A 288,358-nucleotide genomic window follows, 5' to 3' on the forward strand; every position below is an offset into this window, starting at 1 on the left:
TGGGTGATGGGTTCAAGTTTCTCTTCCAACTGTCTATTAGTTTCTACTTGGCTACTGCAATCAAGCCTGTGGATCCCCTGCTGGGCGCACAGCTGTGAACACAACATAAAGCACTCTGCCCTGTGGAGCTCACACTGCAGCCGGGGGACAGGAAAGGAACTGTAAGTAAAATCCGTAGGATGTCAGGTCGCAGTCACTGCTCAGGAGGGCACGTCAGGAGTGGTGGAAGGGGGTATGGATTGCAGTTTTAATCTTTTTATTGTGGCAAAATACACATAAAATTTACCATCTTAATACTTTTTTTCTTTTTGATGGCACTGGGGTTTGAACTCAGGGCCTAAGGCCTGATAGGCAGGTGCTCTTACTGTTTGAACCACTCTGCCAGCCCTGTTTTTGTGAAGGGTTTTTTTAGATAGGGTCTCTCAAACTATTTTCCCAGGCTGGCTTCACATTGAGATCCTTCTGATCTCTGCCTCCTAAATAGCTAGGATTATAGGCATGAGCCACCAGCGCCCAGCTCATCTTAATTTTTAAGTGTAGTGCTCAGTGATATTAAATAAATGTCTAATACTGTGTACCTATCACCACTATCTTTGCTTTTTTTTGTGGGACTGGGATTTGAACTCAGGACTTCACACTTGCAAAGCAGGTGCTGTACTGGTTGAGCCATGCCTCAGTCTATTTTGCTCTGGTTATTTTGGAGATGGGGGTCTCAAATTATTCTCCCAGGCTGGTCACCACCATCTTTCCGTAACTCAACTTAACTCCCCATTCTTCCTCCCCTCAGCCCCAGGCAGTCATTCTTTCACTTTCTGTCTCTATGATCTTTCTGTTTTGTTTTTGGCAGTACTGGGCTTTGAATGCAGGGCATGGCCTTGTGCTTGCTAGGCAGACACTCTATTACTTGAGTCATGCCTCCAGATCTTTTTGCTTTAGTAATTTTTCTAAGAGGATCTCATGTTTATGCCTGGGCCGTGATCTTCCATTTACACTTCCTGCATAGCTTGGATGACAAGTGTGCACCACCTCGCCCAGCTTTCTATTGTTGATGGGGTCTCAAGAACTTTTTGTCTGAACCACTGTGCCCTGCTGGTTTTGTTTTGCAGAGTCAGTATCTTGCTATGTCGCCCAGGCTTGTGTAGCTCCACTTGCCTCAGTCTCCTGAGTGCTGGATTTACAGGCGTTCACCAACATACCTGGCTACCAAATTCGTTTTGATATTAACATGCAAAAACACAAGTCAGACAGCTGTCATGTTATACTTTCTCAACATATGATTATCATTCACACATCACTGAGTCCAAGGAACGTCATCATGAGAAACCAGCAATACTTTTTGTTTAGTAAAAGAAACGATTCCTGTGTCATTTTACTTCTCTGCCAGATTTAATACTTAACATGAAAAAAAAAAAGAACACTTAACATTCGACTTACCGTTGAAAGAGATTTTGTTTTGGTTTTGGAGATGGAATCTTACTGTATAACCAGGCTGACCTGGAACTGCCTCAGCCCCTTTTTTTTGCAATACTGAGGTTTGAACTCAGGGCCTCACACTTGCCAGGCAGGTGCTCTTACCATTTGAGCCACTCCACCAGCCCTGCCTCAGCCTCTTGAATGCTGGGATTATAGCTGTGAAGCCCAATGCTTGGCTTAACAGATTTTTAATCTATTGTTTTCTATAGGCACAATATTGCATAGCAGGTCTCTAGAGCTTTTCCATCTTGTTTCGAAATTTTACATCTGTTCATTAACAACCTACTGGGATACTTATATCAACATATCAACATACCAATTTAAGGAATGCTGTTTTCTTCTAGTGCTTTAGTGATTTCATTTATTTTCATTTAAATACTCAGTGTATTTGGTGTTTACTTGGGAAAATGAGTCAAATTTTATTTTTTCCAGATGCCATGTGTTAGTAAGTCCAACTTCAGTATGCTGACTTAAGAGGTCACCTTTACCAAAGTCAAATTTCTGCTTGTATTTGAGTACATTTCCGAACATTCTATTCTGTTCTATTAGTCTTTTTTTTTTTTTAATTCATGCACCAAGACCACACTTTCTATTTTATTTATTTATTTTTTGTTTTGCAGTGCTAAGGATTGAATGTAGGTAAGTGTTCTACCATTTAGCTACACCCTCAGCCCTTACCACACTTTAAATTATGGTGTATTCGGGGTGTTCCATTATTTCTTAGGGCTAATTCCATTAATTGATTCTGGTTTTTAATTTTTATGTTTTATTAGTAGACATTTAAATTTTTTGGCTAAAACAACAGCAATTTATTTCTCACAGTAATGGTCCTGGGAAGTTGAAGATCAAGGTGCCAGCAGATGTAGTAACAGACTTAGAATTTTTTTGGTTTTTTTTTTTTTTTTTTGGTGGGACTGGAATTTGAACTCAGGGCTTCATGTTTGCAAAGCAGGTGCTCTACCGCTTGAGCCACACCTACGGTCCTTGGACTTAATTTCTTAAAGTTTTACATTGAAGGGTTTTTTTTGAGAGAGGGTCTCTCAAACTCTTTGCCAGGGCTGGCCTCAAACCATGATCCTCCTGATCTCTGCCTCCTGAATACCTAGGATTATAGGCGTGACCACTGGTGCCTGGCTTATGAATGACTTTTTTTTTTTTTTTGACAAGTCAGTTAAGGAGCACATTGAGGATATAAGTATGAACTTGAACAAAAACCTTGGGAAGCCATTGTTTATTTTATTTATTTATTTATTTATTTTTTAGAAACTGATGTTTTATTTTCCATCAACTTTTTCCCATTTTGCTGAAGGGATGGCAGAGCAACAACTTAAGACCATCCAGTGGTTGTCCCCACCCACTCAGTTGCCTGAGCAGTGGGAGCTGCAGACCAGTCTTCAGTGGCTGGTTGGGCACTCCAGTCTTCAGTAGGGAATTGCTGGATAGGCACAGAAGGCACTTGTACACCTTCTGACCAGTCTGCGACCTCAGGCTGGGTAGCAGTGAACTCAGGAGCTGGTGCAGTCCATTCACCCTGAAATTCCTCCTTAGTCACAGCCTTTTCAGCGGCAGCCTGTTCTTCCTTCTCAATCTCTTCAGGATCTCTGTAGAAGTACAGATCAGGCATGACCTCCCATGGATGTTCACGGGAGATAGTTCCACGCATGCGCAGAACTTCCCGGGCCAGCATCCACCACATTAGACCCACCGAGTGAGCTCCCTTGTTGTTGCATGGGATGGCAATGTCCACATAGCGCAGAGGGGGAAGCCATTGTTTAGGCTTGAGCTCCTTACACTAGAGCAGACCAAACCAAAATGGGATCACTCATGCTAAATGCTAAAATGAAACTTTAAGAAGCCAGATAAATCCCAAGACTGAGCAGTTTTTTCCCTGAAAACAGGAGATTCCAGTCTACCTGAGTCAGCAGTGAGGAAAGTCTCCTCTGTTTAACCTTATGTTACACACAATGACCTTTTTCCTATTGTTCTTGTCTTGTTCCCACTTTACAAAACCCACTGTTCTGCCATTGCCCAGTGGGCAGTCGAATTCAATTTTGTAGAATTGGAGGCTGCCCCAATTCACGGATCATAAATAAAAGCCAATTAGATTCATAACTAAATCTGCTGTAATTTTGTCTTGTTTTTTAGACAGTGTTTTGCTATGTAGCCCAGGCTGGCCTGGAATTTGTAATCCACTTGCCTCAGCTTCCCAAATTCTGGGATTACCAACATACAATTTTGTCTTTTGACAAACTCATGCAAACATAATAGGGTGAAGAACCCAACTAGAATGAGGTGGGAGTTTGTATTTCCTACTGAAGGGAGAAAAACAAAGGTATATATAATTTATCTCAGCTGTGCTAGGAACCAACCTTTTGATTTGCTGCGGGAGGTGAAGGGGGCTAGGAATCACTTGAGCACAGCAGCCACCCAGCTCCAAGGTGGTCTCTGGCTCTACCCTGGTGGAAGTGGATAGAACTGTAAGGTAAGTCTTCACCCACCTGGTGTGCACACATCCTCAGATCTCTTCCAGGAAGCCTCCCTACCCTCCCTCCCCCCGACGCATTCCATCCTGGAAGGGGCTCCCAGAGCTTCCTCCTCACCTCCCTGATGGCAGCCACTCTGTGACAGAGCGCTGAGACTTGCAGAGTGAGGAAGAACGGGCCTGGGAGAGAGACAGGAGATGGCTCCAGGGGAAGGGCACAGCTTGCTAGGGCCCAGCGCCTGTCTGGAGCTCGGGTCTCCCGGAACAGAAAAGGAAGCTGGAGCTTGAAGGAAGTAGGCTAGCAGCCTGAACTGGCAGAGGATTTTTAAGACTTCTACAAAGAGTTTGTGTTTGATGGCACACAAGAAGCCATTGCGAAGTTTTAACGCAGGGAGTGGTTGCGGTCCCTAAGTTTCCCAATGTGTCTGGCGAGCCTTATTTCTCCTTTATTAGTGTTGACTCTAGCGCCCACAGACATCACTGTCCCAGCAAGAGCGGCAGAGGCCACCTTAAGCCCGCACCACCTTAAGTAGGCTCCACCCCAACAGCAGCCAATGGGCAGAGCAGCCGCGGGGTTGGTCACCTGCCTCCCGGGCCCCGGCTCCCACCCCAGGGCGCACACCCTGGCTGCGGTCTGGCCATGGCCGTGCTGCTCCGGGCCGCAGGTCGGGGGCTGTTTCCCTGGAGGGGCTTCTGCTCCAGGGGGTCGCAGGTTGGTCCTAGGTTCCCCTAGCTCCGTGAGGCCACCGCGCAGCCTGACTAGCCCCCACGTTCCCTCCCGCCACAGGGGCAGGGTCCAGTGACCCTGACAGTGTTTCTCCCCTGTAGGGTGAGTTCACCCCGGGCTTCGTGGAGGCTCTGAAGGCAGTTGTGGGAAGCTCCCACGTGTCCACTGCTCCTGCAGTCCGAGAGCATCACGGGCACGATGAATCCATGCACAGGTAGCAGAAACCCTCGCTGGGACTGAGGGTCGTGGGCTGTCCACGTCCCCGCCCACCTGTTTTGGGTGCTCTGGCGTTGTCACGTGGAAGGATGTTCTCCGCCCCTCGCCCGCGTTGTGAGACACCTCCAGGTTTCCTGCAAGGAGCTGGGATGGGGAGGTGGGCTGTGTCACGTCCCTCTAAATCCGCGGAGGTCTGCTTCTAGGTGCCAGCCTCCCGATGCCGTGGTGTGGCCCCAGAACGTGGACCAGGTCAGCCGGCTGGCAGCCCTGTGCTACAGCCAAGGCGTGCCCATCATCCCATTCGGCACGGGCACCGGCATTGAGGGCGGAGTGTGCGCCGTGCAGGTGTGGTGAGGGTCCCTGGGTGTGCTCCCGTCACATTTGGCACCTTTGCGGCCATTCCCGCCTGCCATTTAGGAGCTCAGCTCCGGGGTGGGGGTCTGGAGGCTGTGCCTGGCCTGGACACCTGGGTCGGTCAACCTCCTTGGCACCCCTGCCACCAGGGCGGTGTGTGCGTTAACCTGACCCACATGGACCGGATCACGGAGTTGAATTCGGAAGACTTCTCGGTGGTAGTGGAGCCGGGTGTCACCCGTAAAGCTCTCAACAGCCACTTGCGCGACACTGGCCTCTGGTTTCCCGTGGGTAGGCCGGGGCACCCTTCCCAGGGCCAGAGGGCTCGCTGGGGGCTGGGCAGGAGCCCGCTGGGGCTTCGGTGGATCCCGCTTTCCTTGCCCAAGGGAAAGGGCCTCCCGCCTGCCCAGGCTGCCCTCCCCTGCACTCTGTCCCTCAGATCCAGGTGCGGACGCCTCTCTCTGCGGCATGGCGGCCACCGGCGCCTCTGGCACCAACGCCGTGCGCTATGGCACCATGCGGGACAACGTGCTCAATCTGGAGGTGGTGCTGCCTGACGGGCGGCTACTGCACACCGCTGGACGGGGCCGCCATTTCCGGTGAGCACCCTCTGCCCTTGCCTTGGGTTCCCGGAACCGTAACGAGGAGGGGAGAAAGGAGCCGTCATCCTTGAGTCGTCATGCTTGAGAGGACTCTGGAACCTCGTTCTCCCGGCCAGTGGATGGTTCTGAGCTTTGTTCTCCCTGCACAAGACAGATCTGGGTCTGGAGCGCCAAGCACTGTGATGGTGCCTTGGGTTCCAGCTTCAAACCTCTGGACAGAGATCCCTCAATGCGTGGCCTGGGTACTCACCTACCTTATGTGTCCCTGGGGCCTAGGAAGAGTGCAGCTGGCTACAACCTCACAGGTCTCTTTGTGGGCTCCGAGGGGACACTGGGCCTCATCACATCTGCTACCCTGCGCCTGCACCCTGCCCCTGAGGCCACGGTAGCTGCCACCTGTGCATTCCCCAGTGTCCAGGCTGCGGTGCACAGCACTGTGCAGATCCTCCAGGCTGCAGTGCCTATAGCCCGCATTGGTGAGCCAGGGACTGGGACAGTCAGGGTGGGCTACCCAGAAGAAGCCCTCTTGAAAGGCTAGGCCTCATGTGGCTAGACCTCTCTCTCTGGTCCCAGAGTTCCTGGATGACTTCACGATGGATGCCTGCAACAGGCACAGCAATCTGAACTGTCCTGTGGCACCCACACTCTTCCTGGAGTTCCATGGCTCCCAAGAGGCGCTAGCAGAGCAGTTGCGGCGGGCAGGTGTGCTGGGCAGGGTTGGGCAGTGGGGACTGCCCCAGTGTAAATCCCAGGGTCAACCTGCCTCCCCCCACTGCAGAGGAGATCACCCAACACAATGGCGCCTCTCACTTCTCCTGGGCGAAGGAGGCTGAGGAACGCAGCCAGCTTTGGGCAGCACGGCACAATGCTTGGTATGCACTCATGGCCCTGTCTCCAGGCTGCAAGGTGAGCTGGGACTGGGGTGGAGGTGGGCTCTGTGGCTCAGCCCATAAACCCTTTCCTCCATCCACTACCCTACCCTACAGTACAGAGCAGCAGGCTGAGACCCACCAGGGGGCTGGGCCTGGCTAACCTGGGCCTTAGAACCCAAGCTACAGACTGTCCCACCCAGCTGTTTCTCAGACCCTGTCTGGAGGGAGAACATGCTTATCTGCCCAACACTTGGGAGTCTTTCCTGTGAGCCAGGCTGCTGGAGCAGAGCTGAGCTTTCAACAGTTGTAAACATATAGGAAGGCCTCCTGGAGGAAGAGGTTAGCCCCACCAAGTAGGGAAGGCTGGGCTCCAGGGAGGCTATACAGAAACTCAATAGTGTGAGATATGGAAGACTTGCACATGGCTTAAGTTGGGGAGCCAGGAGAGTGGTAAAGGCCTGGGTTGGGAAGTCCTGGTGAACACACCCAGGCCAGTCGGCTAGAGAAGAGCAGGCTGTTTCCTTGAGGTCAAGCTGAAGCCAGATCCCCCAAACCCACTCTTAGCCTTGGCCACAGTGACCCCATACCTTTAGCAGGCAAGGGTGTTGGGGAGAGCCTCACCAGCCTGCCCTCTGACCCAGGGCTATTCCACTGATGTGTGTGTGCCCATTTCCCGGCTGCCGGAGATCCTGGTGCAGGCCAAGGAGCAGTTGAAGGCCTCGGGACTCACAGGTTTTGTCTACTCACTGTTGGGAGTGAGAGGGAGGTGCTGGGGCTTACCAGCGCCTAAGCCAAGGGCACTATCCTCTGGGCCCCCAGGAGGAATTGTTGGACATGTGGGCGATGGCAATTTCCACTGCATCCTGATGCTCAACCCAGATGATGCGGAGGAGCTGCATAGGGTCAAGGTCTTTGCAGAAGAGCTGGGCAGGTAGAAGCTCAACAGAGGAGGTAGTGGTAAAGGGAGGGCAGAGGGAGTGGGAGAAGAAAGAGGCTGCTGAGGACCCCTTATCATGGCATCCCAGGCAAGCACTGGCACTCCGTGGGACATGCACCGGGGAGCACGGCATTGGACTGGGCAAACGGCAGCTGCTGCAGGAGGAGGTGGGTGCTGTTGGTATGGAGACCATGCGGCAGCTCAAGGTCACATTGGATCCCCGAGGGCTCATGAACCCAGGCAAGGTGCTGTGAGGAGCTCCGAGTACACAAACCCCTCAGACTACAGAGCCCCTGTTGTGAAAGCTCCCTTCATACACCAATCCTATCAGGGATAGATAATGGCTGATGGTCTTTCCGCCTGTTTGTTTGCGGTCTCTAGTGGGAGCCTAAGGTCAGGGGACCAGGAGAGAGCTAGGCTCCTCCCTGGTCCTCTTGCTGTCCTTAGGAGCCCTTGGTCCAGTGGATGGCCGAAGGTTTTTCTCAGGGCTTCCTCTTTGCCCTTATACATCCTATCCTGGCTGGGAGATGGTGTAGGCCCACCCAAGACTAAAATTATGTCCCTCCTGGAGGCCTCCCCATTGCTGGGACTCAGGACCCTTTGTTCTACACCTGGAATAGTAAGAAACCTTCCACTCCACATTGATAGGTCTTCTCCTTGTCTCCCACCCGCCATGAATCTGAACCCCATTTGCTGCTGTCTGTGGAGCAGTAGGCAGCACATCCCATATCCACTCTTCCTCTCCAGGCTCTCTGACCTTTGGCCATCACCCATTTGTTTTGGACTGTCCTTTGATATACAGTAACCTGGGGGAGGGGAAGGGTGTTCAGGCTTTGGAAAGAAGCCAGGTCCCTCTTCCAACTCCTCTACTTCTGAGAAGCTCAGGATGATGACCTGTCCATGGTGGAGGTCAATTATGAATTTCCCCACCAGCCTAGACTGGGCCTTAGGACACTGAACACATTCTTCATTCTCACACATGGAAGTGACCTACTCCTCCTCCTTGTACATACTTCCCCATGCTATGATGTACTATATCGCCAACCTTTATTCTCAAAGTCAAAGTCTGCCCACTCTGGGGCCTGCCTAACTTGTCAAGAGCCAGGCACTTGACAGCTGTTTTCCTTAAGCCCACAAGAGGGCGCCGGACACCGCCTGCTGTCAGCAGCTGTGGCCCAGAGGACTCTTCCATCCAGGGCCTATAGCTCCCAGCCCTGGGCCACCTGCCTCCCAGGGTGTGTATGGGGTGGGCTGGTAGGCCCCCCCACCCTTGCAGGTCCCAGGAGCTGTCCATCTCCCCCACTCCTGGACCTCTTGCTCGCTTAGGAAATGGGATGGGCGGGGGACGTGGGGAGCTCCTGCTCACCTCTTGCCTTCTCCAGAGCCTTCCTGTCCCCTAAACACCCCTCCCATCAGACTCTGGGCACAAGCAGCCACCATGAAACTTTCTCAGTCCAATGAGACTTTCCTTGGACAATGAACTCTAGCAGACAGCAGTGACAATGACCCGGGCCTGTGGACACTTCTCTGATTCTGTCCTGCGGATGCCCTGGTTGGGAGACATTATGCCAAGGTGGTTTGGTGGCAAGTCTCAGCCCTCTCTGCCAAACCACTCCAGGACATGAGTAATCTGCTGTGTGCTCATCCCAGAAACACCAATCTCCAGCCCCCTCCCCTCTCAAACAGACTGCCTGCCCCTTCCACCAACCCTCTGGGATGGGGATTCTGCAGAGGCCTTCTGGCTGGGCAGGACTCTTTGTTGTGCCCTCCAGTGCCTGGCAACTAGAAGGCGCTCAGCAAATGGCCATTTCCCCACAATTTCTTTTATTAAGAAAAATCTCAAACATACAGTAAAGTTGAAAGAACAAGTATACCATTCACTGAAGTACCAGCCACTGAAGCTCTAATAGACATTTTTGCCTTATTTGCTTTGTGTGTGTATTTTTTTTGGGGGGGGGGAAACATTTGGAATTAGATTATACATTTCTTGAAATCATTCATCTGTATACTTTAGCATGTATCTCCTAAGAAAAGAACATTCTCCTGTGACCTCAGTATTATTAAATGGCTGTTAGATGGATAGTTTTCAAGAGGGGCTCCTGCCCAGGAAAGCATGCTGGGCCCCCAAAAGAGAAAGGACAAAACCCACCTCCCCATTCCTCCATGTTCTCTTCCCTCCCAGAAAGACAAGAGCAGGGCTACTGCAAGATTCCGGAAGGCTGGGATGGATGGTGGCAAACACCCGTTCCACATGGAAAGCCTAAGTAAGTCCAGGATGTAGCAGCCAGCAGAGGGCTTCTGTGTGCCAGGTGGGAGCCGAAGTCACCAGGGCTGGAGACAGCACCACTCCCTAGAGCCTGGAATAGCACCTAGCATGTGCCCCAGCCCTGCGCCCAGCCAACTCACAAACACGACTCACACCACCAAGGTGGGCACACAAAGCCTCTATTTCCAGGCCCAGGGTCAGGCAAGGAGATCTCCTTCAGGGCTGGGCCCTGCCCCACGAGCCTTGCTGGTGGAATTAAATATAGAACAGGGAGACACAGTTGCCAGGCAGAAGCAGGAGGTGCTGTGAATAGAACAGTGCCCTTTGCAGTGACAAAGCTACCAGGAAGGCTGATGTGCATGTGCCAGGCCTTCAGGGCAAATCCCCTGACCCTCACAGCGACCTCTAGGTTGCATAACTTCGTCCCCACTTCACATGCAAGGTATCTAAAGTTCAGATGAATTAAGTTATTTCCCAAAGTTCATTCTACCAAGAAGTGGAAAACTCAAGTGCAGACAAAGACCACATTCTGTCCACTGTCTTTGATAGGTCCTAGGGTCTTCACCCCAGGTGGGTTCAAAGACTCCGAAACACAGATTCTTCTTCAGTTCTCTGAACAAGGCTTGCCTGCCTTGGCTCACAAGTACCCACTGGCCTGCAAACGAATGTCCTTGCACAGAGTAGGTGCTTCAGGAGGCTCTTTAAGGGAAGGTGATTGCAGAGCCAGGGGCTCTGGTGGCAGCACAGTCCAGACTCCAGGCCCTGGTGGGGTTGAGCCCTGAGGCATCAGCAGAAGGAGCAGGGCACAGAAGGTGTGAGTGGTCTCCCTTCAGAGTGCTCCTTGGCTGGTTTTGCAGGCAGCCCTGGAATGCAGCTCCTGGAGCCTGGCTGGGAGACAGAGGCCAGGCATGCACTGCTGCCAGTGCTCTGAGCTTCCTGTCCAGCTTGCAGTTCGCCAACTTTTGAGAGCCTGAGTGGCTGCTTCGGCTTTCAATGCTTTGAGCTGGCTCAGCCCCAAAACAGGGCCTCTTCCTGGGCCTTGGTGAAGCATGCCCATGAGTCAGCATTGAGATGTGAGGACCTGACAGAGCAACAGGCAGGTGGGGCAGAACATGGGATGGGGAGCAACGGCTGTGAGGGAGGGGCTGGGCTGACACCTGGAAGGACCTACATCTTTGACGCCTCCAGTGACTTCAACTTTTTTGCCCCTGTACATCTTTCCAGAAAAGTTCCATCATGACCACTCCACAGATGATGGCAGATTGGTTTCATGATGTTTAAGAGTGAGTAAACTTATAGGACACACACCTGAAACACTACTTCCCCTTAATCACCACACACACCTGCAGCATGGAACAGTGAGCTGAAGGAATGCTAAGGAGGTTAACTGCAGGACACCATGAGCTTTTGCTCTTGTTTTTTGATTGTATAACAATACTTCATTAAAATAAAATCACACGGTACATATTTTATTAGACATTATTTTAATACCATATCAAAACACCTTGACTAATGAAGAAAGTTTTTCTCCCAAGCTTTGAACATTTTTAAACATTTTGTAAGGTCTTTTTTTTTTGTATTTTAATATATAAATACAGAAATCTATGTTGCATGGGACGATGCCACGTGTGAACATCAATGGCTAAAATGTTCTCAGAGTGCCTGAAAACAGGAGTAGTGGTATATGTTTCTTTAGTAAGTCTTTTGTTTAAGTTTTCTGGGAGGGAAAAAGAATCCACAAGGGCCTAAGAAGAATGTTCAGGTATTTTTGCAGTACACTTGTGGTTGTTAAATCCTCTGAATTGACCAGAACCAGGGGGAAAGAAAAGGGAAGACTTGACAATGGAAGTGGAGAAAGTCCTTGATGTGTGTTTTTTTGGCAATGAAATCAAGATATCAGGGTCATTAGGGGAGAAAAGTGCAAAACCAAGCCAGAAAAATGGAAACAAAACAAAACAAACAAACAAACAAAAAGACCCCAAGGTAAAGAGGTTGGTGAGGCAGGGAGCCAACTGGGTGCTGGGCAAAGGAAGGGACTGTGTGCCCGCCTGTGGTCAGAATGCTAGCAGCAAGGACATGGCTATGCTTGGTTCTGTCACTGAGTGGGTTATAGCTGGGCAGCAAACAGCAATCTGTAAACATCACGAGGGAAAACACCAGTCGACACTAGACTTTTTTTTATATAATTTTTTGTTGTAAACACTTTAAAGACAGACCCACAATGCCTTTCAAAGGTGAAAAAGAAAATGCCCTTTCCCTCCAGGACTGAGGGTGAGGGGAAAGATAGCAGTTGATTCACTCTTCTCTCAGACTCGCTCTCATCCACCTGGATGTCCTCGGGGAGGAGGGAGGGCCATTTTCTGGAAGTCAGTGCAGAAGGGGTGCCCTGTTCCCTCTGGGGTCCCAAGCTCAGCTCTGTCCAGTGTCCGAGGAGCCTCCTCCAAGGAACAGGGGCTGTCTGTCCCTGTGTGGGTCGGAAGAAGTCAGTCGTGCTCCATCTGGCCAGGGGCAGTGTGCCGCTGCATCCCACGGTGGCAGCGTGCCCCAGCCAGGGCAGGCTGAAGGGGGAGTCTGTGGTTCGGTCCGGGCAGGCCCCCCAGAGGCCAAGCATCGTGACAGGAACCTGCACTTCGTGGCCAGGATCCACTCCCTCTGCCTCACTCTCACCCTCGCTTTTTCTTCTCCCCTTGCCATCAGACTTTGAGGTGAAGGTAAAAGAGCAAATGTCCCTGATTTGTCTGACATCATCAGCTGTTCTGGGCATTTACTTGGAATAAATAAAATAAGCCTAACAAAAGAAAACAAAATAGAGAGAGAAGAAAGAAAGAGGCCCCAAAACCTTTGGATGTGAGATTAGGTGGAGGTGGGCTTTTGATTCTTTTGGGGCTTGTGTCTATTAGTTTGCCAGGAAAAAGAAAATTCTAGCCCAGAACTTGGAAGGAACAGGTAGGATGAGGGCAAGAAGTAAGGAAGCCATGGGGATCAGACCCCATGGATACACAGGAACATGTGTGTGTACATTAGGGTGGAGCTGTGGTCCTGACCTGATGTATTCGGGACACTGAGTTGTGGGATGAAGGGGCTGAGTCCAGCCTGGAGGCCTGAGATCATCTGGAAGCAGGGTAAGGGGACAATGCACAGTCCCATGGGCTGTCTACATAATGAGTGCATGTCCACAAGGCGACAGGGAGTGATTCTCCTTCAGAGAAGCTGACTCTGAGAGGCAAGTAAGGACAAGCAGACCCAGCTGCAGACCCTGCTTGCAGTGAGGAATCGTCTGCTCTGCCCATGCACTTCCCAGGATATCTTTCTGAGCTTCCTCAGGGAGATGGCCTTGAACACCTGGACCGTCTTGGCCTTCCCCTCCTAATTTTACCTCTTCTGAGTATGTTGTGCACAACCAGGAAGAGGTGTTCACATCTCTTATCTTTTCCCAGCAAAAGCCCTTCCACTTCCAGGAGTTCTCACTGATGAGATGCTCCTGTCTTTCCCTCTGTTCCTGCATGCTCCTTGGAGATGTGTGTCAGGGCAGCCCTACTCCCCCACAACCAGGCTCCCAGTGACTTGACCCTGAGCCTGGAGCCTGGAGCCCCCCAAGTACGGGCTCACCTTTGAGAGGAGTCGGCAAGCAAGCCCAGCAGGGTCAGTCCGCAGGGTGTTCTGGACAAGATCTGTTCACTTCAAACCACGAGTCTATGCAGCTGGGGCAGGGGTAGCAAGAGAAAACCATATTAACTGCTGACCACACCACTCCTGCCAAGGCTCTTTCCAGGGTGACACTCCTGAGAAGGGTTTTCTAAACCTCTCCTGAAAGGACCCGAGGGAGAAACTATTATGCCCTACTCTTTGAAGCAGAGAGAAGAGAGAACACCAAGAATGATCACGGTTCAGCAGGAGGCAGCAGTGGTAGATACTGGCTCAGGTAGATATGGCACTTCAGGAAGGGCAAGAGTGGCCTTGAGAGGGACCAAGGCCCATGTGCAGGGAGCCAAGAGGACAGCAATAACTACCAATGACAAAATGAGGTCAAATGGACCATGCAGAGCAGCTATCAACTATGTCCAAGGCTTGAGGGGCAGGGAAGCTGGCCAGACTACTGGTTCTCGGGTCCCAAGAGTCTCCTCCTGTGTCAAGGAGCAGCTGTGAGGTTCCCTCCCCAGTGGGGGCCTCTTAGGAGAGCTACAGATCCACTTGATTTGGCTGCAAAGGTGGAAGGGGGCAGACCCTTGTGCTCTGACACTGCTAAGTAAGCAAGCTAGGGAGGGACTTGTAGGGAAGTCCTGCTCTCCAGTGTTTACAAGGACCATCTGCATCAAACAAGGAATAGCAATTGCCCCAAGAATGTGTTTGTGAACCAACATCTGGGCATTTTCAAAGACAGCAAAAAGATAATTTGCATAAGTCTCCCTCAGGGCCAAAGGGTTTTCTTTTCTGGTTCTGGTGAATGCTGCCCAGAGACACTGCAGGGCTCTGTACTGGGACCCAGACCAACAATCATAGTTCTCTGTCAGGCCAGTTATGCACCAGGCACAGCCTATCACCCCGAAGACCAGTGGCCCTGGAAAAGCCATGTGCCAGGATGAAGCGCTGGGCTCCAGGAGCAGAGAGCAGGTGGTGGCCACAGGAGCACAGGGTGTCCTCCTGTCCTGGACAAGGAGGTGTCTTCTTTCCAGTTGGAAAGAAGAGCAAGCCTCCTGCTGGAGGCTGAGGACAAATCTTGGCCCTGCTAATTATAGCAGCTCTTGGTGCCCACAGGTAGTGGCTCTTCTTGCCTCCTGGCCCTATGGGGAGAAGGGCAAACATAGGGCAGCAAAGAATCCCTCCATACTGCCTCTTCTACCCTGTGGAGCAGAGAGGCCCATGGAAGAACAGGAGTCAAGCTCCAGGTGAGATTTGAGCACCTCCAACCTGTGGGGCTCCACTAAGCAGAGCTGAAACTGGGACAATTCACCTCTGTCCTGCCCTGTGGTGCTCAAACCTTCCCATCAGCACATTGGATGTCCATCCTACTTCCCTCTGTTCCCTTGGTGGGAAGAGAGGCCCCAAAGGGGCCAAATGGCTGGTGCTGAGGGTCTACCCTTTGGATGTGGTTGCAGCTGAACTGCCCCTGCCGGGCCCTTGTTACCTTTTGTGATAGATGCACAGGCAGGGCAGCCTGGCTATCGTGTCCCCCTGAAGCAGCTCCTCCAGGCAGATCACACACTCACCAGCATCTTTAGTCAGCACATCATCTGCAAAGGGGCACAGGCAGAGTGAGAGGGTTAGGTGTCAGTGGGTGGGTGGCACACAGCAAGCACAGGTCTAAGAACAGAAGCCTGAAAAAGACCTTGACCTTAAGACCCTTACAACATGTTAAGAGAAAAATGAGACTAATCCCAAAATGTGATTAACCTTAGGCCTAGGTGGGGAACAAAAAAGGCAGCGTGAAGCAAGCTGTTTCATTAACACAGACTGTTGCCTAAACACACATGTATCAGGTGCACTGAATTCTGGTTTGGAAAACATGGCACTAGGGAGGGTGCTTGAGGCAATGGTGAGTGGAACAAAGAGGTATTCAAGCAAATACTTGTACGTGAATGTTCACAATATGATCTGTAATAGCCAGAGGTGAAAACAGCCCAAATGTCTACCTTCTGATGAATAAACCAAACATATCCATACAAGGGAATATGACTCCGCCAAAAAAGGAAGAAGGAAAACACACAACAATGTGAATGAACCTTGAAAATATGCTAAGTGAGAAAAGCCTATTACAAAAGGCCATCTATTGTGTGATACCATTTACACAAAGTGTCCTGAATAGACAAATCCACAGAGACAAAAGGTAGGTTAGGGCTGCAGGCAGGAGAAAACAGGGTGACTGCTTAATGGATAAGGAGCTTTCTTTCTCCTTTAAAAATTTTTATTTTATGGTGGTAAGAACACTTAACATGAGATCTACCCTCTTAACAAAATTTTAAATGCACAATGCAGTATTAGCTATAAGCACAATGCTGTACAGATCTTTAGAACTTATTCATCTTGCATACCTGAAAGTTTATGCCCATAGCATCTTTGGCAACCACCAGTCTACTCCCTGGTTCCATGAGTTTGGCTACTTAGGTACCACAGAAAGTGAGTCACGGTAGAGAGGTTTTTTTCAGGGTGATGAAGTTTTTGGAACCAGATATAGATGGTGGTTGCACAACAGTGGGAATGTTCTTAACTTCATTAAATTATACATTTTATTTTTTAATTTTTTTTTTTTTTAGCAGACTGGGGTTTGAACTCAAGGCTCCACAAGCCCTGTTTTTATGTTGTGTATTTTCGAGAGTCTTGAACTGCCCAGGTCTTTCTGATCTTTGCCTCCTGAATAGCGAGGATTACAGGTGTGAGCCACTGGCACCTGGCTAAATTATACATTTAAATGGTGAATCTTATGTGAATTTTGCCTCAATTTTAAAGAAAGAGAAAGAACAAAGAAGACCCTGTTCCTCCTCCCAAAAAGAATGAATGGAAGGTATTTCCTGTACACTTTTCCAGGGCCAGTACTACAGCCAGGTTAGTGCTCCTTTTGTATATATCTGCGGCATTCTGTGTACCAAGGACTAGCATCTGAGCCAATGTAGGATTCAAAGAACTCATAGTGTAGTCAGGGGGGCTGAACAAAAAGCAAAAATGTGCTGCATAACTCCCCAGCAGCCTTCTGACAGAGACACAGGTATGAGGGATAGGGGAGAGAACACCCACTCAGGATGGAGACTGTCAAGGTGGGCTTTGGAGAAGACTGTGATGAGATGAGATAAGCAGAGACTGGGTGGGAAGGAGATTCCAGGCAAAGCAAACAGTACCATGCACCTGGGGCTGCAGGGGGAGGTGAGACTAAGTCCCCAAATGCAGCCCTGCTGTGGACTTGGGTCTCATCTGCTGAACCAAGAGGCATTGGAGGCATGCCCTGATCATATCCCTGGAAGCTTCTGGAGCATGGAGTGCAACAGTCTGAAGATACAGAGCCCACTCTGGAGATCAGCACTGTGAGCATGCAGCAGCAGTACATGTGTGACAAGGGCCTGGTAAATGGTGTACACTTGTCACAAAGAGAGGGAAGCCAGTGGGACAAGCATGGGCAGAAAGCAATGAATTCAGTTAGGTAGGACGTCTCCATAGGAACATGCTAATGTTCCAGGAGTCTGCTTTAATCTAGATATAGTGTTCAGAACAGAGATTTGGGTGATAGGTGTAAATGTGGGATAGACTGGGAAGAAAGTTTAGACCAAAGTCCAAGAAGGTAGGAGACTGGTTTCATCAGGGGACAGGGAAAAGGCAGACAGGTACAAGGGTTACTGCAGAGGGTGGGTAAAGGGCAGGTGAAAGAGGAAACATGAGCAGGTTACCCAGAAGCTCCCCAAATCACAGAGGAAACATCAAGTTAGCAAGTTATGGCTGCAAGGAAAACAAAGTGTAGCAGGATGACTTCCCGTCACTCAACGATTTTATCTTACGTTTGCAAACCTGGCTGGTGATACATACTGAGACTGTGTATGTGTTTTCCTCTGAGCCTCTCAATCTTACGAGAGAGGCAAGGCACACTGTGTAATCCCATTTTGCAGATAAGGATATGGAAGCCTTGAAATGTCACATCTTACTCATGGCAGGAGGGTTACGAATGGTGGGACCCTCTGTTCGGGTGACCTCTCCCACTTGCTGTTTCAGATTATTTTGGGGGAAAGGGAATTATTGAGGACCCATAAAGTCAGTATTCTTTTTTTTTTTTTGAAGCACTGGGGTTTGAACTCAGGGCCTCATACTTGCTGCTTGCTAGGCAGGTGCTCTTACCACTTGAGCCACTTTGCCAGCCCTTTATTGTGATGGGGTTTTTTGAGATAGGGTCTCCTGAAGCCCAGCGCTGGCTTCAAATCATGATCCTCCTGATCTCTGTCTCCTGAGTAGCCAGGATTACAGACGTGAGCCATTGGCGCCCCACTAAAATCAGTATTCTTTATGACCTAGAAGGGTCTGTGTGGTGACTTAAATCCCCCCACCAAGAACCCCCAGGAAAAGGTAGAAAACAGAATGGCTTTGATACTTCAGTCTCTGTGCATAGGATTTATGACAGAAGTCACTCGGCTTCCTGGCCACCAGGACTACCTGTGATCATTTTCTAACATTTGGCTAACCCAAGGGCCCAAAAGAAAGGACGTACAAAAAGAAAGGAGAGGGCACAGTCTGCCACTGGACTGTCATCTCACAGAAATCTACAGGAAGGCACAATCTCATCATTTTAAAGCACTAGATACCATGCATGTTTGTGTAGGCAAAGAAGAAAGTCTGAAAGGATACAGAGTTTAATAGTGGAAGAAGGAAGGACTAGAAGAAAAGTACTTTGATGTTCTTTTGCATTGTTTGAATATTTGAATGTACATTATGTTTATACTTAAAAACTCCAAGTCTGAAGAGTACTGGAATTTGCATTTTATTCTGAAATGCATCAAAAGGGTAAGATAAGGTCAGGGGATGGACATTAGGTAGTGAAGTAGATAAAAGGATAATGCAGGTCCTAGGTGGCTGATGTGTGGGTGTTCACTGCAGGTCACTTTCAACTTTGCTGTATGTTTGATTCATTTCACAATAAAATATTGGAGAAAAAAACCTAAACAGAAATGGGAGAAAATATGGCCTAGTTTTGAGAGGGTGGAGTCATCGTGCAGACGTGTCCTGCACATCACTTCACCCCAACACAGGCAATCAGGCTATGGCCCTCATGCTCTTTACGTGGCTCCTGTGGACTCAGGGCAATTTCCTCAGAGCATATCAGCATCACTAATATCAAAGTAATTCCCTCACACTTCTCCCACCAGAGGGTGATACAACCGTGAACCCCAGAGACAAGTGAAGATTCCTCTGGGTCCCGAACAGCGTCCTGCACACACTGTGCTCTTTCCATATTGGTATCTGCTCCAAGAAGGCCTGTGTGGTCCCCAGAGGTGATGGATCTGGAAGCAGGGGAGGTGAACATGGGGGTTTCTTTCTCTAAGAGTCAGGACTGGGTCTGACTCTCCTTTCTCGTTGCATTGCACGTTGCTAGGGGAAGGGGGAAAGGCAGGGGGCACAAGGGTGATTCATTTTTGTAGAATGCCCATGTCCTCAAGGACTGAGCCTTGAACATGTGTTGGTTAAATGCAGCCTTTTCCTGGCCTTTTCACAAAGCATTTTATGTGTCTCACCAGCCAGCATGGGTCTGCAGCGCTGGCGTGAAGTGAAACGTGCAGCTGCCCTGCCAGGCCAGCACACGGCAGGAAGCACATTTTGCAGGGAATGAGGCTGCAAAAGGCCACCTGGAGGTTCCTGGGGGTGGGAATGAATGACGGAGTTGGAATCTGACCATGTGGGGAGAACAGCAATGCCCACACCTAGCCCACTGCCTGGGGAGCAGCATTCTCCCATGGCAGAAGGCAGGGGGAACACAGGCCTGCAAGAGGTCTGTGTGGGCTGAGTGAAACTTCCTGTCCCAATCACCAGGGCTCAGGGAATCAGCAGCCCCCAGATGTCTGGAATTATAGTAGGAGACTGGAGATGGCTGAAGTGGAAATTTGGCTATCAATACTGGGTCCCACAAGACTTCCACACTCTTCGGACAGTAGCCTGTGGCCCACTGCTAGAGGGAAGTCACAGGGCTGGGGGGGCACTTTGCAGCACAAAATCAAGGACCCTGAGCCAGCATATATTGAGGCCACTGCAGATGGACTCAAGCATCCCTTGTCATGCAAGACTCTGGAGGAGGGGCTCAACAAATGCTGGATAATGAGAAATACAGAAACAAAATGGAGCTTTCTGCTTTTGGGTCTGCTTTTTCTTGCTGCCTCAAGCTGCTCCCAATCTTCTTGATACCTTGTCACTGCCCCTGGGGAGTTTGGCCTAGCTGGAGGGTGGGGGTGCTAGATGGTGCCAGTGGCCAGCCCTTCAACCAGACTAGGGAACCAACCCAGATGGCAGACAAAGCTTTTTGGAGCCCAAACAGGAGATATGATGCTGGTGACCAGCTGGAGTGAAGGTGAGGGCATACTTCCATATTTCTGTTCTCCTTGAGATCAGGGACAGCACTTCCTCTCCTCTCCCTTCCCGCCCCTCCCTCTCTTCCTTCCTTTCTTTTTTTTTCTGTGTGTGTGTGGTACTGGGTTTGAACTCAGGGCTCACGCTTGCCAGGCAGATGCTCTACCATTTGAGTCACACTTCCAGCTAGGGACAGCACTTCTGACAGCTACTAAAGCAAAGAGGAGGAAGAAGAAAAGGGCTCTTACTTCTCTGGGCTAGGTGCAAGCCAGGACTTCAAGTGTATCTAGGATGAGAAGTCTCTAGATAAGCTCATGCAGCTGCTAAGTGGCCAAGACTCTCAAGTCCAAGTTCCTGTCACTCAGCCACTCTGTCTACTCCCCTTAAAAGGGCCAGACCATATGGGCCTCTTCCCTTAGGACTTGAACACACCACCATCTCACAGACAGCTTTAAATTTTCTTTTTGGGAAGAGTACAGGGCCTTGAGGTGGTGTAGGTACCCAGGTGTTCAGAGTGGACAGATCAAACTGAGGGGCAGCACTGCTGCCTTCCGGTATGCCAGGGTTTGGCTTTCCTGTGGAGAGCTGTGGTAATGAATTCCCCAAGGGACCTGCAGAGCTACTGGTGGCACAGGGGTTGGGGGAAACACCCAAAGACACATTTCTACTGACCGACCAGGAGGGAAGACTGATATGCAGCCCTAAGTCAGCAGCTAAGAGTTGGAACATGCATATATGTTTCACCTCATGCCTGGTGGCAGTGAGAACCAGAGGGAGAGAGAACCCCTTGCAAACAATGTAGGCAAGGCTCTGCCTTGACCTCATTTCCAGCTTAGGTGCAGGAGAGCATCTGGTCTTGAACCCTCTGGCAAGCTCAGAGCTGCTGATTTATAAGCAAGCACCTGCTTACCCAGGTTGCAGGCTTGGGGTGAACTGGTTATAGCAGGAGACTTTCTGCTGTTCGACAGTCTGCTAGGGGACAGGACAGGGCAATGGCCCTTGTGCCAGGCCTTACGGGATCTCTCCAGCAAGGGAGGGCAGAGCTCTAGGCTAAGGGTAGAGTTTAAGCAGAAAGCTTCCCTACCAGCCACACCCTATTCCAACACCCCAGGACTTGTGAGGTGCAGTGGTTTCCCCCCCAAACAGTGCTGTTTTCTCTGGCTACTTTTTCTGGCTTCCCCACTAGTACTGAACCCCTGCAGGCTTCCCTCCACTCCTTGCACACAAGGTGGTAGCTAATCTGATCTGGTAGTCAGTGCAGCTGGTCAAAGAGGCTGGGAGCCCTGGGTAGGTGAGTGGCTACCTACTTGATGCCCTCCCCCTAGAGGATGTGCATCAGGACAGATACCTCCACAGCTGCCAGACTCCAGCCACTGCTCCGGCATCTAACAATAGCTCCAGACAGATCCCTACTAGGGGCTGGGCCAACTCTCCAGTAAAGATTCAGATTCCCCAGGCCCTAGAAAGGGCAGAGTACGTCCATCCCAACTAGAGAGTCTCTGAGATCAGAACACAGGATTTGTAAGTAACCACCTGTTTACCCAGGGTGCAGGCATGGGGAGAACTGGCTATAGCAGGAGACTTTCTGCTGTTAGAGGAACCAGGTTCCCTTAACTTTAAAGAAAGCTTATACATCATTTAACATTTCTAGAGCCTTAAGGATGGGGCAATGATCTTTAGTGGAGAAGGGAAAGGAGATCATGAGCCAAGGAGCTGGACATTGGTCTGCACTCCAGGAACAGAGCTGGGGGCACAGTCTCCTGAAGCAGTGCACTGACCACCAAGCTCTCCTTGCCTCTGCAGCAACCATTTGCCCCACCAGAATTTCCCAGTGCAGAGGAGCCTGCACTGGTCTTGGAATAGCACCTAACCTTTCAGTCAGCCTCACAATGTCATGATTTTTTTTCTGTCAGGACAAAACTCAGATCTCCATATTGGAGGCCCATTTTGCTGGCCAGGCAATTTGCTGGCCAGAACTCCTGCACATATTTTTCGAGAGCAGTTCCACCACCCTCAGAGCCACAAAGATGTTGGAAAAGGAGAGAAAGTAAACAGCTAGAAGCTGACCACATTTACCCACAGAGGACTCCAACCTCCTTCCTCTACTCTGCGCAGCAGCCTCACCTTCCGGAAGTCCTATGTTCAGGGCTGCCAGAGCAGAGCTCAGGAAGACAAGGGGTCAGTATTTTGGAGCCTGAACCCTCCTTGCTGTTCATAAGCCTCCCCAGTCAGGTACTTGACCTGGGAGTACCAAGTGTTGGGCTTCACTTTCCTCTGGTTGCACTGGTTGAACCAGTTAAATTAGTGTTGTTTTTTCTAAGTTTTAAAAAAATCTGGCAGGCAGGTACTGGAGACCTTCCAATCCTCCACTCAGGCCAACCCTCGTAATAAGAAAAATACTACTTTCTATTTGTCTCATTTAGGAGGTTTCTATTTTTTTTTTGGTGGTGGTTAACTAAATTTCATGTTATATAATCATAAATTTTCTAAATATTTTCCCAACTGGTTGCCAGCAATTGTGGAAGTGGGGTGTGTGTGTGTGTGTAGATAGAAGTCTTCAGGGCAGGACCAAGAGTTCCAGTGACTTTTTTTTGGTGTGTGTGTGGTGGTGCTGGGAGTGAAGACAGGGCTTTGAGCATGCCAGGCAGGTGCTTTACCACTGAGTTGCATCCCTAGTCCTCAAGTGCCTGACTCTCCATAAAAACACAATCTGACCATCTGAGAAAGCTTCACCTTGTTCCCTACTTTCTGAAAAATTTCAAAAGCTTATGCCTCAGAGGCTACGTAAGTCTCCTCACTTTTTTTTTTAAGAGTAAGAAAGGTAATGTGAAGTAGGTAAGGTTGGGATTTTGAGAAATAGTGGGTAGAACATGTCACTGGCAAAACCAAAATAAACCCAGAACTGCTGCCTTGGAAGTTTTGGCCTGTGGCTCTGAAGGTCCTTCTCCTGGGCGTGCCTGGGAGAGTCCCCTTCACATAAACCCAGGTGGTGGACACTGTACTGTTACCTGAAAGGTAATCCTTTCCACATTAATCATATACACAGAGGGGTAGAAGAGCGATTCTGAAGGCTCTTCATCACCTTTTGACAAACTCCACTCACAGGACTGGAGATGACTGGCCTCTCTGTCTTTGGTGGTCATGGGCTGACTTTCGTAAGGCAGTCTTAAGTTTAAAGACTCCAGCATACATACATACTCTCATGCACACACCCACCCAGTGAAGAGGTGGACTCTCAAGTAGAGGATGAGGGAAAAACGAGAAACAGAACAAGAATAGCAGTGGCTGTACCTCGGGTGGCCAGCCTGCCCTTTCTCTAAGGGACTCTTCCCTAGCCTGATGAAGGGGAAGAGATAGACCAGCAGCACCAGACACTCAAGTGCTGATATGGAGGAGGACCTGGGGACTCTTTAGGGTGTCATGGGCAGTTCTCTGGGAAAGGAGATAGACCCTCACCTTCCCCATTCTCCACATCCATGTGGGGTGACTCCTGACTCAGGATGGCTCTGAGCACTCTGTCCTCCACAGCTCCTCCTGCAAAGTTTTCCCTGACGACTCTAAGAGTCAAGTTCTCTAAGGCTAAGCCTCCCTCTGCAGCTTCTTTGTGTTCTTATGACAGCAAAGGCAGTGTCCCCAGAGACTGCTCCCCAGCAACCACAGGACAAAAAGGTCTTCATGAGGGCTTACCCAGGTGGGGGCAGAAGTGAATATAGCATTTGAGGCTGTGGTTGGGAGGGCTGTAGACACAGGGGAGGCATCTCTCTCTCCACAGTCCCAAGCAAAGGTCAGTGGACAAAGCTGGGCTTGAGCACGGAGGATTAGAGTACATGTGACAGCAGATCCAGGGACACAGTGGCAGTCACCATGGGGAAAAAAAAGGAAAGGCTGTCTCCTGGGGAAGAAAGGGACTTCTGGACACCAGGCCAGGATATAACAGGAAAGGCAACAAGGCTTCCCACAATGGGAATCTTAGAAGTAAGCAAGTTCTAAGAGACAAGAGAAACATGGGCTGAGCATCTGTGTTTGAAAATCTAAAATCTGAAACCCTTTATTTTTGGTGCTGGGGATCAAACCAGGGTATTCTCCATGCTAAGCAAGTACTTTAGCCGGGTGTTGGCAGCTCATGCCTGTAATCCTAACTACTCAGTAGGCATATAAGGAGGACTGCAGTTTGAAGACAGCTTAGACAAATAGTTTGAGAGACCCTATCTCGAAAAAATCCAAACAACACAAAAAAAGGGCTGGTGGAGTGGCTCAAGGTGTAGGCCCTGAGTTCAAACCCCAATACCGCAAAAAACAAAACAAAAAAACCCCACAAGCCCTCTACTACTGAGCTACACCTCCAGCCCCTGAAGCTTTTTGAGTGGTGATATGACACTCTAAAGCTTCAGATTTTCAGACTGCAAGTTTGGTTCAAGCGGTAGAGTGCCTCAAGGCCCTGAGTACAACCCCCAGTCCACCCCCCAACCAAGAAAAAAAAAGTAAGGTAAAAGTTTCAGATTTTGGATTCTAGATTTCCAGATTAGAGATACTTACCTGATAAAGTCTATGCAAATGTTCCAAAATCTGAAACACCTCTTATACTAAACATTTCAGATAAGGGATACTAAATCTATAATAGGATGTATTTTTAAGAGAACCAAGAGGGTCAGATTCATTAAATTTATTTCCCAGGAACACCTGGCATTACAAGTCCTCCCCTAGGCTGTGAGTGGGCAAGAAACAGTATCCCCAGGAAAAGTCCTCTGTCAGGAAGGGGACAGGAGATAAAAGAGTCCTCAGACTCTCAGAAATCCCAGAAGTCTTTTCCTAGACCCTGGACTGACTTTAATTCAAGAAGTTGGGCCCAGTATTGGGGTAGGAGATCAGCCCTTCAACAAGGCCTGTCCTTAGAGAAGCAGTTTTCTGATGAACATTGTTTGGAGACCAGACTAAGCATGTAAGAATGGAAAACCAGAGGCCCCACCAGCACAGGCTGAGCAGCACTTACAGTCCATCTAGAAAGCTGCAAAAGTGGCTTACCTCTTCTACACAGCACTGACTGAGCACTTGCCACACTCTGTGCTAAAGGGTTCTGTGTGCAGGGATTGGTATCCCCAGACAGAAAATAGAGGCCTATGAAGCTCAGCAACTTCTCTGACATTATAGCCACTGAGTGGTAGAGAAAAACTTGAACTCAGATCAGCAGGTTGCTCCCTGCAGATGGTGATGTTCATTTTGTCCCCAGAGATACCATGTTAGGGTGACTTGGGCATCACATACTCCCCAGGCCCCACACTCCTACCCTCTGCTGTATTCACTGCTCATTTCTGAGACAGCCTCCAAGGTAGAAAGCCTTGGTGGAACAAAGCTGCATGTCAGCATTGTAATCCCTAAAGGGTATCTACAGATTGTACTCATTTCCTCAAACTCTCTGGTATTAGAGTCGCAGGGCTTAACCAGGTGTTCACCTGAGTTTCAAAGTAGGAGGAGACGACCAGGCTTCCCAGTGTGCTTACTACCAGTACACTGGCTCCCCTAACCTATGGAAGATTGGTATTCTTTCTGGGTACTCTGCCGGCTCTTAGAGTGAGTCTGGCTATCTTGGGATCTATCATGGTCAGGTGCAAGAATGACTGTCTCCCAACCAGAACCCCTGGAGCTGAGGGGGTGAGGGCAGAGGACTGAGTAATTGAGAGCTTTCCTATCACTGTGAACCTGACCCTGGGCTTGCCTTCCTTGGCCTACTTCTCTGCCACTCAATTTGTGCTCAAGGCTCCCTGGAACAGTGGGTTTCTCACCTCTATGCAGGCATTTCTGCTGAAAGGTGGTTAAAACCTCAGAGCCCCCCTCAACTGAAGGGGGGACCCAGAACTGGCTGACACCTATGACTGACCCAGGAGGCTAGAGAGGCAGGCCAGTCCTTACCATTGTAGGAGAGGCGAGGTTTGCTCAGACACATTATAAAGTGCATTTCCATCTCATCAGAGGCCACAGACTTGGAGCAAATGGGGCACTTGAAACCTGAAAGAGAGAAAAGAAAAAAGGATGGAATGTCTTCTCTAAATCCAGAACACCCAAGTAAATGTAGACAAACTTAGGATGATAACACCACTGTGGACACCTAGACTGACTTCTCCTTCACTAAGTCACTGAGGTTTTGCCCTTTTCCAGGGCCTTCAGCTCCTAGCTTTCACTAGGGCTCTCACTGACACCCGATTTGAGTTTAACATTCTTTTAGACCCTTTGTCAACGGGGTCTAGAGGACAAGAGGGATAGGGAAGCAGCAAATCCAAGCAGCTGAATAACCTGTCTTGGAATGACAGTACAGTATCTTTCTACCTCACAGCCCTCAAGATGCCTGGCTGGATCACCCTTGGAGGAATGGAATCACTACTGTCTCAGTACTGGTACCTCCATCCCCATTCTGCTCCACCTCCTCATCCACTCACCCAGGTAGTACCTTCATCCCTCACCCAAGCACCCTTTGCATTCCTCACGGCTGTTCTTTGAGAAGTGTGCAAGCCATGTGTAGCCCTCCAGAATGCTCCCAAATGCCACTAAGTGAAACAGCCTATTTCATGGTGCCAGGTGAACACGGGGTCTCGTGATTTGTCATTTTATTCTCAGGGAAGTTTGAACTCATACATGCAAAAGTTTCATCAGCATTGTATCAGTACTGGTGAATTCTGGTTGAAAATCTGAGTTAAAAATGCAGTAATATTATTGGACTTGGGTCACACGCTAAGGGGAGAGCACATACAGGAGGAACAGGGAAAGGTAGGAAACCCAAAACTTGAAAGTATTTGATGTGCCCACTGCAGAGGAGCCAATATAGTAACCTTAAAATGACAGAGGTCAATATGGGAAGGTGACTGGGAAGTAGTGAAGAGGTCTGGTAGAGATGAATCAATGTGGGTTGTAATACACTTGTGCATGGAAGCAATGCTAGGACTCTCTCTGTATAGCTATCCTTATCTTAACTTGCAAAAATGCTCTGTCTTTCCTATTATTGCTTATTTCTACTCTTCAACAAGATTGGAGAAAAGGACAGAACAAGTTCTGCCTGGAAGCGAGGGGGGGGGGGCAGGGAGCAGGGGGGTGTGAAATGGCCCAAACAGTGAATGCAAATATGAATAAATGAATAAAGAAAAAAAATAAAATAAAATCTGAGTTGAACTCCATTAAGCAAACCTCTTGATCAATTTTTAATATGACACAGATGAATTATTTTCAGTCTTTTCCATTACACGTTTATTAAAATGAATTTCAAATGGAATCAATTCTTTTTCATATAAATTCTACCAAAAATCAATGGCCAAAGTTACTGATTTGTCTGCATCAATTTATACTTTTTTGTGACAATGATTCTTTCCTGCCTGGCCAGACTTCCTGACATAGTACATACTTAACTACTGCTAAGAAGATTTCATTCTTCTGTTAATTATTTTTTTGGTGGCACTAGGATTTGAACTCAGGGCCTCACTTCTGCAAAGCAGGCTCTTCTGTTAATTTTTAGTCAAGTTTTCCATACAGTTTTATTGGATCCTGCTGGAACATTTCTTGTGTAACAGATAAAAGGTTAAGCATTCAAGGTGACTGCTGCTGCTCCAGGACAAGGTGTTCACACCTTCTTCAGTGTCTGTCCTATGGCTGCCTTGGTAATTTGTATGGAAAGCCTTGACTGAGGAGGGGTGGTGCTGAGACAGGAAAAGTACAAGCACTTCCTTAAGAGTCTTTAAATTCTTTGTTTAGTGAAAATGCATTGAACTACAGGACCAAACAGAAGATTCAGGCCTGGTTAACTACAGTCAAAGTAGACACTTAACTCATAGTCCCACTCCCACTACTCTTTTCCTCAAAGGTTCTCAGCCTCTACACACCTCAGCTAAAAGCCCTAGAAATGGTACCAACCCAGGGATTCTGGCCAAGCTTTGAGAAAAGACTGTATTTCTGGCCTCTGCATGGGTATAAGTTCATTAGTAACAAAACCAGAGACTAAAAAGAAGTATAGGGTGAAAAGGGGGTGTTCTAATCTCCGTTTTCTGGCAGAACTGGATCTAAAATGCATCAGGCTAATTTATTTATTTCTAACTCAGATTAAAAATGGGCAGATTCAGGGGTTGGCAAAATGGTTCAAGTGGTACAGCACCTGTCTAGCAAGCATGAGGCCCTGAGTTCAAATCCTAGTACCACCAAAAAAAAAAAAAAGAAATGTGCAGATGCAGTACTACATGAGATGGAGAGAAAGGAATGAATTTGAGCCTCCCTCTCTCTCTGTTTTTGGTGGGATTGGGGTTTGAACTCAGTGCCTCATGCTTGTGAGGCAGGTGCTCTACCACTTGAGCCACACCTTCAGCCCTATTTTCTTAGTTTTTTTTTTGGCAGTACTGGGCTGAGTCTCAGAATGAAGATGCCTTTAACCGAAGTTCCCGTGCATTCACACAGGTGTTTTCTTCCAATTAACTCAAAAGATTTTACAACAGTTAAAATCTGTTGAACTTGCAAAGGTAACCCTTGTCTATGCAAGCTTGAGGGCTGGGGCTGCGACTAGCTGCACAGGTAAAGGAGCTCCAGAGCAGACTCCAGCCCTGGCCCAGGCAAGGTCACTGCGAGGCCTTCCACCTCCCAAGCTGTGAACTTTCCTGATAACTCAGAACGGATTCAAGGTTACCCTATAATAGTATCATTCACTCCCCTGTATTCCAAGGGGATTCCCTGAGTGCAGGAGAAGGGGTTGAGTTACAGCTAAGGTGCTGGCAAGTAGGCCATTCAAAAGAAGGTCCAGAAGGGAAGGTCACCAGGTGTTTTTGTCCCAGGGAAAAAGGGCTGAGACTCACAGGTTCAGAGCAATCCCCTCATTGTACAGAGGTCTGGAGTAGTCCAAGGTCACAAGACTAAGGTAGTGGGTCGAGACTAGACTCAGACATCTTAGCTTCCAGTTTAAAGTTCTTTCTGCTAGGGAAGAAGGAGCTGACCACAGGGTTTTGAGAAAGAGGTGGGCTGGGAAATGTCACTTCTGGAGAGGAAGCAGCAATATGGCAGTTGAGATCTGCATTTTAACTGAAGCAGGGCCACTGCTCTAGGGGCTTTTTTGTTTTGTTATTTTGTAGAGGCTCATGAAATAACTCAGAATCTATTACGTGAATGGGAGATGGCAAGATGACCCCGGCTTTCCAGACTCAAGACTCTGACAAGTAATCTACCCCTCCTTGGACCTCAGTTTCCTCATCTGAAAAATAGGGGAATTCACCTGAGTCTTGCAAAGATTACATGAGATAAGAAACATAAAAGCATTCCAAAATGAAGTGAATCAAATATAAATGGCAGCACCATCATCAGGCATTTACAGGGAAGGAACAAATGAAATGGGATTCAGGTAGACAGAGGACTAGGGGGACATACTGCAGGAACCAGGGCAAGGACACACTGGCCTCAGGCCATGCAGAGTCTGCTGGAGGTGGCCAGCAGCCACATCTCTGCTGGATCCCAGGCTATTTCCCTTGAACTTCTAGAGCACTGAGTACCACTTCTGATACTTTCCAAACTGCCAATGTAGAAACAAGCCTCTGTTTAACCTCTGCAGCACTTCCTTTCACATATGATAATAAATAATAGCTTGTATTTACTGACTCATTTCTACAGAAAGCCAAGGTGGTTTAGACATTTCTCATTTATCACAATGTAACTATAAGGTAGGTACTATAATTAACTCTATTTCACAGACCCACAAGTTCAATTAACTTGCTGAAGTTAACACAGCCAGAAAGAGCCAGAACTGGCTAGTAGGGGAGTATGACCACAGAGCCCACACCATACTGTGCCAATTGGTTTACTAGCACAGGAGGAGGAGTTACATGGCAAAAAAAAAAAAGACAAAACTGAGCTGGACATGATGGCACAGGCCTGTAATTCCAGCACTTAGGAATCTGAGGCAAGAGGATCTCAAGTTTAAGGCCAGCCTGTACTACACAGCAAGTTCCACGTCAGCCTGGGCTACAGAATGAAACTGTTTTAAAAAAGCAAGCTAGGCGCTGGTGGCTCATGCCCACAATCCTAACTACTTGGGAGACCGAGATGGGGGATCGTGGTTTCATGCCAACCTCGGCAAATAGTTCGCAAGACTCTCTTGAAAATACCCAACACAAAAAACAGGGCTGGCGGAGTGGCTCAAGTGGTAGTGCACCTGCATCTGCTACCATGTGTGAGGCCCTGACCTCACATCCCACTACCACCAAAATAAATAAATAAATAAGCTATGTGGGTTATCATTCGCTGGTAAATGGATGGAATTGGAGAACATCATTCCGAGTGAGGTTAGCCTGGCCCAAAAGACCAAAAATCGTATGTTCTCCCTCATATGCGGACCTTTGATCAAGGGCAAACACAACAAGGGGATTGGACTTTGAGCACATGATAAAAGTGAGAGCACACAAGGGAGGGGTGAGGATAAGTAAGACACCTAAAAAATTAGCTAACATTTGTTGCCCTCAACGCAGAGAAACTAAAGCAGATACCTTAAAAGCAACTGAGGCCAATAGGAAAAGGGGACCAGGAACTAGAGAAAAGGTTAGATCAAAAAGAATTAACCTAGAAGGTAACACACACGCACAGGAAATCAGTGTGAGTCAATGCCCTGTATAGCTATCCTTATCTCAACCAGCAAAAACCCTTGTTCCTTCCTATTATGGCTTATACTCTCTCTACAACAAAATTAGAGATAAGGGCAAAATAGTTTCTGCCAGGTATTGAGGGGGTGAGGGGGAGAGGGAGGGGGCGGAGTGCGTAGTAAGAAAGGGGGTGGGAGCAGGGGGGAGAAACGACCCAAGCATTGTATGCACATATGAATAATAAAACAATAAAAAAAAAAACCTATGTGGGAGGATGAGATTGGGAGGATCACTGTTTCAGAGCAACCCAGACAAAGAAGCTTGTGAGACCCCATCTTAGTGGGGGAAAACAAGCTGGGTGTGGCATACATCTTCTGTAAAATAGGAGGATCGTGGTTCAGACTACCCTGGACAAAAAGTGAGACAAAATTTTCCCAAACTAACCAGAGCAAAAAGGGCTGGAGGCATGGCTCAAGCAGTGGAGTACCTGCCTAGCAAGTGCAAATTCCTGAGTTCAAACCCCAGTACCACCAAACAAACAAAACTACTCATTTCAAATCTTCTACATTATCCCAGCATTTCTCCTGAAGTACCCATGCTTCGTAGATGACCCCATCACCTGAAACAATGGACAGTTTTCTTTCTGGGAATTCTGTTAATATGTGGAGGGACAGAAAGCTCTGCTTTCCACTCAGCACTGAGCCTGCAATGCTGGTTAAAGATGCTGAGCTTGCAAATTAAATGGAAAATGAAGGGCAAAAGGTAAGAGGGACAGAAAAATGTAAAAGCTAACAGGAAAAAAACTAATGTCCCCACCTTCTTTCCTGTAAGGTCATCCGATGATCAAGACGGATTCTACCACTCTACTGCCCCAATCTTTTCTTGTAATTGTCCAGTCTCAAGTCAGCACCAACAGTCCGATGGAATGATGAATACTGTGATATTTTTGAGCTATCTGAAGCTTTCCATTTTGGAAAGAAGTTTGCACCAAATGAAAATCAGCCCTGCAAACAAAGATAAACCAAAGGTCTGCAGAGTCACCCAGACCACATGACTTTCTCAAATTTCTTCAGAGGCCTCAGCAGCATTTGGGCAGAGTGGATAAGAGTTTTATTTTCTTTCCAGAGAAAGCCACAGGTGGGCTCTTCGGGACGCTCCCCAACTGCTTCTGGGATGAGACTGCCCAGCACACCTTAGAGGGAGGAGAGCAGCAGCCATTGCTCTTGGGGCTTTCTTCACCCTTGGTCCCCTGCATGGGTTGTATCTGTCACATGTCTGCCACTGACGTGAAGGGAGACGTCAGCTAGCCCAGGCTTGATGGCCAAGTCTGACACTGGTTCACCTCAAGCCATTGTCTCTTGTCATCAGACTGAAGCAGAGGTGGGGATTTACCCAGTTCCTTTGTCCTTTCCTGCCAATGTCTCAATTCTGTGCTGGGTGGCTCTACCAAACAACTGTTACTGCAGGTCCAATCAAGACCTAATTTCCTTCCTTTCTCTTGTCATCAGCTGTTTCTACAGTAAGAACTGATCTGCCACAGTCCAGCACTTCCTGTCTTCCAACAAGTGCCCTGCTTAAGTGGGGAATCCTTTGTCACTCATGTGATGCACAGGTCATGTGCATCAACAAGCAGTGTCAGGCTAATTCTACCTGTTGTTGTCACCCAGGTCCTCCCACCTGCCTGACAAAGCAACTGAGGGAGGATGGGGGGGCAACTGGCTCAAGTTATAAGAACTCTCCCAACCCACCACATCACTTATTTTGCAATATGAGTTTTCATGCTCTGGGGGCTGATGCACTTTTCATTTTCCAAAACTGCAACCTTCTCCTTTAAGACCTGATTTCCCGGGCAGGACCATGGGCTGGCTGCATGTTGCTCCAATTTCTCTCCCTGGCCCTCCCTCCTGATGCTGATGCGCTATTTTAATGGCTGCCCCAGTTCTGCCATCTCTGGGATCACCTAAAGGTGGAGGAATCAAAAGAAGTAACCAGAATGAAAGAAGTCACACACGCAGGCGGTGTCTCCCATCTTGAGAAGAGGAGTGATACAGATTCCCCCCAGCTGGGAGCCTTGGAATGACACCCTGACTCTGTCCTTACCAGTCAATTTCCATTTGCCAGCCTTAGTCTTGCCCTTGCCCATTAAATACAACTTGACTCAATGAACTTACCAAGTGGGATTTATTACAAAGAGATGACCAGGATGATGTTGTTCTGCATTTCTATACTGTAGATGTTACATTCTTAGCTTACGAAGTTACACATGCATTCTCTCTCTCTCATGTAGTGAAAAAGCAAAGCACACTTTATCCATTGTACAATTTACTAGTGCCTCCTGGAGAAAGGACTGGGGAAAGGCCCAGGAGTTCTAGCTGAAACCTCTTTTCTGAACTCTGCAGTTGTGTTCTAGAACCTGAAGGCTCACCTGTTTCTCTCTCTCTCTCTCGCTCTTTCTCTCCCTGTATCTTGTCTGTCTGTCTGTTGTGATGGTTAATTTTATATGCCAACTTGACTAAATAATGGGATGCCCAGATATTTGGCTAAATATTATTTCTGGATACGTCTTTGGTCTGCTTGACTGCTTGAACCGGGACACTGAACTTTAGCCCTTGGACTGAGACTTCTATCATCAGCTTTCCTGATTAGGCTTTCAGATTTGGACTGGAAATACTCCACTGACTTTCCTGGGTTTATGGTTTGCAGACTGCAGTCTGGGATTTCTCAGCCTCCACAATCACATAAGTCAATTCCTTATAATCGCGCTCTCTCTCTCTCTCTCTCTCTCACTCACTTTGTTTCTCTGGAGAAACCTGACATCTATCTATTAAAATGCCAAATAATAAAATTCAAAAGATGGACTGGAGGTGTAGCTCAGCAGCAGAGCATTTGCCTAGCAAGCGTGAAGTCCTGAATTCAAACCCCAGTCCACAAAGACTGTCAACACCAAATGTTGGTGCAGATGTGGAGCAAGTGTAATTTTCATATATTGTTGAGGGAGTGTAAAATGACACAGCCATTTTGGGAAAAGGTCAAGTAGTTCCTTATAAAACAAACATGCCTAGCCTATAACCCAAGAAACTTCATATATATATTATATTTACTCCTCCTTCCCAAAGGAAAACATGTCTACAGGTAGACATTAGCAAGAATGTTCATCATAGCTTTATTCATAACAAGCAAAACCTGGAAATGACCTAACTGTTCATTAACAGAATGGATAAAGAACTGTGGTACATTTCTGGAACACAATGGAAAACCACTCAGCAATAAACGGCAGTGAACTATTGACTCACGAAACGTGGATGAACATTAAAAACATGCCAAATGAAGGACTCAAAAGAGCATATAGTATGAGTCCAATTAGAGCATGCAAAAACTAATAGATTCTGGAAAAAAATCAGAACAGTGGTTGTCTCTAGGGACAAGAGTGGAGGCAGAGATTGACTGAGAAGGTGATGAGAGAATTTTCCAGCTATGTCAAGCAGAGTTTGGGTTATACACGTGCATGCATTTGTTAAAATTCATCAAATATACAGTTCAGATTTGAGATTCCATTGTTTGAAAATTTTACTTCAACCAGAAGTAAAGAAAAGTAAAGAAAAACCTATAAGCAAATACTAAACTGTAGCTAGTGATATACCTGCTGAAGTCTTTAAAGGGAAGTGTGCTGACGGCTGCATTAAAATAATATGCATCGAAAAATAAGATACATGGGTTAAACTTCTTCCAACTTTTCTATATGTTTGAAATTTTCACAATGAAACACTGGACAAAGTGTCAAGCAGTGAGCTGAGCTGTGAGGGCCAGTTGAGCAGAGAAGGTGTACATGCTAGATAGTTTAGCTACTTTAGTCAGGAAAGGTCTGGAGAGGTGACAGGTGAGTAGAGACCTTGATCTATTAGCAAAGTGAGAACAGAGTGTCTAGGTGCCATGAGAACAAGGGCTACCAGTAGGGAACAAGGGATGCACTGAATCTTTGTGTACACTCACATACCTTTCCTTTACTTGGATAGTGAATGGATGTTTTGCCTGAGTACAGGATTCTTTTGCATTCCTTTTATCCTTAGTGGTCTATAGATGATATTACACCATCTTCTAGCTTTTTAGTCTTGCAAACAGGAAATCTGAGATCAATGTGATTTTTTTTTCCTTTGTAAATAATTTGTTCCTTTGGCCTAAAAGTTTCAGATTTTTCTCTTCATCCTAAGAGTTCAGAAATGTTATCAGAATATGCTTAGGCATATTTTTTTTGTCAGTTTCAACATGCAGACCCAGGTCTTCCTTCTTTAATTTTCTTCTATATGTTCATTATTTCTCCTAGTGCTAAGTCATGAGTGTTATTCACCAATTATTTCTGGCTTTCCTCCTTCCAGCTATAGAGTAAGGCTGCATTTGCCTGCTTCTTTTAAAGTTAAGAGTAGATTTGGGACTTACTTTAGCCAATGAAATGTGAGCAGAAGGAATGCAGATTTGAGGAACCAGTGCATGATTAACCAAGTTACTTGCAAAGCTGCAGTGATTAGAGAAGGAAGTGTTGAGAAAAAACTTCCATCAGCTTGGGTCCCTGAGTGACAACTGCCAAGAGTGGACAGAGCCTCCTCTCTTGACCTGCACTGCATTGCAGCATGGGGACAAATAAATGTGTTAGGCTGAGCTCCTGAGATTCTGGGATTATTTGTTAATACATTATAACCAAGTCCTAGACTACTCTGACTTACACATCTTTTCTCTAGCTTTTTCTCCTAGTCCTCCTGCTGTTTGTATGCCATGTGTCTCTTCCTCCATACCTCACAGCATTTTCTCTGGAGCTTTTTAACTCCTTCTGAGCCCTGCCTGCATGCCCCCTGCTTGGCTCAAAGAAGTGAACAGCTGGCATTGAGTGTCAAAGAGATGGACATGTGTTCTAGCCACTACCTTCCCAGAATCCTATCTGCTTGCTCATATTCTGCTCTTTAAATATACTTAAATCCTCAATCTACAACATACTTGTCACTTTCAATGTCTCTCTTGCATACTGATAATCCAACATATTGTGCTTATTCATTTTCTTCTGTTGGGGTTAGGATTCCCAATTTTTATCTACTACAAAGAATCTCTCAGGAGTGATCTCTATTTTTTAAGCACACTATATTCCACCCCAATATATTTTTGCATTTCTGCAAAAACACATTTTTTTATTTCTACATTCTGCACTGACTGGTCTGGAGGCAAGAGAACAGGAACCAGAAAAGAAACAGACTTTGCTAGTTACTTGCTAGGTGGCCTTGTACAGGCTACTTAGTATATCCGTGCTGTCCAGAAATGCTTTAAATAGATTCATGAGTGCTCCTTGTAGGGCAAGGCAATGTGAAATGTGGGGTAGCTCCCTTTCCAGCGGCATACAGTACTGCTCACATCAGAGGCTTGCTGGCAAAATCTGTGCAAGGAGATTTCCAAATGAAAAAAATTAGCTGCACCTACATACTGTATTTGTGGATTCTAAGATGCCATAACTTGTTTATTTATTTATTGTAGTAATAGGGTTTGTACTCAGGGCCTACAATTTAAGCCATTCCACCAGCCCTTTTCTGTGATGGGTTTTTTTGAGATAGGGTCTCATGAACTATTTGCCCAGGCTAGCTTTGTACTGTGATCCTCCTGATCTCTGCCTCATGAGTAGCTAGGATTATAGGCATGAGCCACCAGCGCCCAGCTACATGTCCTAACTTGTAAGAAGCACCATTACGAACCTTCAAGAGAGGGAGAAAACAGCTAACAATTATAATTTTAAGATGTGATTATGTAGCACAGCATCATTTTCAAGTTGCTAAATTGTGAGATGTGCCTTAGAACCAATGAGCATATGAGAAATACATATTTGAACAAATACACAGACTCAATCACATACTCAATAAAGTTATTCCTGTTCTCTTGCTACAAATCCAAACAGGCTCAGGAAAGATGTCTACAGCTAGGAACAAAGGAAAGAACTGCATGGTGTGCACATGGAAGGGCCCAGGACTCAAACCCACTCCTCAGGTGGCAAATCTAGAATGCAACAGCAGCATTCCAGCCACCTGAAGAACAAGAAGGGCAGGAGTTCAGGCTATTCACTGGTCCTCTTCTCTTTAACCCTCTAACCAGTTTCTTTAAGATATGAAGGGCTGGTTGGGAGGGAAAGGATGGGGGTTGGGTAGGAAAAGGACTGATGATTTGATGACATGAACATGAGCACGAGCAAGTGCAGAAGATGAACACATCAGTGAATCAAGTTCCCCACCTCTGGCTAAGATGTATGTTGATTTACAATTCCTTGTCACCTGGGCAAGTTTAAGGGCAACCAATTACCAACAAAAAAGTGTCTCCACGGGAACATTTGGCTTATTATCTTGGAGATGTCTTATTTAAAGGATAGACCATCTGTTGAAAGAGGAAGATTGTCCAGTATCCAAAGATCAAGCCAGAATTTCTTCTAGTTCTAAGATATTAAGGATTATCAAAAAGCTAGGCAATCAGGATAGTTAGGTCTGGCCAGAAAATGCTTATTTAGCTGAATACCATGTTCTCCTTTCACTTTACCATCCCACCTCCATTTCAATCTCCAACACATCACACACCTATGCCCCGTGGACACAATACTCATGACCACCGTTGGTGTTTGGGCAGTGTTGAAGAACACTCTTAAGACTGAGCTGAATTTCTCAGCCTATTCCCCATAAAATCAGCAGCAATGAGTAGGACCAATGACCACACTCCCCCATAAAGCAAAAAGCAAACAAAAACTTCCCCAAAACTCCAAAACCAAACAAAATAAAAAACAAGGAAACAAATAAACTGGTCTCTACACAAAAAAAGGCAATTATCAGCGCCCAGATGATTTGTGGACTGTCTCTACATTACACCAAAAAGGAGCATCACTTCTTCCATCATGAAGGTGGCTAATATTGGAGCAAGACATCAGCTTAGCAGGGTAAGCCTCACTCATAGAAGGTTCTCCCAATAGACTTTCCAAGAGAAACAGAACTGGCCAAGGAATTGCCCTGCAGCAGGCTTGATTCTCCACTGGATATAGGTAAGACTGTTTTCCAAATCCTGTGGTCTTTACTGATGTAGTTAAAAAAATCTCAACTTTTAAGTATCCCCTTTTCTTATGCTGTGTGTGTGTTTGAAGGAGAAAAGAAGAGTTAGGAACAGGAAAAGAAAAAGGAAGGAAAGTCACACAGAGAATCTATAAAGGACCAACAGTTTATTTAGGAGTTCCAAAAGGTTTTGTTCACTCTGGCTGACTGCAATTTTTCACTGACCAAAAGAATATGTTTGAACACACTACTGGATCATGTTCAGCATAGTATCTGACTCACCAGCAAATGGACATCACATTCACATCCAAGTGACTGCTGCTGTGGAATGAGACCGTTTGCCTGCACTGTGCATCTTAATGTAGATTAAGGCCGACAGCCCTGGCCTTCATGTCACTGGAGGTCCACTAAAACGCCCTTCCACAGATCCCACTATAATCCCAGGTTGCAGAGTACTTGTTGCTACATTCATTTCACAAACACTATCAGTCAAGCTTGACCCTAGCACATGGCAATATATCAGGCTGGGCTTTGTGTTTGGACCTAGACCTGGCCCTTTATCAGAGAATCCTCTGCTGAGCTGTACCTCCAACGCTGAAGTAGATGGAGGCAGGGCCTCAGATGAGGCCACATAGGCCACAACTGTGTTTTGAAATGGCATCTAAAGAGGAAGAAACCAAAAGAGTAGGATGGAGTTGTGCTAGAAGCTCAGCAGCAGGATAGCAGTCAACTCCGTCAAAGAGAACTGCAAGGGTAAGAGAAGGCCTTCATGCTTCAGGTCTTGCTTTTCTGTCACTTCAGTTATGACAATCATTGAGGAAGAGGTGGAAGTCTGGTTTCTCTTCAGATCGTATAAATCTTTCGCCTTTTACTGAAGATTACCATGTAGAGAAAGAAGTGGAAAGACCTTAGAGTTATGAGGAACTGGCCAAAGGGCCAAAACGAATTTCCTGGAGAGACTCTCTGAACACAAAGCACATAAATTCTAAGCTCCCTTAAAAAGTGCATGGCTCCACTAAAGCATGTAAAGTGTCCTACTGTACTATTTTTCTTCTCCTCTGGCTCAGATCACTTGAATTTGGTAAATGAGAATGGGAGGGAGAAGTGGGAACAAAGAAGGTAGAGGAGGAGACTCCAACATGGTAATAACACTGCATAAATCTTTACTATAATAGATTCAAGGTGTGCTTGCTTCAGCAGCACATATGCTAAAATTGGAACAATACAGAGAAGATTAGCATGGCCCCTGCACAAGGATGACACGCAAATTCGTGAAGCGATCCATAATAAAAAAAAAAAATAGATTCAAGGTTAAGAAAGTTAAGGGCTTCCCAATGATAACAAGTAATCTACCAGGCAAGCAAATGGTCTGTAATACAAGTAACATCAGTCAAGCCTATGCCAGCGGACAGAATATTAAGCCAGTAAGTAGTCTCTGTACTGGACCTTACAAAAATGCTTATGAAGTAAGAAGACCAGATAAAATGGAAATTCCTTCCTCATTCTGACATTTTGCCCTGAAGACCAGTTTTACATTGATTTTGACATTCCCTCATTTCAAGTCAGCACATCAACATCCCAGAGTATTGGTTTCAAGAACATAAATATTGACAAATACCATGGAAAGAATTAAAAAAACAAGCTTCCAGATAGAACAGAAAAACAGATCTGGACTTAGAACTCTTAGTGTTCAAGCACTGCCTCTTCTAATCACAAGTAATGTAGCTAAAGGCAAGTCACTTCACCTTGCTGAGATTCTGTTTTCCCATCTGTAACAGGAATAATTTTATCAATCTAGCCATTAAGTCAGAACATATGTGTACACAGCTTCAATATGTGATAGGCAGAATGATGCCTCCCCTGACATCGACATCCCAGTCTTCAAAACCTATGAATGCTAACTTACAAAGAGAAAAGGACCATGCAGATGTGATAAAATAAAGATCTTAAAATGGGGAAACTATTTAGGTGAGCCTGATATAATCCTATGAGTCCTTACAAGGGAAAAAGAGGAGGCAGGAGAATCAGAGAAAGAGATGTGACCTCAGAAGCAGTCAGAGAAAGATTTGAAGACGTTCTGCTGATGGCTCTGAAGATGGAGGAAGGGGCTGTGAGGCAAGGAAAGTAGGTGGCCTCTAAAAGCTGCACAGGCAAGGAATGGATTACTCTCTAGAGTTCCAGAATGCAACCTGCCAACACCTAGCTTTTAACATAGTAAAGCCATTTTATTTCATATATATCTGGGTATGAAACCCAAGGCCTTGTTCATACTAGGCAAACACTATACCACTAAGCTACACTCCCCAGCTTACAAGACAATTTTAGGTTTTTCATCTCCAGAAGTATAAGAAAATAACTGTGTTGTCAAATTTGTAATAATTTCTTACAGCAACAAAAGAAACTAATACAAAATGTTATAGGAAATATGGCTATTCTACCAAAGAAGCAGACTGAAAAAGGAAAGAGTTGGTGGGGCTCCTTGCTCTTGCTAAGAATTATGAAGCAGAGTGTTTTAGTCAGCTTGGGCTGCTTTAACTAAATGCCACACTGGGTGGCTTAAACAACATCTTACAGTCACGGAGGCTGAGAAGTCTAAGATCAAGGTGTGAGTAAATGTGTCTGGTAAGGGCCCTCTTCCTGGTTTGCAGACAACAGCTTTCTTGCTGTGTCCTCATGTGGTGCCCAGTGTAAGTGTCTCTTCTTCTTCTTCTTAGGGCCAACCCCGTGGTGGTACTCCACTTCACAACTGGATCTAAAATCAATCACTTCCTGAAGGTTCCACCTTCAAACACTGTCACACTGGGGATCAGGGCTCCAACACGAATTGGGGATCGGGGGTGGAGCACAAGCATTCAGTCCACCCAATGATGGCACATTCTCTTGGGACTCCACTGAACACGTAGCTATTGGCCATACTCAGATAGTATCAGTAATCAAGTCAGTCAGTCCACTCATATTTATCTAGCTAATAAACGGTAAGGAAATATGGCAAAACATAAAATACAATTTTACTCTTGGTGAACCAATGACCCACTGAGGGGAGGAGAAAAGGGCCACAGAGCTCTCATTCTTACTGTGATTTTCAAGGTCTCCAGTGGCCAACTCATGAATGTATCTAATGCACAACTTCTTGGCCTAGACACTCCTGGGATGGACTCAGGATCCATCAACCTCTAGAAGTCATACATCAAATTCTCAGGGAGAGGAATGGATTCACATTTAGATTATTAAAAAGACCAGGGTTTATAATTCAAAATTTCAGAACACAGGGGGGAGAAATGACCCAAGCATTGTATGCACATATGAATAATAAAAAAAGAAATAAAAAAAAATTTCAGAACAATCTGTATAACAAGAGAAAGATTATAGAGAGATTAAAGTGTATGTTCTTTGGTGGAATTCTGAAGGAAGAAGAAAACTGAACCAGGCCTCCAGGACTCTATACTTCATGACCAGGGTCACTTAGTATTTGTGAAAGCATGTAAGAGGGTCGTTTACAATGACTCCCATTAGACTCATTTTCCCTGTTTGGGTCAGTATACATGTGACTTTCCCCACCTTACACAGCTCTATCAATCCCACCTGCACCTCTGGCAGGTGCTTCATTTACAGTGAAGTACCTGGAAAGAGTTGTCTGCAATGACCATCTTCACTTCTCTTCTTTCAGTCCCTCTTGAACCTATTCCAATCTCCAAAACCTCCTTTACCAAGGTCACTAATGACTTCCACAAGACAGCATCCTAAAGTCAGTACTTTTCTTTCTTCTTCATTTTTTTTGGGGGGGCAGTACTAGGATTTGAACTCAGGACTTTGTGTTTGCTAGGAAGACACTCTATCACTTGACCCACACCCACAGCCCTTTTTTGCTTCATTTATTTTTCAGATAGGGTCTTGCATTTTGCCTGGGGCAGGCCTCAGCCGGTGATCCTCCATCTAAGTCTCCCTATTGCTGGGATTACAGCATGCGCTACTATACCTGGCTAAAATCAATTCCTGAACTCTCAGCAACATGTGAAAGGTAGCCCTTCTCCCCCACCTGCCTACTCCACACCAGTGTCATACTGCTTGCTTTTTAGCTCCTCTCTCTGACACCTACCTAGACAACTCATCTAGCATAGCCCCTATTCTCACCCTCAGCCCCTACCTGTCAGCTTTATTTTCTTCTTAGCACTCATCACCACTGCACCTGCTGTCTGTCACCCTATTACAATATAAGCTCCTTGAAGGCAGAATCTATTTCTTTTACTGCTGTATTCCCAGAGCCTGGCATATGAGAGGCTCTTGAAAATTTACTAGATGAATGAATATCACACTTCGTGGAACTGTGTGAAAAAGGCCCAGCTGTACAACCGGAAAGAGATAACAAATTAAGGCTATGTTAGCCTGTTGTTTGAGTCCCTTCCTAGCAGAGGCTGCCTTTTACCACTCAAGGTTCCAGCAACTGCCACATCACGGTGAGGGTTAAGTGAGATGGGGAAGTGTGTGCAGCAGAATGTCAGTTATGAACACACTGTGGTCATGCTGCTTCCTGCCACCCGTGGTTCCAATAAGGGGCACAGATAACAATCACATGTGCATGTGCACAGACTGTGGGTACCCATGCTGTGATGTGGGTGGGAAGGGATCTGTTTCAGTTGTCACCTGGGCAAGCCTTGACAGTACTGTGGCAGTCCCTGCCCCCATGCTAAACCAAGGCATGTTGGGCTAGAACAACCTGCAGTTTCTAATTCCTCCTGCTAACAAGAGCAGGTGGGGCCTCTTCATCTACTCTTCTCCCCACCCTACCCCTGTGCACCTGGAAGTGCCCGGAGTGCAGCCAGCAGCAGGTGACCTGGATTTACTACCCCAGACAGGGGATGGCAAGAGACCCAACAGCCATTTTCTGAACAATGGAAATGCTACAGCAGTCTGATAAATTTCCTTTATGAACCCCCTTTTTATAACGGTAATTTTCAAGCAAACAAAACTGGACTATATGAGCTCCCAGGAACTCATCAATCAGCTTCAACAATGATCAGCTCAAGTAAGTCCTGTCTCGTTTTCCCCTGGGGGTCCTTGTCTTGGGTTGCCAGGACAATCTGGTTTAAACATGTTGCTCTGGTGTAATTAACAGCTCTCTCTTTTAGTCTCAAATGAGCTTGAGATTGGATAAATTATATGGCCATCTGATCTTTACCCTACCTACTCCCCCTGTACCAGATTATTCTGAAGCAAATTCCAGATATAAATATTTCATGGTGTGATAGGAAAAATTTAAATAAAAGGCCACACCCCTTAGACATTCACTTCTAGAGCATTGTGCTGTTTCTTCTAAAGACTCTTGCTATGGGTTTTCATGTCTCACAGCAAGAAGTACAGTGACAGGCAGGCTGGAATGGCTTTGTACTGGCAGGGCACCCACCCTGTAGCTTGGTGGCCACAGCTTATGGATGGGGCTGGCATATGCTTGGAGAAGCCAAATGTGTGTTTATGCCAGTCTGACTCTACTATATCATTTGCCTCTATACCACACTGCCTCCAACAGGATCTAGATGTAGGAATGGACTCAGGACAGCAGAATGGACCTTGGCAGTCATGGCTCATATTATACATGGGTGCAGAGAGGCAGCATGAATTTGAACAATTCAAAGTGAATTAATGCAAACCTCAAACAGAATAAACCCACAACAGAATTAAAGCCCCAACTTTTCTCTCAGCTGGCAACTGAAGAAATCTACCTTCTTTACACTAATGGGAAAACAGGGAGACATGGGACACAGTCACCTCTTCTTAGTCCTCAGAAGAGACAGTTCTAGAAAGTTCACTGGTCTATGATCCAGCACCCCAATTCTGGGTTATGTTCCAGAGAAAGCCTCACACATATCAATCAGAAGACAACAAAGAATGTTTGCCACAGCATCATGTCAGGAAGCCCAGGAGCGCCCCGTGGGGAATGGGCAGGTGCCTCATACAGCACGAACACTATGATCCAGTACAGTGGGCCCTCTACATACATCAGCAGCAGGCACAATAGACTCAATGTATACAAGGACAGATCTACAAACAGCACTGAGTTGAAAAAAGAAAAAAGAAAAGGAAACAAAAGAAATGGCAGCACCATGCCATTTACTTGAGTTAAAAACATATGCACACATATGGCTGGGTGCAGATGGCTAACTCCTATAATCCTAGCTACTCAAGAGGCAGAGATAAGGAGGATCATGATTCAAAGCTAGCCCTGGGCAAATAGATCATGAGACCCTATCTCAAAAAAAAAAACCTAGCACAAAAAAGGGCTGGTGGAGTGCATGGTGTAGGCCCTCAGGTCAAGCCCCAGTGCCATAAATAAATAAATAAATAAATAAATAAATAAGTAAAATGGAATGAAGGTGTGGCTCAAGTAGTAGAACACCTGCTTTGCAAGTGCGAAGTCCTGAGTTCAAACCCTAGCCCCACCAAAAAAAATAAAAAGACATCAGTGCCCCAGCTTAAACTCCAGACATTATGATGCAGAGACAAGCTGCTCCTGCCATGCCCTATGCAAATTCCTGACCCACAGAATCCACAAGCACAACAAACAGCTGTTGTGTGCCACTAAGTTTTAGGACACTTAGTTATGCAGCCACAGTACAGGAACAAACAGATGAAGTATAGTTTACTCACGCAATAGAACCTATTACAGCAAGGTTAATGAAAGGTCTACATCACAATATGGACGGCTTTCACAAATAATGCTGAGTGGGGGGAAGGCAGACCTATGAGCGCATACTATTTAAGTCTATCTACTTAAAGTACAAAGAAAGATCAGGCAAATCTATGCTTCTGCAAGGCAGGGCAGAATTTACCCACTATGGGGCAGTGACAGGGAAAGAGCAAGAGGGATACCCTAGAAATTCAAGAGGTGTTATTATGTGTACTACACCATAATATAGTATGTAAATAAAACTGCAATTAATAGGTTTCCTGGTTTTGTTTTTTGGGGGGTGTTTTGGGTTTTTTTTGGCAGTACTAGGGTTAGAACTCAGCCTCATGTTGCTAGGCACATATTTCACCACTTAAGCCACTCCACCAGTCCTTTTTTAAGATGGGTTTTTTTCAAGATACGGTTTCTGGAACTATTTGCTTGCACTGGCTTCAAACCATGATCCTCCTGAGCTCTGCCTCCTGAGTAGCTAGGATTAAAGCCCAGCTAATAGGTTTCCTTCTTAAGAACACTGACAGGTTGGAGTGGCAACAAATTTGGAAGCTAAAGAGTTAAGAAAGGATCAGATCCGATAGTTCTTTGGTAAGCCACACAGATGATTTGGTGCATCATTTCAAAAACATTGCACACTACCAAACAGTTTTTAGATGACTTTTATTTTAGAAATACCACTCTAGCCACAGAGTAGTAAAAGGATTGGGAGTGTATGAAAGCTTGAAGAGAAGTTAAGGGTTTGCTGCAGTCATTCAGACTACTGCTGGTGAGAATGGAGAGAAGCAGACCTTGATGACCTGACAACCTGTGGTAAACATCAAGGTCCTCTATGCTACTGAGGCTCTGGGCTAGATGCCTAAAGGGCCAGCTGGTAGACCCGGAATCCATAAGGGACATCTGGTCGACCTGACTCTAAACAACTATTTACCCTGGCTACTAAGGATTTTTTGGGGCATCTCCAAATAATTTGTGCTGGGCTGGCAGATAAATATACAGGTTTTTAAAAAAAAAAATCTTTGCAGGGTTCACTCTCTTGGACTTTGCTATTAGTTTAGAAGTCACTGGGCATAGTGGTGCAGGCTTGTACTCCCAGCACTCACTCAAGAGGTGCAGGCAGGAGGATCTTGAGTTCAAGGTTGGCCTGGGCTGCATAGTCAGACTGTCACAAAAAAACATTACCACACAGACCAAAAATCCCAGCAGTCTGAGGAATGAGGATACAGACACAGTTAACAAAGATGTCCAGTTTTAGGCTTGGGCAACTGAGTAAATGGAGGTTTTCATGGAGATATAAATCCTAGAAAGATGGGCTGCTGGAAAGAGGGCAGGGAAGATGATGTTTGTTTTAGACATACCAAGTTTGAAGAATGTGACAGGCTGGGAAATGGAAGTATCTGTTTATCAGTTTTAAGGGGCAGAGGCCCAGAGGGAAGATTTGGATTGCTGACATGGATTAGGCTACAATAATTAAAACAAACAAACAAACAAACAGGCCAATTATGGTGACAGGAACCTATAATCCTAGTTATATCAGGCAGAAAATGGGAAATGGGGAAGATCAAAAATGTGAGACCATATCCAAAAAATAACTAAAAGGAAAAAAAAATCTAAAACAAACAACAAACCCCAAAACAAAACAAAACTCAACCAAGCCTGGGGAGACCAGATAAACCCAGTCTAGAATTCATAAGGATCCAAGTCTGAGCCCTAATGAAGGTAACACTGAAGAGACCACACTGAACACCTGTGCAAGATGGCAGCTATAGGAAATAAAAGAGAGCAACTAACAATAATATTTATAGTACATATCCCCAGGGGTCCGGGGGCAGGGTGACACAAAACAAATTATGTTCCAAAACTGTACGTTATGTACAGTTGTTCTCTTGCTCCCTTCCTTTTTTATTTCTGAAAAGGCAGTAATGCTACTTAAGACTACCTCCTGACTTTAGTGAAACTTAATTAAGATCTTTAAGAAGATGAACCCTGTTCACACCTCTGGCTAGACAGCTGCACAAAATATCTTTTTTCTGAATTTCTTGGGCCTCACTGGTTCCCCTAAGGCACCAGCTAAATTCCATCCATTTGCTGAATGAAGCTAGGGAGAGCCTCACATTTTTTAAAGCAGCCAAAATAACTGGGTGAGACAGCTCTAAACATCTTTTCCAGAAGAGGAAAAGGGTTCAGCAAGTAAATGAAGAAATACACCATGAGAAGGGAAGTCAGTTCTCTACTCTGGCCCAGAGGGCTTAATCTCTGATCACATTTGTGCCTCAAAGACAGGTGAGCTATGGATGCAAAAACGATGAGAGCTTGCTGCACAGGTGCCAGCTCCTAGCCCCAGCCCTTTGGCAGCTGGTGGCAGAGGCCTCAAACACACCTGGAGCAGTCCTTATTCTAAGGTCACACTACAAAACAAGATCACTGTGTCTGTTTGATTTTGCAAATATTTGAGTTTTGCTTTAATAGGTAAAACCAACCAACTAGACAATCTGTAGCGTAGGAGCAGCAGTGTAGATTTGACCACCTCGGCCTCCTGGAAGGGGACTGATCACAGTGTCCCAGCTGCCCACACAGACCAAGACCCTGGCTAGTTCACCTGCGTAACACTTCAAGGCTGTTCTCCCAGCCACTTAAGTATAACGAAGACTATGCATCGATTCGGCCTACCATTCTCCTCCCACCAAAGCCTTGCCTGGCACTCTTGCATTTCCTCTCTTGGGAAATGCACAATGGCATGCAATTCTGAAGTTCAAGACCTGTTCCATTTGACATCTTACACCCACGCAGAAAAGGTTTTTATTCAAAAATATATTTCTGGACTAAAAATATTTTTTGTCAGACTTTTAAAAAGCATAAATGAGATCATGTCATCTACACTCCAGCCTTGCACAAGCTTGGCAGGCAGCTCTACCACTGAGCTCCAACCCCAGTCTTATCTATACTATTTTAAAATCTGTTTTTCTTTTTTTTTTTTTTCTGTTTTTCATTTAAAAACATTATTTCCATAGAAATAATATAAGCTCTCTCATCTCTTTTAAGAAATGTTTATATATATGCTATTATAAAGATATAATTTTATTTGGTTTTAGATGCTGAGTAGTTTTGTTTTTGTTGAACGGGGGTTTGAACTCAGGGCCTACAACTTGACCCATTCCACCAGGCCTTTTTTGTGATGAGTTTTTTCAAGACAGGGTCTCACAAACTATTTGCTCACTCCGTCATTAGGAGGGAGAACATCCTTCCAGGAGCTCCCTGAGAACAACTAAATTTTTTATGCCATGGATTGAGCTCTAGTGGACTTTAGTCCACCCTCACATATCTGTGGGTGGGGTAAGGGGGGTCAGGACAGGACTGGCTGACTGGTGGTGTCACTGCAAGGTGAATGATGTCATGCTGCTGGTTTTTTACCTTCAGGTGGCAGGTGCTGATTTAATCACTCTCCACAGTCCTCAGCATAATGGTCTGAGAAAGCCCTTCCTCTTATCAGGCTTTTTTCAACCACAAGGGCTGCCCCATTTTCCTGCCCCACAGACCCTGTCCCCCATTAGCAACCACTGCAATGTGCTTACAACCTTTAGTTTACAGGTAGGCTTGCAAAATGTGGACAGCCATTTTAACTACATGACTTTTTCATTTTTTTGCCTTTTTCTTCTCCCATACTAGATTCTTCCTTAGGACAGAAATTCTATTTTGTATTTCCTCTGTGGCTTACAATAGCAGGTGTTTAATAATGTTCACTAAGCATTACTGCTCAGTGAATAAATAATGCTCAAATGTTCCATAAACAGGTGTTACGAACATTTTGAGGATAAATGGGGAGAACTGAATATGGACTGCATGTAAGATGATTATTACAGAATTACTATTAATTTTTACAAATTATGATCTTTATATCGTGAGTCTGTAGTAAATGTCCTTTTTCTGAGGGAATACCTACACGTGGCAGTACATATAGACTGCCATAATATTTGTTGGCAATAATGGCACTGATAGGTTTCGGTTCTTACTGCACCCTTAAGCCTCTGTTTTCCAGGGTCACAGTCCTGCCTCAAGTCTAGCTTGAATTCTCCTTCTGCCCCAACCTCCAATCAGCATTGAACCATAAGATCCTAACCAATCATGCCGAGTCTCACTGAGGGGTATTTAAGTCCCTGCCTCCCTCTCCCTCCCTCTCTCTCTCTCTCCTCTCTCTCTCTCTCTCTCTCTCTCTCTTAGTAGTATGGCTTAACAGCTTATAATATTCAACACACCCAGTGCTAAAGTCTCCCTTTCTCTTTTATTTCCCCTTGGTGGTACTAAGGATTGAACCTATGGCTTCACACATGCTAGGCAAACACTCTACCACTAAGCTATATCCCCAGAGTCTTGCTAAGTTGCCTGGGCTGGCCTTGAACTTGTGATCCTCCTGCCTCAGCCTCTAGAGTAGGTAGGATTACAGGCATGCACCACCACACCCCCGGCCTTTTCTTTCTAAAGGTTGACTTAGTCACTCCAAATACATTTAACAATCCAAGTTCTTCAAAAACAAAAACAGTTCAGTACGAATTCTGAATGGGATTATACTCGTGGCAGACTATTATTTTCTAAAGAGAGCTGCACCAGTATTTATCTCACCCACATGACCTTCTTACAATGTGATACTAGCATTCTTCTATGGAGAGATGGCCTCTACGTTCCCTTCTTCCTAGAGTGATCTTTGCACCTGCCTTAACCAACAGAACCTGACAGAGGTGATTCTCTGTGATTTCCAAGGCAAAGTCAAAATAGTAATGTAGCTTCCATCTGGTTCTCTTGAGATGAGAGACCTGGCCAAGTTAACATGTAATAAGTGCTGCTACCTAGAAGGCACCACGCTGGAGAGGTCACATGAAAAACTTACACAGAAAGAGAGATGCCAGAAGCCCAGACATCCCCAACTCCCGAGTCTCCCCAGACCAGGTACCAGGTATGCAAGTGAAAAAGCCTTTGAGGTATCACAGCCACCATCTGACTGCAGCCTCATGAGAGGCTTCAAAAGTCACAAGTGCCTACCAGAGCTGCTACCAAATTCCTGGCTTACAAAAACTGTGAGATATAATGATTACTGTGGGTTTAAACTATTAAATTTTGGGTAATTTGCTACCTCATAATTATTGAAATAACAATGAATTTATAAATCAATGTGAAAGGAATAATATCATCTTTATAATATCAGACCTCATGGAATAATGTAGAATCTTTCCATTTATTTGTATCTCTCATAGCAGTTCTACAAGTCTTGTTAATAAAAGAAATTTCAAGATTTCTTCAGATACTGCTAGCACAGAGAAAAGAAATGTGATTTGATAGATTTATCTTATATCTAACTGCATTGTATGAAAATAAAAAAGTGCTTCTCTCTTCCCTTCTAATTCTTACATTTAAACTTTCTTTTCTTAACCTATTGGTCAGTACCAATAGGATCTCGTGGACTTTTGGCTTGGGCTGGCTTTGAGCCATGATCCTCCTGATCTCTGCCTCCTGAGTAGCTAGGATTATAGGTGTGAGTAACCAGTGTGCAGCTGCTTATAAAGCTTTTCAAGCAATCCCTTTGTTCCCAAGGGTAAGAGCGTCACACTAACAACTTGTAAAATACCCATATGATGAGCTTATTAATAGCTTAAATAATTGGTAAACTTTCTATACACTAATTTATCCACAAATTGAATTTTAAAGAAAAGTAAGTTGCAGAACAATATAGAGTGTGACACCCTTAGAAAACAAAGAAATTCATATATGTTGAGTAAGCAGAAGCAAGGAAACCCTTCTGAACAGGTGTGCCCATGCTGCTCAATGGCTACCTAGTCACCCATGGCAGGGAGACTGGAGCAGAAGAAGAAATGTGACCTTCTTTTAGACACTCTGTACTATTTAATTTTGTGGTAATGAGCTGAAATTACTTTTATAATTATAAAAAAGATTTCATTAAGTTCCTCCACTCCCTAACCCCCACCACAATTATCCCTCCTTGGGATAGCTGAGATCTCAGCTAAAGTCAGAGTGGTTGGGACATAACCAAAACAGCCTGGGTTGGGATACATGGCTTCGGCAGAAGAAACTGGGAGAGTGTGCTGTGAGTGGGAGTAGTCTAAGGCCATCCCCATCTAACATATCCAGGCTTGTAATATGCCAGGCTGCCCAGCCACTTCCTAGCACAGGAGTCATGGCTCCAGGAGCAGCCTAGCACCTTAACTGGCAGACTGCACTAGAATGAGAAGTGAACATCCTCCCTCCAGGCTTTCTTTATCATCTGCTTTCCCCTTCTCTGTTTTCAGCTCTGGCTGCCTACATACTTGTAATAGTAACTATAACTACCAAGGCAATGGGATTGGGATAATTTCTCACTCCATGAAAGCACATTCCCCTTTCCTTATTTTTGTAAGCACAAAGGCTACTGTGCAAGGACTACAGGAACATGTTCTCATGTGAGGTGAATGAGATATACCTCTTTGGCCTGTGTTTCATCATTCTGATTCAGTGGATACCACATTCCTGCACAACCTGGTCTGCAACTCAGTGCTCCCACTGGTGTTGTCCTACTGCTCTTAACTGGGCTCTGCGAGGGGCACAACCAGGCAAATGTGCTAACCAGGAAGCACACACAGTTAGCTGAGGCAGGCTGGGCAGTCTGTTCTTATGAAAAGCTCCTTTGGCTATACTGTGAGAATTGCTGACAGCAGCCAGAAAACGTCTCTGTTCTCTCTACGTAGCAGCTCTATGCTCGCTGCTCATTTAACTTTCCATCCATCCTGGAGGATAAAGACAGGAGAGAGAGTAGTGAGACAGAATATAAGCAGCAGTCACACCTCTGGAGCCACTCACTTCTGGGTGCTTTATCTTCATTTAATCCTGGAACGTCTCACTGGGACCACATCATTATTCCTACTTGACAGATGAGGAAACTGAAGTGCAGGGAGAGGAGGGTAAGACAGCTATGAGTGATTAGATCCCAATCTGGCAGGCTGGCCCCAGGACAGCAGAGAAAGAAATGCCTAGGGCAAGGTAGGAAGTGGGGCAGACAAATCAAAACTCAGGCTTGTTCCTCTTGTTCAGTCAAGGACAATGCAACTGAGTTGCATTAAAATCAGGCCCTGGTCTCAAAGATCAGCTGGTGAGAGACTTGGGTGAGGAAATTTCCAGGATTAATATCCTATATTCCTTGGACAATCTAGAAATAAACAGGAAGAACTATAAGAAATATGGGGAATGGAGCTTGGATTTTAAGAAAATTCCTAAGCTAGGAGACTGACTCCAATCCTTCTCTAGTCCCTCAGATGCACAAGGGAAATCACAGCTAATTCAAAGAAGGCCACTTTCCCTCCTTCACTACTAGACAAAAGCAGTCACTGTTTGTGCCTGGAGTTTTCTCCCTTCTCATTCCTTCTCTGACAGGAATGGGTTCTTCACTAACCCGCTGAGCTGAGTGGTAATGTGCTCACAGGCACTCACCTCTCCTGACATCTGCAGGGTGCTAAGTGACGCAAGACACATAGGGTTCACAAAGTGTTCTGAGTGACATCACAAACTGTATCATTCACTCTTAAAACCATCAGCACATTGCTCACTTTCATCCTTTAATGCAAATATTTTTTTAAAACAAGGTCTTTGGACTAAAATTTAAAACATAAAGATGACATACTACCATATACCTTTTCAAAGCTATGAAACATCACACTCATTCAAGGCAAATACTGACCCCTGTGCCACAGATGCCACATCAGGGAGGGTAAGAGATGAAGGGGATAAGGTAAAAGGAAAACCAGGCAGGCTGTTTATGTTGGAACTGGAATGGAATTAGAGTCTACTGCTTACCTGCTTACCTTCAGAATGTGCACATCCACCCATGCCAGGATAGAGGCATCCTGCCTGGACCTCCTTGATGCTCTCCCTGGCTATCAGGGCAGGAGGACAGAGCTAATGCTTTCCCAGAGTCTGGCTCTGCCTATCCAGCTTGCTGCTGGGATGTCATGGTAAAAAAGGAATAAATAGCACATATATTGGATGTAGATAAGAGGGGCTAAATGATGGGGAAGCTTTGGGAGAGGAGAGCATCTCAGAAGGAGAAATACTTCTTGCTTCTGGATTAGTTGGAGTTAGCAGTCTGGAAAATTTAAATATAAAAGAGGCAGTGGTGACTGGTGGTTGCTGCCAGGGGTTTCAAGTCAAGATTTCAACATACCTTCAAGAATGTGGGGCAGTCTGGTTGGTTTGGGCTAGTAGCTGTTAACTAACTAATATCCCTTATCTCATGCTCCCTCAACTTTGTAACTGAATTGAGGACATCTCAGTTGTTGTTTATTTTGTGGTGCTGGGGACTGAACTCAGGGCCTTGCACATGCTAGGTAAGTGTGCTCTACAATGAGCTACATCCTCAGCCCTCAGATTTTTTTTAAATCAACATGGTTTGCGACTGTTAACCTCAGAAGATTCCTCCTCATTCCTCCCTATACTAGGTATAGGGGAGACCCTCTAGACCTCTTTCCTAGGACTGCTGTGCTGCATTCCTGTTCCCACCACCTCTATTCTCACAGAGATCAAAGACTGAGGAGGACAGCAGTGACACTCATCTTGCCACAGTCACCAAGAGGAGACTGACATGGGCTGTCCCACACACCTAATGCCACATGCATAGATGACAAAATGAACTTAAGGACATGCAGCCAAAGCTGCTATGGAAAGGTAAAGACAAGACTGTGTGCAGTGTTTCACTTAGCTCTCTTAATTGACTCTTTCTGATAAATAATTCATCTCACTTCAGCAACCCTCAACTTTAGCAAAAGGTCAGAGAATTGAGCATGAGCCACTGCAGGTGGAAACCACCAGCTGCCTTCAGAGATGCCTCAGGAGGTTGGTGCTGTAGAGGGCTGTCAATCTCTGACACCCTAACCTCCTGTGCTTAATGCTGTTCTGGTGAGATACTTCAAGGCATTACTCTTCTGAGATGCCTTTAAACACAAAGGGTTCTAAGCATGTTATTACAAATGAGCTAGAACAGGTCTGTCAAAGCAAATTCTTTAAATTGTTTAAATTCTTTTGAAGTTTTTAGACAGCCATTTGCTTAGATTGTTTTATGTAGCATAACAGCAAGAACACAGATATCTTCTGTTGACACTTTGTCAAGTCAAAAGTGTAACCAACCTAATTTTACATTTCTCTCAGAGATTAACACGAGGGAAACATAGCATAAGCCAGCACCTTCCGTAGTCTTACTGGCAGGCTCTTTGGAAAGAGAACTTCTTCCAGTACTACTGCACTGAGGCCACTTGTCACTAAAAGGCCCTGGCCAGGTCAGAAGCTGACACACAGCAGCTGTCTCCTAGATTAGCACTTCAAACCAAGATGGTGGTGAGAAGATTAATTTTGAGCAGAAACTGATAAAATGATAGTTATGTTGGTATGCAGAGATAACTGAGAAGTCCCATACTTTTTATCTTTATGTCTTCTTCCCTTGGTGACGTCTGACTAAAAAAATATCAAATCATCAAATTGCGAGCAAGAATATCAGATCTTCAGTGCAGGGTCTGAAGTCATCGGTGCCCTTTGAAGGAAGTCACCCTGGGCAGACTGATTGAGATCCTTTTCCTTACTTTTCTTTAATTTCTTCCTCATTACAGTTAAGAAACTCTAGAATCCTCACTGCGTAGAGGAGAAATGAGATGATCTCGTAAATCTTCCCTCAAAATCAAGGGATATAGCGCAGATTAAAATCCAGGATTCTCAAATCCTAAACTCCCCTTTAAACATCGAGATTTCCTGAGTATGGTATGCTAGGGTAGATTTCATAGACATGGACTGTTAGATACAATTCCTCCCTCTTGTCACAGGTTAGGTAGGACTACCCTAGTTTAGAGGACTGCCATGTCACCTTGGTTTGGTGAGGCAAATCCAAGTGCTTCGGGTTTTCTACAATTGAGAGAGGCACCTCATATCCTGGACTGAAGTAAATAATGAAACCAGAATACCTGATCATATAACCCTACTCAAACTATTTACCTAGTTCCCTAGATTTTGTAAATGCAAAGAAGTAAAAGGGTCAAGTGAAATGAAACCAGTCTGGAGGAAGAAGCGGAGGGGGTCCAATACATTAGCTTAAGACTGTCTGCTTTGAAATTGATTTATGCAATTTAAAACCATACAGGTAAAAGAAAAACCTTAAACTTTTGGTTCCAAACACTTTTCTGCTCATATCTAGAAATGGAAGGATCAAACAAGACCTGAGAACAAACTTCAAGAGACCAGTCTTTTGATGGCAGAAAAACTGGTTCCTAGGAGATCAGAGCTATTTCACCACAAACAAAAATAAAAAGGCTGCATTTTCTCTGATAGCCACACAGTATCAGAGATTCATCATGCCTCATATCTTGATTACATTGTTCTTTTTGAAATCCTGCAAATACTTGGTGCCAAGCCTGCAGCAGAGAAAGGTGGTTGCAAAGTGTCCATAAGGAGTTCTTAGGCCTAGTCTGAATCTACTCAGACATCAAGCTGTTACTATAACTCTTCCTACAGCAGGCAGACCTGGGATGCTTTGAGGGCTTTAAGGTCAGGGTCTAGTCATTTATATTCAAATATGAAAAAGCCTAGCAGATGGCAGCCCCTTGGATGGAAAACATTTGACACAGCTCAGAAACATTCAAGGAAAACCAATGTGTCCAAACTCCCAAATAGGGTTCACAGAAGGCCCAGCATATCTCAAGGGTGATGAAACCTGATTTATTTAAAGGCAACAAGGAGCTAGGCACCAGTGGCTCACACCTGTAATCCTAGCTACTCAGGAGGCTGAGATTAGGAGGATTGTGGTTAGAAGCTAGCCTAGGCAAATAGTTTGTGAGACCCTATCTCAAAAACACCCTTCACAAGGGCTGGTGGAGTAGCTCAAGGTGTAGGCCTGAATTCAAGCCCCAGTCGGGGGGGCGGGGACAAGAAGAGGGATCACAGGACACAGAACAACTTTCCTGGATCCAACCAGCAGAACAGGTATATAATACTCCTACTACCTACTGCCACCTAATCTCTTGCTCTTGCCTGTGATTGAGTCACCAAACTCAATCCAAAGCATTCTTCCCAAAGCAACATGCTGGGATTTGCTGCTTGCTTCCTGCCCAAGTGCCCACAACAGGAAGGGCTGGGATCCCCACTGTCCAGTAGGGCTCCAATTCTCCTTCAGTACCTACTGTTGCAGTCATTCCTGATCTGGAATAGCTACACCCATCTTAAAGGATTTCTCTCACTCTTCTAAGAGGCCATGGCCAGCAGAGCACGCAGGTATGGGGAAATAATCCTTGGACTTCAGTTCATTATGTTACTCTCAGAGTAACCCCTTGCAAGCAAAACTACTGAAAGCCAAAAGATAGCTGCATGTCATGGGTACAAAGAGCCCACTGAGTTGGAGTCAACCCTCGGCTAGTAACAGATCTACCCACTCCTGCATAGAAAGCAAAGGAAAAAGCCCAGGTCGAATACCAGCAGAGTATTCATAGGATGAGAAAGGGCAGAGTGTGGATAAGGATGTGACCCGGTAGCACCGCACTTGCCACTTGCTTTGCATACACAAGGCCCTAGGTTCAATCACCAGAATGGAAAACAAGTGGGGAGGCAAAACAGAAGTCCTCTATCAGGCCCCGTGTTTGTTAAGAAGCTTTACAATGGCACTGGTCCATACTCTCCTCCAAACATATACTACCATATATAAATAGCAACTTTTAAGGCAGACAGAAAGAACTAGTTCCACTGACTTCCTTGCAAAGCAGCTACTGGTGACACTCCTGAGGCAAGAGAAGAGGAATCCCTCAATTTATAAAGTTTCAATTTTCACCTGTAAAGCTGATTTTCTTTCTTTCTTTCTTTCTTTTTTTTAGTAGGCCTGGGGTTTGAACTCAGGGCTTCACACTTACAAAGTAGGCTCTTTACCACTTGAGCCACACCTCCAGACCCTGATTTTCATTCTATTGTAACCTTTGGAAGTAGAACTAGAAGATTCAAAAGTGAAAAGGAAGGATGGGCGCCAGTGGCTCATGCCTATAAACCTAGCTACTTGGGGAGGCAGAGATCAGGAGGATTGCAGTTCTAAGCCAGCCCCTGCAAACAGTTTCCAAGACCTTATCTTGAAAATACCCAACACAAAACAGGGCTGGTGGGGTGGCTCAAGTAGTAGAGCGCCTGCCTAGCAAACATGAGGCCTTGAGTTCAAGCCCCAGTACTGCCAAAAAACAAACAAACAAAAAAAAACAAGTGAAAGGAATCTAAAGAAAGGTACATGAAAGAACAGAATCTGGTCCTTCAGCTGTCTTGCTAAAGCATGGCACTTTAACCTCAGAGCTTAAGGAGTTTTTGTCAAGCACCTCTCAATGAAGGACCACATTAATTCATCCCGGTGTTGATCAAACTGGTGGTTCTCAAAGAGCAAAGAAGAAAACAAAAAACTAAAATCTGTCAACATCTATATTCGTGTTAGAATAACATCACTAAATTCCATTTAGATTAGAAGTGTTTGGCATAAATAACACAAAACATGAACATGCATTTGAACTGTACTAGAATCAAGGCAGCAGGGCAAGGAGAGAGACAGCAGAGCAGATGTATTCTAAAAAGCCAGGTGTGGTGGATCACACCTGTAATCTTAGCTAATTGGGAGGCAGAGATAAGAAGGATCATAGCAGAGGCAGCCGGGAGAGAGCCAGACCCCACCTCAAAAATAACCAGAGCAAAAAGGAGCACTGCTCAGAATAGTAGAGTGCAAGGCCCTGAGTTCAAACTCCAGTACTGCCAACCACAACAGCAACAGGAGCGGCCCTGGAAATACCAGTTTTAAATACGGGGAAACCCCAGGAGATTCTCAATAAATCTGCAAGAAAATGCAACAACATCTCTCTGTAAGAAGAAAAACGCGTAAGAAACCTAAATCTGGAATTCCAGATACACATGCAACTGAACTGAAGGATGCCAGGACTGAACGCAGCAGGAAAGGAATCCAAAGGCATGTCCCATGAGACAAGTGCATGGACTCTATACAATGAAGAGTGAACTTCATCATCTTTTAAGTCTCTGTTTCTACTCTGGTCAAAGAGGAATTATTCTTCAGCTAAAAAAGGTAAACACCAACATTATACACTTGATTTTCAAACCTATTCTGGCTACAACACTAGAGCCTATAAGAGGGATGGAATTCTTGACCCAACCTCAGTCCTTCCAGGGCGTCTGGCCAGAACTGCCTGACGAAAACGTAAAGGACCCACAACCACTTGGCTTGCTGGCTGGATCTGCGGAATGAGACAGATTCTTCTACAGGTCAACTTCCTTAAGCCTTTGTCTCTGAAAAAGATTCCAAATAATCTTTATGGATTCTTCTGTTTCAAACCAGATACAAACAAAAAAGAGGCCTAAAGATGATACTTCTTTAGGGGAGAGGGATCTACAGAACTAACCATTGGCTATAAATCACTCACATGAATATGGTCTCCCTAATTTTCTCCAATAGCAAATATTCTCAATTACATAAAAATTCAGCAAAGGAATTGATCATAAATGTTTTGCAGTTCAGAGATGGCTATGGGTCACCAGCTAGCAAATATCTTTATTTAAGAAATACCAGAGCAGAAACACGTTTGTTTTTGTTGAGGCTTGTGATACAAGTGACACCCTTTTACTCCTTCAAAGACATGCTCAATTAGGGACAAGGCTGCCATTCCCAGGGAAAACTAACTTTGGTTAGAAAGGCAACAATTACCCCCACAAGGCTGTATGTTTATTCTGGTTTTTCTTTTCTTTCCTTTTTGTTTGTAAAATCAAAGTCCTTTCATGGGTATGCTTGCTTAGAGAGCTAGGCAGGGTCCTGAGGTCAACAGACAACATTCATACACCTTTCCAGCAGAATTGAGGCTCTGCAGACTGGTGGGAAGGTGTGAACCACCACAACTGTGCCCACAATCCCTTGATTTTTTGGGCTATAGGGACAAAAAGAACCTTCTCTTTCCCCTCTGGAGGTTTGATGTTTGAGTCTGAGAAATAAAACTGGCAGCAGACAGACAACAGGAGAAAAAGCATACAAATTATTAACATGCAAGCACATAAGAATCACACGAAGCATGAAACTCAAAGAAGGGCAAGATGGTTGAGTTTAAGTAGCATTCAGAGGTACAGAAAAATCAGGGGCTTGGGGTTTCTGGAGGAGGTGATGGTGGTAATGAATAGGGCCTGCAAGGCTGGACAGGAAGAAATGCCCTGTGAACAAAGGCCGTCTTGCTGCACAAACAGTCTTTCAGGACACTGCCCTCAGAGTTTGTAGCAAAGCCTCCTGGATGAGGGGTCAGGTCTTTGGTCTCCCTTTCCTGTGAGTTAATCTTCTCTGGTTAGTGAGATATCAAGGAGGGGTCTTTGACAATTACATTTCCACTGGAACTTCCCTAAGTCAGATAGGCAACTACAGAGAAAGCCCCTCCTTGCATTTGCTGCTTTCTGAGCTCTTGCAGCTTGACATAAACAGCATCCCAAAGCTCCATACTTGAGTGTTTTCTGAGCCTCCACAGGGCAGAGGAAAAGCCATCTTTCTCAGGGATCCCATCAGTATCTGTCATCAAGCCCAAAGTCTACCAGAGAAGACCTTGCTGTCTGAGGGCAGCACATGGCCTGTGCCTGAGTCAGTAGTGCGGAAAGTGCTGCAGACCAAAATCTTCACAATAGTTCCCAGTATCTTAAGTTAGGGCCCTGGTTCTGTCACAAACAGGCAAGACTTTAAATTCTGTGTAGGGGACTAGAAAAGCAGAGTGGATACTCACAAAGGGAGGAGTGGTTCTAAATTCTAGCAAGCCCCAGTGCTGCCATTTTATTTAAACCAGGTTCAGAAGTTTCTTTGGAAAGCATCTCAACTCACTTCCTGCATCAGTGCAGCACGGGCAATCCGAACCTTTGCGCGGTGGAGAGGGAGACCATCTCTCTACAAATGAGCGGGCCCACCTCTGCCTGCTGCAAAGGCCTTATCTCTGCATTTGCTCCGGGACACTGACAGGTAACAGGTTCGTCAAGACACTCTGCTCATGCTCATGCCTGTAATCCTAGCTCCTCAGGAGGCACAGACCAGAAAGATCGCAGTTTGAAGTCAGCCCAGGCAAATAGTTCAAGAGGCCTTATTTTGAAAAAACTCAACACAAAAAAGGGCTGGTGAGTGGCTCCCATGCCTAGCAAGCGTGAGGCCCTGGGAACAAACCCCAGTACTGCCCCCATTTGCCCCCAAAAAACAAGACACCCTGCTCCTTTAATTACTGTTCTAAAACAAGAAATCTATGTGAGACACCAGACCAGGAAAACAGCCAGACACTCTTGTTTGGACTTGACCAGTGGGAAAGCTGTATGTGTTAAACAAGTAGGTCTCACACATGGGGGCACTGAAAGCCAGGCACCGTCACCACAGAGCAAGTCCCATACTCCTAAGAGGCCACACTCCACAGGAATAGTAAGGCCAATCTCCTAGAGTAATATCAAGAGCGAAATCAAGTAATGCCATCACAGAACTATCTGGAGGAAGCGGTCATGGGAGCACAACGTAAAAGCCCAAGAGTCCTCCCTTATCCATGACTTCACTTTCTGCAGCTCAGTTAGCCATGGTTAGTTGCATCAGCTGCAGTCTGGAAACATTAAGAAGAAATTTATAAATAAACAACTCATACACTTTAACCTGTGTGCTGTGCTGAAGAGCATGATGACATCTTACACTGTTGTGTGCTGGAGGTGTGAATCATCCCTCTGCCCAGCATAGCCACGTCATACACACTACCTGCCTGTTAGGTCTCAGATACAGACCAACAGTGCTTGTGTTAAAATAGTTACGATTTTACTTAATAATGGCCCCAAGCCTCAAGTGTACAGATGCAAAGGAGACACCAGGATATAAAACATGGAAGGACAGATTAACTCTGGCATTGTGGCAATAAAGCAGGGCACATAGGATAAAAACAGTATATTTAGGGTTTAGGATATTGGAACATATCCCCTGAGGATAGGGGGAAACTACTGTATTGTAACACTGCTAAATTATTAAATTGCTGCTTAAAGTAAAAAGCAATGATTCCTTAGACCCTTAATTAGGTGTCTGACTCAGAGACCAGAGTCAAGGCTGAAAACTGATCATGAGGCCTGAGAAGCCTACACAGTGATCTCCTTCATGATGGGACCATTTCCGCCCCTTCTCCCCCTCTGCTGGGGAGGCATTAGGGGAAATCTGCCCAGTATCTCAGATGGAAAACAATGAGCCAGTGCGCAGCTTGGCCCTTGAGCCACTGAGATCAGTAAGACAGCCAGAATAGCAAAGGTACCGGGAAAACAAAGCAGTATCAGCTTCTTCCAGGATGGCCATTCCTGACCACCACTGGGGTTTCAGACCAGAGCCTTCACAGTACCCTAGCCCTTACAAGAGTGGTTGTTGGGTTTCAGTTTCCTTCTTCTAACTCAAACTGCTAAACTCAGGAGGCTACATTTCTCGACCAGCACAGTTAAGTTCTTCACGCTGTGGAAGACAGGATGCACATGGAAAAACACTAGCTCCATTATTTCCACATGAGCTTTTACATAGGAGCCACAAACCTAGAAGAAACTAAAGGGTCTTGCCGGAGATGGAGGGGGAAAGCATAAAGCCAAGTGTCAACAAGGAAGGAAAAAAATAATTTAAAATGGAACAACCCTGCCAGGTGCCAGTGATTCACACTTGTAATCCTGGCCACTCAGGAGGCAGAGATCAGGAGAATTGGGGTTCAAAGTCAGCCTGGGCAAAAAGTTCTTGAGACCCTATCTTGAAAAACCCCATCACAAAAATGTGTTGGTGGAGTGGCTCAATGTAGCCTGAGTTCAAACTCCAGTACCACAAAAAAAAAAAGAACACCCTATTAGCTGAAAGAAGAGTTACAAAATCGATTCAACCAAAAGCAAAGTTTTCAGCATGGCTTGGGAAGATGGATCAGCAAAGGGCCTATCCACTTGAAGAACCTGAGATGCCATTATGAGCCACACAAGCCAGTGGACATCACAGATGAGACAACCTGAATAGGGAGCCCAAGAACCCAGAAACAATCTGGGAGTATGCTAAAGGTTCTTTCTACAGTCAATATTTTCTTTAAAATGTGACATGTGCATGCCAAAGTACAAACTAAAAAGACATTATCTGAGTATATGAGGAAATCTCTATTATATGAGGGTCAAATTTGCTTATTTAATATATGAATTACAAGCAGAAGTGGTGATCACACCTGTAATCCCAACACTGGGGAGGCTAAGGCAAGAGGATCTTTTTTTTTTCTTTTGGCAGTGCTGGGGCTTGAACTCAGGGCCTCACACTTGCTAGGCAGGCACTCTACCACTTGAGCTACTCTGCCAGAGGAGGAGGATCTTGAGTTCAAGGTCAGCTTGGGCTATCGAGACCCTATCTCGATCCCCCCCAACTCCTCCATAAAAAAAGACTAAGTAAAGCGTGAATTGTGTTTTACAGCATGAGGCACACCTACAATGGGAATCCTGGATGCAAAGAGGAAAACCTCTGGTCTTAGAAGTAACCCTTGACAACTGCAGACACCAGGCATTTGGAGTTTTTTTCTTTCCAGTTGGAGTCCTCAAGTTAGAGAACATAATTCTTTTCTGACCCTCTGTTCCCACCTCATATGTATATTTAGATAATTGATGTTTAACTTTAAGGTTCTAGCCACCCACCTGAACTAATTTTATAAGGTAGGGTGGGAGGTGAGATAAAATCCCTTAGATTTCCTCTAAGGTCTACAAATAGAACCTCAGGAAGGCAATCAGCCCACCTTGGGCAGGACTTCCAGAAAGAGTCTGTTTCTTCAGGAGACTCCTCTCTCAGTTCCAATCTAGACACCTCATGGAGCTAAGTCAGAGGATGTCTACACAAATTATCCTCCACAACAGCCAATGAGAAAGCAGCTTCTGTCTGCAGGCTAAGATTTTCCCCATTTTCACACTGCCTTCAGTGTGTACGTCTGTGCTCCACAGGAGCAGAATCAAACCTATGGTGCCACAAAGGACACCAGGCAAAAATCATACAGTTAAGATGGGAAGATGGATGGAGGGAGGGAAAGAGGATTAAAGGAACATAGGAAACGGTTGACTGCAGAGTCAGTAGTGGTTCTGTGAGTGACTGCTTCTCACTTTTACTGTCTCTGGCAGGCCTGTCTGCTGGAAGATGGAGCTAGCCTTGCAGGAGTGAGAATGTCATTAACATTCCTGAGACCAGAGACCTGGCCTCACCCTAAACAAGACTACTGGCCTGGAGGAACCGTTCAAGTCAGCAAGGGTTCTTTTTACATGCAGGGACCCTTCACACACAACTCCACTGGACCCCAGCAAGTCTCTGAGATGGGTGGGAGGATGTGACATTCTCTATCCAGAGGGGGTCTGAGTTGTGTTGGCATCAAAACTCAGTGGTCCTATACTTAATTGTGTGTGTTTCACTGTATGTAAACTTTACATTAAGAGAAAAACACTGACACAAATATTGAACAAATTAATGGTGTACACAGATAATATTTAGAAATAAGTATACAGGTCACTATGATTTTTTTCTTTTTGGGCAGTACTGAGGTAGAATTCAGCTAGGCAGGAACTCTACCACTTGAGTCACTCCTCCGGCCCCAACAGTTCACTTTGAAATGAATCAAGGTAGGTTGACAGATGGATAAAGGAGTAGAGAGATGCACAGATAGAAGATAACAAGCATAGTAAAAAGGATACATGGAGGGGAAGTGTGGAGGTGGTGCTGTGGCTGAGCAAGCACACTAATTTTTTTGTGTGTGCATGTCTGGGTTTTTTTGGGTAATGGTGGTGCTGGTATTTGAATATATGGCCTTGTACATGATAGGCAAACACTCTATCACCGAGCTATGTTCCCAGCCCTTGGATTTTTGGGACAGGGTCTTGCTGTGTAGCCTAGGCTGGCCTGGAACTTGCAATCCTCCTGCCTCCACCTCCAAGTGTTGGGATTACAGGTGTGCACCACTGTGCCAGCACTGACACTAGTATTTCAGAAAGCTCCTCATGTGGGTTAAGTGAACTGCAGCCCACCCATATCACAGAATACTACCCGGATAGGACATTATGCTAACTAAAACCAGCCAGTCCCAGGGGTTACATGCCATGGGATGTCATTTCCACAGCACTGTAGAAACGACAAAGTTACAGAACTGGAGACAGATGATGATGTTTTCATGTCAGGAGAGCACCTCAGGCCAGGAGCTGAGATGGAGTAGGCAAAGGGGGAGGGAGCATGAGGACCTCTGCAGTGATGAGGCAGTTCTCTAGCTCTGTGGTGTGGGCTATGAGCTGAAATTCAGATTTCAGAGGAACTCTAAATAAGGCTTGTGAACTGAAGCAATGGCACCAAAGTCAATTTTCTCATTTTTGACATTGTATCAGTTATATAAGAAGGTCCAGGGTACCACCTATTATTTTGACAACTTTGGATGAATCATAATTCTTTCAAAGTTAAAATTAAACAAAAGTTGCAGACAATTCCAAAACATATCTTTAGTTGGGAGCCACTGATTTAGTTTAACCAGCTGTTAGAGAAGAAAACTAAAATCCTGAAAAGTTTCCTAATCACAAAAGCTTGTATCTTCTAATTCTAAAACTTAAGGAAAGTTAATTAGTCAATAAGCAAAAATGTTCATTGTTACTTCTGAGCCATTTGTGCTTTCCTTCCATGAGGTAGTAAACTTGGCTTTGTTCCCTCAAAACATTAGGACTGAGACAATCCAAATGGGTGACTTTTTTGGAGAATGAGGGGCAAAAAGGAAAAACCCAGATGTTTTCTGTATTTCCATTGGGGTTGATGCAATCTAAATCTTATAAATAAACTTGTTTTTTTTTAGCTGAGTATTTCATATCCGTTATACCCAGCTGCCATGGTTTGGATAAATGCATGGTCTCCAGCCTGTGGCACTACTGAACAGCCGGGGAACTTTTAAGAGGTGGGAACTTACAGGAAGCCATCTGGGGGCATGCCCATGAGGAGGGTATCTGGATGCTGGTCCATCCTCTTTCTTTTCACTTCTTTCATGGTGAGCAGCTTCCTCTACCATGCTCTCCTGCCATGATGAACTGCTTCATGGACCCAAAAACAATGGAACCAACTGACCAGGGACTGAAACCTCTAAAATGTGAGCCAAAATAAACTTTTCCTCTTTTTCAGTTGATTTTCTCAGGCTTGTTTTGCTATACTAACAGAAAGCTGAGTTTTTTCAGATGACAGCTCCCCACACCATTGCTATCTAGTAAACTTTTTAAGAAGCATGAGGGTGCATGCTCTACACACAGCTATTTCCATTTGTTGTTGAAAAAAGACACTGTCTAAAAAGAAAGAAAATGTTGAAAAGTTATAATCCCTTTAAACTACAACCTCGACAAAGGAGTGGATCACAATTCCTTTCATCTTTCAAAATACAGTAACTTAGCTCAAGTTAAATCATATTGAAAAGAAAACCACTCTAACAAACTTAAATGCTGATGTCCTGATGCTCTTAAGAACTGAAAGATTAAGCAAAATAAGATACTAAGTTCTACAACTATTCTTGTACTATTTTTCATCATCCCACCCTCCCAAATCATTAAGACAACTAATAATTTATAAGACTTTTGTAATTAGGAATAATATTTTGAAAGCCAAGATTCCAGAACTTCCTAAATGACCAGAAAGATTATCAACTCTAGTCACTTGCTTAAAAACTCACAGAAGAGTAAACCCAAGTCTTAAAAACCCTTTGAAGTACCAGTCTTAATTCTAAAAATGAAAATTATGGGAACTTCCAGCTACAGTAATACAACAGCCTAGATAACCAGAATGACCTACTGCTACAAATACCTAATATGGATGGAGAACAAAGAAAGAACCTGAAATCTCCAGGTACCAGAAACAAAAACAGGGAAAAGGAGCATTCTTTTCCTGTGCTGCACACAGAAGAAAAGGAAATCCACAGACACATCTTAATACTCTACCTAAGATGAACTCCCAGTCAGAAATTACAAAACAGGAGAAACAATCCAACATGACAAGAATCAGAAAACAGTACAGTCTGAGAGCTCCTATAAAATAAGTATACTTAAAGACCGAAGACATAAAAGCATAAAAGAGGGAGGGAGGGAGGAAGAGAAGAAGGAAAAAAATAAATATACCTGGTAGTTGTTACACCTGTAATCCTAGCTACACTGGAGGTGCAGATCCAGAGGATCATGGTTCTAGGCCAGACTGGGTAACAAGTTAGTACGACCCCCATCTCAACCAGTAAGAAGCTGGGGGTGGTGTCATCCCAGCTAGGCAGCAGACATAAATAGAAGGATCATGGTGCAGCCCTGCCAGGCACAAATGTGAGACCCTATCTCACAAGTAACCAGAGGAAAAAGAGCTGGAGGCTCAAAGATCATAGAGTGCCTGTCTAGCAAGCACGAGGTCCTGAGTTCCAACCCTAGTACCACCAAAAATAAGAAAATAAGAAAAATAACTAACTTTTGGAAATGAAAAGGATAGTCATGAAAAAAATTCAATGAGGGCTAGAACTACAGCTCAGTGGTAGAGTGCTTGCCTGGCATGTGTGAAGCCTTGGGTTCAATCCCCACACCACAGAAATAAACAAACATATATACATAAGGATTATCCATGATTCAAAAATTCCTTGGGTTAAAGGTTACTGCAAAATGAAACATTCACACCATTTCAGAGTTTCTGACCATGAGTCATCTTTGATTCATGACACACCTTAACCAATTCTTAGGACAAACTGACATTGTAGTGGAAAGGACATGCATCATCTATGTAGTCCTTTTGCCCAGAATGTTTAGCCTAGAGTTGTTACAAGGACTCAATCTGTCAAATGCAAATCATGGAACATTTTTGCTCTGTATTCCTGAGAAAAAATGTCAATTCCATAAAAAGGAGGGAGTGCTCCAGAATAAAAGAAACTAAGCACACATGACAACAATATGCAAAACATGATCCTTGATTGAATTTTGGGTTAAACAAAAGCAGTCAGAGAGTGCTTGCCTAGCATGTGTGAGGACCTGGATTCGACCCCCACCAAGTACCACAAAAAAAAAAAAAAACCCAAAAAACCATAAAGGACATTTTGGGGCCAACTGTAAATCTAAAAAAGGATATAATATCTCATATTAATTAATTGGGTATTAATATCAATGTCAACCTGCTTAGGTGTGATGACTACTGTAATGAGAGTATCTTTGTTTTGGGAAATACATAAGAGGTATTTAGGAATTTCACAATGACTACAACTTTTTTTTCTTTTTTTTTTTTGAGATAGATTCTTGCTATGTAGCCAGGCTGTCCTTGAACTCAAGATCCTCAAGATGTTGGGATTATAGGCATGTACCACTATACCCTGCTACAACTTACTTTTAAATGGTTCAGAAAAAAAGTAGGGAAGAGTAATACAAATATGACAAAATATTTACTGGCTGAATCTAGCTTTTGTTGCCTTATTCTTTCAAGTTTTCTATAGGACTTAAAATTTTCAAAATAAGATGTGGAAAAGAAAAAAACACATCTTGTCTATGTATAAACACAAAAGCCTGTGTATATCAGGTTAAATATAGTAATGAGTATGATGGAAAAAAGAAGGAATGAAAGAATGGAAAACACTCAATGAATGATTTCATGTGGTTCCAATCAAAGCAATTTATAAGGAAGTCCCAAGGAGACCATCTGAGCGAGAATTAGTTTCATTTCATTCAATCTTAATTTCATACTACCTAACAGCAAATAGTATGCATTTGTGTTGGATCATCTTTGGAAATGTAACTGCCAACTTCACCAACAGATCTAAGAATAATTTCACTAGACATTCTATAACCACAAATCCTGAATATTAAATTAGTATAAGGCATAAGTTAATATTAAAGTGATTTTTCAGAAAGAAACAATAAAGAGAATAAAAAATAATTCCTCTACAATTAAAAAGAGCTTGTGGGATAGAGCTAAAGGAGAATCTAGGGGAAAGGGCTGGGGGTGGGGGGTGGCGGTGGGGTGGGGGGTGGGGCATGGCTCAGGTGGTAGAGTGCCTGCCTTGTTGCCTTGTGTGAGGCCCTAAGTTCAAACCTCAGTACCACCCAAAAAAAGAACCTAGGGGAAAATCTAGACACAGGAAGGAGATTGCCCAGGGCTGGGGGACCTCAAGAGAAATGGGATATGTCTAAAGGGCACAGGCTTACCTTTAGGGGATAATGACAATGTTCTAAAACTGATTATGATGGCTGTACAATTCCCAATACAATAAAAAGCACCGAGTGTGCACTTTCAGTGGGTAAATTGCATGGAAATTGTATCTCAAACTGTTAGTTGAGAAAATGCATACATTAGAAAATAACAATGGAAAATTATAGTACCCAGCTAAACCCTAGAAAGAGAACCCTGAGTGTACCCAAAGAGAAGGGAGGACAACTGGACCAAAGGCAGCTCAGAACAGCACCAGCAGAAAAGAAGTCAACTGAAGGATGCTGGGTCTCTCACAGAAATGTTAAGAGATGGCAAAGCAATGTGGGGACAAGGCAACAGACACCACACAACTGGACTGATAAAGACCCTCCACCTCTGAGACTGCCCTGATGAGCACTCAAGAACAATGCTACCATCACTCGCCCACTCCTACTGCCTTTGCATGCTGGAACCTGTCCCAACATACATGTCACCTGCCTTGCCCCAAGCTCCTGACTTCCAAATCAGCCTTGGAAAGAGCCCAGGTCATCTCTCTGAATCTCTATGAGGAAGGCATGTAAGTTTTCTGAGCTCTAACTTGAAGGCAGGCCTCATGCGCTTCCACTCCTGACAGCAAATGAGGTACAAAAGGAACTTCTCTATATGCAGACTCATGGCGACTGTCACTTTGAGTGAGCAAACTTTAAAAGCATTCCCTTTAAAATTCCTCTGCTCAGGAACAAAGCTAGGCATGCCCACTTTATCTGGTTGAATTCCATGATATATTGGGGGGCCAAACCACCATGTTTCATGATGTGGGCTCAATTGTGACCCTCCTCCCCATTTATATGTTGAAGTGCTAATCTCTACCTCAGACTGGGACTGAGTCTTTAAAGAGGTAATTAAGTTAAAATAAGGTCATCAGGGTGGGCCCTAATCTAATATGACTGGTGCCCTTAAAAGATTAAAACACAGGGCTGGCTGAGTAGCTCAAGTGGTAGAGCACCTGCCTAGCAAATGTGATCCCCTAAATGTGGTGGAAGTACTATGTACTCATGTATGAGAATGGAACAATGAGATCTGTTCAATCTGTTCTAAGAAGGGGATGGGGGGATAAAGGAGACAGTTGGAGGGGGTGAATCTAAGATATACCATAAGTACTTTTGTAAATGTCACAATGTACCCCCAGTACAGCTATAATATGCTAATGAATAAACAAAAGAAAAAAGAGCCAAAACAAAAAAAATATAAGGCTCTGAGTTCAAAAACCAGTACTGCCCTCCCACCAAAAAAAAAAAAAAAAAAAGATTAAAACACAGACACACAGCAGAAAGACAGGGAGAAGACGGTCAGTCAACTGCAAGCCAAGGGAAGAGGCCTCAGAAGAAATGACCTTACAGATACCTTGACTGGGAACCAGAAGAGATTGGGAACAGTGAGAAATCTGTGAAAACTGTGGTACTTTGCTGCAGCAGTCCTAGGCAAACTAGCGTAGTAAGAAAAAGAAAGAAAAGGCATGAAAGCTAGAAAGGAGAAACACAAGTGTGATTTTTTTCATCTGCATTAGTAAAGGTTGGAGGAGCTACAACACCTAGAGCAAAGCTCAGCAAAGGCGCTGGAAAAGACACCAACACACAAGAGCTCACAGCAGCAGCAGCAGGCACCAGGGGCTCACACCTGTAATCCTAGCTACTTGGGAAGCTGAGAACTAGAGGATCATGGTTGGAGGCCAGCCAGGGGAAATAGTTCTGCAAAATAACCAGAACAAAATGGACTGGAATTATGGCTCAAATGGTAGAGCATCTGCTTTGTAAACGTGAAGCCCCGAGTTCAAACTCCAATCCAACCAGGAAAGAAAAAAGTCCACAGCACCTCTCCACATACTAACAACAGTTAGAAAACAGGCATGAAAGTATTCATGGCAATCCTGCTTCTACCACCTAAAATGCAAAATCAACTTAGCTGTCCTTCATTGTGCATACAGGCTAATAATATGTGCTGGGTTTTCATGGATCCATGTCAAAAAAACACTGAATTTTAACAGTGAAGCAAGTCACAAGACATAAATATATATATATTATATATACATATATATTCATTTATTACTATTATTATAATATTGTTGTTGTTTTTACAGTGCTCAGGATGGAACCCAGGGCCTTGCTCATGCCAAGTAAACACTACTACTGAGCTATACCCCAGCCCCCGTTCATTCACAAGAGTAACATGGTGGGTGGGCATTCATATCTGTGATATAAGTGCAAAAAATCCACAGGAGTAATAAAAAAACAGCAAGCATTTCATCTTGATGATGGGCTACATTATTTTCTGTATTATTCTGTGTATTTGTAATGCTTCGTATTTTTAAAAAGCACTCTGAGGTCTAAATGCAAACATCAAATTCTAAGCTGAGAGCTTCTCTCCCATGCTCCTGATCCCTATTGTATGCACACACAGGCTTTTCCAGGAAACTCAAGGCTCACTTCCACACTTCTCTTTTCCTAGCAACAGATGCACATAAGGGAAGGAAAGGTAAAACCAGCAAAGAAAGAAATTTATTTTAAAGTCAGAATAAACTAGCCTAAGGCAGAGCCTGATCATGGCTTGCTTGATCTCCTGCAATTTGGGATAAACAGAACACATTCTTCACCCCAGACTACTCAGTGAGCTTATTAAAGAGAAACTCATTTGAGCTGAGGAGCAGTGCAGGCATCCAGTCACCAGGTGCAATATGGTTCACTTAGATAAAGCCAGCAACTGACAATGTCATAGTAGATTTATCACTACATTAAAAGAAAAAATCTTCCATGGCAAAATTTGCACTGGTCTCACTTATGTCTATTAACAGTAACCATCCATTCCCTCTCTGTGTCTAGGATAATGACACAAGTGCCTCCTTCCCAGCCTGCTCCTAAGGAGAAAAAAGGTTTAACCAAAAAACAAAACAAAATCATAATGCAAAGGATAGGCAAAGTTTGTACATTTAATTTTAGGTCAGTTACCAGACTTTTCTTGAGCCCGGGCCAGGGTTATTCTGGTACTCATACGGGGAGCATGGTGTTGGCTAGATTAAAAACAAACACAACTCTCACCAAGCGCTCAAAGAACTTGTGCCTAAGACAGGCCCTTGAGGTGACCAGACGAGCACCACACTATTGGCCCTGGCAGGACATCTGCCAGGAGATTCTGCTTTCCCACAGGATGGAAACAGAATCACTATTTCCAAATGCTTTACCACCTCCCTCTTGTTAGCGAAAACAATTCCTGAGGCAGGAGGGTCACGAGTTCCAGGCCAGCCTGGACTACAAAGTTAGACCCTGCCTCAAAAAAACCAATAGAACTCCACTTTTAAAAGGTAACAGAGCACAGATTAAGCTCTCTTTGGGGAATTATATTAAATAACAGATAACATGCTTAAAATATTATGATACTCCATTTATAAGTATGTTACTCATGTTGAGATTGTTATAGATGCAATCCCTTTTCTAAAGGAAAACAGCATGCTCATCTAATACCTCAATGAAAATCTAGCTTTAAGGGTGAGGGGTGTGGCTCAAGTGGTAAAGTGCCTGCCTAGTAAGCATGAGGCCCTGAGTTCAAACCCCAGTATAATAACAACAAAACCTGTGGTGGTGCATATCTTTGTACTTCCAGCTATTCAGGAGGCTGAGGCAGGATGATCACTTGAGCCCACGAGTTTGAGACCAGTCTGGGCAACATAGTAAGACCACCCCCCTCAACCCTCAAAAAATCTAGTCTTCTGAAATCAATGGTAGAAAAGTGAGTCTGCAGAGGTGGAGGATACCTAAAAGTCAATGACATCTAAACCACTACAAAAGATGTCCAAGGTTCAAATTCTGAAAATCAAGATCAGATTTTTTCAAACTCAAAGCAAGGGAAGCTTCTGATGCACAGCAGCTTCCCCACCCACCCAGCACCCACACCACCTCTTATATATGCTGCCTTTTACAGCTGTGGGTGTACTTATACTAGCTGGGAACTTTTAACAGATCTGTAAGCCCCATCAAGAGCAAGAACCATGTTTAATTCATTCCTGTACATTTATTAAGGCCTAAAAGGATTCTTGCATATACTTAAATGATCAATTAATATTAGTCGAGTTTAAGTGAATCCAGCATAAAAGGCCTGGTGAAGAAAGAGGAAGATAAAAACTGTTTTGGAAGGCGGTCTGTTTAAAATAAATATACATATATCTAAAATGTTAAAAGATGAACAACCAACTTTTGCAAGAAAGAGATAAAAAGCTCCATGCAATAAAGTTGAGGAAGGGAAGCCTGGACTGCAGTGTGTATTTCCTCTCACAAGCTTCTGCAAAGATAAAAGCATGTCTGGTTTGAGTGATAATGTGTTACAGGCTTAAGCAAGAACAGGTGAAAAAAATCTGATAAAAGCAATCGACCTCAAAGCTACCCATAGCTCAGGACACAGGAAACCAGACTTGGCCAGGCTGCTCTGAAACTCACTGGTATAAAGATAGCTTTAAAATAATGGAAGAAGATGGGCATAGTGGCCCATACCTATAATCCCAGCACTTGGGAGGCAGAGGCAGGAGGACAATGAGTTTGAGGACAGCCTGGGCTGTGAGGCCCTATCTTAAAAAAAATATTACTAGATAAATACATACATACATAAAAACAAAATGGGGGGGCTCAAAGAGAGGAGGGATGATAAGGCACTGTCCTTAACTGCTGTCCATTGTGGATGCTCTCCACTCCTGTTCAAGTATGTGGTATGAAGCAGTGAGGCCAAGGGCACACAGTGTACCTAGGGCATAGGGGAATGGAGCTGGCCTTGGCCTGCATTCTCACTAGTGTCCAGTCAACACACCTAACCTGGAAGGATGCCCATCAGGCCCTTGCTTGAAGAGCCCCTCTGTGAGTAGTCACAAAGACCACTGACTGAAAAGTAAGTATCAGGATTCAAAAAGAGATCATTTTGTAGAAATTAATAAGCTGATCTTAAAACATATGGAACTATAAAGGACCTAGTGTAACCAAAACAATTCTGAAAAGGAAAAAGTTGGAGAATGCACCCTACTCAATTTCAAAGCTTATTATAAAGCTAACCAAGACAGGGGCAGACACTGAAATCAAGGAAACAGAGCTGAGAGTTCAGAAACAAACCCTCACATTTGTTTTTTGTTTTTTTGTTTTTTTTCATTTTTCTTTTATTATTCATATGTGCATACAAGGCTTGGTTCATTTCTCCCCCCTGCCCCCACCCCCTCCCTTACCACCCACTCCGCCCCCTCCTGCTCCCCCCCCTCAATACCCAGCAGAAACTATTTTGCCCTTATCTCTAATTTTGTTGTAGAGAGAAACCCTCGCATTTGTGAGTAGGTGATTCTGCCACAAGCATGAGGTGGGAGTGAAAAGGATGGTCTTTTCAACAAAAGGTTCTGGACAACAGTTATACATGGGTCATTTTAAAACAAACAACAAAAGTTGGGTGCAGTAGCTCACACCTGTAATTCTAGCTACTAACGAGGTAGACAGGGAAGAGTGAAGGTCAAGGTTGGCCCAGGCAAAAAGTTAGTGAGATCCTATCTCAGTCAAAAAGAGGGCATGGTGACACGCGGTTGTAATCTCAGCCACTCAGGAGGCATCCATAGAAGGATCGTGGTACAAGGTCAATCTTGACAAAAACAGGAGACCCTATCTGAAAAATAAACTTAAGCAAAAAGAACTGGAGGCATGGCTCAAGTGGTAGAGTGCCTGCCAGCAAGCACAAGGCTCTAAGTTCAAATCTTCCTTAAATCCCCACCACCCCAAAAAAATAAATAAATAACAAAAATAACTGTGACTCTTACTTTACATTTTACCCCAAAATTAACTAGAACCACAGCACAGACATGTAAGAACTAAAACTATAAAAACTCTTCCTTTCAATTTTGCTGTGAACCTAAAATTGTTCTTAAAAAACCCAAAACCCAGGACTGGAAGTGTAGCTCAGTAGTGGAGCACTTGCCACTACTAGCACTAGCAGGCCTGAGGCTCGGGGTTAGATCTCCAGCACTGAAAACCTGATGAGAAACAAATGGGCAAACATCTGAATACTACTGCATAAGAAAGATAACTGTTACCAAAGAATCGTTAATGAAGAAGGCTCAACTCAACAGTTACCAGGAGCATGGCTCAAGAAGTAGAAGTCTTCACTTGCCTAACAAGTGCAAGGCCCTGAGTTCAAACCCTACTACCACTGAGAAACAATTCTTAAAAAAATGGTTATTAGGGAAATGCAAATTAAAATCATAATGAGAAACATTTATAAACCTACTAGAATAGCTATAATTCATAAAATGACAATACCAAATGTTGCCAGGTGTCAGGGGCTTATGCCTGTACTCCTAGCTACTCAGGAGGCAGAAATCAAAAGGATCAAGGTTTGAAGCCACCTGGACAAATAAGACCTCTTAGCAAGCATGAGGCCTTGAGTTCAAACCCCAGTACTACTGAAAAAAAAAAAAAAAAAAAGTGTTGAAGAGGATGTGAGAAAACTTGAACCCTCATCCACTGCTGGGGGAATATAAATGTGCAGCTACTTTGGAAAACAATTTGTCAGTTTCTTAAAAGATTAAACACAGACTTAACCATATGGAAATGTGTCCACACAAAAAATGTGAACATGAACGTTCTAGCAGCATCATTTATAATTATCTCAAATTAGAAGTAATCCAACAATCTATCAACTGAGAATGGATAGATAAAATATGGCAAATCCAGCAACTGAATAATATTTATCTACTAAAAATTCGATATTCAGACAAGCCCAACATTCAGCTGAAAGAAGCCAAATGCAAAAGAAAACATATTGCATGATTTCACTTACATGAAATATCCAGAAAAGGTCAACAGAGAGAGACAGCAGTTGCCTAAATGAGAGTGAACAGGGATCAACTGCAAATAGACTTAGGTGAACTTTCTAGGGATGGAAGTATATAAAACTGGACTTTAGTGATGGATACACAACCCGAGGCATTTACTAAAAATCACTGGTTTGCACACTTCCAGTGATGAGTTTTATGGTATATAAATTATAACTCAGCTTAACAATCACCACCAATACCCCACATATTTGGAGGGTTCCTACACGGTGAAAACCTTTGGGGATACTTTCTAACAGAAATGTGGTTTTCAGGCACAGAACTAGGAAAGGGATTTGTCTACAAGCGTGCTTCTCCAGCTTTAGCTGTCAACACAGACCACCCTATATCCCTCCCAGAGCCAGTGGCTGGGGCTGAGGCCTATGAATCTGCATCTCTAACAAGCTCCAGGAACATTCACTAAAAACATCCCAAAGTCCCACCAGAGATCTATCAGTCAGAATCTTTAAGAAAGGAGAGCTGGGAATTGATACTGCTTACCTGTGCTGGGGAGGATCCTGTGATCAATCTTGGGGTTGATCACTCCACAGCTACACTACAGTCACACATTAACTCCATTGATTTTATTAGTAGTTTCATAAGTAAAATCTGTTTCCTATGTTAAAAGTGACAAAAGTAAATTCCTTACATTTTAAATGGTTTAAAATCAGAACAGTTCTGCCTTAGGCTTTTCTAAAACAAGTAATTGTGGGGAAGCAAATTATATTTATTCATTTTTATGTGTATACATATTCTAAATATGCTTCCACATTTTAAAAATGTTTTCTGCTTTGAGAATGCTGGTGCTGGCGGAGTGGCTCAAGTGGTACAGCGCCTGCCTAGCAAGCATGAGGCCCTGAGTTCAACCCCAGAACCACAAAAAAAAAGAAAGAAAGAAAGAAAGAGAATTCTGAGGCCATTTTTTTTCACATTTTATCTAATTTTAGATTTACTTCAGGAGCACATGTTTTTCTGAATTTCTTTTACACGTTGTTAGATCTATAAAAATTACTAGTTGTGTGCAAATCTGGACAGGCCCTGGAACATGTAGCAGTGATGTGAGTTTTAATGGTCCAATTCAAAGACTTACCACATACCTACTGAAGACTAATGTGGTGCTCAACACAGAGGTTAGACACAGGAAAACATGGCTCTCATCAGTGATTAAACAAAGGATCGTATTCAGTACCAGTCCATCCTGGAGCAGATGGGGAGGGTGTTTGTTTGTTTGTTTGTTTTGCAAACCCAGGGCCTGTGCATGCTAGGCAGGTGCTCTACCACTGAGCTACTTCTCCATTTCCAGAAGAGGAGTATTTACACAGCAAGAAGTGAGAGTGGGGAATTTTATGTAGCCATGAAGAAGAACAAAATGTTATCATTCACTGGTAAATGGATGGAATTGGAGAACATCATTCTGAGTGAGGTTAGCCTGGTCCAAAAGACCAAAAATCATATGTTCTCCCTCATATGTGGACATTAGATCAAGGGCAAACACAACAAGGGGATTGGACTTTGAGCACATGATAAAAGCGAAAGCACACAAGGGAGGGGTGAGGATAGGTAAGACACCTAAAAAACTAGCTAGCATTTGTTGCCCTTAACGCAGAGAAACTAAAGCAGATACCTTAAAAGCAACTGAGGCCAATAGGAGAAGGGGACCAGGAATGAGAGAAAAGGTGAGATCAAAAAGAATTAACCTAGAAGGTAACACACACGCACAGGAAATTAATGTGAGTCAACTCCCTGTATAGCTATCCTTATCTCAACTAGCAAAAACCCTTGTTCCTTCCTATTATGGCTTATACTCTCTCTTCAACAAAATTAGAAATAATAATAATAATATAAAATAATAATAAATAAAATAAATAAATAAATAAATAAATAAAATAATAATAGTTTCTGCCGGGTATTGAGGGGGTAGGGGGCAGAGGGGGGGGGCAGTGGGTAGTAAGGGAGGGGGTGGGGGCAGGGGGGAGAAATGACCCAAGCCTTGTATGCACATATGAATAAAAAAAAAAAAAAAAAACAAGTGAGAGTGGGGGCACTCAGCAAAGCCAGATACAGACCTCAGTGGAACATGCTTAGAACACATGCAGGACTTTTCCAAAAGCATTCATTGCTTCTGTGGGGATTATGACTTAATTTGCCATGAGTGAAGTGCAAGTTCTTCACAGAGAGAGTTCTGATGTACACTATGTTTCCATTCCACAAGTTCTTCTGCAATGTCCCCCTAGTAAAAGGACCAGTCCAAATTCTTGTGTTGATCAACAGAAGGTGGAAGAAGTTTCACCACATAACTTCTGAGGTTGGGCCCTAAGAGAACTGCAATTTCTGCATTAGCCACTAGGAATACTCACTCTTGTAATACAGCTGCCATGTGACAAAACCCAAGCTAGGCCAAGTGGACAGAGCCACTTGGAGAGAGAGGTCCTTGCCTCCCAGTGGTGCTGGCCAAGGTGGCAGACATGTGAGTGAAGCCACCTTACACAGTTCCAGCTCCAGTTGCTCAGGAGACAACTCAGGAGAGAAGAGCCATCAGCAGAGCCCTGCCTGACTTCCTGAGTCACAGAATTGTGATCAAATATAGAATGGCCATGACTTTCGGTTATTAAGTTTTGAGGTAGATTTTATTACCTAGCAAAAGATAACATACAGGTTTTGAGTTTATTCTCGAACATTCTTCAAGGCAAATCCTATGGGCTTGGTCTCTATACCTCAGGGGTAAGAAGAGCCTAAAATCCAGTATCAGGTAAAAGAAAACAATTGTTTATGAGCCAAATCCAATTCACTTCTTTATCACAGACTTTTCCACAACTGTTGGCAAACTTTGTTTCTCCTCAAATTTATATTTAAAAAAAAATTACATAAATGTTTCATGTTCTCTCCAAAGGCCTAAAAAAATCAATGCTGACTAAAATCAGTGGCTGAGTAGATGTTTGCAGCTTACTACTTTCCATCTCTAAGTAGTCTGTTCATAGATCTGGTGTCCAGAAAATTCTTAATTTTTTTTTTAAATGGAGTAAAAGGAGAATTGAAGCAGGGGAGGGGATGAATGAATATGAAGAAGAATGAAAACGAAATGAAACCAAAACTATCTCCAGGATGCCTTGTTTAGCAAAAAAAATGAAGCACTACACTGCCATTACACACACCAATCTATCAACGTGCTCCACCCGTGACAAATTTGATGAAACAGGAAGCGCAAAACAGCCTAAAGATGTAGATCAACAGTGTCAACCACGCTGTTCTTCCCTTTACATATCAACACTCCCTGTCAACTGTATCATAGGAAGGAGTTTAAACCCAATCACATCTAAAATGTTACCCATCAAGAGGAATGCAAAAGATGATGCTGAATTCAGACAGATTTAAATTATGGCACTAGCCAGACATGGTGGCACATGTCTATAATCCCAACACTCAGGAGGCTGAGGCTGAAGAATCAGGAGTTCAATGCCAGCCTGAACTACATAGTGAACCCCATCTCAAAAAAGCCCAAAACAATAACAACAAATTCTTGCTCTATATTTTTTCATCTATAAGGTAAGAATAATTTCTTTCCATTGTTTGGGATTATTAAAAGGACAAAAATGAAGCTGGGTGCTGGTGATTCATATCTGTAATCCTAGCTATTGAGGAGACAGAGATCAGGACGATCACATTTTGATGCCAACTCTACACAAATACTTCATGAAACCCTACCTCCAAAGTATCTAATGCAATAAAAGGATGGCGGAGTATTCAAGTGGTAAAGCACCTGCCCAGCCAAGTGTGAGGCCCTGAGTTCAAACCCCAGTACCATCAAAAAATGTGAAGGCACAGAACAGACACTCAAAAAATGTGAAGCTATCAGGGCACAAGTGGCTTATCCCTATAATCCTAGCTACGCAGGAGGCAGAGATCCGGAGGCAAACAGCCTAGGCAAACAGTTCATGACACCCTGTCTTGAAAAAAAAATCATCACAAAAAGGGCTGGTGGAATGGCTCAAGGCGTAGGCCCTGAGTTCAAGCCCCAGTACTGAAAAAAAAAAAAAAAGTCAAGTTCTTTCTTTCTTTCATTTCAATTAATGAACTGGACCTACAAATGTGTTTCACAGCCCAAGGATTTTTCTTGAGCCAATACCATTTAAGAAACTGAATCACACATGGCTCAGTTCAAAGTGGCTAAGGGAATTAAACACATGTAGTACACATAAACATATACCGTCCAGGTGTATACTGGACAAATTCTACTCACCCACGTACAAACATTAGGACTGCTGGTATGGCACAAGCAGTACAGAGCCTACTTTGCAAGTGTAAAGCCCTGAGTTTAAACATTTATATATTTTTGGGGGATGGGGGGAGGAGCAGTACTGGGGATTGAACTCAGGGCCTTGAGCTTGCTAGGGCAGGTGTTCTACCACTTAGGCAAGGCCCCCATCTCTTACTACTCTTTAAAACATTTAAATTTTCAACAGCTGAAAAATGAATTAAGTTGCTTCTACATTTTTGGGTGGGTTGTCCAAGGCTCTCTGAATGAGAGAGCAGATAAACACAGCTGCCAGAGAACAGGCATGCTTGTCTAGAGATGGATCCTTAAAAGGAGAACTACAGAGATGAGCCTGGAGCCCAAGGCCGCTAAGCAGTCTTACGGATTCTCACTCTTGACTGAAACTAGTGATCACTTTCACATTTGGAAGTAACAGGCCCTTGAGTCTACTGCTTGCAAAAAAAGGAAAGCTTAGTTGAAAAGGGCAGATAGTTTTCATACTCAGAAGGATGCTGGCAGCTAGAGAAGCTAGCTGAGTAGCTGGGCTTCTCAGAAGGATGCTGGAGTTTAGAAGACCAAATTCCCAATATGATCCTCTTGATTCTTACATAAGTGAACCTGTTAGGCTAACTGGCATTGAACTGATAGCAGCCTCCTACTAATTATAGCCCAGCTGTCACCTGTCTGTTATACTAAAATTTTCCTTACTCTTTTAGCCACTTGAAGCACAGAACCAGAAAAATGAAGTTATCTATGCTTTTTGAGTGTCAGCTTCATATGGCTCACATCTTACTATCCATTTATTTTATGTGTCTGCTATATGAACTCTTAGTTTTATTCTTTACTCATTCACCTTCTTCAGGTAAATTTGAGGAGGCTGGGGTAGATACTTATAGATCATTTACTGAAAGGTGGTGAAATACTTAGAGATCATCTGCTGAAGGGTGGTGACTGTATATTTCTGAATCATTTAAAGTCAAAATTCTTTAAAAGATAATGACCTGGTTTAAAGCAAAAATAGAAACCAATAAATGCCCTCCCCCTTAAATCCCCTAATGTACTATTCTGAAGTATAGTGTGTGTGTGTAGTCACAGAGATCACTGAAGTGAGTAAATGGAATAATATTGCTGCAAGATTCTTACACTGCCCATGAATTGGTGTAATACTAACTGGAGGCACATTGTGGTAAGTTAAAAATCATTACTGTAAAAACAACAGCAACCCCCCATCCTAAATAAGCCAAAGAGGTAAAGCTAATAAACCCATAGAAGAGATAAAATGGGACACAAACTTTTCTTAACCCAAACAAAGTGGAGGGGAGAAATAAATGGAAAGAGGTTGGAAAGAAATAAGCAAGACTCCATTATATTAATAATTGCATCAGGTTGGGCGCTGGTGGCTCACACATGTAATCCTAGCTACTGAGGAGGCAGTGATCAGGAGGATCGTGGTTTGGAGATCCCATCTTCCAAATAAGCAGAACAAAATGAACCGGACATGTGGCTCAAGCAATAGAGCACAAAGGCTTGAGTTCAAACCCCAGTCCTACCAATAATAATAATAATAATAATAATAATAATAGTAATTGCACGAAATGTAAACATTCCAGTTTAAAGTCAAAGATTGCCAGTCTGGATTAAAAAAAACAATACTAAATCGTGTGTGTGTGTGTGTGTGTGTGTTACTGGAGTTTGAACTCTGGGACTCATGTCTACCACTTGAGCAATACCCCTACTTGGAAAAACTGCTAGTTTAAAAGGACAGGCAAAGGTGACCATGCAAATTCTCATCAGAAGAAAGCTGGTGTGGCTTTTTAATACTATTTCTTCTATGATTAAAAAAACAAGTAGACAGAAAATCAGTACAGTTCTAGAAGAACTGAAAACACTAACAACCAAATTTACCTAACTGATGTTGATGAACAATTCACCTGAGAACAGCAGAAAACACCTTCTCTTCAAATGCATGGGGAACATTCACCAAGCTACAACATATTCTGGGCTCTAAAACAAGTCTTGAAAAAAATGTAAGAAAATTTAAAAATGTCATGCAAAGTATGTTCTCAGATCACAGCAGAATTATGCTAAAGATCCATGCCAGAAAGACATCTGGAAAATCTGAGGTTGAAATAAGCCATAAGTCATAGAAGAAAAAAAAATCGTAAGAATTCAAAAAACATAATTGAAATGAATGTAAATAAAAGCATAACATAACAAAATTTATAGAATAAGCTTTTGTAAAAAAGCTAAGTAAAGCAGGGTTTACACAAAATTTTATAGTTTTAAATGCTTACATTAAAAAAGAAGAAAGCTGAGCATGGTGGTACATACTTGTAATCACAGCACTCAGGAGGTTAAGGCAGGAAGATTGAAAGTTCAAGGTCAGCCTGAGCTATATAGTGAGACTATCTCAAAAGAAAAAGGAAGAAGGAAGGAAGGGGGGAAGGAAGGAGGGAGGGAGAAGGGGAGGGAGGGAGGAAGGGAGGGAAAAGGGGGGAGGGAAGGAAGGGAGAAGGAAAAAGAAAAAAGAAATGTCTTAACCTTAATCTAGAAAGAGAAGAATAAATTAAACTGAAAGGACAAAATAAAAGAGTAGAAATCGACAAACCAGAAGCCAGAAAATCAATAGGGAAAACTCAACTACATCAAAAGCTGGTTCTTTGAAACAATAAACTTGATAAATCTCTAGCCAGACTAACCATAAATAACATAAATTCCCAAGAACACACACACACACACACACACACACACACACACACACACACACAGAACGAGAGAGAGAGAGAGAGAGAGAGAGAGAGAGAGAGACAGAGAGAGACAGAGAGAGAGAGACAGAGAGAAAGAATTAACAAGTGTTGGAGAGGATGTGGAGAGGCCCTTATATTCCATTTGTAAATCATGAAATGAATGTAAATGGTGCAGTTGTTTTGGAAAATAATCTAGTAATTCCTTAAAAATAACCAAACATAGTTACACAACCTGATGATTCCCCTAGATACACACACCCAAGAGAAATAAAAATGTATATCCCATAAAAACCTGTACATGAATGTTTACAGTGTTGCTCATAATTCCAAAAAGTGTAAACAACTCAAAAGTGAAAGCAATCCAAATGCCTATCGACTAATTAACGGAAAGATAAAAACGTGACAATACCCACAGTCAAATACTATTCAAATAAAGGAATGAAGTCTGTACAATAAATATGAATTAATTTAAAAAAGGATATAGCCAAGGGAAAAAAAGAAATGAAGTAATATTACATGCTACAACATGGATGAACCTTGAAAACATTATGCTAAGTGATGGAAATCAGATAACCTAAAGCCACGTATTGTATATGATTCCATTTGTATAAAATGCCCAGAAGAGACAAATGTATTCAGACAAAAAGTGGGTTAGTGGTTGTGTTGAGCAGGATTACATGGAGAGAAGAGGTACTGCAAATGGTCATAAGTTTTTTTATGGGATAATGAAAATGTTCTAGATGCTTACATAACTCTGTGACTACAACAAACCATTCAATGCTCACTTTAAATGATGCATTATATGGAAAGTGAGTTATATCTGTCTCAATAAAGCAGTTTAAAAAAAAGAAAAAAAGACTAGAGCCAGGTGCCTGTGGCTCACACCAGAAATTCTAGCTACTCAGGAGGCAGAGACCAGGAGGATAATAACACCAGGCTGGGCAAATAGTTCCATGAGAACCTATCTCAAAAAAGGGCTGGTGGAGTGGCTCAAGGTGTAGGTCCTGAGTTCAAACCCAATACCCAGAGAAAAGAAAAAAAAAAAAGAGACCAAGGGAGCAGTCAACCTGGAGATGTAAATTTTGGAGTTAGTTAAGAGGACTGACATTGTGACAGAGGGGGAAAAAAAGGCAGTCACAGGTGGCAACTCTTACACCGACGTGGTAAAGAAATATGTTACTTCTGCACCATTCTATGAAACTGCAAAGAATGCTATAAGCTTGTAAATGGAGAGAAGATAGGGCTGATAGGGCTCAAAAGCATCCCACAACTGCATTTCTGAAGGCCTAACTGACTGCAATTTAATAACAAAAAGATACCATTTACTAGAGGCACATCGCATTCCAGCTGTGCAGCAGAAGCCAGTTCCCTAAGTGCTGGGGCTCAGTTTTCTTACCTGCCAAGTGGGAATGATAATATTAACCACTTCTCAGGCAAAGATTCAAAGAGTGAACATATCATGTGTTTAGAACCACGGTAGGCAGCAAGGAAGCATTAGTAAATGTCTGTTATGACATACTATTATTTGTCATAACCTTACTTATTTTTAAAAGAGGCATAAACCAGCAAAAACACTGCTATAGAAACAATAGCCTCTGTAGGGACGAGCTCAAACATTCAAGTGTTAAGCCTGGCTGAGGCTCAAATCATTATAGAATTCTTCCAAGTACTTCTCCTAATCTGCTTCTCTGCTTTCCGGAGGAATAGAGGAAATGACCACATCATCCAAAAGGGGTTTGAGCTCACCGGAATTCTAGAAACAGTGACGACTGCTGCTGGGTAATGGATCCAACTGCATTCTAAATCCTATTTCCAGGTTCTGAGCCAGTACCTTTACTCTTCCTCTTACAGTTCAGTCACATGTAATAGCAACATCTTTAAACAAACACACTTAGGTGTGGTGGCCCACGCCTATGATCCTAGCGCTTGAGTCTGAGGCAGGAAGATCAAGATTTCAAGGTCAACCTGGGCTATATAACAAGACCATGTCTCAAAAAAATCAAGGGCTGGGATCACATATGTAATACCAGCTATTTGGGAGGTAAAGATCAAGATCATCATGATTCAAAGGCCAACCTAAGCAAAAAGTTAGGGATCCCCATTTCAATCAATAACCCTGGAATGGTGGTACAAGCCTGTCATCCCAGGTATGTGGGAGGCAGTAGGTATGAAGATCACACTTGGAATCCTAGCCACTCAGGAGGCAGAGATCAGGAGGATCTCAATTTGAAGCCAGCCTGGGAAAATAGTTTATGAGACCATATCTTGGAAAAAAAAAAAAATCACAAAAAAGGGCTGGTGAGTGGTTCAAGGTGTAGACCGAGTTCAAACCCCAGTACAGAAAAAAAAAAAGAGGAGGGGGACGTGGCAAGAGATAGAACATCTGCTTAGCAATTGTGAGACCCTGCGCTCAAACCCCAATGCCTCAGAAACAAAATATAAAACAAGGGCTGAGTGGGTATTAGCTCAGTGATAGAGTGCTGTCACACACATACACACAAGTTCCTGGTTCAATCCCCAGTACCACCTTACTTTGGAGTATTTCACATATTCACTTAAGCACAGATTAGAGTTCTTTTACAATTCAAGTGAGATGTTTGACTACTGCTCATTTTGTTACACCACAGGTTACTAGAACACTTGTTGCCTTGTCACCAGACAGCTACTCAGACCATGGGGCTGGAGGATAAAGCCCACAGAAGACCCCCTCTGTGAGCTCCAATCCCAGACAGACATCCAAGTCCCAGCCCCAACAGTCTGCTGCCCAGCTGACAGTTTGTATTTGTAGCATCGTAGGAAACAAAAGCACCCAGCTGAGTATAGACCCAGGACTAGCTGCCTCTCACATCGCGGTCTGACCTGAAATGCCTCCCTTCCCAAATGCACAGCATTTTCTTTTAGAACTGCTCAGAATGTGGTCCCAGATTTAAAGTTTTATTTATTTTTTGGTGGTGCTAGGGTTTGAACTCAGGGCTTCATGCTCTCTATGCAGGTGTTCTACCACTTGAGTCATGCCCCCAGCCCTAAAAAAAAATTTTATGCTCTATTCTGGTTATTGGCAAAAGCAATTATCTCACCAGAAAGAAAATGGAAAGAAGCACTGAACTCTGGAGCTAGTCAGACATATTGGGATGGCTTCAGAACTGAGGCCTGGGAGAAAATAAAGTTCCTATGAGTCCTAAGGCATGCTATTATTTATTCACCAAATGCTCCCTACAGTTCAAGCACTGGGCTTTCTTTTCATTTAATTGTTCGCTAAGAACAAACTAAGTTTATAGGAGGGGCTGTGTCATCTTTCCCTGTGGTGTTATAACAGGTTATGGAGATGGCAGATACGGTCTCCCTAGCAAAGAAAAGGGGTTTTATTATGACTTCATCCAAACAGGTATAATGGCTGGGGTGGGGGGAGAGATATCTGCCGTAAATAGGTGCAACTTTCAGTAGACCAAGTTTCCGGAAATTACAACACAAACAAACAGTAACAAAACAAAATACAATCCACAGAATCATAGAACAGAATGGAACAATGAAGAAGACATTTAAAAGCAAAACAAAACAACAGAGAAACAACTAGAGAAATGTGCTTTCTACTGTTTTACACAGTCATTCATCCACCAGGGCAAATGTCAGGAGACATACATACTGAAGAGATAATGGTGGGAGGACTGTTGCTTCTTAATTTTCGATTTTTTTTTTTTTTTTGGCAGTACTGGAGCTTAAACTCAGGACTTCATGCATGCTAGGCTAAGCAGGCATTCTACCACTTGAGCCAATCCACCAGCCCTAAAATTTGAAATCTTTAGAGTGAATTAATTTTTATTTCCACAGGGCACCTATTAGTTCATCCTTTCTGAGGCATTTTTTTTCTTTTGTGACTTTTTCCTTCTACGAATGGTCTCTCTGGATTCTTTCTCAATTGCTCTCTGTTGGCTTACAAACTCTTTTTTCTTTCCAACTGATTTCTTCTAGAAAGTCAATTCCAAGCACCCACTGTCAGCTCTACAAAAATTACCAGAATGCACTAAATACTAAACCCTTTTCTAACACAAATCACTTTTATCTTTACCCCTAAAAATTGCCTTCTTTCTTCTTACCTTCATCTTTTTTTTTTTTTTTTTTTTTTGTTCAACACTGGGGGTTTGAACTCAGGGACTCACATTTGCTAAGCAGGCGCTCTACCACTTGAGCCACTCCACCAATCCCCGTACCTTCACTTTCACTAAAAGTTTATTGAGATATCTATCTGTACCATGGGCCATAAGTGCTCATGATACAGACTTTTTCTTTTTGGCTATAGTGGGGTTTGAACTCAGGGCTTCACGCCTCCTAGACAAGTGTTCTACCACTCGGACCATACCCCCAATTCTAGCTTTTTAAAAAAATAACTTTCTCATCTAACACTCATAGTAGACACTCTGCAATCAGCAATAAGATCTCTTCTCTGAACAGCAAACCCCAAATCCCTAGCAAAGGACTACAAAGAGGAGTAGTGTCACATGTCAACGCCAGCAGTTTGTATTACTATGTTGAAAAGGATTCTGAGACTCCACAGAGCACATAAGAGTGAAGTAACTTTTTGTAGCGTCTGCCATGAGCAAAAACCAAGGTTCTTCCTTTTCTGACCAGAGCTATTGTGACCCATATTTGTTCTTAAACTTGGGTCTCCCTGGAATCCAGTCACTGAGTCACTGAATGCCGCTATATTTAAAGGTTGGGTGAGTGTAGGGGATCTCTTTTCTTTAGAACCTTTAACTGTTCCATAGCAAATCGAGGAGAACAAGATGGCAACACAAGAAGGTGGACATAAGGAATTTCCAACCCAAGTCAAATTGCAATAAGATCTTGGGCCTGTTTTCTCTGGTCACTTCACAAACCTGTCTTACCCATTCTCAGCTTAATCAGTTTCATAAAAACGAATAAACCCATGCTAAAAATTTTCTCCATTTTCCCAAAGCTTACATAATATCAGGAGTTCATTTGCCTTTCTATTGACCTGGGTTCCTCTCTTCCCATGGTTCTAAGTTACAGGTATGATGAATAGGCCTAGGATCACTAATGACCACAAATCACTCTCAGAATGTACCGCCCTCTTGGGGTTCTCCCTGTACGCAGATGGTACGGAATGGCAGTAACTGTAAAGAGAGCCTTCCAGATTCTGGGCACCAACAGGCTGACTTGATTCATTTTTTGAAACTGCACATTTACCAACGTGTCTACTGTGAGAACAATGTGGAACAGTTTAGAATGGCACTGTTCAGCAGAACTTTCCACAGTGATGAATATGTTCTTTCTGTGTGCTGTCCCATTACAATTACTCCCTAACCATTTATGGGTACTGGGCCCTAGACATGCAGCCTGTGTGACTCGGAAATGGAATTTTAAATTTTCATTAACTGAAATTTAAATACCTACCTGTAGCTAGCAGCTAGGGTACAGACAGTGTGGTCTAGAAGCAGAAAGAGAATGAATCTAGTCTGCCTAGAATGTGGACCACTCAAAGTTTATCATGTCACTTCCCTCTGCATGTTCTGAGTACAGAGGAAGAGTCAGGCCTTCTGTTGCCACAGAAACAGATCCCTGCCACAGCTGTGAGCCCCAGAGGTACAATGCTGAAAGGTTTCCCTACATGACTCAGGAACTGCTCTTCCTCTGGGAGTGGAGCACAAAACCATGCTGGGCTCCAGCTTCCTGCCTCCCTGCTCACAGGGATTGTTTGCTCAACAGTGTGATGCCAGAGTGATAAGGCTCCATGGAATTCTGAACAGGAAGAGAACAGAACAGAAAGCAGCTAGCCAACCCCTCTCTGGTTCCCAAAGAGGAAAACAAGAAAAATGTTTAAGCAGGGTGATTTGCTCATTTTTGTTTGTTTTTACACAATTGAGAGCAATAACTAAAAAACACACACGAAATTATTCCAAGGAACTTACATACAACTCAGTGCATAAGTTAAAAGTATGTGAAGAAACAATCAGTGTATTGAAAGACATAAGTAAGAAATTACCCAGAGTGCAGCATAAAGAATTGGAAAATCCAAGTTTCAGAAACATGAAGAGTAGAACACAGAAATCCAATACATGGCCTGCAGGATTTCCCAAAGGAGAAACGAAAGAGTATGAAAGGTAAAATTTGAAGAGATAAATTTATGGACGGTAATTTCTTAAATGCTTTGAGAGACCTTAAATCTTATATACAAGGACAAAGAGGAAGCAGGATATATAAAAGCAAAGCAATTCAGGAACACATGACAGATATTTGCAGAATACCAGAAAGATAAGAAAGCAAAGGTAAAGGATTAGCTGTAAGACAAGGTGTGGTGGCTCACACCTATAATCCCAGCTATTTGAGGCTGAGATTGGGAGGGTCGAAGTTCAAGGCCAGCCTGGGCAAAATGCTAGTGAAACCTCATCTCAACCAACAAGCTGGGCACAGTAGTGGCACACAACCATCATTCCACTACACAGGAAGAGGAGTATACAGTCTGAGGCTAACCCAGGTGCAAACACTAGACTGTACATGAAAAAAAATAACTAAATCATAAAAGGCTGGGGGCATGGTTCAAGTGGTAGACAGCCTGCCTACAAGTTCAAGGCCCTGAGTTCAAACCCAAGTACCACCCAAAAAAAAAAAAAATTAGCCTAGGAGTTGAGAAGCAGCCAGCAACATTAGAAGCTACAAGATAATGAAACAGTTAAACATTGTCTAACTCATGAGAAAAAAATTACTGCAGATCCCCAATTTTTTTTTTTTTAGCAGTACTGGAGTTTGAACTCAGGACCTTACACATACAAAGCAGACGCTCTACAACTTGAGCCACTCTGCCAGCCCAGACCCAAATATTTTCATCCAGTTAAATTATCCAATGGTCATGACAAATAAAAAGATACTTAGATAAGTAAAAAAATAATTTAGCACTAGTAGACTGAAAAAAAATTTATAGCCTACCTCTGGCAGCAGGAAACGTAGCTCAGAAGAATGAAATACAATGAAAGAAGGAGCAGGAGGCAGAGGAAGGGGTAAGCAGGTGGGTGAACCCAAACAGGCAGACGTTATCAAATAAGAATAGCAACAACTAATTCTAGGGTATGCAAACAAAGTGGAATTGTAATGCTGAACCACAGCAATGTGTAAGACAAACTGTGGGTTCTTCTTTGGGAAGAGAGTAGAGATAATGATGTAACTTTAGATTTCATTGAAGTATGCAGGCCAAAATTTAAGAGGAGCCTGTAAAAGAACTGAAAGCTTGCAGATGGTGGGGAGTACAGCAAGGTAAGGATGTAAGTATGGAATAAGGAAAACTCAAAAGTAGCTAATGGAAGTCAGGAAAGGAAGCAATATACAAACAAAACATGGGCAACAAACAGCAAAAAGTAAGACATTAAGTAAAAATACATTTAATAAGACAGTGAATAGATATACAAAAATATTAAATTATATAACAATTGTAATCATAATACTTTTAAACGGATTAAATTTGCCAATTAAGAGATAGGTTGGAGTTGGAAGCTGGTGGCTCATTCCTGTAATTCTAGCTATACTTGGGAGGCTAAGATCAGAAGGACCATGGTTCAAGGCCAGCCCAGGCAAATAGTTTGCAAAACACTATCTTCAAAATAATCAGAGCAAAATGGACTGGAGGTGTGGCTCAAGCAGTAGAATGCCTGCTTTGTGAGTGGGCAACCCTGAGTTCAAACCCCCCCAGTCCCACCAATAAACAAATAAATGGATAATTAACAGACCAGAGACCAAGGGAAAACAAATTAATAGGGATAAAGATGTTCTCTACAAAAATAAGTCTCCAGAAAGATAAAAACAATTTTAAACAACCGTTCACTTAAGATAATTTTAAATTACATGCAAAAAAACTTGACAAAATTATAGAGATATTAACAAATTCACAGATATACAGAGATTTTAGCATAATCAGTACACTGAATACAACAAAACTTCATAAGATATGCAAGATTTGAACATAATTGATAAGCTCGATCTAAGGATATTCAGAATCAAACTTTATCCAGCATTTAGAATGCCACCTTCTCAAGCACAAATGAAATATTTACGAAAACTGGCTATGTTGCATGCCACAAATCAACTATCAATAAAAACCAAACCATCAGCATCATATAGCCTATTCTATGACTGTGTTAGAGGCCAATTTCAAACTCTTAAATTTTTAAAAATACAATTGTAAATAACTCACAATTCAAAAAAAAAAAAAAAACAACAAAAAGTAGGACATACCTAGAACTCGATGATAAGAAAAACAGTATAGATCATGAATCATGGGATCCAGACAAAGAAGTAGTCAAAGGGAAATTCTAGAAAAGGAGATTGAAAATCAATAAGCACAGGATCCAACCCCAGACATAAGGAAAGCAAGAGTGAGCCCAAGGGAAGCAGAGGAAAGATAAAACATAAGTAAGAGCAGAAAGCAATGATACAGAAAAGAAGATAATCAACAAAACACGAGTCCTTTGAAAGCAAACTAATAAAATAGACGTCTGGCAAGACTGATCAAGAAGAAAAAGAAGTGGGAGGGAAGCAGATGGAGAAATGACCCAAATAATGTATGCACATGTGAATAAATAAAAAAAAAAAAGAAAAAGAAGGGACACCCTCTTTTGGGACCCTTCCCAGCACTGGGAGCTCTACTCTTTGTTACTTTACTATTTCAATAAATTTTCTCACTTTAAAAAAAAAAGAAGGGCTGGTTGAGAGGCTCAAGTGGTAGAGTTTCTGCCTAACAAGTGTGAGGCCCTGAGTTCAAACTTAAAACCCCAATACTGCTGGACAAAAAAGGAGAAGAAGAAAGAATAAAAAGAAAATACTAGGAATGAAAATTGGGACATAGTATAAATCTTCGTCGAAACTGACATGAGGGCTGGGATGTAGCTCGGTGATAGTGAGGCAGGCCAGAAATAGAAAAAGGTGACCTTAGGGCTCTTCAGACCCCACAACTTACTGCCGGCTTTGCTGTTTAAATTCTAAGACAAGAAGGCCATGGGGATGCTTCTTCCTTCCATTATCTCTCAGATAGAAAACATGACCACTGGTCACACCCCTGCATATGATTAAAAACAATTAAGAGCGAGCTTAAATATGTGTGCAGAGTAACTGTCAATCACCCTAGCCTGACCAGCCCAAGTCTTTCCCCACCACGGGTTAGGAGGGGACAAAATGCCTTGAAACAGAGAGCCTGTCCTCTCTGCTTCCCGCTTCTCCATCTCACCTGGCCCACCTGGCCAGATGGACCACTATTGCTTTTTGTGATGTCTTTCCTTCACCTTTAATAAAAAATTCTATATTACCTCCCTTACTGTATCTACATGTCCTGCCTGGATGCTTCTAGGTGGGACACAAAGAATTTGAGAATCTTCTGATCAGAGACTGAAAATCTACAACAGTAGTGGTAGAGTGCTTGCCTAGTATTCATGAGGCCCTGAGTTCAATCCCCAGTACTAGGGGGAAAAAGAAAAGAATAGAAAACCTGAATAGATGAGTAACATTAAACAACTTGATATATTTGATAAAAACCCACTCTCTCAACAGAAAAGACCTAGGCCCAGAAAGTGTTACAGGAGAATTCATATGTGACTTCTACCATGCCTTCTCAATTTATCTCCACCAGATCCACTTTCTTCCCTATTCTACCACCACGGGCTAACAAGTTTGGACAAGTTTCCCCCACCTCCTAAACTTCTGCTGGATTTGGCCCGTGGGAAGCACTAGCAGGAGGCTGAACGGTAAGATGAATCGAAATTGGGGTGTTTACTGCCAGGGTTTGGCAGTGGTTTCAGTTTTCCTATAGGACATCTCTCCTGGAGAGATGTTCTTCCTCTCATCAGGTCAGAACAGCTCCCTCACCCACCGCCCTTCAGATTCAGGGCTGGTGACAGATTCCTGCTATATCCAGTCTCTGGGTGACCACCAACCCACTGGAAACTCCTCTGATTTGCCTAAACCTTTGTAAACTGGCTCTTCATTACATTTAATTCAAGTACCTCTCTGAGTGTGCCATCTGTTTGTAGCCAGAACTCTAATATGCCTTTATATGAACTCTTCTAGAAAGAACAGACATTTCTCAATTCCTTTTGAAAGACTACATGAATCTTAATAACAAAAGGAAAAAGTATAAAAACAAAATTATGAGTGAAATTGAAGGACGGACTACAGGAGCCAGGTCCCCCTGCATGTCCCCATGTAGCCTTTCTCTTCTCTTCTCTTCTCTACAAATAAAATCTTTCTGACCTCTGCTGCTGGAGTCTGCCTGTGCTTTCATTCTCAGAGTGGGCTTGTCCAGCACTATGCATGCTGGACAAGTATTCTACCACTGGCTGCATTCCCAACACTCTCGGATTTCTATGTTGATGTTTCTCATTAAAACTAAAAATCCATCTCACAAAAAAGGGCTGGTGGAGTGGCTCAAGGTGTAGGCCCAGAGTTCAAACCCCAATACAGCAAAAAAAGAAAAAAAAAACCTATCAGACCTATGGGCTGAATGTGGTAGCATATGCTGTAACTTCAGCTACTCAGGAAACAGGAGAGTCACAGTTCAAGGCCTGCCAGGGCAAAAGCTCAAGACCCTATCTGAAAAACTAAAAGCACAATGACTGGGAGCACGGCTCAAGTAATAGAGGCTTGCCTAGCAAGCATGAGACCCTGAGTTCAATTTCCAGTACTGAGAAAGAAAAACTCTTAGACCTATGAAACATCAGTAAGTTTGAATATACAAAAAACTATGAAAATTATAAAAAGCTACTATCTACAGAAATAACAAAAAACTATAAGGTATCTAGTAATAAATCTAAGAAAAGGAATTCAGGTTATTTAAAAAATTATATAAAGTTTTATCCAACAACATTAAATTATAAGAGCATATATTTACTGGCCACTTGCTTCCTGCTGGGCACCATTTTGAGTGAATGCTTGTAAATTTATTTAATTCATACAGCAGTCCTCTATAATAGGTATTATTGTTAAGGGTGTTAAATCCCTTGCCTAAGATTCCAGAACTACAAATCAGCAACACTGGACTTACAAGAGAGGCAGTCGGGCATCATGCCCGCAACTCTAATCATTACTACTCCAACTGCCTCTCTAGAATGCTCAATTTCTCCCACAAAGACATTTCAGCTGGCTAAGCCTAGCTTTTAGAAGCCACTCTCGTGCCATCCTGAGCACAGCTGATCTGAATTCTTCTGCCTACAGCTATCTGAGAAGACCCTCAGTTGGAAGGCAAAAAGCCTTTCTTTCAATAGATTGATTGGCTCAGAGCCCAAATCTGAGGAGCAGAAGGTGGCAATGGATCTACTTTGGTTCATATGAGGACACAGATCGACTCTGATTAAGGAAGATGCTAGTGTTAGGCCTAGGCAGCCCTCCAGACCTTGTGTCACTGCTAAGATCCCACGGTTCTCCCATTCCCAGGAGCAGGCCAACGTAGACTTCAGACTTGTGAAGTTTCACTTATTAAGACCTTAAACTGCTTTGCAGAACCAAGAATTTATTTTTCTGATAATATCAGAGGATTCTCAGTGACATGCAATTATCATAAAATTTCTGCAACTTTTTCTACAAGTCTAGAATTATTTCAAATTTTTTAAATATGTAATTAAAATGTAGCTGGGCGCTGGTGCCTCATGCCTATAATCCTAGCTATTCAGGAGGCTAAGATGCGGGATCACAGTTCAAACCCCGCCCCAGGCAAATAGTTCTCCAGACCTTACCTCGAAAATATCCAACATAAAACAGTGATGGTGGAGTGGCTCAAGTGGCAGAGCACCTGCCTAGCAAGTGTGAGGCCTTGAGTTTGAACCTTAGTGCCATCAAAAAAAAAAAAAAAAAAAGTAATTAAAATATAGGAAAAAAAAAAAGGTGTGGCTCAACTACTCCAAAGGTGAAGATCAGGAGGACAGTTATTTGAGGCCAGCCCAGGGAAAAAGTTACCAAGACCCCATATCTCAACCAGTAAGTTGGACATGGTGGTGTACTTCTATAATCCTATGTGTGAGGCATAGGTAGAGGCATCCCAGTCTGAAGCTGGCCCCAGGCAAAAACATGAGACCCTATGCAAAAAATAACTACAGCCAAAAAGGGCAGAGGGTATGACTCAAGTGGCAGAGTGCCTGCATAACAAAAGACTCTGGGTTCAATCCCCAGTACTAAAAAAAAAAAAAATGTAAATCCATTCACATCAGGTTCATGGACAGACTCAATTTCATAAAGATGGTAATTGATAAAATTCAATGTAACTCCAACAAATATCCTAACAGATTTCTTTTCCTCACAGAAGTTAACAAAATTGATTCTAAAATTTGTCAGGAAGCATAAAGTGCCAAAAACAGCTAGCAGTTTTTGTTATTTCTATTGTTGTTTGCAACATACAGAACTGTTTACTCTGCTGTCTGTAACACAAAGACATAGGGAAATGTTATTATTTGTGCAATAAAGCAGGGGGAAAAATGTGAAAGTGCCCATCAGGGTGAGTGTTTGCCAGATGTCCTGTCATTAAGGAAGACTGCCAGCTATCACAGCAGTTCTGGTACTCTGTACTTCATCCTGTTGATCCTGTCTGGATCCTCTCCTTTGTCCCCTAAAAAGTCTCATTTAGTCAATACTTCCAAAAAAGAACCAAGGAAGGCAAGAGGATTTGCCCTTCCACACAAGACGTGTTACAAAACTACAATAATTCAGAGAGTATTAGCGAAAGGACAGAAAATTCACCAATGGAACAGAATAAACAGCCCAACACAAACGTGCCTGGAAAGGAACTTGACGCAGGATAGAGCTGTCTCTGCAAGTCAGTAGGTCAGAGAGAGAGGTTCTCATTCCCCCAAGCTGCTGAGAACTGGTTATTCATATGGAAAAAAGGAAAATCTATTCCTGTCTTTCCCTACTCAAAAAATTTAATTCTCCACAGACTAAAGATTTAAATACAAAAGGCAAAAATCCAAAAACTTTCAGAAGAAAATGTAAAAGAATATTTTATGACCCCAGGAAAAGAAAATATTTAACACCCAAAAATGCACAAGCCATAAAACACCTGACTAGTGAATCACATTGAAACTGCGCTAACCAAGCTGGGCACTGGTGGCTCACGCCTGTAATGCTAGCTACTTGGGTGGCTGAGATCAGGAGGACAGTGGTTTGAGGCCAGCCCGGCACAGTTCAAGGGATCTCCCTCTCCAAAATAACCAGAGTAAAATGGAGTGGAAGTGTGGTTCAAGCAGTAGAACGCCTGCTTTTTAAGTCCTGAGTTCAAACCACTGACCCACCCAACCCCCCAAAATTGAGCTAACCATATAAAATCACAGAAGAATAAAGAGATAAGCCACTAATAGAAGATACTTCTGCATTACATATGATGACAGAGAGTTATTGTCCAGAAATGAAACAAAGCAAAAACCTAAATTCACACAAGCCAATGAAAAAGGAATAACCACCCAATATAAACATGGTAACAGACACGCATAAGCATTTCACAGCAGATGAAACACGATTAAATATACAGTATTAATACATCAAGTGCAGATATACCTTATCAGGAATATAAATAAAATCACAATAAGATACCATTCCCTCGTTAGCGCTTGCCAAAAATTAAGGTACAACTTATCAAATTTTGACAAAGACATGAAGCAAGGAAAATATGCTATTTTGGGGAGTATAAATTGGTATAAATACATTGGATATCTATTGGACAATATTTAATTAAGAGTTGATGATCCATACACATGCACACATACCCTATGACCCAGCTACTTCATGACTAAGGATGTACCCTAGAAAAATTCTGTCAAGTGTGTAAGGAAACATGAAAAAAAATTCTCAAAGCAACTAGAAATAACTTTAATGTATACTGATAAGAGAATGGAAAAATGGATGGAGATATTTGTGATAAATTCAAATAATATAGAGAGTTTAGCAGTAACAATGATTGTGCTACAGCAATATATAGTAAAATGGAATTATATATCTCATCTGTTTTGTGGTATATATGTATACAGACATGATACAGTTTATATAAAGTTAAACAACTAAAATGAATACTGTTTTGGACAGATAAAAGGAAAAAATATGGACTAAGCATACAGAAGAATAAACACTGGAGTCAGGGCAGTGGTTACCTTTGGGGAGGAATGGAAAAATGGGAATAGGACAGTGTAGACAATCCTATCTGTAATATGTCAGTTACTAATCTGCTTGGTAGGTCAGTGTGTTTTTTTCTCTTTTGAATTCCTAAAAGAGTTCATGTTTTAAAAAAATATTCCAAGACACCAAAGAGTTCCTATTTAGAGTCACACCACTATCTGATTTCTTAAAATGTGCAACCAAAAATGAAACAGCATAGACCTTGTGACTTTCCCACCCAGCAATCGTCAGAGTTCATGACAAAAACTGAATGGGCAGAAAAGGAAGGGTGGGCTCCAACAGGGCTTCCATGATAAGACACACTCTGCAGACCCTCAAATAAGAGACACAGGAAAGTAACTTCTATTATCTGATAAAAGTGAGCACTTTTTCCTTAAGAGTTTTGAAGTGCTTGGGCAAAAGATACTTTATAATGATGCCATCATATAAAAGTGTGGAGCTTCTGCTATATAGCCTAAGAAAAACTAGTCTTCTCTGAACACAGGCTCCTCTTGATTTCTTCTTGTTGAAGGAATTGGTAATGGTCACTGTGGAAGGATATAATAATTCTCCGGGCCTGGTAGCCTCAGGGCCCAGAATTCTCCCTCCCAGTTCTGGTACCATGCTTGTGTCCTTTTCTCTATTAGTTGTTGCTGGCTCTTGTGCATCAAACACTGACTTCCTGTTTCCCTTTTATTGAGCTCTGGAGACTTGCAACTGGTAAGAGGCTTTGACAAAAAGTACAAAGCAAGGAAAACACAGAAGGGAGACAGCTATGACTTTCTGAATCTTAACAGAGTTGTAATAACCTTTCAGACTTTCCTGTGTCTGCAGCTCACATAAAATACTGATTCACAAATGAATCTCAAAGAATTGTAAATCAATTAAGATGGCAATAGTTAAAACCTGGCTCAGGTTGGCAGAAAGGTTTAGGGCAGGCAGTCTGGATGCTGCATAATCCTGGCTTGTCCTAAACCCTTAACGTCTATAGAACTGTCTTTCCTTTTCACCATCCTACAATGATGGTGACTGGGTGATGTTTCCTTTGAGTGCCATTCCATGTGCTTAGAACTAAATTCTTTAGAGCAGAGAGGAGTCTCTATGAATCTACTCTTTGTAAAATGGTGCCATGGTCAGTGTCAAGTGCATGCTGCCAACTCGTAATATGGAAATAAAAGGCACAGACAGCAAAGCAAAGAAACTACTCATGACCTTCAAATTGGCATCATTAGGTCCACAGCAATTCCATAATCTAAAAAACTAATGCTCTGCCTGTAGATGGCTTCTGATTCTCATACCCAAGGCTCTGTTTTATGATCCTGTTACACTGCAGCAAAGTTTTTTGTTTGTTGATTTGTTTTGTTTTATTTTTTGTGGCATTACTGGAGTTTGAACTCAGGACCTCGTGCTTGCTGGGCAGGCACTTTACCACATAAGCCATGTCTCCAGTCCTTTTGTCTTACTTATTTTTCTGGGAGGGTATCATGGGATATTTTTTGCTGGGGCCAAGCTAGACAGTGATCTTCCTAACTACAACTTCCTGTGTCACTGGGACCATAGGTGTGCACCATCTCACCCAGCTTATTGGTTAAGAATAGGCTCTTGCTAACTTTTTGCCCAAACTGGCCTCACATCGATCCTCCTAATCTCTGCCTCCTGTGTAGCTGGGATTATACTGAGATTATAGACATGAGGTACTGTCCCTGTCTGCAATGGGGTTTTAATAAATTGATTTTCAATATTGAAGTTTGAATCTCACTGTTTATGCTACTGCATCCATCCATTAAGCCAGGCTTCTCTGTTTGGCTGTGCTGTCCTGCACTTTAAATTCAGGGCTTGGTGTCAGCTTGGAAAGCACCAGAGCTCTGATGTGACAGTCTTTGGTTATGTTCTACCAAGGGATGTATCATCACAACCTACTCAAATCCCTCCCCCAACAGCTACCAAAAATTCCCCTGGTGAGAAATGCTATTATGAGAAGGGGTGGCTGCTTTGTGACTCACACTGTTTCATTAAAAAGATTTTTTTTTTTCAAACAAATTTCAGTAAAGGAATCCAAAGGTTTTCCAAAGCCACAGCAAAACAGAACAGCTCATAATAGTATTTCTTAAAGGTCTGCCATTTCATAGGAGATTCCTATACCTCAAAACACTGGAGACATTTATTTTCATGTATCTTTTTCTGTTACATTTGGCCTTTAGGTTGAGGGAGGTAGGAAATGGATGAGCTGAACACAGCTAACATGACTGTACTCGTCAGATACTCAGATGGAAGACAGCTAGGCCTTATCACAGGTCTTACAACTCCCCTACAGCTCTTCGGGCATCTGGCTGCAAAGGCATAAATGTTCCAGCCACGTCTGACTATGGTTGGGGGAATCTGATCATCTGTGGGGTGCTTGTTATGGTAGTGAGCAGAATTACAAGAAAGTTTCTTTAAAAAGCTTAGATGGTGTTATACCTTTGAGGGTAAAAATGATCTAAAGGGAATAAAACACTATTGCAGAAAGCTAATTTGTTAGTTTGAAATCCCAAGAGTTCTTTCAAATCCTTGTAGAATTCCCAGAATACTTAGGCAGGCATCAGGATAAAAAAATCCTAACAGTTCTAAGGAAAAGTACCTTCTTAGCAAGGAAAAAGTTAATTTGAGATGGAAACAAACACAAAGATCTCTAAAGAACTGAGAGATGTGGGCAAAACGACCATGCCAGTTGGGACCGGGGATCTTGGGTTCTCCCTCTAGCTCTGTCTCACATCATTAGTAACTCCAGATTTCAGTTTCTCCACATGCTAACAAATCAACTTTGACCTTAAAAGACGCGTACCATACACAGTATGGAAGTGACTAATTTTAGAACAGCTCTTTGTGAAGTAGGGCTTAGTCATACTTTTCAGAGGGCTAAGGGTACCACCAAAAAGAAGGCTGGAGCCTAACTACAGTAAGTCTAATTCACCAAAACCAGGATGACAAACTCCATGAAAGTGATGTTTCTCCTAAAATCATCCTCCAGAAATTAAGACATCACCTGATAGCCAAAGTCATCATAAAATCTTTCAACATGAATCTTTTAAATTCTTCATTTGGAGCAAAAACTACTCATGTAACAGACTGATTCATTATTTCTAGGGTATAACATTATAGTCACTGATGTTTGCTATGATAAACAAGACTTTAACAAATTACTTAAAAAACAGCAAGAAAAACAATAATAAAATTTTTAAAAAGCAACCAAAAATAGGCAAAGGACAGGAACAGGTATTTCTACAGAGAAGACACACAAATGGCCAGGAAAAGACAAAATGGTGTTCATCAATAATCATTAAGGAATTGTAAATCAGAACTATGAAGTATTGCATCATACCCATTAGGATAGAAAGCTATTATCAAAGTGACAGAAAACAAGTATTGGAAGGATGTGAGGAAACAGGAAGCTCTGTAACCACTGGTAAGTGTAAAATGTAAAATAGTACATCTCTGCCTAGCAAGTGTGAGACCCTGAGTTCAAACCCCAGTACTGTAAAAATAGTGCAGTTGCTATGGAAAACAGTATGGTGGTTCCTCAAACAAGTAGAATTATCATATGATCCAGCAATTCTACTGCAGGATCATATACTCAAAAAAGAATGTGGGGTATAGCTCAGTGGTAGAGTACATGCCTAGACATGTGAGACCCTGCATTCAATCACTAGCACTGCCAGAAAAAAAAAAAAAAAGCTGAAAGCAGTGCTTAGCAGAGGTATTCTGAGTCCCTTCTCTATTTTGGAATACAAACACTAAATCCATGATGTCTCAGATATATATGCTCTTCTGAATACACTTTCAGAATCTTTGTCATCAATTCAGATTCTGGGATTTCTCCTCAGCTCTACTGAATTCTGGGAGTGGGTTCTGTCATCTGCATTGTTACTGGGCTCTAGAGAATATTGGGCAGTCAAGTTTAAGAACCCTTTGGAACCATTCACAGAAATCAAGAGAGCTTGTCTGCATCTGTCTCCTAGTTATAGATCCAAGAGTATACCATAAATTCTTATCATGCCTCCCCTAACCTGGAGTTTATAGGGATCCAGAGAGTTCTCCCTTGCTCTTGCCTCCCAACAGGTGAAGATAGTACTCCTAATACTAACAACACTAGAGAGATATCAAAATAGTTATCATCAGTCCATAAACTATCCTAGCTGATGCTTGAAGGTTAAACTTGGCTAGTTATTTGCTTCACAGCTGAAGGCTGGTCTTCACTAATCCACCACTTACTCCTTGTCCATGTGGCACATTGAAGACAAGAACCCAACTGTTGAATTCAAGGATAAATCTGTGTCCTTGTGAGAACACAAGATTTGGAAGTGAAAATTGCCGAGTCTCTAACATGCCTCATCTTCTATGTAAGCCTATAACCACAGTAAAATGCTATGAAGAACCATTTGATTCAGACTGGACCATGGAAAAGCTTGGAAAAGAAACAGACTAAAATGTATACTCATCCACCAATCTAAAAGACTAGGGTTAGGATTTATGTAACTTCAAGATTCTAACAACACATCCTCAGATACCCACTACCATTAACCCTCCCAAAGGATTAGTAGGAAAAGGACCAATATCCCATTTAAGTCACCACCACTTCCCTGTGAAGCTGTTTTCCAATTCTGAAAATGTCACAAATGAAGTTTAGTGCTATAATTGAGTATTCTAAAGTTTTAGTGCCCAATAAGCGTGGGTTAAGTATAATCCCTTTGTAAATACAAGGCACATTCCTTCTCCCCAAGAAAACTAGAGCTCTCTTTGGTTAAAAGTGGCCTGAATCAGAGTATTATTTGTGACATATTTGGGATGGGTCTTTGTTTAATGTCAAAATTTACACATCCCATAAAGCAAACACTTTAAGTATTGACCACTGTTGCGTGCAACACCTTTCAAATCTCATGAGGAACAGATAACTATGACCCTTAAGAATCTATCTTTGCCTCAAGGTTAGGAAATTAAGTCCTCATGGTAACAGAAAACTAAAAATTATGCAAAAAAAAAAGTCATCATTAAGAACAGGCAGGGACAGCACCAGGCTCTTTGGAGAACATACACCACTTTTCCTTCTTCAGAAACCATGCAAAGGCCCATTACTTCTAGCATGCCTACAGTGAGAACACAACAGCTTCCCGATGGACTCCAATGGAGCTGGCAAGTTTCCCTCATTATTTAAGAATGGAGAACATTAAACTACTTGAGAACCCTAGTGTGGCAGCAAAAAAGAACCCAGGTTTAGAGACTTATCAAAAGTCACCTCATCTCAGCCCCAGCTGATGTCATGGTGACAAGAGAGAACACTTTGGATTCTTCTGAATGTGCACATGTATACACACATGTGACCAAGAAAACAGAGTAAAACCCTTAGTGACCAGCCCCTTCACATCAGGACCCAGAAAACAGCAACATCCTTCAACATGGTAGACGCTCCATGTTTTCTCCACACAGCTGCATAAACAGGAATACTAAGAAAGTTTGGCCAGGCCTCCAGAGTAGCATGCAGACAACCAGCAGGAGTTGCAGCAACTCCTCACAGCAAAATGACACTTGAACAGTGAAAGGAAGGCCACTTTCCTCAGTGGCACTCTTCTTGATGAAGACCGAGCCCATCAGGGTAGGTAAGAATTCAGATGGCACTAGCTTCCATTTAGGAGCTATGTTCCTGCACTTGTAAACCTCTGCCCATCAAGTTCTGAGAAGACAGAGAAGGCAGAGAACTACAGAAGCATCCCCACCACTCTCCACTTATTTGTCCCTTGGCTTTTGTGTTCATTGTCTCACAAGATCCTCACAAGCACTTTGCAAGGTAAGCAAGACAGGAATCATCTCCATTTCACACATGAACATACAGTGACTTTGGGGATAAATGACTCACCTGCCCAAGGTCACAGGTAAGGCATTCTATCCACAGCCCAACCAGGAGCTGAGCCTAGCCTTCACATTCCTTGGTCAGCACAGTTTCCAAGACACTACCCTGCTTCCTTATGTTACAGGTGAGCGGCTGGAGAGTGATAGTTAAGAGTTCAGTTCTGGTTGAGAACAACAGTACATGCTTGTAATCTCAGCACTTGGAGAGGTGGACACAGGAAGATCTTAAGTTTGAAGACAGTGTGGGTTACACAGTGGAATCCTGGCTTTTTTTTTTTTTAATCATTTTTACATTTACTTACATGTGTATACATTATTTGTACCCCCCCATCCTGTCTCTAACCAAAAAAAAAAAAGGCCCAGGATCTGCTACCACCAGACCTGCACTAGCCTTCTGATTTGTGTGGGTTCCTTAACCTTCCCTAAAACCTGTTATCTGGGTGGGGGGAGGGGATGCCTTACCTCATAGAGTTACAGTGATGCTTAAATAAGATGATGGAAATAAACTAGTCAAATTCTTTCACTCAGCAAATACAAATACTTAAGCCAGGCATACTGCAAGACTTACAGCAGTAATCAAGAGACACAGTCCTGCTCTTATAGAGCTTAAATTTAGTCAAACTGTAAGTAGAAAAAAGTAAACAGGTAAGTAAAATACTTCTAAACTGTACTAAGAACTATTAAGGTAACAATGAGTAACTGGAAAGAATCACAGAAGTTTTTAAGAGTGGTCTCAGAGGAGAAATTCCTGTTGAGCCCTAAGGGGTCCAAAAGAGATATCCATGTGAAGAAGGAAAGGAAAGGTATCCTGTGAGGGTCAGAGAGCGGGAAAGCACAGGAACACAGAAGACAAATGTGACTGCAGGCCATCCTCTCACAAGATTTGGAGAACAACCCTTACAGGCTGCCACATTGAGGATTACCACATCTATTTTTAAAATAACAAAGATGAGGCTAGAGAGAGATGATGTGTCTTGTCCAAGGTCACAGCTACTCAGAAGGAGCTGAGACTGGAAGCCCTCAGTACTCTACTTCTGGACACAGCACAAGTCCATGGATTTTACTTATTTCACTAATGGCTGCTTTCTGTCCTGTGAAGAATCCCCAAAGCACCTTTAAAACACAAGCAACACCATATCAGCTTCCAGACATCTGGTCAATTATGCACTGAAATCTCTACCATCCGAATCTTACTAGGCAAGAGCAAAAGCTGCTCAGACCTGACTCAAAGGCTCCAAAGTAGAAACAAGCTTCTCTTCTTGCAGCAATGAACAAGAGAGGGAAAGGATGGCCCAGAAAATCCTGTGGCCTGTTCCAGGAGATAGAACCACTGATTGATACGAAGGCTTATCTCAAGTGAACAGCAGGAAAAGCTAATCCACTTTTTAAATAAATAAATAGAATGAATACCTAAAGCAGGGGTTCTCAAAGGGCATCTGGGAATTCCCAAAGGCATTTTGGAGTGAACTTCAGGATGCCTTGGGCATTTAGTAGCGCAATGCCTTGCAAAAGGACAGGATGGTACTATACAGTAAGGAATGTATTAAAATAATATTGACAGCAGCCATCCACACACACTTTAGAGACACCTCTCCCTAAAGGATTAATATGCTCCAACCCCATCGCTCAGTAGTGCTCCCTACACTCACAACTGGATGAAAAAAAATTATGGCTTCACAACTAAGGAGAGATGTTGGAATCCAGTTGTGAGCTCGTAACTTAGCATGGGATCTGATAGAGGAATAAGGATAAAGAAGTTTCTAGTAAGAGACAGACTGAAGAAATTTTAGAATTTTCGCAAAAAGAGAACTCCTTTTCTTCCTCCTCCACACAAGCCTTTTTAAGATTACATCTATTTTGCTACACACAAAATTCTGTAATTTTACAGAACTGATTTAGAGTGTTTTTCAGTTTAAAACCAGATACTAAAGACAGTTCTTTCAAAAACTTAACCACAATCATCTCACAAATACAGCTGAGTCTTTCTGGATTAAAGTGCAAAGAAATACTAATTTCAAGATACCTAAAGCTAGTCTAATGCCCAAAAGTACCAAAGGCAGACATGCCCTGCATCTCATTCATGGCAGTTTGATGCAGATCAGAGAAGCTCCAATGATATCCAGACGTCTGTTCAGGGATTAAAATGCCAGTTTAATAGCAATTCAAAAGCTACTTCTAAGTGTTACCCTGAACTAAACACTATGTTCCCCCCAAAGCTACTTCACATATTGAAGTTTACAGAATTGACCGAGAGAGAAAGAGAGAGAGAGAGAGAGAACCAGCCAAAAGTCTACCCTGTTTCCAAATAAATATCTACAATGATCCAATAGGAAAATCCTCCATAAAGTACCCAAAGAGCAGGAGAAATCTTTCTCCCACACAATATCTAAATTTTCCCAACTCATCCAAGAGTCTGAATATATAACTTCCTTATTCAGCTTGCCACTTAGCAAACAGCAGCCCCACATCATTTTGATCAATTTTCTAGAGGCCTGACCTGGCACTCAGGATAGCCAAGCACAGACCCGTTTTCCTCTAGAAAAGCCTGCCAGGCCTTTTCTGCCCTCCCGCCAGAGCCTGGGAAATCCCCCACCAGTCTCTCCCTGGCTTGTCACCAGAAGTTCTCCAAATGAATTCATCCAGATTCTTTGAATCCTCTTCCTCCCTAGTCATGTGCCAACTGACGAGCAGTAATACCCCACCTTGCCAGAAGCTGTTACAAAAAGATGCAGATTCATGGGAAGAGCAAGCACTTAGGATGGAGCAGAAGAAAAAAGATGGAGGGATGTGAGAGTCGTCGAGTCAAGCCTACTGCATGCAGCAGGGGAGACCAGAGTCCTGGTCCTGCAAAGCCAGGCAGGGAGGCTCTCCATACAGCAGGCCACACCTGTCTATGCCAGCTGCCTGCTCCATTTTAAACACTCCATTCAGATCTCCAGCAGGGTGGCTAAACTGGGCATCCCCCTCCCTCAGCAAGGGTGAGAGCCTTAATCCAAGAACCACTTGCCTCCCGTTGTATTTCTTTTCACACTCTTTGTTTAAGAGACACTGCTTCCATTAAGGGGGAAGTAGGCACCATGCTGCAGTGACAGAAAGGAAGTGCCAAAGCTGAGTCGCTTTGAGCCTGACAAGACCTCTACTGAGGATGGCGATGCCAATAAATGGCACTTCAACGGGCAGGTTTCACTCTGCCATCCACAAGTGAACACATGTTTAGAGTCCTAAAACGCCAGGCTCCGCAACCTCAGACAGCCTCTTTTCTAGACAGAAGGCATCCCATTCATCCTCTGGCATCAGGAACCAAAGGAAAGGCAGACACGCATACGGCAGTGCGCTCCATACCCAAACCTTGGCACACGCGAGGTTTGGGGAGCCCCGGCGCGCCCTCCCTTGCACCCCACCCTCCAAAGCCTCCGCTACCCGTGGACTCACCACTGTGCGAGCTGAACCACCTGGGTGCGATGTGCAGAGGTAGAGCATCCGCCAGCGAGGCTCGGGAGCCTAGGTACAGCATCCCGTCTCTATGGTGACCGCCGCCGGTCTCCTGGTAACCATTGCCATGGGCATAGGTGGAGTCAGACGCGGACCCTCCACCACCAGGTGCCCTCTCCGAGTCGCCGGTTCCACGGGAGGCGGGGGTGTAGAGGCCAAAGGGCACCCCTCCGGCCGTGCTGGGGTCCATGCCCATGCCCGCCACCGAGCTGACGGAGCGGCTGCGCAGCCCCATGGCCCCGCCGCCCGTCCGGTAGTGCCCAAAGTGAGGCGCCCCTCCCGGCGGGGGCACGGCGCTGTCATCCGTGGAGACCCCCGGGAAGGGGCCCCGGGAGCGGGCCGCCGTGCTCTGCTTGCCCCCCATGCTCGCCCGGGCCCCGGTGGGGCGGGAACTTGGGAGGCCGAGACCCTCCCCCACTTCTCAGCAGCGGGGGGAGGGCTGGGCGAGCATAAAGGGGGAAGGAGTCAAAACGGAGACCCGGAGGAAGAAAAGGAAAAAAGGCGAAGGGGGGGAAGAAGAAAAAAACCAGAAAACCCGCGGGGCGGAAGAAGCAAGCGGGCGGGGACCCCAAACTAAGAACTGAAAACGATCCAAGCCAAACGCATGTTTCCCTTCAAGGTCCGAAGAGGCGCAGCCCGGCGCGGGATCCGCGCGCCACAGGCCGCCCCCGGGCTCCGAAAGCCGGGCGCCGCAGGGAAGGAAGGAAGGAGGGCGGGCGCAGGGAGGCGCCGGAGGAGGCCGCCCGCCCCGCGGGAGGAGGCGGAGGAGGGCTGGGGGCGCCGGGCGCGTCCCCTGCCTCAGGACGCGGCCACCATGGACGACAGCCCGGACCCCTCCAGGCCTAAGGCGGGCGGGCTGCGGCGCTGGGAGGCGAGGCTGAGCTCGGGCAGCCGCGGTCGCGTCGCGTCGTGTCGCGCGCTCGCTCGCTCCAGCCGCCGCCGGCCCCGCCAGCCGCGCCGCCCCGCTCGGTCCCCGGCAGCGCTCGCCGGCTCTCCTCGCCGCCGTGGAGACAATGGAGGGCGGCAGAGCGCAGGCGCGGCCCGCGCCCCCTCCCCCTCCCTCCCCTCCCCCTGCCCCCCCCCCGCCGGGTTAACCCCTTAGCCGCCCTTGCTGCGCCGGGGCTGCTGATGCCAGTCCCTCACCACCCTCCCGAGATCCCCACCCACTCTCGGCCGGCTTGTCACCCGCCTCGGAGCGTCAGCTACAAAAGCAAAGACGTCTTTCCCAAAGCAAGCACTACCTAAGTCTCTGAAAGTAGCTAATTATCCAGGGGAAGCCACGCGTGGGGGAGGGGCGGCGATGGTTCTAGGGGGATGGGGAGGAAACACCGGGAAGAAAATTGCTCAAGACGCCTACCTGGCTCTGAGGGTCATGGGCGAGCTCCCCTCCCCGCACAAATCTGCCCCCACAGCACCCTCTGGTGGACGTCATGACTATTCTTTTTGGAGGTTTCCCATCTAAAGACCCCAATGTCGGGAAGGTTAGCATTTGGGGGATAGAACTTTTAGGAGATGTAATAGTACCCCAGGGCTTTGCTGACAGAAGATCAGAACTTCTTGTTTTGGGCTTAAGCAAACGAGTCGATTTCTTAGCTCAAATGTAATCCTCAAAATCAATAGGTGTAAGATAAAAAAGATTGACGTAAAAATAGAATAATGCAGCTAGAAGTGATTTCGGAAACTGTCCAAAGCCGACTCCTGTTTTATTTACCGTGTGTTTTGATATAGAACTACAAGGCAAGGACACACTGAGTACTCAAGCACATATTTGTTGCCAAAATCTTCATTTTGCAACCGGGAATCACCTTCCCATTTCAGTTCCTGTCTTTTTCACATTCAATCATTCATTCATTCATTGAACAGCTATTTCTCAAGTGCCAAGTGCTGGCTAATAGCACCATCCAGTCCCCAGCCTGACTTCCTCCCTCTTAAGCATGTCCAGGTACTTCCAAACCCGAAAACCCAAAAAGAAGAAATATTAAAAGATAGCCAAAAAGAGAAGTGCTGGCCTATTTCAGCTTAGAAAGCTCCAGGAGGGTGACTGTTTGCAAGCATAAAGTGCCTGGAGATGAGCAAAAAGCCCTGCACAAAGAAGCTGAGAGTTTTGTAGGAGAAAAGAAGGTAGAAAACGAGCCAATATCCCAAGATACTATCCAGAAGTGCCTCAGTGAGGAGTTGGTGCACATCTCAAATCCAAATGAGTGATCTGGGGCTTGCAGAGTGGCTCAAGTGGTACAGCGCCTGCCTAGCAAGTGTGTGGTCCTGAGTTCAAACCCAGTACCACCACAAAAAAAGAAAAGACTCCAAATGAGTGATGTGAAGAACGAACAAGCTTACATTTAACCCAACTTTCTCCCAGAAGAAAGACTGTGATATCAGAAGAGGGGTGGTTCAGTACTGTGCAGAAAAAACAAGACTAGATCTTTGACAAATCCCTATTGGGGAGATAAATACACATTAGCCTTTGTAACCATCCAAGTAGCTTTTGATTGACTCATTTATTCAACACTGCATACATAGTCGGGGATTGAACCCAGGGCTTCGGGCATTCTAGGTTGAGTGCGCTACCAATAAACTATACCCAGCCCCTAACAAAATACTTAATATCCATGAAGTGTCCAGCACTGTACTAGATTCTTGGATAACAAGTAAACAAGACAGATGGCGTCTCTGTTCTCATAGAGTTTCAGAATCATTTTGCACCCACTTGAAAAGCTATAATCAAAAATAAGGACAATAACAAGTATTGATGAGAAGTGGAAAAATCAGACCCTTATACCTTGCTGGTGGGAATGTAAAATGGTGTAACTGCTTTAAAAAAACAGCCTAGCAGTTCTTCAAGAAGATTAAATATAGCCAGGCACTGGTAGTGCACACCTGTAATCCTAGCTACTCAGGAGGTAGAGATCCGGAGGATCGAGGTTCAAAGCCAACCACTATCTTGAAAATACTCAACACAAAAAAGGGCTGGCAAAATGGCTCAAGTGGTACAGCACCTGCATAGCAAGTGTGAGGCCCTGAGTTCAGGCCCCAGTAACACCAAAAAAAGAGATTAAACATAGAGTTACCATATGGCCCAGTAATTCTATTCTAAGGTATAGTTTCAAGAAAAATGAAAACATACATCCACAAAAAAAAAACCTAGTGCATGAATGTTCATAATAGCATTATCTAAAACACCAAAAAGTGGAAACAATCTAAATTTCCATCAACCAAAAAACATCATAAGAATGATTGATCCATACAATGGAATATTATTCAGCCATAAAAAGGAATGAAGTACTAATACATGCTACAGAATGAGTGAACCCTGAGAACATCCTGCTAAGTAAAAGAAGCCACTTATAAAAAAAAACTGCATATTGTATGATTCCACTTATAGGAAATGTCCAGAGTAGGCAAATCCATTGAGACAGATTAGTGGTTAGCAGGGTCTGAGGGGAAGGCAGAATAGAGTGACTACTAAAGGGTTTCTTTTTTTGTATTTTGTTTTTTGAGATAGGTTCCCACTTGTGATTCTCCCACCCGAGCCTCCTAAATGCTGAGATTACAGATGTACACCACCATGCCCAGTGATGGGTTTCTTTTTGAAAGAGATGAAAATGGTCTGGAATTAGATAATGGTGATGATTGTACAATCTTGTGAATATACCAAAAAACAACTCATTACACACCTAAAAGGGTCAATTTTATGGTATGCGAGTTACATATTATTATTATTATATAATATCACATAACTAGAAATATTGGGCTGGGGATGAAACTCTGTGTTAGAGTGCTTGTCCAGCATGTGCAAGGCCCTGGGTTCAACTCGAGCACAACCCCCTCCCCCCAAAAAGAAGTACCAAACCTAGCAGTGAAAATACAACATGGTAGCCAAGCCTAACAGTACCTGGCATGTGGTAGGCTTCAAAAATATTTATGATATGAAAATATGAATGAATGATTAAGTGCTAGGAGAGAGAGAGAGCACAGTGTTGATTGGAGACAGGAGACAGGCACAAACACCATGATTCTAGTTGAGATGAGAAAGATGAGTTGGAGTTTAGCCAGGCAGGGGAGTCAGATGGGGAGAATTGTGTTCAGGACGAAAAAGGTGTTCTAGGCAAAGGGAACAGCATATTTGAGGACCCAGAGATGGGAGAACATGGTATGCTGGAGGAACTGAAAGAGACTATAGAACAGCAATGAGAGTAGGGCTGGGAGTATACCACTTGTGTGCCATGCAGGAGCCTGGGTTTGATTCTCAGCTCTGAAAAAAAAGAAGGAAGGGAGGGAGGGAGAGAGGGGGAAAGGAAGGAAGGAAAGAACTGCAGTGAGAGGAGCTGGAACCAAAGATGAACGTGGTCCTCATGGCCAGGCAAGAGGCTCCTGTGAGGGAAGTGTGGATCGAATTCCAAAGGGAGCACGAGAAGATTTATCAGCATAATATCCTTAATAATAATAAGATGAGCGCTGAAGATGTCTCAGTTAGTGCACAGGTTTTTTGGGTTTTGTTTTTTTTTTTTGGTGGAGTTTGAATTCAGGGCCTCATGCTTGCTTCTTGAGCTATTCTACTAGCCCTCTTTGCTTTTTGGTGGGACTGGGTTTGAACTCAGGGTTTTGTCCTTGCAAAGCAGGCACTCATACTTCCAGTCCAATCTCAAAAACCATTTGCCTGGGCTGGCCTTAAACTTTGATCCTTCTGATTTTAAACTCCCAAGTAGGTAGGATTACAGGCGTGAACCATGGGGCCCAGTGCAAAGTTCTTTAAATGAGTTTTGTATTTAACTCTCCTAACCATACTGGGAGGTGGGGGCTATTTGCCCCCTCCAAATTAAAAAAATTCCCTCCTCCTCAAATAAAGATCTATATGTTTATTGCATATGTGTGTAGATGGATAGACAGATAGACAGACAGAGAGAAAGAAAACACATAGGTAGAGTGGATAGATAATGAAACAATATAGTGGTCCACTTGGGAAGTGGGTAATAGAAATTGGGTGACAGAATGGTGTTTTATTCTATATCTTTTTGTATTTTAGTATCTGTGTCTTGTAAATTTATTATATTTGTTTATTTATTTTGAGACAGGGTCTTATCTAATCCAAGCTGGTCTAGAATTCTCAATCCTCCTGCCTTTGTCTCCCAAGTGCTAGGATTACAGGCATGGGCCACGACACCCAGCTGTGCCATGTAGATTTAGAGATAAGTATTTAAAATATATGCCACATGCATACTAAAAGGTCACAGTCAGTAGAAGCAGAACTGTGCTTTACATCATGGATTTTCAGATGACAATTTTGTTTTCTTGTTACGCTTTTAAGTGGAGGAAGAAAGATTAGGTCTGCTTAAAACTACATTTCTTTTTGTAACTCGTCTTAAATTTTATATTTCAGTCTACTGGTTATCATAAAGTTGCCTGTCTCACACTTGGAATTGTGAACAGCTGAGGTCCTGCACTGCAAAGGTAAAGCCCCTGTCCTCTGGAACGTGGTAACACTAAGCTTAGGTGCCCTTCTCAGGCAATGCCCTTGTTATCTCCTTGTAATTCACATTACAATTCACATTACAATTTTCCCTCTGAATGAAAATAATAAAATACAGAGCTAGGCCAGGCACTGGTGGCTCACACCTGTAATCCTGGCTACTCAGGAGGCAGAGATCAGGAGGATCAAGGTTTGAAGCCAGACCGGGGAAATAGTTCGAAAGACCCTATCTTGAAAAAAACCCTTCACAAAAATGGGGCTGATGGAGTGGCTCAAGGTGAAGGCCCTGAGTTCAAACCCTAGAATCGCCAAAAACCAAAACAAACAAAAAAATTTGCTACAACAAAATTAGAAATAAGGGCAAAATAATTTCTGTTGGGTATTGAGGGGGTGGGGGGAGAGGGAGGGGGCAGAGTGGGTGGTAAGGGAGGGGGTGGGGGCAGGGGGGAGAAATGACCCAAGCCTTGTATGCACATATAAATAATAAAAGAAAAAAAAAAAAAAACCAGAGCTGGAATCAATCAGTAGCTTGATTCTACACTTTACGTGATAATGACTCATATCCACAAAGGCCTACAGTCTCAGTTTCATGTCATTTGTTGCATCAAAAGTCCAGTGTGAGGCTTGGAGGCATGACTTAAGTGGTAGAGCACTTGTGCCAAAAGCAAAAAGCCTTGAGTTCAAACCCCAGTACAGCTAAAAAAAAAAAAAAAAAATGGCTCCAGTGTGGAGGTGGGTATGGTGGCACACACCTGTAATCATAGCACTTGGGAGGCTGAGGCAGGAGGATTGTGAATTCAAAGCTAGTCTAGGTTACATATAGCCAGATGCTGTCTCAAAAAAAAAAAAACAAAACAAAAAAATCCAGAAAGAATCCAGTGTGTGTTTGCAACAGCTTTCGCTTATGAGTTCTTGGTTTAAAGTTAACAGATTAGGGGCTGGGGGTGTACCTCAATGTTAAAGCACTTGCCAAGCATGTGCAAAGCCCTGGTTTTGATCCTCAAAAAATAAAAATAAAAAAAACAAAGAAGGTGGCAAGTCCTTTCATAGGCCTTCAAAGCAAGGATATCAGATGCAGAAATGGCCTTAGCTATGAGGTGGACAAAGACCCTCAAGGGAGCAGGAGACAGTTTCCCGATATGATCAACAACCTATCTTTCTTTCTCTCTCTCTCTCTCTCTCTCTTTGTCTCTCTCTCTCTTTTTGCAGTTACTGGAGCTTGAATTCACCCTTTTTTTGTGATGGATATTTTCAAGATAGGATCTCACAAACTATTTACCCAGCCTGGTTTCAAACCGTGATCCTCCAGATCTCTGCCTCCTAAGTAGCTAGGATTACAGATGTGAGCCACTGGTGCCCAGCTAAAGTCCATATCTCAATTTGGACCTCTGTCTTCTATTTTTCTATTCTTACATTCCTGCTCTCACTGGCCCTGTGTGAGCTGCCTCAGGGCACTCCATCTGGCTGTGAAACAGGGTTAATGAGCAGCTGACCATGCTACCACAACAGTCAGAGAAAGAGCTGATAGAGTGGCCTTGCCAGAGCCCACTGCAGAAAACTATGCAGCAAATGGAAGGAGGCTGCAAAGCCCTAGTTTCAAACATCTGTGTCTGAGATACAGTTCAAAGCATAGGGATTTGCAGGGCATTCTGGGTAGCAGTGAGAAACCTGTGGCCTCCTTTCCATCTCAATGAATCAGAGGATGGGGAGGGCTTCCCGTGGCCTTCAAGGGAGCTCCCTGCATCTCCCCTGGGGGACAGGCATGAGGGAAGGGATGAGAAACATCTCCCCAAGCCCTCCAGATCTCTTTACATTTTCATTGTTTTGTTTGAAAGAGAAAAACTTAAACAGAGAAGCCAAGGTACTGAGCAACCAAATGCACACAGCCGGGAGGCTACGCATTCGGGTACCTGCCTAAATATTTGTTGGCTGATGAGGAGAGGGAAATCACTAGTGGGGTTCAGGGCAGGGATCCAAGGTTCCCCGATGTGAAAGGACTGGGGATCAGCTAACCCCACATTCTGCAGAAGAGGAGACAGAGGTCTAGAAAGATAGATGGTTATATTCAAATTGCATGACTAGCTGCTGATAAGAACCAGCCAAAGCCCTGGATTTCTGGGCTGACTATGCACTTGCCTTCCTGTGGCTTGGCTAGTGAGTGACATTCTAAAAAGACATAGTTTGGTGATAAATGTCCTGTGATCTGTTTAGAACATTGGGGTCTACTTAGCAAGGTACCTTCAATGGTCCCAGCCTCTAATTCAGACTGGCCGTTCACCTGTGATTTGATTCTCAGAGAGACACAGCAATGAAAAGGCAGCCTGAGAGCTCTCAATTTTGCTTCAGAGTCTCCACTCTCAGATGACAGTGTCATGACATGACACCGTGGGTGGGGCACAGTGTCAGGGGAAGATGGAAAGGAAAGGCCTGAGGAGACAATTGAGAGGGTGCTAATGTTCTCTCTCCTGGAAATTCTTTTCATATTTAAAGAAAAAAATATTGAGAGAACAGAGAGCACCAAGTACTTGAAACCCAAAGTACTTTCTGTGCCTTCAGCCTGTGATGTTTTCAGTTAGAGTTTGAGAACTGGAGAAGTGTAAATGAAAGAAGAAAGTGTGGTGGGGAGGTGGTAGAAATACTCAGGCAAGGGTGAGCCCACTAGTTTGGGTGGGAAGCACATCACTAAACTATACGTGGCCAGACAGAGGTTTGGGATATCTCTATCTCGATCTCTATCCATATTCAAGACAGAAGTCAAACGTGCAAGGCCCTTCCTAACTAGGCCTTCCCAAGTTGTCTGGTTGAACCTCTCACTACATATTCTGATGCATAACCCAAGTAATAGCCATACCTGACTATTTGCTAAACACTCATTCAGCACTTACTACCTCCAACCAATGAGCAAATAAACATATGGCTCGTGAAATAATTCATTTATTCATTTACGCTGATGTGCTTGCAAGAGCATGCATGTAAGCATTCTTTTTTTTTCCTCCCCACCCAGTATTCTTTATTTTAAGGGCTGAAGGTGTGGCTCAGGTGGTAGAGTGCCTGCCTAGCAAGTGTGAAGTCCTAAGTTCAAACCTCAGTACCACAAATAAAAAAAAAAAAAGTATTATTTTAGCCAGGTGTGGTGGTGTACACCTGTAATCTTAGCATTCGGGAGGTTGAGGCCAGGAAGATCTGGAGTTCAAGTCCAGCCTAGGCTACAAAACAAAACAAAGCAAAATAGCATTTCTTTTTTCCTTCTCCCTGCCCCTGAAACTGGCTTGCAGTCTTTGGCCTTGTGTTACAGAGAGCTGAGGGAATACTGGGGGTCAGGAAGAAAAGCTATCACAGGAGGGTGGTAGTTAAGGCTAGAGGAATTTCTTGTTGTTGGGGTCTCACTGTTGCAGTGGGCTCAAGTCATCCTCTCCTCTCAGCCTCCTGAGTGCTGGAACTACAGGCACCTGCCTCCACATCTGGCTCAAGAAGGAGATTTTTTTTTTTTTTTTTTTTGGCGGTACTGGGGTTTGAACTCAGGGCCTCACACTTGTTAGGCAGGTGCTCTACCACTCAAGCCACTCCACCCCTTCTGTTTTTTGTTGGGTATTTTTGAGACAGGATCTCCGAAACTGTTTGCCTGGGCTGCCTTCAAATTGTGATCTTCCTGATCTCTGCCTCCTGAGGAGCTAGGGTCACAGGTGGGACAGGTGCCCCATGAGGAGGAGATTTTTAAGGATTCCAGTATGTGAGAAAAACCTGATGGACGGATAGGAAAGAAAACAAAAGGATCTTTCAGAATGATTGGTGATTCTGTATTTCCTCCTCCATGTAAGGAATTATAAATAAAGACCTTGAATAGTTTTTGAAATTACTTTTGGTTACACAGAAGGTGTTTTTCAGACCTAGATGGCTCTCTGGGGATGTGACTTTATACACTGTTTGCATTCATTTCCAGGATAAATATTCATGAAGCTGTCTATATATGCAGCCACCAAGCAGGATCCAACAAAAGGGACCTGGTTCCTGTTCTCCTGAAGCTTGAAAATATGAAATATGAATTGATCTGTGATGTATACTTTGAAGGAAAGAAGCACAGTGCCATGAGAGAGGAGAGAGAGAGAGAGCGAGAGAGAGATGGGAAACAACTTTATGTCATTGGAACGCATCCTGTTTACACTTCAAGGTCTTTGTTTGTACTTAACATTGAAGTACTTTTTAAAAACCGTGTACTCTACCACAATCTTAATATTATACTGAAAAACTCAAATGTCACCTTCAAGATGCATTTTAGGTCCCCCATTTGGGTTATTCCCTCCTGACACATTGCTTGCAAGTCTATTGTAATATAGAATTCATTCTGCCAAGTATGTACCTATTGTAGAGGGACTGACTGTTCCAGTTTTCTGGGTACCAAAAAAGTTTTCTGGGATGCAGGACTCTTCCATGGATACAGTGCTAAAACCCGGGCAAATGGGTGAGTTGATGATCCCCCTAACATGTCGACAAATTTGTCTTTCTTTTTGCATCCAACACTCAAGGAGGAAAGGAGCCACACCTTTTTTTCTACTCATGAAATGACTTGTGCACAGAGAGTGATATTAAGAACAATAATAGTTAATACTTGAGCATTTATGACTTCCCATGCCCTGTGCTTAGCTCTTTACAACAACCAAATGAGTTAAGTCATTTTCCCTCTTGTAAGGAAATTCAGACTAAGCCAGTTAAACCAGGATTTGAGAGGATGGGAGCCATGCTAGCACTGTGATTCTCAAACTTTTTGATCTCAAACTTTACACTCAGAAATTATTGAAGACCCCAGAAAACGTTTATGTGGGTTAATGTATTGATAGTAACTATTGGAAGTTAAAACTAAGAATTGAAAGAAATTCATTATACTTAAATATTAATTCACATTAATATTAACAATCCTTTTTCTTGTTTGTTTTGTTTTGCGGTACTGAGGTTTGAACTCAGGGCCTACATCTTGAGTCACTCAACCAGCCCTTTTTTGTGATGGGTTTTTTCTAGATAGGGTCTCTCGAAATTATTTGCTTGGGCTGGCTTTGAATCGTGATCCTCCTGATCTCTGCCTCCTGAGTAGCTAGGATTACCAGCTCCTGGCAACAACACACTTTAAATGAAACATAGTAACAGTGTTTCCTAAAAATCTAAACTATGTTGGTGAAAAGAGTGGCAAGTCTTAATGGTTGGCTTACTGGAACACAGAAGGATTCTCTGTGTTTCTATCTACTTCCTCATTTGATCCGCTGCATTAAGTACCATGTAGTTCGTAAAACTCCACTGTACACTGGTAAGAGAAAATGAAAATAACTTCTTATAAGGATTATGATATTTATATATTTATTGTTTGAAACAATAAATCCCACATTCAGACTTCAAAACCTCGATGGCAGAGATTAGTGGAAGTCATTTTCCGTTTGCACAAATGTTTGTAGACTGGGTCTGGGACAATCCCGGGGACACGAGCAGAGCAAGGAGATAGGAAGGACCACAGCTTTGAAGTACCCTAACTGCGAGGGCTTTCTTCCTGGTCGCCCAAGCTGAGCTCGATTTTGTACTACAATTCCCGGCAGAACTGGGGGCGGGGGGGGCGTGTCCGTAGCCGCGGAAGGAGCGTGAATGACTCCAGCTGATGACGGCAGTGAGAGAGGGCGTGGCTTATTTTTTTAAGAAGATGTGGTGCCACAATTGGAGAAAACGGAAGAAGGGGCGGAGCTTGTGTTTGGGTCAGCCAATGGTTTGCGGTCAGGCGGAGATTGGGGGGGAATGGGTGTGGCTAGGGCCACGGCGTGGGGCTCCTGGAGCCGAGGGACGCGGGTGAAGGGGTTGTGAAGGCGCCGTACTAGGCTCTTGGCAGCCAGGCGAGGGAGATGGCGGCGCGATGGAGCAGCGAGAACGTGGTGGTGGAGTTCCGCGACTCCCAGGTAAACTGGGATGGGGGGAGGGAAGGAAGGGAGGGGGTGTTGGCGAATGGAACCTTCTGGGCATGCGCTGTCCATGGTTCCCCTCCCCCACGCGGCCGCGTCAGTCGGGGGGCGACAGAGACCCCTCCGGCCCTGATTGGAAAGATAGGAAGGGAGTGACCTGGAGTTGTGACACCCAGGGGAGCTTCGATGACCGTTGGGGGCGGTTCCCCGCTGGCGTGTGGGGACTGGGGTCCGCCTTGGGACACTGAGGCGGAGATGGCGTCGGGGATGGTGAGAGGCTCGGGGTCCGCTCCTCTAGGCGGGCGGCTGCACTTGGCGACCTGGGGAGGTTGCAGAACTTCTCTGAGCCTCAGCTGCGTGGACGTAATCTTGCCCCACACAATTTTGAGGTGGCTTCGAAGAAATACTGCTTGCAAAGTGCCCGTTTCCGCGCCTCACCTAAGTGGTTGCTGATGAGTAGAAGCAAATTCCGTGTCATGTACAAAAGCACACGTACTGCCCGGCTTTGAATCTGGACGCAGCCCCTACTCTGTACATGTCAGTTTTCTCACCTGTAGAGAGGAAATCTTGTATTTACGTCAAGGATTGGCATGAGAGTTACGAGGTCTCACTTGTAGAATGTGTGGCACTTTGACACATGGCAAACCGTATGCATTTACCATTTTTCTCTCCATTTGTCAGGCTTTGTGCTAAGTGATTTATCTATAGTTTCTTTTTCAAATTAATGAAAGAACCATGCAAAGTGAGTAGGTGTTTTCTCCTTATTCCAGAAAGGGAAGCTGACCCCCGTTTGGTTGATCTGCAGGGACTTGGCTGTGACCTCCAGTGATGTGACTGATGGCATGGGATCTGGACACAGGCTCTGATGTCTTTGCCTCTTAGCAGCTCAGAACCTGTTACACAACTGCTCCACAATAACTACTGTTTTCCTCTTTTCTAGTACCTAGGTCATCACTTGGTTTTTCTCCTTTATTTGACAAATGTTTATTAAATATCTTCTGTGTGTCAGACTTTTATTCACTCAATTATTCAAGAACTTACTCAACTCCTACTGAGTGCACACTGTGCCAGGCACTGTGTTGCTACTCTGTTGGTTTACACTGAGGGAATCTGGATTACAGTAAGTGGGTGTTGAAGGTCTTTCTAAAATCCCATCCTATCTTTCACTATAATGACTGTGCCAGTCTGCTCTGTGGTAACCTCGGATGAGTAGCGCCCATGGAGAATTTGACCAGCAGCTTTTGAATTAAGAGATCCTGAAGCTCAGTGCACTGTCAACACTGTGTCTCTGGGAGGCCTGGTTTCCCAAGGGATGTGCCAGACTCCCCGGGAAAAATAACCATATTGCTGTTACCCTTCTTGTTAATTGCTTTCACCGGGGTGTAGGACAGAGTTGAATCATGTATCATGGTGTCTGAGCCTGCTAATTTGGAAGATACTAATCTGCAAACCCTTCAATTCTCTCAGAAACCCAGGTAGTCTCACCCCAATTTCTTTACAGAGATGTAATTGAAGAGACCTGCAGAGAGGGTGCTGACACGTGTTGAGGTGCTATGAAGTAGGAGCAAATAATTAGGCCTGAACAGCAGTTGTCATAGAAAGAGAACAAAGTCAATTGGGTAATTTAATTGCCTTGTGGGAGTTTCTGTTTTTCTTTCTGATTTTTCTATTTAGTTGAGAGGGTGCATCTGTACTGTGAATTAGCATGGTTTTCCAGGGATGATTGGGAGGGACAGAGGACTATGAACTGTTTCAATAATGTAGAAAGAAAAAGTTTAAAAATCTTCATATTGCCTTTCTGAAAAGACTAGAATGATAAACCTTTCAAAAATGCTCCATATCCTTAAAAATTTTTCCCCAGAGGAAAACCCCAGCCTGAAAGTGAAATCCTTTTTTATATAGATTATACAAGCATAATTTACTTTATAAAACAATTTTTTGTGATATTACTGTCACTGATTAGTAGTAAAGAGCCTGTACTGCTTGGCCCTGCTTGAAATGGTTCCCAGAACCAATGACTGTTAGCACTCCAAGGAATGTCATCCGTAGACTTTTCAGTGATGATGGAAGTGGAGCTGGTGTGACTGAGATGTTGTATTTTTAATTTAATTAAAATTTTATGGTCGTTTAAATACCCACTTGTGGCTAGGGACTAAGGTGACAGAAGTGCAGTTCAGAGGGCTGAGAAGAGTGTAGATTAAGAAGTTTCCACTCTCAAGGAGAAGCAAGGTGGCAGAACATGCAGCTTCCCATCTCATTTAACAGTGCAGGCAAAAATGCTACAGTAGGGGCTGGCGGTGTGCTTAGCATGTATGAGGTCTTGGGTTCAGCCTCCAGCACCAGAACATACGACTATTAAGAGGAAGACAGGAACTGCACACTTACAGCAGCATGCTGCTTATTGTTTGCACTTGAGGATTTATGAAATAGCTCAAGGTCAGCAATGTCCAAATACCTGAACATGCTTGGGACGGTTACTCCCTGCACCCCTGCTTCTTGCCCCCTTCTAATCCATCCTTCACACAGCCAGTTTTTTTTTTTTTTAAATTCAGGTTTATTGATATATAATGTACAATAAAGTCCACTCTTTTAAGCATACAATTTGTTGAGTTTTTTTTTTTTTTTAGACAGTCTCCCTACATAGCCTAAGCTGGTCTTGAACTCCAGATCCTCCTACTTTAGGCTCCTGAGTGCTGCAATTACAGGCATATGCCACACCGAGCTTAATTTGATGACTTTTGACAAGTATATATAGTCATGCAACCTGTAAGATACAGAACATGCAACGACTAAGATTCAGAACATTTCTACTACTCCAAAGAATTGCAACTGCTGATGTAATTTCTCTAACAAATGGAACTGTAGGAGTTACATTGTGTATAACCTTTTGAGTCTGGCTTCTTTATTTCTTTTTGGCTGTACTGGGGTTTGATCTGAGGGGCTCTTGGTTTCTAGGCAGGCACTCTACCACCTGAGCAATGCCCCTAGTTTTGTTTTGGTTATTTTTCTTTTTTTTTTTTTTTGGTGGGACTGGGGTTTGAACTCAAGGCTTCAGCCTTGCAACAGGCACTCTACTGCTTGAGCACATCTCTAGTCCTGCTTTGGTTATTTTTCAGTTAAGATCCTCTGTTTTTCCCAGGCCAGTCTGGACCATGATCCTATTATTTATGGTTCCCCTACAAGCACACGCCACTATACTCAGCTTTTATTGGTCGAGATAGAGTCTTGACAGGAACTTTTTGCCCCGGCTGGCCTCATACAGAGATCATCCTGATCTCCATTTCCTGAGTACCCAGGATTACAGGTATGAGCTACTGTGCCTGGCTTTGAGTCTGGCTTCTTCCATTCAGGGCATTGGTGCTTGCAAAAGGCAGGAACTCTACTGCTTGAGCCACACCTCCAGTCCATTTTGCCCTAGTTATTTTGGAGATGGGGGTCTCACAAACTTTGCTGGAGCTGGCCTTGAACCATAATCCTCCCAATCTCAGTCTCTCAAGTAGCTGGGATTACAGACATGAGCCATCTGCTCTCAGCTAGTGTTAGTGCTTTTGGGGCTTATTCATGATGATCATACCAGTTAGTTCATCCCTTTTTGTTGCCACATAGTATTCCAACTATGGGCAGACCACAGTATTTGTATTCATTCATCTGTTTATGGACATTTAGGTTGTTGCTAGTTTTGGGTGATTACAGCCATAGGTGTTATGTGTGTCAAGGTGATTTTCTAAAACATGAATTTGTTTATACCCCTCTTGATTGACAACAGTAGTACAGTGGCATCTTTTTTAACAATAATAAAGGAATAATTTTCTTATTTTAGACTATTTTACGTGTGGTCTCTGATCTTTTTCTGCGGAACTGGAGTTTGAACTCAGGGCTTTGTGTTTGCAAAGCAGGCGCTCTGCTGCTAGAGCCCCACCTCCAGTCCATTTTGCTCTGTTTATTTTGGAGATGGGGTCTTGAGAACTGTTTTCTGGGCTGGCCTTCCAAGTAGCTAAGATTACAGGTGTGAGCCACAGGTACCTGGCTCTGAGATCATTTCTGAGACCATATTCGCCTCACCCATTATTTGTGTATTTTACTCTTCCTCTCTTTACTGCAGTATGAGCTGTGTGAGGATGGAGACTTGTTTTGTTGGCTCCTATGTCCTTAGTGCCTAGAATGGTACTTGGTATGCAGCTGATACTTAATGGATGTTTGTTGAATGAATAAATCTTAGAAATCAGTTATTGATTAAAGATTTTATCAGGGATTAGGAAAAAAAGTATTTAATCTTGACTTTTTTTTTTTTTTTGAGGTTCTGTGGCTTGAGCTCAGGGCCTACACCTTGAGTCACTCTACCAGCCATTTTTTGTGAACAGTTTTTTCGAAATAGGGTCTCTTGAACTATTTACTGGGCAGGTTTCAAACTGCAATCCTCCTGATCTCTGCCTCCTGAGTAGCTAGGATTATAGGCATGAACCACGGCACCCAGCTTTAGTCTTGACAGTTTTTAAAATAAACTTTTATTTTAGAATAGTTTTACATATACAGAAAAATGAGGAAGGTTGTATAGAGAGTTCCATTATATTCCACACCCAGTTTCTCTGTAAACATCTTACACAAATATGGTATATTTTCTACAAATAATGAACCAAAATTGACATATTATTGTTAACCAAGATCCAATCTCCACTCAGAGTTCCTTCATTTCTGCATAATGTCCTATATCTGTCTGGGGATCTTACATTACATTTAGTTGTTGTATCTTCTTAGGCTCGATCCTCTTGGCTGTAACAATTTCTTAGACTTTCCTCATTTTTGATGACTTTGTCAGTTTTAATAATTATTAGTCAGGCATTTTTAGAATGTCCCGCCATTGAGATTTGTCTGGTGTTTCTCTCCTGATTGGGATGATGGGTTTAGGGGAAGAAGACACCAGAGACCAAATGCCCTTCTCTCACATGATATCAAGGGCACATACTGTGGAACATGACATATCACCAGCCCTATTTTGTGATACGTTTTTTCAAGATAGGGTCTCAAGAACTATTTTCCCAGGCTGGCTTCAAACTATAATCTTCCTGATCTCTGCCTCTTGAGTTGTTAGGATTATAGGCATGAGCCTGGTGCCCAGCCTGTGGCTTTGTTTTGTTTTTACTCTCTGGCACCACAAGATGCTCAATTCTCAATTCTCTCTCTTGTATGTTTCTTGCTCCAGTCCTAAATTCAGCCATTTCTCTAAGGAGCTCTGCTGCTTTTTATAGGAGGATGATATAGAAATCAAGACCTGGCACTAGATTTGCTCACTATTATTTGAGTGTCATGGCTTCTAGGCCCTCTCAGCTGAGGACCTAGAGAAATATATGTGTGTACTTCATATATATACATCTATAAGTTTGTTAGCTGCATTAAGCTGAACATGAATTCTAATCATTTGCCAGAATTCTAATCATTGGGGCCTCCTCCTCTTGCTTATCAGTAACCTTCCACTCCATTGTGAAGAACCTGATTTCTCCCATCTTCTCTCCATTTACTTGCTGTTCAGTTCCAGGGTACATGTTGTTAACCTGTGCCCATAGGAAACAGTGGTGTCATCCAGTGTACAGTCCTTATGTACAGTTCCTCTTTCCTTTGGTCTTATAGATTCCTTTCAGGTTCTCATTGTTTTCCTGTACCAATTCCTCTTTGGTCAGATCTTTATTGAAAATAAGCTGTTCAGGTTGGTGGTGTAGCTTAGTGATACAACTTCTGCTTAGCATGTGAGGTCCTGGGTTTGATCCCTACCACAAAGAGGGGAAAAACCTGCCCAAATGATTTCACCTTTATGGAATAAACAATGTAAGAGTTTTTGCAGCAAGTTTCTTTTGGGTTTTCACTATTTTTGTACAAACATTTTCACTTTTCTACATTATAGTCTAGTTTTTTTTTTTTTTTTTTTTTTAATGCTAGTTCTGGGGTTTGAACTCAAGGCCTCATGCTTGCTAGCAGATGCTCTACCACTTGAGCCACTCCACCAGCCCTTTTTTGTACTGGGTATTTTCTCATGAGCTATTTGCCCAGGGCTGACTTCGTACTGTAATCTTCCTAATCTCTGCCTCCTGAGTAGATAGGATTACAGCTGTGAGCCATTGACACTGGCTTGTAGTCTCTAGTTTTTATGAGGCATTCTTTAATGACACTTAAAAATATTTCTCCTTGGACTGGAGGTGTATCTCAATCGATAGATTGTCTGCTTTGCAGTGTCCTACCAAAAAATATTTCTCCTTAAATTTTTTTTTTCTTTTTTGGTTACAGAATAGAATGTATCATTCCCGAGTGATCTTGATATCATGTAAAGAATAAGAGTATGGGCTTGGGATATAGCTCAGTGGTAGAGCATGTTTAGCATGCATAAGGTCTTGGGTTTGATCCCTGGCACCAAGAAGAAAACAGTATAATAATGAAATGTATCCTCCATGCAGTTAAAGGAATAGATCCTTCCAGTTACTTCTAAAGCTTGAACGCTACCTTTTCCTAAGAACATATCCCACTTTTTTCTTTTGCTCTTTTTTTTTTTTTGCAGTGCTGGGGATTGAACCCAGAGCTTTGTGCATGCTAGGCAGGTGCTCCATCACTGAGCTACAAACCCAGCCCAAACATACCCCTCTGTTAGACCCTTTAGAGTTGATGACTATCCTACATTTTAGCATAATAATTTTACTTTTCTGTATACATGTAAATGTAAGTCATATTTTGTCCTATTGTGACTGTTTTTGACTATTACATAAATAGGATCATATATTGTGATTTTTTTTTGTGTGTGTGTGTGACTTGCTTTTTTTTGTTGTTGTTGTTGTTGAACATTGTTTTTTTCACTTTAATTCTTCTTTTTTTTTTTTTTGGTGGCACTGGGGTTTGAACACAGGCCTCATGCTTGAGCAACCCTGCCAGCACCCTTGTTGATTACCATAGTTATAGTTTACTTGTTTTTCTGTGAAGTACTATTCCATATTTGGATTGCCAGAATTGACCTAGTAAACATTTGGGTTGTTTCCAATTTTTAATTTTAATTAATTAATTTTTTTTGCAGTACTGGGGTTTGAACTCTAGGGTTTGCACTTGCTAGGCTGGTACTCTACTGCTTGAGCCAAGTCTCCAACCTTTTCAGTTTTTTAAATTACAGATGATGGCTGGGTACTGATGGCTCACGCCTGGAATCCTAGCTACTTGGGAGACAGAGTTCAGGAGGATCTTAGTTTGAAGGTAGCCCAGGCAAATAGTTCGTGAGACCCTATCTTGAAAAAGTTCAGCACAGGGGGTTGGGGATTTAGCTTGGAAGAGCGCTTGCCTGGCAAGCGTAAGGCCCTGAGTTCGGTCCCCAGAACCGGGGGGGGGGGGCAGAGTGGCTCAAGTGGTAGAGTGCCTGCCTAGTAAGCGTGAGACCCTGAGTTCAAACCACAGTACTGACAAAACAAATAAGTTACAGATGATGATACTATGAAGGTGGTATTTACAGAAGAGCAGAATTGCTGGGCGATAGGAATGGGCATGTTTTTCAGTCTTATTAGAAAATGTCAAGTTGTTTTCTATTTCACTTTTTTTTTTCCTCAAAAAAAACCAAAAACAAAAATCACAAAGAATTCTTGTTGGTCCATATCCTCACCAGCACTTGATATTATCAGGTATGCCATCCTTTCAGCAAATATTTTTTGAAAGTCTACTGTATGCCAGGCACTCTGGATACAGCAGTGAACCAAACAGGCAAAATTTCTTGCCAGTATCAACTTGTTATCTTTAGAGTCTACTGATTTTGATTTTCACCTATCTGGTGCATATGAAATAGTCTGTAATTTTTGGATATAATTTGTACTCCCCTGATCATGATGAAAGTGATTATCTTTTCATACGTATAGTTGGAAAATTGTGTTTCTTCTATGAAATACCTGTTTATGTCTTCTATCCTTTTTTATTGACTTATCTCTTGCTTACAGATTAAGAGTATAACATTTTTTCTCAGTTCTAATCCTCTCTTGATTATGTATGTTTAAACTTTATTCTCCCAGGTTTGGCTTGCCTTTTCACTGTGTTTGTAGTATCTTTTGATGGAGAGTTTAATTTTAGTGCAGCCAAATTTATGGATTGTGCTTTCTTTTAGTCTCCTTAAGAAGAATGTCCATATCCTAGGTTACAGAGATATTCACCAATATTTGTTCTCCTGCTACCTTGAAATTGAAAATGAGTCATCTCTGCAGAAAGTGTACTGTAGTGGTTGGTGATATTTTAGTGTCTGCAGTACTACAACTCTTCCAGAAAGACAGAGATTGAAAATGTTTTTAAATCACTGAAATATTACACGGTACTCCATGAACATGTACAGTTTTTATGTATCAATTAGAAAAGTAAATTTAAGTAAAAGAAGAAAAACCCAAACAAATCAAAACACAAAAACAAGCAAACGAAAACTAACTCAGCACATTCTTTAGCTAAGAGTAAAGTCATAAATGGTTAATTGCATATTTTTCTGGAGCAATCCAACTTTGGTCCCTGGTTTTCTAGTTTCACTTAAAGTTCCTTTATTTTTACTTATTTATTTTTGGGCCTTGAGCATGCTGGGCAAGTGCTCTGTCACTGAGCTACATCCCAGCCCTTTTTATTTTAAGACAGAATCTTGCTAAATTGCTCAGGCTGGCATTCAAGTTGCAATCTTCCTGCCTTAGCCTCCTGAGTAGCTGAGATTAGGGGCATGCACCACCATGTCCTTTTTAAAGTTCACTTTGAAAACTGTGGAGCTGGAGTAGCATAATAGGCTATTTTTGATGTGACTATTAAGACATGAATATTGTGAGCTATTTTTCTAGAAAACTTAATTTCAAGATGCCACGATGAATGGGGAATTGCATAGTGGAGTCCAGAGGTTAAGGGTTTGGAGCTGAGGTGCCTGTGATAGGGTCAGGTAATGCCACTTATCTGCCTGGTGACTGTGACTAGTTTACTTCCTTTCTAAGCTTCAGTGTTTTCATGCATAAAACAAGGATAAGGGTTCCCCAGACCACCTCCAGGGTAATGATTCATTAGGAGAATTCATGCTTGTATTTGTAGGGAGAGATTTTTTGCAGGGAGAGAATACAAAGCAAAATCAAAGGCACATGAAGTGATGTCTGGTGAAAACCAGGTGCAGCTTCCCAAAGTCCTTGCATGGTGGACTCACACAGGACATACTTAATTCCTCCAGTATCAAATTTTAAGTGTGAAGTGTTGCCTACCAGGGAAGCTCACTAGGGACTCAATGCCCAAAGTGTTTTGGGGGCCTGGCTGTCTAGACACATCTATCTATACCAAAATTCCGGACCCCCAGAAGGAGAACAGTTGCCTAGAGCACACCATATTGTTTGTACATACAGTTTAGGCACAGTAAACCACTCTTAGCAGTTATGGATTGGTGAATACTTCCAAAATAGGGAAGTATATCAAGTGTATCAAGCCCTTAGACATCAGCCAAGAGCCACCCTGCAAGCAGGCCTTTGTAAGGATAACAGCGTCAGGATTGCTGTGCCTCTTCTTTTCTGCATGCTGCAGTGTTGCTGTGAGGATTAAATGAGAATATTGGTGCAGAGTCCTTAGCACAGCAGTCAGCTTGCTCTGTACGTGCAACAGGTGGACCTGAGAGATGGGCTCTTTAGAAGACATCTCATCTACCCTCTTAGAGGAGGAACCCGAGCCCTGCAAGGGTGAGGTGATTCTTTTGGTGATACCCACTGTGAGGGTCTTCCCATTTTACAGGGGGAAGCTTCCTAAGTAACACTCCTCTTGCTGAGCATGTGAACAAGAGCCTTGGTTAAATCATTTGTTCAAACAAGGATGGCCCCCAAAACAGCTTTGGCAGCAGTGTCTATCTCTAATTTAAACAGAGATTGGATCTTGTCATTTGAAATGGGTCTGATCCTTTTTATATCAGTGGGTGTCAGTTTGTGGTTTTAGTCTGTGAAATCTGATAATATGACATTAGAGTCCTTGCTCAGGTCTGTGGCAAATTGATATTAGGGGAACTGACCCAGCTCTGATTTGCACTGATTGGATGTTACCACTTTGCGTTACTCAGAAGGATGAAGAGGAAAAGTGCTTTTTTTTTTTTAACCAGCTCTTTCTTATTTATTCAGCTGGGTTTGAAAGAGGAAGAGTTTCCTTCCTTATTCCTTCAAATGAACAAAGCCTAGATTTTGTTTTACAGATAGCAAAAGTTCCCTACATCGAGGCTTTCTTTTGCATTGAATGGGAACAGAAAGGTACTCAGTGAAGCTGGGTGCTGAGTTCTTTGCAGAGAGATCAGCTTCCTTAACAGAACCGTTGTCTTCGGGTTGAAATTTAGCTGGAAGTACAAAATGGATTTTAATGCAGTCGCTCAGTCCAGTGTCATTTGACTATTAGAAAGTATGTAAGTATGTTGCTTTTTAAAAGATGAAAATGTTAAAACATGAGCTGTTGCTGCTGCTTTTTTTTTTTTTTTTTTTTTTTTTTGTGGTACTGGTGTACTCAGGGCCTTCCACTTGCTAAACAGGTGCTCTACCACTTCAGCCATGACCCCAGTCCTTTGCTTTTGAGTTATTTTTCAAATAGGGTCTCATGCTTTTTTGCCTAGGGCTGGCCTGGACTGTGATCCTCCTACCTATGCATCCCCATAGCTGGGATCACAGGTATGAACCACCACACCTGGCTTGTTTTTTGAGATAGGGTCTTGCCAACTTTTTGTCTGGGCTGGCTTTGAACCATATTTCTCCGGCCTCTGTCCCTCAAGTAGCTGGGATTATAGGGACATATCACCACATCCAGCTTAGCATTAGCTTTTTTTTTTTTTTACTGGTAACACCTTTTTTTGAGCCATGATTCATGAACTATACAATTAACCTCTTTAAAGTGTATAATTTGGGACTGGTGGAGTGGCTCAAGCAGTAAGGGTGCCTACCTGGCAAGCATGAGTGCTAGTGCTGACCTCCCCCATCCCGAAAAAAAATGAAGTGTATAATTCAGTGGGTTTAGTGTATTCACAGAGTGCCATCATCATCACAGTCATTTTTAGGACATTCATTACTCTACCTTTAGCCATTACCTCCTACTGCCCTGGCCTCCCAACCTTAGGCACCAACCACTGATCTGCTTTCTTCCTACTGATTTGCCTATTGTGGGCATTTCATGTATGTGACTCACTTCTTTCACTTAGGCTCATCCATGTAGGCATCATGTATGTGTACCATGAGCTTCAGAGCCTCATTCCTTTTTATAGTAAAGTGCTATTCCATTGTATGAACACACCACATTTGTCCATTCATCAGTCCTTGGGCATTTAAAGTGTTTCTACTTTTTTGGCTGTTATGAATAGTGTTACTATGACATAGGTGTACAAGTATTTTAAGTAGCATAAGATTTTTTCCCTTTCTTTACTTTTTTTTTTTCTTTTTTTGATAGTATGGGGTTTGAACTCAGGTCCTCACCCTTGCTAGGCAGGTGCTGTACCACTTGAGCCACTCTGACAGCCCCCACTTTTTTTTAGAGACAGTGTTTCACTGTGTAGCCCTTGAACTAACCATCCTCCTGCCTAAACCTCCTGAATGCTGGGATTACAGGTATGTACCTCCACAACTAGCTGTAGCATAAGCTTTTAAGACCTGTTTCACCTATGATAGTAGGTACTTATTGGATACGTACCATGCATGTGGTGTTATGCTAATGAATTGATTTTTATCCTCCAAAGAAATTGCTGTCTAATGGAGGAGATGTATCAATAAGTAATAATATTGTAGCATCATGTAAAGGAAAGCTGAGGATACTCTGAGGCTCAGAAAAAACACAGCTAGGGGTGTGAGAGGAGATGGTCCAGAAAAATCTGCTTAGAAGAGTTTGAACTGAATTCCAAAAGACAAGAAATTAGCAGGTGAAGAATGGATAGAGATGTCTTTTAGGCAGAGCAAGCTGCTAGGTGTGGTTCTGAGGTGAGAGGGAGTCTGGCTGAGTTTGGAATTTCTGATAAAGAATTTACTGTGGTTGGGATGTTGGAAGATGGGCCGGAGACTTGAAGAGAGAAGAGCTCCTAAGTGGTCTTTGCTGTTGCATTGAGGATAAGGTACTTACTCCTGCAGACTGTGGGGAGTCACTGGGAAGGAAGACAGGCAAGCAATGTGAGCACATTGGTTCAGAACAGCCTTGAGAGGACAGGGAGCAAGGCTGGTTAGGCTGCTGACCCTGCCAGGTGAGGACTGACAAAGGCCTTGTTTCACAAGGCAGAGTTGGGAAGAAATGGATCGATCAGGGAGAAACTAGGAAGGCGTGTCCAAAGTTAGGAGTTCCAGGAGACTCATATTAGTGGAAGCTTGGAGTTTTAGGGAGGGAGTAATCAGTGGTTCTGATTCTGCCAAGGTCTCATGTATAGTAGTTGCTAAAAAAAAAAGCATCTACTCATTTTAACATTGCAAGAGGCCAGTGGCAAACTTTGCTGGATCAGGTTAGCCTTGAACTTGTGATCCGCCTGCCTCAAGCCTCCCATGTGCTGGGGTTACAGGCATGTGCCACCATGCCCAGCTTACTGGATCATATTTTGCTGTGTACTTGGAAGTGGGTTTTGAGTCCAGTTCTGCTTACAAAGTTCTCACACCCTTTCTGCTACACCAGACTATCTCTGTTTGATGTCTGAGTAAGTGACACATAGAATCTTTCTTCCTTTTGATAAAATGTGATCTGTTTTTTGGAGTTGGTAAAACCTAATCCTCAAGAATATAGCTGCTTTGGAGGCTGGTGCTTTTCTTTTTTTTTTTTTTTCCTCATTACTAGGAATTGAACTCAGGGCTTGCTAAGCAAGCCTTTATCACTTGAGCCATGTCCCCAATCCTTTTGTATTTATATTTTGAAATAGGGTCTTGCCAGCTTTGCCTGGGATGGCCTTGAATTCAGGATCATCCTGCCTTTGCCCAAGTAGCTGGGGTTACAGGGATATACTACCATGCCCAGCTAAGAGGTTGGCTTTTTTTTTTTTTTTGTGAGACTGGGGTTTGAACTCAGGACGATTTGCTTGCAAAGCAGGTGCTCTACCAATTGAGCCACACCTCCAGTCTGTTTTGCTATGGTTGTTTTGGAGATGGGGTCTCACAAACTATTTGCCTGGATTGTCCTTGAACCACAGTCCTGATCTCAACCTCCCAAGTAGCTAGTATTACAGGTGTGAGCCATTTATGCCAGCTTGGAGGTTGATTCTTGAAGAAATGACTTTTTCAGTAAAGACAGCAGTTATTTGTATATGGAGGCTTACAGAATCTCATGGACTTGATACTCTTCCTTAGTCATCAGGTAGCTGATTATATTTTTAATAATAATAATTAATTATTTATTTTATTTTTCTTCAAGCTCATGAGAATAAAAATCACCATTACTTCTCATTTAATAAAGGGCTTATGATTCCTTAAGATCAGAAAGCCAGTGTCCCTCCTGCAGTTGAAGGAACAAGGGCACTTAAAAACATTCTCCTCTGTTAGGTAATATCTCTTGACAGAGAGCAGTCCTGAGTAAGTGTTTTCCTAGAGGTGGGAGAGGACCTTTCAATTCTGAAAAACAAAGGTAGAGGACTGATTGAAATTTTACATTATGAAGGTGTGGGTAAAGGACACAATATGTTGTTCTTCACATTTCTCTCTTCTAATAGAAGACACAGTAGGCAGTGAGCTATCAGAGTTTATTATCCTAGAAGGTATTAAAGTACTGAAGGAACTGAAGGAGTAATAAATTCATGGGCGATAAATCATCAAGAGGATTTTTAAGAAAACTATTGTCAAGGAGCACCTCAGTACACGCTAAGCTGAAAGGATCTGGTTCTGACCTGCTGGCCTCAGTACCATAGGTGTTAATAGAGCACCTTGGTGGGAGATCTGGGAGAAACAACGTAGACCCTGCCATTTGGAGGCTCACAGCTGGCAGGAGAAGAGAAATGTGTCCAGCAGGAATACCACAACAGGTAACAGAGGGGCAGGAAAAGTGTTTAGGGAGAGGGGAACTCTGCTGAGAGGACTCTAGAGGCTTAAGAGAGGTTTGCCTTAGGATTTTAAAGATGGGTGGAACTTCAGCTGACCTTCAAGAAAGGTAGGTGCTGTGCTTGGCCTGGCTTGAGCAGACAGAGGGATAAGACTGAGCAGCTAGGGGCTGAAGGCTGTGGCTCGAGCAGAGGAGGGCCTGCCTAGCAAGTGAAGGCCATGAGTTCAACCCTGTAGGCATCTAACTAGGGAGAGTTTGAACACTGAGGTACTTCCAGCTGATTCTAATCAAAGTGAAAACATAGCATAGTTTTTTTTTTTAAGCAATGAATTGATACACACACCACTCTGTGTTTAGAAGGTTTAGCATTAAGTATACTGGAAAAGGAAGAGAGATGGTAGAGAGAGGATGACTGTTGCTATAGATCAGGCCACAGGCAGTGAGGGCCTAGGCCAGGAGAGTAGGCTGGGTAGAAGAGACTTGGGATGCCTTTGAAAAAAAGTGTTCTATTACTATAAAGTAATATAAATATATACATAATACAAAAATGTGGGCTCATTTAAAAGAACAAAATAAAATTCCTCTAGGAACAACCACTTTTAAAATTTTATTATAGATTGATATAGTTATATTTATGGAATACAAAGTGATAATTACAATTTGTGAATACATGTGGAATAATTGAACCAAACTAGTTGACAGATCCAGGAACAAGTATCTTTTAAACACTTTGATGTACTTTCTTTAGTGTTATTCTTAGAACTGTAAAATATAAGTAACCAATTTAGATTTTAGTTCACAGTAGGACATAAAATACCACTTTCATTTACTACTCTAGCCTGTTTGTAATCCACAGCAAGCCCATTCTTACAGGCTGGTAGGAAGTGCTCTCTGTTACTGTACACATTCCCTTCCTCTCTTGCAGTGGGATCAAATAAGAATCCCACATCCCATTGTTCTTAACCTCTTAGCATCTCTCAGCCATTCCCTATTTGGTACCCTGAGAGTGGGGAGGCTGTGGGTTTAGACTCCAGTCCACAGATTACAACCTTTTTTTCTCTGGTGGGATAGGTTTTACTTGTCTGCTCAAAGCACTTCCCTCTCTTGATGCCTGTGTGAACAGCTGAGCATAACCCTCCTTAATGTGCTCCTGCATACACAGGACAAGGTAGGGTTGGGGAAAATAAGTTAGATGGTGCTGTTGTAGTGGTTTTTCTTTTTTTTTAGATAACTTCTTCTGGATTGGGGGATGTGGCTCCAATGGTAGAGCATTTCCCTAGCAAGCAAAGGGCCCTGAGTTCAATCCCCAATACCATCAAAAAAATTAAATAAAATAACTTCTGATATGGTGAGTTATGATAATCTATTTGCAATTTTGACTGATGCATTTTTCATTCCATTTAAAAATGATTTGGAGCCAGGTGCAGTGGCTCACACCTGTGATCCTAGCTACTCAGGAGGTAGAGATCAGGAGGATTGAGGTTCAAGGCCAGTACAGGCAAACAGTTTGCAAGACCCTATCTTGAAAACCCTTTCACAAAAAGGGCTGGTGGAGTGGGTCAAGTGTGCTTAGCAAGTGCTTAGCAAGTGTGAGGCCCTGAGAAACCTCAGTACCACCAAAACAAAAAACAAAAAACTGATCTGGAATATTCCATTGTATAGACATGTATAATTTATTTGTAAATAACTTGAAGTACACAGCTTTGCTCATAAAACATTTGCTGTATTTTGGATAGGTTCTCAAGGTGGAATTACTGAGTCAAATCACACTCTCTTAGTATTCTGTTAGAATACACCACAAATTTACCAGCTTAAAACAGCACCCATTTATTAATTCACAGTTCTGTAGGTCCAGAGTCCAGGCACCGCATAGCTGTTTTCTTTGTCTTTCAGGCTGAAATGAAGGCAACAGCCAGCTGTGTTCTCACCAGCTTCACTTAGGAAGAATCCACTTTCATTCTCATTCAGGTTGTTGGCAATGTCCAGTTGCTAGGGGATAGGAAGGGATTGCTATTTTCTTGCTGGTTGTTATTAGGGGCTGCTCTCAGTTCCTAGAGGCCACTCTAAGTTCTCACCATGTGACCACTTCCACTTTCACAGCTAGCAGTGGGGAATCTTCTTCAGGTTGGGTCCCTTACCTTCCCACCTAGATTTACCCTTACAGATTTAAATGGCTGATGAAGCTAGGTCTCTCAATCTTTCCCTCCCCCTCAGAGCTTTTCATCCTCCCAAATTGAAAGCCTGTACCCATCAAACAATAACTCCCCATTCTCTGCTCCTGTTTCCTAGCCCCTGGCAACCTCTTATTTTTTTGAACTTGCCTGCTTTAGGTGGAGTCATACAGTATTTATCTTGTTTGTCTGGTGTGTTTCACTTTGCATAACGTTTTAAGGTTCATCCACATTGTAGTATGCATCGGAATTTCCTTGCTTTTTAAGGCTGAATAATATTCCACTGTATATCTCTCCCACATTTTGTTTATCCCCCACTCATTCATTGATGGACATTGGGTTGTTTCAGGTTTCTCTGACTGAAGATCAACTGATTTGGGACCTTAATCACATCAATAAAATTCTTTCACAGCAGTATCTACATTAGTATTTTATTACTGCTGAATAGCAAGGAGAAGCTATATGTATACCAAAGGCTCAGAATCTTGGGGGCTGTCTTAGGATTCTGACTACCACATTCCCTCTAGAAAGACTATACTGCCCCTTGTTGGAGGAGCCATCTTGCCCTCTTTCATAACAATCTATAAATTGCACAGAAGTGTTCTGGAACTGGCATCTCATTTCATGACCTGCCTTTCCAGCTGGGCTTTTCTCTACTCATGGGCAATATGAAGGATGGATATTAATCACTTTTCAGCCTTCAGTGAGAGAACTCTGGCTTCTTGTCCCCAGTATTACCTGGGACATGTTTCTTGAGGGTAGACAAGTGTCAGAAACCCATTAATGAAGCCAGTGAGAGTGAGAGAGTTTTGTTTACCATTTGTGATTCTTCATTGTGGCAGTGTATACAAAATGAATTTTCCCTTGATAGTCTCTTGGAAAGAACATAGATATTTAATAACCAAACAATAGCAAAAAAATAAGAGATTGTAGGGCTGTAACTGCCAGGATTAAAATAAGCCTACTGTTTCAGCCTTCATTGTATGTAGTGGAGTCATTGTGAAATTAGGCATTAAATCCTGAAATGGTGGTATTTACTAGTAATTGGGAGACCTAGGAGATGGAAACCAGTAAAATGTGCTAAAAATTTCAGACTGAATGTAAACAGGGAGTCTTAGTAACAAGAATGTGACCTTGGATTCAGGGGGGATGGTGTTAAAATAATGCCAACTGCTCTATGGCTTGAGGAGGGTTCCAGGCCCTTTGGAAAGGCAAGGGTGGTGTGTGTGTGTGTGTGTGTGTGTGTGTGTGTGTGTGTGTCCGTCCTCGTGTCCCAGTTAGGCTTCTCCTGGAAGAGGCTCTTTGTGCACAGTAGAGGCTGGGTGCTCTGAGCTAGTCAGATTCCCTGATGTCTCCACAGCTTGGCACCTGCCCTGTTGTCAAAAGTGAATGTGAGATTTGGGTAGGAACTAGAGGGGGAAATGTATTCACTGCAGAGAACTAATGATACTTGCTACCTGGGTTCTGCCTGGGAGATGGGCAAAGGAAGAGCCAAAAGGAGGTCTGTCTTCTCCTCCCTGGCTGAGTTTTCAGGCAGGACTGAATCTGTGTTCTCTCTCACAGGCAACTGCAATGTCTGTGGACTGTCTCGGGCAGCATGCAGTGCTTTCTGGGTAAGTGAGCTTTCAGAGTTTGTCCATCACAATTTCTGGGGAACAAATTGCAAATCAAGTTTCTGGGAAATTAGAAAATATCTTTACAGATTATGGTAGTAGGATTTATTGAATCCATTTACAAATCAATGAAAGTATTTTATTTTTTATTAGCTTATTTATTTTATTTTGAAATTGTGTTATAATTTACCTTTTTAAAAAAGCACCCCAATACTGCCAAAAATGAAAAAAGAATGTGTGGCTAGGGGTTATAGCTCAAGTGGTAGCTTGCCTAGCAAGCATGAGGCCCCTAGGTTCAATTCCCAATACCATAATTAGTAAATTTAAAAAGTACATTGCATGACAAACATTTAAATAGTTCAAAAAATACACAATGAAAAGTACATCTATGACTACCTATGATGACCTCCCCAGAGACATTACTATTATTTTCTTGTGTCATATTGGACTCATAGATTAGGAAATAATTGGTATTTCTCTGGTTCTAGATTCCTGGTCACTTAAAAAAAATGGCTAGCAGAGTGACTCAGGTAGTCAAGTATCTGCCTAGCAAGCATGAAGCCCTAAGTTCAAATTCCCCTACTCCCAAAACAAAAGAAAACAAAGAAAGCTTTATTGAGGTATCATTAACATATCATACAATTTAGTAATTTAAAGTATACAATTCAGTGGTTTCTGATATATTATCATTAATTTCCTACTCTTCATAGCATTTTTTTAAAACCAAGGAAATACCTGTACATAGTTTAGAAAGTCAAGTAGCACTGCAAGGGTTTCATTGTAGAACAGCTGTCTCTACCTTGCTTTTCCCCACCTCTGATCCCAGTTGCCAGGAACATGTACTTTAAACTGTTTCCGCTCTGCCTTTTGATTGCTTCCATTTTTCCAAATAGTACACATAAACTGTGAGATCTAGATTTATCCCTTTTGATACAAATGGACTTCTTATAACAGAAGATTAGGCTCTGGCCTTTTATTGCACTCTGTAGGTCCTTACACATCCACCTGGCGTCTCTGAACCAGTATAGTTATATAACAGTTGTTAGGTTGAATCAGTATTTGAGATTCTTTTTCTGAATTATTATGGAGAGGTTTTGTTCCATTCTGATTTAGTCCACGGTATTGGGGTTTGAACTCAGGGTCTCTATCTTGAGCCACTCCACCAGCCCTTTTTTGTAATGGGTTTTTTCATAGGGTCTTGCAAACTGTTTCTCTGGGCTGGCTTTGAACTGCGATCCTCCTGATCTCTGCATCCTGAGTGGCTAGGATTGTAGGCATGAGTTACCAGCACCTGGCTAAAAAGGACTCTTTATGTGTCCTGTCTTTTAACTTGGAAGCTTTAAAATCCCATCTTTATTTTAGAGTTTGTGAAATTTTCAACGTGATTGCTTTGGCCTGTGGGCATTCAGGGCCTTCTGGCCCCCTTTTTATATTATTGTTTTATCTAAACAATGGAGGCATAGCGTACACTTGGCATCATAAAATACTCTTAGAAGCCTTGCAGGAACTGAGGCTTACCTGTTAGATTTCCCAGTGTTCACTGGCGTGGGGATGCGATCATAGCATTCCAGGAGAAATGGAAGTCATGCACATGTTCATGTTAGTGTGCTCTTAGGTATGTCTGCATTGATACTATTTTCAGCACAAATCTGAAGAGTTCCATTTCATTTTTTATATGAAATTTAAAATATGTGTAATAAAAATGTATAGAGTGTGTTAACCTGATGTGAATAGCTCAAATAAATTTACCAACATATACACTTAGGAAGTGACCGTTCAAATTAAGATACAGAATATTTTTTAGCACCTTGGAAGGCCCTTCCAGTCTGGAAGTGAATCTTTTAGTTTGGATAGTTTTTGCCTTTGATCATACTCTTCCCTCCAGTTTCTCTCATTCTTTCTTTCTTTTTTTTTTTATTTTTATTTTATTCATATGTGCATACATTGTTTGGGTCATTTCTCCCCCTTCCCCCCCCACCCCCTCTCATTCTTTCTTAATTCTCCCCCATCACTTTTTTTTTTGGCAGTATCGAGGTTTGAACTCAGGGCTTTGTGCTTGCTAGGAAGCCACCCTACCACTGAGGCATGCCCACAGCCCTTTGAACTTGTTGTGTAGCTCAGGCTGGCCTTGATCTGGAACTCTTGCCACGTTCGAAGGGCTGGGGTTACAATCTTGCACTCCCATGCCCTGCTGGAGTCCATTAGTCAGTGTCAGATTTCCCATATGGAAGGACTTCCTTCCTTTTTTTTTTTTAATATTCTGGAAGTTTTCAACTTTCACTTTCTATTCTATTAGATTCTCTTAAATATCAACTATTATTTTAGTTTTCAGAAACTTTCAAGATTTTTAAAAATTTGAATTATTATTTTGTTTTCTGTTTTTAACATTGCCTTTTCTCTTAGCTCTCTGCGAGTACTGATTCCAACGTTTTTCTTTCTACTGCATTATCCCTGTTTCCTTTGTTTCTTTTTTCCCTCTTGATTGTGTTTGTTTCTGTTTACATGGATGGGTGATGGGATTCACTGCCAGAAGATCAGGTGGAAACCAGGCTTTCTCATTAGTATCCACTAATGACATCCACCAGATGTCATAAATCTCCAGACTTCGTTGTTGTGTGTTTGCTCATTTTTACCTAAGACGTCTCTGAAGAAAGGGCAGTGTTGTGAGTGCTTGGTAAGGAAAGAGGCCTGAAGGCCTCACATGGGCCAATTTTAAGGACAGCACTTTAAACTTACCCTATGCTGTGCTGCTTGTGCCAGGTCCAGGGTTTCTCTAGGAGATAACAGTACCCAACTGACACTGGGGGTGAAGGAGAGGTGGCCACCTGGTTGGGGGGGGCGGACACATAAACCACTTTCCTTAGCCTCTTTCACACAACCCCTGTATTGTTTTGTTTTGTTCTGTTTTTTGTCTTCCAGCCTCTTAGCCTTCTTTGAGCAGGCGCTGCCAGGTCCCACAGTGTGAATCAGCTTGCTTCTCGGTCTCTTCCAGCACTCGGGTTTTATTTAGCTTTCTTTACTCTAGATCAATTACCATTTGTCCATCTGCTTTTCATTTCCTCTCTCATTTCTTTGCTTTTGTGAGTTTCTGCTTTTTTTTTTTTAAACTTTTATTTTAGTGGGGTTCTGGAGGGGGTGAATATAAATACATATGTTCAATCAGCCATGTTCATCCTAAAGTGCCTGCTTTCTGCTGTTCTGTGTTTTCTCCATGATGTCTCTGAACTCCCCTATGATGCATACCTCATATATATAACTCTTAGCTCCGTACTGTTTTTCCGTCTAATGGGAAGATGCCAGCCTGCTCATTATAGGATCACGTGATTCCTTTGGAGGAGGCCAGAAGTTTTAGATTTTTGTTCTGTGTTAACTTTCTTAGATGTTCTGGAAGTTCTGTGAAACTGTGTCTTCTTTTTCTTAACCGTCTCTCTTTAGAGTGTCTGCTACCATCTAGACTTTCATGTGCCATCTCCTAACTTCTCTGCACAGGGACTAGTACTGCTTTTATTTTTGAGCCTATCAGACCTCATTGATATCCAGAGACTTAGAATGCTGAATGAAGAGTCAATACCAAATGGCTTAGGGATGTTGACTCACATACTAGGCTTTTCTTTTAGCTTAAAATAAAGGGAAAATAAGTGAACACAGGGCAGGTCCTTATTTTCTTTACATTCATTGGCACCTTAAACATTATTGGTCTACTTACTATGTTATTTTAATTATTATTCCTTTTTCTTAGGTTATTATTTTCCTTCCTGGTAGATTTAGTTTCCAGATAGTAGACTTGCAGAGGAATTTGAGGTTTTTCTGCAGGATTTTGGCTCAGTGCTAAGCGATGTGTTTAATTGAATGCATATTTATTGAGTGTAGAGCACCATGCCTGGTGATGTGGGGTTGACAGAGATTCACAACACCATCCATACTGTAGACACTCAGTGGACTGAGACAAAAGCCTTAACAGTAGTAGTCCTGCTGTAGAGATGGGTGCAGCAGTTGGAATGCAGACTGTGCAATGGGAGTGAAGTGGAAACAGTAACTGTTCTGAACTGGGGTGTTGGGAAAGGGTAGGAGGGGGCAAGTTGGAGCTGAATTTGGGGGAAGCAGAGCAGCTTTCATGCATGGATGTGGTAGGGAAGGTCAGCTCTGGAGATAGACTCTCACAGGGATGGATACTGCTCTCCTTTGCTTTAACTGCCAACTTGAGTTACTTCGTCACTGTGTGCCTTTCAGAGTAGATAAATGTCATGTGTAGCTGAGGTTTTGGAGCATTGCTTGCAAATTATACAATTCCAAATGAGCCTTTCTGTCTTAATGCTAATGCTGTTGTGTTGCTGTATTGCTATAATGTTGGTGTCGTTTTAGCCGCAGATTCTTATACATCGTCAATCTAGACGCTCCTTTCGAAGGTCACCGGAAAATCTCTCGCCAGAGCAAATGGGACATTGGAGCTGTGCAGTGGAATCCACATGACAGTTTCGCGCATTATTTTGCAGCTTCGGTGAGTTCATTTAAGGAGTGTCATCTTTTAAATGTGTTGTTGAGGGCTGGCAGGTCTGTGCCCTGTGTAAAGAAGATGCTGTCCTCATTGCTCAGTCAGAAAAGAGTTTGGATGGTTCTGTGAGAAAGACAGAAGCAAGTTTCAGATTAAAAAGTTATATTATCTATCTATCGGTCTATCTATCTAATCCATCTAGTAGATAGGTAAATCCCATCAGTGTCAGGCCTTGTATTTCTAGGGACTAAATCCAGATTCCTGAGCTTGGTAGGAACTCATTTTCATTAGCATTGTAATTACCCAGGGGCTGAATGGCAGATGTCCCTGAAAGATATTAAGGGAGGTAATTGGAGAGCTGGTCTAGGCCTAGTCTTCATTGCTTTCAGAGGGAGCAGGAGCCTCCCTCCACCCTTCCACTCAGAGGAAGGGAGTCTTCCTTGATTGGGATTTATTAGATTGGTTAGTTTTCTCAAAGATTGGTTTAGTTTCACTCAAAGTTTGTGTGACTTTTTCCGGGGAAAACATATATAAGTTTTATTTGGTTTTCTGACAGTGACCCAAAAGATTTGGGGCTAGGTCATCTCTGTATCTTTCTCCAGATTCTATGGCACAATTCTTTTTTCTAGAACTAGAGAGCTAAACCTTTTGCTTTCTTTGTACGGGGCTGGAAGAAGTAATATTCCATTATATGCGTATGCTGTAGTTTGCATATTTAATATCTGTTAATCAGTGGACATTTTGGCTGACTTGTGAATAGTGCTGAGGTGAACATGTGTGTGGTTGTTTTCACTTTTTCTGGATATATATGTAGGAGTGGAATTGCACTCCGTGTTTAACTTTTTGAGGGAACACTAAACTTTTCCACAGTAGCTAGCAGGAAGGTTCTAGTTTTTCCACATTTGCTGTTTTTTTCCTCTCTCTCTCTCTGTCTTTTATTTTATTTTATTTTTCTTTTATTATTCATATGTGCATACAAGGCTTGGGTCATTTCTCCCCCCTGCCCCCACCCCCTCCCTTACCACCCACTCCGCCCCCTTCCTCTCCCCCCCCACCCCCTCATACCCAGAAGAAACTATTTTGCCCTTATTTCTAATTTTGTTGTAGAGAGAGTATAAGCAATAATAGGAGGGAACAAGGGTTTTTGCTGGTTGCAATAAGGATAGCTATACAGTGAGTTGACTCACATTAATTTCCTATGCGTGTGTGTTATCTTCTAGGTTAATTCTTTTTGATCTCACCTTTTCTCTAGTTCCTGGTCCCCTTTTCCTATTGGCCTCAGTTGCTTTTAAGGTATCTGCTTTAGTTTCTCTGCGTTAAGGGCAACAAATGCTAGCTAATTTTTTAGGTGTCTTACCTATCCTCACCCCTCCCTTGTGTGCTTTCGCTTTTATCATGTGCTCAAAGTCCAATCCCCTTGTTGTGTTTGCCCTTGATCTAATGTCCACATATGAGGGAGAACATATGATTTTTGGTTTTTTGAGCCAGGCTAACCTCACTCAGAATGATGTTCTCCAATTCCATCCATTTACCAGCGAATGATAACATTTCGTTCTTCTTCATGGCTGCATAGAATTCCATTGTGTATAGATACCACATTTTCTTAATCCATTCGTCAGTGGTGGGGCATCTTGGCTGTTTCCATAACTTGGCTATTGTGAATAGTGCCGCAATAAACATGGATGTGCAGGTGCCTCTGGAGTAACAGTCTTTTGGGTATATCCCCAAGAGTGGTATTGCTGGATCAAATGGTAGATCGATGTCCAGCTTTTTAAGTAGCCTCCAGATTTTTTTCTAGAGTGGTTGTACTAGTCTACATTCCCACCAACAGTGTAAGAGGGTTCCTTTTTCCCCGCATCCTCGCCAGCACCTGTTGGTGGTGGTGTTGCTGATGATGGCTATTCTCACAGGGGTGAGGTGGAATCTTAGCGTGGTTTTAATTTGCATTTCCTTTATTGCTAGAGATGGTGAGCATTTTTTCATGTGTTTTTTTGCCATTTGAATTTCTTCTTTTGAGAAAGTTCTCTCTCTCTTTTAAATACATTTAAATTACAGTCATTTCTAATGGGTATGAGATGGTATACTATTTTGGTATTTATTTGTATTTCTCTAATGACTTAGTGATGTTGAGCATCTTTTCATGTTTCTATTGGCCATTTATATGTCTTTTTTTGGAGAAATGTCTATGTAGGTCCTTTGCCCTTCATTTTTTTGGTGATGTTGGGGATTGAACCATGGGCCTTATGCATGCTAGGCAAGCACTTTGCCACCAAACCACTCCGCTAGCCCAAGAATTCTCTTATGTGTTCTGTATACTAGATTTTATCAGGTATATGATTTGCAAGTATTTTTTCCAGTTCTAGTGGTTGTCTTTCTACTTTCTTGATAATGTCCTTTGATTTACAGAAGTTTTAATTTTGAGCAAGTTTGATATATCTAATTTTTTCTCTTGTTCTTAGTTGAAAGGCAGAGTTTCACAGGGGAAAGAACTTTTAGAGTTAGGCAACCCTGAGGTCAAGTTCTAGTTTGGACACTCACTCTTTTTACCTTGAGCAAGCCACTCAATTTTAGTTGCCTCATCTAAAATGTGGGTGATGACATTCACTGTGCAGGGTGGTGGGAAAGACTGAGGTCAGGTTCATTAGGTGTCTCATATGTAGACTGGCACAGCTGACCCTCTGGAAATGGTAGGGAATGTTAGAGTAAGATGAGGAAGACTTTTTTTTTTTTTTTTTAAATGATTCTGTTCCTATTGGAAGTTATTTTGAATCTTTGCCTTCTCAAAAGAATCTTACCTATTTAGATTTTTGAAACTGGCATCTCAGGATGCTAAATCTTAGCATCTTATACATCTATCTGAACTAAAATGAAAATCAGTCTATTTATATATAAGTGTCAGTTCAGAAATTATTAAATGCCTTATCATTGTTCTCAGTTTACTGGTTATCTTTATGCACTTCCAGTTTATCTTATAAACTCACAATATTTAGAGAGCTGTTTTGTTGTTGTTAAGTGAAATGTGCTTTGATGGAACCTTTATTTTTACTTCCTTTTTTCTGTTGCACTTACGGTTTCTTCTGGTCCATTTTCCCTGTCTTTCTGCTTAACCTTTTAAGAAATTTGATACAGGCATATTTCAAGGAGGCTTGTATCATTTTTCCTTCTTAGATGCACTTTTGGTGGTATTCCTTTTTTCTTTCTTTGGCGTATGTGTTTTTAAAGTGTGGTGGGTGGTCAGTCTCTGGAGCTGAAAACTTCCAATGCGATAGTACCTGGAGAATTGAGTGTGTGACCTCCAGAGAGGAGGAGCTTACTCTAGAGGTTAGGAACATCTCTGTAGCCCATGAAACACCTGCTCATTAGTGCATCTGTTGCTTCAGGTCAGCTGTGACTGTTCAGGATGGATTCATTTTAGGATAGCACTGCCCTTTCTTTTTTCGTAGCGCCTCTCACTTGCTAGGTAGGTGCTCTACCACTTGAGCCACTCCGCCAGCTGCCATATCATTTTGAAATTCATAACCCTGTGTATGGGCTAAGGACAGCTTAAGCCAGTGGTAATGATATGATTTCGAATGGCTTTTTAAAGAGTTTAAACTGTAGGATCTGTCTTACAAATTGGCTTTTGGGTGACAGCATATATTTCAGTGTACGTGTTATGGTACCTACTGTCTTCTTGCCTTTGTCTCTTTTCAGAGTAACCAACGCGTCGACCTTTATAAGTGGAAAGATGGCAGTGGGGAAGTTGGCACGACCTTACAGGGTCATACTCGTGTAATCAGGTAGGCATCAGCCCTCCCCACCTACTTGGATTGTGTCGTTTTGTCATAGTCCTTTGATTAGTGAAATGAAGATGTCACCCTTCTCACATGGCTTAACCCTTTGGTCCTTAGTGTTTACAAAGGTGCTGGCAAAGAACCTAGTAAAGGACAGCCAGTATTTAGGAAGTGCAACCCAGGAAGCTGTTGACCCTCATCCCAGAAGACTCAGATATATCCCAGTCCAGAGTAAAGGATTAAGGCTCCTTCTTGCCAAGAAAGGAGAGAAAGTTATGCAATAAAATCCCCCAGTTCAGGATCCTCAGTGGCCAGGGTTGCAAGGAGACGTTAGTGAGCAGCAGGTGACCATTTGGACTCTTTCTTTCTGAGCAGCTCTTGCATCATAGTCTACTATCCACATGCACAGTTGTCTCCTTTACAGGGTCTTCTAGAGTGTTATTTTTTTTTGGCAACGCTGGAAATGGAACCCAGGGCCTTGCACATGCTAGGCAAGTGCTATACCACTGCACTACATCCCAGAGTATTTGTTGATCCACTCTTCGTCTGGGTCACTGTTTCTGGTTTGGAAAAATGTTTTCTAGGGAGTACTAACCCAGAGTGCAGGGCAGGTAAAGATGACCTAGGAGTGACGGGAAAGGTTGAATCCCTGGGTATTGTGAAATATCCTATAGAGTTAACTGTCTTGCTAGGACTGAAAGTATGAGTAGGAAGGAACAGAGCTGCCAACCCTCCTGGAAAGTTGTGTGGCAACATGACCCTTTGCTGCGGTTACGTGAGGTATCTGTGGTTGAATCTGATTTAGGAAATGGTAACTCAAAGATTATGCGTTTTTTCCTTTGTTTTTCTGTGTTGGGAGAGGGAAGAGGGAGAAAGGGAGGGAAAGAGAGTGTATGTTTTAAGTTGAAATGTTCCATTTCTTTTTTGGAAGCAGGTGATAGTATAGCTGGCAACTACAAGAAGGACCCAGAAGTTTCCTTCTGAGCTCAGTTAACTCTTGTTCATTCCTAAAGAGCTCCCAGCCTGAACCATCTGAAGAAGCTCATTGAGTACATACTAAAACCACTAAAGACTAAATTTGTTGGTGCTTGGGAACCAGACATTGAAACTTTTTTTCCTTTGTTGTCCTATTTATTCCTTCTCTCCCAGCGACTTGGACTGGGCAGTATTCGAACCAGATCTCCTGGTCACCAGCTCTGTAGACACCTACATCTACATTTGGGACATCAAGTAAGAGCAATGAAGAGGCATAACTACTTGGGTGTGGGATGATTTACCACTTAAAAAAAGACAGATTAAGCATCTTGGTTTGGTTTCTTCAAGATGCAGTTCCTGAGACAAGGACTTGAGTGCAAGTTCATTATGTAGGGGTGAAAGAAGCGCTGGTAGGGGATGGAGAAGACAGGCAGATTGGGAAGGCTCTAAAGAGAGAGACTATCCGCCCCTGGGTACCACTGTGAACAGACAGAGCTTAATCTTCCTGGGAGTGCCAGGTGCTGGTTCTAAACACCCTCTTCAGAGGTGTCCCACGGAAGCAGGAGGCAGGGTGATGCACCATTGTCATTGATGGAGGCAGCGCCTGGAGGTATCAATGTCCTGGCACATCAGGCCTGTCAGAGTTCTGCAACGCAGGTCTCAGTGGCTGGGGAAATTGCGTTGGCAAAGAAACACAGGTGCTGGCATTTGGAAGTTGAGCTGGAGTTTACCAAAGTTGTGAGTGCTAGTGGGGGATTTTGATGGGGCACAGACACACATCTGTTGTAGCATGTGGGATTGGGGGGATGGGCGAGTAAGACATCTGCTCAGCTCTTCATGGGTTCTTTGTGAGGCTTCAGTTCCTAGCTGTCAAATGGGATAATGGGCACCTCACAGGGTGGTACCTTGTGGAGTAAAGAGTACAGGAGCTTCCAGTACAAGGCCTGGCACATCTAGGAATGATGTCCCCTTTGCTATGTGGTTAGAGCTGGCTGCTCTGAGGGGCAACCTGTAGTCTTCTGGACTGGATCCCTTCCCCTGCCAGGTTACTCTGCTTCTCTCATGGCAGTGACTCTGAACTTTTGACCCCACAGGCTAGGAGTGTAAGCAGAAGATAAGCCAGGAATCAAGGTGTAACAGACCAGTCAGACCAGCAAAGGGGCCCTTAGGTAGCAAGGGGTATGCAGCTGACTTGACAGAATTACTGAGAGATAAGGATTGAGGACCCATTGGTCTTAAGGCAGCTCCGAGAGGAGAAGCATAGAATCCAGAGGAAATGAAGAGGGAAGCTCTGAAACAAACAAATCCTCAGGGAGCAGTGGGGCAGGATTAGATAGTGTCCCTCATTTACATGTCATTCAAAGGCACTGAACTGACACTGTTTTCTGGGCTTTCTGAATTACAAGCCAGAGCCACAGAATCACCATGACTGGCCTCCTCAGCCTAGGGGTCCACCACGTTTTTGGGGAAGTTTTTGGTGGTACTGGGGGTTGAACTCAGGGCTTCCCACTTGCTAGGTGCTCTACTATCTTGCCAGCCTACTTTTATCATTTTTGTCATCGACGAAGTTGTCTCTGATTTTTTAATAACTATGAAGCCTATCTCTAAGAATCTCCTTTTGTATCCAGAGTAGTACTTTTTTTTTAATTGCTATAAAAACACATATCTTTAAATTTATCTTTTTTTTACTTTTTGGTACTAGGGATTGAACCAGGGCCTTGCACATGCTAGCCAATCACTCTACCACTTGAGCCATGCCCCTAGTTCCTTTGCTTGTATTTTGTTTTTGAGATAGGGTCTCACCAACTTTGCTAGAGTTGGCCTCTCGCCTCTGCCTTCTGAGTAGCTGGGATCACAGCAATGCGCCACCAGGCCCAGCCATCTATCATCACCATCTTTTTTTGTTTTTGGTAATATTGGAGTTTGAACTCAGGGCTTCATGAATGCTAGGCAAATACTCTGCCTCTTGAGCCACACCTCAGCCCCTTTTGCTTTAGTTATTTTTCAGATAGGGTCTTTGTTTCTGCATAGGGACAGCTTTAGACTGCAATCCTCCCACCTACATCTCCTGCATGTGCCACCACATTCGGCTTGTTTGTTGAGATGGGAGTCTTGCTAACTTTTTGCCTGACCTAGCCTCAAACCATGATCCTCCCAACGTCTGCTCAGCACCTGGGATTATAGGTTTGTACCCCCACACCTGGCCTCTATCACCATTTTTGAATCTACTGTTCAGTACTGTTCAGTACATTCACACTTGTACAACAGATCTCCAGAACTTCATCTTTTTTTGGAGTGGGGGGGCAATTCTGTTTTATTTTCTAGTTTCCTTTCAGTCTTAGATAACTGAAACTCTATACCCATTAAACAGTCCTTCACCTAGTCTCTGACAGCCATCATTCTAGTTTCTATTTCAGTAACTTTGACTATACTAACTACCTCATGTGAGTAGTATTTATTTTTTTGTGACTGACTTGTTTCACTTTGCATAATGTCCTCAAGATTCATGTATGTTTTGTATATGTCAGAATTTTCTTTTTAAGGTGAATAGTATTCCACTGTATGCATATACCACATTTTGTTTATTTATTTATCTATTGTGTCTGCCTGTTTTCTTCTCTTCTCTTTTCATGTTGGTCATTGAACTCAGGGCCTTATCCTCATTAGGGTTTTACCAATGAGCTGTACCCCCAGCTTCCAGAGTAACTATTTTAATTCACTTTTGAAATGCCATTGGGAGGATTCTTGTAGTTACACTACTCTAACTGTCTCCTTGTTGCCACTAGGAGAAGTGACACCAGGGAGGGCTTCTTTTCACTTTCTTTCTTGCTTCTTCGGGGCTACCCATGTTGTGCTGAATCATGAAATCTGTTTTCTGTGGATTCAGCTGTATGATTAGGAATTCAGGGGCTAGGGATCTGGCTCAAGTGGTAGAGCACCTGCCTGACAAGTGCAGGGATCTGAGTTCTAACACCATACTGTCAAGGTAGAGACAGAGACAGAGAGAGAGAGAGAGAGAAAGAAAGATAGAGAGAGAGAGATACAGATACAGATCCAATTGAAGTAGCTGAGAAAGTTCATCTCCTTGAGGAAAACAGGTCTCTCTTTACATTTCTTTTTAAGGCCCTCAAAGCAGATCTAACTCAGGTTTCCACTGATAGGAAAGAAGTGTGTACAGAGGGTGAAAAAGCACCAGGTGACTGGTGGCATGTGAATTGGACCTCTGACTTCTGATTTTTGTATTTCAGGGACACAAGGAAACCTACTGTTGCATTATCTGCTGTAGGTAAGTCTGTATATCCCTTAGTGTGCCTTCATTGCATTCCTTCCTGTTCTTTCCTTCCCATTTCTTCCTACACTCTGACCACCCACCCATGTCCTGTGCCCCTCTATGGTAGGGTGAAAATGAAAGTCCCACATTGTAAAGTGCTTGCTTCATGCTGCTGCTTAACCCTAATCTCTGCTTAGTTATGAACTGCTTCAGTGATTGTCATCATACATCCAATCTTGTTACATATTTACCTCCACCAACTGTCCCTCCACCACCCCATCCCGTGTGATTATTTCAAAGCAAAACCTGGATATTTTACCATTTGTTCAACAAATATTTTAAGTGATTTTACAAAAGAAGAATCTCTAAAAAGGAAAGTAGCTGTGATACCATTAACTTACTTAAAATATTAGTAATGGTCTTAGTATTATCAAATATCTGAGAAGTATCAGATTTCCCCAGTAGTGTCTCTCTGTCTCTGGTTCTCTCTGTGTATGTGTCTTTCTCTCTTTGTTTCTCTGTTTCTCTTTTTTGTTTTTATGTTTTGTGGTGCTGGGGAATGAACACAGATCCTTGCACACACTAGGCAAGTGCTTTACCAAGGAGCTACACCCCAGCCCTCTTGATGCATAGATGACACGCGGAGGAATTTCAGGTGCTCAGGGTTCTTGAGCCCACTCTGAGAATGAAAGCACAGGCGGACTCCAGCAGCAGAGGTCAGAAAGATTTTATTTGAAGAGAAGAGAAGAGAAAGACTTCATGGTGGGGAATACAGGGGGACTGGAAACCTGTGGTCCCATGGGTCAGGGTGGGGATTGGGTTTTACAGCCTTTTTGTGCATTGCCTGAGGGCGGAGATGCCTTTCAGATGCAGATGGGTGGTTCCTGGGAAGGAGAAGTGTCTTCTTGACCTCCTGTGGTCAGTCCTTCAAGTCCCCCCTCTCAGTGACCACCCTAACTGCTGTTAGGAATAGGGATGATGAAGACTATTTAGTAACTGCTTCCTGCTTACGGGGGTGATGAAGGGGCCCGCAGCAGCATCAGGGCTGACCACGAGAGGGGTTATTGAAGAGACCGCGATAGTAGGTCATTTTCATCTCCATCAGAGGCATTTGTAGTTTGATGGATTCTAGGGGGGGAAGAAACAAACTTGACAAGTGTTTGGGCAAGGCCCAAACACAAGCAAGAGAGTAATAGCAACTATAGGCCCCAGAAAGGGTAGGAAACAAGTCCTGGAGGGGAGCCAGGATTTTATTTGGTCCCATACCTGTGTAGAAACCTGAGTTTCAAGAGACTGCTCCCAGAGCCACTTAGCCTGTTGGAGAATATAGTCTGCATGTTCCTCTACAATGCCTGAAGTGTTTATATCTGTGCAACAGGAAGTATTGGCCATGGCACATACCCCTTCTTGTTTAGCCAAAAGAAAATCTAGGGCCAGGTGGTGGTCCATGACATACATACAGGCAAGGGACGACAAAGACCTTTGCATGTCCTTAATGGCAAGGCCTACCTGGTCTGAGGTGTCCATTACGACTTTGGTTAGGTTTTTTTGCAGTTACATGATTGGCAATTACCCCATAGCTAATTCCAGCTAGGGCTGCAGTTATTGCTATTATCCCTAAAACTATTAGAGCAACCTCCCTTTTCCTTTCAAATGGCTGCATGAGCATGCAGGATCTGGAAGGCATACTTAGAATCTATATAGATGTTGACTCTCTCTTCTTTTGACAGTGTTAGGGCTTCTGTTAGGGCCACTAATTCTACCAGTTGAGCACTTGTATTAGGAGGAAGAGGATCTTATTTGAGGTTGCCAAATTCTGTTACAACTGCAAACCCTGCATGTCTGACATCATTTTTCACAAAGGAACTACCATCAGTGTATAACTCTAGATCTGGGTTTTTTAAGGGCCAATCAGTTAAGTCAGGTCAGGCAGCATAATTTTCCATTAAGTACCTCCTCACATGAGTGTTCAGGATTTCCCCCTGCCTCTGGTAGAAGGGATGTAGGATTTAGGCTCTGACAGGTCCTTAAAGTTATTTCTGTCCCTCCCAGAAGCTGGGCCTGGTATTTAAGTAGACGGCTGTCAAATAGCCAAAGTTCTCCTTTTGAGTTTAAAATTCCCCCCTAGGTTGTGTGTGGTATAAACCATTAGGGGGTGGTTTAGAATAAGTTTTTGAGCTTAAGGCACTAGAAGCCTTACTGCAGCCACTGCTCTAAGACATCCTTGCCATCCCTTGGCTACCTGATCCAGTTCTTTGCTTAAGTAGCCTACTGGTTGGGGAGTGATGCCCTGGAGCTGAGTCACTACTCCCAAGGCCAGTCTTCCCTTTTCATAGACATATAATTGAAACTTGTCTTGTACTGAGAGACCCAGGGCTGGAGCTGTCATAAGGGGCTTTTTTAACCAGCGGAATGCATTTTCTGACTTGTCATCCCATTCAATAAAGGGCTGGGGATCCTTCTGTGCTTCCTTAAGGATTTGCTATAAGGGCCTGGCTAGGTCTGCATATTGCAGGATCCAAATTCTACAGTATCCTGTGATTCCCCAAAAGGCCCTCAATTGCTTTGGAGTTTTAGGTAGAGGGAACATCAGGATTGGATGGATTCTTTCTTCTCCTAGAGCCCTCATTTCTTTCTCCAGGACGAGATCTAAATATGTATCCCTAGACTGACACAATTGGGCTTTTTCTTTAGAGATTTTATATCCTCTATTTGCTAAGAAGTTTAGTAAGGATTCAGTGGCTTGTGAAATGACAGGCTCAGTCAATCCAAAGAGAAGGAGGTCATCTACATATTGTAGCAGAGTAACTTGTGGATATTGTCATTCTGCCAAGTCTTGGGTTAGAGCCAACTCAAAGAGATGAGGGCTGTCTCTGAATCCCTGGGGGAGGACAGTCCAGGTGACCTGTCCAGCCTTTCGTGTGGGGTCCTCAAAGGCAAAGATAGATTGGCTTTTAGGATGTAAGGGAATGCAAACGAAGGTATCCTTTAAGTCCAAGACAGAGTAGTAAGCAGTACCTGGAGGTATTTGGGCTAAAAGCGTATAGGGATTTGTAACTACAGGATGGAGAGGCACTACTGCTTCATTGATCAGGTGGAGATCCTGGACTAGCCTCCATTTGTTAGGTCCCTTCCTGACACTGAGAATAGGAGTATTATATGGACTGGAGCATTCTATTAGTAGTCCCTAACTCTTTTTTTTTTTTTTTGGGGGGGTTATAATCTTTTTCATCTTGTTTATTTGGTTTATTTATTTATTTATTTATTTTTAATTTTTATTTATTTATTTTTTTTTTCTTTTATTATTCATATGTGCATACAAGGCTTGGTTCATTTCTCCCCCCTGCCCCCACCCCCTCCCTTACCACCCACTCCACCCCCTCCCGCTCCCCCCCCCTCACTACCCAGCAGAAACTATTTTCCCCTTATCTCTAATTTTGTTGTAGAGACAGTATAAGCATTAATAGGAAGGAACAAGGGGTTTTGCTGGTTGAGATAAGGATAGCTATACAGGGCATTGACTCACATTGATTTCCTGTGCGTGGGTGTTACCTTCTAGGTTAATTCTTTTTGATCTAACCTTTTCTCTAGTACCTGTTCCCCTTTTCCTATTGGCCTCAGTTGCTTTTAAGGTATCTGCTTTAGTTTCTCTGCATTAAGGGCAACAAATGCTAGCTAGTTTTTTAGGTGTCTTACCTATCCTCACCCCTCCCTTGTGTGCTCTCGCGTTTATCATGTGCTCATAGTCCAATCCCCTTGTTGTGTTTGCCCTTGATCTAATGTCCACATATGAGGGAGAACATACGATTTTTGGTCTTTTGGGCCAGGCTAACCTCACTCAGAATGATGTTCTCCAGTTCCATCCATTTACCAGCGAATGATAACATTTCGTTCTTCTTCATGGCTGCATAGAATTCCATTGTGTATAGATACCACATTTTCTTAATCCATTCGTCTGTGCTGGGGCATCTTGGCTGTTTCCATAACTTGGCTATTGTGAATAGTGCTGCAATAAACATGGATGTGCAGGTGCCTCTGGAGTAACAGTCTTTTGGGTATATCCCCAAGAGTGGTATTGCTGGATCAAATGGTAGATCGATGTCCAGCTTTTTAAGTAGCCTCCAAATTTTTTTCCAGAGTGGTTGTACTAGTTTACATTCCCACCAACAGTGTAAGAGGGTTCCTTTTTCCCCGCATCCTCGCCAACACCTGTTGTTGGCGGTGTTGCTGATGATGGCTATTCTAACAGGGGTGAGGTGGAATCTTAGTGTGGTTTTAATTTGCATTTCCTTTATTGCTAGAGATGGTGAGCATTTTTTCATGTGTTTTTTTGCCATTTGAATTTCTTCTTTTGAGAAAGTTCTGTTTAGTTCACATGCCCATTTCTTTATTGGTTCATTAGTTTTGGGAGAATTTAGTTTTTTAAGTTCCCTGTATATTCTGGTTATCAGTCCTTTGTCTGATGTATAATTGGCAAATATTTTCTCCCACTCTGTGGGTGTTCTCTTCAGTTTAGAGACCATTTCTTTTGATGAACAGAAGCTTTTTAGTTTTATGAGGTCCCATTTATCTATGCTATCTCTTAGTTGCTGTGCTGCTGGGGTTTCATTGAGAAAGTTCTTACCTATACCTACTAACTCCAGAGTATTTCCTGTTCTTTCTTGTATCAACTTAAGAGTTTGGGGTCTGATATTAAGATCCTTGATCCATTTTGAGTTATTCTTGGTATAGGGTGATATACATGGATCTAGTTTCAGTTTTTTGCAGACTGCTAACCAGTTTTCCCAGCAGTTTTTGTTGAAGAGGCTGCTATTTCTCCATCGTATATTTTTAGCTCCTTTGTCAAAGACAAGTTGCTCATAGTTGTGTGGCTTCATATCTGGATCCTCTATTCTGTTCCACTGGTCTTCATGTCTGTTTTTGTGCCAGTACCATGCTGTTTTTATTGTTATTGCTTTGTAATATAGTTTGAAGTCAGGTATTGTGATACCTCCTGCATTGTTCTTTTGACTGAGTATTGCCTTGGCTATTCGTGGCCTCTTGTGTTTCCATATAAATTTAACAGTAGATTTTTCAATCTCTTTAATGAATGTCATTGGAATTTTGATGGGAATTGCATTAAACATGTAGATTACTTTGGGGAGTATCGACATTTTTACTATGTTGATTCTACCAATCCATGAGCATGGGAGATCTCTCCACTTTCTATAGTCTTCCTCAATCTCTTTCTTCAGAAGTGTATAGTTTTCCTTGTAGAGGTCTTTCACATCTTTTGTTAGGTTTACACCTAGGTATTTGATTTTGTTTGAGGCTATTGTAAATGGAATTGTTTTCATACATTCTTTTTCCGTTTGCTCATTGTTAGTGTATAGAAATGCTAATGATTTTTCTATGTTGATTTTATATCCTGCTACCTTGCTATAGCTATTGATGATGTCTAGAAGCTTCTGAGTAGAGTTTTTTGGGTCTTTAAGGTATAGGATCATGTCGTCTGCAAATAGGGATATTTTGACAGTTTCTTTACCTATTTGTATTCCTTTTATTCCTTCTTCTTGCCTAATTGCTCTGGCTAGGAATTCCAGTACTATGTTGAATAGGAGTGGAGATAGTGGGCATCCTTGTCTGGTTCCTGATTTTAGAGGGAATGGTTTTAATTTTTCTCCGTTAAGTATAATGCTGGCTGTAGGTTTGTCATATATAGCTTTTATAATGTTGAGGAACTTTCCTTCTATTCCTAGTTTTCTTAGAGCTTTTATCATGAAATGATGTTGGATCTTATCAAAGGCTTTTTCTGCATCTATTGAAATGATCAAGTGGTTTTTGTCTTTGCTTCTGTTAATGTGGTTTATTACGTTTATTGATTTTCGTATGTTGAACCACCCCTGCATCCCTGGGATGAAGCCTACCTGGTCATGGTGAATAATCTTTTTGATGTGTTGCTGAATTCGATTTGCCATTATTTTGTTGAGGATTTTTGCATCAATGTTCATTAGGGAGATTGGCCTATAGTTCTCCTTTTTGGAGGTGTCTTTGCCTGGTTTTGGGATAAGTGTAATACTGGCTTCATAAAATGTGTTTGGCAGTTTTCCTTCCCTTTCTATTTCATGGAACAGTTTAAGGAGGGTTGGTATCAGTTCTTCTTTAAAGGTCTGATAGAATTCAGCAGAGAATCCATCAGGTCCTGGACTTTTCTTTTTGGGGAGACTCTTGATTGCTACTTCAATTTCATTCTGTGTTATAGGTCTATTCAGGTGATTAATTTCCTCTTGGTTCAGTTTTGGATGATCATATGTATCTAGAAATCTGTCCATTTCTTTTAGATTTTCAAATTTATTTGAATATAGGTTCTCAAAGTAGTCTTTGATGATTTCCTGGACTTCCATGGTGTTTGTTGTTATCTCCCCTTTTGCATTCCTGATTCTACTAATTTGTGTTTTTTCTCTCCTCATTTTAGTCAGGTTTGCCAGGGGTCTATCGATCTTGTTTATTTTTTCAAAGAACCAACTTTTTGTTTCATTAATTCTTTGTATGGTTTTTTTGGTTTCTATTTCGTTGATTTCAGCTCTTATTTTTATTATTTCTCTCCTTCTATTTGTTTTGGGATTTGCTTGTTCTTGTTTTTCTAGGAGTTTGAGATGTATCATTAGGTCATTGATTTGGGATCTTTCAATGTTTTTAATATATGCACTCATGGCTATAAACTTTCCTCTCAAGACTGCCTTAGCTGTGTCCCATAGGTTCCGGTAGGTTGTGTTTTCATTTTCATTGACTTCCAGGAACATTTTAATTTCCTCTTTTATTGCATCGATGATCCATTCTTCATTAAGTAATGAGTTATTTAGTTTCCAGCTGTTTGCATGTTTTTTGTCTTCACTTTTGTTGTTGAGTTCTACTTTTACTGCATTGTGGTCAGATAGTATGCACGGTATTATTTCTATTTTCTTATATTTGCTGAGGCTTGCTTTGTGCCCTAGGATATGATCTATTTTGGAGAAGGTTCCATGGGCTGCTGAGAAGAATGTATATTGTGTAGAGGTTGGATGAAATGTTCTGTAGACATCTACTAGGTCCACTTGATCTATTGCATATTTTAGATCTTGGATTTCTTTACTGAGTTTTTGTTTGGATGACCTATCTATTGATGCTAATGGAGTGTTAAAGTCTCCCACAACCACTGTGTTGGCGTTTATATATGCTTTTAGGTCTTTCAGGGTATGTTTGATGAAATTGGGTGCGTTGACATTGGGTGCATACAGATTGATGATTATTATTTCCTTTTGGTCTATTTCCCCTTTTATTAGTATGGAATGTCCTTCTTTATCTCGTTTGATCAATGTAGGTTTGAAGTCTACTTTGTCAGAGAGAAGTATTGCTACTCCTGCTTGTTTTCGGGGGCCATTGGCTTGGTAAATCTTCTTCCAGCCTTTCATCCTAAGCATATGCTTATTTCTGTCGGTGAGATGAGTCTCCTGTAAGCAACAAATTGTTGGATCTTCTTTTTTAATCCATTTTGTCAAACGGTGTCTTTTGATGGGTGAATTAAGTCCATTAACATTAAGTGTTAGTACTGATAGGTATGTGGTGATTCCTGCCATTTAGTTATCTTAGTTGTTTGGAGGTTTGATTGTGTGTACCTAACTTGATGTTACTCTCTACTGTCTTGCTTTTTCTTATCCTGTGGTTTGGTGCTGCCTGCGTTTTCATGGTTAAGTTGGGTGTCACTTTCTGTGTGCAGGATCCCTTGCAGAATCTTTTGTAATGGTGGCTTTGTGGTCACATATTGTTTTAGTTTCTGCTTATCATGGAAGACTTTTATTGCTCCATCTATTTTGAATGATAGCTTTGCTGGGTAGAGTATCCTGGGGTTGAAGTTATTTTCATTCAGTGCCCGGAAGATCTCACCCCACGCTCTTCTTGCTTTTAATGTTTCTGTTGAGAAGTCTGCTGTGATTTTGATGGGTTTACCTTTGTATGTTACTTGTTTTTTCTCTCTTACAGCCTTCAATATTCTTTCCTTAGTTTCTGAACTTGTTGTTTTAATGACGATATGTCGTGGAGTAGTTCTATTTTGATCTGGTCTGTTTGGTGTCCTGGAGGCCTCTTGCATGTGTATGGGAATATCTTTCTCTAGATTTGGGAAATTTTCTGTTATTATTTTGTTGAATATATTACGCATTCCCTTCGCTTGCACCTCTTCTCCTTCTTCGATGCCCATGATTCTCAAGTTTGGTCTTTTGATGGAGTCAGTGAGTTCTTGCATTTTCTTTTCACAGGTCTTGAGTTGTTTAATTAATAGTTCTTCAGTTTTTCCTTTAATTACCATTTCATCTTCAAGTTCTGAGATTCTGTCTTCTGTTTGTTCTATTCTGCTGGATTGGCCTTCTGTTTTGTTTTGCAGTTCTGTTTCATTCTTTTTTCTGAGGTTTTCCATATCCTGGCTGTTTTCTTCTTTATTGTTGTCTATTTTTGTCCTGAGTTCATTTATCCATTTATTCATTGTGTTCTCTCTTTCACTTTGGTGTTTATACAGTGCTTCTATGGTTTCCTTTATTTCTTCTTTTGCTTTTTCAAATTCTCTATTTTTATTGTCTTGGAATTTCTTGAGTGTCTCCTGTACATTTTGGTTGACCCTATCCAGTATCATCTCTATAAAATTCTCATTGAGTACTTGTAGTATGTCTTCTTTTAAATTATTCTTGTGGGCTTCATTGGGTCCTTTGGCATAGTTTATCTTCATTTTGTTGGAGTCTGGATCTGAGTTTCTGTTCTCTTCATTCCCCTCTGGTTCCTGTACTAATTTTTTGCTGTGGGGAAACTGGTTTCCTTGTTTTTTCTGTCTTCCTGTCATTGTCCTTGGTGTTGTTACTGTCCCTGTACTGTGTGCAATTAAGTATTTTCTAGCTTGTAATAATAACAATGGTAATATTGAGAATGGAAGAGTGAGCTGAGATGGAAAGCAAGGAGTTAAAGAGAAGGGGAAAACAAATATACAGACAAGAGGGAGAAAGCAGAACAAGGTATCAGACAAGAGAGTTTCAAAGGTATAAACAGGGAGTGTTAGTGTACTAATCGACAGTAAGCTGAACAGACAATAGAGAGACAGAGAGAGGATTGAAAATCAAAGATAAAAAAAATAAAAAATAAGTATATGAAAGTAATATCTGTTTATAAAAATGAATTAAAATAAAATGGAAAATAGAAAATTAAAAAAAAAAAAACCAAAAAACTTCCAAGTTTATATGCAATGCAGTTTCAATCTTAATAATTTGGATGTCCGTCTCAATCTCCAGTCCTGGAGTAGGTGCCTCAGATGTTGTTCTGTAGTTGTCTCATCAAAGGGGATGCATAAAGTAGAACAAAACTACACACTCACACACACACAGAGGATTAAAAAAAAAAAAAAAAAAAAAGAGAAACCCACCAAGTGTCCCCAGTTCAAATGCAATACAGTTTCAGTAAGTTTTTCGGCTTGCAGGTGTAATTCGGTTGTTCTCTCATCAAAGGTAGGGAGAAAAAGAAAAAAAAGCATCTGGAGGCAGTTCTGAGAGTGGTATCTGCAACTGTGGCTTGCCTGCCTGCTGCTCTCCGCCTGTAGCTGGCGGCGTTATTTATGCAGATCTCTGGAGTGAGCTAGCGCTCACCTGGTCCCACAGGCTTTGTTTGCTCAGAGTTCTCCTGTGGGGGTGGGGGGGCCTCTGCTACAGGCTTTCCCCTTTCCAAGCACTGGGAAATGTGCCACTGCCCCGCGTTGTCAGGCCTGCGTGTTTATTTACAGTTCACTGGGAAGTGGGTCTTCCCTCCTCTCACAAGCGTCCCTGCTCCTGGTTGCTGGGTGTGCGCCCTGCTCCCGCCAGAGCCTCTCCGGCCCGCCCGGCTCATTTATTTACAGTCCCGGGAAGGCTTCCCTTCCCCCAATCTTTAGCACTCAGGATGCCCCACCCTCTTTCCAGCGTGTCTTAACTGTTCTTATTGCTTAGTACTCAGTTTCTCTTTTTTTCCCGGGTGGAGGTCAGTCTGTCCAGGGGGCTATGCTGCTCTGGCCCAGGCTTGTCTGTGGGGGAACCGCGGTACCGCGAAGCTCACCTGGTCCGCGTCTTCCCAAGCCGTATGGGCGCCGGCCACTGGCGGCCCCGGGGGCCTCCTCGGTTCTCCGTTTAACGTGAAGTGGAGATTCTCTGCGCCGGCTGGAGATGTGGAGGGGTCAAAGTTATGCCTTTTCTCAGTGATTATGCCTGCAAAGTGTGTCTCCAGCGTCTCTCCAAGATTTCACTATAGGAGGGTCGCTTTCTGCTTCCTACCTCTAGCCGCCATCTTGGAATTTCAGTCCCTAACTCTTTAAGTCTTTGATTATGGGAATTAGCCGCTCCTTAACTTCTGGCTTTAAAGGATATTGTTTTTGATGGGGAAACCAAGAGGGCTCCTTGAGATGAATTAGGACTGGGACCACTGTTCGTGACTGTCCCAGGGTATGTCCATCTGTCCACACCGTAGGGTCTACTTGTTCCTCTACTAGGGGCAAGCAAAAGTACTCTCCTGGGGGTAAAAGGAGCTGTACCCCCAACTTAGATAGAAGGTCTCTCCCTAGCAGAGGAGTACAAGTTTCTGGGACAATTAAAAAGGAGTGACAGAAATGGAAATCTCTCCAGGAGCAGGATAAAGGCTGAGTGAATTAACAGTCTAGAAGCTGGCCTGATATGCTCTGAACAATTATTTTCTTGGAGGACCTGGGTGTGGGAGAGAAAGAAATAGCTGAGATGCTGGCTCCAGTATTGATAAGGAGGCTGACATTGTGCTTTTTCTGAGGCTCCTCTGTTTTTACTGTGGTCACAGGAGCCTGGATGGGAGGCCCCAGGACCATCATTGGGTGGGAGGCTCTGGCCTTGGTTCCCCTGGGAACTGAGGACAGTGTGCCTTCCAATGTTTTCCCCTACAAATGGGGTAGGATCCTGGAGGAAGCTTTCTCTGGGGCACTCCCTCCTAAAATGGTCTGCCTGTCCACAATTGAAGTCATGTCCTTGGGTTTGGACTTTGCCCCAGGGAAGCCTCTCTGAGCACTGCTATCAGAGCCTCCTGTCATTTATCCTTTCTCTTTTCCTTCTCTAAGTCCTTCTTTTCTTTTTCTAAGTCTCTGTTATAGTATATGGACATGGCTACATGGACCAATTGGTCTAGATCTCTGCTCCCTTTAGCCACCAATTTTTGAAGCTTTTTATGGCTATCTGGGGCTGACTGTGTTAGAAATTTATCTTTTAGTATAGTTTCCTCTTCCTAAGACTCTGGTACAATGTTGGTAAGCTTTTGTAAAGCATCCTTAAATCTCTGTAGGAAAGCTACTAGGGTTTCTAAGGGTCCTTGCTGTACAGCTGTGACTTGGGAGTAATTAAGAGGTTTTGCCTTGGCTCTCCTTAGATCCTCAAGAATGCAGTGGATGAAATGGTTATGGCTCCATTCATCCTTGTCATTTTCAGGGTCCCACTTAAGGTCATATCTAGGTACTGCCTAATTTCCTGTTGGAATTGGGGTTCCCTTTTAGGTAGCCAGTGTCTCTTTCTTCTCCCTTCTCCTCCTCCTGTGAGAGCCCAGTCTGAGATAGGCCTGAAGGGCCACATTTAGCTAAGAGAGAATCATTTCCAGCTTTGGCTGCCTGATGTAGTACCTGGTGTTTCTCCAGAGCAGTAAGGGTCTGAGATAGCAATAGCATTACATCTTTCCAGCTCAGTTCAAAGTTTTGGCTGACTTCTCTGAATGCCTGGATGTATTGATCTGGGTTTTCTGTGTAATTTCCTAAATCCTTTTTTAATTTTTTTAAGTTCACTCACTCTAAAAGGAACGGGGGCCTTATCCCCTCTAGGAATTAACTGGAGGGAGTAGAGTACTGTGGGACAATGTCTGGTGCACTAGGTTGCTAGGTAAGGGGGAAGAAGAGGAGCTGATGGAGCATCAGATGGGTTCTTTGGTTCCTCAGGGGAGTTTGGGGATTTTTTTACAAAGGGTTACCATGGTTTGGGTATCTGGCTTGCATTTGTTCAGGCATTTTGGATGGTCTCTTAGGAAAAAGAATAGTTGAACATATGGAATTTTGGTCCACTTTCCCTCCTTTTTACAGGACATATCTAATTGAAGAATGGTATTATAATTAATGCTCCATCCTTCTGGCCATCTTTCCTCATCTCCCAGAGGATATTGTGGCCAAGCCTGGGTGCAGTAAAACGAGTTGCTTTCATTAAAATTAATATTTTAGTAAGCAGGCAAGAGGGATCCTTCCAGGATCCTTGAGGCTTGATTTCCCATCTAAAAAGGGAAATAAGGGAAAATTGGTCACCTTAGCAGAGGTTTCTCCTTTTACCTAGGCGTCCCCAGATGAGGAGAAACTCTGTGTGGGAGAGGGCGTCCCTCTCTGCCTTGCTCTCCTGCCACTGCCACCTGTGGCTAAGGTTGTGGAGGACATTTAGGTTTTCCGGGTGCAGCCATCCCCCTGGAAAGCCCCTGACCAACTTATTATCTTTTTTTTTTTTGACTTGACTATTTGCTCTGTGACCCAGGTACCTGGCTCTTCTCTACCAGCTGAAGGCCTATAATTTAAAAGCAACTCTATCAAAGTAACCAAGAGGGCATGCATGGCCAGAGGGAGGACCCCTGCAGAGGCGTGGATGGGGACTCCTGATGAAGTAGACTTTTGTCCCGCTATAGATCCTGTGAGGCATATATTTTCTATGAAAAGAGAGGGAACATCTGAAGGCTTTTGCTGTGGTAAGAGGCAAAAACAGAGAAGATCTTGAGGTCTCTGCCTTTTAACTTTTTTTTTTTCTTTTCCTGAGGGCAGGCTGTAGAACCTGTTTAACTAGTTTAACCAGTGCTTGACAAAGCCCCAGTTAGAAACTAGGACTTTCTGGTGCCTACAGGGATTTTTCCCAAATTCGCTCAAGAAAGAAGCCCATTACTGTTTAGAGCAAAGGGCGCTGGGGAGGGAGGGGGGGTGGACAACGATGACGACACAGGGGACACAACATGACACTCATCCTGAACTACTTGGGAAGGGAAGGAAAGGCTGAGGATTGGGGGAAGAGAGCGTTTCCAGGCTCAACACATGAGGGATTATTGGTCGCTACTGCTGTGCAGGTCAATCCTGCCTGAGGGCAGTACTGGAGCACTGGAAGCAAGTGGTGACCTCCACTCTCGGGCTACAGAAACCATGAAGGAAGCGTAAGAGATCTGATTGTTTGCCTCAGAAACAGACTGGAGGCTGGAGGGGTCCGAGACTTAGAAGCCTTTGGAGCCTCAGGGTGGGTCAGAAAGTTGCATCTCCAGCCTTTGGGTGACACTGGGGAGCACCCCAGCCAGATATTCTTATAGCTTGAAAAGAAACTTTCCTTTCCACTGGCTGTTATCAGACCTCCTCCTAAGCAGGTCAGATCTTGAAAGAGAGAAAGAGAGTTTAAGGAGGGAGGGAGCTGAGAGTTGAGAGGAAAAAAGCCTTGGGACACTGAAGTTCAGCTCTGCCCATGTAGCATTGGCAGTCCAGTATAAGCCCCCAGATGGCCCCTGAGTTCTCTTGAGTTACTTGTCTTACAGCGGTAATGGGCACGGAGCTTTTTCTCAGTTTCCCAAGGGAGAAACCCTCCTTAACAAAAGAGAGAGAGAGAGAGAGAGAGAGAGAAGGTCGACCTGAGAGGTCCCCCATAGTGCAGCCATTGTTGGGGGGCTCTCCTGGAGAACAGACTCCATCGTAGTGCCAGAGCCAGACGGTCACGGTTCGTTCCTAGGCAGCCTTTCCCAGTTTGGTACAACCTATACTGACCTCAGGTGAAGGCTGGTCCCTTTGTGCGTCACCAAATATGCACAGATGACATGCGGAGGAATTTCAGGTGCTCAGGGTTCTTGAACCCATTCTCAGAGTGAAAGCACAGGTGGACTCCAGCAGCAGAGGTTGTAAAGATTTTATTTGTAGAGAAGAGAAAGACTGCATGGTGGGGAATACAGGGGGACCAGAAACCGGTGGTCCCATGGGTCAAGGTGGGGATTGGGTTTTATAGCCTTTTTGTGCATTGCCTGAGGGTGGAACTGCCTTTCAGATGCAGATGGGTGTGTCCTGGGAAGGGGAAGTGTTTTCTTGACCTCCTGCAATCAGTCGTTCCTCTTTTTTTATTTTTGAAGAAATTGTTTGTCAATCCAAGTAAAGCTCATATTTACAAATAGTTGATATTTTTCTCTCTCTCTCTTTCTCTCTTTTTTAGTTGGTAACTTTCTTCTCCCTTTCTTTTTTGCGTTTGTTTGTTTTTCTTTTCCTGCAGATTTTGTATTGAAGAAACCAAGTTGTTTGTCCTGTGATTTCTCCACAATATAGATTCTGCTAATTGTATCCTCACAGTGTCACTTAACAAGGACAAACTGAGTCTTTTTTTTTTTTTGCCTTTAATTCTTTTTTTTTTTTTCATTTTTCTTTTATTATTCATATGTGCATACAAGGCTTGGTTCATTTCTCCCCCCTGCCCCCACCCCCTCCCTTACCACCCACTCCGCCCCCTCCCTCTCCCCCCCCTCAATACCCAGCAGAAACTATTTTGCCCTTATTTCTAATTTTGTTGTAGAGAGAGTATAAGCAATAACAGGAAGGAACAAGGGTTTTTGCTGGTTGAGATAAGGATAGCTATACAGGGCATTGACTCACATTGATTTCCTGTGCGTGGGTGTTACCTTCTAGGTTAATTCTTTTTGATCTAACCTTTTCTCTAGTTCCTGGTCCCCTTTTCCTATTGGCCTCAGTTGCTTTAAGGTATCTGCTTTAGTTTCTCTGCGTTAAGGGCAACAAATGCTAGCTAATTTTTTAGGTGTCTTACCTATCCTCACCCCTCCCTTGTGTGCTCTCGCGTTTATCATGTGCTCATAGTCCAATCCCCTTGTTGTGTTTGCCCTTGATCTAATGTCCACATATGAGGGAGAACATATGATTTTTGGTTTTTTGAGCCAGGCTAACCTCACTCAGAATGATGTTCTCCAATTCCATCCATTTACCAGCGAATGATAACATTTCGTTCTTCTTCATGGCTGCATAGAATTCCATTGTGTATAGATACCACATTTTCTTAATCCATTCGTCAGTGGTGGGGCATCTTGGCTGTTTCCATAACTTGGCTATTGTGAATAGTGCCGCAATAAACATGGATGTGCAGGTGCCTCTGGAGTAACAGTCTTTTGGGTATATCCCCAAGAGTGGTATTGCTGGATCAAATGGTAGATCGATGTCCAGCTTTTTAAGTAGCCTCCAAATTTTTTTCCAGAGTGGTTGTACTAGTCTACATTCCCACCAACAGTGTAAGAGGGTTCCTTTTTCCCCCGCATCCTCGCCAACACCTGTTGGTGGTGGTGTTGCTGATGATGGCTATTCTAACAGGGGTGAGGTGGAATCTTAGCGTGGTTTTAATTTGCATTTCCTTTATTGCTAGAGATGGTGAGCATTTTTTCATGTGTTTTTTTGCCATTTGAATTTCTTCTTTTGAGAAAGTTCTGTTTAGTTCACGTGCCCATTTCTTTATTGGTTCATTAGTTTTGGGAGAATTTAGTTTTTTAAGTTCCTTGTATATTCTGGTTATCAGTCCTTTGTCTGATGTATAGTTGGCAAATATTTTCTCCCACTCTGTGGGTGTTCTCTTCAGTTTAGAGACCATTTCTTTTGATGAACAGAAGCTTTTTAGTTTTATGAGGTCCCATTTATCTATGCTGTCTCTTAGTTGCTGTGCTGCTGGGGTTTCATTGAGAAAGTTCTTACCTATACCTACTAACTCCAGAGTATTTCCTACTCTTTCCAAACTGAGTCTTGAAATTATTTTCTAATGTGTCTGTTTTCATCACTTAGTTGGAATTGACTTTCTAGAATTCTCAGTTGGAACTGTTAGGGAATATTTCTACCACTTCCCAAGAGTAAAATGTGGATCTAGAACTGTAAGTTTACAGTGATGGAACCCAATCCATCAGTGTTTTGGAATCCATGATAACATATTTTCTGTTTCTTAAATCCTATTCCCCTGTAACTCTTAGAACATTCAAAAACACATTTGGTATTTGCTCTGAAATGATTACATGATTCTTTGTTCCTTTGTACCCCCCCACATTTCATTATTTAGGCACTTAGCATTGTGATTGTATTAAGCAGCTCTCTAGCTAACCTGTGAGATTATGTGTGATTTGTGATAGATTTATGATAAAAGGTTAGGGACCATGTCTGTTGTGGTCCCTAACCTCACAGTGCACTATCGGCAATTGTGCCTGATCCAAGGAGATGCTTAATAAATACTTGTTCCACAGATTTAGGAATCAGTCACTGGTGCTTCCATGCGCAAATGTTTAACAGTTTTATTGTCTTGATCTCCCAGTTGGTCTCCCACATTAGGCACTTATGATCTGAGACATAGAGTGGCTGCTGGAGATGTATAACTGAATAAAAATATAAATGGTCTGTAAATGCCTAAATCACAATTCCCTGAGTTTGTTATTCATACATACAGGTTTCTAAGTTAAATTGGTTTTAGAGAAATCCTAAAAAGGAAGATGATTCTCTTTTTTTCAGCTTACTTGTGCTGATGTCTTTCTTTTCTGCTGTAGGTCCTTCTAAAAAATAGAACTTGGAGACTTCTCTCCTTTCTGTGCCTCACTGAGGTGCCTTTGTGCCAAACTACCCTGGGGTAGAAAAGGCCAACAAAGGGCTTGAGACCCTTACCAGCTGCTTGCTCGATGTCATTCCCTGAGAGATGCAGCCCATGGTACTACCTATTCCCAAGACAGGGGTTCCCCATCTCAGTGGGCACCTTGTTTATTACCTTTGGGGAGGGTGTCAGTAAGAACACATCTACCTGTGCTCTGGGTCTCAACTCTCACAGCCTGGGCCCTCTGTTTGACCCCATGTCACGATCCTAGTAAAAGCAGGTTGGATTGGGTGGTCTCAGAATCCCTTGGGATTTTATGGCCTCCCCCTGGGGAAGATGGGTTCACTTGGAGCTCTTCATGTAACCTCCCAGTGTCTCCTCTAGCAGATGCCCTTTCTTGCAAAGAAACCAGATCTCTTGAGTGATCTGACCTTGATTCATGTTTAGTGACCTTTTGCTTTTGCTCTTAGATGACTTAAGGTGCTCTGTGTCTCAAGAATAAACAAAACAGCCAGGTACCAGTGGCTCACACCTGTAATCCTAGCTATTTAAGAGGCAGAGATCAGGAGGATAATGGTTTGAAGCCAGCCTGGGCAAAAAAGAAAAAAAAAAAAAATAGGGCTGGTGGAGTGGCTCAAGGTGAAGGCCCTGAGTTCAAGCCCCAGTACTGCCAAAAAAATAAAAAATAAATAAACAAGACAAATTGGGGATAGAGGGACAAAAAGGGGGTTGGGTAACAGGTACAAAAATATAGTTAGATAGGAGGCGTGTATTTTAATGTTTCATGGCATGGTAGGATGAGTAGTTTATAACAAGTTATTATATACTTTATAAAGAACTAGAAGAGAAGCATTTGAAAATTCTCAGTACAAAGAAGTGGTAAATGAGAGAGGAGATGAAAATGCTGATTACCCCAATTTGATCATTATACATTGTATACATGCTTTATCCACACTGCACCCCATGAATATGTACAATTAAAAAATTTTGTTAGGCATCAGAGGCTCATGCCTGTTATCCTAGCTACTTGGTAGGCTGAGATTGGGAGGATTGTGGCTCAAGGCCACCCCAGGAAAATGGTTCAAGACATCCCATCTCCAAGATAACCAGAGCAAAATGGACTGGAGGTGTAGCTCAAGTGGTAGAGCATCTGCTTTGCAAGTATGAAGCCCTGTGTTCAAATCCCAGTCCCACCAAAAAAAAAAAAAATTTAGTGGAGAAAAAAACAAGACAAATGAACACCCTTATGAAACTCAACACAACATATCCCTGGGCAAAAGACAAGTTCTGAATTGAGGGGGGGGAGTTAATTTGATAAAAGCATGAAGCACCCAAGGCAAAACCCCCTTGGACTATCAATATATATTTAAATAAAGGCAGGAGGGAAAAATAAATCTTTTCTGGGGTGGATACCTATGGGAGGGGTGGGCACAAGGAAGGGGGAATAGGGGTGTTTATGGTGGATGTGTTTTGTATCCATATGAAAATAGAATGAAAACCTGTTGAAACTGTTCTAAGAAGTAGGGGAGAGGGGAAGAAGGAGAATGATGTAGGGAGTAAAGCCAACTAAGATATATTTTAAACACATACGTAAGTATCACTATCTGTTCCCCTGTATAACTATTATATGCTAATAATATCATAAAAAAACAAAACAAAACAAGGTCTGGGCTTTTTCCCCATTTCTTGTTAGTTTCTGAGTCTTTGCTCTAGTTCATGTCTGGACCTCTTGGATCAGGTTGATGTCAAAGCCCCATGTCTACTCTGGGTCTTTCCAGCAATAGCCACCCAGCCAAAGCAAAAGGTGGTAAAGCAGTTCTATCTGTTGTTGTGTGGACTAGGAGGAGAAGAGACAGAAAGGACAGTCAGTAGTTTGGTGTTGGTTTAACTTGATTAACATGATTTATTTGAGTCAGCTAGAAGTGTCTCAACCCTTTTTGACATCTTACATTACATCTTCTGTCTTATGTAGTTCTCTTTTAATTATTGCTGCCTCTCTGTTTGGCACAGAGGGAAAAGGACTGAGTTCACATGGTCCTGACTTCATGAGCATAATGTCAGTGCCACGTCTAACTGTGCAGATTGAGAGATGAGAATTGGGAGAGATTATAGGGCCTCTAAGTGCAGAATTGGTCCAAACTGGCTGATTCTTCAGCTCAGCTTCAGCATATGGCTGTTCCCCTATAATTGTCCCTGAAAACAACAACAAAGAGTGGGAAGGAGCCATTGTGAAAGTTGAGACTCTTGGGGTGTCATCGGTGATGATGAGGGGTCAGATTAGGTGACAAATCAGTTATCAATCAGCAGTTGGTAAGTACTCAACTCCTGCTCATGTAAGAAACTACATTTTCTTGCTGATTCTGTTCAGAGTAACCTGTGGATTTTTTTCCTGGAGATTACTGACTTTTGGCTTCTTTTTTATCTGCAATGGCAAAGTCATGGAGACTGAAGGATTCTGTGCTTATTTAGGCGGAGCTCATTCTCCAGCCCTGCTGGCCGTGGAAGCTCTGCTTCCGAAAGCATTGAGGGAAGCAGCTTTTTTCCCTGTTTTTTTCTTTGCAGCGGGTGCTTCCCAGGTGAAATGGAATAAAAAAAACGCTAACTGCCTTGCCACCAGCCATGACGGTGATGTACGGATATGGGATAAGCGGGTGAGTGACCTTATATTCCCCACATTTGGTTTTTGGTCCCTCCCAGAGGGTATGAAGAAGATGTTATGCCTCATGCCTGTAATTCTAGGTACTCAGGAGGCAGAGATCAGGAGGATCTCAGTTTGAAGCCAGCCTGAACAAATAGTTCATGAGAATTTATCTTGAAAAAACCCATCACAAAAAAAGGGCTGGTGGGGTGGCTCACAGTGTAGTCCCTGAGTTCATCCCCCAGTACTGCAAAAAAAAAAAGGATATTATGAGTCCCAAGACTTGTCTTGACAGGCTGAGGAACCCTGTGCACCATGGCAAGTTGTCATTTTAACATAATAGGTACCGGATAACATTTGCTTTCCAATTGACTTGATGTTGAAGGAAGATTGGGAAGCGAGACATTACGGTTGGTGATTGAGAACATGAACTCAGCCTGACCTAAGTTATAGCCCTGTTTTGCTTCTTCTAATTAGGATATCAGGTAAGCCACTGTAACTTCTCTAAGCCTCATTGTCCTCACCTTTGAGATGAAGTTAGTAGTGAGGGAATTATTGTGGTCAAGCCTTGGGGACCCCACACTTTTAGAATGATCAGCAGGCTTCTTATCCCTGCCCATGTTTGCAAAGTGCAAACTAGTTCTAAAACATACACAATTCTTCATACTTGTACTTTAGATCATTTTGTTATGCTCAGTCTCCCCTGAGAATCTAGATACCCATCAGCCTCAGATAGCCTGCACACTGATCATACATTCCCACTGCTGCAGCCCATGTACTGACAGGTACAGAGAAGCTACCAGGTCCTGGTGTAATGAAAAAGGCAACTGGAAGTTTGGTATGTTGGTGTCAGTGAGAATCTTACTGTCAGATGGACAGGTGGGTAATAATGGATAAGAGCTGCGGTATAAATAATGTTCCTTGATCTGTGAAGCCTGAGGCTAGAGATCCTCACCTTTGTGATTATCCCAACCAAGGTACTGATTTAAAGTACCTTTCTCACTCTCAATCTCCCGCATAACGAATTATAGATGTGCACATCCATGCCCAATTTTTTCCTTTATATAGGTCTTACTAACTTTTTGCCTAGGACTGACCTCAAACCACGATCCTCCTGATCTTTGCTTCTTGAGTAGCTGGTATTACAGGCATGACCTACCACTTCTAGCCCCTACCCATAAAGTCTTAAGCATTGCTTCTGGCTGCATAGGAAGTACTGTCATACATTTGGAAGAGAAGAGGACAGATTGGGTATAGCAGGTCCTGTCTGTTGAACTAGGCTCTAGGACCTGCTGGGCATGCAGTGTGCTGGCTGAAGCCCCCCACCTTAGGGAGCTCTTAGGGGATGGGGTAATTTCATAGAGGTTGGGCGCATGTATCTCTTATGTGTTAGTTTCTGTCCCTTTGGTCTAATATGGTAATAGCCATTTTCTCCTTTTATTTGTCATAAGTTGGTGACTGGTTTTATTCAGGCTCTAGAATAGCACTTTACTATAGTAAATGGTTTAAATAAGGCTGGGCTGTAATCCCAGCAGTCGGAAGGCTGGAATGAATTTGAGGCTAACCTGGGGTACATAGTAAGTTCTAGGCCAGCCAGAGGTGCCTAATGAGACCCTGTCTCAAAACAACAAAACACCACCCAAATAAAAAGGACTAATACATTTAGTTAGTTTGTAGTGCTTACATAGTTGGCTTGGACTTTTTTTCAGAACCATAGGCAAAATAAACATAGGAAAAGAAACAAAACAATCTGTTATTGCATGTTTTTCTTATTGGTTCACTGAGAACACTAACTTCCCTCTGCCCTTTTCTCTATTTTGTTGAAGCAATTTTAATTTTTAAAATACGTATTATACGTAGGGTTTCTGCTTGGGTGGGTTGTAAGTGTGATCGTAGTTTCACCTCTCTGGCTCTCTCTGGTGTCAGAGCAGCACTGAGGGCATCAAGCAGCATGGGCTTACAGTACAGTGTCAGTGGTTATGTTGGACTTCTATCCAGCTTCACAGGAGGCTCACAGGTAACTCATGGTACTGACATTTGCTCAGCCTGCTACATTCAGGCATCGTTCTGAGAGCTTTACCGGTATAGGTTAGTTTCCCTTTGTAACTAGCCTTTCCGTAAGAACTGTTCTGATCCCTGTTCTACAGATGAGTAAACTGAGGCACATTGCTGCCAGGATTTGAACCCAGGGAGGTTGCTTCTGGAGACTGTACTGTTGACTTCATTGACTAATGCCAATTGCGGAAGTAACACATGCTCTTTATAGAAAATATAAGAGAAAAAGACCACTCACAATCCTACTACCTAGAAGGAAAATGTTAGCATTTTTAGTTTTTTTGAAATGTAGTTTACCATATCATGCATGTAGTTATGTGTACTGTTTTCATTTAGCATTACAGCTAATGCAGTTCCTCTAAGTATGTTTTTCTTTTTATTATTGTAATTATTAACACATATTAACTGTACAAATTAATAGGATTCACTGTATCTAACTTTTAATGGCTAGATCATATTGTATCACACAGCTGTAGTATATAATTTATTCAATTTAAGTATTCCCCACCTACTGATTATTTGTTTCTGGTATTTTAGTGTTCCACCAAGGGAAGCATCTTTTTATCTGAAGCTTTCATTGAATTTGAATTATTCCCTTTGAAAAGGAAAATATTTAGTCTCTTGACAAACCTTTCAGAAATTTTTCCCCCATTGTTGTCACCAACAGTGACAAATACAACTTTAGTAGCATTGAGTATTATTTATGAACATCTTCTAATTTGATAGCTTAAATATTTTTTGAGGCTGAGCACAGTGGCTCACATCTGTAATCCTGGCTACTCAAGAGGTGGAGATCAGGAGGATTGTGGTTCAAGGCCAGCCTGGGCAATAAGTCAGCCATGGTGGTGTGCATCTGTGGCCCCGCTGCATGGGAGGCATAGGTAGGATGATTGCCATCTGAGGCTGGTTCCAAGCAAAAATGTGAGAACCTATCCAAAAAAATAACTAAAATAAAAAGGCTGGGAGTATGGCCTGAGTAGCAAACATGAGGTCTTGAGTTCAAACCCCAATACTGCCCTCCCACCCCAATCTTGCTTTGATGTATATTTCTGAAGTTGCCTTCCAAGTTTGGTTTATTTATTTAAAAAAAAAATTTTTTTTTGTGGCGCTAGGGATCAAATCCATGGCCTCATGCATGTTGGACCAGCACCCTACCCATACCCTGAGCCCAGTTTGTTATGAATGCTGATAGGCGTGTGTGTGTGTGTGTGTGTGTGTGTGTGTGTGTGTGTGTGTGTGTATTGGTTTTCTTTTGGGATCTTAGTGCTCAGTCATTGTAAGATTGGTGATTTTACCCTCATGGTTGAGGTTGGATACTTTTGGAATTCACAGCCCCTCTGTGTGATTGTGAGGATGAGGAGTGGGAAAGGTACCCTGTGAAAAGATAAAAAGCATTCATTCCCCATATCTTTTATTGAAGTCACCCATCAGAATGGAGTGGGTAGAAATTTGGCTAACAGGCCCATTTCCCTGTGAAAGAAAGTTGGATAGGTCTTTTGGTGGTGGTGGTTCATTTGGTTTAAGCAAAAGCCAGTAGAATTTGTATAATAGTATTTGGCAGTAATTTTGTTCCCCTCAGTACCCAGCAGATTGTTACGTGGTGGACACTCCTCGAGTTCTTTCAAAATTGACAAACTCAGTGCTAATCTGTTGCAGAAACCCAGCACCGCAGTGGAATATCTAGCAGCCCACCTCTCCAAAATCCATGGCCTGGACTGGCACCCAGACAGTGAGCACATTCTTGCTACCTCCAGTCAAGACAACTCTGTCAAGGTGAGTGGGACCCAGTGGGACATCAGAGGAGCTGTTGGGGACCCTCAGAGATGTGATAGCACCTTGGAAGAAAAGCTGCAGTGTGCCACATGCTCTGTGTCTTTCCTGGGTGCCTGGGAGCTGAACAAAAAACTTGGTTATATTGCTAGCACGAGTGATGTAGCAGCTAGCTGATGTGGCTCTTGATTTGCTCAGAAGGTTTTCTTTCCATCCATGGAAGGAGTCAGTGACATAAGCATTTAGAAAGGGAAAGAAGTTTACTTGCAAAGAAGTTGCAAGGAAGTCAGAAATATACACAGAGATAAAAGTTCACATTACCAAGTTTACAGTTAGTCGGTTCACAATGGGAAGGCAGCAGTTTGGTTATCATATCTGGAAAAGTTTTGACCTCACATCTGCATTGCAGAAGTTGGGTAGAGTTGTTTTGTTCAGTATTTTCCAACGTACAGGAAATGCTCAAGGTGTACGTGTTTCGTGACTGTTGTTTTGGTTTATCTGAGAGTACAGTTTTTCTTGTTTGTCCTCTCCAACTGTGGCATGTTCTGTGCACCCTTGGTCAGAGAGGTGGTAGGGCAGGGCCATCTCTGCTCCGCAGCCCCTCTTGTAGCCCCAAGGATCACAGAAGTTGGTTTAGCAATTCTGTGACACTGCATTATTAATTTTAATGCCTACTGTATCTACATAGGTGTGTACAACATCTTTCTGGTATGGTTAGCAAAACTGAGGTCATACCTAAGGTTTAAAAGTTAACTATGTCTTGAGGTTTATAAATTCCCTTTAAATAAATTTTTATTGTTATAATTGTTTTAGTAGTCTACTATTAGTTATTATTTTTAATATCTTATTATTTGCAATTTACTTTCATGTGCCAGAAGTGGCATGTTTGCCTTTATTTTGTTTGTTACATTTGGGTTTTTGTCCCACATTCCCATCAGCTTAGCTCCCAAGTTCAGGAACCAGAAACATCTAGTTCTGCATTTGAAAAAGAGGTTAATAACATCTTTATATGTTGTAAAGATTAAGTGAGATTTAAAAACCCTTGAACTTTTAAGCGTATATCTGAAATGTAGTATTAAGTAGTCAGATATTTCGTCTTTCTTTTTTTTTTTTTTTTTTTGGACAGTACTGGGGTCTGAACTCAGGGGTTCATGCTTGCTAGGCAGGCACTTTACTGCTTGAAACACACCTCCAGCCCTGTTTCTTCTAGTGTTATTGAATTACTTGTCTGGTACAAAAGTGGTACAGGATCAAAACCTGTTACTTTTTTACCTTTCAGCCAGGAAGTTATTACTGGGCAGTTGACAGTGACCTGTCCTGACTGACGGCCCTTGTGAGGTCCAGAACCCCGTGATGTTTATAGATACGTGGGAAGGATCCTTTGTGTAGCTCACGGTAGTGTGGTTATGGGGGTGGAACTGAAAATACACTATTGAAATGTTTCTTTGGCGGACAGAAAGCAGTGAGTTCAAAGGCTATGCTTATTTCAATAGTCGAGTTTTTAAAATGATGTTTATTTTTAAAAGATGTCTTTTTTTGTAGTTCTGGGATTACCGCCAGCCTCGGAAATACCTTAATATTCTCCCATGCCAGGTGCCTGTCTGGAAGGCCAGATACACGGTGAGTGAGATATTCATGTTCCAGACACGGGCCAAGAGACACCTTATTTTCTCTGTGAGGTAGTTTTCTCTTTCTGTCTTGGTTTGGGGTACAGCAAGTGTGGTCATGATGGCATAAGTGCTGTTAACTACTTAAAAATTTACCCTTGAAATGCTGGGTGGGCATCTGTCTTAGATCCAGTGAACCGAAAACCTGGTGGTGTGAAGATGCTCACTGGTGGCAGGGCAGCAGAGTAAGGGGGAGGAGAGAGTTGAGGGCTTGGAAGCTGAAAAAACTCTGGCTTCAGATTCAGACAATCTAGTTTGGGGCCCAGCTCTGCTATTTAATGTTTGTGTAGTCTTGAACAATCCACCTGATTTTTCAGCAGAAATTTCTTCATTTGTTGAACATGAAGAACAATTTTTTACTGTGCCTTTCTTTTTTCGTTATTGAGATAAAATTTACCATTTTAAAATGGACAATTCAGGGGCATTTAAAGCATTGTAATCTACTTTCCTTTTGAAATAATGTATAGGATGTGCTTTATAAATCATAAAATGCTACAAATAGAGAGGGTAGACTATTTATCCACCTTCCAGCCCTTTTTTCATGGCCATATTGATAGCTACTGGTTAAAGATAATGTATTTCTTTTAATGTCAATTTGAAAGCAAGCGCAGAGGTGAACAAAGCTATTTTTATGCATTAGGCTGTCACACTGGGACATTGTAGAGCAAAGAAGATAATTGGGTATTAAGTTGTTTTTGCATCTGGGATCACTTGCCAAGAAATGAGACACTGTTCTTATGAAGTAACATCTCTGGAATGTGTTTCCTTTAAAAAAAAAAACAAAACAGAAAAGTCCATGAGTATTATCAGAAGGAGAGGTGAGGATCATAAATTTGCTCTTAGTTGGCTATGGCTGTTCCTTAAATAGCAGTCTAGTTATCCACCATCTGGATCCATTAGCTACCTAGAAGATTGGGTGTTCCTGAGTAAAACATATCAGTCATGGGTTGCTAAGTTTTCCTTTGAGTAAGTGTAATACTGGGGAGTGGGAGGTGAAGGTTCATGTGAGAGGTATGCTTCTGGACTCTCCACATGACAAGAATTGTATTTGCTGCTCTAGGGGTTTTCCCAGTGATCCCTGTACACTCATTCTTCAGAGCAAACACATGGCAAGTAGCTTGGATGTGAAATAGCAGTAAGAGCCATGTGCTCATTGTAGAATTTTCAGGTTCTTCTCCAAGTACTTGGCTTGGCCTTATTTTTCACTTCCCTTCCATAAGCTAGAGAGAGGCTAGATGTGATGGTCAGCTTATGATATTTAGGAAAAATTTCCCCAGATGGATTGGGGTCTTTCATCAACTAATGTATTTTAGTTAGGAAAAGTTCCAACTTGGAAACAGCCACATCTAATTGTCCCTGGAGTAATCACTGCCTTCCACTGTCTTGCTATAGCCTTTCAGCAATGGATTAGTGACTGTGATGGTTCCTCAGCTACGGAGGGAGAATAGCCTGCTCCTATGGAATGTCTTTGACTTGAACACCCCGGTTCACACCTTTGTGGGGCACGATGATGTGGTGCTGGAGTTCCAGTGGAGGAGGCAGAAGGAAGGTGAGTGGGAAGAAAACCACTGCCTGTTTCCTTCTGAGCTCTGGTAGATAGCTGCACAGTCATGTGGTCTAGTAAGGAGGATCAGAACAGAGATGGGCTCTAGGAGCCTATAGGGTGGGGGCCACCAGTAAAGATAGTATGTGGCTGCTGTCGTTCCCCCCAAGTTCCCATCTCTTCTCTGATTTCCAGTGTAGTGTCTCCTGCTAGGAAGAGATCTGCTATAGTAAGAAGTTGATAGAGATTTGCCGTTGGATCATCTCTAGGACTGAAAGACTCTTGGGATCACTACCCTCAGAGGTTCAGGGCATTTTCCCTTTCCTCTCTGTTGATGAAAGAGACTTCTGATGGTCATTAGTACTGTCCACCACATACCTGCATCTCTCTTCACAAACACGTAATGGTATTCTACCTTTCAACCCCTTGAAGATAGATTTGGCCAAATGACTTGCTTTGATAATGGAACATAGGTAGAAAAGATGAATCTCTCTGGGGTTGAAGTGTTAGAGCTGGTGTGCCATTATGCCCTCTCTCTACTTCTGTCATAGTGACAGGCAAGACTCCAGATGGAGCTGTTCCAAGCAGATCCTGCCATGAGGATGAGGAGGAGCTGTAGAGTGAACAGGAAATTCTTGCATTAAGCTTCTGAGATAGTGGTGTTGTTTGTTAATAGCTTAATCTAGTCAGCCCTCAATAAGGCAGTCATAAGAATAAAGGGAGTCAAGAAGCCCTTGGACTCAGTCTCTCCACCAGCTAATCAGATCATTGCCATGATCTCTAAATGTTAGATAGGTAGAACAGAGGCAAGCATGGAGTGATGTGACTCATTCAGCGTCCCAGGAAAGTCTCTAGTGTACCTGAGATTAGAGCAGTCATTGCCTAAACCAGCTTGTTTTAGCCCTCATAAACCTCTTACAGATTTTTTTTTTTTTTTTTTTTTTTTTTGGAGGCAACGTCTTGCTGTGTTGCCAGGCTGGCCTCAGACTCATTCACAACTCTTTTGCATCATCCTCCTGAATAACTGGGATTATAGTCATATATCACCATGCCTGGCTCCTTTTTAAAGAGACTGTGTTTTGTTGTGTTTTTAAAATTTTTTTTCTTTTTGGTGGTAGTGGGGTTTGAACTTGGTTTGAACTTGGGGCCTCATACTTGCTAGGCAGATGCTCTACCACTTGAACTATGCCCCTAGCACTTAAAGAGGCTCTTGATCATCCTCTTAACCTTCCTATTTTTATCTCTCTTGTTTCCAGAAAAATCAGATCTCCTGGTCTGTATTCTATCAATTGCATGCATTCATTTGACTTTCAATCTAATCTCATGCACTTTGCCATAGAAAATAGATGATATAATTTCCCCACTATCTGGCAGGGAAGAATTGAATTGTATCTTTGGATTGAAATAAATAGTTTTAAGTAATCCATTTTAGTTACCTAGGTCACCTTTAAGCTGTTGTAGTAAATTGGAAGTATGTAGCTAACGCCAAAATTTTGATTATAAGTTAAAGTTTTTTAAAATCTATTTTTATTGTGAAATATATCATGTATCTAGAAAACTATAATTTGTTATATGTAATAGAAAATTACATAAAACATGCAGAAGTAAATAATTGTAAATTTGAGGTCTATATAATTCTCACCAAGGTCAAGAGAGAATAATGTCAGGATCCCGGAAGCTTGCTGACCACGGTACCCTTCCTTCTCCCAGAGTGTTACCACCTCTACATTTAGGTAGCAACTTCTGATTTTTTTTTCTTTATGGTTTTTGCCACCAATTTATTTCTTTGCTGTTTATTTACTTATTATTTATTTTTGTAGTGCTGGGGACGAGTTAAGCAAGGGTCTCAGTAAGCAACCACTCTACCACTGAACTACATTACTTGCCCTTACCACCTGTTTATGAATTTTGAAAATAGTTTAGGCTTGCCTGTTTTTGAACTTTTTACAAATTTAATTATGTTTTTCCTTCCTTCTCAACTTAATGTTGCTCTGGTGTATTTTTACTGCCATGTCTTTTTAGTCCATTTTTATTATACTGACTCATGCTTTGATTTTGATTTTGATTTTCACTGTGGAGAAGGATCTCTCAAAGAGGCAGGAAGAGAATCAGGATGTTGTGGCCAAGGGAAATGGGTGCTTCATGAAGGAAGCGGCAGTCATTGGGTTCATGTGTTGCTGAAGGACCAAAATGCAGAGTGAGAGGAAAGCACTTGATTAAGCAAAAAGGGAGCTGGCTGTCCACTAAGAGAGAAGTTCCAAAACAGAGTGAGGCTAGAAGCCAGGTCCTCAGGTAGCAAAAATGGAGGCAGCAGGAACCTCTTCTGTTACCTTTGAAGGCAAGGAATAGAATAAGCCAGCTGGTTGAGGTTGCTGACCTCTTTGAAGGCAGGGAAAAGAGTAAGGAAAGGAGTTGGTGGGAAAGCAAGGGTCCTCCTGGAATGAGTGGAAATGGGGTGGAAGGCCAGGTAGAGGATCTGAGTTCACAAAGCACCTTGGCATACCTTCTCCTCAGTCAGGGGCATGCAAAGAAGCTAGAGGTAGGGTCAGAAACTTGGTGACTGGAAACATGAGGCTGGATGGTGGAACTTGACAAGGGTTCAGAATAGTTTATGCTTTATTAGGCATGCCTATGGATATATTAAAACATTGGGGAGTGAAGTTTTGGTTAAAGTTAGTGACACAGAGGAAGAACTTGTTTTACTGTCCATTCACCCCATTACCTTGGACAGGTCATGTTCTCTATTGCCTCATTTTGAGGGAATTGAATAAAGTCATTTCTAAATTCTTTGCTCTCTAAAGATGGCATGAAAGAGATTGTAGATAATGTAATTATTTTGGTGTCATTACGCTAAAGTGTCCTGATCATTTACAATCTCCTTCATAAAGCACCTCAACCTTTTAAAAATGATTTCCTTTCACCAGACCCAATATGTGAAAATGTGATTCAGTCAATTAAAGATTAAAAGATTAGTTTTCATTTTATTTTATTTTTGTTTATTTATTTTTGTGGTACTGGAGGTTGAACTCAGGGCCTTCACCTTGATCCACTCCACCAGTCCTATTTTTGTAATGGGTTTTTTCAAGATAAGTTCTCATGAACTATTTGCCCCAGCTGGCTTCAAACCACGCTTCTCCTGGTCTCTGCCTCCTGAGTAGCTAGGATTACAGGCTTGAGCCACCAGCGCCTGGTTGGTTTTTATTTTATAAAGAGATGCAAATTATACCAAAAATTCTTTCAAACAGAAAGGTGCCATGATGCATTTAAAAAACAATTCATTTTTACAAAAAATATATTCATTCCCAGCTCCTTAGGAAGACGTAAAGGGAGAACATTTGCAGAGGTGAAAGTTAGTGTGACATTAAATCCCAGCATCACTCTCCACCTGCTGGCTTGCCAGTTGTCATTTCACTTCATTTAAGTTTCTACTCAAATGGAACTTCCTCAGGGAGTCCTTCTAAAAATAGCTCTTCTATCAGTCTTTGTCCTCCTATTCTGTGTGTGGGGGGATGGGGAGTTGTGCCACTTATCACTACCAGACATTTTATTTTATATTTACTTATTTGCTTTTTTCCATTATTAGAATGTGATATCTATAAAGATGTTATTTTATTCATGCTATTTTCCTGGTGCCAAGGTAGAAATCATGGTAAATAAGTATTTGTTGGACATGTGGACATATCAGTGAATGAATGTATCTCACTCCATTGCATCCTGTAACAAAATGGATGTTGAATTCAGAAGAATTTTTAAGATTCTTACTTGATATTTTTAGGGTCCAAGGACTACCAACTGGTTACATGGTCCCGGGATCAGACCTTAAGAATGTGGCGGGTAGATTACCAGATGCAGAGGGTATGTATTGAATACTATGTAGAGGAATCTAAATGTATACATTAGAAACTTAACCAAAAAATGATAGATTCAGTATTTATGGAAGTTGGAGGATACTTGATAGGCACTTAATACATCCTGACTGGTTGACTGAGTGGCTTGTATATGCCACATTGGCTTTGAAGTCTTTATGAGCCAAAGTATTCAGCACTTATGACTGAAAAGCCTTTAAATGCCTTTTTTAAAAAAAATTTTCCTGTCCTATGAAAGTTAGGATCGTACCATACTGAGCAAATGTCCTGTAGTCTTCATTTTTTTCTCTTCTTTTTAGTGGGCTAAGACGTCTACCCTTGCACTCTGCAAATGGTCAAAGCCCTTTCATCTATCAGTACCACTTCTAGGAAATTTTTCCAAATTTTTCTCCATAAATCACAGTGGTACTTAGTATGAATTGCTTTTATAACCCTTGCTCTTCTCTGCCTCTTCATAGGGCTGTCTTCTCATTCAGTAGCAAAATTTCTCGATAGTGAGAACTGGGTCTCACTGGTATCACATCTTCCGTAGTCCTTGGCATATCAGTTTGCATAGAATCAATGGAAAATGCTGGGTAAAATTTACAACACTGCTTAGTGTAAAATCACTCTTGCATTTTGCCTCTTTCAATTAATTTTCTCCAAAAAGTATGCTTCCTATACTTGGAGTGTATAAGTTTATAAATGTTTGAGCCACTCTGCTAGCCTGAGGTTTTGATATTTTTGCCAGTAAGTTAGCCAAATAACTTCATTAAGTCTTGGAATTTGAGCTGGAGGCATGGTTCAAGTGGTAGAGTGCCTGCCTAGCAAGTGTAAGCCCTGAGTTCAAGTCCTAGTTCTGAAAAACAAAAATGACTTGGAATTTAAATTATTTTTTTCTGAGACTTGCATAAACTCTGAATGTGATGAGAAATGTCCAGAGTAGAATAATAGAGTATTATCCTGTGTATTTAACCAGGGAGAGTTGGTGATGTGTAAAATCTATTTTGGTTATGTCAGTTCTTGGCTGACATATCTCTTTCCTTTGTGAGTCCCATTTTTAAGTCAGAACTCTTTAACCAGTTACACTCATCATTTCTGTTGACTTCTCTATCTCCACATCATCTTCCCTTTTGTGGTGCTGGGAATCAAAATCAGGTGTTCGTGCATGCTAGACAAGGACTCTACCACTGTGCTACCTCCCTGGTCCCATCTTCTGTCCTTTGTTACAGCTCTGTGCCAATGACATACTGGATGGAGTCGATGAGTTCATTGAGAGCATTTCTCTTTTACCGGAACCAGAGAAGATCTTGCACACCCAAGATACAGATCACCAACAAAACTCAAGTCAAGGGGAAGAAGAAGGTAACAGTGAAATTGATGTCTTAGGTGAGGGGCCACTCTTTACATTTCAGAGATGTGTGGCATATAATCCAGAGCTTTTTTTCATTTTCAAAAAGTTTTCTAACATTAAACACCTGTCCTGTTAGCCTTTAAGGAAGATCCTCCTTGCAGTCTCTTGGAAGAGAGGAAATCAGATCAACTTGGCCTGCCTCAGACTCTGCAGCAGGAGTTCTCTCTGATCAACGTGCAAATCCGGAATGTCAATGTAGAGGTGAGTTGTAGTTTAATGCACTGTGTCTCATGCTTGCTAAAGGCAGTTTGTGGGAGAGGGGACTGTTTCAGCTTTGATTTTGGCTTAGAAATAGCTTTATTGCTCTAACTGGTAAGTCTGCTTCTTTCTTAATTCCTCAGTTTTCTAAAGAAATAGGCATTTAGCAAATGCAGGCTTTTTTCTGACCCTGTTTTTTTCTCCTAAGATGCTGCAGCTGGGATGATAGGGATGTACCGCCATGCCCAGCTTTTTTCCTTTGAGGTGGGGGTGGGGGGTCTCATGAAATTTTTTGCCCAGACTGGCCTGGAACCACAATCCTCTGGATTTTAGCCTCCTGCATAGCTTGGGATGACAGGCATGTGCCACTGTGCCCAGCTGTTGGTTGAGATGGAGTCTCATGAATTATCTGCCCTGGAGGGAGCAGGGTTTGAGCTTAGGGCTTTGCACTTGCAAACAGATGCTCTACCACTTGAGCCACAACTCCAGTCCATTTTGCCCTGGTTATTTTGGAGATAGGGTCTTGTGAACTATTTGGGCTAGCCTTGAACTGCAGTCCTCCCTATTTCAGCCTTCCAAATAACTAGGATTACAGGTGTGAGCTACTGGTGCCTGGCTTCCAGAGTACTTTTTAAGTTGAATCAGGTTATTTCTTTTAGCATTCCTACTTTATTTTCTCATGTCAAAGTAAATATAACAAGTCTTAGTCAATGTCAAAGCTTTGAGATGAAGCTTTTTTAAGTCAAAATACTTTGTATTTATTAAATCAGTACTACAATTTAAAAATCTTCTTGAAAATGAATTTTCTTCCAAATTCATTTGTCTTTGTAGACTCTCCCTTCACTCAGTTACTAGGAATATGGAGCACTCAGGCAGCTTATTTAAATCCATTTGCATTTTTCTGGGAGTGTAGCTCAGTGGTAGAGTACTTGCTTAGCATGTGCAAGGTCCTTTTTGATCCCCAGCACTGCCAAAAAAAACCATATACAGATAAAAAATAAAAACTCCATTTACACCTACAGACCCTTTGCAATTTGTTTCCAGAGCAGCTGTGAATTTGTGTCTTGCAGATGGACGCAGCAGATAGGAGCTGTACAGTGTCTGTGCATTGTAGCAACCACCGTGTCAAGATGCTGGTGAAGTTCCCGGCGCAGTACCCCAACAACGCCGCCCCCTCCTTCCAGTTTATTAATCCCACAACCATCACATCGACCATGAAAGCTAAGCTGCTGAAGGTGGGGACCCTAGCTCTCAAATTCTCCTTGTTTTTGTAAGACAGGAGCTCTATCCATGTGTATCATTGTCTACACTGAGTTGTGAAGTTGAGTGAGAACTTGGTTAGATAAGATTTGGAAGTCACCTGATCCCCACACAGTGCAGTATTAGTGACAACAACTATTAGACCATTCATTTTGTGTAGAACAGTGACTCTTAACTTCTTTGGGCATGGCTCAAGTGGTAGAGCACTTGCTTAGAAAGTGTGAGGCCCTGAGTTCAATCTTCTGTACTACAAAAAAACAAAAAGTCCGTAAGAGGAGCTGTGCTATCCTAGAGATAGGCTATCTGGCCTACTTGCGGGAATGGTGTGTGGACAACTGTCTGGGTGAAGGTGGCACAGCCTGGCAGCCTGGCTGGTCCTCCACCCTGCAGGTTTGTGAGAGCTAATCATGAACTTCCACAAAAAAGCCCTGTGAACTGGGTGACGACACACCCTTTTCATTTTGAGCTATGTCATGGGTGAGGGAACTAAAATGTCCGGACAAGCCTGAGCTGACCTGGGTGTTGCTGATCTTCTACCCATTTTGGAATTATTCCATGTTGTCGTGGTGTTATGTGTAACTAGAAAAATTTCAAGTTACACATAACTCGTAAGAATCTATGAAAGGTTAACTATTCAGATTTTGTGATATTTGACATTTTAAGTGCTGAATGTTTCATTGCTTAGTTGGGGTACATATAAAAAAAGATAGGTTTTATAAATTGGCATAAGATGTTAGGATTAGGAAGTGTTTTTAAAGGTCCAATTCAGCACAGACCAATAGAAATACAGTGGAAGACATGTATAATTTCAAATTTTCCAGTAGCCATTCTAAAAATATTTTAAATTTAATGAAGCAGATAATTTTGGTAATATTTTTAATTTAATCCAGTATATCCTAAATATTATATCAATGTATAATCAATACAAATTGAGATAGTTTACACTTTTTTTGGTACAGAAGGTCAGTCTTTGACATTCCCTGTTAATTTTACACTTACAGCATCTCTTAGTTTGGACTAGGCATGTTTCATGTTCTTCATAGCCTCATGCAAGTAGTGACAACATAGGTCCAATCTATACACTGTCTTCAGGTGAATGTCAGTTCATATCTATAGTGTATGCCTTAAAATGTTAGGATTTATAGACAAAAGAAGTCAAAAAAGAAAAGAAAATCATTCCCTGGTTCATATCAGTCCAGCCAGTAGGTATTATTTCCAAGGTATTGAGATTTTTCATGAAGGGGGTGCACTGGGAGAAGAAGGAAGGGTAGAATTCACCAGGAAGAAAAAGTAGTGGTTGTATTACTAGCACCATCCCTTTCAAAACCTGCCTGGGCTGAGGTAGTTGCTTCTCCAGAAGGCCATATAAAAGATAGAATAAGGGTGATGTGCTTGAAACCTTAGGCCTAACCATGTTTCATTCTCCCTGTACCACCATGCTTCTGACCACTTTGCAGAATAAAGCCAAGCAGGAGAAATATGGTGCTCCTCCTGACTGTGTCTTGGCCTTTTTCTAGATCCTGAAGGACACCTCTCTGCAGAAAGTGAAACGCAACCAAAGCTGTTTGGAGCCCTGCCTGCGCCAGCTTGTCTCCTGCCTTGAGTCTTTTGTGGTGGGAAGCATGAATTTGTTGTAACAGCCCATGTTTTGATGTCTTGTTTCATTTCTTCTGTCCCCATTTTGTAATATTGCCCCTATTTTGTAATTCATCTTCAAGACATATTATAGGTTTTAGTTTGTTGATCTCTAATTTCAGAACCAAGAAGACAGTGCTTCTAGCAACCCATTTGCTCTCCCAAACTCTGTCACACCACCCTTACCAACATTTGCACGGGTGACTACTGCCTATGGATCATACCAGGATGCCAATATTCCTTTTCCTAGGACTTCTGGGGCCAGGTTCTGTGGAGCAGGTTGGTCTCTTTGTTCTTTTTTTTTGCGGTACTGGAGCTTGAACTCAGGGCCTACACCTTGAACCACGCCACCAGCCCTTTTTTGTGATGGAATTTTTCAAGATAGGGTCTCGAGAACTCTTTGCCCTGGCTGGCTTCAAACCTTAATCCTCCTGATCCTGCCTCCTGAGTAGCTAGGATTATAGGTGTGAGCCACAGGCACCTAGCTTCTTTGTTCTTTGATTCTAGATTTCAAGAGAGTGTAGCCAAGAAAGTCATAGGTTCCATGTAAATGTCTTTATCAAACAATTTTTGTTTTTAATTTCCTAAGAACTCAAAAAGACATTTTTCTTTTTGATAAACGTGGTGTATGGTATGATGCCAAATTGGTGTCTGTGGGCATATCCTAAGACTGTTCACTAGAATATGTCTTAATTTTTTCATTCTGATGAGCCTGGATTTGAGTCTACTGAGAATTCTAATTCTTAACAGATAGGTCCTGTAGAAGGGATATGTGAAGCACCTGTGAAGACTTTATCCCATCTCTCCTGGACCTTGGGGATTCTGACTTTTTGTTCCTGTTTAAAAAAAAAAAAAAATTACTGTAGTCAGGAACTTTTGCAATTTATGAAAATGTGTCTTATCCTTCAGGCACATTAAGACAGAAGAAAGATTACCCAGTCCTCCCTTAGGATTCCCCACCTCCAGCTTTTTGACACTGATGTGTATATGTGCTGTTTCCTTTGTCAGGTTACCTAGTATATTTCACAAGGCCCATGACAATGCATCGAGCGGTGTCTCCGACAGAGCCTACTCCCAGGTGAGTCTGGGAGATACAGAAGGAATCTGCATCATAGGACCGGAAGGGGGCAGATATCTGTAAGGGTCACCAAGTCTGTCCTTGGACAATTTGTTTTAGTTCTTCAGTGAATTCCCATTGTAAGATTCATTCGTGAAAGATCAAGGTTCTTTAAATTACAAACAAGGTGAGATTTTTACTGCAAAGTTACTGCTAAACCACTTGGAGGATTCACTTGATAAAAGCTGTTATCAAACAAGGCAGATTCAGAATGGGATGTGGCTTAGTAGTAGAGCATGTCCTTAGCACATGCAAGACCCTGGGTTCCGTCACTAGTACTGGGAAAAAAACAAGGCAAATTCTTTTTTCTGTTTCTAAAGTATTATTTTTTAAATTGCATTATTTTATTTAATATTAGATCAACCCAAAGACTAACAAAAAAGATCTGTATCTTATAACACTTAATGTGACATTTCTAATATTACCAAAATATGTACAAATTTTAAAAGTTACATAAAAAGTATGTTGGAAAAACTCAATGCTGACGTTTTAAATTAAATTTGAAAGCCCTCTAATTTTCTATGTGCCAGGAAGAGCCACTATTAATGACAGAAATGTATCTGTCATCTTCATTATTTCTCTCTCTCTTTTTTTTTTTGGCAATTCTGAGTTTGAAGTCATGGCCTCACAGGCAGGCCCTTTACAGTTGAGTCACATCTTCAGCCCTTTCTGCTTTAGTTCTTTTTCAGATAGGGCCTCCTATTTTTGCCCAGGTGAGATTAGACTGTAATCCTCCTACCTATGCCTTCCATGTAGCTGGGATTGCAAATGACATGTTCAGTCCTCTGTGCTTTTTTTTTTTTTTTGGAATGGGTAATATAGTGTGGCAGATAGATATAGGGACTTAAGAACCAAACTGAGCTGGGCATAGTGGTATATGCCTATAATTTCAGTACTCAAAAGGTTGAGGCAGAAGGATCATGAGTTTGAGGTCAGCCTGGGCTACATAGTGAGACCTGTCTCAAAATACAGAAAAGAACAAAAAACCCCAAAACAAAACAGAAACAAAAAACCACCTGGGCCCAAATTTTGATCCTAACATCCTGTGATTGTGGGTAGCTTATCTAAACTGCTTTAGTTTCTTTAGCAGAAACATGAAAATGCTACCTTGAGTTGCCAGGAAGGTTAAATGTGTTAGTTCTGTAAGGCATTGAAAACATTGCCCTGCACCTGGGGAGTGCTTAGTTTATTTCCTGTTCTGACCACTGTTTTTTTAAACTTCAAGAAGATACTGAACAGCAACCAAGATAACTTGGAAACCTTCCTGCTATAAACACCTGATGAATATATTGGCTATAATACCATTAGCATTTCTTTTAGCTAACAAGAAGGGACCAAAAGCAGTGTGTGAGTAGACACTGCTGCTTGACTGGGAGGTTGCAGTACAGGCAGATAAGACTTTGACCTACAAGAACTGGGGGTTAAGTAACGAGAGAACCCCCTGAATGACACTAGATCCCATGTTCAGAAGGTTGGACTAGAAAACAATCACCTGCTCTCAAGGGTAAACAATGAATATCTGCATCTGGACTTTGGACCAAATGTTCTAATAGGAACATTTTTCAGCCAGTGGTACTTCATTGATGTATAATTGACGTATCCATGCTGAAGTGTTCCGCTCAGTGACCAACACTCAGATCAAGATACAGAGCATTGCCATTGTCCTTATTCCTAAAAGTTCCCAGTTCCTTTTCCCAGCCTCTTATCACCCAGAGGAAACCACTGTCCTGACTTCTGTCTACCAGAGTTTAGTGTTTTTTGTTGCTGTTTATTTTTGGTTTTGGTTTTTAGTAGTACAAGGGTTTGAACTCAGCCTTGAACTTGATAGGCAGACACTCTACCACTTGAGCCACACTCCCAGCTTCCATAGTTAGTTTTGCCTATTCTTGAACGTCATTGAAATCGAATCATGCTTGCAGGAACTGTTTTGTGTCTGGCTTACTTTGCTCAACTTAATGTTATTGAGCTAGATCCCACATGGCTACATGGATCAATAATTGCATTTGTGAATATAACACACAGTTATTCATTCTCCTTGTTGATGGACATTTGGATTGTTTCCAGTTTGGGGCTATTATGAGTAAACCTAGATGTACAAGTCTTTTTATGCATCTGTGTATTAATTTCTTTACCAAGGAGTAGAGGAGTAGAATCACTGAGTCATAGGATATGTGTATTTAATTTTATGAGAAATTGCCAAAAAGTCTGTGCACAGTGGTTATGCCATTTTGATCTCACACCAGTGATGTTTCAGAGCACACGTTGCTCCACATTCTGTTTCATTTGTATTGCCAGTCTCTTCAACTTTAGTCATGGTGATGGGTGTGAAACACTATCTCATTGCAGTTTTTTAAATTTGCATTTCCATAATGATCACTGTCGATGCCAAACAGTTCTGTTGTTCCTTTGACCATTTGAGTATCTTTTGTGATTTACCTGCTCAAGTGTTATGTACTGTTTTTGGGCTGTATGTCAGATTTATTTGTGGTATTTATCTATTTTGGGTCATACATCTTTTGCTGAATGTGTGTACTGATTTTCTCCTAACCTGTGGCTACTGTTTCTCCTTTAATGATTTTCAATTTTGATGATATCCAACTTATCAATTAAAAAAATTTTTTTGAGACAGGGTCTTGTTATATAGTCCAGACTGGCCTTAAACTTTCCATCCTCCTGCCTCAGCCTCCCTAGTCCTGCCATAACAGGTATGCACCACCGCACCCAACTGTCACTTTTTAATTTGATTTGGTTAGTGATTTTTGTATTGTATCCAAAAAATCTTTGCCTACCCCAAGATCACAAAAATATTCTTCTGTATTTTCTTTGAAAACGTTATAGTTCTAAATTCCTTGTTTAAGGTCAGTGGTCCATCTCAAATTAATTTTTTCTGTTTGTATGTGAGGTAAGGGTGAAAATTTGTTTTATTTAGTAGACATAGACATTTGTTCTAGCACCATTTGTGAAGATTTCCTTCCTTTATTAAATTTGTATCGATGACTTAGATGAAAGTCAGGTGGTGACATATCTGTGGTCTGTTTCTGGACTCTAGTTTTCCCTTTGATCTGTGTTTCTCCTTATGCCAACACTGCTCATAATGCATCCTCATCTAGTAAATCTTCAGATCTGATCCTGTAAGTCTTCCAACTGTGTTGTTACCATTTATTTTTGTGTTGCTATTCCAGGTCCTTTTTCATTTCTGAAAAATTATAAAATCAGCTTCCTTTTTTACTAGAGAAAGCCTGCTGACATTTTTATTGGAATTATATCAACTCTGTACATCAATTCAGAGAAAACTGATGTTTTAACAATATGGAATCTTCTTATTTGTTAGGATGGTATATTTCTCCATTGTGTATATTCTTTAATGTCTCTCATTACTCTCAGTAATATTATGTATTTTCTTTCTTTTGTTTTTTTTGAGACAAAGTCTTGATATATAGCCCAAGCTAGCCTCAAACTCTCAAACTTGTGATGTAGTCCAGGCTGGCCTTGAACTTGCTATCCTCCTCCTATAGCTTGCTGAGTGTTGGGACTACAAGTATATGCTGCCATACCCAAAATATTTTGTATTTTCAATTCACATTTTTTTCATTAAATTTGTTCCTAGGTATTTGATGTGTTTTGATGCTATTGAAAATGAAATTTTCTCATTTTTCAAATTTTTGTTTCTAATATATATATATATATATATAGAAATAGTGGATTGACCTTGTATCTAAATTCACTAATTAGTTCCAGTAGTTTTGTAGATTCCTTTCAATTTTCTGTGTATACAATCATGAAAGTATGCTGTGCTTCTGCAGATAAAGCATTTTTCAGTTTTGAAAGTTTTATTTGGTTCTTTTTTTGGAGTTTCTGTTTTTTCCCATGTCTTTTTCTCTTGTCTTCATCAAGTACTAAGAATAGCACTACTTAGAGTGTGAAAGATTACAGTCAGAATGGATAATTCTCCTTCTCAACTACAGATCTCTCTCGGCCTTGTCTGCTTATCATACTGGCTTGATTGCTCCAATGAAGATCCGCACAGAGGCCCCTGGGAACCTTCGTTTATACAGTGGGAGTCCCACTCGCAGTGAGAAAGAGCAAGTCTCCATCAGCTCCTTCTACTACAAGGAGCGGGTAAGTGTCAGAGCCCTTGCCTTTGATTCTTCCCCTGCTCCTGGATTCTTGTTCCTTGTCCCCCGGCCTGCCATTCACAGCAGCTCAGTTAGTAAGCCTTTGATAGTACTTCACTTTCTTAATTAGTTTGTTCAAGAAATGCCATTGCTTTGTTCCTTCCAGTTGGTTTTAATGACTGAATTGTGTGTTGAGGGGAACAGGGATTAGTTCTGATAGTCCATATTCTTCACTCCCCATTTAACCATGTCCTTGTAATCCCTATTAGAATAATGTAGCTTCAGGTCTCCCTTGTTATTCTGATATTTGTCCACATATTAAGGGATATTTCTAAAGGCTTGGGATCTTGACATATTTGGAAGTTTGTAGTCGTGAGCAGTGTACAATTGACCTCTAAAAGGTTTTCTGTTGTACTAAGTATACACTTAGGTACTTATTTGAGTGGATCAGTTTATATGAAAATTTCTGAACTTATCCTGTTACAGGGTTATTAAAGAATTCATTGTCCCTAAAGAAGTTATCATTAAGCTGGCAGACTGCTTTGGTAACAGCAACATAAGAGTATGCTTTTAGCTGATATGTTTTAAGCAAAGAGTTCTCCCTGGGTACAAACTCAGTCTTTAAGAATTTTTTATTGATATTGCCCATAAGTGAGAAATAACAGATTAGTTATAATTAAAAATCATTTTTTAAGAACTGAATTATTTTAAATTTAAAAATGTTATATGTTAGAAGTATCTTCACTTCTCTTGCAGTGTGGTGTTTACCTTTGGCTCAGCCTATAGCTGATCAGCTCTTGGGCTGTATGTGACCGAAGTGAGGGTCAGCAATTGGTATTTGGGACTGGGTCAGTCTTGGGCAAAGCCACTCAGTTGAATAGGGAGAATGACTTTTTGTTGCCTTCCTGGCCAACTTTCCATAGCCCTTTTCTTGCATCTCTGATGGAGTTCTGTATTCCTCTTCCTCCAACCCAGCTATCACAGACCTTCTTAGAACACCTTCCAAACTATTTCCTCCCCAAGTCCTTTACGTTCAAAGATATCAGCTCTTTTTGCTTTCTCTATAAACTAGCAGGTAGCTTCTCTTAGATGATTTGATAAATTCGTTGGAACAAGACATTTTATTGGCATAAAAGCCAAATAAACTCAGTTGGGTAAATGTGAAAATTCTCTTTAACATCAGGGCTATGTTGAGATCTTTAAGTCAGAGACTCAGAGACAATTCTGAATGCCCATTCAATTCATGTCATGTCCCTCTGTGCTTGGGTTCGGATGGGCAGAATAGATTGACCAGCACTTTTGACTTTGTGGCCGTGTAAAGCCTGTCTGAAGTCAAAGTAACTCCAGTTCTAAGACAGAACCTCTCCTAATGCAAAAGCATTGGTGAGACCTGCATTCATGTTTATGACTGGCCCCTTTTACTACCAACACCATCATCATCATCATAAAGAGGCAATAAAAACATGTGACTAATTGTCTGTTAGCAGGTAGGGTCTGCCCAGGTGTGGAGGAAGGAGTGTGATATTTCAGTTTGGGGTAGTTCCTAATGTGCTGCTGAGCCACAGAAAATGGGCTATTCTAATACCCTAGTCTGACAAAGGAAGTGGTCTTTAAGTTTTATTTTAAAGTGGCCAAATAAAATAAGCACATTTACCATAATCTCATGAAACTTGTAAACTGATATGTAGCATATGTACAGAAAAGTTCACAGATCATGAGTGTGTGGCTCAGTGAATTAACAACCACCCAGGTTGGTCAAAAAGTAGAACATTGCAAGACCCTCAGAAGCCTTAGGGGAGGCAAGACATAATTTAATGGATGGCATATAATAATTAGGTTAATTGACATGGAATTGCTGATATCTGACCATTTTTGATTTTAAAAAAAGTTTCTTGTGGTTCAGCGTAATAGCTTTAAAAAGCAAAAATAAGTAGTTATTTTGTGATGAATTTGAAATAAACATATCTCCTTGAAGCTTGTTTACTTCTGTCCTATTTAAATAGGGCAGAGGGGAACTAATCAATGGAATGCTGCCAAGGTATCTTACGTAGGCTGCCTTGTCTTCCTCACAAAGGTTCATACTCCTAATTTCTAGTTCTCAGGAGTCTAGTTTCACCTGTCAAATGATAGATACACTTTATTGCTTTTGGTCTGGAAAAGTTTCCAGCTTACTAAATTTTTTGTGCCCCAGTTTTTCTTCTGTATACTTTTATTCCCTTTGTAGATCTCTACCCCTGAGAGCTTTAAACAAGGGAGAATGAAGGAGTAGAATATGCCAGCATTAAAGCCTAGCAATGAAGGAATTACAGGGTGTTTTTGAGATTACAGATCTTTATAGAGCCATGTGGAGACTATTGTTTCTTTCTCTTGTGTTTTTAACCTGTCCTACCTAGGTTGAATTGTTATATTTACAGTGTTCTCCAGATGGAATTCCAAGGTTTGCTCCTAAAAACATGAGACAGACCTAAAAACCTCCCAAAATTCATGACACAAGAAAGCACGGGGTGGGGGTGGGGTTGGAAATACAATGGAGGTTGTGAACCTGTTCAGAGTTCATGAATGAATTTGGCAAATAGACCAACTGTTATTAGCTGATAAAATATATTCATTTCTTAGATTAATCAGAAGGCCTACAACTTACGATAAAAATTGCTCTACAGACATTTAAAAATTTTTTGCAACATTTGCTTCAGTTTATGTTATAAAAGGAGCTCTGATGTAAATAATTGCGGAGATTAAATTAATAAAATAACTTCTGATCTCTATAACCAGTATGATGTATTCCCAGTTCCACACTCAGATGCTCTTGCTGTTAGCTGGAGGGCCCTCAAGAGCATTCCTCTTCAGCTCGGCTCCCTCTCCCCTCAATTCTCCAGAGCTCTCCTCCCCTCATCCCGAATTGCTCTGAATAGTCCTGCAGTCCCAATGTCAAGACACCCAATTCGCTCATTGTGTCCGTCCTGCCCTCCCCCCCACCCAAACACTCACAAAAACTGGGTATTGAGCCAGTTGAAGAACTTCTTCCCTGAGTTCTTCTTCTCACTCGTTAAGTAAAGAGGGAAATAGGGTATTCCCTGTTCCTCCACTTGCACCATGATCTCAGTCCTGTTCAAGTCCCTCAAACCTTGGTCACAGTTGCTTTGTTAGAGCTGTGTTGATGTCAGCTTCTTTATAATGTGGAATCTGAAAAAAGAGCAATGAAATTGAAGCTGGGCCTGGAGTGCGGCTTGGGGGAGGTACGGGAATCCAAATACTGCTGTGCTTAGGTTCAGGTGTTCTGGTCATTCCAACCCCCGTTTTGAAGCATATACCTTTTGATCCATCAGATGTGGGGGAAGCTTTCATTTATTCTCTATTTTTCCCTTTTAATTTTCTTGGTGTTTTTCTTCCCTCCTCCTGGGTGTAACGTTTTCACGCACAGATGTCTCCTCGCTCTGCCCGGCGACGTTGGTCCATACAAGCAATTAACGACTTCCCGGTACTGTGCGCTGTGCAAATGCTCTCCTTAACTAATCCTGTCTCTACCCAAAGGCCCAAGAATAAAATGCCACCTGCCTGGCTTTGAGGAACCTGAAGTGACAGGCTGGCTGGTTTTCAGGACCAGCAACAATAAATTTTTCCCTCTGGGGGGTCAGGCAGCCAGGACTGTGATCCTATGAGTCTCATGTTCAGTCCATTGTTGAGGATCATGAAGACTTTGCAAATGAGACTTAATATGGGTTCTAGGGAGAAACCCTGATTAAACGACTTTAGCTCTCCTGATTTCACTTGGAGCACTTGTATAATTTCATGGAGCTTTCTAAAGCCTACCTTTGGCATGGGGGGAGCAGAGGAAGATATAAGAGGCTTCTGCCATTTAGTCTCTTTTTATAGCCTTGGTCTGGTTCAGAGAGGGAAGTGCCCACCTGCTTCATTGGCATGATACATAAGCTAGTATTTGTCCTTTATGATTTCTTGGAACAAATTTTTTCCTTACCATCAGTATTTTGCATTGACAATAAAACTTCTGCTATGGATATCCCCTGTTCCTTTCTTTCCTATTCACTCCTATTGGCCACCTTCCCTCTTCTGTCTTCCTCTCCCATCCCCTTCATGTTTCAGTAGTGCCAAGGTGACCTCAAGGCAGCCTTGAGGCTTTGTGTAAATTTTGTTTAGTGTAAAGAATGTTCAGAAAAACAGTTTTTACAGCCTTTTCATATAAAAACCAGTTGAAATCAGGGACCCCGATTAGCAAGAATCATTGCTGCCAACAACTTTCAGGTGGAACCACCAATTTGGCCACCTTTCCTCAAAAAGCTGCTCCCAGCCAACCCAACTGCTGAATTTCGACTGATTTTCCGCAAGTCCCTGTTTTGCAGCTCTTTAAATAAGAATTCATTTTGACTCACTGCCCACTCTGCTGATTATGCATTGTTGATGGGGTTGCTGCGAAGCAGTTGGTGGCTTATTCTTGGGCTGTTTCTACATTTAACCCATTTACTGGCATTGATGTTGCCTCCGATTGTAGCAGTAACACTGGTGGTGCAGTCTCGAGCTGGCTATTGGTTGTCATTCAGTGCCTCCTCCCTCCAACCCCTTTTTCCCTGTCCTCTTTGCCATACTTCACGAGCACCTTCCTGGGATGTTCAGAGGGGCATCCTGGAGCTCATCACATAATAATTTGTCTGTCTTGCTTTGCCTCTCTTCCTTCAGTCCCTTCTCATGAAATCTGTGGGGAAAGGGCATTTTCTGTTGATGGAACATTGAAAAGACCTAAGAGAAATGCAGAGTCCTTTGTCTCCTTAAGGTACCAATTTTTACTACACAGAGAAGTATCCATATTGAAGCCTGTCAGAGTGAGACTGGAGCAACAAAAGAGTGTTAAGGGTTTATAGACCGTGGTAGCCCTTCCTTAACCCAGAGTAATCACACCTTAACCTAGTGTGTCATTGTTTTCTGAAACCAAAGAATCCCAAGAGAAATCCAGGTGTTCATACCTGACAGTTACACAGACAAGAGAGACTCCGAAAATGCCTGCAAGATTCTCAGGGAAAAGTCAGACTTAGCAGGAACAGGAATGCTTTTTATTGTCAAACCCTGGAGGGAACACCCTGAAAAATTGACCAACTTCTTAGGTCAAAATTGACCTAAGGCTCCAGCTAACATCTGATTTGAGATTTAGAATATCTTCATTAGGTACTTTTGTTATATTTGAATCTTCAGGATAATTGACCATAAGATAGGATTACTGAGTGACTCCTGTAACCTAATAGGGAGGTATTTCATATTTAAAACCACCAACCAACAATTAAAACAACAGCAGCAACAATAAAAACCAAAACTATTTTGTAGCCCTTAAAGGCTTTTTGACATGTTTTATAGTTATTTCTTGCTGAGCTAAAAAAACCGAAAAACCCTACTAGTGCTGCTTCATAATTGCTTTTACAGTTTGATTTTTGGTGGCAGCTAGAGTTAGGGTGACCCTATGTTGCAGAACCTTTCTGATGTAGGCTCAAAGGCAACTGAGTGAGGTTTCATAAGGCATCTCCTAGACATTTAATACATATCAGACAGAAACTTCTAGAAGCATGGTATCTTAAGAAGTCCTAGGAAATATAGACTGGTTTCTATAATCCATTGAAGGATAATTGCAAAATTAAAGACCACTGTCTTCACATTTTCATCTAGTATTTTTTAACAGTTTACACTGGCTTGTTTCTACTGACTAGTACAACTGCAAATAGGGGAAGAGTCTTAAGACATCTCTTAAGACTTAAGTTTTCTTCTATGTGAATGTGCCTAATCTTAACAAATCCACCAAAGGAGGTTAAACACACACGGTGAGGCACACATTCTCAAACCCAGCCCGAAGCACAGTGTTGTCTAAAGTTGACTTGCCCTAGGAAAAGCCATGTGGCTGTAGGAGCTCCAGCTCTGCCGATCTTCAGCAAACTACCCTGACTTAGCAGTACACAATCTTCATACTTGGCAGAAAGTGACTGAAAAAGTGAATAATTGTAGAAAGATGGTTTGGGATAGGCATCACTAGAATCAAATGTTAATCTTCTTATGTGCAGATGGATTTGTTTAAAAATGAACCAAATTATATGTTCACAAGTAGCTTAGGACTTAATTTTTCCCTTGTTAATCTAAAATTATATACAGTACTGAAAAGCAAGTTAACAAGAATGGGTGTATCATCTTAACAAATCTATTCAAGTCTGAGCTCTGTGACTGTGACCTTGAGTAAGTTTCACATCCTGTCTTACAAAAACGGAGATGATACCTCCTATGCCACAAAGCTGCAGTGAGGCACATGCCAGCTCAGAGGGAGCAGTCCATAACAGGGTAACATGGTTGTAATAACAACAGGCAAGACTTTAAATCCTAAGCTAAACGTTTGTACACTTGGACTTGTTTCATTGTCAATTTCCAAATGAACTAGTCTACTTGCAAATGAGTCAGTTCTGGCACCTAAACCTTCATGTAATGAATAATATGCTTTTTGTTAGGTTTCTCTTTTAAAAGTCAGGAAATTGTGGCTATTTTCATTGTGTTCTAAAAACTAGTAGACCCCATACTTCATGATGCTTACATTTGTTTTAAATGTATAGTTAAAAGAGCTACTAGGAGTTGCTCAATCATTTAAGTGCTTTCATTTTCTCTTTGTAATAAGGAGCCACAGTGACTTCCTAGAACAGTACTTTAGAAGATTTCAACCAACCCAGAAAACCAAATTAGATGGGTCATAATCTATTCCATGTGGAGACGTAGATTTGCTTTTTTTAAATCCGGTACCCTAAATCTCATTTGAGATGGTCAATTGTGTGGGACCTATGTGTGTGTTGTTGCCAGCACCTTGCCCTGTTACTGCAGGGTAGTTATACATTGAACTACCCTCCCTACAATAGGTCATGCATAGTACTGAGTGCATGTGTGACTACATCTGTCTTTTATCAGTTAATCCTGCCTGGCTCCAGCCCATTTTGACAGATTGTTTACTCTTTAACATGTCCTCCCCTTACTTTCACCCAAGTCAGAATATTTGTGGATAAAGGATAGTATTTTTGTGAGTATGCACATAATTCTTCTTTAGAAAAAAAACCAAGATATAATCCCAGCACTCGGAAAGCTGAAGTTGGAGGGTGGTGAGTTTTGAGGCCAACCTGGGCTACGGAGCAAGTCTGAGGCTAGTGTCTGGGCTATCTGTAGTGAGGCCCTGCCTCAGAAGAAAAGAAAATCAGTGCATGGAGAGAATTGAAGGATTACCTCCCCCTAGTAGTAGACTGAGCTTCCACTTATATCATTGTGTGGATATGTAGTACGTAGTAATGGAACTGCTTGTTAAAATCAAATGGGTCAAGGTTCCAAATTTGATACAAATTGATGACAAACACTTTATAGATGCTTCAGCTAAACTTCACTTACCTGCCTGGAACTAAGTCCAGGCGTCATGGATTTAGTAGTTTCCATGACACATACTTATCTTATAGGAAGTTATATGCATGAGGTACCTTTGGGGATTAGGTGAGACATTGTGGTCAGAAATGCCTGGATTTAGACCTACACTAATTAATGACAGGGGATTATATACAAATCACTTGTGGAAAATTAATTGGTGAGTAATCTGAATAATGAGCTAGCTTAAAATTCCTGAGAGTTTATATACATTGATAATTATATTTTTAGGTTGCACATTTCAGTTTACACAGTTTGTACCCATATTTTTTCATTGTACCCTTATTGACCTCATGAGATTAGACAGTAGAGTTCACCATTAGCTATGAGTTACCAATGAGCAAAGAAAGAGTGACATGATATTAAATCCACTGCAAATAATTAACTTTCCCAGGGTCATTTTGAGTCAGTATGTGTGGAAGTTAAGACCTTGGTTTTCTCATTCCAAATCACAGACCCTTTTCACTTGCTCCTTATGCTCCTTTGTTAATAAATGTGTCACTCCCTTCCTAAGTTGAGTCACTTTGGTGACCTCTTTTTTAACTTCTGGAAATAAAATAGAATATTACTCCCTTGACTGGCTGTCATTTCGAAGATAGCAGATGGGGCTACACTCTAATAATTCTCATTTTCCAGGATATTTCCCATTCCACATGTACAAGCTCCTCACATAGATAGCCACTTACAGTGACAGATTTGGGAAATTGGGACACTTGCTTAAGATCTCCCTTGTCCATTACCCAAATCCCCCAACTTAAATATTTTTGACCTTCTAAAATGATGATTCTTAGAAATAACTCAGTTCTTCTAGAGAAACAGGGTAACTCTCTTTAAGATGCCAGGTTTCTCTTTCTCCATAGATTAGTGTTTGCAGAGCCCACCTACACTGCTGTGTCTGAATAAAAATTGAGCAAACCCTGTTAAAACTGTCTGAGAAGAAAAAACTTTGAATTGTTTCAGGCAAGAACTTTGAACCTAGTGCTGAACTCAACCTTAAAATTTGTTCTTCTCTCACAATTTTGGGGTCTTTACTAACTTCTTTATCTGCTGTTTTAAAACTAATTAATTAATTCTGGCTTCCTGGTATCAATTTTGAGCACCTGTAGAATGTAGGCAGCCCTGCTTCAGGTGCCTATTTTCCTAGTAGGATTTTGGATCAAGAGCTCAGTGCCCTTTGTCATCCTTTTATTTCCTACAGATGCTGATTCATGTAATTGTGGGCATGATGTAATTTAAAGTCTCTGCAATTTACCAATGACCCAAATATGATGTGCTCTGCAACTGTAGGTTTCTATTCTTCAAAGTCCCCATTAGTTATATCTTGCCATCTCCCCCAGAAATCAAGGAGGTGGAAAAGTAAGCGCGAGGGATCTGACTCTGGCAATCGACCTATCAAGGCTGCTGGGAAAGTCATCATACAGGATGTTTCGTGCCTTCTTCCTGTTCACAAATCACTGGGAGAACTGTATATGTAAGTTCAGAATTTCAAGTATGCTGCACTTACACTTAGGGTTGTAAATCTTTTTTTTTTCCCTAAGTTTTATTTATTTTTTATTTTATTATTCATATGTGCATACAAGGCTTGGGTCATTTCTCCCCCTTCCCTAAGTTTTAGAACCTTTTCTTCAAAAGCAATTTGAGGAGAAGCTTAATGTATTACTGTTTCATTGCTGCATTACAAATTACCACAAATTTAGCAGCTTCAGAGAGCATACGTTTATTAGCTTGCAATTTCCATAGGTTCAGAGTCTGGGCGTGGCGTCTCTAGGTCCTTGCCCAGGGTCTCATAGGCTAAAATCATGTGCTGGCCCCACAGTGGTTTCTTCCAGTACTCAGGGTCTTCTTCCAAGCTTTTTTGGTTGTTAACAGAATTCAGACCCTTTCAGCTATAGAACATGTCTGTGAATCTTACACACAGGCATGGTGGCTAACAGACCTGTCTTTAAAGGCTCTGCCTGATTAGATTGGGGCCATCCAGGATAGTCTGCTTTTTGACAGACTCAAGTCAACTGGTAAATAACATAATCATGGAAGCAATACCCCACCTGTATTCATAGGGAGTGTGTATTGCAGGAGGCAGGCGTTTTGGGGAACATCCTGGAATTCTGCCTCCTTTTATCTGCAGATAAAAGTAGAGCTACTTTAGCTGAAGAGAAGTGGGAGGTAAGTGACCAGTACGCAGAGGCCAACCTGTGGTTTCCTTACTTCTTCCTGAACTTGAACACGTAACAGAAAGTATTTCTTTTATAATACATACACAGTGTGATACTCTTTTTGTATAAATCAGTGTTGCACATATTCAAATCCCTTAAGCCCTAGGAACTACACAGAAAAGCAGGTTGGCAAATTAGTGTTTAAGTATGGTTTCCTCTTCTGACCTCAAGGCTGTGAGCGATTTTACCTTCCCTAGGCAGGAACCTACACCCCTGTTAACATCAACTCCAGTCAATCCTTTCCTCCCTGTCAGATAGAAAGGAACTTGATGCCAACACAAAGTGACGGTTTTAGTGAAACCAAAGAGGAAGTTCCTAGTCTGTTAAAGCAGGAAGCATTAATTTAGGAAATTAGACTGGAAAGCTTTTTTAATTCTTTTTTAAAAATTCCAGATTGAATGTGAATGATATTCAGGAAACATGTCAGAAGAATGCTACTTCAGCCATGCTTGTTGGAAGAAAGGATCTTGTCCAGGTATTGTAAATCCCTGTTGGTTGAATTCTGGATTTTTCTTTTAACAGTGAGTTGTTTTCATTTTATAGTGAATGTCTTTGCCATTTGTACCCTCAATTCCTTTTTTCCTTTTTTTTAATTTTTAAAAGTGCTTCATTTTAGGCTGGTGGAGTGGCTCAAGTGGCAGAACACCTGCCTAGCAAGTGTGAGACCCTGAGTTCAAATTCCAGCACCACAAAAAAACAAAACAAAACAAAACTTCATTTCATAAAAGGTTTACAAAGTGTTTCTTTACATAGAGTTCAATTAAAAATATTATTTAATCTTATAAAAATGTAAATTTCCTTCATCTTTTCAGGAACACATCAGTGTATTAAAGCAAACTGCTTTTATGTTGTTTTTAAGTTTATTTGGGGGGAAGTACTGGGGTTTGAACTCAGGGCCTCACACTTGCTAGGCTTGCTAGGCATGCGCTCTACCTCTTGAGCCACTCTACCAGCCCCTCTATGTTGTTTTTTTAAACAACCATGTGTTTATTTAAGCATACCATGCAACTTACTCGGTTAATATACCATTCAGGGAGTTTTAGTGTATTCAGAGTTGCACAACCGTAACCACAGTTTTAGAACTTTTTTTATTACCCCAAGAAGAAACCCCATTCACCTTAGCTATCATTTCTCAATTCCTTCCTCCGACTCCCAGCTGTACACAATCACTAATCTACTTTCTGTCTATATTGCACCCTGATTCTTTAGTGTGCAGGTTAGGATAAGCAATGGAAATTACTAGTGGCTGTCCTGTCAGCTCAGTGTTTTTCCTTATAACGGTCCAAACAAATCAAAACTCAGGTCTTTCCTTGATTTTTATCTGATTTAAAAAAATTCCTAAGATTTCCATTTATAGTCTAATAAACACTGTTAAGTCTCTGCCTGAAACTTTTTTAGGAGAAATTTAATCATGGGTTTAGTCTTATTTCTCTAAGGCCCCAGCAACCAAGATTTTATGAACACCGAGAAGGCAACATGAGGTAATAGAAACTGTGTAATCTATAGCTGGAGGCCTGGGTCCAACTCAGCTTTCTAGCGGAGTAACCCCAGGCAAGTTATCTCAGTCACTCCACTTTTGACTTTTGAGTATGGTTATAAAATGAGAACCCAAAGAACAATTTCCTCATAAGCTTGGTAAGAAGACTGGTGAATGCAATACTGAAGCCAACCCAAGAAAAACCATTCTCTGAGCAAAAATTACTTGTTAATTTTTCTTTAAGTTGTTAGTACTTTTTTTTTTTTGGTAGAGATGACTTGGAAGGGAAGGCCAGTTGGGTGGAGTTATCTTAGTCATTCATGTCTGAGGGAGACTCTTGTCTTTAGACAGACCTGACTTAACTCTGGGCTCCATCACTTTTTTGTTGTGTGATCCTGAGAGAGCTACCCAATTTTTCTGAACCTCAAATTCCTTAGTAAAATGGAACAATACTTCTGTTCTAAATTCATTATGAACCCATTGAGGTTCATATCTGTAAAGCCTCATTACTGTTTCTGATAGATGGAAAATGCCTACCATGTGGTAATTGTACAATTATTCTTGTAATTACCATTTGTGACATAATACTGTTTAAAGGGACAGAGAAGTGACATCAGTAGCAGTGTTTGAGGAATTTTTTGTTGTTTGCTGTGCCCCTGTCAAAGATATATGTGTTACTCTTTCTGTTGAAGACATTTAGGAAAGATATATTATGAAGTGAGGAAATAGTGAAATAGTATGGCTAAGTTGTTAGCCAGGGTAGAAAGCCTCTTTTTTTTTTTTTTAATTTTAAAATTAGGATAAATTTGTTTGGGGGGCGGGTGGATTCATTGTGACAATTCTGAATAGGTTTACATTGATTGTACGTTGGTTGGATCGCCCCCACCATCTCTCCATCTTGGCCACCTCCCCGCTCCACTTCAAACAGTTACAAGAGATTTCATTGTTCTACTTTATGTAGAAAACCTCCTATTTTATCCCAGAAAGTCACTGACTTCTTTCAGCAGCCATTTGACTGTGTCACTGATTATAAAGGTGAATGTAAACTTCATGTTTCTCCTTTTAAACAATTCCTGTGTGTGGTTTTCAACTATGTTGGTACCACATAATTTCATTGATTTTCAGCATTTTTATTTGTTTATCCTTCCTTTGTAAGTTATAAGCTCCTTGATTCAAAGTTCAGGTCTTCCTTTTGAGCTAGGTGATGGGGCATGCAATGATTTTCTAAAAGTAGTGTTACATTGTAAAGGCACCCAAGGGCTGGGGACTTTGTTCATGATGCCGTGCATATTAGCACACGCCTTGGATTGAACGGACACTTTATGCAGTACCTTCTGCTGATGATTCCAAGTTTGGAGGTGTTCCTCAGATTCATGGTCAACAAAAAGAAAGCCAAATCTATTTAGTCTTGGCCTAGTCTTTAGCTTCAGAGAATGTACTAAAACTTTTGTAAAGAAGACAAAAATGATTCTCATGATTTGGATAAAAGACAGGTCTTAAACATGGTACAGGAAAGTTTTTCCTGATTTGGATAAAGAACCCAAAATGCTCTTTGCTCCCTGCCAACCCAACTCCCTAATGAAGCAGTAGAAAAAGTCATGTATTGATGTTTAATAAATGGCCCCGTGCAATTGCTGCACTGTGTCATTTCTCTAAAGTTTGACTAATAATGGTTTTTGTTTGTTTCTTGAGGCAAGGTCTCACTATATGGTCCAGGTTGACCTTAAATTCACTATCCTCCTAACTCTACCTATGCCTGGCTTTTATTATTATCTTGGCAGTACTGGGGTTTGAACTGAAGGCCTCGTACTTACTAGGCAAGTGCTCTTGAGCATTTGAGCCGTACCCCCCTCCTCCCAAGCCCACACCCAGCTTATTAATGAAAGGGGTTTTGGTTGTTTTTTTCTCTCTTTTTTTTTTTTATTCATATGTGCATACAATGTTTGGGTCATTTCTCCCCCCTGCCCCCACCCCCTCCCTTACCCCCTGCCCCCTCCCTCTCCCCCCCTACCCCCTTGCTACCTGGCAGAAACTATTTTGCCCTTATCTCTAATTTTGTTGTAGAGAGAGTATAAGCAATAATAGGAAGGGCCAAGGGTTTTTGCTAGTTGAGATAAGAATAGCTATACAGGGAGTTGACTCACATTGATTTCCTGTGGATGTATGTTACCTTCTAGGTTAATTCTTTTTGATCTAACCTTTTCTCTAGTTCCTGGTCCCCTTCTCCTATTGGCCTCAGTTGCTTTAAAGTTTCTGCTTTAGTTTCTCTGCATTGAGGGCAACAAATGCTCTCTAGTTTTTTAGGTGTCTTACCATCCTCATACCTCCCTTGTGTGCCCTCACTTTATCTTGTGATCAAAGTTCAATCCCCTTGTTGTGTTTGCCCTTGATGTAATGTCCGCATATGAGGGAGAACATACGATTTGGGATGTTCTCCAATTCCATCTGCTTACCAGCGAATGATAACATTTCGTTCTCTTCATGGCTGCATAAAATTCCATTGTGTATAGATACCACATTTTCTTGATCCATTTGTCAGTAGTGGGGCATCTTGGTTGTTTCCATAGCTTGGCTATTGTGAATAGTGCTGCAATAAACATGGGTGTACAGGTGCCTCTGGAGTAAACCTTAATGAAAATTTTAGTGTTAGTGTCTCAAACTTTATAGGGCATACAGCACACAAGTTCCCCCAAGGATCTTTTATTTATTTATTTTTTTGGTGGCACCAGGATTGAAACTCAGGACCTCACACTTGCCAGGCAAGTGCTCTTACTGCTCGAATCACTCTGCCAGCCCTGTTTTGTGTTGTGTTTTTTCAAGATAGTCTCCAAACTGTTTGCCCAATGAGGCCTTGAACTGCAATCCTCTTGATCTCTGTCTTTCCAATAGCTAGGATTACAGTGTGAGCCACTAACACCTGGCTCCAAGGATCTTTTTAAAATGCAACTTCTGATTTAGTAAGGCTGAATGAGTCCTAAAATTCTGTACATCAAGAAGCTCCCAGTTTTTGCTGCCGTCAGAGAGATGGAGGATAAGTGAGATTCCTTCATGGTTTCTGTCCTCACCAATTTGAGTTTGTCTCTTTTTGATCTGTTCAGGTTTGGTCGCTGGCTACAGTGGCTACGGATCTTTGCCTTGGTCCGAAGTCTGACCCAGATTTGGAAACACCTTGGGCTCGACATCCATTTGGGCGACAGCTGCTGGAGTCCCTGTAGGTTTTGGGAGCTAAAAGTGAGGAAAATGAGTGATGTCAACTTTAGGTCTGTAAACACTTTAATATTACTGCCTTAGAGAAAGGTGCAGAGGTCAGGGGAATGATGGAAAGACGTAGGCCCTTTCCTTTTAGCACTGAAATAACCTCTGTGCAGAACAAACCAATTCCAGCAAAAGGAATTATACAACATTTGTCACTTAGAACAAGATTTGAGACCCTGAAGACTCATATGTGTTTCTGAGAGTCTTGCTTAAATCTGTAAATCACATCAGCCTCACCACAGGCCTTTGAGCTCTGGAATGGCAAGTTTCTACTTGGGATTTGGCCCCATGAATAGAGAATTGTTTGTTGGTGTTGATGTTCTGTCAACACCAGGATGCTTTCACTGTTAGGCATGAAAAAAACATTGAATTTGTGTTCAATATATTACACTGAAATCTGGCAAGCTAGAATTATACACAATGATTTACCACCAAGTAGTATCACTGAGTCTCCATCACACTGGGGCTCAGGGCCTGGACAGGGAGTTCCACTTCCTTCAGGGTGAAGTTTGCTTTCCTTACTTGTTGAAGCCAGACCTGGGATACCTTCTTGTGCTTCCATTGTCTCATCCTTAATACAGGGATTATAGTGCTTGTTGTACCTACTTTACATAGGACTTCAATAAGATAATCAGTGTGAGAACACGTAAAAAGATTAGACACTGAATGATAGGAAGGCATCGGTATTCCATCACAAGGGCAAAGTCTCTTGCATAACTGTTCTGAAAGACAAAAGGGGTGGGAGTACCTAAAAAAGTAGTACTTGTTCTTATGTGGTAGCTCATATTCATAATTCTGCTTCAATGACCTATCCACCATAGTGTGATGGCACAGTGTTCTTTAGCACTTCCTATAGCTTTAGGTATATCAACGACCCAAAAAGCAGTAAGATTCTTCCTTAGAACTGGGAAGACTGAAAGAGCATGGAACACCTCTTTCAGGTGTTAGGTTAGTCTGCTTAGTTTCTGGAGAAGTTGCATTCTTGCTGGAGCTCCTGCCTAGAGACCAGCCAGAAGCTTTCAAATTGGTATCCAGGTCATTTGTAATACTCAGATAGCTTTTTATTCCAAAACAAATGTAGCCAGATTCACAGTACATCAGACACTGGTTCTGTAGAAACCCCAGTTTACTGACAGGGTTTGAGACAGGATGGGGTCTCCTCTACCCTACCCCATGGCAGTGACCGTAGTTGTTGTCCTTCCTCCATCCCTCCTCTTGATTTGTTTTGTTTTCTCTCTCTGTTTTTTTCAGGTTGGCTCATTATTGCCAACTCCGGGATGTTCAGACCTTGGCTATGCTCTGCAGCGTGTTTGAAGCCCAGTCTCAGCCTCAGGGGATACCAAACCCCTTCGCGCCTTTTCCTAACCGTTCTTCTAATCTTGTAGTATCCCACAGTCGATATGTAAGTGTGTGGTTTTCTGGTTTATGTTGATGAGTTTTCCTTAATGTGGAATGGTGTTCTGATGCCAACGTGTGTTCCTCCTACCTTCTAGCCCAGCTTTACCTCCTCTGGGTCCTGCTCCAGTATGTCAGATCCAGGGCTCAGCTCTGGTGGCTGGAACATAGGTTGGTATGGAAATGATGCAGCCTGCACTGGACTTTCAGTACCCTAGAATCTGTGTGCAAGTTGATGATATGTAATCTTTAGTTGATGCATATTCTCCATGCTTTTCTTTGCTTCTTATTTCTCTCTGTTTGGTGTGATAAGAATACTATTGCATGTTGCATGGGCCAATTCCTGGAAGGTTTTTGTGCTTTGTTGGAGTGCTTTTCATCTTGTAACCTTGAGAACTGGCAACTTCACATTACTCACTTCCAAAAACCTAACCCTCACGCTTATTCTCACCACACCCTGCAGTGCTGGGGATGGAACCCGGTCCTTTTGTAAGCACTTTTAGGCAAGTGCTCTACCAGTGAGCTGCATCCTCAGCCCTTTCCCTACCCCTTCATATGCTCCTTTCTGCACTCATCTACCACATCTTATCACCTACCTCTTTCCATGACTGCTTTCACTGTAGAAAAATAAAGCTAGGCTTGACTCCACTAAGTTTCGTGAGCGGGTGTCTTTGTGTTTCCTCAATTTAACCTTTTTTTTTTCCCAAAAATGATCTTAATTTCTTTTTTTTTTCCCTTCTTTTTTTTGGGGGGATAGGGTCTTATAGACCAGAGTGGCCTCAAACTTGTGATCCTCCTGCTTCTGCCACTTGAATGCCTTCATTTTCTGGGTTATAGAAGTAGTACATGAGCTGGACATGGCTCATGTCTATAGTCTGAGCTACTTGGGAGACAGTGGGAAGGATTCCTTGACCCCAGAGGTTTGAGGCCAGACAAGGCAACATAGTGTCAAAAAAAATTATATATAAAAGTAGTGCATGCCCAGTGAAGCAAAAAGTATTAGGGAAGAAAATAGTAATTATTGATTGCCCTCACCTAGGAACATTTTCTTCCTCTGTGTGTGTGCATGTGCTATGTTGTTTTGTGTTCTGTTTTTAATTTTAACATGAGCACTTAGGTCCTTTAACAAGTCTTTATAATTACTGCATAACATTCTTCTATACTGCTATAGCATAATTTGCTTAATTTTGTGTGTTTAGTTACTAGCTTCCTTTAGTAATAAATACCTGTATAAAGAGGTAGGCAAGAGATCTGTTCAGTTATATTTCTCAGAATGTTCAGCTTAGATTGTGTTCCTTCCAATCAGTTGGACACACTGAGGTGTGAGATGTGTGAGAGTTTTCAGATATTTCACATGCCTTCTCTGATTGCATCTTCTTTTCTCATCTGCTTTTCTTCAGCGGGAAGAGAGGCAGAACATGTATCTTCACCTTGGGGAGAATCTTCACCAGAAGAACTCCGCTTTGGGAGTCTGACCTACAGTGATCCTCGTGAGCGGGAACGTGACCAGCATGATAAAAATAAAAGGTAACAACCTTCCCAGGAGAGAGCTGCAATTCCAGAACTTGAGTTTCCAAAATCAGGACTCTTGCTTTAAGAAAAATGTAAGTGCCACTTGGTACCAAGCTTGTTTATTTCTTAAAGGAACTGACAGGAAATCTTCTGAATTTTTTCCAGGCTTCTGGACCCTGCTAACACACAACAGTTTGATGACTTCAAGAAATGCTATGGAGAAATTCTCTACCGTTGGGGTCTGAGAGAGAAGCGAGCAGAAGTGCTAAAGTTTGTGTCCTGTCCTCCTGATCCTCACAAAGGGATTGGTGAATATGAATTTTTCTTTTCCTATAGCTGTCTGAAACATTCTGTAATTTAATTCGTCCACAACCTCAGCCTAGGCATGAAGTTTTAGTTTCTCATTTATAAGCAGAAATTTCTGAAGTATTTTAGCTCTCTTCCAAGCTTCTGAAAACCCTTGCATTTCATAACAAGATTAACCTTCTGTTGTAAGAAAAGTAGTCTTAGGTGTACTACTCAGAACTGATTGGAAGTAGGGATGTTTATCCATTTATTCAGCTGCTATGTATCAAGCCCCTGTTAGGCACAGTGCTCACACATTCTTTTCCCTCATGGAACTCACAGCCTGGTGGGACAGAAAACTTAAATAATTAAAAATTGTGATAAATACTAATGAGTAAACAAATTTGATGTTGGAGCAGGGAGAGCAAGGAGAGAGGATTTTAGGAGATGTGTTGAAGTGCACTGGGAATGCCTCTCTGAGGAGCTGAGGTCCAAAGAATGAGGAGGAGCCATCAGGCCAGAGCAGTGAGAAGAGCGACATTCCCTGGTGAGGGAGCAGTCATGAGAAGTGACTTGTTACTTGAACAAGTGAAGGAAGACCAGTGTGGCTAGGACACAGTGTGCTAGGAGAGTGGTATAAAATTAGAGTACATTCTCGAGTTGTAGTTGGATAGAAAGAATAACTTCTGATGTTTTATAGCACAGTAGAGTAACTATGATTGACAAGAATTAATAAATACTTCAAAATAATTAATAGAGAAAATTTTAATGTTCCTCAAAGAAATTACATATGTCTAAGGTGATAGATATACTAGTAACCATAATTTGATTGTTACATATTGTATACATGCATTGAAATTATGCATAAATATGTACAATTAGTATGTGTCAATTAAAATATATTAGTAAAATATTTTTGAATAACGAAAAGAAAAGAATAAAAATGTAGATTGTAGGATTATTAGGACCATAGTAGGCAGAGACTGGTAGGTTATAACAGTAAAGAATTTGGATTGTATTCCAAGTCCAGTGGTAAACTTTAGGGGGCAATAAGAAATAAGTGTGTGCTCTGGTTTACATTTTTTTTTCTTTTATTATTCATATGTGCATACAAGGCTTGGTTCATTTCTCCCCCCTGCCCCCACTCCCTCCCTTACCACCCACTCCTCCTCCTCCCTCTCCCCCCCCTCAATACCCAGCAGAAACTATTTTGCCCTTATTTCTAATTTTGTTGTAGAGAGAATGTAAGCAATAATAGGAAGGAACAAGGGTTTTTGCTGGTTGAGATAAGGATAGCTATACAGGGCATTGACTCACATTGATTTCCTGTGCGTGGGTGTTACCTTCTAGGTTAATTCTTTTTGATCTAACCTTTTCTCTAGTTCCTGTTCCCCTTTTCCTATTGGCCTCAGTTGCTTTTAAGGTATCTGCTTTAGTTTCTCTGCGTTAAGGTCTGGTTTACATTTTAAGAGGATCACTGTACCTATTATGTGAAGGAAGGACTGGAGGAGGCAGAGTAGAAGTAGAATGACCATTTGGAAATTGCTAGTGGTTAGAGAGATTGGTGGCCTAGTCTGAGGGTGCTGTCAATGGAGGTGGAGCAAAATGGATAGATTAAAAATGTATTTTAGAGGTAGACGCAACATGATTTGCTGTTAATACTTTGGATGTGGAGTTGAGGAAGAGAGAGAAAGCTTGGACAATTTCTAGATGTCCAGCTTCCCAGCAACTGGGCAGGTGGTAGTGCTATATTTTTTGATGAAAGTCTGGAAGAAGATCGTGAGCTTAGTTTGGGAGAGTCAGAGGTTATGTGTGAGAGTGGACTGGAGAAGTCATGTGGGCAGTCAGATGTGCATCTGGTGCTCAGGAGATTGGGGCCAGAGCTAGAAATCTGGTAATCTTCAGCATCCAGGTGGTGTTTAATCTGTGAGAATGGGTGTAGTTACCTGGGAGCTGACAATGGAAAGGAATAATGCAGGAAAGAGCCTGCCCAACCTGTACCTTTAGAGAAGTGAGCACTTGGAGCTGGGTCCTAGAGAAAGAATCGAATAGAGACTTAGAATGTTTTGATGAAAAACTCGACTGTGATACAAAAGAAACAAAGCAAAGAGATTTTTTTTAAAGAAAGAAATGGAAACCATGTGCTGATGGCTCATGTCTGTAATCCTAGCTACTCAGGAGGCAGAGATCAGGAGGATCGTAGTTTGAAGCCAGCCTGGGGAAATAGTTCGCAAGATCCTATCTCGAAAAAACCCAAAAAGGGCTGATGGAGTGGCTCAAGGGTAGGCCTTGAGTTCAATCCCCAGTACCACAAAAAAAATAAATAAAAAAGACTGCCAAAGAGATAGTGAACTGAACATTGATTCGCTCTCTCCCAGACCCCCCTCCCCCGCCAAGTGTCCATATAAGAGCTTTTCTGTAAAGGCAAAACTGCACAAGAAGTAATATTGGCAATAAAATTTGGGATCTGTAAAGCATATAGGTTAGTGGTGGCTGATTTTACAGGTCCTCAGAAAGCTGAATCCTGAACTTTAGTCAGAAAAACATGAAGGCCTCTTGCAGAACCAGCACAACCCCCATGTGGCTTAGGAATCAGTGGTATCCAGTACCTCTGGGAGGGACTTGAAGGTGCGATTAAAAACCAGGGTCTTGTTTGATGGTCCTTTTAGGATCCTCAGATTCCTACTCCTCATTTGCAGATCAGGGTAATGACCTCCCTATAGTCCAGTAGAAAACTGAAAATTTATTCCTCAGAGAAGACAAACATATTTCTAGGTAGAATGGGCCCACCAACTACCTGCTATAATGAATATAGGCAGACAAGTGATACAGAGGAGACCAAGAAGCTTCCAGAGAGAGAACACAGAAGCCCTGAGTTCAAACCCCAGTACCACCAAAATCAAAAACAAAACAGAGAGAGAACATAGGTCACATGCAGAGGATGAGGAATATGAATGGCATCACACTTCTGAGGAGCAGTTCTGGAAATGAAATGACAGTGCAGTAATACCTCCAAAAGTCTCAGGAAAACTATTTCTAACCTATAATTCTGAACCCAAATTGTCACTTAGTATGAAAGCAAACCTTCAGCCTATCTAGGAAGGAGGACTAAATTCAATCCAGGAAATAAGGGAGTTACAATGTTGTGCAGGAAGCTCACTGTGACAGACATAGAATCCATATTGGAGATTCAGGAGCCTTGGCTGTAAGGAGAGGAAGATGAAAAAATTATCTAATGTATTTCAGTGTTCAGTGTGTTTAGAGAAGATTCAGACATTTGAGGGAGAGTTTGAGATGATTATTGATAAGTACATAGAAAACCAAGCAAATGAAAAAATAAAGAGATAGCTACTCTGGGAAAAACAGAATGTGCAAGAAAAGTGTCATAAACACATGGCTTAAATAATGTTCACCTAGGCAAATAATGTACAGGCAGAATATGATCCAACCAAAATAGAACCATGTGGGGAAGATGAGGGCCAGGTGGTGCCTATGTGTGGTGAGGAGACTGGAGGAGTTTCCTCTGTGGAATGCCAATACATAATGCTTAAACATGGTATCCAAGAAATCCAAGAAATAGCTTTGCATACTTTTGTAATCATGGCACAGGGGGCTGAGGCAGAAGGTTCTAGACTTTGAGGCCAGCCTGGGATACATAGGGAGAGTTTGAGGCCAGCCTGGGATACATAGGGAGACCCTGTCTCTAAAGAGAGAAAGGTGTGGGGGGGGGGGAGGGAGAGAGGGAGAGGGAAGGAAGGAAGAAAGAAGAAAGAAAGAAAGCTAGCTTTAAAAATGTTGTTTAGCAATAAAGGGTAAAAACTAAAGAAACAGTTGAATGAATTGAAAGGCTATCCTGCAGGGAGTCATGGGGGTGCAGGGTAGAGGGAATACTGGGTTTCATAGTAAGATACATAGAACTGTTTGACTTTTTAAATTGTATGTATATATAGTTTCAGTTTGAAGAAACAAACCAGATCAACACAGAAATTTAGGCAGTGAATAACACAGATTATATACAACTTGAAGAAATGCAAAGGTACAAATGCTATCTGGGCAATATATTTTTTCAGAGCATCTCAATATTGGAAAGTATTCCAGAAGAAGCTAATGATAGCCTAGAGCAACTTGGCTTTTAAAATTAGGTTTTAGGAGAACATATGAGTCACAGGGATATGGAACTGATGTATCAGTCCAACAATCAGCTGAACGCTTACTGACATCTACTGCTGTAAATCACCATGCTGGATTTTGTAGGCTATACAAAGAAATGAGTGTGGTCTGGGAGTAATCCAGTGAGAGAGTCTGTAACATAAATTCACAAACTCCTAAGTGATAGTCGAGAATTAATTAGGCTGGTGGAATGGCTCAAGTGGTAGAGCACTTGCTTAGCAAGTATGAGACCCTGAGTTCAAACTCCAGTACCATCAAAAAAAAAAAAAAAGACTAAAATTCTCAATATTGGGGCCATGCAGGCATGGTGGTGCACAAGCAGAGTACAAGCATGAAGAAGCCCTGAATTCAAATTCGTCAGTACTGTCAAAAAAAAAAAAAAAAAAGAGAAAAGCTGAGGGCATGGCTCAGGCGGAAGAATGCCTGTCTAACAAGTGTGAGTTCAAACCTCAGTACCATCAAAGAATTACTATAATCCTAGTACCAATAAAAACTATATCATGTGATTTTTAAAAGGGGACAGGAGAATTTCGAAAAAGATTCACAGATGAAAACATTAAGAGAAGTACTTTCATCTGCTAAATTTTACATGGGAGTCCAGAATTGGCTACTGGGGGGGGGGACAGGACACAGCAGAGTGTGTGTGTGTGTGTGTGTGTGTGTGTGTGTGTGTGTGTGTGTGTGTGTGTGTGTGTGTGTGTGTGTGTGTACAGCAGGGTGTGTGTGTGTGTGTGTGTGTGTGTGTGTGTGTGTGTTAACTGTCTATGTGAACCAAACTGATAATGAACTCAGGATCGTCCTGCCTTCACCTCCCAAGTGCTGGGATTATAGGCATGTACCACCACACCAGGCCATAGCTGGTTTGAAAGAAAAATACCCCCTAAGCTTCCAGGGCCACAAGTAGTCTCTCTTTTTCATTTTTCTACATTTTTTATACAGTGTAATGCACAGAGTGGGGGGTTTTGTTGTGATATTTCTACACATGCTTATAATATGCTTTGATCATATTCACCCCCTTGTAGCATAGCAAATGTGAGGTTAGATACTTACAGAAAGGGCTCTAGACTTCATTCCAGGCTTCTTGTTTTTTCCCCACATGGTGAATGATATACTGGTCATAATAGAAGCAGAGTGAACTGAGTGCTTTGTCCTTTTAGCCTCCCATGTGGGGATAATTCCTTACTTAGAGATACAGATCTGCCCACCTAAGTTTTATTCAGCAGTTTTCTGGTTCAGTTTATTAACTTAATGTCTTGTCTTTTTGGTTGGTTTTATTTATATTTGTGAAATAGGTGATGTTGGTTAATACACAAAACTTTTCTTGTATAGTTAACAAGAGAGAACCTTTGGAGTTAGCTTCTGCCTGGAGATTTTGTGAAGCCTCAGAATCTAAATTTGATTGTTCCACATGTCAGTATTTGGGGCTTGAACTCAGGGCCTTCACCTTGAGTTTCTCCCCAGCCCTATTTTTGTGAAGGGTTTTTTGAGATAGGGTCTCGCGGAACTATTTGCCCAGGCTGGCTTTGAACCTCGATCCTCCTAATCTCTGCCTCCTGAGTAGTTGGGATTACAGGAGTGAGCCACTAGCGCCTGGCCATGTGTCAGTATTCTAATTGTCCTTAGCAGTTTGTATTAGGAACCAAGAATAATCCATTTCACCTCTACCAGGTTTCAGCTGCAAAACCATATGCCTCTTACCTGTGATCCCTAAGCTTGTCAGTGTTTCTGACTTTTTAGGACATGATATCTCTGCTTCATGTAAAGCTGGGATTCCCTAAGCTAGGAAATAGTTTTTTGGAAGGATTTGTAGACTTCCTGTGCACATATGAAGCACTCCCCTCTTTTCTTTTTTAAATTTATTTTTATTTTTTGTTTATTTTACATAGAATGATTCTTTCTTTTCTCTTTTTTACTTTGTGGTGGCACTGGGGTTTGAACTCAGGGCCTCACACTTGGTCAGCAGGTACTCTACCATTATGAACCACTCCACCATTCCCTCTTACTAATGGCTATCATACCCAATGAAATGAGAGACTTGAATTTATATGCAATGTTTTGGGTATGGCCTTGGCTGTAAATTTGATTTGTTCATGAATATCCTGATAAGGAGGGAAGATTCTTTTGTTGTTGTTGTTGTTTTGGGTTATTTAGGAGGGCAAATTCTTACTGAACCTATATAAATACTTTTTCTTGAAAAGGTTATTTATATGACACTTAGCCATTGTTTTGAGCAGTTTTGTGGATAAGTTTGTGATTGTTTCCTATGAAATTATTGTCCTTCACATTCATTGCTGATGCACTGCCTTACAATCTATATTAAGATCATGTTTGAACTTTTTTCCCTCCTGAATTCTGAAACACTAATTGGAATGAAATACCATTAAACAGTGGTTCGTTTCAATTTATATAAGTATAACCTGTTAAGTCAAGGGATACAAATAGAGCAAGAAAGGAGAAAATGTTAACTAGGTATGGTAGGGCATGTCTATAATCCCAGCACTCAGGAGGCGAGGCAAGAGGATCATGAGTTTGAGGCCCGCCTGGGCTCCATATTGAGACACTGTCTCAAAAAACAAAACAACAACAACAAAAAAGAGAAAACTTGATTTTTCTCAGATGTCTATTAGAAAACAGACCATTAGCTACATTAAATTTTTTATTAGTTTTATTCAGTCCTTGATAAGTAATTGTATCATAAAAATTGATCCTGTTTGGCTAGGACATGGCTCAGGTGGTCGAGTGCCTCCTTAGCAAATATGTGAGGCATTGTATTCAAACCTCAGTACTGCAAAAAAATATATAGATAAAAGTGTTCCTATTATCAGAGGAAAGATTTGCAGAAGTGGTGGTGTGAAGAGGAAGAGGTGTTCATTCATAGGTTTCTGTTTTCTCAGGTAAGAGAGAGAAGAGGCTGCTAGATAGGAGAGAAGGGAGCAAAGACATGTGGGAGAAGTTTGCAGAATGTGGAGAACTATGAGGTAGCCATGTGGGGAATGGAAGAGAAATGTGTCACACACAGGGTATTACCATCAATGACTGTGAGATGAGACACATTTCTTGATGGTGGGCCTTCCTCCAGGATTGCTCAGCTTCCTAGAGCAGACAGAGTGAGCAAGTGATGTCACCAGAGATGAATGGCAGGTTCTTGTTCTCAGATACATAGGAGAGTTGTAACAGGGTAAGAACTTTTTGAAGCAGAAGCAAGTGCAAAAGGAAAGTACCCTTCCATGGGAGATTGACCAAGCAGCCAAGTACCAATGCAAAAGCAAAAGTACACTTTCAGATAGGATGGGGGCAGACCACCCAACCAAGTAGCCAAGTGCACCAAACCCTCAGGTCTTGGGCAGTTTTATGGGTAGGATTTAATGATTATGGTAAGGATATGTACATCACTGTGGAGGTTTCTAAGAAATGGGATGACGTTTACAAGAACCAGGAGTGTCCACAGAGCCAGGCTGGTGATTTGAGGGGAGATGTATGTATAAAAACACAAATATAAGGAGATGTACTTGAGGCTTCTGGCTAACCTTGATGATTGGGAAAATCCCTGTTGTGGTCCATTTCTGGGGACCATTTGCTACTGTACCAAGAAGTCTCAATTGTAGTCAGCTGTTACTGATGGAGCTGGATGTTTGGTGTGGTGGTGCACCTACTCTCTGGGTCCTTTATATTACTGTTCCCTTTCTGCCTGTCTACTCCCATCTTATTCTCCTTTCAAGGAATATTAACGCTTACAAGCTTATAAGGAGAAGAAGAGAAGAAATTTTCTTTGGTAGTTTCTTGGAGAGTGTAGGGTGTAGACCCTACGTGTGGGGTCCATCTTCCTTGCTAACTAATTGAGTGGTGTACAGCCAGCCAAAGAATAAAAAATGGTGGCAGTTTGGTCCAAAGGACCATGGTCCGATGTCTGATGCTGTAGATAAGGTAGTTGGAATCTTTAATGGACCACTAACTGCAAGTAGAGTCCTTTTAATGTGATCGATGTGAATGAGGTTAGGTATGTTTATATGGGCCAAATTTCAGTACCCTTTGAGTTAAGGGTTCCAAGAGCAGGAGGATCTATCCAAGGCTGTTCTAGGACAATCCCAGACATGGCCACTACCCCACAGAGGCCTGTTCTTCAGGGGAGCTGCTTGATCCTGGAGATCTTTTATATTATCTTGGTTGGTGCCAGATTTGTTAATATAGAAGCAGCAATTTTACTGGAGGAAGAGGTAAGTACCACCTTGAGCTGCTATAAGCCGATCTAGGGCTCTGATTCTGAAGGACAATTCCTGCCAAGGAGTTAGTCTTGTCTTGTAATGCAAATAGAGCCTCCATGGTTTCCTGAGTGCCAGAGCTCAATTCCTTTGAGAGATTGGACTATACCATTGATGCTGAAACTGTTCCTGCTGCTCCCATAGAAATTCCTGCTGTAATTCCCAAGGCAACAAGAAAAGGCATTAATTGGACAGCTTTAGTTTATCATTGGAATACCAAAAAGGGTTCAGTCAGAGGAAGAGAAATAGCGTATCTTCCAGGATCAGAGTAAGAGGAGGAAACAAGTGTACCACAGAATAGATTTCCTGCCCTTGGGGTAGAAGAGTTAGGGAGACCTTATTTCATGGAGGAAATAAATTCCTAGACCATTGGGGAGTGAAATGGATAATTTAACTAAGTATAGTTCTGAGAGCCATTACATCCCAGTTGCCAGAAGAAGTGACCCTTAAAGAGTGGTTGCTGGCTGCTCTAGTCATTCCTGTTAGAGAGGAAAGAAAATGTGGCATTTGAGTATCCCATCAGTTCTCAGAAGAGAGTTCACATCAGTAGAAATCCCAAAGCATTTGTCCCTGAGAGCTATTAAGGCTAGGTCAGTCAAGTTAAACAGAAAAAGTGGGGGGGCACAACTCATTGGGGTTGCCCGTCATGGTTCCCAGACATCATAAGGGTGTTGTGATGGGCCCTATTTAAGCGTGTGACAGATCTTAATTATTGTGATAAGGTTGTCTTCTAGAATGTGAGTATAAATGATAAATTGGGAACCTGGCACTGTTTATCTAGAAAATTATGGTTTTGCAAGAGTCTTTTTTTTTTTGGTGTTAGTACTGGGGTTTGAACTCAGGGCTTCACACTTGCTGCTTACTAGGCAGGTGCTCTACCACTTGAACCTCTCCAGCCCTTTTTGCTCTGGTTATTTTTGAGATAGAAGCCTGGACTGCAGTCTTCCTAGTTTACACTTCCTGCCTTCACTGGGATGACAGACTCACACCATCACACCCAGCTTTTCTTCATCGAGAGGGGGTCTCACAAACTTTTTGCTTGGGCTGGTCTTGAACTGCAATCTTCCCTATCTCTCAGCCTCCCAAATAGTTATTATTACAGCATGAGCAGCAGGCACCCAACAAGAGCTTTCTTTTAATGACCCTACAGCCTTACCTTGATTTTGATTTGGTTTTGGGCAAAAAGGAAAGGAGGAATCGCTGGTGAGTCTTATCCTGGAATAGATGGTCTTGGTGACAGACTGACATGAAGACTTAGGGATTTGAGGAATTTCGTTCCAAATTTCCTGTGCTAGTGACTTAATTCCTAGGATTCCTTGCACAAGGTTGGGGCCATAGTCAAACAGGGTGAGCTTAGAAAGGGGTGAGGGCACAAGTCTGTGTTGGGCTGAAACTACCATGTAGGTCATCTTGGGGCGGGACACAAGGCAGATCCAATCAGAGTCTTTGTGACCCATTTAGGAAGGATGAGCCTGTTGGACTAGATGGAGCAAAAGATGTTTTTTAAAAAAAAGGTGAAGGTGAAGATACATCAGAGAACAAGGAGCCCTTTCATGGTTTATGAAGTCTTATTAAGAGTGGAGCAAGTGCAAGTGAAGTAACTTAATCCCTCAGAGTGCAGAAGCATAATTATATAGCAGATTAAGAAAGATAATATATCCACCAGCTTTTTGCATTTCACTTACCTGTGGAGGAAATTGAGGGCTGTCTTTTTTATTTTAAATTAGCATATTTAGTTGTACAGGGAGGTTTCATTGTGACATTTACATATGTGCTTGCATTCTATCTTAATTAGGTTCACCACCTCCATCATTCTGACTCCCTCACCCCCCCCCCCGCCCCTTTGCTGTTTTTGGTGGGTTTTGGGTTTGAACTCAGGGCTTCATACTTATAAAACAGGTGCTCTACCACTTGAGCCACACCTCCAATCCATGTTGCTCTGGTTATTTTGGAGAATGGGTCTTGGGAACTACTTCCTGGGCTAGCCTCGAACCTCAGTTCTCCCCATCTCAGCCTCCCAAGTAGCTAAGATTACAAGCCTGTTGCTCGGCTTCCCTTCCCCTTTCTTAGAACAATTTCAGCAGGTTTCATTGTTTGTTTTTCATACACGTGTACAAAATACATCAACCATATTCAGGGCTGTCTTCTAAAGTAGCTTGAGGTGCTTGGTTGGCTCACAGCTCTAGGAAATGGATGTTGGGTCTCTTCAGAGTCTGGCTCTGGAAAGTAGGTTTTGACCTAGGACAAATGAACCCAGTTATGGAGGTGTCTTAGTTTAATAGCCATTGGGGTGCTCAAAATTACTTGGGCAGTCCCTTCCAAACAGATCGTAATCCCAAGTGTTTGTCCGTGTGTGACTTGACAGGGACCAAATCGCCAGGCTAAATTGGAGATTCCTGAGATTAGGATCACCGTATTAGATTTGGAAGACTGTAATCCAGAGTAAGAAAGCAAAACTGAAAAGGCGTCTCTATATCATAAGGAACTGGGTAGGTGTACTGAACATGTCCAGAAGTTGCCAGGTCTTCTCCCCTCCTGTGTGTGTGTGGCTGTAGAGGGGTTGCAGACAGTCCTTGGCAGCCTCACTTGGACATGGCCATCAGTCATGCTTTAGGACTTAATTCTTGCTGATTTTGGACCTGAGAGCAGTCCAGTCTTTCCAATCCAATCTTTCAGAGCCCTTTAGTTTACAGATGGGGCGTGGCATCTATGGCAGCTGTCACCCTTGAGGACATTCTTGGCTTCAGTATCTGTTGCTGGCAGTTATAGTAGGTACCTTTGTCTGGTATCTTCTTGGGAAGTGGCTAGCTTGGTGACCTAGAGGTGCTGAGGTTTTTTAAGGGAGTTAAAAATTGTGCTTGCTCTTGGTTGTGTTTCCTCTTGCTGTCCCTGCCTGTCCTCTGCTGCTGGGCCCTGTTAAACACATGGAAGGCTATCTCCATCAGTTGGTTTGGAGGAGTCTGGGGACCCAGAGCCAACTTCTGGAGTTTTCTATATGTATCAGGAGCTGATTGGATAATGAAATGGGTCTCCAGGATAATTTGGTCTTCTTGGGATTTAGGATCTATATTAGTATACTTTCTAAGAGTTCAGTAAGTCAATCCTTGAGGACTGGGTTTTTGTTTGGCTCCCGAGTTATTATTCCTTCTGCCTTGTGAAAGTTAATCTGTTTGTAGACACGTCTCTTCTTGCCTTCCTGGAAGATGTGGGTGGTTCCTCCCTGGTTAGGTGGATAGTCCCAGAAAGGGTCGGCATTGGTACTGCATTTGCCTCTTAGGGAAAAGCATTCTTTACAATATGCTGTTCATCAGCATCCCAAATGCCACACTTCTCATCAGGACAGCAATAGTGAGAGACAAGCACAAAGTCCTTCCGGGTGCAATCAAAAGTGATAGCTGAGCTGGGGACATGGCTCAAGTGGTAGAGTGCCTGCCTAGAGAGTGTGAGTCTCTGAGTTCAAACCCCAGTACTGGAAAAAAAAAAAAAAAGGACAGGAAAAAAAAAAAAAACCAACCATGTTCCTGAATTCCTACATAAAGTGACCTGGATCCTCAGAGAATTTACCTAGTCTTCCTTTGCAATGTCTCAGGGGACATAGACTCTCACAGTTCTACTCCCTGTAGCTGTCACTTCTTGGAGGGAGGCGGGGCAGGAGATGTATTGTCCCCCCATGGGCTTCCAGTTAGAAGTGATGTTTTCTCTTCCTGTGCTTGAAGGGGAACCAAGAAAGAGATGCTGAGTCTTTACTGATAAAGTTAAACACTTTCCTAACAATAGATCTGATAAACATCTGGACTATCTCTTAATTCCATAAAGATCTGAACATAAGGAATCTCAGTATTTCTCCTACCTCTACAGAACAGATCAAGTTGCAGGATTTAAACTTCCATTTTCGGACCAAATTTCTCCATCTTCCAATTTGTATTGAGGCTAAGTTACATTACAGAACTGAATTAGGTCCAGGCACTGGTGGCTCACTTCTATAATCCTAGCTACTTGGGAGGCTGAGATCAGGAGGATCATGGTTCAAGGCCAGCCTGGGCAAATAGTTTGAGAGATCCCATCTCCAAAATAACCAGAGTAAAGTGGACTGGAGGCGTGACTCAGGCAGTAGAGTGCCTGCTTTGCAAGCATGAAGCTCTGAGTTCAAACGCCAGTCCAACCAAACAAACAAACAGAAATGAATTAGAGCATTTATTTTAAGCTAGTCTATAGATAGTTACTTCCGACTCACTGAGAATGCATCCCAAGGGTGAGTCTGTTGAAATTGATTGGGAGCCTTCCGTAGTCTATAAGAAAATAAAGAAGAAGGTAGCAGGGTCCTGATCTTCCTGGAGGAAGTTGGGGATTTAACTCAGTGGAAGCAAGGCCCTGAGTTCGGTCCCCAGCACTGAAAAAAAAAAAAAAGGAAAAATAGAAAAAAAAAAGCAAAAGAAAAAAGACAAAAAAAACCCCAAAAAACAAGGCAACTGATCCTCCTGGAGGATACCTGAGAGCTCAAGAGAGAGGATCTGGTATCCCAGTCTCCTTTTTTTTTTTGATGGGGCTGGGGTTTGAACTTAGGTTTGAGCTTGCAAAGCAGATACTCTACTGCTGAGCCACACCTCTAGCCCATTTTGTTCTGGTTATTTTGGAGGTGGGTTCTCATGAATGATTTGCCTAGACTGGCCTCAAACCACAATCCTCTTGATCTCAGCCTCCCAAATAGAGTTACAGGTGTGACCCACCAGCACCCAACAATATGAATATTTTGATAAGCAAGAATACACTACACCAATTCAATCTGTTAGAAAAAAAATTGTTATCCTGTCTTCTTTAGGGGACAAAAATTTCACTGAAGGCAAAATTTAGCCTCTCATTTTTGACCCTTATCTATTAGTCAGAGGACCTTTCCCAGTTGACATCAGTGCCCCCGAGTCTATACTCCAACTTGGTGGTGGCCACCCCAGGTTGTGGAGCCTTCTTGGACCTTCCCAGAAAGCTCAGGGTGAAGTCACCTAGACTTAGTGTCCTTCCTGATTTTGATCTCTATAAGGTCCCTGGTTTCCCTCTGGAAATTCATCCCTGCTGAGTCATAGCAAGTAAAAAATGAGTAGTGCCACATTCTTGTACACTATGCCAAGAGGTCATGTGATAGAGAGACAGGCCCATTGAGGAAATCATTGCTCTCTGCATCTTTTAACAGCAAATGAAATTGTTGGGACAGCATACTCAAAAGTCCAGTGCAAGTCAGGCATTGCTCTGCAAGGAAATACCTGATTGCTACATGGCAAAAATATTCATGTAATTCCTTCCCTCACCACCATGGAAACGGAGTAACAAATAGGTGGAAGATGACAATGCTGATGCTGGGTATGGTGGGGTAGAATCCATGAAGTAAGACAAGGTAGACTGAGATCTTCGGAAAAGGCCCGAGGAAGTCAGAAACTGGGGAGAGCAAAACCTGGCAGAAAACCCAACCAGGGGAGCTGCAGGAATTGGGTGTGGATAGTTTTCTGCTCCATTGCATGGAGATTGACTTGCGGAGGACAGGAAGCTTAATGCCTGTCTGTCCTGCTCTATGACCCTCTCTTCCTGTCATGGAGTCTTCAAACATTAAGTAACCTAATGACATTTAAATGCTTGACCTGTGCCCGCAGTGTGCAGCAGTTTGGCTTTGATCTCAGAGCAGAGAAAGATCTGAGAGGAGGGGGCTTGAAAGGGAATGCCAGGGCCATGTGAGCAACACAAGGCAGTTAAGAATGAGCTTACTAGCTCCTCAGAAAGGCAGTCACCTCAGCTGAATCTGGCAGCTCTTCAAATGTGTCTTGCTGAGGTCACCAGAGAAATGTCACTGGAGATGAATGGTGGGTTCACCGAAGAAAGAATTGAGGAGCAGACACACAGAAGAATTTTAAACAGGGCAAGAATTTATTGAAGCAGAAGCAAGTGCAACCCTGTTTTGGTCATTGCTGGGGACTGTTGACCACTGTACCAAGAAGTTGCCTCAACCTTGGTCAGCTGTTACTCTGGGAGAATGGTGAAGCAGGTTGTTTGGCAAAAATGCACCCGGGGCATGGTACTGCACCTGCTCTCTGGCTTCTTTATGTCATTGTTCTCTTTCTTCCCACGTACACCCCCCTCTCAGTAGGGCTCATTCAGGGTTGCAGATTGCCAGGTGATACCGTAAAGGAAGGAGGGCAAAGCAGTTTAGTATATTTGCAAACAAGGAGTTGGCCTGTGTAATTCATGTTGGCCAAAGGGCAAAGTGGAGGCAGAAAGGGGTAGATAATGAGGCATGGATTAGAGATGAAAAGGTGAAGACCTGAACGGCTGGCTGGGAAAGGGTTAGTGGGTGGATTTGGGAGACACCAGGGATCCTGTTAAGAATTTCAGCAGAGGGATGATGGACACCCAAGATTAGAAGTCCTTAGTGAGCGGGGGTGTGTCTTGAAGGTCAATGGTGGCAACAGAGAAAAGGGGGAAAAGGCTAGTGAAGCCGATGGCTTCAGCCTCAGAAGAAAGTGATGGTCTGGGGGTAGTAATGGGGCCTGGTACCCACTCTCCCTGCCCCTGCCATTGTATGGTGTAGAGGCATCTTGGATTTAAGTAAGGTCAGGTGGTGAGGGGATGTTTCTGAGTAAAGAAAGTGGGGTACATGGAAAGTTTTGTCATCTAGGTGGTCCCTGAGCAGCACAATGAGAGGAGGGGAGATGGAAGGTAGCAGAGACACCTGGATACAGGGACATCAGGTAGGGAATGCAGATCAAGCAAATGGGGTCTGGGCCTTATGGTCTTCCAGGAGCCAGGGTCCCTGTCCTATACAGCAGTGGAGCAGTGTGGTAGTGTCCTGATGTGGGCCAGCTTACTACTCAGGCAGCAGGTGGGCAATCAAAAGGACTGGCTGTAGAGTAGGTAAAACCTCCCAGGTCTCACCTGAAGTGTTATTCCTTTCTTTCAGTAAATCTAGTGTCAGGCCCCTGCAAGCTGTGGGGGATGCAGCTGCCACCTGCTTCGGAGTGCTTGCTGTCCCCCAGGGCGTCTCTAGATTGCACTAGAAGGAGTTCTGCTATTTTTGTTTTCCTAATTTAAAAATTTTTTCTTTTGGTGCTACCAGGGATTGAACTCAGGGCTTCGTGCTTCCTAGGCAAACGCTGTACCGCTTGAGCCATGTCCCCAGCCTCTACAATCTGATAAAATCCTGAGGAATACAGCTTTCTTACCTGACAACACCCAGTCTCCTTTTTTCAGAACCAACTCACTTTGCCTGTCTCTTCCTGTTTCCAGAGTTTGGCGTGTACTGCAGTCACTGCCGGAGTGAGGTCCGTGGAACACAGTGTGCCATCTGCAAAGGCTTCACATTCCAGTGTGCCATCTGCCATGTGGCTGTGCGCGGGTCATCCAACTTCTGTCTGACCTGTGGGCATGGTGGCCACACCAGCCACATGATGGAGTGGTTTCGGACCCAGGAGGTGTGTCCCACTGGGTGTGGCTGCCACTGCCTGCTGGAGAGCACCTTCTGAACATGTAGACAGTGGTGGTGCTGGAAATCCCAGCCCATGAAATGAAATGAAATGCCAGTGAAAGCTTTTCTGGGGAGGGGAACGAGAATCCAGTTATCCTGGGAGCTGCTGACTGTCCTGGTGTGTGCAGGTGCACAGGTCAGGCTTGGTGTTTGTCAGATGAGGAACCACAGTAGATGTTTTCATGAGGAAAAACATTTGCCTCCAGAGCCAGTGGAGCTTTAAAGCATGAGTGGGCTCTCCTGATGCTAGTACAGAGACCAGAGTCAATGGCTAAAGACAGGTTCTTGAACCAAAGGACAGTGGATGTTAGTTTAGTCAACAGTGGGTCTGTGACAACTGTAGCTTTAAAAGCTGGTACCTTTAATGAGTTGATGGAGTGTGACTGTCTAAAACATGACACTGAAAGTGTAAATACATGTGTAGATAAGGATTCTTAAGATGCATATTTTTAAATTTCTCCTCCAGCTGCTTTCCCTTGACTAATAAAATTAGTAATTGTTCAAAGAAAAAAACTCAGAAAGCTGATCATCTCAGTGAATCATTTTTCATCCTACCTTGTGATTTCAATTAGCCAATTTGGATGGACCCAAAATAAGTGCTTCAGTTTTTAATGGAAATGCTGATTGACCTTGATCATCTGACAGGAGAAAGTAGAATTTGATATATAAGTTTCTTCCCACACCTGAGAGTCATAACTGTTTCTTCTAGGAAAAGGAAGGTGGGATTTCCTCTCAGCGTTGTTACCACAGTCCCCTTCTGGTCAAGCTGGATGGGTTCCAGAGAGCTCCTCACTCTTACTTGGGCTTCCTTGTAAACTGTGTAACCATACCCAGGTTTATCTGTGTGCTGGTGGCTTCAGCTTGTATGCCCGCCATCTCTTCAGAATGGTTTTTAATACATCACAATTTTTATGTGCCGGGAAAGAGAAATCCTTGTCCTTTTTCCGGTATTTCTGTTGAAATTCCTATTTCTTAGAATTTTATAATTCCAGGTTAATTAAGCAATATATATAGCTACATTTATAATAGGAGATCATTGTGCATCACCATTTCAAACTTTAAGTTATGACCCATGGATGGATTGTGAAATTAATTTAGTAGACAAAATTAGCATTTAAAAAAAATTAAATATTGTGGAAGAGAAATGATCAGAATGTATTCCTATGTACTAACATAGAGAAGGTAAATACTGTTTTGTATTGTAATGTATTGATTACAAGAGTATACACATAGACTTGCACATATATATACATGTAAGAAATATATATATATACATGTAAGTTCATTTCTTACATATACATATATAAACATATATACATATTTCTTACAATACATACATATATATATATACATGTAAATTCATTTCTTGCTGAAGGTTGGAGTCAAAAACATTGCCAAATCACCATTTTGGATGATGCTTATACCTTGTGCCCTGTGTAACTGGTTGAGAGACAATATGACATAAGAAAAGGACTTAGAATCCTGTAGTGAGAGCAGAGGCTGACCCTGGACTCTGACTCCAGATAAGGCGCTGGTGCCTCGACAGAGCAAGCAATCCAGGGCACTGGGATGATGGAGGGAGGCCCAGAGCATCAGATGGAATCTGTTAGCACTCTGTCCCTCCCTTGTTTGTGTTGGGGCTGCTGCAGTGGTGTCCCAGGATCTGTTGTGTTCCTCAGTGAATTCACACCATTTGCAGAGAACAGTCTTTTCCTGTTCCCCACTGCTCAAGCTAATGTAAAAATCTGTCCCTTTCTGTCCCCATCAAGAATGAGATGTTCTTCTTGTCTTAGTTTATCATTGTAGGGGTCATGTCTGTAAAACAGAAAAGCCTTTATAGTGGGTATGAAGTAATTTCAAGTTTAAAACATTACATAATGTGTTCTTTCAATATATGTGTACAAAAAGTCCAATATTTTAAAAACACATTTGGTAGGATGTTGGTCTGGATGCTGCCTCACAATGGATTATTACGAGCACCTAAGTCCTTTTTTGTTTGTTTGTTTTGTTTTGTTTTGTTTTGAGAGGCTTACTACATAACTCAGACTGACCTTGAATCTGAGAGCCTCCTGCCTCAACTTCTCGAATTCTGGGACTGCAGGTGCATGCCAGCATACCTGAATTTTGTTTGTTTTTTAAAACACAATCTGTGTTCCAAAGTACCTTTGAATTTGGCAAGGAAAATGGATTCACAGTCTTATTTGTGCACCAGGAACAAAAGGTTGCTTAGTCAGTTTACTGGAAAGAATGAACCAAGTATTCTAGGTGACCACCAGCTTGATTTTGTGCTCCTGTCCCCAAACAGATAAAGGCCCACAAACTTTTTTTTGTTAATGCCACAGAGAATCAATTATGCTTAAATTTTTTTTTTTAATTTCATTTACTATATGCTGACTTCTTATGTTGGGCTCACCAGCCCTTACTCAGTGGTTCCCAGATGATGGCAAGATTGAAGGGAAAGCCAGCATCTTCAGTGCAGTGGGAGCTAAAGGAAAACAGCAGTCATTTATTCTGCCAGAAGACAGATGCTGTAGAAGCCCTTGGGTGGAAGGGTTGGGGAGCCATCTAAGCAACAGAATAATTTTTTAAAAGATTGGTTTGTTAGCTTTGGAAAATAGTGTAGAAAACAGGGTTATAAATCACACCTCCAACTTTGTGGCTTCTCTTTTATACCATCCTCAAGGTCAGAGGCAACAAGAGGGTATTAAACATAATAAGCACACTCAAAAGGTAGATAAAACACCTCCTGGTTTTCTCATGCTTCCTAGAATCTACCATCCTTATCAGAATTAGAATTAAATCTACCATGTTGGCATTTTGTCGTTTTGACAAGTTTGTGTCACCACAATATCACTGATTAGGTGGTGGTGTTTTTTCCTTAAATCTCGGAAGGCCAGCTTTTATTCATCTAGTACTTAAATGTGAGATTGGCCCTGGGGCAAAGACCATCATACAAGTGTGGGCTCTGCTCTGCTGGTGGTGAGTCCAGCTGGAAATGTAAGTGTTTATATAAATGCTTGCATCACCATGTGCTGTGGATTCCAGGGAAGGAAGGAGTGACTCCAGTCAAGTCCCGTGAGCATCCAGAAGGGAGGACAAATCTGAGCTCCTTTGAAGTGTGAATGAAGGGCTTTCAGTGGGGAAGAGCGGGAGGGCACAGGAAGGGCTTTGCTGAGGACAGGAGCATAGAGCATTTGGGGGCATGTGGGTAGTTGTTATCAGTGGAGCCTAGGCTGGAGCTGATGAGTGAAGCTGGGAGGAGGCAGGAGCCAGAGAATAGGAACCCTAAATGCTGCGCCAAGGAGTCTGGGCTTTATCTGAAGTCTGGGGTTTCAGTCTTTCCTGGACTCTAGCTACAGCTGGTTTCCCCTGCTTGGACTCTGACCCACCTAGCCTGTCTGCAGTGGTGTAGGGTCTAGCCCTCATCATCACTTTGTTCATTGCACAAAACAAGTAGCTGAAGCTCAGTTGTGCTCCCAGCACAGCAGACTTGGTGTCTAAAATGTGTGGGCATCTCACCTTATGCACCAACCCCACTGACTAGCATCTAGTTGAATTCACTTCACATCCTACAGATAAGGGCTCAGTCCCAAAGACTGCCCTGCTTCAGATGTCCCAGGTTGTGACCTGTGCTTATGGCCAACTGGCTATAAATCAGAGGTTCCCATGACCCCTTTTTGAGTTCAGTTAGGAGGCTTGCAGAACTCAGGGAAACACTTAATTTTCCCCTTACAAAAAAGGATGTTGTAAAGGATAGAGGTGACTAGCCAGGTGAACAGGTGCATAGGGCAGGTCATGTGGGAAGGGACCAGGAACTTCAGGGCCCTCCATTGTAGCACCACACTCCAGGCACCTCCAGGTGTTCATGAACCTGTCCTGTGTTTTTGTGGAGATTTCATTATGTAGGCATGACTGATTCAGTCATTGGCATTGGTGATCAACTCAAGCCCCTCTCTGCCCCTCAGGACCAGGGATGAGGCTGAAAGTTCCAACCCTCTAATCACATGGTTGGTTCCCCTGGCAACCAGCCCTGGTCCTGAGGCTGTCCAGGAGCTCACCTAGATAGGAACAAAAGATGCTCCTATGAGTTAGGAAATTATAGCGGTCTCGGGAGCTCTGTGTCAGGAACTCCTCTTAAATACCAATATTAGAACAAAACAAGAACCCTTACAAGGGTTTTAGGAGCTCCGTGTCAAGAACCAGAGCAGAGGCCAAATACTCATTTCTTATTTCACCACATTGTCCCACCCAGGGAGGGAAAGCAGTCTCTCCACCCATACTGTGATCTGTTCTTGACCCCCACATTTTTAAGGAAAGATTTTTATATCTTTATCTTTTTCTAATTATAGAAACATTTAAAATCTTATCCATTTTATCCTCTCTACCCAGGCCCTGTAGGATTTTCATAAGTAGGATTTCTTTAATATTCACAAATCAGAGTAATACATGTATGAGGGAAAAGATGACAACTGTCTTCTTATGAAATTCTGATCACTCTCCCGGGGGAGAGTGGCTGTCATTAAGGAAACACACAGGACACTTACACTTTGGAGCAAGTATTCCCTGTGCCATCATCTTTATGGCTTTGAACCACAATCCTCCTGATCCAGCCTGTAGCTAGGATTACAGGCATGAGCCACCAGCACCCACACAGCTCAAAGACCCCCAAATTTAGTTAAAAGCATAAACCTACCAATCCGGAAAGCCGAGATCTATCTGTGTATCTAAGGTTGTTTTATTTATCCAAATAGAATAAGCCGAATGAAGTCCATGTCAAAGCACATCATAATTAAATGTCCAAAGACTAAAGACAAGAAAAAAGAAACACATCAGAGAGAACCTGTGCCTTATCTACAGGGAACACCGTTCATTTGGCAACGGTTTTCTTGAATAGTTTTTTTTTTGCAGTATGGGGTTTGAACTCAGGACCTTGCGCTTGCTAGGCAGGCCCTCTACTGCTTGAGCCACGCCTCCAGCCCCCTGCCCTCCTTTTTTGGCAGTACTGGTGGGCAGTGGATTTCTTATATAAAGCCATGAAGGGCAGAAAGACGTGAATAACATTTTTCAAGTGATGAAAGAAAAAGAACTGTCTGCCCAGAATTATATGTCTGGCAGACCTTCAGGGATGAAGAGAAAATAAAGACATTGTAAGAGGAATGGAAACAAAATTAATTAGTATTAGCAGACTTACCCTGGCTAAAGGAATTTTGTCAAACAAAGGAAATGATAAAAGAAGGAATCTTGGAGCACCAAGAAGGAAAAAGGACAATGGAAAAGGCAGAAATGTGGGGACCTGCAATAGGTTATCCTCATGAGTTAAATAATATTTGATGACTGAAAACTGTAACATTGGATCGAAGTGAGGAAGGAACTAAAATGGGAATAAGGTTCTCACACTTCAACTTGAAGGGGTAAAAGTGATGCACTCAGAACCATCATAAGCAAATCTTGAGGGGATTCTGAAGAATGTTCAAGTGACAGGAAGGCAAGATGAGAAGCAGAGGAACTAGAAACAGGAAACAAACAGAACACAAAGACTAATGGCAAATTTGTAAGAGCCTCAAACTAGCCTAGATTCTCTTCAAACTGTAGTACATCTGTCCTGGGATACTTTTCATCTGTAGAGGAACACATAACCTGGATGATAAGCCCAAAAGGTTGCATCCTGTATGACTATTTTGTCATTTTTCTTCCTTCATTCTCTCTTCCTCCTTCCCTCCCTACCTCCCTTCCTTCTTCCCTCCCTCCCGCCCTCCTTCCTTTCTTTCCTTTTCTACATAGCCTTGCTATGTACCCGGGTTAGCTTTGAACTCACCATCCTCCTGTCTCAGTCTCTCCAATATTGGGATTACAGTCATGTATCATCACTCAACTCTGTAACTCTTATTATATAATAATCCTGAAATGGCAAAACTCCAGGGCTGGGGAACAAATCTCCAGGAGACTGGGAGAGTTGGTATAAAAAGGCAACACCATGGATCCTTGTGGGGATGAAACAGTTTCACAGCTTTTTTTTTTTTTTTTTTTTTTTTGGTGATACTGGGGTTTGAATTTGGGGTCTTCTGCTTGCTAGGCAGACACTCTACCACTTGAGCTACTCTGTCAGCCCGTTTTACATTTTGATTGTGATGATGGAGACATACCTGCATGTGTGATAGTATTGCAGTGTTAAGTACACACCCACACATGGTTGCAGGAAAAACAGGAATTCTGAGTGAGGTGGGTGGGTGGGTGAGTAGGCCATTATTATAGTTTTGCAAGACATTACCCTTGGAGGAAACTGGACAAAGGTCACACAGGGTGTGTTATTTCATAAAACTGTGGGTGATCTGAGACAGTTTAGCAGGACCCACCTCTCTCTGGGGCACTGGGGCAGAAGTTAAACATTGTTAAGTCACCATTGATGATAAGCCTTTATTTTACGCACACTTTTTAATGTTTACTTTTCCTTTAAATAAGCTGAGATGTTGGAAGGCAGGACAATTTTGACTCCCTAATTGACAGCTTTTAGATCCTCCCCTTGTGCCCTGGCTGCCCTGAGCGAAGGACCATCAGCCAAACATCCAACTGGCCTGTCATTGCCAGCACTGGCTGCTTGAATACTCCACAGAGGCCTTGAGGAAGCTGCATGGCAACCACAGCTGCTTGCTGCTGAAGTGCAGCTCCAGCTCCTGAAGACATTGTCCTAGCCATGACTATTTCATATCTTGCGCTGGACTTTCTGCCACCACACAGGCTTCGTGATCGCTAAATGACTCTGTAGCCATTTCCACCTGGACCAGAGGGTAACACTTCCTTGTCCCAACAAGCCTGGTATAAACATGGTCCTTCATTTGAATAAAGGAGTGCCATATTGGTGCAAGGGTGGACTCTCATTTACATGAGGGACTGTGCCATGTTGGTGCAGACGCCCGTGTTACACCCCCTTTTTGGCTGTATTATCAGACTGTTCTCATCTTGTGAGCTAGTGGGGAGGCACCCTCTTTTGGTGCCCCCTGATAAAAGGTTTCTTTTGAATGGTCTTTTTCTTCCTACTGAGCTGGTAACAGGAAGGAAGGAGAAGGGATAACAGCACCAGCAGAGAGGAAGGTGGCAGCAGTGACAATGGCATAGTGTTGAGAAGCAGCTGACACATTCCAGAGAGCAAGAATGACAGAGTAGAACTAGCAGAGACAAGAGGGTTAGTGGCGGTAGATAAGGGGTGTGTGTGTGTAGTGGGGGAGAGCTGAGGCTGAAGAAAAGAAACTAAAGAGCCAGGGAAGAGGGACTGTGGCCGTGGGCTCTGGAAGAGGTCTAGGGAACTGCTTAACCATCAGAGTTGATCCTGACATCCTGGGCCAAGAGCTATAATATTTGTCACTGTAGGGTGAAGGGTCCCAGCACCCAAGGCCCATACTGGAGCTGTAACACTGGAAGGTGCTGCCCACCACTGCTTGCTGCTTCCTGTTTGCAGCCGCCACTCACTGCTGCCAGAAGCTGAAGATTGCAAAAACCCACCAGGAGCCTGGGATTACTAGAAAAGCCTACCTACCTATTCTGGAAGAACAAAAGGACCCCTGAACCAGTTGAATGGCGTCAACAATTCTCTCAGAATAATTAAATTGAAAAACACCTGCATTCATAATTAGTTCTGAGAAACAGCTACGCACTTGAGCATCTATGTGGCTATTGTAGACCCTGCTACTTGCACTACACCAGCTTCCTGAAAGTTTTTATTGCTTTTCAACCACAAATGTTACTAAGAAATAATTACCATTTTTGACACATTTGAGACAACAGTGTATATCATTTGTGCAGTACTCTTTATATACTCTTGTTTTCCATGGGAAAGGCTTTGATAGAGTTGGAAGTCATGAAACAGATGGCAGAAGTTGTTCAAGGTGTAATTTTTATAGCCAGGGTGCCAGTTACATTTTTAGAACTGGGAAATTGCTAACACTAGGTGACAGCAGAGATCTAGCAATCTCAGTGCATCTTCTGAAAGGAAATTGAGAATAAAAGTTTGTTCCGACCAGTCTGCACTTGTTTCTCTGGTTGTGAAATGAAAAAAAGAGTGGCTTACCCGAAACTCACTCTAGCTTCACCCATGCAGTGATGGCACAGACAGCATCGGAAAAGAAAATACAACTGAAATCTTGGTGTAACCTATCTCACACATTATACCTTGAATTAGATCTTTTCACATCAATTTTAAACTGCTTTTAAAAAACAAGAAACATAAGTGAAGTATAGTTATAAATAAGGAATATGGTTGGGATCAAATGAAATCTAGGAGCCTGGACATGAAGTGGTTTTCAGGCATCTACCAACACTAAGTCCAGAAGAAAATTAAAAAGGCAGAAACAAGGGTTAAATATAAAAACATGAAACTGAAATAAATGCCTTTTATGCACTTTCACCATGAACCTTCACACCAGCCCTATCAGGAGCACAGCTCATTTGACAGTTGGTGAGAATAAAGTTTGTCCAAAGTCACAGAAAGGACAAAGGGGAGCTTGGGTTGCGGCTTTGCTGTAGGTTAGCCTGACTTATGTTGATCTCTCATCCTGCTGTCACAGCAAGGTTGTGCCACCTGTGGCGGATGGCTCACAGGAAAACATAAGATCGATGATGAAACAGAGCTGCAGAGGTAAGTGAGGTAGGTAATTCAGGGGTTAGGTAACTGCATCAAATCAAGATAAGAATCTTAAATTATGGACATAGATCCAGATTGGAAAGTTAAGTTTTATGAAGGATGAATGCAAAGTCTTCAGTGAGTTAGAAACAGTTGTATAGGATGAATGTTCATATTTTAGCACGCTATGGCCAACAATGTGCATTTGTAGTTAAAAAAAAGCTCAGATTCACTGTTTGGATGGAGAAGGGAAGTAGTGCTGTTGATTGGCACTTTATCAGACTACTGATGAATCAGCAAGATGGTGAAGGCTTTGTAAACTATGTACTATTAAGAATTATAGAAAAAAATGGATTTTTTTTAACCCGGTAAAGGGAGGCTATAGAGATTTTTTTTTGGTTTTTTTTTTTTTTTTTGCAATACTGAGGTTTGAACTCAGGGCCTTGCACTTGCTAGTCAGGCACTCTACCACTTGAGCCACTCCACCAGCCATTTTTTTTCTAATTATTTCTGGATATAAGGTCTCACTTTTGCCCAGTCAGCCTGGACCATTATCCTCCTATTTTAGGCTTTCTGCCATACTGGGATGACAGGTGGGCACCACCATGCCAAGCTTTTTTTCTATTGAGATGGGGTCTCATGAACTTTTTGCCCAAACTGGCCTAGAACCACAATTCTCCAATCTCAATCTCCCAAATAGCTGGGATGACAGGAGTGAGCCACTGGTGCCCCACTAAAAAAAATGACTTTTAATAGTCAAAAGGAAACTAAGTTTATTCTGTAATCCCTGAAGTCGAAAGTAGGATAAATGGAAACAATTTACAAGGGTGTTAATTTTAGCTCAGTAAAGGGTAGCAGGGAAAAAATGAAGCAATTAGTTGTAATGACGTTCACATTTATGCGTATAACATACCTCATCTTAGAGTATTTCTGTTTAGGAAATTAATCTGAACGAGTCTTTTTGGATATTTGAGGTGGACTGCCTCTGGTTGTAGTCAAAAAGAAAAAGGTGCAAGAAATAAAGCTCAATTTTCCTCCTAACAAGGTGAGAGGGATTTTCTTGTTCCCTTGGGAGTTAAGGAAAAAAGGGAGAGCTGCGAAGAGAGCTGGGGAAGGCCTCATTCCCTGGAGGGTTGCAATGAGTGAGAACTTTACCAAAGTAGGAAATGACTGACAGTTTCTCAGAGCAGTGAAACTTAACATTAAATTTGCAATTATTTCCTGTGCCGTTGTTATCTTTGATTACTACTAAGCCTTGGAAAAGTCCCCCACACACAGTAAGCTTGCATCTGTGGTGTTTGGAGAGGGGAATGCAGAATTCAGGATGGGGTAACACAGCCTATGAGAGCAGTGAATGCAGGCATTGAGGTGGGGCAAGGGGGATTGGTAAGTGAGTGGCAGCTTTGATGGCTAGATCAATCCTGAGGTACTGCAGAAAAACTAGCATGGGTTTCTTTTCTTTCATAATTTCACAGACAGAAGATTTGTTATTACCATAGATCTTGGAACCCTCAGCACACAATTTTTCTCCTTCCAGATTGTCACTAATTTTCACCATTTCACTTCAAAAAGACTTTATGGTTTCCTTTCAGCATATACAAATTGTCAGCATCACTGTTCATGTGCTTTGTGGATTTTAAATCAGATAAGGGTAACTTGAACACAAAGGTTGTGCTGTTTTGACAGTCATCTGATATTTGAGATGGCTGCAAAGTGACTAACTGGTTGGTAGCTTAGTCAGTGGGTGCACTGGACCAATGGATGATTCACATTCCAAGCTGGATAGAGCAGGAGAGTTTGAGACTTCATGCTATCAGAATGGTATTTAATTAAAACTAACTGCTAGCTTTCTGTCACTGTGACAAAATATTTGCAGTAAATAAAAGATTAAAGATTTGTTTTGGCTCATGATTCCAGAAGGTTCAGTCCATGGTTGATTGGTTTCATTGCTTTGGGCCTGAGGCAAATCAGTATATCATGGCAGGGAGCATATGGAGAAGCAAAGCTGCTCACATCATGGAGGCCAGGAAGCAGAATGAGAGAAAGGGGCCAGGAACAAGATATATTCTTCCAGTGATATACAACCTCAGTGACCTACTTCCTCCAACTAGACTCACCTCCTAAAATTTCTGCCATCTTTAGTAATGCCATTATCGATCCATCAATGGATTAATCCATTGATGAGATCAGAGCCCTCCTGATTCAATCAAACTCCAAAAGTCCCACCTCTGAACACTGCTACACAGGGGACTGAGCCTTTGGGGGATACTGCAGACCCAAATTTTAACACTTATAAATTATTTCTGGAATATCCCATTTAATATTTTCAGACTGAGGTTGACCATGGGTAACTGAAATCTTGGAAAGCAAAACCACAGATGACCATTTGTATGCCCTGAGGTGATTCCAGATGCTGACATCAGCAGTGTCCCCAGTTCTGAGCATAGGAGCCACTTCACCAGGTCTCTGCCAGCCCTAACTCTGAAAACACAGTATCTCACCCTGAGTCTGCTCTCGATGGGTTTCCTTTGTAGCACCTGTCCAAATTGAGGTCTTGAAAAGAAATCCAGTAACCAATATATCTAAGGGAAGATGCCCAAATTCACTAGTAAGCAGGAAAATGGAGGTTAGGATAAAAGACAGCATTGGTAAAGCAATGTGCACAGTTGTTATGAGTCTGGACCATGTGACCAGACCACAGGTCTCTGCATCTCAGCTTGCTTATATCTTTGGCACCATGTGCCAGTTTACTCCTCTGTAAAGTGAGAGCACTAGTACCTATCCCAGTAGGGTTTGAAGAATGCATTTCTGAATTTTCAACCTAGAGTTCTTTCTTCTCTCTTGGGTAGGGTCTCCTAGAAAGAATTTACCCTCTCTGCCCCCCACCCCATACTCAGTATTGCCACCATAATCTACCTCAGGAATCACCAGAACTTGACTCATGGCCTGTACTCTTGTTTATGTCAGCACAGGAAGTTTATAAGTTTATTTCACTCAAAATCAACAGTGAGTCATGTTGTTAGAATAATAGGACAGTAAGATAAGACAATTGGTATGAGTAATGAAGATGGAATTTTAATTCTGTGCTCATCCTCTATAAAACTCATAACCCCAGTTTGCTCATGAGAAAATCCCAACTAAGGGACATTCTACAAAATACATGACCAGCATGCCTTAAAACTGTGAGGGTCACCAAAATCAGAGGAAGTTTCAAGAGGAGTCTAAAGCAGAAATGAGAGGATCACAGTTCAAGACCAGCTTGGACAAACGTTAGCATGACCCTATCTCAAAAAACAAGTTGGGCATGGTGATCCAGCTACACAGGAGACAGAGGTAAAAGCATTTCTGTCTGAGGCTGGCCTGGGCAAAAAGTGCAAGACTCTATGTGAAAAATAAACTAAAGCAAAAAAGGGTTGGGGGCAAGGCTCAAGTTGTATAGTACTTGCCTAGTAAAGTGGAAGGTCCTGAATTCAGGACTTTGCAAAAAAAAAAATAGTCTGAATATACACAACAAATGTGGGATCCTGAATGAATTCTAGAACAGCAACAATGTTAGGAAATTAGGGGTTTTCAGAACTGCCTCTCTGATGTGTGTGGTTTCCTGCCCGGTGGGACTGAGATCTCTGAGACCAGGTCCCATGGTAACTCAGTTTTCCCAGCCTCCTCTTTCTCCCAGGGTGACTAACTGCTGGACAGGGTCTGTGCAGGCAGAGTGCCAGGTTCCCTTAGTTCTCCCTCTTCACTGCAGAACTCGGTGCCCTCTTTGCTTCCCAGCTTTCTGACATAGTTGAAGGAAACCCTTAGGCTAGATGCTTGCTGCCCTTGGGGCACAAACTCAGAGGCTTGTGAAAACCTGCCTGACTCACAGGCCACAAAGTTCTTTGGGACCAGCAGCAGCTGCTAGTTGATAAAGGAGGGAAACTTCTAAAGTGAATGCAGCCCTAATGCCAACAACTGACTTGACCAGCCTGGCCCTCAGCCTGCACACAGCAGGAGCCTGGTCAGGAGGAGCTACAAGAGACTCTAGCCAGTGTTGTTTTCTCTGAGTGGGCTGGGGATTGGGCCCAGTGACCTGAGAATGTTGGCAAATGTTTGATTACTGAAAAATGCCAACTCCAGTTGTCAGTGGTGAGAAACTGAAACTCAATCCTGCCACTGTCCAGTACTTTCCTGAACATTAGGAATAACTCGACTGAAAGAGTACAGCTGTTTAAAATCTCCAGTCAGTGACTTGGCCTCAGATATGCAAATCCCAACACAGAAACATAGGAAATTTTAAAAAAAGAAAAGCAACATGACTCTTCCAAAAGTAAAAGTCAGCAATCCCACAACAATGGACTCTAACTAATGATAATGAAGTAGATGAAATCTCAGACAAAAAATTCAAAAAATGATTAGAACAATGATCAACAAAATTAAAGAGGACACTGATAAACACCTGAATGAATTAAAAGAAAATACAAGTAAACAGCTGAATGAAACAAGAAAGACAATGTAGGATATGAAAGAATTCGATAAAGATGTAGAAATCCTGAAAAAAATCAAATTGAAATTCTGGAAATGAAAAGTTCAAGTCAGTTGAAAGCCTCAATAATAGACTGGATCAAGAAGACGATGGACCATCAGGTCTTGAAGACAAGGTAGATGAACTAGAACATTCATACAATAATAAAGAAACAATTAAAAATGAAGTATGAACAGAACATGCCAGACCTCTGGGACACCTTTAAAAGACCAAACCTATGAATCATGGGCATAGAAGAAGAGGAACAGCTAAAGGCATAGAAACATATTCAGTGAAGGCTGGACATGGTGACTCATGCCTGTAATTCCAGCTACTCAAGAGGAGGAGATCAGGAAAATTGTGGATAAAGGGGAGTTTGGGTAAAAAGTTAGTGAGACCCAATTTCAATAAACAATCTGGGTGTGGTTGTTCATGCTTGTAATCCCAGACACATGGGAGGCATACGTAGGAGGACTGTAAAACAAGACTGTCCTGGGGAGAAAAAGCCTGAAATTCCATCTGGAAAATAACTAAAGCAAAAAAGGCTGCAGGCATGCTTCAATGGTAGAGCACTAGTCTCACAAACACAAGGTCCTGAACTCATACTCTAGTACTACCAGGAAAAAAAATTCAATGAAATAATAGCAGAAAATTCTCCAAATCTTGAGAAAGAGATGGTCATCCAGGTACTTTGAAAACCCAAACAAACAAGACCAGAAAAGAATCTCTTCATGTCATAAGTTAAAATATTAAGTATACAGAATAAAGAAAAAATATTGAAAACTGCAGGAGAGAAGCACCAAGTCACATATGAAAAGGCAAACCCATCAGAATAGCAGCAGATTTCTCAACAGAAATACTAAAAACCAGAAGGGCATGGAATGGTGTATTTCAAATCCTGAAAGAAAATAACTGTCAGCCTGGACTACTGAATCCAGCAAAGCTATCCATAAAAACCTTCCATAATAAAAATGAAAGGAATTTATGACCACTACATCACCAGTGCAGAAGATACTCAAAGGAGTGCTATACAGAGAAGAGGAAGATAAATGCAAACAGGATACAGGAAAGAACAGATCTCATTAAAACAGTCAATGAGCAAATGACAATTAAGAAAGAGTGAAACATTACAAAACAGCACATGACAGGAATTAGTAAATGTCTTTCAATAATTACTGTAAATGTTAATTTTCTCAATTCTCCAATTAAAAGACACAGGTTAATGAATTGGATTAGAAAAAAAAAAAAGACCCAATTGTTTGTTGCTCATAAGAAACACACCTCACTGGCCAAGACAGACACAAACTTAACTAAAGATGAAAAAGGCCTGAACAGTAAAAACTATAAAACACTGAAGAAAGGAATTTTAGAAGACTAAAAGACCTCCCATGTTCATGGATTGGCTGAATTAATATTGTTAAAATGACTGTCCTACCAAAACCAATAGATAAATTCAGTATAATCCCCATCAAAATTCCAATGACATTCTTCACAGAAATAGCAAAAATGATCCTAAAATCCATATGGAATGCAAAATACCCAGAATAGCCAAAGCAGTCCTGAGCAAAAAGAGCAATGCTGGAGGCATCACAATACCTGACTTTAAACTGTACCACAGAGCCAAAGCAATACAAATGGCATAGCACTGGCACAAAAATAGACACATAGATGAATGGAACAGAACAGAAGGCCCAGAAATAAGTTCAAGCTGGTGCTGCCATCTGATTCTTGACAAAGGTGCCAAAAACATACATTGGAAAAAAGTCTCTTTAACAAGCCGAGTGCTGGTGGCTCACACCTGTAATCCTAGTTACTCAGGAGGCAGAGATCAGGAGGATTGTGGTTCAAAGCCAGCCTGGCCAAAAAAGTTTGCAAGACAGTATCTTGAAAAACCCTTCACAAAAACAGGTTGGAGTGGCTCAAGGTGAAGGCTCTGAGTTCAAGCCCCAGTACTGACAAAACAAAACAAAAAAACCCAAAAGACAAAAAAAAAAAAGGTCTCTTTAACAAGTGATGCTGGGAAAACTGGATATTCACATGTAGAAGACTGATATTGACCCCCCTCTCTCTCATGCTGTGATTAATCAAATGGATTAAAGATTACAATGAAAAACCTAAAACTGAAATGTCTACAGAAAAACAGGGGAAACACTTCAAGATGTGGGCTAAGGCAAAGACTTTCTGAATAGGTCTCCAAAAGCTCAAAAAATGTGAGCAGGAATTGACAAATGGTAAAGAGTAGAAAAAAAAAAAAACAAGAAAAAAATTTTTTTTTTTTTTTTTTTTTAGGGTGACAGCATCTACTTTATTTGTTTTTTTTTTTTTCATTTTTCTTTTATTATTCATATGTGCATACAAGGCTTGGTTCATTTCTCCCCCTTGCCCCCACCCCCTCCCTTACCACCCACTCCACCCCCTCCCGCTCCCCCCCTCAATACCCCACAGAAACTATTTTGCCGTTATCTCTAATTTTGTTGTAGAGAGAGTATAAGCAATAATAGGAAGGAACAAGGGATTTTGCTGGTTGAGATAAGGATAGCTATACAGGGCATTGACTCACATTGATTTCCTGTGCGTGGGTGTTACCTTCTAGGTTAATTCTTTTTAATCTAACCTTTTCTCTAGTTCCTGGTCCCCTTTTCCTATTGGCCTCAGTTGCTTTAAGGTATCTGCTTTAGTTTCTCTGCATTAAGGGCAACAAATGCTAGCTAGTTTTTTAGGTGTCTTACCTATCCTCACCCCTCCCTTGTGTGCTCTCGCTTTTATCATGTGCTCATAGTCCAATCCCCTTGTTGTGTTTGCCCTTGATCTAATGTCCACATATGAGGGAGAACATACGATTTTTGGTCTTTTGAGCCAGGCTAACCTCACTCAGAATGATGTTCTCCAATTCCATCCATTTACCAGCAAATGATAACATTTCGTTCTTCTTCATGGCTGCATAAAATTCCATTGTGTATAGATACCACATTTTCTTAATCCATTCGTCAGTGCTGGGGCATCTTGGCTGTTTCCATAACTTGGCTATTGTGAATAGTGCCGCAATAAACATGGATGTGCAGGTGCCTCTGGAGTAACAGTCTTTTGGGTATATCCCCAAGAGTGGTATTGCTGGATCAAATGGTAGATCGATGTCCAGCTTTTTAAGTAGCCTCCAAATTTTTTTCCAGAGTGGTTGTACTAGTCTACATTCCCACCAACAGTGTAAGAGGGTTCCTTTTTCCCCGCATCCTCGCCAACACCTGTTGTTGGTGGTGTTGCTGATGATGGCTATTCTAACAGGGGTGAGGTGGAATCTTAGTGTGGTTTTAATTTGCATTTCCTTTATTGCTAGAGATGGTGAGCATTTTTTCATGTGTTTTCTGGCCATTTGAATTTCTTCTTTTGAGAAAGTTCTGTTTAGTTCACATGCCCATTTCTTTATTGGTTCATTAGTTTTGGGAGAATTTAGTTTTTTAAGTTCCCTGTATATTCTGGTTATCAGTCCTTTGTCTGATGTATAATTGGCAAATATTTTCTCCCACTCTGTGGGTGTTCTCTTCAGTTTAGAGACCATTTCTTTTGATGAACAGAAGCTTTTTAGTTTTATGAGGTCCCATTTATCTATGCTATCTCTTAGTTGCTGTGTTGCTGGGGTTTCATTGAGAAAGTTCTTACCTATACCTACTAACTCCAGAGTATTTCCTACTCTTTCTTGTATCAACTTAAGAGTTTGGGGTCTGATATTAAGATCCTTGATCCATTTTGAGTTAATCTTGGTATAGGGTGATATACATGGATCTAGTTTCAGTTTTTTGCAGACTGCTAACCAGTTTTCCCAGCAGTTTTTGTTGAAGAGGCTGCTATTTCTCCATCGTATATTTTTAGCTCCTTTGTCAAAGATAAGTTGCTCATAGTTGTGTGGCTTCATATCTGGATCCTCTATTCTGTTCCACTGGTCTTCACGTCTGTTTTTGTGCCAGTACCATGCTGTTTTTATTGTTATTGCTTTGTAATATAGTTTGAAGTCAGGTATTGTGATACCTCCTGCATTGTTCTTTTGACTGAGTATTGCCTTGGCTATTCGTGGCCTCTTGTGTTTCCATATAAATTTCACAGTAGATTTTTCAATCTCTTTAATGAATGTCATTGGAATTTTGATGGGAATTGCATTAAACATGTAGATTACTTTGGGGAGTATCGACATTTTTACTATGTTGATTCTACCAATCCATGAGCATGGGAGATCTCTCCACTTTCTATAGTCTTCCTCAATCTCTTTCTTCAGAAGTGTATAGTTTTCCTTGTAGAGGTCTTTCACATCTTTTGTTAGGTTTACACCTAGGTATTTGATTTTGTTTGAGGCTATTGTAAATGGAATTGTTTTCATACATTCTTTTTCCGTTTGCTCATTGTTAGTGTATAGAAATGCTAATGATTTTTCTATGTTGATTTTATATCCTGCTACCTTGCTATAGCTATTGATGATGTCTAGAAGCTTCTGAGTAGAGTTTTTTGGGTCTTTAAGGTATAGGATCATGTCGTCTGCAAATAGGGATATTTTGACAGTTTCTTTACCTATTTGTATTCCTTTTATTCCTTCTTCTTGCCTAATTGCTCTGGCTAGGAATTCCAGTACTATGTTGAATAGGAGTGGAGATAGTGGGCATCCTTGTCTGGTTCCTGATTTTAGAGGGAATGGTTTTAATTTTTCTCCGTTAAGTATAATGCTGGCTGTAGGTTTGTCATATATAGCTTTTATAATGTTGAGGAACTTTCCTTCTATTCCTAGTTTTCTTAGAGCTTTTATCATGAAATGATGTTGGATCTTATCAAAGGCTTTTTCTGCATCTATTGAGATGATCAAGTGGTTTTTGTCTTTGCTTCTGTTAATGTGGTTTATTACGTTTATTGATTTTCGTATGTTGAACCACCCCTGCATCCCTGGGATGAAGCCTACCTGGTCGTGGTGAATAATCTTTTTGATGTGTTGCTGAATTCGATTTGCCATTATTTTGTTGAGGATTTTTGCATCAATGTTCATTAAGGAGATTGGCCTATAGTTCTCCTTTTTGGAGGTGTCTTTGCCTGGTTTTGGGATAAGTGTAATAGTGGCTTCATAAAATGTGTTTGGCAGTTTTCCTTCCCTTTCTATTTCATGGAACAGTTTAAGGAGGGTTGGTATCAGTTCTTCTTTAAAGGTCTGATAGAATTCAGCAGAGAATCCATCAGGTCCTGGACTTTTCTTTTTCGGGAGACTTTTGATTGCTGCTTCAATTTCATTTTGTGTTATAGGTCTATTCAGGTGATTAATTTCCTCTTGGTTCAGTTTTGGATGATCATATGTATCTAGAAATCTGTCCATTTCTTTTAGATTTTCAAATTTATTTGAATATAGGTTCTCAAAGTAGTCTCTGATGATTTCCTGGACCTCCATGGTGTTTGTTGTTATCTCCCCTTTTGCATTCCTGATTCTACTAATTTGGGTTTTTTCTCTCCTCATTTTAGTCAGGTTTGCCAGGGGTCTATCGATCTTGTTTATTTTTTCAAAGAACCAACTTTTTGTTTCATTAATTCTTTGTACGGTTTTTTTGGTTTCTATTTCATTGATTTCAGCTCTTATTTTTATTATTTCTCTCCTTCTATTTGTTTTGGGATTTGCTTGTTCTTGTTTTTCTAGGAGTTTGAGATGTATCATTAGGTCATTGATTTGGGATCTTTCAATCTTTTTAATATATGCACTCATGGCTATAAACTTTCCTCTCAAGACTGCCTTAGCTGTGTCCCATAGGTTCCGGTAGGTTGTGTTTTCATTTTCATTGACTTCTAGGAACTTTTTAATTTCCTCTTTTATTGCATCAATGATCCATTCTTCATTAAGTAATGAGTTATTTAGTTTCCAGCTGTTTGCATGTTTTTTGTCTTTACTTTTGTTGTTGAGTTTTACTTTTACTGCATTGTGGTCAGATAGTATGCATGGTATTATTTCTATTTTCTTATATTTGCTGAGGCTTGCTTTGTGCCCTAGGATATGATCTATTTTGGAGAAGGTTCCATGGGCTGCTGAGAAGAATGTATATTGTGTAGAGGTTGGATGAAATGTTCTGTAGACATCTACTAGGTCCACTTGATCTATTGCATATTTTAGATCTTGGATTTCTTTATTGAGTTTTTGTTTGGATGACCTATCTATTGATGCTAATGGAGTGTTAAAGTCTCCCACAACCACTGTGTTGGCGTTTATATATGCTTTTAGGTCTTTCAGGGTATGTTTGATGAAATTGGGTGCGTTGACATTGGGTGCGTACAGATTGATGATTATTATTTCCTTTTGGTCTATTTCCCCTTTTATTAGTATGGAATGTCCTTCTTTATCTCGTTTGATCAATGTAGGTTTGAAGTCTACTTTGTCAGAGAGAAGTATTGCTACTCCTGCTTGTTTTCGGGGGCCATTGGCTTGGTAAATCTTCTTCCAGCCTTTCATCCTAAGCATATGCTTATTTCTGTCGGTGAGATGAGTCTCCTGTAAGCAACAAATTGTTGGATCTTCTTTTTTAATCCATTTTGTCAAACGGTGTCTTTTGATGGGTGAATTAAGTCCATTAACATTAAGTGTTAGTACTGATAGGTATGTGGTGATTCCTGCCATTTAGTTATCTTAGTTGTTTGAAGGTTTGATTGTGTGTACCTAACTTGATGTTACTCTCTACTGTCTTGCTTTTTCTTATCCTGTGGTTTGGTGCTGCCTGCCTTTTCATGGTTAAGTTGGGTGTCACTTTCTGTGTGCAGGATCCCTTGCAGAATCTTTTGTAATGGTGGCTTTGTGGTCACATATTGTTTTAGTTTCTGCTTATCATGGAAGACTTTTATTGCTCCATCTATTTTGAATGATAGCTTTGCTGGGTAGAGTATCCTGGGGTTGAAGTTATTTTCATTCAGTGCCCGGAAGATCTCACCCCACGCTCTTCTTGCTTTTAATGTTTCTGTTGAGAAGTCTGCTGTGATTTTGATGGGTTTACCTTTGTATGTTACTTGTTTTTTCTCTCTTGCAGCCTTCAATATTCTTTCCTTAGTTTCTGAACTTGTTGTTTTAATGATGATATGTCGTGGAGTAGTTCTATTTTGATCTGGTCTGTTTGGTGTCCTGGAGGCCTCTTGCATTTGTATGGGAATATCTTTCTCTAGATTTGGGAAATTTTCCGTTATTATTTTGTTGAATATATTACGCATTCCCTTCGCTTGCACCTCTTCTCCTTCTTCGATGCCCATGATTCTCAAGTTTGGTCTTTTGATGGAGTCAGTGAGTTCTTGCATTTTCTTTTCACAGGTCTTGAGTTGTTTAATTAATAGTTCTTCAGTTTTTCCTTTAATTACCATTTCATCTTCAAGTTCTGAGATTCTGTCTTCTGTTTGTTCTATTCTGCTGGATTGGCCTTCCGTTTTGTTTTGCAGTTCTGTTTCATTCTTTTTTCTGAGGTTTTCCATATCCTGGCTGTTTTCTTCTTTATTGTTGTCTATTTTTGTCCTGAGTTCATTTATCCATTTATTCATTGTGTTCTCTCTTTCACTTTGGTGTTTATGCAGTGCTTCTATGGTTTCCTTTATTTCCTCTTTTGCTTTTTCAAATTCTCTATTTTTATTGTCTTGGAATTTCTTGAGTGTCTCCTGTACATTTTGGTTGACCCTATCCAGTATCATCTCTATAAAATTCTCATTGAGTACTTGTAGTATGTCTTCTTTTAAATTATTCTTGTAGGCTTCATTGGGTCCTTTGGCATAGTTTATCTTCATTTTGTTGGAGTCTGGCTCTGAGTTTCTGTTCTCTTCATTCCCCTCTGGTTCCTGTACTAATTTTTTGCTGTGGGGAAACTGGTTTCCTTGTTTTTTCTGTCTTCCTGTCATTGTCCTTGGTGTTTTTACTGTCCCTGTACTGTGTGTAATTAAGTATTTTCTAGCTTGTAATAATAACAATGGTAATATTGAGAATGGAAGAGTGAGCTGAGATGGAAAGCAAGAAGTTAAAGAAAAGGGGAAAACAAATATACAGACTAGAGGGAGAAAGCAGAACAAGGTATCAGACAAGAGAGTTTCAAAGGTATAAACAGGGAGTGTTAGTGTACTAATTGGCAGTAAGCTGAACAGACAATAGAGTGACAGAGAGAGGATTGAAAATCAAAGATAAAAAAAAATAAAAAATAAGTATATGAAAGTAATATCTATTTATAAAAATGAATTAAAATAAAATGGAAAATAGAAAATTAAAAAAACAAAACAAAACAAAACAAAAAACCAAAAAACTTCCAAGTTTATATGCAATGCAATTTCAGTCTTAATAATTTGGATGTCCGTCTCAATCTCCAGTCCTGGAGTTGGTGCCTCAGATGTTGTTCTGTAGTTGTCTCATCAAAGGGGATGCATAAAGTAGAACAAAACTACACTCACACACACAGAGAAGAAAAAAAAAAAAAAAGCCCCCCCAAGTGTCCCCAGTTCAAATGCAATACAGTTTCAGTAAGTTTTTCGGCTTGCAGGTGTAATTCGGTTGTTCTCTCATCAAAGGTAGGGAGAAAAAGAAAAAAAAAAGCGTCTGGAGGCAGTTCTGAGAGTGGTATCTGCAACTGTGGCTTGCCTGCCTGCTGCTCTCCGCCTGTAGCTGGCGGCGTTATTTATGCAGATCTCTGGGGTGAGCTTAGCACTCACCTGGTCCCACAGGCTTTGTTTGCTCAGAGTTCTCCTGTGCGGGGGAGGGGGGCCTCTGCTACAGGCTTTTCCCTTTCCAAGCACTGGGAAAGGCGACACTGCCCCGCGTTGTCAGGCCTGCGTGTTTGTTTACAGTTCACGTGGGAAGTGGGTCTTCCCTCCTCTCACAAGCGTCCCGCTCCTGGTTGCTGGGTGCGCCCCGCTCCCGCCAGAGCCTCTCCGGCCCGCCCGGCTCGTTTCTTTACAGTCCCGGGAAGGCTTCCCTTCCCCCAATCTTCAGCGCTCAGGGCGCCCCACCCTCTTTCCAGCGTGTCTTAACTGTTCTTATTGCTTAGTACTCAGTTTCTCTTTTTTTCCCGGGTGGAGGTCAGTCTGTCCAGGGGGCTATGCTGCTCTGGCCCAGGCTTGTCTGTGGGGGAACCGCGGTACCGCGAAGCTCACCTGGTCCGCGTCTTCCCAAGCCGTATGGGCGCCGGCCACTGGCGGCCCGGGGGCCTCCTCGGTTCTCCGTTTAACGTGAAGTGGAGATTCTCTGCGCCAGCTGGAGGTGTGAAGGGGTCAAAGTTATGCCTTTTCTCAGTGATTATGCCTGCAAAGTGTGTCTCCAGCGTCTCTCCAAGATTTCACTATAGGAGGGTCGCTTTCTGCTTCCTACCTCTAGCCGCCATCTTGGAATTCCCCAAAAATTTTTAAAATGAAAGAAAAAAAGACAATTGGGATCCATCAAACAAAGAAGATTATGCACAGCAAAAGACACAATCAACAGAAAATCTTTGTCGATAACTCCTCTGACAAATACACAGAAAATACAGCAATCTCAAAAAATTAAATATCAGAATAATCATCCAATCAATAAATGGATGAATGAACCCAACATACACTTTTCAAATGAAGGGCATGTGGCCAATAAATATATGAAAAAATGTTCAACATTTTAGCCACAAGAAAAACCCAAATCAAAAATACATTGAGATTCTACCTCACCCATGCAGAATGGCTCTCAAGAAAACAAGATGGAGGCAGATGCTCTGCCGCTTGAGCCACAACTCCAGTGCATTTTGCTCTGGTTATTTTGGAGATGGGGTCTCGAGAATTATTTGGCCAAGCTGGCCGTGAACCATGATCATCCCAATCTTAGTCTCAAGTAGGATTACAGGCTTGAGCCACTGCTCCTGGCTCCCTGCATTTACTTAATTGAGATTCCATGTTTGGAAATGGCAGCAACTTTGAATTTGCTTGTATTGGCTAAAGCACAAATGTGCATAGGAAATACCATCTGATGGACTGACAGGGATCAGAAGTTGAAAATGGGATTGGGAATTCAGCTCAGCATGTGCAAGGCCCTGGGTTCGAGCCCTACCACAAAAAAAGGTTGCAAACCAGTGTTGGCTAGCGTGGAGAGAAGCATGCTGCTGGTAAGAGTGTCGGTTGTCGAAGCCGCTGCTGTGGCTGGATCTGGATGTCCCCCAGACATGTACTAAAGGCATGCTTCCCAGTCCTCGGCACTACTGGCAGGTAGGGGAACCTCCAACAGGTGGGGCCTAGTCAGAGGTTTTCAGACAAGCCCTCGGAGGCCCTGAGTTCAAGCCACAGCACCAATAAATAAATAAATAAATAAAACAGGATGTCTCGCCAGCTGCTGAGCACTTGATTGAAAAGAATTACATGCATTGAGGCAACACTCAACACCCATTGCTGGGTACAAACCACGGTCCTTCCTAATTTTATTTTAAGTGGGATGGCTGTTCCTGGGGCAAGATAGTTATAGAGGTCAAAGGAGTGCACATTCAGCCATGCCCAGAGGCTCACGCCTATAATCGCAATTACTCTGGGGGAGGTTGGGAGGTCTGTGGTTCCAGGCCAGCCTGGGCAAAAGATCAAGAGACCCCCATTTGAACCAATAAGCTGGGCATGGGGTGTGCGCCTGTCATCCCAGCAATGTCAGGAAGCTGAAGATAGAAGGATGTGGTCCAGGCCAATCTAGGCAAAAAGTGAGACCTTGTCTCCAAAATAATCAGAGCAAAAAGGGCTAAGAGTGTGGCTTAAGCAGTAAAGCACCTGCCTTGTATGCACGAAGGCCTGAGTTCAAACCTCAATATTGCCCCCCCCACCCCGCCTAAAATCTAAAAGAGCTGGGGCTGGCTCAAGCAGTAGAGTACCTGCCTAGCCAGTGTGAAGCCCTGAGTTCAAATCTCAGTATTGAAAAAACAAACAAAAAACACTCAAAAAGTCTGAGCTTCTCGAACAGGATTGATTTCTAGGTAATTCTCATGGTGTCACATCAGTGTGGACAGATACAACTGACCCATCATTCTGTCATAACTTTGAGGTTAATAGGTGGTGACAAAAACCCTCCCTAAGGAATTTTTGAAATTTTTTTTAACACTGTGGTTTGAACTAGGGCCTATACCTTGAGCCACTCCACCAGCTCTTTTTTTCTGTTTGTTTTTGATTCCCAGTTGCCATGTGGTGATGCCCAGTTGGCTTCACCTCTAAAGTCATGAGCCAAATATTTCCTCCTTTTAAGTTGTTTACCTCAAGTATTTTGTCACAGTGCCAGAAAGCTGACATAGAGAGGTTACCTGAAAAATGGAATTAGTGCTGGTTATTACCAAGAGAGGTGGAGGGTGACCACCAAATCCACTATGTGAAGCAATCACTAATGACAGTTGACTTAGGAGTATTTGGGGCCGGATCCATTTTTAAAAACTTCCTGTGACTGGAACACACCTGTGGCTGAATAAGGTAGGGTTGTTGCTGGTTTCGGAGAGGGAGGACCCCACGCCGTGGAACTCAGGGTGCTGGAGTAAGAAGGTGTGACAAGGACCTAATTACAGGATTGGTACTTCTCATGGGTGTTTTGCAGATAGGTTCATGGACGTGGGGTTTGCTCAGGGTTGGACATTCTGTAGCTGTTGGAGTCAGGATAATTTGTGACAGACATCTTTGAACTTAATTATAGGAAGGGTAGCCCAAGGTGAGGCTGCAGCTGTAGTTGGTAATAAAGTAGCTGCCACTCATATTGGCCAGGAGAAGATGGTTAGTGTTTTGTGGCTTAGGTGGTGTTCAGGTTTTGCTTGTGTTCAAACACGGTACCAAGGTGCTCTTAAGTGTTTGTTGTTTTAAGCTACTAAGTTTGGGGTAATTATTATGTATTATAGAATCCAAATGCAACTAAAACTCAGGACAGGACAATTCGAATAACGTCTGTCCTGATAGCTAGTGAGCTAATTTATAGAATTAAGTTGGTAAGGTAAGAAAAAAAAATCCTTGATGAAAAGCAGAGTTTACGGGCTGGCAGAGAGGCTCAAGTGGTAGAGGGACTGCCTAGCAAGTGTGACAGCCTAAGTTCAAACCCCAGTACTGCCAAAACAAACAAACAAGCCGAGTTTACAACTTCAAGTAAACAAATGAATTCTGCAATACACATGTTAACAATAATAATTCCCTATAATGGACATTTATAGTTTTGAGGTTACAAGTCAACTTTTATAAGCTTTAACATTATAATACTATAAAAACTAGATCTAGAAACAAGTTTAAAATTATAATATGGTATAGATTAAATACCAATCTAAATTGCACGTTGTGTTCATTGTTTAACGAGGAACCAGTGTATGAACAGAGTTTTTATTATTTCTAGGTTTTCCCAATAACTGCTAATTGCGTCTTGAGGCTCTGACTTTAGGGATATTTGTCTAGCCGTTACATTTTCTGCTTCCATAAGGTTTCTTCCTCTTGGTCCCACGTTTTAAGTCAGCCCCACTTATACATTTCAAGTCCATTCTTGGAAACCCCCAAGTTTCTTTTGTTTTGTGTGTTAAGAGTTCCTAATTTGAGATCCGCAGGTCTCTAGGTAAGTTCAAGGCTCTGTGAACAGAGATGGGAAAAAATAGCTTATTTATTTTCATTAAATTCTAATTTTTCCTTCCTTTCAACTATTACAAATACATGCAAATTTATAGTTGTGTCTTAATATTCTATTTATTAAATTATACATTTAAACTTTAGTTCATTTTAAATAAGCCCCCTGTTAAAAGCACAATAAATTACAAATCTATACAAAATAGGAGATATCGCGAACCTCTCAGACTCCTCACTCAGCTTCAACACTGTCAACACTGCTAATCCTGGGGCTGATGGAGTGGCTCAAGCAGTAAAGCACCTGCTTAGCAAGTGTGAGGCCCTATGTTCACGCCCCAGTGCTGTCCAAAAACAAGAACACTGCTAATTTTGTTCTGTCTGTATCCTCACCACTCTTCATCTCCCACCTTGTCAAAGGATTGTTTGGAGCCAAATGTTAGCAAAGATGGTATCCTTTCATCCATAAGCCTCTTGAGACAGAAATTCTTTTGTAAAACGCATCCATGCTACTGAAAATGTTTGACAAAATTCCTAAATATTCAGTTAGTATTCAGAATTCCTAATAGAATCATTAATGTTTACTAATCAGGATCTAAGTTAAGTCTATACATTAAATTGATTGCTATGCTTACTGAGTCTCTTTTAATTTAAGGAATCATAGGTGTCCTCCATCTTTGATTGCTGCCATTTATCTGCTAAATATTAAACAGGATGTTGGTACAATCCTAGCACTTTGGAGGGTGAGGCAGGAGGATCAAGAGTTCAAAGCCAGCCTGGATTACATAGGGAGATCCTGTCTCTAAAAAACAAAATGAAAAACAAAACAAACTTTAGGGTTTTTTTTTTCTTTCAATTAGCAACTAAACTGTTGTTTCCCTGATGTTTATTTTTTGCAGAATATTTGTTCTGAGCAGGGTGCCAATGGCTCACGCCTGTAATCCTAGCTACTTAGGAGGCAGAGATCAGGAGGATCATGATTCGAAGCCAGCCCAAGCAAATAATTCTTTAGACCCTACCTCAAAAAACACCCATCACAAAAAAAGGACTGACATCACAAACCCCAGTACTACAAAAAAAATTGTTCTGAAGAGTCTCTTTCATTCTAGACTTGCTGGTTGCACCCTGTGTATTGTATCCTGTGACCTGGTACTCAGATCTGCAGTAGGGTTTCTAGATACAGGACATCCAGTTAACTCTGAATTTCAAATAAACAATGGATTTTTTATAGTGTTATTTTTATAACAAATCATAATTGTACATACTTATAGGTTGATTATTGTATGATATTTGATATATGTATATAATATGGAAATTTTTTGTTGGTCGTGGTGGGACTGGAGTTTGAACTGAGGACTCTGAGCCTGCAAAGCAGGTGTTCTATCACTTGAACCACACCTCCAGTCCATTTTGCTCTGGTGATTTTGGAGATGAGGTCTCAAACACTATTTTCTTGGGGTGGCTTCAAACCTCAATTTTCCTAATGTCAGCTTCCCAAGTAGCTAGAGTTACAGGTGTGAGCCGCTGGCAATTTGGAATGATTACATCCAGCTAATTAGTATTCACTACCTTGATTAACTGTCATTTTTCATAGTGAGATATGTGAATTTGCTTTTATTATTTTGAAATATGCAATACACTGTTATTGACTATTTTCACCCTGCTGTACGATAGATCTCAAAACTTATTCCTCCTGTGTGTCTGAAACTCTGTGCCCTTTGATGCCCCTTGCAATATTTGGGCATCCTATATATCTTTTAAATTTGTAACTCAGTGTAATTTTTTTTGTTTCTTAACAGGGCCCCACTATGTAGCCCAGGCTGGCCTTGAATCCTAGATTCTCCTACCTCCTGCATACTGGGATCGTAGGCCTGTGCTACCCTACTTAGCACCATCCTGTATTTTTTTCTTTTATCACTACTGGAGTTTGAACTCAGAGCCTTGTGCTTGCTAGGCAGGCACTCTACCACTTAAGCCACTCCCGGAGCCGTTTTTATTTTTAGGTATTTTCAAAACAGGATCTGGTGTTCATGCCTGGGCTGGCCTGGACTTCTGTCCCACTTGTGCTTCCCAGTGTAGCTGGGGATGATAGGTGGGCCACCACACCCAGCATTATTGAATGAGATGGGGTCTCAGACTTTTTGCCATGGCTGGCCTCGAACCTCCATCTTCCCAATCTCTGTCTCTTTAGTAGCTAGGATTACAGGTGTGAGCCACCATACCAGGCCAACATTCTGTGCTTTTAATTTTTTTGTAGGACTGGGGTTTGAAGTCAGAGCTTGATGCTTTGCAAAGCAGGTGCTCTACCACTTGAGCTACACCTCCAGTCCATTTTGCTCTGGTTATTTTAGAGATAGGGTCTCGAACTATTTCCTTGGGGTTGGCTTCCAACCACAATCCTCCCAATCTCCGCCTCCCAAGAAGCTAGGATTACTGGTGTAAGCCACTTTGACTGGCCCATTCTGTATTTTTTTCCCTATACTTATGTTTGTTGAATTTGGCAACTGTAGTATAGACACTTAATCACATTCAGGGTTGGTTTTCTGGCAAGATCTTGTTCTAGGTGGTGGTGTGTAATTTTATCAGGAGACACACAGTTTCTAGTTGTTTCTCTTTTTGTGATATTTAAAGAAAAGTCAGCCAGGTGCATTCATTATTAATGTAGCCCTCAGCTTCTCACCTGATGGCTTTGCCAGCTGGTGGTCACTGTGCAGGGATTTACCAAATGGTGACATTGCAAGTCTGTCCTTTATTCTGCATTCATTCATTAGCTGGTATTCTAGAAAGAAGTTCTTTCTCTCTACCCTATTCAGAGTTCACATAAAAAGTTAAACTTTTTCAGTAAATCCAAATTGTGCAAGCACTTAAGAGAGAGACTTAAAATTGAACAATAAAATCTTATTAGGGATTTAGATAACTCTTACATATCAAATATATTTCTATCTATCTATCTATCTATCTATCTATCTATCTATCTATCTATCATCTATCTACACCAAGATATCCATTTGCAGATTTATGTCACTTGAAGACATACATGCATCCCAAAAATGCATCATTAGGCAATTTCATCATTGGACAAGCATCATTGACTACACTTACACAAACCTAGTCAGTATAGCCTACTACATACCTGGAACATATGGTGTTCCTGATGCCAGGCTACAGACCTGTACAGCAGATTACCATACTAAAGACTGTAGGCAGTGGTGACAGGATGGTAAATATTTGTATGTCTAAATATAGAAAGATACAGTAAAGATAGGTAAAATATGGTACACCTGTACAGGACATTTACCATGAGTGGGGCTTGCGGGACTGGAAGTTGCTCTGGGTGGTCCATGAGTGACTGGAAAATGATTGTGAAGGTCAAGAACTTCACATGGATGACTCTGGAGCACTGTGCACTTAATCTGTACTACATTTACTTTAAAAATGTCATTCGATAATGAATTAATCATAGTTTCCTATAAATTTTTTACTTTATAATTTTTTAACGTTTTATTTGTTTTTGACCCTTTTGTAATGACACGTCACTTACAAGACACATTGTATATAACTGTACAAAATTATTTTCTTTCTTTGTATCCTTATTCCATAAGTTTTTCCTCTATTCTTCTTTTTTTTTTTTTTTTTTTACTTTTAAAATTTTTCATTAAAAATTAGGAAAAAGGCCTGGTATGCTGATGCACACCTGTATTGCCAGCTACTAGGGAGGTGTAAGTAGTAGGGTCGTGGTCTGAAGCCTGCCCCCAGCAAAAGTGAGATCCTATCCGAAAAATAACTAAAAGCAAAAAGGCGTGGGGGTGTGGCTCAAGTGGCAGACAGCAAGCATGAGGCTCTGAGTTCAAACCCTAGTGCTGCCAGGAAGAAACCATGATTGCGTGAGTATCATCACAACACATGATCTCGTGCTGCACTGCTGCATCCTAACGCTATCATGCCACTCGGGAACAGGAAGTGTTCAACCCCGTTACAAGCTATAGGACCCATCACATTATAGTCCATTGTTGGTCAGAAACAGCATAAATGGCACCTGACTGTAATAAGATCAAAAGTTTAAAGCATTTTTGTACATTAAAAATCAATGTAGGGGGTTAGACTGATTGAAGTTCAATAAAATTACAGGTGAAATTCCAAGGCAACCCCCTACTGAACAATGAACAGGTACTTCACAGCGAAGGGCAGGAGTGCAGAACAGGTCATATTAAGGGGAGGGCACCAGTCGGGGGAGGGTAGCTGAGCAGGGGGTGGGTATGGTTGATGTACTTCCTACACTTTATGAATATGGAACACTGAAACCTGTCCAAGTCATTTTAAGAAGGGGAGTGGGGGAAGAGGGAGAAGAAGGGAGGGGATGAACCAAACCGGGGTACAATGTATGTATATATGGAAATTTCACAGTGGAATCCCCTGTATACTATCATTTAGTAATAAAAAAATTATAAAAAATCAAACATAGCAGGATGCTGGTGGTACATGTCTGTAATCCCAGCTACTAGGCTGAGATCTGGAGGACCGTGGTTCGAGGCCAGCTGGGGCAAATAGTTCCAGAGACCTCATTTCCAAAATAACCAGAACAAAATGGACTGGAGGTGTGACTCAAGGGTAGAATACCTGCTTTGTAAGCATGAAGCCCTGAGTTCAAACTCCAGACATACATTTAGTTCAAAATCAAATGCATACATTTGGAAAATCAGAACTGTTCAGTATTTAAGTATTGATTGCACACTTAATCAGCTAAATCTTTGTAAGGAATTTTCTAGAATGTCAGATTGTATGAAATGTTTCAAACCACTGAAAATTGAATAAAGCACTTAAAAATGAAAAAGCACATAGATTCCATAACTTTTCACACCAGGATTGTTTGAAAACTTTCTTCACCACTTCTACACTTATTTCACACGCCTTTCTAGGATTGCACATTTACTTAAGTACCTGGGAGAGCTGGGTGAGTGTCTAAGCTTGCTGCTGTGTCTGGAGGTGATTCAGGGCTACCTGCCAAAGGCAGCAGAACACGAGCCCATCAAGCTGCAGAAAGACTAGAACAAGCTGTTCTCATGGCTCTGAAGGCCATGGCTTCAGACTGGAGTTCACGTCTCAACCCAAGCTGTCAAACATTCTGGTTATCTTGCAAATTTCATCCGTGTTAATCTTTACTGTGTGATTTCAATAGATGGAATGTAGCAACGGTCTCTACCTACTCGGGTTACACCCCATCTTCCTGCTGCCAGTTTGGAACTATTGCATTCTGAACTGTTTTGGGAGGAGGTTTATTTCATTCAATCAATTTAATTTTTGTGGTACTGGGATTTGAACTCAGGCCCTTGCACTTACTAAGCAAGCATGCTACCACTTGAGCCACACGTGCCGCCAGCCTCTTTTGCTTTAGTTATTTTTGGAACAGGGTCTCACATTTGTGCCTGTGCTGGCTTGGACCATGACCCACCTATGTACACTTCTTACAGAGCTGGAATGACAGGCACGTGCCACCACGCCCGGCTTTTATTGATTGAGATGGGGTCTTGTGAACTTTTTTCCAGGATTGGCCTGGAACCATGATTCCCCCAATCTCTGCTTCCCAAGTAACTAGGATTATAAGTGTGAGCCACTCTGCCTGTCTTTTATGACATAAAATTAGTTCACAGTCAGACTGCCCATTAGCTGAGGAGTCCTCCCACCCCACCCTACCCGTGCCCCTCATCCTCTGCAGGGGATTGACTCATTGCAGGGGAGTCAGACTCATTGGGCCTGACTCCAATCTGGACCCACAAGAGAATCAAGACAGACCTGGCCCTGTGTTCTGGAGGTATGAGTGGTAACTGACAGGTGCTGGAAGGACCACCTAGAAGGCTGGCTACTCTTCTCCACTAAAGCAGATAACCCAGGTCTGGTGCTATAGCTTGGCAGGAAAGTTCATGTTTAGCATGGGCGAGGTCCTGGGTTCAACCCCCAACACCAAAAAAAAACGACTTAAAAACAAAATAAAAGCTGGTAATCTAGAGTTGACTATCACTTGTAAGAATGTCCCTCCCTAAAATTCTGTGCTCTCTTTTTACTTAGGGTATCCATCCAACCTCCTGGCAGAGTTGTTTGCTGACAGATGAAACTAGGAACTAACAAAACGCCAAATGTGTCACCTTGCTAAGTTTCCCCTCCTTATGAATATTTTTCAGGTAAAGAAATAGCCAGTGAAAAATGAACCAATGTCTCTCATTACAAGTCTTCAGTTGGAAGGCCAGGACATCTACCATGTTACTAGGTCAAGAGTAGGCAGTGTGTGACCTGGCTGCTGTTGTTGGGCATGTATTTTATTTTTGGATGTTTCTGTCTAGCTGCCTTCTACTCCTCCATTTCTTCTTATCTATGGGTGAGAGACCATGGGGAGAAAGGGAGCTCATTGGCAAAGATTCCATGATGCAACAAATTGATTGTGTTATCTGTGTACTTTGAACACAAAAATATCCATAGAGCCATTGTTTACCATGTTATTTAAAGTACTGACTTCTGCTGATGTGTCAGAATGAGCCCAGGACTTTCAGGCATAATTATTATTCTAATTAACCTGTAGCACCTACTATTAAGCAACATGTTCCCAACGCATAGACTGCTACTGACTCTTCGTTCATTTAAGAGACATTTCTATTGTTGGCTTGTCTTTGTTTTATAGAAACACATAGAGTTTCTAATACATTCAAAATAAAAATGTATTCTGGAAATGCCCAAATTTAAAGAAAAAATATATACTTATCTAATTCTATATAGTATTATAGACAAAACTTCTATACAGTAGCTTTTTATAAATTTTATGCACTGTTTAAACATCAAAGGCAAGGTAGAATCTGTTTTATGGCAGTCTAGCTTGGGGGCATTAATTAGTATTTTCATAGGGGTAACTATTTGTTGTGGGAAGAATGTCAGACCAATGAGAACAAGACTCAAACCCAGGTGGTTGAAGGAAAGGAAGATTTATTACGCTATCAGGCCAGCACCCTGGATCTCTCCAAAAATGGCACTGGCCCCCGCAGCTCAAGGCTGTGGGGTTTTTATGCCTCAGAATGCAGAAGCAAGCAAGCGGGAAGGACAAAAGCAAGGTTACAACTTATCACACTAGCACAAGGTTACAGCGTACCACCCTAGCACATCTCTGAAACCAGGCTGGCTGAGGGAAGGAGCTTGCCTTCAGATCTTTCCCTGGGTTTCTTTAGCATTCCTTCCTCTTACCCTTCATAATCCCTTATGACCATTTCGGGGGAGTCATCTAGGGGCAGTCTTTGATATTGTCTCACTAATTGCAACATAACGGCGTTCAAATGAACCTGGTGAGGAGTTTATCACACAAGGCCCTAAGAGCAATAGCGTAAGGAGCACAAGTGGGCCCGCCAGGGGCGCTACCCATGGGGCCCAGCTCTTCCGTCCTGTATTCCAAAATGTTTCCTTGTTTCTTTCCTTTGCCTGAATTCTCTCTAGGAATTGGCATGCATTTTCTCTCACTAGCCCTGACTGCTTTGCATAGAAGCAACATTCTTCCCCTAAAAACACGCAAATTCCTCCTTCTTCTGCAGTAATGAGGCCTAAGCCTCTGCAGTTCTGTAAGACTACAGCCACCAGTGAGTCCAATTGATTCTGTAGGGTAACGATGCTCTGTTGTACTAATCCTGAATCCTCACGGATTTGTTCAGACAGCTGGCTGTGTTGGACTTGTTGGAGGCCAATAGCAGTAGCTCCCGTGGCCGATGCTTCTGCCAGGGCAACTCCCAGAAGTACCGGGAGGAGGAGGGGGTCCCACTGGAAACGGGTCTGGCCATCAGCTTATTGGTTTAGGTATCGAGCAACTTCAGTCCCAGGAAGTATGTCCAGGTCTGTGACTAAGAAAACCAGGGCACAATCTCCCCCCACCACCCCCAGGTACCAGGTGTAAATCCTGCCCTGACAGGCAATGTAAGTCCCGTTAGGTGCCTTGGCTCCTTTTACCAGATTGGTACAATTCTTTTTGTTACCAAAGCATTTAGTTTCTCCAGTTTTTTGGATAGCTGGGCCTGTGAGACAGGTATTGTCATTTTGGGTTGAGTTGTCCAGGCCCAGCTCATGCATCTCGGACATAGTTGTCAGGCCCACCCCGGCATATGACACTTGGCCGGCCCTTGGGCAAATCCAACAGTCTCTGCCAAGTTCAGGGTCTGCTCGTTGTGCTAGCTGTTCTTGTGCTGTTTTCCAAAGCTATTGTTTTAATGAGAGGGGTGTTGGGGTAACGGGGGCCGTCCAGTCCCATCCGAGGAGGGAAGGAAGACTTGCCCCTGTGCCCAGGGGTCCGAGGAGTTAACTTTACTAACCAGGAGAGAGATGTTTGCTGCTTTAATCTCAAGCCTAAGATCTTTAAGACTGCAGGGTCTCCTCAATGAGTTTTGAAGAATCCTCTCAGCCTGAATACCCTAATTCCCCATCGTTGTGGTTCATCTATTGTTAATTCGAAGAGGTCTCCCTTTTCTGCTCCCTGTGCCTTAGACTGCTCATTCATGTTGAAGAGGTTTGAAGAAAGCCTCTGAATGCTGACACCCTGGCCTTTTGGGGGAAGCCCCTTTCCAAGCCCCCGGAGAGGCAAAATAAACACATGACCAGTGTCGTAGAAAGGACCATGAAGGCCCCCCCACAGTCATCCCAGTTCCACGGTACTCGGCCATACACATTCGATAGGTGACCTCTGGATGGGCCAGAGCAAGTCAGGGTAGAGGGCCCCGGTTGGGCCCATCTGCTGGCCTCCAGGCCTGGGCAACACCTAAAGGAGACAAGACAAAAAGCACAGATGGTGCCATTATTTAATATAGTTCCCTCTTGCCGTTCTGAGAGTTTGACCTCCCATATCAGTTTATGAGGACCCCAACTGGGTCTGGAGGGTTTGTTTGTGAGTCATTTATTATTATTACAGCTGTTAGTAGAATCAGTAGGTCTGTCTGGAGCCTCATTGGCACTACCTCAGGTCAAGGTCAGTTTCAACGGCTGGTCCGGGTTGACTAGGGATTTCCACTCCTGGCCTGGATCCTCCGCTAGCTTGGCGTGTGTGTGGTGAGTCCATGGTTTCAGTCCTGCTACCTTAAGGCCTGAAGGAGTGGTTAGAATAACTTGGTAAGCTCCTCCCATTGGGGGTCTAGACTCCCTCTAATTAGGGTTTTGACCCAAACCCAGTCCCCAGGGCCCCATGGGTGCAAAGGCCCGAGGGTCACGGGCCAGCTCCGGGTGTCTTAGGTGCCAGGCAGTCTCCCTGGAAGCATGCACCAAGACTTTTAGGAACTGTGGAGGCCGATCTGTCCATACTCCCAAAGGTCTCCAGCCTGTCCAGGTATTAGTAGTTGCCGTTCATACAGGACTTTAAAGGGAGAGAGACCGCATTTTCTAGGTGTACACCTAATTTTGAACAGTGCCAAGGGTAATGCATCTGGCCAGGGTAGCCCTGACTCTTGACATTGTTTTGCTAGGGCTGTCTTGATAGTCCTGTTCATCCTTTCCACTCGGCCTGATGATTGGGGGTGATACCAGCTGTGCAAATGCCAGGTCAGCCCGACTGCACAAGATATGCCTTTGACCACCTGGCTGACAAAGGCAGGCCCATTGTCTGACCCGATGCTGCTAGGTACCCTGAACTGAGGAATAATTTCCTTGACTAGCACTCTTAACACTTCTGGGGCCTTTTCCATGTGGGTGGGATATGCCTCTACCCAGCCTGGGAAAGTGCAGACCACCACCAGGAGGTACTGATAAGTTTTACTCAGTTGGATCTCAGTGAAGTCCATCTCTAAGTGTTGGAATGGGTCGACCCCCTTCTTCTGAGAGAGCATTGGGGGCTTGGGTCCCTGCCCTGGGTTATGTTGGGCACAATGCAGGCAAGCCTTGCTGGCCGATTGAGTTCAAGTCACCAGTCGGGGAATGACCAGGTGTAATAGTCTTTGTAAGGAGGTTTTGCCCAAATGGATGATGTCGTGTGCCAGCCTTACCAGGGCGGGGGCTGTCTTTTCTGGTGTTAGGATTCTTCCTTCTGGGGTTATGAACCAGCCTTCTGAGTTCTCTTTAGCCCTGGTTTCATGGGCCAGTTCTCTCGTGGGCTGTACTCTGGTCAGTCCGGGAGGACAGGAGGGTGAAGCATACTTTGGTTGGAGTAGCGTCTTCCTTTTGTACTTCTTCTGAGAGAGCCGCTTCTTTTGCTACCCTGCCCACCAATCCGTTTCCTTGGCTGATCTTGTCTGGTCGGTTGGTGTGGGCCAGACAGTGGATGACAGCAATGGCTCGGGGCTTCCAGACTGCCTCTAACAATTGTAAGATTTGTTGACTGTTTTTCATCTCTTTACTTCCAGATGTCAACAGGCCTCTCTCTTTGTAAATGACCCCTGGACATGGAAGGTGGCAAAGGTGTAACGCGAGTCGTCTAAATGTTGGCTTTCTTTCCATCCGCTAGGGTGAGGGCCCTGGTGAGGGCGTATAACTGTGCCCGTTGGGCTGACCAATGGTCTGGCAGCTGTCCATGTTCCACTACTTGTGTGACGGTGGTCACTGCATACCTGGTCCAGTATTCTCCCTCTTTTAGGCTCCGGCTTCCATCAGTGAAGAGCTCCAGGTGGCGTTGGGAATGGTGGTGTCTGTGAGGTCGGGCCGGGAAGAAAAAGCTTCTTCTAGAATCTTCTCACAGGAGTGGAGAGGTTCTCCCTCCTCTTCTGGCAAATACGTGGCAGGATTGAGAGTCCTCACTGCTTTGACTCGCACGCGGGGGTTGTTGCCCAATAAAGCCTGATATCTGGCCACTCGTTTCCCAGTCATCCACCGACTGGCAGTGCTGTTGAGCAGAGAAGTTACTTGGTGGGGGACCTGGAGCATGATGCATTGTCCCAGAGTCAGTCTATCTGCTTCTTGTATTAAGAGGACCACCGATCCCAATGCCTGGAGGCATGGGCCAACCTGAGGCCACGGGGTCTAATTTCTTGGACAGGTAGGCTGCTGGCTGGTTCCATGGCCCCAGTGGCTGGCTCAGGACACCTAATCCTATGTAGAGGTGGAAAGGGCAAGTGACATCAGGGAGAGCCAGGGCCAGTGCCTCACCTAGGTGTCATTTAAGTTTTTGGAATGTGTCCTCTTGGTCAGGGCCCCAGTGGAACGGTCCTGTGGGGTTCCCCTTTAGTGCTGCATAGAGTGGCCCAGCAGTGACTGAGAATCCAGGGATCCATAGGCTGCAGAAGCCCGTAGTACCCAGAAACTCCCCCTGCTGTCTCTGGGACTCTGGGTGTGGGTACCAGAGGATCAGTTCTTTTCTCCCAGTTCCCAGCCTTCTTTTCCCTTGGCTCAGGTGATATCCCAAGTACATGACCTCCTCTAGACAGATCTGTGCTTTCTTTTGTGAGACTTTTTATCCTGTTACCTGTAAGAACTGGAGCAGTTCTTCTGTTCCATTCTTACAGGCCTGCAGGGTGGGGGCCGCTAAGAGTATGTCATCTACATACTGGAGGATTGTGCAGTCTTTCTGTCGGCAGTTTTCAAGGTCTCTGGCTAAGGCCTCCCCAAAGATAGTGGGGGAGTTTTTGAAGCCCTGTGGAAGCCTAGTCTAGGTTAATTGTCCTTTTGCTCCAGTGACAGGGTCCTCCCATTCAAATGTGAACAGGGGATGGCTAGCTTCCACCAGTCACAGAAGAAAGCATCCTTAAGGTCCAGACATGTGAACGTCCTAGCAGTGGGAGGAATCAAACTCAGCAGAGGGTATGGTTGGGGACGACAGGATGAATAATCTCTGTTGCCTCGTTCACCTGGTGCAGGTCTTGAACTGGTCGATAATCATTGGACCCTGGCTTTTTGACAGGGACTACAGGGGTCTTCCAGACTGATTATATTTCCCTGGTCCTGTAGGCATTGAATGTGTGGCTCAATTCCAGGCCTCTAGAGGTATTGGATATTGTCTTTGACGCAGTGGGTTAGCTCCTGGTTTGATGGTGACCAATATTGGGGGATGTCCTGTTGCCAGCCCCATTTTCCCGTCCTGGTCCCAAATACCTGGGAACCACTTCATGAGGTGATGTAGGAATGGTTGAGGACTGAAGGGTTTATTTTCCCTGGGGGGATGTATATGCCACTCTTCTTCAAGACTGACCTCCAAGGTTAGCACCGGCAAGGTGCTCATGTCAGGTGGTCCCAGATCCATAGATACTGTGGTTCCTAGTATAGAAAGTAAGTCTCTTTCCAGAAGGGGGCCTGGAGCTTCTGGCACATATAGAAACCGGTGCCTGACCTGGTGTCTGCTGACCATGAGTTCTCAGGATCGCAGAACCAGTACTTTTGGTGTTTCCGGTGGCCCCTATAATGGTGATTGAGTCCTTGGTGAGCAGACCGTTTGGTGTGGTCATGGTAGAAATGGCTGTCCTAGTGTCCAGAATAAAGCTATTTAGTGTCACTCAATGTCAATTTTGACCATAGGCTCCTGAGGGCGGATCAAAAGGGAGCCCAGTCACCCTCAGTCAGACTCGCCTCCCCAGGCTGTGTTTGTCTCTAGGTTGCAGGCTACCTTGGATTTGGCAGCAGCCACTGTCACTCTTTCTTTTTTCTTTTTTTCTTGTTAGGATACTCATTTTTTCCAGTGTCCCTCCTCCTTACAGTAGGCACACAGGTTTTTTCCCAGAAAGTTTCTCCATTCTCTCCTGTTGGGGCCTCCCTTCTGGCCTCCGGTCTTCCCATCTCCCTCCTTGAAGGCCATAGCCAGGATCTTTGCCTTTTTTTCCAGATATTTTTCTTTCTCTCTTTTGGCCATCTCCTTTCAGTTTGCTACTACCTTGGCCGCTATACTAATGAGTTGATCAGTATTGGCACCTGCAAAGCCCTCCATCTTTTGTAGCTTTCAGCAAACATCAGAAGCAGACTGTTGGATGAAGGAAGTGTTGATCATAGACTGGTTCTCAGGGGCTTCATGGTCAGATGGAGTATACCGATGATAAGCATCGTGTAACTGGTCATAGAATCAGCTAGGCAGCTCATCAGGCTTCTGTGTGACTTCACTGACCCTGGCAAGGTTGGTTGCTCCTTGTGCCCCCTGGCAGGCTCCCTCCAGGATGGCTTGTCTCATACGCTGGATGGATTGGAGCCTGGCGGGAGTGTTTGGATCCCAGTCTGGTCTGGTGTCCAGGATCCTCTCATCTTCCCATTGCTCTGGATTTGCAGTCTGTGGTGGAGCGTGGGTAACTAGCCATGCTTTGGCTGCTTGGTATACTTGCTGGCGCTCATCAGAAGTGAAGGGGGTAGACATGAGCTGACGACAATCATCCCAGTGGGGTTGGTGGCTGTGTATGATGTTGGTCAAGAGCTCGATTACAGCCTGTGGTTCCTCTGAGTGTGCTGGGGTGTGTTGCCGCCAGTTCAGGAGGTTGGTGGTAGTGAAGGGCTGGTACACATATTGCATGGGTCCTGCCACGTATGACCCATCTGCCTGGGGTAATGGCGGCCTCGGAGCCTGGTGCAGGGGGCATAGCACCACAGCCAGGGTTTCTGCCTCCTTGCTTGTTAGCCTCCCAGAGTTCAGCGACCTTCCCCAATGGTTCGTATCTTTCTCCACAGCCATTGAAGGCAAAGGGGGGTATAACGAGGGAGCCATTGGATAACATGGGCGGGGATTTGGTTCTGATGCCTCCTCCTTTCTGTTGGGGTCCTCTGAGTCGGACTCAGGTCTCAGGGAGGCCGGGGCAGCAAGGCACACTGGAGGAACATATGGTGGTGTGTTTGGTGTCTCAGGTTCTGAGGTGTGGTGGACCTCAAATTTCTTTCTTTTACTTTTCTGTTAATCAGAATGGCTGTGTGTCTCTGGGGTGCATGAAAATGTAGCCAGTCAGGGGGGCGGCTGGCCAGGATGTACCAGGAGTCAATGTAAGGAAACTGGTGTGGATGACCTGGATTCCCAGTGACTATGTCTCTCACACGGGTGATAGTGGCTAGGTCCAGTGTGCCCTCTGTAGGCCATCCTATGTTGAAGGTGGGCCATTCTACCTCACAAAAGGTTTGGAGCTTTGCCGGCTTCATCTGGACTCCATAGTCACCCAAGAAGCCATCCCTAAAGTTAGCAAGCATGGTCTAGAGTGCCATTGGGTGCTTTGACCCAGAAAAACCCATTTTATTTGTGCCTGGTGATTATCATTTTCACAGGACAGACAAAGGGAAGGGAGTGCCTCTCAGTGAAAGGCCACACAGGTGCTCATCTGGCCACAATCCCAGGCGATGGGGTCAGGTGTGGCTTGGCCATAGTGGGTTCAGTCCATCAGGGTGACTTATGATTTGACACTAGTCTGATCCCACCATAGACTGTATGCTAATCACCGTGAAATTGCAGCTTGAGCCCACTCAGACTCCATAGCCTTTAGGGGACCTTAGAGGTGCCCAGCCATGGAGCCACAAATTCGATCTTGAAATGCAAGAGAATCAAGCTGCTCACTTACACACCATTCACTCAAAGTTTAAAACAATCAGTTCCTATTTATTTTCCCCTAAAATCCTGACCTGCTCTAGTCCCTGTTGACCGGAATCACATTGGTCACAGAGGAAGGGGATGCATCACCCTGAATACTCTTCAGGGTTCAGCCGGTCCTCTGTGGAGGATCAGTCAGTGCCAGCTCCTTACACTGACTACCCCAGGGCTTCCTGCCTGGTCTAGTACAGGTCTCATTTCACTCCACCAGTCTGAGGGCCCAGTCCGCAGCTCCGCAGCCTCCTTCAGTTGTCTGGAACCACATCGGGGATGTGCACTTCCCAGTTCCAGGGACCCCCACAGGCTGCAGAGCCCGGGAGCAGTTACCCAATGGGGCTCGGCAGTCTGATCTTGCTGGGGCCTCCAAAATGTTGCGGGAAGAATGTCGGACCAGCAAGAACAAGACTCAAACCCAGGTGGTTGGAGGAAAGGAAGATTTATTATGCTAGCAGGCCAGCACCCTGGATCTCTCCAAAGATGGCACTGGCCCTGTAGCTCAGGGCTGCAGGGTTTTATGCCTCAGAATGTGGAAGCAAGCAAGCGGGAAGGACAAAAGCAGATGTGGCAGTTAGCCTCTTGCTGGGAGGTTACAACATATCATACTAGCACAAGGTTACAACTTATCACACTACGTCAAGGTTACAGCATACCACAATAACACATCTGTGAAACCAGGGCCGGCTGGGGGAGGGAGCATGCCTTCAGATCTTTCCCTGGGTTTCTTTACCAATTAAAAGGATTTTCATTTGTTGGCCTGATTAGAATTGCGTTCTTTTTCCTCATGGACTCGGGTTTATTTTTTCTCTTTTTCTGTTTTGGTGGGGCTGAGCATGGACTCAGGTTTATTTTTAATATGTTGTCATTAAGAGTGTTGTGTGATCTTGGGAGTGGAAATGTACTTTGTAGTGGAAAATATCCTTAAGAAATGAAACTGCCATGGCTCTGCCATCTTATAAAGCAGAGAGACTGGAGCACCCAGTGTCTCTAGCTTTTTCAAATGGTATTTAAGATTTTATTGTTGTAAGCTACCTGTAACAGTGTTTTTACTAGTGAACAGAAAATAGAATTTCAGTTCAGTTCATGTTTTCCATGTATTGTAGCCAGAGTCAACTACCTATTGGGACCTTTAAGATTTTGCAAAATCTTCAGAATAAGTAGCACCCCTGCTCTCTGGGTTTTATGCTCTGGCAGCCACTAGACTAAATCAACCCCTGTGGACATCTTGCTCTCAGTGGTATAAGAACAGAGGCTTCTGTCCAGTTCTTCTTTATCTAAGAATGTTGCATTTCTAGAATATTCTCCATTTATTCCTGAGTACTACAACAGGAAAGGGGAAAGAGCTAGGTCTGTCCAAGGCCCACAGAGAAACGTCTGTGGTCTCCACTCCCCAAAGATGTGTACATCCCAATTCCAGGCACTTACGGCTCTATAACCTTACATGATCAAAAAGACTTTGTAGATGTGGTTAGGTTAAGGATGTTCAATGGAGAATTATCCAGAATTAAGCAGATGGCCCAATGTAATCACAGAAGTCCTTTTAACAGTGAGGCAGGAGGGCCGGAAGCAAAGAGGAGAGATGAAGGTAGAATCAGATGTTGGAAGATGGAGTAAAGGGCCACAAGCCAAGAAATCTGGGAAATGGCCAGAAACTGGAAAAGGCAAGAAAACAGATTCTTCCCTAGAGGCTCCAGAAGAAACACAGCTTTTCCAATTCCTTGATTTTAGCCCCAAAATACCCATTTTGGACATCTGGCTCCTAGAACTATGAGATGGTAAATTTGTGTTAACTAAGAAAAAAGTACATACATTCCTGTACAGTGAGCACATGCAATTCTGTAGATTCTTCCCCTGGCCTCAAAAAATGTAATGAGAAGTCAACAAGAGGGTGGTGGGAGGTGAATGACCTGTCTGAGCATAGCCTGGCCAGTTCTTACAAGAGAAAGTACCGACCAAGGATGTGGGAAACAAATGGAAGATGTAAAAGCTAAAGCTTAATCATAGATTAAGTATTTGGTACTGGTAAATCAGTGGTGACTCTGACTGCCCAAGGAACACAATGACAATTTTACTTAAAGTTTCTCTGGCATGGGAAAAATAAGCTTTTGGTGATTCTATGTCTGTGATTCTCTTTATGGTGCCCACCACCACTTTTTCAAGTCAATAGTTGTTCTAAACAGAAGGAAATTTACATAAATCTTTTTTAAATTTCATATAGGTATATGAAGTCCATCAATCATATACCCTCACCTCAATCTCCTTTATTCACCCTCCCCTCCTAATAACATGCCCCCACTGTACCTATTTTACAGTCCTGTCTTTCATTATTAATATTTAAGTTGATGTTCAAAGCAGTGTCTCAATGTATGCCCACTGTGGATGTACTTTACTTTGGTCTTTTCAACCCCTTCCATTACTCTCCCTTACTCCTTCCCTGCCACCCCCCCCATTTTTCAACAACTTTCAATACACATCCTTATATCCTCTACCTGCACATCTTATGTAATGCAGTATTACTGATGCTCTAGCATTCTCTATTCCTTCTGACTTTCCCCAAGTTCCATAGAGTAGTTCCACTATTTTTTTTCTTTTTTTCAATTGTTGTGCTGGGTAGGGGTACATTGTAGCTTTTAGGAAGGTTCCTACATTGTATCAAATATATCATACTTGAATTCACCCCCTCCACTGCTCTTCTTCATCCCCCCTCCCCTGATTCCTGGAACAGTTTCAACAGGTTTCATTTTTGCATTTACATACACATGTACACGTCGTTTGCACGTATTCATCCTCCTACTCCTTTCCCTGCCACCTCCCCCTCCCACCGTGCCAACCCCCCCCCCAACGAAGAACCTATTCTCCGAATTTTGTAGAAGGAAAAACATACAAGATAAAAGAGAAACATGTTTTTGCTAGTCTGAGTTTCCTAGTGTTGTTCCCTGCACATGCGTATTACAACCCCAATTGGTTCATCTCTTCCATCCTCTTCACTCCTCTCTAGTCCACTTCCCATGGTGGTCCCACCCAGTGAGCACATCGACCACACTCAAGTTTTTAGTTTCCTTCCCTTGCCTTATCCTTCCTGTGCGCAACCTCCCCTTAGTGTGACCTATGTCCATAGTATTGCTGCATTTGTTTTAGGTCTATAATCTGCATATGAGGGAGAACATGCAGCTGTTGGCCTGGCTAACTTCACTTAAGATGATGCTCTCCAGTTCCATCCATTTATCTGCAGACAATAAAAATTCATTCTTCTTTGTGACTGAGTAAAATTCCATTGTGTATAAATACCACATTTTCTTAATCCATTCATCAGTAGTGGGACATCTTGGCTGTTACCATAGTTTAGCTATTGTGAATAGTGCTGCAATAAACATGGGTGTGCAGGTGCCTTTCTTATAACTTGACTTACATTCCTTCAAGTATATCCCTAGGAATGGTATTGCTGGATCATATGGCAGATCTGTTTTTATGTTTTTTAAGGAGCCTCCATACTATTTCCCAAAGTGGTTGTGCTAGCTTACATTCCCACCAGTAGTGTTTGAGGGTTCCTTTTTCCCCACATCCTCACCAACATTTGTTGTTGGTGGTGTTTTTGATGATAGCCATTCTAACAGGAGTGAGGTGGAATCTCAGTGTGGTTTTGATTTGCATTTCCTTTATGGCCAGGGATGGTGAGCATTTTTTCATGTGCTTTTAGCCATTTGGACTTCTTCCTTTGAAAAAGTTCTGTTCAGTTCAGTTGCCCATTTCTTTATTGGGTCATTGATTTTGGGAGAGTTTAGTTTTTTGAGCTCCCTGAATATTCTGGTTATTAGTCCCTTGTCTGATGTATAGCTGGCAAAGATTTTCTCCCATTTTTGGATGGCCTCTTCAATTTAGAAACCATTTCTGTTGTTGTACAGAAGCTTTTTAATTTCATGTAATCCCATTTGTCGATGAGTAGTTCCACTATTACAAACATGTTCTACATATGATTTTGTATGTGATCATGCCTATTTTTGTGTATATATTTATCTTTTTGTATATATCTTCCATGTATGAGAGAAAATATGTGGCCTTTGTCTTTCTGAGACTGGCTAACTTCACTTAACATGATGTCCTCCAATTGCATCCATTTACCTTCAGACCATGTGTCATTATTCCTATGGCTGAGTAAAACTCCATTGTGTATTTATACTACATTTTCTCCATCCATTCATCAGTTGTAGGGCACCTGGCTATTGTGAATGGTGTTGTGATGAACATCAGTGTACAGGTGTCTCTTTTGTATCCTGACTTGTTCCTTTGGGTAGAGGCCCAGGAGCAGTATCACCAGATCATATGGCTGTTCTATCTTTAGCTTTTTGAGGAATCTCCATATTGCTTTCCATAGTGGTTGTGCTAATTTTGCATTCCCACCAACAGTGTATAAGAGTTCCTGTTTTGCCACATCTTTGCCAGCATTTGTTGTTATTGCCCTTGTATATGGGCATTCTAACTGGATGAGATGGGTTCTAAGTGTTTTGATTTGCATCTCTTTTATCACCAGGGAAGTTGAACATTTCTTCATGCACATTTGTATCTCTTCCTTTGAGAATTTCCTGTTTATTTCATATGCCCATTTCTTCATTGGGATGTTGATTCTTTGGGGATTGAGTTTTTTGAGTTCCCTATAGATTCTGGATATTAGTACCTTATCAGATGAGTAGCTGCCAAAGACTTTCTCCAATTCTGTGGGCTGTCTCTTGAGTCTAGTGACAGTTTCTTTTGCCATACAGAAGCTCTTTAGTTTGATGCAGTCCCATTTGTTCATTCTTTCTCTTAGATGCTGAGCCTTTTCAGTTCTACTTAGGAAGTCATTACCTATACCTATATGTTCCCATGTATTTCCTACTACTTCCTGGAGTTGTTCCAAAGTTTCTGATATACGTTGAGTTGATTTTGGTACAGGGTGAAAGACAGGGATCTAGTTTTGGTTTTCTACACATAGATATTCAGAGAGTACTTTGAAAATGTATATTCAAGTAAACTGAAAAATCTAGACAAAATGGATAGCCAACTAAAACAGAACAAAAAAAATGTTAACCACCTAAATATGCCTATTACAAGCAATGAAATTGAAGCAGTAATAACAACTGTCCCCACAAAGAAGAGCCCAGGACCTGATGGATTCACAGCTGAATTTTACCAAACCTCTAAAGAAGAACAAATACCAATAATCCTCAGACTTTTCCAGGAAATAGAAAGAAAAGGAACACTTCCAAACTCATTCTATGAAGCCAGCATTACACTCATTCCAAAACCCAATAAAGATGCAACCAAAATAGAGAATTACAGATTAATATATTTAATGAATATATATGCAAAGATTCTCAACAAAATACTGGCAAACAGAATTCAACAACACATTAAAAATGTCATACACCATCACCAAGTCAGTTTCATTCCAGGGATATAAGGATGGTTCAACATACATCAATCTATAAACATAATACAGCATATAAACAGAAGCAAGGCCAAAAACCACATGATCTTCTCAACAGATGCAGAAAAAGCCTTTGACAAAATTGAACACCCTCTCACAATAAAAGCACTGAAGAAACTAGGAACAGAAGGAATGTTCCTAGGGCGTATCCAACAAAACTACAGCCAACATTGTACTAAATGGAGAACAACGGAAACAATTCCCACTAAAGTAAAAACTGAGACACAGATGACCACTGGAATTCCTAGCCTATACTACAGCATCATAACAATAAAAACAGCATGGTATTGGCACAAAAACAGACAGGAACACCAATGGATCAGAATAGAAGATCCAGACATAAACCCATGCAACTATAGACAACTGATCTTCAACAAAGGAGCCCAAAACACACAATGGGGAAAAGGCAACCTCTTCAACAAATGCTGCTGGAAAACTAGATATCCACGTGTAGTCAATTTTTGATCATGGTCATTTTTTTTTATATTCCCTGGTAAATCTATACTTACTTGGTATTAACTACTCCACATAGGATAGATGGTCCAACCAGCTCCCATTTCACCCAGCCATGCATCACTGCCTTTACCCTTCACACACCCAGGTGGAATTGCACAATTTTGCTGTGCACAGAGTTCCCCAGAAGCACATCTACCCCTACTATGGTTTCTTGCAGGGGGGAGACATAAATAGTGTACTCCCTGGGGGATAGTTGTGCACCCCCAAGATAAGTCTGGTCTTCACTTGCGTTGCTATCTCCATACCTATATATAGTTGTCCATTGCCCTTTGTGTTTTTGGAGATTCTCATTAATTAGTATGCATTCTTCCACAGTGTCCACCAGAGCCCATGTAGTCTTTAGATTAGTAGGGGACCAATACATCCACAGTTCAACATGTGCTGTTGATCGCCTTGCATGGTCCTCACTTGCAGGCAACCTTGGCGATCCCATCAGAGGAGCAGCTGGGGGAGGGGATCCCCTCTGAGGGCCTCTACTTCTGGCACAGAAGGTGTGGTAGTATGGCATGCATCTCCTAAGATTCCCTTGCCTTGAAGAACTGCTTTTCTGGCTGCAGAGCTTACCAAGATCGCACTGGACTTTCTTCTATCAATTGTATCTTGCCACAAATCCTGCCACATACTTCTGTGGTACCTTGTAGCCTCTGGCTTTGCCTTACTTGTCTGTTTCCATTTTGGAACAGTCCTTTACTTTGGGGGGAAAAAACCACTTATATATTTATACAAAATCCATTCTCATCCAGAAAATCCTTGCTTACTTATAATCTTCTTACCTCTCCTCATCTCTTACCATATTACATCAATTAGATTTCAGCACATACTCTGCCACAATCCTCTGTGACATACTTTTAGCCTTCTGGTTTTACTCCTACCTGTCTATTTCCATTTTGGAACAATCCTTTACTTTGAGTCAAAACCTCATTTTCATACAAAATCCTTTCTTATCAAAAAAACTGTTCTCTTACTTAGAACTTTATCATCTCCTGCTTACTGGTTCATTATCTACTTTGTTTTTGACACAAATTATATTCATGATAGAATGAAACAAATTAAAATCCTATGTCCACATATAGCTGAAGGTTTTATACAGACTTTACTTGGATTTTTAAAAAGTCTTTTTGCACATTTTTTTCTCTTGGTCTCATATGAGTCTAAGAGTTGTGAATGTCACATTCCAGCTAGGGATGGCTAAAATAACATAACTTTCAAACAACCTTGAACAAAATAACTACCTTAGTACAAACACACACACACACACACACACAAAGACAGAAAGGAGGAAAGGAGAGAAGATACCAAAATTTATGTCAACCCTGTAATTGCAGTTTAGGGTGCAAAGGCAAATTGATGGGTAGCTGTTTGGGGGAAAGAGGAGTAAAGCTCTGCCATGAAGGCCTGTCCTAACCTCCATAATAGTGCAGGTTTTGAAAGATAAGCATTCAGGACAAGAGAAGGCTACATCTCACAGTTGATTCTGGGGGGTTTAGGGGCCCGGTGTTAACTTTTGGAGCTTTCTCCCAGTGTCTAAGGCTAACTGTCCAATAAAATGATTTCCCAGCATGAGTCCTTTTGGGGTGGTTGGGGCAGTATTAGTGTTCCTTCTTTTTTATCTCTCTCTCTCCCTCTCCCTCTCTTTTGGTAGTACTAGGGATTGAGCTAAGGGTTTCATGCTTGCTAGGCAAGAGCTCTACCACTTGAGCCACACCCTCAGTCCTTTCTCTTTTAGTTTGTTTTTCAGATACAGTCTTGCACTTTTGTCCTGATGGCCTCCAACCTCAATCCTCCTATCACCACCTCCTATATAGCTGGAATTATAAGTATGCACAACCATGCCTGGCCAGTAATTTCTAATGGCTGCTGTGGCCTACTCTTGGAGTTGGAGTTGAACTGGCAAGGCCAGTTCTGGCATGGTTGGATAAATGGGCTTATAGAAGGGTGGCTGTCCTAGGGTCTGGGAAGGAACCACCTCAGGTACCTGGGCATGAGATGGCACTGTACCCATGCAGGAAAGGTTTTAGGGTCAGGAGCCAATGGAGACGATAAGGATAGATTGCCTTTTCCTAGGGAGCATTGATGGCTTAAATCAGGTTTGTCCTTCAGGATTTAATTTTTGCCAATTAAAACCATGCTGTAAGCCTAAGAGAAGTACCAGAGAAGGAACTTGATCTTTGAGAGCTCTGTTGTGGTTTCTCAGTAGGCTTGGGCCTCCTGAAGGCTACACTCAGTCCAAGTCATGTGAGCTGAGGTGATGCCACATTTTCACACATGGTGGCAAGAGATCAGGTGATATATAAGACAAGCTCATGAGTGGAAATCATGGCTCCCTGGGTCTTCTAACAGTAAATAAAATGGTTGGAACGAAACATTCAAATGTTCATTGCAAATTAGGCATTTCCCTGCAAGGAAACCCCTGATTGCTGCACGGCAAAAATAGTCACGAAATTCCTTCCCCATGCTGAAAGTCATGAGTCATTCCATTAACATCAGTGGACCGGGATGTGATACTTTAAGTCAACATTTAAGCTGTTGTGTCAGGTTTCCTAACTCCCTGTCTAATCCCCATGTCATTGCAACTATTACTTTTACACATGGAAGCAAAAGCTACTGTGAGGAAATGCAGGTCAATCAACTTGTTAGGCTCACCAGTCTAGCTGGAAATACTTTCCAAAAAGCATAATTACAAAGAGTCTTCACTGTAGGAAAGCACTTGATCCTATAAAACTGTTTGAATTCTGGGTTGGGGGGGGTTGGTTGATCAATGTTTGAGTAGTTAATGAAAATCCAGGTTCTAAATGTGTTCATTGTTTATTGTTGACTGTTTGCAACCTTGTTATTTTTAAATAAATTATTGTAATGATGCAAATATTGTTAGTAGTAGGAATTCGATTCTTCACTATGTCTCCCCTTTTGCCTGATTTATTCTAAAAGGTAAATATTTGACTAATCTGTAATTATTATGACTCAACTACCAAGTTGTGCAGGTGGCTCAGGATATGTTTTGTATATCCCCAGCCCAGATGGGAACATTTCTGTGGGTTCCAGTGTGGGAGTGGAATTGCTGCATATGGGAGTGTCTCCTTCAGGAGATGCTGCCCACGAGCTCTTATCCATGCTAACACCTAGGATTGTGAGACTTTTGAATGTTTGTTTGTCTGCTTTCTGTTCTGTTGTGGTTTTAATATTCATTTCACTAATGATTGATAGGTTGGGCATTCTCATGTTAATTGACCTTTAGAAGTCTTCATGTGCTCTTTTTACAATCCATTTTCTTCATTTATTTGAGTGAATTAATTTTGAATCCTCCTGACAAAGTGCCTCAAACATTAAAAAATTATATCTATAGATATAGATATTTTATATATAATTTTTTCCCTAGTGCTGAGTCTTACACATGCTAGGCAAGCCCTCTACCCCGAACCAGATCTCTACATCTCTTGGTTTTTTGAGAACAGGTCCCTCTATGTAGCCCAGATTGGCATCAAATTCTTGATCCTCCTGCCTCAGTCTCCAAAGTGCTGGGGTTGCAGGTATGTGCCATCGTGCCTGCAAGAATTTTATTTAATGTATCTTGCAAGAGTAATTTAGTGAAAATAATGTAGTCTCCATTTTTACTCTATGTGTAAAAGTATTTGTGGTGAACATAAGAATGCAGAAATGAACATGGACTTGGGAAGGATTTTTCTGAGCTCTTATATGAAGAGTTCCCAGGGAGAAAACTGGCTTTTCTCTTTTTGCCACACTGGGGACCAAACTCTGGCCCTTGGGCATACTAGGCAAGTGCTCTACCACTGAGTTACAACCCCGGCTTAGGAAAACTGGCTTTCTGAAGCCAAAAGAGGAGAGACCATGATAGATGAATGATTCTTTCTACCCCCAGGTTCAGTGTCTCTCATCCACTGGCCCCTGGGGCTTCCCTCCCCTAGAGTGTGTTCCCACCCTTATTGGTGGTTGGCATACTTACCCTTCTTCCAGGACAAGATGACCCCAGAAGGCAAGAACCACTTTTATTCACCATGTTCTCAGGTCTGGCACAATGCCAGGTACATAGCACTCTCTTTAATAAACAGTGCATTGAAAATGAAATGTAGATAATTTTCCAGATGAAGAAGGAATTAAAGTGGAAAGCTGTTCAAAACAACTTTGTGCTTCTTACAACCCAGCTAGAAGATGGATACTGAAAGCTTCAAGGGGCCACATTAGCAGTCAGAAGCCAACATCCACTGGTCCATGCCCTAAGTATTTCTGGGGACATCTGGGAGGCATGTCACATGTGTGTATATGTGCACCCCCAAAGGTGTCCACCTGAAGGACTCTGAAGCTGGGTATAGTCAACCTCATGCTTATTCTTCAATATCCCAGCCCCCATTTCAGAGCTGTGCGTGGGAGAGCCAGTCTCCCACTGAACCCTGCTGTTATTCCCACCACCACCACCCAGAACCCAGAGATGCCTGCTGGCCTGAGACAATGGAGAGGTGAGCTCCCTACTTTCCCTCCCTCTGTTGGAAATTGCCTGGAGCAGGGCCACTCATACCTCATAGACAGAAGGACTAAAAGGCCAAAGTAGGATAATGATAAGAATGTGCTAAGAACTGTGGAAAGTGGGGCTGCTGGAGTGTCTCAGGTGGTAGAGCACCTATCTAGCCAGCGTGAGGCCCTGAGTTCAAATCCCAGTACCACCAAAAAAAAAAAAAAAGAATTGTGGAAAGTGATATAGAGGGGAATTGGCTCATGTAAGTTTTTTTTTCCTTTTCCTTTGCTAGTTGCTATAATTTCAAACTCTGACAAAGACAGGACATGGAAATGAAGTTTCAATCTTTCCATTTTTTTTTTCATTTATTATTTGCCTAGCAAAGGCCAGGTCCTGAGTTCAATCCTCGGTATTGAAAAACAAAACAAACAAACAAAAAGAGACCTAGCTCTGCTTAAGTCTTAGTTACAGGGCTTCAGGTCTCTGAAGTGTGCTATAAATTCTACTATAAGTTCTCTTCACAACTACTGTTCTAACATGGTAATTTTGCTGTCTTCCAGATCTCTAGTTACTCAGCTCACAAGGTGACATGCTTGCAGGAACTTGACCTATGCCATACTTCCTGAAATTTTCATAAGGGATAAGGATTAGTGTGTCTCCATCTTTCATGAGATTAGGAAAGAATTCGACCTGGTTCAGGCCATCAGCAAGTATTTAATGAAGTGAAGCCTCATCAATTCACTCTATGATAAATCAGAAATCTTCCAAGTAGAAATTTGACTTCACACAAAATGAGCAATATGAGCAAGAATTCAGGAAAATCATTGAAATGTATGCTGAAAGAACCATGTCCTGCCTCACAATATAACAAAATAGCAAAATATAATTTATTCCTTTTCTTTTTTTTTGGCGGCAGTACTGGGGTTTGAACTCAGTGCCTCATTCTTGCTAGGCAGGCACTCCACCACCTGAGTCCCTCCACCAGCCCCATACAAATTATTCTTGTGCATTCAGAGAAGTTGTTCTTTCCTTGAGTAACTATTTGACAGTTTAAGCCAAGCTGGACTTTGCTAGTTTGGCTCTACACACTGTCCACACTTGCATCAGTCCGGGGGTCCCCAGGAGACAGGAGGCACAGTTAAAACTAAGCTTGCTCTTTATCCTCTCTACTAGAGAGGAAAGAGATAGGCACATCTGGAGACAGAGGTATCAGAATCCACTGCACTTTTGACCTTTGAACAGACTCCAAGCTCCCTCCAGTAGCTCACCAGGCTTTAGAGAGTTTTAGGACAATTTTCCTACCGCTCACTTTACCTTTTCACATTGCAGCACTCTGTTCCCCAAGCTCCTTGTTCAGCTTTCTCTTTTGCAAACACTCCTCCATTAATGTCTTCATTTGTGCTAAGTAGGTGTTTTCTAATGCACCCTTTTAATCCATTTGTCATTTTTTTGTGTTAGTGACTGCCTTGGCAATTACGATGAGTATCTTATAAGAATCTAAGTCTAAATAGTACAGTGTAATCTCAGGATTATAGAAACACTTTTTTCCTATATGGCGTAATCCTCTCCCCTCCTTTTGTGCCATTATTTTCAGGCAGATTTTATCTCTTGGAAGTATGGACACATTAGCACTGATTCATAATTATTGCTTTATGAAACTATCTTTTAAATCAGACAGGAGATAAAAGAGTTACAAGAGACTACATCAATCCCGTCTTTTATGTTTATCAATATATTTACCTGTACAAGCACTCCTAATTTCTTTGTATGGATTGAAGTTACTGTCTAGTCTTTTCATTTCCACCTGAAGGAATTTCTTTGCTAGTAATGCTCAGCTTTGTTTATTTGAGAATATCTAATTTCTCTTTCATTTTTATTATTAGTGCATGTTAATTATATAGAATAATGAAGTTCACGGTGACATTTTCATACATGTGTACAACACACTTTGAAAACATAACCTCCCTCCTATATCCCTCCCTCCCCTCCCCATTACCCCATCCTCTACTCTTCTTTTTTTGGTGGTACTGGTATTTGAACTCAGGGCCTTGTGCTTGTTAAATAGGCACTCTACCACTTGAACCACTCTGCCAGCCCTGTTTTGTTGAGATAGGGTCTCACGAACCATTTGCCTGGGGCTGGCTTTGAACTGCAATCCTCCTGATCTCTGTCTCCTGAGTAGCTAGAATTATAGGAGCGAGCCACCAGGACCTGCTTTTCCTCTTCTGTAAGAGTCTTCATTCTACAATCATTTCATCTTCTTCACCCCTCCACCACCCAGATTAGACATATTACAGAAAACATGGTACTTGCCTTGCTAAGTCTGGCTTATTTCACTTAATATGGTGGTCTCTAATTCCATCCATTTGCCTTCAAATGACATGATTCTGTTTCTTTATGGCTAAATAATATTCCTTTGTGTGTGTGTGTGTGTGTATACAATTTGTTTATCCATTCATCTGTTGATGGGCACCTAAGCTGATTCCATAATTTGGATATTATAAATAGTGGATACTTTTTTCAGATACCAAATTCTTGGTTGAAAATATTTTTCTTTCACTATACACAGGTCTTTGAGCACATTGAATTAGGCATTCCTGTCTTCTGGCCTCATAGTTTCTTGTGAGTAATCATCTGAAATCTTTCTGAGGTACTCTTGAATGTGATTATTTGTCTTTCTGCTTTTGAGATTCTTTGTATTTCAACAATTTGATTATAACATGTCTTGGTATGGACCTTGGAAATTGTTGGGGTTTTTTGGTGTATATATTAATCATTTAAAATAAAAATTTAGGGAGTTTTTAACTATTATTTCTTCAAATATTCCTTCTGTTCATTTCTTTCTCTCCTTTCTTCCCATTATTTGTATGGTGGTATATTTGATCTATACAGATTTATAGATCTCTGAGGCTGTTCTTATTTTTCTCTATTTTTCTTTCCCTTCCTCAGACTAGAAAATCTCAACTGATCTATGTTTAAATTCTCTAATTCATCTTTCTGTCTGTTCAAGTCTACCACTGAGCCCTTCTCATGCATTTTAAATTTTCATTTATTTGGTTTGTATTTGGTTCTGTTAACAGCACTGGTTTGGTCTGTGATCAGAAGACTTCCAAATTCTTGTCCTGTGTGGAAGAATCCATGGCAGGACCATGGGTATAAATGGAGTTTATTAAAAATTAGGGAGAGGAAATACAAAGGGAACACGGTGAGTCCTAGGTGGAAGCCAAAAGCCAAGAGAGTGTGTTTCTGCAATTCAGTGTTTTTAGAACCTACAATAACCTATGGGAAGGGGAGAACAAGGAGATTCCCACCCAATAATTCCCCAATGACTGGGGAGGGGCATGGATGTTTCCCAGCCAGGTGAGGGTGGTTCCTGAGCCAAAGCATGGTTAACCTAAGATATAATATTTTTTCTATGAGTCCCTAGTTTAGCCTTCCTCAAATTCCCTCTGAGAATCAATATTCAAAAAAAAATTCTTTTTTGGGGTTGCTGAAGGGGGAGCAGTCCCTCTTCACTATCTGCTTCAAGCTGACAAGGGGCAGCAGACCCTACCTTCAAGGAAAATTGTCTCTCCTATTTGTTTCCCTTGGGACTCATTTGGACACAAGGTGTCTGAATTATTGTTTATTACAATTAAGATTTCTCATGTAGATCTGGGTTGCTCCTGGAGATCTCATTTGTTTGTAGAGATCAATAGCCTTGTTACTTCATAATTTCATTCTAGGAGAGATAAATCTGATTTAGAAGGCATGACATGAACATTCACCATGAAAGGAGCCTCAGAAGGGCCCCTGCCAGGTGGAGCAGGAAGGATAAAGAATCTAACTTTTCATTTTGAAAACTGACAGAGTCATATGGATACTTTACCTATAGGTGTTATATCTGTAGCTATTTTTAAGTCTTAGATGGCTCTATATTTTGGACTGTCACTATAGTAGGCAGTTAAGGGCTGACTCCATTAGGGGCCAGGTGTACTAGGGGGCAGGTGTCAGTCCAATTAGAGAGTAAACATCAGTGAATCAGTTTTATACAGAAAGAAGACTCATAGCAGAAGTTAGATACAATCAAAAGTTATAATGCCTTTGTTTAAATAGAAGGTCTTGGCCAAAGACATGAGTCTGCCTTTTGCCAGAAGCATAGAAGGCTTAAATATTAGAGCACATGCAAAAGAGTCCCCTTTAAAAAAAAAATCTCTTGGCTTTAGTCATTTTTAGAGGTCTGGCATAATTGACTTCATCTGGATCTGGGGAAGTCCCCTCATTTGTGCGGTCCCTTTGAACTGTCTCAGGTGGCTGAATGTCACTTATTCTTCTAAGAAGTTGAGGGATGCTGACTGCTTGGGTTCACATCCTCTTTAAACTGCCTCTCTGAGTAATCATCTCTGAAGATTTTTGCCAGTTTGGTAGTTTTATGCCTCAGAGCAGGAGTGGCTTTTCCTGGAAAGTCCAGAAAGTCAGATTTTGTCCCACAGTGGAGGGAATTGACACATCAAACAGATCAGAAGTCAGTGCCAATGTGACCTTTTTTGCTGAATTAAGCAACAAAGAGATTTATTAAAAAATGGTTCTTAGGCTGAGCTTAATGAATTGTCAGTCCCATGGGGGATATACCAACACCTTTATGTTGCTGTAAATTGTCAGCAGACAACAGTTATAAAGCTTTACAAGGAAAACACAAATTGAACCTAATACTTAAGAATGACTGTCCTGGTTGACAGATAAACACTTGTCAGAGTCATTTTCCATGGTCTTGTCTGTAAATGTCCTAGTAGGATTAGAACTATATGACAAAACTTAAAGTAACCATGGTTAATAGTTTAGCAATTAATATAATAGTTTAGTACTACTAATCCTCTCTTATTACAATTGGGAACAAACTTGTAAAAGGAGTACTGTCAATACAGTACTGACAATTAAAAACCCTAAATTTTCCAATGGTTAAGAGAAGGCAGTGTCAGTAATTTCAAATAGCCCCTGTTTTGATGCTCAATTGTATAGTATATATACAAAACAATGTTTATCTAGCCAATGTCAGATAAACCAATGTTTATCCAATGAACAGATGTCAGATAAACCAATGTTTATCTAACAGACGGATGACAGACCTAAATGGCAGTTTTAGCATTTGTCATAAAAAGCAGAAATGCCAAAGACGTTAATAGATAGAATGCACCTTAGATAAAAGAACTATAGCTGTTTTCATGTATATACTTCTAACTTAATAAATGATTTTATGACACTTAGATACATGTATAAAGCCCTAGCAGTATTAGAACCATTTAAATGAATTTTTACTTATTTTAAACTTAGTTTCTTTAGTGTTATTAGAAAAATACCTTAGGGTTTTAGCAGGATGTAAAGAATAGTGAATAATTTCAAATGGGCTATGTATAGAATTCGTCATCTTATTTTTGGTTGAGCAGGCTCAAAGCATCTCCCAGTACTTAAGGATGCAGCCAAGTGAATATGTTGAATATGTTGGCTTCCCCTATGATGGATGGTGGAGAGAGAGAGAGGAAAAGGAAAAGAGGAAAGTTGCCCTTTTGGAGAGAGAAAATGAGAGTTTCCAAGATTTGTGGAGCATACCCCTTCTATCTTGGAAGCCTCAATACAGGACCCTCTGACCTATTTCTGTCAGACATCTTTGGATCAAGCGATTGGCAGAGTAGCCTGTCTTTCCAGTCATCTGTTCTCCAAGGGGCCTGTCTTTTCCACCTTTGCACAAGGGTTTCTAGATGGGATGTTGATCCTGAATGTTAACCCAACTATTAAAAGATCAAAACTATTAATACACTGGACAGAGACTGATACCAAAACAACATGTAAGATGAAAAGATAAGAATATGTAGGAAGACAATCTGTTGAGTATTAAAAGGAACACATCTTAATATGAACTGTTGTAGCCAGTACAAAATTAACTATCAAATCCAAATTGCACCAAGGTACATTTGGCTGATACAAACCCATCACTTGTGGTCAGTTTTCACATCAGGCAATGGTGTTGTAGTCAGCTTGTAAATTGAGAAAAATGGGGAACATGTACATTTTTAATAATAAACCAATTAAGATCAATGTCTCAGGTGATACAGAAACAGAGATGAGTTAAGCATGAAGTTAGGAGGCACAATGACATCCATGGCTTGGATGTTGTTAAGAAATGACGCCCTAGACTGCTGGTGTTAACTAATAGAATGACTTGGGACACACAGCAGCGTTGTTGTTGACCTGCATGTAGCCTCTGCAGTCCAAAATAACAGGTTCAGTTATTATAAGTTAATTAAAGTCATAATTTAGTATTTTAAGATTAATTACCTTTTGTAGACACTTAAAAGCTTAAGATTTTATCATTCCATCTGGAGGGTGAGCTTTTGTTTAGTTTTGGTAAAATTTTGTATCAGCCTATGGCACCAAAAGATCTTATAGTTATTGTGATAAAAGAAGCCAATTTAAAAAAAATATACATTAGTACCTTAAAATTTGACCTTAGAAAACTCTTTTGGCAAACTTTAAACTATAGCCCGCCCAATCACTCATATATAAACTCATAAGCTTTAAAAACTTAATTTGTATCTTGAAACAACCTTTGTAAAAACCCAAATTTTTTAAAATAAAACTCTTAGCAACCTTATACCTTAAAAAACTTAGGAAGAAAATTAAATTAAACCATCTTTTTAATAATAGCAATCTATAAGAACACATGGGTTCTTATACTCATGATAGAATGAAACAGAGATTTTTATCCATAAATTTTCTTTAGTGCTGAAACAGAGGATAGTTAGGCCTAGGTGAGATTAGAACTTTAGATAACTTTTGAGACAGTTGTACACATTAACCTTATAAAAGTAGCTTAAGAACCATCCTAAAGACATCTAAACACAAACACATGCACAGATGTTTTGATCTAGGCATGCCAAAAAATATCAAAGTGCACACATATGAGCTCCAAAAAGTAAAAATTAAGTGGCCACATTTGGTAGGAGACAAAGACATACACAGAAAACACGTATAATGACACACAAAACAATCACGTTAATGAAGAATACACTCTTATTAAACAATTTCCTTGTCATTGTCTTTAGTAGATTAGTCAGCTAGATTCCTAAGTAGTTTATAACAGATCTTTAGCACAAATACTCTATTCTTCATCTGATCCTTAACAGATTAATGTTAATGTATCAAAAACAACATATATAAAAACTATATTAATTTAGAGAATTTTTGTTAGGAAAAATGCCGCCTGCAAAGAAAGCTCACAAGAAAAATCTCACATCCAAGACCAAGGTTTAATGAGAGGCACGAGCCACCAGGCTGACCCGGGAAAGATGGCACAGCACAGACGCTGGGCCAGGCGTGGCTTTTATAGAAGAGGGGCTAAGGACATAAGCCCATGCACAGGAGTCTCTGTTGAGGTGGGGCTGTCTTAGAGCGTGGGGATTTCTGTTAAGGGTGGGGCTGTCATTGGGGGTGGCTCCATCTCTTAAGTGAGGCCTGAGGGAAAATGGCCGCCAATTTACAAAATGGCGACATTATTGTTCTATCAATTTTAATCACAAGTTAGTTAAAATTTTCCTAGTGGATGGCAAGGTGGCATTCCCCCATGAGTTTCCTGTCCCTAGGGAGTGGCAAGATGGTACTGAACACGTGGTGGCTCCATCATGGGGGCAGCATTTCCTGTGACCACATGGTCTCTCCAAAGGGTCTCAAATGGAACACAAAGACATGTTACATGCAACATACAGGCTCAAAATAGCAATCTGTTATAGGAATAAAAGACACCTACCCCTGAGAGACAGGTGTCCGTGTGAGTTAGTCTCCTGATGAAAAGACCAAACAATTGAACCAAACTAAGGTGGGATTTAAGAAGTTTTGTTAGCCTCCTTGGCTATGTCATCACTTGATAGTTTTGGAGAATTAGTCATAGGTTGTAGAACTTTTCTCTCTTGGAATATAATATCCTGTCTTTTTGTTTTAAAGGGTTATCTAAATTTAGGATTACTCGAGCTAGGGCAAATGGCAGTAAACCTTTAAGCTTTGAGGGGCTTTTTGTTGTTGTCCAGTTTACTCCAGGTGTTTATAATTAGATCCTGAGCTGGCTTGTAAAGGAGCTTTGTTATTATCTAGCAAGTCAAGAATCCAAGTCCTGTAGAACCCACCCATTTACAGATCAACAGTTTGGAAAGGACCTTAAACAAGTTTAGAATCTGACACACTACATTGAGCTATAGAGAACAAAGTTTTAATAATTTTAAAACAAAATAACTAATTGCAAAGAATAAAACCTCTAATTAAATTGCCTGTTTAAAAATATCCACACATAAGGATCCTTTTTCTTTTTTTTTTTTAACCTCTTGGCTGTAAGTAAGCCTAATTTTATCAACAGAGAACAGTTAAAGTTTTGTAAGGAAAATACAAAATAAAACCAATGATTAATTAGTATCATTAAGTTCTCCTTATCTCAAGTATATATTTAAAACTAGTATTCTAGTGTAAAAAATGACATCTTATTAATAGAATAAATCCTCTTTAATTTTGCCTTTAAAGTAAATGAATTTTAAATAAGTTACAATGTTTTTTATTGCAGATATACTTTATGGATCACCAATGTCCAATTCTTAATTATATGGCACTATTTTTACTTAGAGAATTTTAGTACATTTACAGCAATCAACAGCTGTACATCCTGAGGTGCAGGGTGACAGCAGGCTGCATAGGCTGTCAGCAGGGCTTTTGGGCCTGCGCTGACGGGCGTGGCTGGAGTGTCAGCAGTGCTGAGAGGTGGCGCTTTTGGGCCCACACTAGGAGGCAGGGCTGTCTCCTGGCACGCCTTGGCACCACTGCTGTCACTTCTGGCGAGCCCAGGTGAGTGCTTAAGCCTCCCAGCCTCAGCTGAAACTCCCAGGCTGGCACTGATAAGTGGGGCTAGATACTCGGGACACAGTATCTGCTCCCAACTGGTTCCTCTGTTGGGAGCAGGCAAATGGTGATCACAGGAAGGAATCACTTTAACTTTCCAACTCCACTAATCTCTATTCAAAATTAGGTGACCAGAGCCCAGAGGTCATCAGGAAATTCTGAAGTTAGCCACTACTCTAAAACCTAATTCACTTTTCCCCAAGAGCAATCCACACCTTAAACAACTATGTTGGGAGCGGGGAGAGTTTTAAAAATGAGTTTAAAAAAACAAAAGAGCCAAACCAAGGAGTTAGGCCGAGCAAAAGCTAGGAATTTCAAACAGAAATTCTACATTGGTTAGAGCAGGAACCAGGAGATTACTCAATGTCTCTGCTAATAATACAATGACTCAAACTTAGAAAACCACCCCAGGGGCCAAAGGGATTCACTGAATCTTCTCTTCTCTTGCTCGAGACAAGAACGGAGGCAGACCTCTAAGGCTCTTTAAGATCTGGGCTGGTTGGGTAGGGTGTGACCACCATGGCTGAGGCCCGCCATTGCTAGCATGCTTCCAAGGCCACATGACTATCTTGGCCCAGAAATTAGAGAGGGAGCAGAGAGAGGGGAGAGCAGGGGGGAGGAAGGAAGGTGCAGATGCATGGCAGCCGCAGGAAAGAAGCAGCAGCTTCCATGGCTGGAAAACCTAAGGGCTCTTGGGCAGTTCTGACTGTCCTTCTCTCTTGGGCCAGATGGTGAACTTGTGCCCTGCAGCCCTGGCTACCTCCGTAATTCTGCCCTTTGTGGCTGCGTGTCTATCACGATTTGGCCACAGATGCTTGTGGGTGCTACAGGTCCCCACATGCCTTGTGACACATGGGGTTGGGCTAGTACAGCATATCCCAGCATCTCCCAGCAGTGTGCTCTGGGTGAGAAGCTGATGCACTGGGAGAGGCCCACACATCAGGGAAGGGATACAGAACCAGAGGACAGGGAGAGATTGGTTAGAAGAAAACAAATCAATAAGTATAGCATTTTACCTTTGGAAGAATCCATGGCAGGACACATGGGTATAAATGGGGCTCACTAAAAGTTAAGGAAGGGAAATACAAAGGGAAGGATGGTTAAGCCCAGGTGGAAGCCAGAAGCTGAGAGTACATTTCTGCTCTTCAGGTGCTTTTAAAACGTACAATAACCTATGGGAAGGGGAGAACAAGAGGATTCCCACCCAATAATCAGTGATTGGGGGAGGGTCAAGGGCAGTTTCTGACCAGGTAAGGGTGGTTCCCGAGCCAAAGCATGGTTACTCTAAAATGTAATATTTTTTCTATGAGTCCCTAATTTAGCCTGCCTCGTTCTTCTTTGGAATTCTATTTCTTGATATTATTATTTGGTAGCAAATCATTCTTAAACTTTCTTTGGTTCTTTATTAATTGTTTTAGTTCTTTGAACATATTGAGAAAAGCTAATTTAATGTCTTTGTTTAGTAATCCCAACCTCTGGGTGTTCTCAGAGATTGATTATAGCTTTTCTTCCCATGTTTGGACTTTTGCTTTCTTGTTCCTTTATATGTCTCATAAGTTTTAAAGTGAAAATGGGACTTTTTCTTTTTTTGTGGTGCTGGAAGTTGAATGGAGGGTCCTATCAATGTTAGGTAAGCTCTCAACACTGAACTATACCCTTAACCCAAATATTTAGACCTTGTAACTAATATAATATGGAAAATCTAGAAATAAGATCCTTATCTCCTCTCCCATCAGGATTTGTTGTTGTTGCTGTTTGTTGTTATCTTTAAAAGAAACTCTCTGAAGTAATTCTGTAAAGTCTGCATTTGTTGGTTTGTATTAGTCACTGAAGTCTCTGTTTTGTTTGTTTAGTGGTCAACTGGTAATTGGACAGAGTTTTCCTTACATGACTGGAACCAATAAGTCTTTATCAAAGGGCTGTGTGTGCATTTTGGAGTGTGCCTTCAACACTCAGCAAGGAAGCTAACAAGTCTACCTTAGCCTTCACTTCCTGCCTCAATGTTAGCTACAGGTGAATGCTTAGGTCTTTCTGGTGTGATTCTTTTTTTTTTTTTTTGAGGTACTGGGACTTGAACTCAGGGCCTCATGCTTGCTAGGCAGGCACTCTACCACTTGAGCCACTTTGCCAGCCCTTCTGGTGTGATTCTCTTCTGAGCATGTACACGCCACTATGCACACGTATCCTTCTAGATTCCCAGGAATATATTAGAGCTTGTCAAAGCCATATGAAGATCTTCGCTCCCAGCTTTTCCTTTTAAGCTTTTAAAAAAGGCTATGCCCCGACTGTTATCTATCATCTCTGGCAATTAAATTAATTATTGCATCTAAATGGTTTTAACAAATGCCCCTGGGGAAAAGACTTTCACTGTGTGAGCTCCAAATCAGGTGAAATAGAAAACATCTTGCAAGGAACTTCCAGGAACCATCAGGTCAAGCAGTGAGAATTTTCTGCGAATTTAAAGAAAGTTCGGCTCCAGCACCTTCTGTGGCTGTCAGATCACTGGATTTACCCCAGTGACCACAGCCTGTTTATTTTCAATGCTCCTAGGAACTGGAGAGTTTGGATTCGGACTAGAGTAAGTTTAAAACATTGCGATGCTAGCTTTCTTTGCTAAGATGCAGGCACTTTTCTTGAATAAATGCTCCCCAGATTGTATAAGGAATTTGGTTAATTTCTAGAATTCTGAAAACATTGGTTCAGATGACTTTTGACAGTTTTCTCATTGTCTAATGGAGGAGAGAATTTTTTCAGATCCCGTAAATTCTTGGGGCTCACCCCAAACATATTGAATCTGAGAGTCAGCTACTTCAAAGCATTGGTTGCTCGTTCCATTTTAAAACCAACCTACTGAGCAGTAACTCAATGGGATTTATATAATACCAGAAAATTAAAGAACTTCAGAACTTGCAAGCAAGGATTGTATCTCTTCTTTTCTTGCTTTCTTCACCACTCTCTCAAGGCAAATAAAAAATATCCCTGATCTTCAGAGAGCTGTGTCCAAATAGTATAGAAATTGCCAGAAGAGCTTGAACACCTTGTTGTCCCAAAAATATTTCTGAGTGATATTATTTTTGCATGCTACAGGAGAAGGTTGAAGATAATATGATTTGATGGATTTTAGCCTTTGTAAGAACTACTTAAAGCACATTGCAAAACGTGGCTAGAAGTTAAAACAGCCATTTCCTGTTCTCACCTCTGCCTGAAAATTAACAACCTGTATAACTGGAAATCACAAATCAAAGCCAACAGGGAAGTAAATTATAACCTTTTGCTTCTGAACAAAATGTAGCTAGATGGATGGAAGTGAGCTCACTCATACCGTTTCTTAATAAGATATCAAGTGGTCAGTGATGTTATAGCAGTGAGAATTCAGTTGGCCACTATGGATGTATGTTTAGCCCCAAATCTTTTCTAATGTAGTCTGAACAAGGGAAGAGGCAGATATAATAAGAACCTGATTTGCAAGGAGTTTGTGGGTTTGAGGGGAGCCAGGTGGAGGCTATCTGTGAGGACCACTTCGGCCTAAGGCTCACTGGCATGACTCCTTTGCTTATAGTCGGAGGCTGTGGGCTAGTTTTCTAACATTTCTATTCCTTAGTTGCCTTGAAGGAAAAATGAGCTTAACAATGAACGAAATGTTATCATTCGCAGGCAAATGGATGGAATTGGAGAACATCATTCTGAGTGAGGTTAGCCTGGCCCAAAAGACCAAAAATCGTATGTTCTCCCTCATATGCGGACATTGATCAAGGGCAAACACAACAAGGGGATTGAACTTTGATCACAAGATAAAAGCGAGAGCACACTAGAGAGATATGAAGATAGGTAAGACACCTAAAAAATTAGCTAGCATTTGTTGCCCTCAACACAGAGAAACTAAAGAAGATACCTTAAAAGCAACTGAGGCCAATAGGAGAAGGGGACCAGGAACTAGAGAAAAGGTTAGATCAAAAAGAATTAACTTAGAAGGTAACACACATGCACAGGAAATTAATGTGAGTCAACTCCCTGTATAGCTATCCTTATCTCAACCAGCAAAAACCCTTGTTCCTTCCTATTATTGCTTATACTCTCTCTACAGCAAAATTAGAGATAAGGGCAAAATAGTTTCTGCTGGGTATCGAGGGGGTGGGGGTGAGAGGGAGGGGGCAGAGTGGGTGGTAAGGGAGGGGGTGGGGGCAGGGGGGAGAAATGACCCAAGCATTGTATGCACAAATGAATAATAAAAAATTTTTTAAAAATGGTCATGTATTCACAGGACTGCTGAGAAGATTAAATGCAGTAATCTAAGTAAAATCTTAGCATGTTTTTGTGTGGTATAAGTATGACACACAGGAACAGGCTGATTCTGCTTGTTTTTATTATGGCAATGGGGACATAAAGTGCTGCTCTGAGCAGATACCGTAAATCTGTTCTGCTCAATACAGTAACCACTGGCCCCGTGGGGCTAGAAACATGTCTGATTTGCATTGAGATGGGCCATAACTATAAAATAAAACACATTCCAGATTTCAGATAATACAATTTATAACAAAGAATAAAGTATTTCAGCAATAGTTTCTGTATTGATTATGTATGACCTTGATAATTTGGGGTATATTGTGTTTAAATAACGCAGATGATAGAAACTAATTTCACCTGTTTGTTTTTTTTTTTTACCTTTTAAGATATGGCTACTAGAAAATTTAAGTTTTCTTAATTTGGCTTACATTTGTGGCTCCCCCATAATTCCCGGTAAACATTCTTTAATGGGCTCACATTTCATCCATGTAGTGACTATTCTATTATGAATCGGGCCATTCGAAGGTGTTCTAACAGAGGATGTGCCAAGTGCTAACAGAAGGACACAGGGTGACCCGTGTATCAATGAAGCTTTCACAGAGGAGGCAGTGTCTTGGCTAGGACTCACTCTCTCCAGACACCAGCAGGAAATTCAAGGGTACTGATTTGCCAAGGGCTTGACTCCCCTCAGCACCTTTTTCCATATTTAGAAGCATGGAAGACACCATCATATTCCATCTTATACCTCTACCTATGAAAACCCAACAGCCAGACGAGTTCTGGCTCTCCTGTGAAGGGCCAGATCAAAGTAAGTGATATTTGGATATCTGAACCTTAATCTTGCTATTAGTCCTCATGTACCTGTTTGACCAGTTAGTGACAAGCAGATAAACATTGCTAGAAAAGCTTTTTGACTTTTAAGGATATTTAAATGATGATTTAAAAAAAAAAAGACATATCAAGTGCCAAGTAAAGCATTCTTACTCATTCCCATTTTCTCTCTCTCTCTCTCTCTCAATCTCTCTCTCATCTCTAACCCCCTCCCCTGTCACTCTCCATAATTTTTAAAAACAAATTTACTACTTATTCAATAATTACTTTGGTTTGAGAAGTCAGAGTACAACTACTACTGTGATAACCTATGACTTCTAGGAACTTCAAAAAGATGTTGCTACCTAGTCAATTTTCTGTCTGTCAAAACTGTTTCATGAGACTGGGCATAGTAGTACATGTGTGTAATCCCTGTACTGTAGTATTGGAGGATTTCTAGTTCAAGGAGAATGACAGATTTAAGGACAGCCTAAGTGACACAGCAAACCCTGTTTCAAAAAGCAAGGGCTGGAAATGTGGCTCAGTAGTAGAGAACCGGCCTGCATGCACTTGCATTTTATGGACATGCCACATTTTGTTCATCCATTCATCACTGATGAACATTTGGATCGTTTCCACTTTGGGGCTGTTATGAATAGTGCTGCCATGAACACTCATGGGCAAGTTTCTGTGCCAACACATGTTGTTGGGTACACACCTAGGAGCAGATGCTGGCTGGATCACACAGCAACTCTACGTCTCACGTCTTGCGGGTTGTCTTTTGAAGATGAGAGGACATTGCCAATGAAGACCCTCCTAGGAGACTCAGGTAGGCAAAGGGGCTTTACAGAGAGGGAAAGGAGGAGCAGGGAGCACTGGGCAGGAAAGAATTAATAATGGAAACTTCCAGGTGCTGCTCCAGTGGCCTGGAACTCTGATGTTGGTGTCTTCAGCCTTGAAGGGGGAAGAAAGAGTTTGTATAAATTTAAGTCGAAACAACCCTGCATTATAGTTCCAGTCAAAATAGTTCACCAATGATCAATATGTCCACATACAGAGCTGCACAGAAATCTGACCCAAAATTTAAGGTAGCACAGGAGACAGACCACCATGATGGCAGACATGCAAAACCTTTCATCCTGCTTTAGATAGTCACTGGGCCTCTGTAGGTAGGCCCTTGTGATAAGTCAGGTGCTTTCAGTAAACGTGGCTTTCAGGTCCCTGAAAACTAACCTGGGCAGCTGTTGTCATCATAACCCACATGCCGGAGGTGTTAGCTACAGTCAAGATATCAGGAGAATAGTAATATATTGTCAGCTGTGTGGCCTTCAAAATTAGCAAATATTTTTTAGTAACTTAGAATTTACTTTTATAAAAGCACATAGACAAATATTAAATATTATATTTGCATTTTGAACATTATAATACAATATAAAACACAAAACATCCAATGTTAACATGGATCTCCCATGCCTGACTTGCATTTAGATATTGCATATTGTATATTTCATAGAAAGAACTTTCAAAGTTCTGTCAATGCTTATAGTATGTACTGTTAGGCCTATGAAAATCTTCATGAAACTTAAAAAGCTGGTATTAAAAGTAGTTATTTCTTTTCTCAAATATTCTAAAACATGTCAGTTTAAATCAAGCTTTCAATTTTCAGGATATGAAAAAATATACAAATAGTGTACCCAAGAGTGTATTTTCATAGAATTAGGATAATTTTGTTTCTTGTTATGACAGAAACATCTTCAGCTTTCAAGTATTTAAAAAAAAATACCCAAGCAAACATAAAAGATATTTTGGGTCAAGTTATTTCTTAGTACAAATGGTGTATGTGAATCAATTTTTCAACCAAATTTTTAAGAGCATTTAAGTTCAAACCCCAGTATCAAAAAAAAAAAAATTAAGAGGATTCAAAAAACGTTTGCACTTCATAGTTGTTAAACAATGTGCTTGTGTGCTGGAAGATGAAACAAGAAAACAAAAAAAATCTCAAATTATTCCAAACTCCTAAAATAAGAAATTTGCAAGTTGAGACATTATCAATGTTGCTTGGAAACATGTCTTACTTGTACTCTCAAATCACTCCAGGCAGTGGCTTATTCCTTTAATTCTAGCTACTCTAGAGGGAGAATTGTGGTTTGAGGCCAGTCCAGGTAAAAAGTTAGCAAGACCCCATATCAATCAAAAGATAGGCATGGTGTATATGCCTATGATCCCAGTCACACAGGAGCCCATAGGTAGCAGGATCTGTAACTAGTAGAATCCTTGTCTGAGGCAGGTCCCAGCCAAAAAAGAAAGACCCTAACTGAAAAAATAATTAGAGCAAAAAAGGGCTGAGGGCTGTCTGTAAACATATGGCAAGTTTGTATTTAAAGTTTTACATTAACAAGGCAGAAGCATTCTGCCAGGTCAAGGGCACCTTGGCAATGTCAAATTTCATACTGGTCTCAGAAAAATAAAAAGTTTGCTTCTAAGATTTGCATAGTTTGGCCAATGCTTTACATGCTGAAAATCCCAAACACCAGTGGTAGAAGAGAGGGAGGTAGAGGATGCAGGATTTGTGCTACGGGAGTTATAATTTTCTTTGAATGCCTTCACTGAATTAAGAGAAGAGGCAGAAATTCTCTGAGCACCATCCCTGAAGCTCACTGCCTTCCACCCTTCCCACCTGCACCTGTGTGGGACCACCTCCTTATCTGGCATGGATACCAAGGTCCTGGCAGGCTTTGTTAGGTGTGAGGAAGAACTAGGCTGCCCATCAATTGAAATTTTATAGTGCCCAGTGGTGACATCAGGCCAGTATAGTGCAGGTTCACATGGCCTTGTCCCTACCCCAGGTTCCTGCTGGTGATGTGGGCCAAATGAAGGTCCCTGACTTTGCCCCCTCCTCAGCCTCTTGCTATGTTACTGTCTGCTCTAGGCAGGAGAGTTCAAACTGCATGCACAGGTGTAAACGTGTATATATATTTTTAGTATGTGCGTTACATACGCGAACTGTCACATGCCTCATTTCTGTCATCCACACACATGCTGTGTCACCCAACCTACAACACAGATCATCTGACCCATCAGCAGCGATGCTGCCCAGTGCTGCCCTCATCCTCCACCTGGAGGTCACTGTCTTGTCCTAGTTCTGCAGTAGGCACCGCAGCCCTACCTTCAATCCTTGTAAACAGATGTCTTTAGAGCAGCCCACCCAGCCCACTGTCCTGGCTGTCCACTTTCTTCGTGAGAAGGTATACATGGTCATTATTGCTTTACAATCGTGCCTTGGTCAGAGGTCACAACTACCAGGTATCTACACAGAACTGTAAAGCCCTAATCTTTTGGGATTGGTACTTTGTCCTGTCCCGGTGGTTGGTACTAGGACTTCAACTTGTCCTACTCTGTACTTACGTTTATTCTGCTATGCAGTTTGACATTATATATTCTCGACTACTCCACGGAGCCTGCCAGAAACAGCACTGCGACTTCCTGCAGGCCAGGAGGGAACATAGTTTGGTTTGCCAGGCTGCTCAGGGATGGTGCAGATCCGGTGCCAGCACACCTCCCAGCCCCCAGCACACAACTGTACTATTGTTTAATATGGGTTTTATTGCCACCTAGTGCATCCTATTCTTCCTCTCTGTTAGTGACCTTAGCTCCTTTGCAACAAAATTGTAGGTACAGATCAACACCCCCCCGCATTCAAAACTCTACCAGATGAATTATTCTTCGAGTTTTCAGAAGATGCCAGTGGATTCCTGTGTGTTGGATTATGGTATGGATGATTTTTAAATTGCTTTTTTTTTTCTCTCTTTTGTACTGTGA

General features: G+C 42.4%; 3 protein-coding genes and 2 non-coding genes across 10 annotated transcripts; 4 read left to right on the top strand and 1 right to left on the bottom strand.

The window, feature by feature from the left end:
• The first annotated feature begins 4,522 nt into the window (after positions 1–4,522).
• On the top strand, positions 4,523–9,587 carry Ldhd (lactate dehydrogenase D). Its single transcript, XM_020160170.2, has 11 exons — positions 4,523–4,667; positions 4,784–4,896; positions 5,102–5,243; positions 5,402–5,543; positions 5,692–5,851; positions 6,131–6,330; positions 6,428–6,556; positions 6,633–6,760; positions 7,368–7,458; positions 7,546–7,657; positions 7,752–9,587. The coding sequence occupies exons 1-11, from the start codon at positions 4,596–4,598 to the stop codon at positions 7,915–7,917; spliced, it is 1,455 nt and encodes a 484-aa protein (XP_020015759.1). The 5' UTR covers positions 4,523–4,595; the 3' UTR covers positions 7,918–9,587.
• A 1,790-nt stretch (positions 9,588–11,377) lies between these two features.
• On the bottom strand, positions 11,378–105,832 carry Znrf1 (zinc and ring finger 1). 2 transcript variants are annotated; one of them, XM_020160172.2, is made up of 5 exons: positions 104,821–105,832; positions 25,866–25,961; positions 15,055–15,160; positions 13,539–13,630; positions 11,378–12,717 (listed from the first exon to the last, which is right to left on the bottom strand). In XM_020160172.2, the coding sequence occupies exons 1-4, from the start codon at positions 105,242–105,244 to the stop codon at positions 13,573–13,575; spliced, it is 684 nt and encodes a 227-aa protein (XP_020015761.1). In that variant the 5' UTR covers positions 105,245–105,832; the 3' UTR covers positions 11,378–12,717; positions 13,539–13,572. The 2 variants fall into 2 exon arrangements, with proteins under 2 accessions (XP_020015761.1, XP_020015760.1); XM_020160171.2 differs by having other exon boundaries at positions 11,378–12,393; positions 104,821–105,830.
• LOC141417618 (U5 spliceosomal RNA) lies at positions 38,434–38,546 on the top strand. Its single transcript, XR_012442270.1, has one exon. It is a non-coding gene; the product is annotated as a U5 spliceosomal RNA (small nuclear RNA).
• On the top strand, positions 38,790–38,896 carry LOC141417622 (U6 spliceosomal RNA). Its single transcript, XR_012442274.1, has one exon. It is a non-coding gene; the product is annotated as a U6 spliceosomal RNA (small nuclear RNA).
• A 10,285-nt stretch (positions 105,833–116,117) lies between the features above and the next one.
• On the top strand, positions 116,118–220,626 carry Wdr59 (WD repeat domain 59). 5 transcript variants are annotated; one of them, XM_074055652.1, is made up of 27 exons: positions 116,118–116,277; positions 133,986–134,035; positions 138,398–138,533; positions 142,221–142,306; positions 143,450–143,530; positions 146,524–146,561; positions 165,749–165,837; positions 169,536–169,652; positions 171,192–171,269; positions 172,709–172,865; positions 176,635–176,714; positions 177,937–178,093; positions 178,195–178,319; positions 179,387–179,551; positions 181,094–181,189; positions 181,334–181,490; positions 182,220–182,289; positions 186,294–186,447; positions 189,865–189,921; positions 195,218–195,351; positions 196,487–196,568; positions 200,669–200,781; positions 202,077–202,227; positions 202,319–202,391; positions 203,621–203,747; positions 203,898–204,040; positions 219,713–220,626. In XM_074055652.1, exons 1-27 carry the CDS (start codon positions 116,224–116,226, stop codon positions 219,946–219,948), a joined length of 3,006 nt encoding a protein of 1,001 aa, XP_073911753.1. In that variant the 5' UTR covers positions 116,118–116,223; the 3' UTR covers positions 219,949–220,626. The 5 variants fall into 5 exon arrangements, with proteins under 5 accessions (XP_073911753.1, XP_073911754.1, XP_073911755.1 ...); XM_074055653.1 differs by having other exon boundaries at positions 177,937–178,069; XM_074055654.1 differs by lacking the exon at positions 189,865–189,921.
• Positions 220,627–288,358: the final 67,732 nt, after the last annotated feature.

This window comes from Castor canadensis, chromosome 15 (assembly GCF_047511655.1).
Source record: "Castor canadensis chromosome 15, mCasCan1.hap1v2, whole genome shotgun sequence".
Taxonomy (NCBI): Eukaryota; Metazoa; Chordata; class Mammalia; order Rodentia; family Castoridae; genus Castor; species Castor canadensis.

What these genes read in the sequence shown, in the direction of transcription:
- Ldhd (XM_020160170.2), top strand. Translation starts at nt 4,596, where the DNA reads ATGGCCGTGCTGCTCCGGGCCGCAGGTCGGGGGCTGTTTCCCTGGAGG. An exon ending in TCTGCTCCAGGGGGTCGCAG is followed by an intron (nt 4,668 to 4,783) that starts GTTGGTCCTAGG and finishes TCTCCCCTGTAG; the next exon opens with GGTGAGTTCACCCCGGGCTT. An exon ending in AGTGCCTATAGCCCGCATTG is followed by an intron (nt 6,331 to 6,427) that starts GTGAGCCAGGGA and finishes CTCTGGTCCCAG; the next exon opens with AGTTCCTGGATGACTTCACG.
- Znrf1 (XM_020160172.2), bottom strand. Translation starts at nt 105,244, where the DNA reads ATGGGGGGCAAGCAGAGCACGGCGGCCCGCTCCCGGGGCCCCTTCCCG. An exon ending in GTGGTTCAGCTCGCACAGTG is followed by an intron (nt 25,962 to 104,820) that starts GTGAGTCCACGG and finishes TCTCTCTTTCAG; the next exon opens with GTTTCAAGTGCCCCATTTGC. An exon ending in CTGTGCATCTATCACAAAAG is followed by an intron (nt 13,631 to 15,054) that starts GTAACAAGGGCC and finishes CCCCTGCCCCAG; the next exon opens with CTGCATAGACTCGTGGTTTG.
- Wdr59 (XM_074055652.1), top strand. Translation starts at nt 116,224, where the DNA reads ATGGCGGCGCGATGGAGCAGCGAGAACGTGGTGGTGGAGTTCCGCGAC. An exon ending in ATCTACATTTGGGACATCAA is followed by an intron (nt 143,531 to 146,523) that starts GTAAGAGCAATG and finishes TTTGTATTTCAG; the next exon opens with GGACACAAGGAAACCTACTG. An exon ending in CCGACAGAGCCTACTCCCAG is followed by an intron (nt 182,290 to 186,293) that starts GTGAGTCTGGGA and finishes TCTCAACTACAG; the next exon opens with ATCTCTCTCGGCCTTGTCTG.